Source organism: Natrix helvetica, assembly GCF_964273705.1.
Source record: "Natrix helvetica genome assembly, chromosome: 12".
NCBI classification, from domain to species: Eukaryota; Metazoa; Chordata; class Lepidosauria; order Squamata; family Natricidae; genus Natrix; species Natrix helvetica.
In genome coordinates, this window is record NC_138556.1 from 7,933,440 (window position 1) to 8,221,797 (window position 288,358).

At 43.6% G+C, this 288,358-nt stretch overlaps 3 protein-coding genes and 1 long non-coding RNA gene across 15 annotated transcripts; 3 read left to right on the forward strand and 1 right to left on the reverse strand.

Moving 5' to 3' along the window:
* The first annotated feature begins 41,329 nt into the window (after positions 1–41,329).
* Positions 41,330–54,362, forward strand: LOC309398340. Its single transcript, XR_014176390.1, has 5 exons — positions 41,330–41,958; positions 44,552–44,617; positions 45,147–45,204; positions 48,589–48,636; positions 54,006–54,362. It is a non-coding gene; the product is annotated as an uncharacterized lncRNA (long non-coding RNA).
* A 1,677-nt stretch (positions 54,363–56,039) lies between these two features.
* Positions 56,040–127,804, forward strand: CHD2 (chromodomain helicase DNA binding protein 2). Of its 4 annotated transcripts, none has more exons than XM_081965036.1 (38): positions 56,040–56,860; positions 57,232–57,370; positions 69,314–69,533; positions 70,060–70,146; positions 75,405–75,466; positions 77,086–77,217; positions 78,647–78,793; positions 79,484–79,617; positions 80,900–81,125; positions 82,235–82,335; positions 84,895–84,939; positions 85,146–85,321; positions 86,875–86,999; positions 89,375–89,591; positions 90,687–90,776; positions 92,395–92,585; positions 94,393–94,581; positions 96,274–96,436; positions 97,409–97,561; positions 99,600–99,671; positions 101,357–101,506; positions 102,723–102,871; positions 103,387–103,483; positions 103,663–103,755; positions 105,221–105,394; positions 106,450–106,625; positions 107,499–107,540; positions 107,768–107,907; positions 108,946–109,084; positions 109,945–110,095; positions 110,390–110,506; positions 111,199–111,327; positions 112,223–112,363; positions 113,240–113,418; positions 113,925–114,024; positions 114,829–115,033; positions 117,751–117,994; positions 127,700–127,804. In XM_081965036.1, exons 2-38 carry the CDS (start codon positions 57,309–57,311, stop codon positions 127,722–127,724), a joined length of 5,043 nt encoding a protein of 1,680 aa, XP_081821162.1. In that variant the 5' UTR covers positions 56,040–56,860; positions 57,232–57,308; the 3' UTR covers positions 127,725–127,804. The 4 variants fall into 4 exon arrangements, with proteins under 4 accessions (XP_081821162.1, XP_081821159.1, XP_081821161.1 ...); XM_081965033.1 differs by lacking the exon at positions 127,700–127,804 and adding an exon at positions 121,338–124,447 and having other exon boundaries at positions 56,041–56,860; XM_081965035.1 differs by lacking the exon at positions 127,700–127,804 and adding an exon at positions 121,338–124,447 and having other exon boundaries at positions 56,041–56,860; positions 102,750–102,871.
* LOC309398283 (uncharacterized protein) lies at positions 127,726–137,605 on the forward strand. 9 transcript variants are annotated; one of them, XR_014176379.1, is made up of 15 exons: positions 127,726–127,792; positions 130,552–130,623; positions 130,914–130,973; positions 131,810–131,915; positions 132,034–132,098; positions 132,245–132,349; positions 132,489–132,601; positions 132,715–132,779; positions 132,926–133,092; positions 133,172–133,284; positions 133,397–133,461; positions 133,608–133,765; positions 134,881–134,980; positions 135,439–135,625; positions 135,853–135,991. XR_014176379.1 is itself a non-coding variant. In XM_081965039.1 (14 exons), exons 6-14 carry the CDS (start codon positions 132,333–132,335, stop codon positions 136,250–136,252), a joined length of 960 nt encoding a protein of 319 aa, XP_081821165.1. In that variant the 5' UTR covers positions 127,726–127,792; positions 130,552–130,623; positions 130,914–130,973; positions 131,810–131,915; positions 132,034–132,098; positions 132,245–132,332; the 3' UTR covers positions 136,253–137,605. The 9 variants fall into 9 exon arrangements, 6 of the variants coding, with proteins under 6 accessions (XP_081821165.1, XP_081821166.1, XP_081821168.1 ...); XR_014176380.1 differs by lacking the exon at positions 135,853–135,991 and adding an exon at positions 134,500–134,599 and having other exon boundaries at positions 135,439–135,552; XR_014176381.1 differs by lacking the exon at positions 135,853–135,991 and adding an exon at positions 134,500–134,599 and having other exon boundaries at positions 135,442–135,545.
* Positions 137,606–148,193: 10,588 nt separating this feature from the next.
* Positions 148,194–184,190, reverse strand: RGMA (repulsive guidance molecule BMP co-receptor a). Its single transcript, XM_081964961.1, has 3 exons — positions 183,982–184,190; positions 153,762–154,273; positions 148,194–152,479 (listed from the first exon to the last, which is right to left on the reverse strand). Exons 1-3 carry the CDS (start codon positions 184,061–184,063, stop codon positions 151,775–151,777), a joined length of 1,299 nt encoding a protein of 432 aa, XP_081821087.1. The 5' UTR covers positions 184,064–184,190; the 3' UTR covers positions 148,194–151,774.
* Between the last annotated feature and the right edge of the window lie 104,168 nt (positions 184,191–288,358).

Genomic DNA, 288,358 nt, shown 5'->3' on the forward strand with positions numbered 1-288,358 from the left:
AAGTCTTAAGTGCTATTGCAATTTCAGATTAGCTCTGCCCACTGCCAGGAGTTTGATCCTGACTGGCTTAAGGTTGACTCAACCTTCCATCCTTCCAAGATGGGTAAAATGAGGACTCAGATTGTTGGGAGCAATAGGCTGACTTTGTAAACCACTTAGAGAGGGCTATAAGGCCCTGTGAAGCAGCATATAAGTCTATTGCTATTTCCCAGTGTGTCTTCTTTAGTCATCATTCAAAATAACCCAACTCTAAAACCGTGGAAGGGGTCCCCCTCCAGTGCTTGCCTCGTCACTCATGCTTGAAGTATCGACCCATGGAGAACGGGGGGGGGGGGGGGGATGGGATTCCGCAATGCTGACAAATTATCCACGTCACATTTTTCTTTGTTCAGGCTAGATGCCCAGCAAAGTTCTCAAACTGGTTCTCCGGCTTTCCAATTTCAACAAAAGATGCATGATGTTCCAGCAGTGACTGATTTTTCCCTCAAGGCCTGTAAGTGATACAGTGGGAGCTTTTCCATCACCTGCCCCGCAGGTGGACCGATCTGCCCATATTTGGTCATTCATTTCTTTCTCTGCCCCCAAAGTTTCACTAACAGAGGGATTCAATCAAGATCAAGTGAGGTACTAATACAACTCTATAAAGCCCTAGTAAGACCACACTTAGAGTACTGCATCAAGTTTTGGTCATCACACTATAAAAAAGAGGTTGAGACTCTAGAAAGAGTGCAGAGAAGAGCAACCAAGATGATGAGGGGACTGGAGGCCGCTAAAACATACGATGAACAGTTGCAGGAACTGGGCCTGGCTAGTCTAGTGAAGAGAAGGACCAGGGGAGACAGGATAGCAGTCTTCCAATATTTGAGGGGCTGCCACAGAGAGGAAGGGTTGAGCTATTTTTCAAAGCACCTGAAGACCAGACAAGGAACAATGGATGAAAACTGAACAAGGAGAGATTCAACCTGGAAATAAGGAGACATTTCCTGACAGTGAGAACAATCAACCCATGGAACAGAAGTTGCCTTCGGAAATTGTGGGAGCTTCATCACTTGAGACTTTCAAGAAGAGATTGGACTGCCCTCTGTCAGAAAGGGTCTCCTGCATGGGTGGGGGGTTGGACTAGATGACCTATAAGGTCCCTCCAACTCTGTTATTCTGTTCTGTTCCCAGCTTTCCTGTCTTCCATTTGGTGACATTCATGAAAGGTTGAGTCTGGAAAACAAGGTAAGGCAAGAGTGGAAGCCGCTAAAGGCAATCCTCGACTTATAACCATTCGAAGTTAACAATGGCATTGGAGAAAAAATGGCTTACAACCGGTCCTTGCGCTTAAAACCTATCACAGCATCATCACAGTCAAGGGATCAACATTCGGGCGCTTGGCAACTGGTGTGTATTGATGACAATTGCAGCATCTCAAATGTCACGTGACCAACAGTGGCGACCTTCCCAGCTAGCTTCTGGCAAGCAAATCCACTTAACAACTAATTGACTCACTTAACAACTACAGAAATGCCAAATGGGAATAACAGAGCTGAAAGGGACCTTGGAGGTCTTCCAGTCCAACCCCCTGCTCAAGCAGGAGACCTTATACCAGGGGTTGGCAACCTTAAACACTCAAAGAGCCACAAAGGTCCTAACCGGAAGCCCATCATTTAATTCTGCAGCTGACCGGAAATCCGGTTCACCCACCATAGAGTCTCCTCCTAGCACGGCATCCTTTTTACCTATCCTAACCGAAAGCCCTATATCAATTGTGACAGGGAGCCACAACAGAGGGATGAAAGAGCCACATGCGGCTCCGTAGCTGTGGATTGCTGGGCCCTGCCCTATACCATTCCAGACAAGCGGCTATCCCATCTCTTCTTGAAAACCTCCAGTGATGGAGCACTCACAGCTCCTGTTGCACTGGTAAATTGTTTTCCCTGTCAGGAAATTTCTCCTTAATTCCAGGAGTTCTTAGTTCTCCTTTCAGTCCCCCCTGGGGGTGTGTGTGACATTGAAGTAGAACTTAAATGCAAGTGAGGTTGCCTTCAAGATACAGTTTGTAATCCAGGGATGTACTTTAAAAAAATGACAGATGAATAGAAGATGAAAACAAAAATAGCATCTCAGCTGAAAAGAAAAAAATAGCAGCTGAAAAGGGGGGAAAATACTAATTTTGTCTGAACTTCCAAGCATTTACGCTCCCAAACTTGGTTTTTAATATTATCTAAATCAGTGACCTGGTTTATGATTATGTCAGCTGTAATCTGTGATTGTGAGTCTGGGCTTAGCAGCAGAAATGTGCAATATTTTCATAGGCAAGGATTGATTTTGCCTTTAATGCCATGCCACGCCGCAAACGGGAACAGGACCGGCACAGAAACAAAATGTGTTGTAGTTTCATTTACATTTAAATTGGGAAAAGAGGTCAAGTGCCATGTTTTTTTTCTCTCTGTTTCTGGCTTGGAAAGACCTCTGAATGTAAAAGTTCAGAGGGATAGGGATGCATAGCCAAACCAAAGGCAAAGTAGAGGTAATGGCTTCCCTTGTCCAGTCATGTCCGACTCAAGTTGGGCAGTTCTCATCTCTCTTTCTTAGTTGTGGAAGCCAGCATTGTCGTAAGACGTTTCCATGATCATGTAATTGGCATAACTGTACACCAAGGCCCATAGAACGCTGTTACCTTCCCACCACAGTGGTACCTATTTATCTACATGCATTTGCATACTTTCAAATTTTTAGATGGACAGGAGCTGAGGTGAGGACGGGAACTCACCCCATTCATCAGTGCCTGGGTCTCAAACTGCCAACGTTTCAGTCAATGAGCCCAGCGTCTTAACTGCTATGCCACTGTGCCCCATACGTATATAGCCAAACTCCCCTGCTGAAAATAATCATTTTTCTCCTGAATCTCGGGAAACCCGTTTTGAGAAGCTGGGGTTTTTTGGCAAAAGCGGAACAGGGGATTCCGTTTAGCATGCAGGTGTTGGTTGCCCACTCTACTTTATCTAAATGTGCTTCCTTCTAGAGTCAAGACTTAAGAGTTGGCACATATTACCAATTATGGAGGTAGTGGCAGATTTTATTTTCCTGGGCTCCAAGATCACCGCAGATGGGGACTGCAGCCAAGAAATTAAAAGACGCTTGCTCCTGGGGAGGAAAGCTATGGCAAATCTAGACAGCATACTAAAAAGCAGAGACATCCACCCTGCCAACAAAAGCCTCTGAAGGCATCTGTAGAGAGGTAGTCAGTTCCTGATCATAAGAATCAGAATAGAGCTGGAGGACCTTTTAAGGTCTTCTAGTCCAGCCCTCTGCTCAAGCAGGAGATCCTATAAGACTTCAGACCAGTGACTGTCCAGTCTTGTCTTAAAAAGCTCCAGTGATTAAAGCACCCACAACGTCTGAAGGCAAGCTATTCCATTGGTTAATTTTTCTCACTGTTAGTAGGGCTTCCTTAAAACCAACCCAGCATCCTCAAAGTTACGTGATCAACATGTGTGCGCATTAAGAATGGTCTTTGCCCAAAACTGGAAAAACAGGGAAATTCCACAAGAAGAGGAAGTAATTTGGAAAATTCTGATTTGTGCTGAAATTGATAAATTGACATGGGAATTGAAGAACAAAGACGAATCAGAATATTATAAGATCTGGGATAAATGTTATTGATGGTTGGAACAAAAAAGGAAAGACCAAAAATAAGCGATTACTAAGATTTATAGAATGGAGATTAGAATTATGTATGAAATCATAACAGTGAAAATGTGTAAGACAAGAACAAAGCAACATGGATGGAAATACCATATCCTTATATTTGTAAATACTGAATAGACCAATTGTAAAGAAGCACGGTGGCTATAATATTTAATTTTATATTCTAGTATGTATGGCAAAGACATTGCCAGGACGTTTAATACTGTGTCCAATGTTTTAATGTGTGCTTAATAAAAAAAACTTAAAAAAAAAACATTTGTGCGCTTGGCAACTGGTGTGTATTGACAACAGTTGCATCATCACATGACCAACATTGGCGACCCTCCCAACCTGCTTTCTGACAAGCAAATTCACTTAACAATTAATTGATTTACTTAACAATTGCAGAAATGCCATATAGGAATAACAGAATAACAAGAGTTGAAAAGGACCTTGGAGGTCTTCTACTCCAACCCTCTGCTCGAGCAGGAGAACCTATACTATTCCAGATAACTGACTGTCCAATCTTTTCTTAAAAACCTCCAGTGATGAAGCACCCACAATGTCTGAAGGCAAGCTGTTCCACTAGTTAATTGTTCTCACTGTTAGTAGGCTTCCTTAGGCAGTTGAGAGTGCTGGATTAGATGGGCCAGAAATCCAGAGGTAGAAGAAGAGCAGGTCAGCAGTCTAGAATCATCACGTTCCAACAGTCTTAAGTCCAATCCTTCTTAAATTCTGTTGACCCTTATCTGATGCCAATTTAGTATTGGACTTCAATTGACTAGATTCTCATGAATAGCCTTGAGCAATAAATCTTCTGAACTTCAACTTAAGGCATGTTCCTAAATCTTTGCTCGGGACCAAAATCCAGGAGGGTACTACTTCTTCTAGTTCTTCTGTAACTATCTTTTATCTATCACTGAACATCTGTTTTAGCTTTATCTTTATTAAGGTTGGATATTCATGTGGGGAGATCCACCTAATCCCCCCCCCTTCAGCTCCTGTTTCCAACGGAAGGTAAGATCATGATGCCCAGTAATGATGTTCTCATATTCAAATCGCTTTTCATTTTGGCTTGAATGAAGAATGGTTCGACCTCCCATTCCGTTCTAGAAATGGTGCAGAGAAGAGCAACAAAGATGATTAGAGGACTAGAGGCTAAAACATAGGAAGAACGGTTGCAGGAACTGGGTATGTCTAGTTTAAAAGAAAGAAGGACTAGGTGTGACATGATAGCAATGTTCCAATATCTCAGGGGCTGCCACAAAGAAGAGGGAGTCAAGCTATTCTCCAAAGCACCTGAAGGCAGGACAAAAAGCAATGGGTAGAAACTAATCAAGGAGAGAAGCAACTTAGAACTAAGGAGAAATTTCCTGATAGTCAGAACAATTAATCAGTGGGACAACTTCCCTCCAGAAGTTGTGATTGCTCCAACACTGGAAGTTTTTAAAAAGATGTTGGATAACCATTTGTCTGAAGTGGTGTAGCGTTTCCTGCCTAAGCAGGGGGTTGGACTAGAAGGTCTCCAAGTTCCCCTCCAACTCTGTCATTCTATGGATACTCTTCTTCTCAATGATGGGGGACGCTGTTCGTGTCTGTAGCTCTTCTGCCTCCTTACTTATGGCATGGCGAATGTTATCTTTACGGTTAGCTCAATTGCCAGTCTGGGCCCTGCCTTTTCTTTTTCTCAGCTAGGCTCCCCGGCGCACTTTTGCACTTCAGGCCTTTTGACGGTAAATAAATGAGGTGACTGAATGTCTCCGTCTTGAGCTCCTTCTGCTAAAAGAAAGGGGAGGCTTTTGTATCTGCAAAGCAAAGCGAGATGAAGGCTCTCGGCTCTCTTTTATCCCCGCTTTGTGTCCACGGAGCTCAGGGAGAGAGCTTTTCAAAGGAAAGTTAATATCCTCAAAAGGGCTAAGTCCCCCCGTCCTCCCCCTGCTCCTGCCTTTTGCCGAAGCCACGATAGCAAGGAGAGGCTATGCAACACCTTGCATCTCACAATACCAGATTCACGGGCCGGGAGTTCATTTTGAATTTGGTGAATGGATTATCCGCTGGCAAAAGGATTCAGAGACGGAGCTATTCATGCGAGTGGGGTGTCTTCCTTTTTCATCCTGCCCAACAATGGATGTGCCAGTTCCTTTGAGAGGGTTTATTAGCCCACACACAAGAGAAGCTGAATGGCATGCCACGAGAAGCAAGGTGGGAGGCTTCGGTGTTGATGAAGCCCAGCAGAAAGACACAGCCACTTGAAAGTCGCACAGAAAAAAAAAACCAATGGAAGAGCACCTGTCTCCAAGTGTATTTGGTCCAATTGCCAGCCAGCGGAAGAGATAAAAATAAATTTAATGAACGTGAAACTGCTCCATGGCCTGAATGGATGCTTGGTTTCAATTGAGGGAGGGATGGCAATGTGATTTCCTCATGGCCATGGGAGGATGGATTTCTCCTGATCTAAAAAGTGCAGAGAAGAGCAACAAAGATGATTAAGAGACTGGAGGCTAAAACATATGAAGAACGGTTGCAGGAACTGGGTATGTCTAGTTTAATGAAAAGAAGGACTAGGGGAGACATGATAGCAGTGTTCCAATATCTCAGGGGTTGCCTCAAAGAAGAGGGAGTCAAACTATTCTCCAAAGCACCTGAAGGCAGGACAAAAAGCAATGGGTGGAAACTAATCAAGGAGAGAAGCAACTTAGGAGAATTTTCCCGACAGTTAGAACAATTAATCAGTGGAAGAGCTTGCCTCCTGGAGTTGTAGGTGCTCTATCCCTGGGAAGTTTTAAAAAAATAGACTGTTGAAACTCTAGAAAGAGTGCAGAGAAGAGCAACAAAGCTGATTAGGGAACTGGAGGCTAAAACATATGAAGAACGCTTGTTGGAATTGGATATTCTAGTTTGATGAAAAGAAGGACTAGAGGTGACATGATAGCAGTCTTCCAATATCTCAGGAGTTGCCACAAAGAAGAGGGAGTCAAGCTATTCTTCAAAGCACCAGAAGCCAGAACAAGAAGCAATGGATGAGAACTAATCAAGGAGAGAAGCAACCTAGAACTAAGGAGAAACTTCCTAACAGTGAGAAAAATCAATCCGCGGGACAGCTTGCCACCAGAAGTGGTGGGTGCTTCACTGGAGGCTTTTAAGGAGAGACTGGACAGTCTCCTGTCTGGAATGGTATAGGGTCTCCTGCTTGAGCACGGGGCTGGACTAGAAGACCTCCAAGGCCCCTTCCAACTCTGTTATTCTATTAGTTATTCTGTTATCCTTCTCCAGTCCTGATTTAGAAGGAAGATTCGGAATAAGAATAAATTTGCAAGAAGAGACCTTTTCAGCTCTTGAATCCAAGTTTCTACTCCAACCTGAAGTTACACAGGTGGATTGGAGCACAATGCCTCTTCCCTCTGCTAATCCAGCTTTAAGTTGAAGGGTGGAAAGTGTATTCTTGCCATCTGATTCTTTGCAGTTGTTCATTGGATAAAAGCTTCTCATTTTTCTTGACAAATAGAGGTCTAAAGATAATGTGGTAAGGACAGCTTTGTGTAGGATGGAAGAGACTGCTGCAGCCTTCCGTATCTTTGCCACTGCGAGTACGGTGTAATGGAGACAAGCTGTCCGAAAAAAAGGGGCAAAGCCATAGATTTCCCTGCAACAATAATGAATATGAATCTTGCCAGTTGCCTTCATTACAGTCTCCATTTGTCCACATTCAGATTGGAACTATCTAGAGATGTTTTCCATTCCTCTACCTAAATGGGGGGGGGGAAACATTATCAGTGTTGGAGCCTGATTCCAAACATTTAAAGGTAAAAGGTAAAGATTCCCCTCGCACATATGTGCTAGTCGTTCCCGACTCTAGGGGGCGGTGCTCATATCCATTTGAAAGCCAAAGGGCCAGCGCTGTCCGAAGACGTCTCCGTGGTCATGTGGCCGGCATGATTCAATGACGAAGGTGCACAGAACGCTGTTATCTTCCCACCAAAGGTGGTTCCTATTTTTCTACTCGCATTTTTACGTGCTTTCAAACTGCTAGGTTGGCAGAAGCTGAGACAAGTAACGGGAGCTCACTCCATTACGCGGCGCTAGGGATTCGAACCACCGAACTGGTAACCTTTCTGATTGACAAGCTCAGCATCTTAGCCACTGATCCAACGGTTCCGAGGAACCTTTACCTTTACCTATAGTTCCTGCATCATTTTTATTTTTATTTTATTTCTTTCTTTGACTTGTCAGTTGTTTACAAGATAATAGGTGTAAGAATAAACAGGAGTATGAATGAAATGGGCACGAATAAATGGGGACAGTAGGACAGGGACGGTAGGCACGATGGTGTGAAGTAGCAGGAGAGCATCTTTGGATTGATAGGGACAAGTTTTCTGCCTAGCAGCACCCGCTTACTATGCATAGAAAACGCAGATCCTTGAATGGCTTCCTTCATCACTGAATGGACAACCTGCGATAATGAGATGAGCGCGTGCTGCCCTCTGTTGGATAGGAATGCAAAGGGAAAAAAATGGCCTCTGCAGGTACCTTTATGTGAGCTTTTTCAGAAGCAATGTGCCGATGAGAGAGAAGCAGAGTTAGCCTGCGGTCTTGGCATTTCCTTCAGCACAATTGCAAATAAGTGTTTCTTTGACGGAGAGAGCTGATCTGTCAAAAAGAAAATGTAGCCTTAAGTCAGCCGCTCGCATCAAACACTTTCTTTCCTGCGATTGCAAGCTGGGAAAGAGATAAAGCACAAATGGGAGAGGGATTATTGTTGCTAGATAGAAATTGCAGGAAGTCTGACTAATAGGATGTGAGCTGGGAAAGAAAGGAAGGAAGGAAGGAAGTACGGTGAAGGCCTTTTCACGCTGGATCTCCGTCACATTTTCATTAGCAAAAATCAGAAGACAAATGAGCCATACAACATGGGTGGAGTGCAGGGAGATGGGAGAAATCATCGGGCTGCAAGAATTGACCATTTTGAGGACCATACGAGGTCCGTGGTAAAGTAACATCACGTAGGTTCTGCTCCAATGCAAAGGACATAGAACAAAGGACAATAAGGTTGGACGGGACTGTTGAAAGAAATGTCCTTCTGGGTTCAGCTCCAAGTGGGGGAAAAGACACTGGAGACATGGAGGATGCTTGGAAAGATGGTTTTAATGGTGGACAGGACCACATGGCTTGATTCCTGAACAGAAAAGGTGATCACATGTTTCAATCTTGGAGGAGGAAGAAGAGAAGGGCGGAGGAAAGGGCTTGCTGGATTTTTTATAATCTGTTCAGCCCCACCTGTCTGTTTCCTGTTCCTGTGTAAGAAATGTATTCTGATTGGTTGTCAGACTCCCATGTAAGGCCAACTCTCTAGGCTGTGTTTTGAATCCAGGTTTGGTTGAGTTCTCAGATGCTATGTGGTGAGTGGGTAAAGGCTAATCATGCCTTAATCCCATCACCCTGGAGCTGAAGGGGAGAACTCTTTATTATGTAAAGGGACTTCTCTTTCTAAGGGACTTCTCTTTCTTAGGGACTTCTCTTTCTAAGGGACTTCGATCCATGCTTTATTTCCAAGCATCAAATTGATTCAAGAGGGGGAGTGTTTGCCTTGTTGAATCAGTGGAGATACATTTGAATTGATACCCCGCCTTGATTTCCCTATTGGAAAGTCAATTCCTTCAGAGATTCACGGCTTTGAATAATACCTTGACTTTTTGATTGATAGCTTCCTAGTGATTTTAGAGGCTGAAATTGAATCAGATTCAAATTGGTATTCTGGCTTAATTTGAATAATTGATTTAGGTCAGAGATGAAGTTGAATCAGTTTCCGACTGAAAGCCCAGTTTAAAGATGGGAATTCAGTGGTACTTAAAAGTTTGTGAACTTTTAATTTTGTCTGCATGTTCTCTATACATCTAGAATCTACATAGCCCTACATTTGATGTTCTGAGTGACTTCATTTACAGATCCTTCTTTCTTTCTTTCTTTCTTTCTTTCTTTCTTTCTTTCTTTCTTTCTTTCTTTCTCTCTCTCTTTCTTCCTTCCTTCCTTTCCTTCCTTCCTTCCTTCCTTCCTTCCTTTCTTCCTTCCTCCCTCCCTCTTTTCTTCCTTCTTTGACTTCAGCATTTTATAGGCTTTCCTTTCCTTCCCTCCCCTTCCTTTCCCTTCTCTTCCCTTCCTTATATAGGAATATATTTTTGACATCTTCCAGGCCCCACCAGATACCATGTTCTAAATTTTGAAAGAATTACGAACAAAAATATTTTTTAAAACTCTTTGCATAAAAAATAAGGTAACCAATAATATAATAATTTGTGCTTGTTTCAATTTTCTTTTTAAAAAGTGCATATTTGAACAATTTAATTCACCAAATATTTCCATTCTCATTTCAGCCTTCTCATCTAGGTTTTATCTAGTTGTCTTGAAATACAAATTGTTGCATTATCTACCACATCATTCTCAGTTTTCTAGCCTGTCCCTATGTTTATACCAATGTTTGACCAGGACAAAATTAAAAATAAGAGTTGCATTCACACAATGTATGAATAAAAAGTTGTTTTTAGTTGCAAAGTGACTCATCACGATCCCAGGGACAACATTCCTCCAGACCTTCCTGTCCTCTACCATCCCCTGGAGTCCATTTATGCTCACGCCAACTGCTTCGGTGACTCCATCCAGCCACCTCATTCTCTGCCGTCCCCTTCTTCTTTTGCCTTCAATGTTTCCCAGCATGAGGCTCTTCTCCAGGGAGTCCTTCCTTCTCATTAGGTGGCCAAAGAATTTGAGTTTCCTCTTCAGGATCTGGCCTTCTAAAGAGCAGTCAGGGTTGATCTCCTCTAGGACTGACTGGTTGGATCACCTTGCAGCCCAAGGGACTCGCAGGAGTCTTCTCCAGCACCCGAGTTCAAAAGCCTCCATTCTTTGGCGCTCAGCCTTTCTTATGGTCCAACTTTCACAGCCATCCATTGCAACTGGGAAAACCATCGCCTTCACTATACACATTTTTGTTGTGATGTCTCTGCTTTTTAATATGCTGTCTAAGATTTGCCATAGCTTTCCTTCCCAGGAACAAGCATCTTTTAATTTCTTGGCTACAGTCCCCATCTGTGGTCATCATGGAGCCCAGGAAAATAAAATCTCTCACTGCCTCCATTTCTTCCCCATCTATTTGCCAGCAATTGAGACGGCCGGATGCCATGATCTTAGTAATCAAACATTACTGGCAGTTTATTAACAACAGAGTGCCTTGGGCAAATTGGAACCATTTGGTTGGCTTTGTATTTTGATGTGATTTTTTTTTTTACTCACTCAAAATGTAGCTTAGGTTGGTTAGTTGCCTGAACTTAGTTATCAGATGGCTGGGGAAACCACATAAACTGAAGAAAGTAAAAGAGAAATATATGTAAAGTGCACTGCAGTGATATATATTTACCACAAGAGGACTCCACAGTGATTTTTTTTCCAGATTTTTCTTTGCTCGCGTCTTCTGTGTATCAGCATTTATTTATTTCCATTCTAATCACTCCATTCCACGTTATTTTAAAAATGTTCTTAATTTGGGGACACAATGCAAGTAGTCTTTGAACTTGAATTGAGCCCATTTTTTTTTGTTGCTGAGTGAGACATTTGCTAAATAGATTTTGTCCCATTTCACGACCCGTCTTGCCAACAGTTGTTAAGTGTATCAATAAACTTGTTCAGTTGGTTGATAAGTGAATCTGGCTTGACTTTGCTTGTCAGGTGGTCGCAAAAGGGGATCGCGTGACCCTGGGACACTGCAACCGTCATAAACATGAGTCAGTTGCCAAGCGTCTGAATTTTGATCGCGTGGTCATGGGGATGCTGCAATGGTCATAAGTGTGGGAAATGATCCTAAGTCACTTTTTTCAGGACAATGTAATTTTAAACGGTCACTAAATGAAGTGTACAAAGTACAAGGTAGACCAGATCAGGAAATCAATTCCATAGGAAGGCGAAATCTAGTTTTATTGAGATTGGTTCTAATCAGTGGTGGGATTCAGCCGGTTCGCACATATTTGGGAGAACCGGTTGTTAACTTTCTAAGCAGTTGGGAGAACCGGTTGTTAACTTTCTAAGCAGTTGGGAGAACCGGTTCTTAACTTTCTAAGCAGTTGGGAGAACCGGTTGTTAACTTTCTAAGCAGTTGGGAGAACCGGTTGTTGGAGGAAATCTCCTTTTGGTTTTTTTCCCACTTTACAGGGCTAATCCTGTAAGGAAGACAGGAAGGAAACATTCTGGTGTTGCTTCTAGTCTAATCTTGATTGCCCTGCTTACAGAAACTGCCTCTCCGGTTAACCCTTATTACATTGTAACAGCTAAGGCCAAGCGCCCATCGACCTGAGTGACATTGAGTTGGCCACGCCCACCAGGCCACATGACCACCGAGCCCCACCTACCCAGCTGATCATTAGGGCAGAGAACCGGTTGTTAAATTCTTTGAATCCCACCACTGGTTCTAATGAAGAGAATCTTACAAGTCTAACGCTCCTGGACTTCCCTTCTTCTTATGTCTCAGTAAATTAGAGAGACATTTGTCTGATCTGCTTCTTAATGTTATCTCGCTGCTCCGCATTGTTAAAAAGATGTTTCACGCCTTTTTGTGTAGGTAGTAATTCCAGGCTATCTCTTATAAAGCCGACCTCTTTATCCTCTACAGTATAATTTAATCAGCTTAGCGCTAAATTTAACTCTAGCATTAGCTGACTGAGTCAATTATCCCTTTTTGTGTTCTCATTGACCCAGTTAAATGGTTGTCGGGAAAACATTCCTGATTCCGCTTTGATATTCCCAGGCATAGCCCTCTTCCCCACCTCTGTCTCTCATCTTGCTATAATTAGTGGCAACTGTCTGATATTGGCTCCTGTGTGATGCTTGGATTTGGTGCACAACTGGGAATCCAGCTGAGGAGAAAACAACACATAACGGCCAGCTCAGTTGCCATTCAGCCAACTCCAGGAAAATCTGTTTGAGAACCTCTTCATTCTGCATAATAAATGTGGAGGCAAAAAGAGGTGTTATGGCCTGCCAGTGACCAGCAGAGCTGGCAGCAGATTTGGACAGCGAGGAGGTTGGGGAGGAACATGGGCCAGTCCTGGAGTCTGGGGAAGGCTCTGATGAGGGCTCTGTGTCGGAGGCAGAGAGGGGGCCAGAGCCATATGCCGATGATCAGCTGCCTTCAGAGTCAGACATCAGTGGGGCAGAAGAACAGCTGGAGCCTGTTCCCAGTGTGTGCATGCACAGAGTTGCCAGACGAAGGGAACAGCTAAGGGACAAGGGTCGACTTGGGAGTAAGACCACAGGTGGACGATGAATGGCCCCTCCCATAGGAAATAAAAGAGGAGTGAAAGGGGAGTGGAGTTTGCAGGAGACAATTAGTTTGCTTAATTGGTTCGTGACATTCCGAGACTCCTTGCCAAGTTCTGCAGAGATCAGCCTGGCAGCTCTACAAGCCAGAGAAGGTCTGTGACTGTAAATCCTCCCTTGAAAAACTTTGCTGGATGTGAATGAGCAGAATTCACAGTCAATTCATAAAAGGGTTTTTTGTTGGGACAAGCTTCATGCTCTCAGGAAGCCTAGGTCAGAACTAGAAGAGGCTTGAGGACTTTACAGAACCTAAGCCCAGGCATGATGGCTTTTCATTACCAACATTTAATAGACGGATTTCCCTGCTCTTTGAAAATAATTTTCATTACTGAATTGGTAACCCCAGCCATCTCTGGGTTGCAGTTAAATCTAATGCGCCTAGATCGGGGGGTCAAGCTCGATTTCATTGAAGGCTTCATCAGCGTTGTGTTTGACCTCGGGAGGCAGTGGCCATGGCCAGCTCAACGTCACTCATGTCAGGGGCACCTGTGGTGGCCCAAGCATTCTGCCAGCGCAAACGGGATCCCAAGCTCCGTTTTCAGCTGCCACGGCCTCCTGCAATCCTCTGCCAGTGAAAACAGAGCTCGGGAGGGCCCTCTCGAGCTCTGTTTTTGCTGGCAGAGGCACTGTGGAGTGGTCCTTCACTGCCTCCGGGGTGCTCCTGCAGGCCAGATCTAAGTAGCCCGTGGGCCAGATCCGGCCTCCGGGCTTTGCATTTGACACTCCTGGCCTAGATGACATATGGAATGAACCAATGATTGTATGAACCAATGATCTAAAAGATCTCCCGAGCAAAGTTCTCATAATCATTCTTATTTGGGGGACAACGATGTGGTGGCCTAGAGGCGGAGGTGGCATTCAGCCGGCGGTACGCATGTGCAGACGCAGGGTGTGCGCAGATGCGATGTGTGCGCTCACATTTGCGAACCGGTGGGGAAGGTAAGTGAATCCCACCACTGCCTAGAGGTGATGGTCTCACCTCACTATCAGGAGCCTGTGAGTCCGATCCTAGATAGCAGCAGATATTTCTCTCTTTGGGAGCGACGAACTCTGTCTGCTGTGAACTCTGCGTAGATGTCAGGAAGGGAATCCGGTCAGTAAATGCTCCCGATGCAAGGGATTACAGGTTTGTTAAAGAATGGGGGGGGGGAATCTTGTTTGGGCTGATGTTGCTTAAGGCTCATTGACTGATTGGCCTGGTTTTACCAATGCCCTGAGTGAATCCTTGTCATAAATATTTGAATGCGCTTTCTTGAAAAATATTAGTTTTAGGTTTTGGTTTTTTTAAAAAAATTCCACTTTGGAAATGGATGACATGTCCCCCTTCGACATGTGATGCCTGACATGAATCTTCAAAATGGCTTCTCCTTGTTGCTCGGAGATTTTCAGAGATTGGGTTTCAGCTTTATTTTCCACTGGGTGGCAGTAGCTGTTCTCTCGCCGTGTGGAGTTTGACAATAAGGCTGCGCTTCCATCCTTAAGGAGAGAGAGAAAGAATCAACAAACCTGGCTTTGCAAAACAGGATAAAACCCGAAACCTGCTGCGGATTTATTTTTGGTTCTTCTAGAGGAAAGGTGTTTACACTGTAATCCTCATCCTTCTGCAATCTGCACGGAGGCTGTTTGTTTGAAATGGTATAGGACAGAGTAGAGTAGAGTAGAATAGAAGAGTAGAGTAGAGTAGAGTAGAGTAGAAGAGAAGAGAAGAGAATACAAGAGTAGACTAGACGAGATGAGACGAGAAGAGAAGAGAAGAGAGAAGAGAAGAGTAGAACAGAACAGAACAGAACAGAATATAAAATAGAAGAGAAGACTAGACTAGACAAGACTAGAATAAAATATAGAAGAGAAGAGTAGAGTAGAAGAGAACAGAGAAGAGAATATAGAAGAGAAGAGAAGAGTAGAGTAGACTAGAAGAGAAGAGAATAACAGAGTTGGAAGGGACCTTGAAGGTCTTCTAGTCCAACCCCCTGCTTAGGCAGGAAACCCTACACCACTTCAGACAAATGGTTGTCCAATTTCTTCTTAAAAACTTCCAGCGTTGGAGCATTTACAACTTCTGGAGGCAAGTCATTTCAAATATGAACCAGTTGTCAAGAATGTTGATCACATGATCATAGGGGAATGCTGAAAAGGGGATAACTGTGAAAAACGGTCACAAGTCACATTTTTCAGTGCCACTGTAACTTTGAACAGTCACTAAATGAAGTGTTGTACGTCGAGGACTGTCTGTATACGAAGTGAGTTCAGCAATTGCTCATGCAGTTCAGCTGGCAAAGTATCGGAGCGTTTCTACCTTCCGGGCCATGCCACTACGGATTTCAAAGTCGCCGTCTTGGTGAAGAGAAATGTTGCCAGCCCAAAATGACTGACAGGTTGATGGATTTGCCTTCCCCTCCACTTAATCCCAGTTGAAATCCTACATCGGTCTGACCTCTCCGCTGGATCTGAGCAAGTGAGCTGCAACTCAAAAAAAGCCACATGCCTTTAACACAATGTGCTCGTCGGAAAAAAGAGCTATCAGCCTGGGTTATTTTAGCTGCCCTAGATTCATATTCTGTGCTCAGAGGTCACTGAGAAAGGGTCGTTGCATTTGTCGGTGGGCACGACGAAGGAATAAAAATCACAGCTCCATCACACCACATTTCCCCCCTGTGTCTGCTAGCTGAGATGTTTCTTTCTTTCTGCCTAATGGCAGAAGCAACTATGATTGTTTTGCTGGGGACTCCCACACCTGAGCTACAAATCTCAAGGCAATAATTAGATGCCAGCAAAGGGATACCAAATGCCTTCCCCCTTTCCCTCCAGCTAATTGCCATTGGGGGTTTTGCAGACAAGATAGACGATGGATCAATTTTTGGAATATCTCCCCAGAGTCTCCATAACTTACAGAGAAACCCTTAGATCCGTGATGGAGAACCTCTGGCACACGTGCCAGAGGTGGCATGCAGAGCCCTCTCTGCTGGGACGCATGCCGTTGTCCTAGGTCCCATCTCCTTGGCATTTCTTTCGTGAGCTTCTGTGTCCCTGCAAACGACGAAACAGAAGCTCACGAAAGAAAAAGATTGTACCTCTTGCTGTGCTGGCCAGCTGGTCTTCAGCTCTCTGTTTGTGCATGTATGCATGTCAGCGCATGCATGTTCACACATGTTGGTGCATGCACATGCCAATACATGCACGAGTTCATACATGTGCACCAGTGGTGGGTTTCAAAGTTTTTTAGAACCTCTTCTGTAGGTGTGGCCTGCTTTGTGGGAGTGGCTTGCCGGCCATGTGACCGGGTGGGAGTGGTTTGCCAGCCATGTGACTGGGTGGGAGTAGCTTGCCAGCCATGTGACTGGGTGGGAGTAGCTTGCCGGCCATGTGACCGGGTGGGAGTGGCTTGGCAGACTGGGTGGGCATGGGCAACTTATAAAATGTGGTGAAACTCACTTAACAACGCTCTTGCTTAGCAACCAAAATGTTGGCTCAGAAACTCTGCCATTTGAAGCACGCAAGTCTTAAAGCTGTCAAGTTACAAGACCCTTGCACCCCTAACCCTTTAGAAAAAAAACCCCAGGGGTGTTCAAACCTGGCAGCTTTAAGACTTGTGGACTTCAACTCCCAGAATTCCTCCTCCAGTCTGTTGGCTCAGGAACTCTGGCATTGAAGTGTGCAAGTCTTAAAGCTGTCAAGTTACAAGACCCTTGCACCTCTACCCTTTAGAAAAAAAACCCAGGGGTGCTCAAAGTTGACAGCTTTAAGACTTGTGGACTTCAACTCCCAGAATTCCTCCTCTCGCTCTTCATCTTGATGATGTGCAGACAGGCGGGGGGAGGGAGCTGGAACTGGTTCTAAACGGCACTGTAGATTTGTGGAACCTCTTCTACAGAAGAGGTTAGAACTGGCAGGAACTCACCCCTGATATGCACACACCTTTCAGTTTAGGCATGCATGTGCACAGTATGGCCACTCGGTGTCTAAAAGGTTTGCCATCACTGCCCTAGATTGACAGATCCGTAGGTGATGGAGAGGTGACCTACAATTCTGGGAGAATGATTGGAAGGTCTAACTCGGGGGTCAGCAACCCCTGAGTTAGAGCCACATGTGGCTCTTTCATCCCTCTGCTGAGGCTCCCTGTCGCCGGTCAGCACCACAATTTTGAGAGGAACTTTATATGTTTTAGCCTTCGGTCCCCTAATCATCTTTGTTGCTCTTCTCTGTGCTCTTTTTCTAGAGTCTCCACCTTCTTTTTTACATTCTGATGACCAAAACTGGATGCCAAAGTGGTCCAAAGTGTTGTCTTACCGAGGCATTACAAAGTGGTATCGACACTTCTCGTGATCTTGAGTCATCTGCCTTTGACTCACGTTCTAGAAATGGAGAAGTAGATGGCTTTCAAAGGGGCTCCTTGAGAGGCTCATCAAACTCCTATGTTATTAAGAATGGGATGGCAAGATTGAACCCACTTTGCTTTTCTTAACATGGAAATGCAGAAGTAAATGGAGCACCCAGCAGTGCGCTTAAAATTAAGTTATTTTAGGCTCTGAATTTAAAGGCGGTTGCTTCCGTTGCTCCTCTAGTTGAAAACACACTTTATTTCACTTCCTCCAATTGGTGGTAACCCAGCCTTGCTGTGTTTGTGGTTACTGGTTATTTCTGCTCTCTCTGCTGCAAAAGGGCTTTCAAGAATATTTGCTTAGAAACCTGGTGTTAAAAGAGCACCAGAGCAGCATAGTCAAAATAAGAAAAAAAAGATTAAACCTCTTTTCTAGACAGAGAGCAGCCAAACCGCATATTTATGTTTCTAAGAAGTTTGCCTAACCAGGAAAAGAAAATGCACTGTAGCAGACCGAAAGATCATCTCTACCTTTTCCTTCAAGGCAAAAGAGAACCATCGTAAGACAGACGGCTGATGTATATTTAAAAGATGATTTTGTATTGCCACGCAGTCCAGGAGAAACTGTGGCTGTATGTGGGATTCAATATTTTTTACTACCGGTTCTGTGGGCGTGGCATGGCTTGGTGGGCGTTTCCATTCCCACCCCACTCCAGGGGAAGTATCAGAGGTGGATTGCTCCTGGTTCGGTCCGGTTTGGCCAACCTGGTAGTGGTGATTCGGCCCGGGTCACCGAACTGGCAGCGACCCAGGCTGGCCACACCCCTGAACTGGTTCCCTAGTCTCTTCTGCCATTGCTGGCATGTTTCTGTGCATGCGCAGAACAATTAACAGTCAACTGTGCATGCATGAGCAATGCATGGTGTTGCAAACTGCTACCAATCAGTACAGGAACCCACCCCTGGGAAGGATACTGTAAAATCTCCCTTCCTTCCCCACTCCAGGGGAAGGATACTGCAAAATCCCCATTCCTTCCCGATCAGCTGGGACTCGGGAGGCAGAGAATAGATGGGGGCGGGGCCAGCCAGAGGTGGTATTTACCGGTTCTCTGAACAACTCAAAATTTCCGCTACCGGTTCTCCAGAACTGGTCAGAACCTGCTGAATATACCTCTGCTGTGTCTCCTTTTTCTAAAAAAATGTTGCAAACAGGCTAGCACATTGTTTGACAAGCAATGTTGACAGGAGCTGCAATATGGATCACTCCGCTTGCCGAGGATGGTAGAAATACGAAGGGGTTTGAATCTCATTTTCAAGACTATCAAAATGCCAAGCAATGATTTTCTGGCAGCCAAAATTTAAAAAAAAATTAAAAAAATATTTTGCTGTATTTCTTCGTTGCAATGAGTGGATGTCCAATTTTTTGCAACGCGCCTCTGAGGACCTGAAATATTTATTAATCTTCTGGTTTGCATCAACTGAAAAAGTTGTCTGCATTTGCTAATGAACACCGAGAACATCTCCGTTGTAGGAACTGGCAAAAATCACTTTTGGCCAAGTGACCTTGCTAAAAATTTAACAGGTCAGCAAAGCACTAATATTTTTGAGGCAATTGATCCTCATTTACTGGACGTCAAATGTGAATCACTTGCGCATCCTTCTTTGTATTGCCTGCTCAGGATATTTACCTAATTTTGCTTTGTTAGTAATTAAAAGTTTAGCTGACCTTGCCTCCAGCTGTCATTTAATTTAATGCCTCTCTTATTAAGGGTTGCACAATTATGAATGACCACCAGATGCAGCAATGGGATAATACTTTTCTGCCATCTACTGATTGTCTGGATTTCTGAAGGTCAATCATCTATCCTTCGTCCTCAACTTACAAGCAATTGCTTAACAAGCATTGGAAGTTACAACAGGCTTCAAAAAAGCTACTTATGACCCATCAAAGTTATGACTGCCATGCACAAATACATCTACAGTTGCGTAATCACATTTCAGAGCTAGCGCTCTCCGAAGACGTCTCCGTGATCATGTGGCCGGCATGACTCAACGCCGAAGGCGCACAGAACGCTGTTACCTTCCCACCAAAGGTGATTCCTATTTTTCTACTTGCATTTTTACGTGCTTTCGAACTGCTAGGTTGGCAGAAGCTGGGACAAGTAATGGGAGCTCACTCCGTTACACGGCGCTGGGGGTTCGAACTGCCGAACTTTCTTATGGACAAGCTCAGCGTCTTAGGTACCGAGCCACTGTGTCCCTTCTAAAGTCATAGATCCATGCAATTAAATGCCCATCGTTCCTTTTTTTATCCTTAGTCTTATCCTTAGTTTTGAGTTGCAACATAATGGATAAATTAACAATACACTTTGTATGTTTCTTTTCCAGGTTTTATTCTAAAAACACAATAACAACAATCCAGAGCAAAACAGTTCAGGAGGGCAATGCTGGGAGAAACCATCTGCTCAGTTATTGGCTATGCTGGCAAGAGAGCATGGCGGGGTTTTCTTGTGGGAAAGCAGCACGGAAGGAAACATTGCAGCGCACCGAAAAAAGGAGTCCCTGTCCCTTTAAGAAAAAGCACTGCGGTAAATTTCCACTGGCTTTGCCTACGTGGCCCGAATTGTTTGCAAGGCAGGCATGAACGCGGAGCATGCCGGGAGAGGCCCAGTTCGGATCCTTTTCCCACTGTTGCCTGGCAACTGCTTTTGGTATGCAGGTTGTGTGCCAGGCTCCCCATAGGAGGCCTTTCATGTTGAGGGGCGGGGGAGGGCTTTTTGCGCAAGCAACGCAGAGCAAAAAGGCTTCCATGCCCCAGTAGAGGGAAAGGTCAGCCGTCGGCAGCACTGATCAGCACCGAATCAAACGTCACAATGCAAGGAGGTTCTGGAACAGCACACCACTTTTCCTGTTAAAAAACAACCACAGTTGAAATACTAAACAAAATACATTTGAGGGAAGATCGGTTGGCATGTAGTCTGTAGCACCTCTCCAGCCCACTGTTTTCTTTCTTTCTTTCTTTCTTTCTTTCTTTCTTTCTTTCTTTCTTTCTTTCTTTCTTTCTTTCTTTCTTTCTTTCTTTCTTTTCTTTTCTTTCTTTCTCTTTCATTCTTTCTCTTTCTTTCTTTCTTTCTTTCCTTCCTTCCTTTCCTTTCTTTCTTTCCTTTCTCTCTTTCTTTCCCTTCTCTCTCTCTTTCCTTTCTTTCCTTTCTTTCCTTTCTTTCCTTTTTCTTCCTTCCTTCCTTCCTTCCTTCCTTCCTTCCTTCCTTCCTTCCTTCCTTCCTTTCTTGCAAGCCCCAGACTTGCAATTCTGTCTTTATTCAATGCATTCCCACTGGACCATTGATGGGGATTTGCAACCCATTTTCCCTTCCCTTTTCTATTTATCTCTGCAGAGCATATCGCGCACGAGGGAGGGTGGGGGCTGCAGATATGGGTCCTTCCCGTGGATGAATGTAAAAATTCTTGTCTTTGTGACTCCGCATGACGTGGTCAGCCTCTCATTGGGGTGATGCTTTTCTGGAGAAACTAGAATGTGTCTATGGTTACAAAGACAGTACAGTGTTGAAGTTTTGGGAAGTCCCCACCTCCCAACACACCCAAACATTCACAAACACACTTCTTCGTTTACTTAGTGGGTCCAGGGTTTGTGATCTTTTCCACAGGCTATGCTTGCTCTGCATTCTCAAGGAGCTTTACATTTAAAAATAGGAACAAAGAAGTAAACAGGAAGAATGTGATTATGACACAGTCTTGTGACTTGGCCCAGGAACAAAGTTTCAGAAGAGTTTTTCTGATTAACTCTGACCTTGTTAAAAAGTCCCCCCCTTGAAGCAAGCCTGCATCATGGGTTGAGGCCTTTGAAGGTGAGAACGGTGAGAAAAATGAACCAGTGCAACAGCTTGCCTTCAGAAGTTGTGGGTGCGCCATCACTGGAGGATTTGGGGAAGAGACTGGACAGCCACTGGTTTGAAATGGTATAGGGCACTGATGGTGAACCTTTTCAGCACCGAGTGCCAAAAAGGTCATGTGGAAACTTCACGCGCTCGCGCTCGTCAGGGCTGCGCTCCAGAAAAGCTGAACTCCTTGGGCGCCTGACGGTCAGCTGGTTGGCGCGCATGAGGAGGCTGGTTTTCAGCAATGCTGCATGTGAAGGTACCGGGCTCCGGAAAAGCCAAACTTACAAGGTTTTGCGCTCATGCGCACCTGATAATCAGCTGGCTGGTGCGCATACGCACGGTGGTTTTTGGCACTGCCGCATGCGCAAAGGACAGCTGGTTGTTGGAAGACAAAAGGCAAGGCCACATGTGCCGGGCAACATGGCTTCACGTGCCACTTTGGGCATGCGTGCCGTAGGTTCACCATCACAGGTATAGGGTCTCTCATCCGAGGCCCTTAGTCAGGGGTGTCAAACTCAAGGCCTGGGGGCCGGATCCAGCCCACAGGGTGCTTAGATCTGGCCCACCCATCCTGAAAACCGTGAAGGACCGGCCATCAGTGCCTCTGCCAGCAAAAACAGAGCCCTTCTGAGTTCCGTTTTCACTGGCAGAGGGTTGCAGGAGGCCACTGCGGCCGAAACGAAACTTGGGAGCTCATTTTCACTGGCAGAGCACTCTGGCCTCCACAGGCATCCCTGACACGAATGACGTCAAGCTGACCATGCCACCATTAATCAGTGGAACGGTTTGCCTCCAGGAGTGACACCAGAGGTTTTAAGAAGAGACTGGACAACCAATTGTCTGAAACATTATAGGGTTTCCTGCTTGACCAGGAGGATAGATTAGAAGACCTCCAAGGTCTCTTCCAACTCTCTTATTCTGTTATTCGCCCTGTCTATGATCCTGCAGGTTTCAGATGGTGGGCCCTGAGTGCATAATCCTCTCATTTTCCCTATATATTCCCTACACAAAGAAAGCTAGCTGTCAAAATAACTTTTAAAGGTAAAAGTTCCCCCTCGCACATATATGCTAATCGTTCCCGACTCTAGGGGGCGATGCTCATCTCCGTTTCAAAGGCGAAGAGCCAGCGCTGTCCAAAGACGTCTCCGTGGTCACTTGGCTAGCATGACTAAATGCTGAAGGCGCATGGAACGCTGTTACCTTCCCACCAAAGGTGGTCCCTATTTTTTCTACTTGCATTTTTTACCTGCTTTTGAACTGCTAGGTTGGCAGAAGCTGGGACAAGTCATGGGAGCTCACTCCATTGCACGGCACTAGGGATTCGAACCGCTGAACTGCCGACCTTTCTGATCGACAAGCTCAGCGTCTTAACCAGTGAGCCACTGCGTCCCTCAAAATAACTTTTACCAGATATCTACTGCACAGTTTGTTATTGTGAAAGAAGATGCACATGTGAATTTTTCCCATGTCCTCGGATAGTTTGTCCCTTATAAGTATAATCTTTATTGTCATTGCACTTAATTACAACAAAATTGGTTCCCACCTAAGTCTCTGGGCAAAATCGTCACTGTACTTAAATACAACATAATTATCAAACCTAAATTGGGCCAAATTAAATACAACTGATGTTTGAAACAATACTCAAAAAAACAACAGATGACTTTTTCCACTTGAAAAGTATATTAGAAAATCTGGACATTTTATTTTTCAGCCTGGCTAAACTAGCAAGTTCATTGCTGTAGTTTTGGAAAGAGAAACCATGCACCACATTAGCTATGCAAGTTTTATAAAGGCGCCTTGAGTAACCCACCCAGTCAAGGCAGAATCGAATATCGCTGCTTAGAAAATGTTTCCAACTCTTACTTAGCTTGATATTAATAGCTCTGGTGGCATTCAGGCCTTATGAGTCTTAAAGGAGAACTCTGTTGCTGTACACAGGTTAAAACTTGTCAAGCTGGATTAGGAGCCAAATAAAGCTACTGGGAAGATACTCAACCCATAAATTAAAGTAGCTAACGTAACTCTGTGATGGGTGAGTTCTTCCTCAAGCTTACTCTGCAAAATACAGTTCGCTTTGGAAGTTGGATGTAAGAGCTGGAGATAGGAAACTAGATTGTAACTAGCACTAGTATCACTTTATTTTTAGTTTATGCCCATACATAGAATAGAATAGAATAGAATGCAGAAGAGGATGCAGAAGAGAAGAGAGAATAGAATAGAATAGAATGCAGAAGAGGATGCAGAAGAGAAGAGAGAATAGAATAGAATAGAATAGAATAGAATAGAATGCAGAAGAGGATGCAGAAGAGAGAATAGAATAGAATAGAATAGAATAGAATAGAATGCAGAATAGAATAGAATGCAGAAGAGGATGCAGAAGAGAGAATAGAATAGAATAGAATGGAATGGAATGGAATGCAGAAGAGGATGCAGAAGAGAGAATAGAATAGAATAGAATAGAATAGAATAGAATAGAATGCAGAAGAAGATGCAGAAGAGAGAATAGAATAGAATGCAGAATAGAATAGAATAGAATGCAGAAGAGGATGCAGAAGAGAGAATAGAATAGAATGGAATGGAATGGAATGGACTTTGTTGTTTTTTTCTTTTGAAGATGGTTTGCTTCTTATCCAAGAAGCTTCTTCAGCTCTAACAGGATCGTGGGGAATGGAAAGATCTTTTTTTTTCATTTGAAGGCATTTCGCTTCTCATCCAAGAAGCTTCTGACTGGATGGTAGTGGGGAATGGAAGGAATTTATATTCCTTGCAAACAGTTGGTCATTTGCATCCTGTTAGAGCAGTGTTTCTCAACCTTGGGAACTTGAAGATGTCCGGACTTCAACTCCCAGAATTCCCCAGCCTGGCTGGGGAATTCTGGGAGTTGAAGTCCAGACATCTTCAAGTTCCCAAGGTTGAGAAACACTGTGTTAGAAGGTCATTGAGCACTTGGACGTTTATCTGTGTCCCCAGCTGTCTGCAAGGAATATAAATCCTTCCATTCCCCACTATCCTGTCAGAACTGAAGAAGCTTCTTGCATGAGAAGCGAAACGTCTTCAAAAGAAAAAAAACAAGAAAGTCCAGTTGCCTCTTGAAAAAGCCCCTTTGGGAGAGCTGTAGTTTTATCTGGTGCTAAATAAGAATGGGACCATCTGTGCAACGGTGAATTTTGTGGGGTTTTGAGCTTAGAGATATATACAACCCTCTCCCTTTTGGGTTCCCATGTGTGCAATTTCTCCTGTCTTCCGTGCTTTTTACTGAGAAATCCAGGTTTAGTAGGATGTGTGAATTCAACAGTACCAGCATGTTCCCCCCACCCCCCTCTCTCTAGTCACCGGCAAGGTAATTCTTGGTTTTACTCTGGACTACTTCCTATTCAATTTATGTTTTTTAATTGTGGGGGGTTCACCCACCCAAATTGGGCAAAAATCATGCCACGGAAGATCCACGTGCTTAGAAGAATTCTAACATTCGGCAAGAACACGCCTAAGTAAGAAACAAACATAGGACTGACTTTGTGGACAGGTTCAGCTGTGGAACTTTGTGGGCTGCCACAAAGAAGAGGTGGGAGACAACCTATTTCCCAAAGCACCAGAAGGCAAGGCAAGAAAGAATGGATGAAAACTAATGAAGGAGAGAAGCAACCTAGAATTAAGGAGAAATTTCCTGACGGGGAGAATAATTAACCAGCGGAACGACTTGCCTCCAGAAGTTGTGGGTGCTCTAACAGTGGAAGTTTTCAAGAAGAGATTGGACAACTTTTGCTTGTCGTAGGATAGGCTTTTCTGCTTGAGCAGGGGGTTGAAGTAGAACCGGGGTCAACAACCTTTCGGACCTCAGGGACCACTAAATTCATAATTTTAAATCCCATGGACCAGTAATATGAAATAGTGACGGGATGTGGTCCTTCAGGCATTTGGCTTGGCCTCCTGTTAGCGGAGAGAAGCATCTGGGGTCAACTCTAGGTTTGCTGTCCATTGCAGCTAGGAATCTCAAATACGACCAAGAATGAATGTTTGTCTTGTAGCCATCCTGGCCGCTAGATCCTGTAAACTCTGTTTTTTGAGGCGTTTAGCCAAAGTTTCTCACACCGCTCACTGAAGCGCCTAGACTCCCAGGGAGGGAGGGAAGGAAGGGCTGGAGCTACTAAACAGGCAGCCAAACTAAGTGCCTGAAGGACCCCATCCCGTCAGTGAATGGGAGTAATTGCTTCGTTGGGCCATATCTCGCCCAGTGGCCGTAGTTTGAGGATCCCTGATTTAGTGCAATATTAAAAATGCAAAAATGCAAAGATTTTTCTGCCGACCACCAAAATTTTCTCGCGGACCACCAGTTGGTGACCGCTGAACTAGAAGACCTCCAAGGTCCCTTCCAATTCTGTTATTCTGTAGCGCAATTGTTGTCCCCAATTCGGGTCTGAGCCAGGTGCCGAAGCCAATGATGGACGCCAGAAACGAGGTGCAGGTTTTTCTGATTGCTTTTTATTGGAGTCCTCCAAGGAAAAGGGTTTCTGGTCAAAAGGCCAAGAGCCAAGAACAAAGGATTAAGAAAGCTTTATCCATTTTCACTAAAGGAGAAGGCAGGAAAAGGTGAGATAACGAGAAATATAATCAAATAAACATTTTAGTAATAATTCCACAATTTGTTCTGTTGATTTCTAGCTGTCCCTATTCCTAAGCCTTGGCTAATGAATGCCCCAGGACTTATCTAATACACATTTCATTTGCTGTAGGCCATCCCTAATGTTTAGCTGAGGTCTGCAAGTTGTCTAACTACCCATAATTGCTACAAGCTTTACACATGCCTATTTCCTGTTGATAAGCACTCTTTGTTCTTGCCAGACAGACCCCCACAATTACAGTCTTCCTGGTTTACTTTCACGTATGTGCCATGACCTTGCTTTAGCAGCCAGCCCTTCACCCTGATCTGTGCGAATGGATGCAAATCAAACCATCTCCAAGCTTTCTCCTCTGCTGCATGCGGAATCTGCGGAGGCCTTCCCATTTCATGCGAAAGGCTGTGATTGTTAGCCTGTAGCTGGGCTGTGGGTCCCGCTCAGCCATCCTAAGAAGCTGTGGTTGAGGAATTATGCTGTTTTCAAAGCTTCCATTGGCTAGTAGTGCCTCCTGAGGGAAGCACACAGGCTATATTTAGTGCTCACAGACGTGGGAGGAAGCTGAAACAACAAGCCACTTTGTCCTTCTGGCTTTTCTTGCTGCAAATCCCCCCCACCTACACCCTCTGAAGTTTCCTGTCCCCAGAACAGCAACACACACGAGGAAGAGAATTTGATTTCACAGTTCAAGACAAATTTAATTTCCCCCCCTGGTTATCAACAATGGATGAGTGCATGTCCCCACTTCTACCAACAGGGATCTGTCTTAAAGACAGTACAAACTGGCTTAGTTGGGAAAGTAAGCTTAAAAAGTCTGTGGTCTCTTCTTGTAGAATTACTGTCTTTTTTTGAAATCTATTTTGAAAATGTAAAACATTAAAATACAAATACCTTTAAAAAATAATTTTGTATAAACGGCAATCCTTTTTGACAATACTAACATAACCATTTGTTATTCAAATACATGTTTTATGCATTCCTAATTAGTCCTATATCTATACACGTATGTTTCTAAACTGTACGTTTCATGTTCCTATTATTCATCCATGGATACCAGTTTTCCCAAGCTGTCTTCCTTCTCCCTTAGCTCCAAGGTGAGTTATCCATCTCTGCGCAAATCAAGAATCTTTTGGATGATCATCTATCGCAGGGGTGTCAAAACTTGGGAACTTTAAGACTTGTGGACTTCAACTCCCAGAATTCCCCAGCCAGCTGGCTGGGGAATTCTGGGAGTTGAAGTCCACAAGTCTTAAAGTTCCCAAGTTTGGACACCCCTGATCTATCGGCATGGTATCACTTTTCCAACATTGCGGGAGCGCTATTCTCGCTGCTGTAATGATGTGCAAGATTCAATATTTTATTTCTTTTGTATACTTTCCCTTAATAATCCCCAGAAGGAAAAATTCTGCTTTGAGCTCTATTTGGGTGTTGGTCATTTCCTGTAGCTGTTTTTGTATTTTAGTCCAATATTTTTTAGCTTTCGGGCATAACCAATTTCGTTGTGTTTATTTTGTACAATGAACAATAAAGACTCTACTGTACCTTCTTTCACGCATGGTGGCTATGCCCGAAAGGTAGACTGTTTGTACTGGCTGCTGACAGTGGTTGTGCATGGAATGTATTCAAGGTATACATTGCAAGACCATCACATTGTGCCAGAAGCCATCGGTCCGTTCTACAGCAGGAGGTCTAGCCCAGTGTTTTTCAACCTTGGCAACTTGAAGATGTCTGGACTTCAACTCCCAGAATTCCCCAGCCAGCATTCGCTGGCTGGGGAATTCTGGGAGTTGAAGTCCAGACATCTTCAAGTTGCAAAGGTTGAAAAACACTGGTCTAGCCCACAGAATCTAGGTTGGGTTTCAACATCTAGAGCATTGGCCAAGAATGAACAGATGGTGCCGAATCGGAGAGAGGCTAGGCGTTAATACTCTCAAAATAAGCCCAGGATGCCTTTGGTATAAAACTCAGTTAGAACTGTTGGAAGAAAAGTCCATGTGGGTTTAGTTCCAAATGGAGAGAAAGACACTGGAAACATGGTGGCTGCTTGGAAAGATGGTTTAAAGATGGACAGGCCCGCATGGGTTTTTGAGGTCCTGGGCAGAAAAGGGAAGAGACGCTGAGAGTCCCTGGGTTTTTATGCCCTCTTTGGGTTTTTGAATTTGAGCTTGTATTCTGATTGGTCGTCAGACTCCCATGGCAGAGGTGGGTTGTTCCCGGTTTGGCCCAGATCAGCTGAACTGGTAGTAACAGTGGCAGGAGGCTCGTCCCACCCGCTTGGCAGCTTCTGCTCATGTGCAGAATCTTCGCGCACGAGCGCACGCACAAGCACGAGCCAACCGATAGCACCGGGATTTGAAACCCACCTCTATCCCACGGGGTCACGCAGGGGTAACTTTGTAGGTTGTTTTTTGAGTCCCAAGCTTGGTTGACTTGTGCTGGGTGCTGATGTAATGAAAGGGCTTTGGGATGCCTATTACGGCTCTGCCTGAAGGAGGTAGATCTTTGTTATGTAGAATAGATTGACCCAGGCTTTAATGGCCCATTGACAAAGGTGGGGGCTGAGTTTCTGCCTCCCTTCTAGGTGGAAATCTGCTGCCCTTTTAATATTTCCTAAAATATTTCATTTTTCCAGGAGAGGGCTGGGTGCCAACTTGCCACAGAACATAGAATAATAAGGTTGGAAATGATCTGGAAGGTCTTCTAGTCCAACCCTCTACTCAAGCAGGAGATCCTATATCACCCTGGACAAATAACTGTCCAGTCTCTTCCTGAAAACCTCCAGGGATGGGACACCCACAACGTCTACAGCAGTGATGGTGAATCTTTTCGGCCCCAAGTGACCAAGCCGGAATGTGCATCCATGTGCAGGCACCCGAGCACTGGAAACTCGAAGACCAGCTGGCCGGCGTGCCCATGCCTGTTTTTTGGTCAGTTGTGGCCATTTTTCATGGCATTTTCAGAGCATTTTTGGACTGCTTTTAGAGCAATTTCTGGCCCCCAAATGCCCTGTAAAACAGCCTGGAAATGGCCTGGAAAATTGCCCTGAAAAAGGCCTGAAAAACAGCCTGAAAATGGCCTGGAGAAATGCCCCCAAAATGCCCTGAAAAAGGCCTGAAAATGGCCCGAAAATGGCCCGAAAAAGACCCGAAAAATGGCATGTTTTTTGGCTGCTTTTAGGCTGTTTTGCAGTGCTCAGGTGCCTGCGAAGTCCAGCTGACCAGCATGCATGTGCATGCCAGAAACCAAAAGAGCAGCTGGCAACGCCGCAAGTGCCCACAGAGAGAGCTCTATGTGCCACCTCTGGCACGTGTGCCAAAGGTTAGTCATCACGGTTCTAGAGGCAAGCTGATCCACTGATGAATTGTTCTGTTAGGAAGTTTCCCCTTATTTCTAGGTTGGATCTCTCTTTAATGATCTTCCACCCATTACTTCTTGCCTTGCCCTCAGGTGCTTTGGAGAATAGCTTGACTCCCTCTTCTCTGCAACAGCCCCTCGAGTACTGGAAGACGGCTAGTATGTTCCTCTGACTCGATGAAGACAGTTCTGTTTTCATTTTTATTTAGACACCGAGATGTTCTGAGCAGAGTCAGGTTTACATGTTCGTACATCTACAGATCATGCAGAGAACAGTTAGCCAATAGGGACGAGCTCTTTCTGGCCAACAGCTGAGCCGAGAAAATTCTCAGCTATTCAATTTCCTATTCGCCTCACCCCATCCCTTAGACAGGTGCATTAGCACCTATCCATTCTTCCTCTTTGCAAAAATAAATAAATGCTCATTTTGTCTTTGTCGCTTTTAAAATTCCAAATGCTGGAATGCCACACCTGTTCTTTGCCTGAGATCCTATGAGATCCTACTATGCGATCCTAGGAGCTGAGAGAGAATGTTTTCTGAAGTAGCATTTACTATTTGGGGGTGACATTCCCAATTCATGGCACAACGTCACGTGCATCGCTCACCACTGCAAGATCCTAATTGCATCATACGATTAGCGGGGGATTTATCTCACACCAGGTTTGCATCTCTGTCTGGAAGATTCCTCAGTTAGCACTAACTGCAATTTGAAACTGTCAAAACAAAAAAACAAAAAACATCAACTCCTTCATTTTCAAGGAGTTAGTTGCTGGAACTATGCATATTTATCTGCCTGGCCTCCTTTACAGAATATGATCTATATCCAATCTATGTCAACTTAGAATGAAGGAGAAATTTCCTGACAGTTAGGACAATTAACCAGTGGGACGACTTGCCTCCAGAAGTTGTAAATGCTCCAACACTGGAAATTTTTAAAGAAGAGATTGGGCAACCATTTGTCTGAAGTGGTGTAGGGTTTCCTGCCTAAGCAGGGGGTTAGACTAGAAAACCTCCAAGGTCCCTTCCAACTCTGCTATTCTATTCTATTCTATTCTATTCTATTCTATTCTATTCTATTCTATTCTATTCTATTCTATTCTATGTCCTGAAGTCTCTTTTATATATAATGCATTACACAACTAGTGGTATTCAACGTGCAACTCAGTTCAATGTAATTTCTCTGTTCCAAATGCATGTGATGAACATCTTAGAATTGGTGTATGAAGTGCTAAAAAGGCCATTTATTTTCACCATCCTGCATTTCCAAGTTCCAGGTGGTGGTTGTTGTTGTTGTTGTTGTTGTTGTTGTTCTTCTTCTTCTTCTTCTTCTTCTTCTTCTTCTTCTTCTTCTTCTTCTTCTTCTTCTTCTTCTTCTTCTTCTTCTTCTTCTTCTTCTTCTTCTTCTTCTTCTTCTTCTTCCTCTTCCTCTTCCTCTTCTTCTCCTCCTGCTCCTCCTCCTCCTGCTCCTCCTGCTCCTGCTCCTGCTCCTCCTCCTCCTCCTCCTCCTCCTCCTCCTCCTCCTCCTCCTCCTCCTCCTCCTCCTCCTCCTCCTCCTCCTCCTCCTCCTCCTCCTCCTATCAAGTTCTCTGTGTTTCAATGTGTGTAACTATATTTTTTCATTTGTGCCTTTGTTGTGTCTTCTTTCCTGCTCAGCAATATTTGAGAGAAGCAGATATCAAGGTTGGCACCTTCTTCCCACCTCCTGCTGAGGTTTTGCTATTTCTAGCCAAGGCTCTGATATACTCCATTTCATCCTGTCTAACGTAGTGCAAATAGAAATCCCTTAGGTTGCTTCCTTATCTTATGCAACCATGCACATTTCCTGAGCAGTGTTTTATAAACTGATAATACCATCCCTATGAATTACACTGTGTTTGGAAGTCTGCAATGGCTACTATTGCTGTAGATCTATTATAAAACTGTTCATCGAGATGGGGGGCAGGGGAAGAGATTTTTGGAAAAGAAGAGGGAAGAAAAGAAATTAGGTCACCGTTTACTGTTTCCATAGAATATAGTATATTCCCCTCACACATATGTGCTAGTCATTCCCGACTCTAGGGGGCGGTGCTCATTTCCGTTGCAAAGCCGAAGAGCCAGCACTGTCCGAAGACATCTCTGTGGTCATGTGGCTGGCATGACTAAACACCAAAGGCGCACGGAATACTGCTACCTTCCCACCAAAGGTGGTCCCTATTTTTCTACTTGCACTTTTACATGCTTTCGAACTGCTAGGTTGGTAGAAGCTGGGACAAGTAATGGGAGCTCACTCCGTTACGCGGCGCTAGGGATTCGAACCACCAAACTGCCGACCTTTCTGACTGACAAGCTCAGCGTCTTAGCCATTGAGCCACCACGTCCCTTTGTAACTAGATTCCATTCATTGCATTAATAGGATGTTATAGTGACAGTATATAGAAACACTATTACTCTATCTTGCTGCTGGATTATGGGTGCATTTTATTTTATTTGGGCATGTTGAACTTTGAAGTGATCTTTTGCAAAGCTCTTGCTTCTATGCGGCTTCATCTGATCCCAAATAACAACTGAGATTAAAAATTACATGGCTCCGTTCAAAAGCAGGTCAGGAGATAAGGCTGCTGTATCAACAGGTGGTGACCAAGACTATACAGTGCCAAGATTTTAGGATTTTTCTAGAAGCCTCTTCCAGAAATCCATTTCATGGGATTAGACCATGTGATGAGGGTGAATGAGGCTGATCTAATTCTCCCCTTTCTCTCTTTTATATCCTGACTGCCCAGCTCCAATCCTTCGTTGTCTTTCAAGCAAAGCCCGCATGAGAAAGCTCCCTCAAGTTGGGTAAACAGCTCGCATGAGTTAGAACTGTGATTTTTCACCATGGAATCTAATGTATATAAAAGGCAAGTACCACTCGCTCATCATGAAATCTCCAGAACGGTAACACGTACAAACTTGGAATTTGGCACGTATGTTCCTCTTGGCATCCAGGCGCTCGCTTAGAAAAGATTTTTCGAAATGACCATTGGATCACTAGTCACCCCTAGTCCTTCTTTTCACTTCACTAGACAAACCCTATTCCTGCAACCGTCCTTCTTCATATGCTTTAGCCTCCAGCTCCCTAATCATCCATGTGGCTCTTTTTTGTACTCCTTCCAGAGTCACAACATTTTTTTTAATAATATGGTGACCAAACGTGGATGCAGTGTTCCAAATATGGTCTTAGTTCTCCACTGAATGCTACTCTCACTTTCAAAAATATGGCTAAGGGGAAATGATCACCGAAGGAGTAGTATTAAAAGACAATAGAAGGCTTACACAAAATTCTGACCCAATCCTCCACAGTCTTTCCATGTGATTACTATCTGTTGTTGTTGTTAGTTGTGAAGTCGTGTGCGACCCATAGCACCCCCTGGACAATGTTCCTCCAGGCCTTCCTGTCCCCTGCCATCCTCTGGAGTCCATTTAAACTCACGCCAGCTGCTTTGGTGACTCCATCCAGCCACCTCATTCCCTGCTGTCCCCTTCTTCTTTTGCCCTCCATTGTTCCCAGCATGAGGCTCTTCTCCAGTGAGTCCTTCCTTCTCCTTAGGTGGCCAAAGTATTTGAGTTTCCTCTTCAGGATCTGGCCTTCTAAAGAGCAGTCAGGGTTGATCTCCTCTAGGACTGACTGGTTGGATTGCAGTCCAAGGGACTCGCAGGAGTCTTCTCCAGGACCATCGTTCAAAGGCCTCCATTCTTTGGCGCTCAGCCTTTCTTATGGTCCAACTTTCACAGCCATCCATTGCAACTGGGAAAACTATAGCCTTGACTAGACGCACTTTTGTTGACAGGGTGATGTCTCTGCTTTTTAGTATGCTGTCTAGATTTGTCATATCTTTCCTCCCCAGGAGCAAGCGTCTTTTAATTTATTGGCTGTAGTCCCCATCTACTTTCTTCACTACTATCTAGGCTGTTGCCATTCCTATATTCCCCCCCCCCCTAGCTGCATTTTCTTTTGTTTTCAATTTGGCTGTGATTCAGAGTGTGATACTAATCCAAGGCCTATTCCATAGGGGAGGTTAAAGTCTTGGTGAATGGAAAGCCTAAGAGATGAGATTGCAAAGGAAGATTTGGTTTCCTAGGAGCTCATAGGACCTTGAAGCATCATAGCCAACCTCACTCCTCGATCAAGGCACACAGGTGATGCCAGGGGGAGAGGAAACACCCTAGAGGGGCACAGAAGGCCTTGGTATTTGAAGTATCTTCTTCATCAGATGCATTCTCCTGAGAGAAGCGCTTGATGTCAACAAACCTAGTCTTCTTCGAGAGAATGGACATTTGGCTTTTTCAGGAGACTGGTGGCAATTAATAATAGCTTGTCACTGGTGGCTTTGACAGTTTAGGTTATTTGTTCTTGGTTATTTGCTTGGGTTTTTTTTTCTTCTTACTGTTTTACTTATGTTTTCATATGTTTCATCCTGTTGTTAGCTATTTTAGGTTTCATATTGACATTTTGATTAAGCTCAAGCTGGAGATATAGATGGCTAGATGGAAAGTCAGGTATCATCTTGCTAGAAAGGGCTTATCCATCTGTTAAGCTTAGCCAAACAAAAAAACAAAAAACCCCAGCCTGTTAGGACTTGCTTTGAAGCTTTTTAGGCCATAGATATCTCTTGTTTCTCTTGGTACAAGACAATTAGAGGAGGGTGTGGAGTTATGTTGAGGAACAGGTTTATAATTGAGGGGAGAAAATAATCAGAATTGCACAGAAACGCTTAATTCAGTAACGTATATGGGTGCAGCAAACATTTACAATAATCCTTATCTTATTTATAAAATTGGAGGTGTTGTTTTCGGTTTGCATTTGGCCAGGATGTAAACATTATTTTGCAAGTTATTAAAAGTTAGTGAGGAAGAAATATAGAATAAAACCACATCCTGTGATGAACTGCCAGCCTGGAAAGTTCTTTCAAGTAGGCTGTAGATTACTACATGCTACAACTTCATTTTGTAAAGGACGGAGAAATGCAGTGACTAAGCTGCATAAGTCACCATAGGCAATTTTCATTCTTGCTTTAGATATTAATGGGTGCAGAAGTGTATCACTTAATTTAGACAACTGTCCTGGTGTATTTTATTCTCATTGTTGCTATTCTGGTGAATGCCATTTTATCAGAGTAAGATTTAAAGTCAGTCTCCTAATTTATTTATTTTTATTTTTTCGTATGTCAAATACATGGAATTATAGTAGTTCAAATGTTAATGTCCAGTCCACCCAACCATTCAAGGACAGGTTGGTCTATGTTGAAAAAAATCAGACATTCTCCTAATAATTTGAGTAAAAATTTCCTTCTTTCTCTCTCTGCCTCTCACTTGCATATATACATGTATTAAAAAAATGTGAAAATTTTGCAAAACAGCATAAGGATTAGATTGGCATTGATGCTGCTGGCTTTTCATAAGACCTCGAAAATAAGGCTTAGGAATCAGATATGTTGTATTGTAAAGGTAAAAGTTCCCCTTGCACATACATGCTAGTCGTTCCTGACTCTGGGGGGCGGTGCTCATCCCCGTTTCAAAGCCAAAGAGCCAGCGCTGTCCAAAGACGTCTCCGTAGTCATGTGGCTGGCAGGACTAAACGCTGAAGGCGCAGAGAACGCTGTTACCTTCCCACCAAAGGTGGTTCCTATTTTTCTACTTGCATTTTTACGTGCTTTTGAACTGCTAGGTTGACAGAAGCTGGGACAAGTAACGGGAGCTCACTCCATTATGCGGCGCTAGGGATTTAAACTGCTGACCTTTCTGATCGACAAGCTCAATGTCTTAGCCACTGAGACACTGCGTCCATATTGTTGTATTGTCCATGTTGTATTGAGTTGTTGCTAATCTTTTAAGCCCAATCTAGGCAACATGCCTGTTGGTATATATTTGGATAGGTTTTCGGTACCCACAGTCTTGAATTTGAGATGGGCAGCCATATAAATGGAAATATATATAAACATGCTAAGATAATGACATCTTAATGGATTTTTTTTTTAAATGATGAGGTTACCGCATCAGGATATGTCCTCTAAAAATAGTGGTGCATCTCTAATCCATTATTGGTGAATTGTAAGGAAGAGCCTTATATCTCTGTAGCCAACTGACCCCTTTATGGCAAGAATGATTTATTTTCTGAGCTACAGTGAAGAATATTGAAGCTCATCATCTAAACCTCAACTTTCCATTTATTATGACGGGGTGGTGAAACCCGCCATTTTATGCAATTCATGGAAACAGAAGGCAAAAACATACTCTTATATGCTACCGGTTCACCCAAATTGGTGGTAAAAAAAAATGCTACCAGTTCAGAAGAACCGGTATTTCTGACAATCAGCTGTCATGCGTGATTTATATTAGCGAGAATCGCCAGATTTCCTGCTTTCTAGCTAATATAAATTGCATGGCATAGTGGATTTCCCCCTCCCCTTTCACTGTTCTACTTACACAATTGGTAGCAGGCTCCGCCCAGCTGCCCGGATGTCATCATGTCCCATTTTTGATGCTCTGCGCATGCGCGAAAGGTCCTGCGGGTGCACTCACATTTGCGAACCGGTAGCGAAGGTAAGTTTATTTCACCCCTGCCTATATGTACTGTGACTGTACAGTCTGATGGATAACATACAGTAAGCATGAACAATACTGGAAATATTCTGATTAGAGCAAGAATAGATGGCGTTCTCTTAAGGCTGGCATTCCACTGGTACACCTCGGCAACTTCTTCAGAATCAAATCTGAATCCTGAGAAAGGCCAGACTTAAATTTTTCCAGCATTTCGATCTCTTTCTGATTGTGATTTGCAGCAACTAAACAGTTAAAATATAGTCATTTTTCCCCCTCAAAGATTCGGTCCCCTGTCAGAGATTATTAACATGAGAATAGCTTCTATTCCATCCCCCCACTATATACATACATATATCCTCTGTTGGGAAACTATATACCACCTAGCGCACTGCAGCTAGAATATTTCTGTTCCAGGGCAAATTCACAAGGCTTTCTTGTGTAGACAGTAAGGCTAACATTTCTATATCTGAGGATTCAAGGACAAGAGCATTCCTGTGAGCTACACAACAAACTCTGTGCACTCTTCTTGACTAGGTTGTTTAAAAAATTCCAGTGTGTTGACAGCTAACACCCAAACCTAAGTGCTTTGTGAAAAGAATAATCCGTTTGTCAAATCGAAGAACTCCCTGACACACTTTTGCTTCTCAGTTCTGCATTCAGCAGGATGCAGCGTTGAGTTTCCTCTTTGGATTTCAACATACCGTAGAGTGAAAAAACAAACAAACTTCAGGTTGTTGCTACACTATAAAAAAGATGTTGAGACTCTAGAAAAAGTGCAGAGAAGGGCAACCAGGATGATTAGAGGATTGGAGGCTACAAGACACAATGAAAGGTTGCAGGAACTGGGCATGGCTAGTCTAGTGAAGAGAAGGCCCAAGGGAGACAGGATAGCAGTCTTCCAATATTTGAGGGGCTGCCACAGAGAGGAAGGGGTTAAGCTATTTTCCGAGGCACCCGAACGCCAGACAAGCAATAATGGATGGAAACTGACCAAGGAGAGATTCAACCTAGAAACAAGGAGGAACTTTCTGACAATGAGAGGAATCAACCCATGGAACAGAAGTTGCCTTTGGAAGTTGTGGGGGCTTCATCACATGAGACTTTCAAGAGATTGGACTGCCATTTGTCAGAAATGGTGTATGGTCACTTGCTTGAGCAGAGGGTTGAGCTAGATGACCTACAAGGTCCCTTCCAACTCTGTTAATCTGTTAAATCTGCTACAATTTATCCAGAACACTTTTAGGAACTTCCTAAACTAAGGAAAGACGTTAAATCAGCAACATATTTATTATGCCATAAAACAAACACCAGAAATGTGTTTTATTATTGTATAGACGATGCATAGCTAATAAACTCAGCAGGATTTGAATTGCTATGCAGGTAGTTCTTTGACTTGCAACAATTCAGTTAAATTCTATGTTGTCGTAGAGCTTGCTGTAATAATGTCTGATGCCAGCCGCTGAATCTTGCTAACTTAGATTTAGAGAGCAAAATCAGATACAATACAATACAATAGTAGAGTTGGAAGGGACCTTGGAGGTCTTCTAGTCCAACCCCCTGCCTAGGCAGGAAACCCTATACCGTTCCAGACAAATGGCTATCCAACATCTTCTTAAAGACTTCCAGTGTTGGGGCATTCACAACTTCTGGAGGCAACTTCTGTTCCACTGATTAATTGTTCTAACTGTCAGGAAATTTCTCCTCAGTTCTAAGTTGCTTCTCTCCTTGATTAGTTTCCACCATTTGCTTCTTGTCCTGCCCTCAGGTGCTTTGGAGAATAGTTTGACTCCCTCTTCTTTGTAGCATCCCCTGAGATATTGGAAGACTGCTAACATGTCTCCCCTAGTCCTTCTTTTCATTAAACTAGACATGCTTAATTCCTGCAAGCGTTCTTCATATGTTTTAGCCTCCAGTCCCCTAATCCTCTTTGTTGCTCTTCTCTGCACTCTTTCTAGAGTCTCCACATCTTTTCTACATTGCGGTGACCAAAACTGAATGCAGTATTCCAAGTGTGGCCTTACCAAGGCCTTATAAAGTGGTATTAACCCTTCATGTGATCTTGATTCCATCCTTGTGATAATTTCATTATTCCATACTCCATGAATAAAAGAAACAGAGGTGGTATTTTGCTGGTTCACCCCAGTAGCAGTGGGAGGCTCCGCCCACCCACCCAGACATCATCATGGACGCTCTGCGCATGTGCAGAAGGTTCACGCATGCACACTCCCTGTTCCGACTCTTTTCAGGCTTTAATTCCGAAGATTAGAGCCTGAAAAGAAACCCTGGTCAATCACAATGGGCTAAGTCTATAGCCAAAGATTAGTGGCAATTACAGTAGGATAATCTTCCATGGTTAGTTTCTTATTGTCCTCCTTGGTCCATAAACTATCAGTGATCACATTAAGATGCTCACATATTTGAATTAACCCATTTTTGGGGGCTTCTGTATGTTGCTGTTGTTAGTTGAGAAGTCGTGTCCAACCCATCGCAACCCCATGGACAGCGTTCCTCCAGGCCTTCCTGTCCTCTACCATCTCCTGGAGTCTATTCAAGCTCACGTCTATTGCTTTGGTGACTCCATCCAGCCACCTCATTCTCTGTCTTCTTCTTTTGCCCTCAATCTTTCCCAGCATTGGGCTCTTCTCCAGTGAGTCCTTCCTTCTCATTAGGTGGCCAAAATATTTGAGTTTCATCTTCAGGATCTGGCCTTCTAAAGAGCAGTCAAGGTTGATCTCCTCTAGGACTGACCGGTTGGATCGCCTTGCAGTCCAAGGGACTCGCAGGAGTCTTCTCCAGCACCAGAGTTCAAAGGCTTCAATTCTTTGGCACTCAGCCTTCCTTATGCTCCAACTTTCACAGCCATCCATTGTGTCAGGCCTGCAGCCATCTTTTCTTTTGGATCTTTGGCCTGCCACAATTTCTATTATTCTACTATGCATTTTCTATTGTGGGAAAATGGGAGGGGTAATTGTAGGAGTGAGATGCCATGTAACCATAACAAAAAAATTTCTAGAAAGCCAAGACTATCCTTTGTCTTTTCACCTCTGCACCTGACTGGAACTGGATGGGTGGAACTGCCAGGATAGCAGTGGGAGATTGGATCATGTGATGGAACTTGTGGGTGTGGGGGCAAGAGCTTGAACTTTCAATAGGTGGGGAAAACCGGGAAGCTTTCAGATTCAGGTGTTCCCAGATGTGCCAACAGGGCTCTCTTAATAAATTGGAACTTCGAGCAATACTTTGCCTTGGATTCTGATTTACTTTTGGATGCTATTTGGAACTCTGACATATTGCAACCAGGAAACCTGTAGCTGGTTCCTGTACAGTACCCTGCATAACACTGTTATTCTGTAAAAGGACTGTAAAAAAACCATAGCACACTACTTTTGGGGTTTACTCTATCATGTGAATGTGGCCTTCGTTTTGCAGAATGGCATGGAAAATATTTACTGGGATATTGATATCTTCACAAATTATTAACTTGTCTTTTGCAAATGTTTATCGGAGAGAGCTCAACTGTAGCTGAGTCACAGTGGCTTTTCCAAGACCTCTGTGACCATTGGGTGTGGTCTTTAACAGCTTCCTTTAATAGGAAATCTCAACTTGGAAGTAGACCTTGCACTGAAATGAATGCATGAATGTTAGCATTGTGTTCTTTTTCTTGCTTCCCACTTTTCAAATGGGTTAGTTGATTCCGTACAAGAATTCCTTGTGTTCCTGCAGAGTGTAGAAATACAGCTTGCATTCTTACTAGAAAGAAAAATGGGGCCTCCTAAAAAAAAACTCCTAACATCAAAAAATGGTAGACAAAATAATTTGCAATACCCAACTTCATAATTAACAGAGGTCTATTCTGTTGTGATGTATAGCCTTCTCCATTGATGGATTCAGACCAAATGTTTATCCCTTTAGGGATAAATTCCCTTTGCTCTCTCTGTGCCCTCATAATTTTTAGGCAACCTTCTAAGGCAGGGGTGTCAAACTTGTGTCATCACGTTGTCATCACATGATGTATCACAACTCCACCCCCCTTCACTAAACCAGGCGTGGGCATGGCCAGGACGACATGATGCATCCGGGCCGGGGGTTGTGAGTTTGACACCCCTGTTCTAAGGTATTTTTTTAAAAAAAACTATTGGTCTTCAAACTTGGTTTGAAATTGTAGTCTTTCAATAATTAAGCTGCAGCTGGTAGCAAATATTGGAATTTGAAACATGATAGAAGGGATACTTTTGAATCTTGAGTTGGTAAAGATTCCCGAGAATGTCATGGATACTCAAGGAAACAACTAAATGGCTCATCGAATGAATCAAGAGTTCTTACTTAAGACACAAGTCATTATGTTTTGGATACTTCATGCAAAGATCCAATTTTCTAAAGAATTCTATAATGCTGAAAATATAGAATGAGGATGATCACCATCAAGATGGGCAGACTCAACTATTGTGGTGATGGCTGCATTACTGGAAGTTATGAAGGAGCAGGTTGGGAATGGATCTCCTGGAGAAGTCAATTTCTAGTTTATAAGAGTCAACACCAACTTGATGGCATATACAGTAACCAATGGGAAGGAAAAATGGGAATGACCAGCATCGAGGTCCATGGAGTCAATTACAGTGGCTATGGACACACGATTGGAAGATGTGAAGGACTAGGTTGGGCACAGATCTTCCTGGAGCTGTATCTATGCAGTTGCTCAGAGTCAGGAATGACTTGATGGTAAAATTCAGTGAGCCAATGCAACGACCTTGAGAAGTCCATGATGCTTGGAAAACTGGAAGAGCAGAAGAGGATGGCGAGAGAAATAAGATGGATGGACCGAAGTGATGGAGACACCATTGGAAGATCTGAAGGAGATCCAGGTTGGGCACAGAACTTCCTAGAGTTTTGTTTCTCCAGTTGCTCAGAATCAGGAATGACTTGATGGTACATAACCATTCAACCAACCAATGCAAAGACCTCGAGAAGTCCATAATACTTGGAAAATTGAAGAGCAGAAGAGGATGACCAGAGAAACAAGATGGATGGACTCAAGTGATGGAGACAACACTGGAAGACCAGAAGGAGGACCAGGTTGGGGGTGGGTGTTGCTGGAGAAGATCGATCTCAAGTCAACAGAGACTTGATGAGACACAATCGATCAAATATTTGGTAGGGATGCGTAAATAGTGGAGTATCCACAAACGACTTCGTAGGATGCACTTGAACGGGATCCCCGTGGGAGGGGACGCTGGTTCCCCTTTAAGCCCCTCCACCAATCAGCGACGCCAGATTATCCCCCCTCCCCCACTATTCTGAGGGAGGAGGGCTCCACCTTGAAGAGGCATGTCGTCATCCGAGGGGCGGGGCAGCAGCTGCGGGGAAGAGAGCGCGAGAACAGCTGCCGGCGGACCAATGGGAGCCCGTTACGCGTTCGTGGCAGCCAGCTCAATGCAGTTGGTTTAAAAAAAAAAGAGAGGGAGGGGGGGAGTGGAAACGCCGCTGGTGCACAAAACGACGAAACGCACGGGCGGAGGGAGGAGGAGGAGGGGGGAAACGCAGCGAGAGAGAGAGAAAAAGAGAGAGCTAGGCGAGCCAATAGCGAGCCGTAGCCTGGGGACAGGCGTAGCGCGAGCTCGAGCCAGGCAAGGCGGCCAATGGGTTGCTGGAGGCAGGCGAGCCAATGGGGAGGCGGCCAGGGCGCAGGCGCTGTGGAGGGGGAAGCCGGGAGGCGCGCGCCGGCCCCGCCCCCCTCCTCTCCCTCCCTGCCGCAGTAGTGGCTGAGGGAGCGAGGGCGGCCATTTTGGGAGTCTGGGCAGGGGCGCGGGGTGGGGGAGGGGAGGGAAGCTTCGCGGAGAGACGGCAAAGACAGGCAGAGAGGCTTCCCTCACACACTCGCTAGCACACGGCGCAAGATGGCCGGGCGGACGGCTGCTTCGCGAGCGGCTGCGGCTTTTTTTACCCCCACCTCCGTTCTCTCCCTCCAACCTTCCCGGGCCGAAAGCGGCCTCAGGGTCGAGGGGTCTCCGCCGACCCGGGGTCCCCGAGCTTGTGGGGTGGTGGAGGGTATTGCCCGTCCCGGTTGAGGCGGACCCGAGAGCGAGCCTCTGCGGCAAGGCGAGCCCTCGGCGCCTACCGCCGCCCGCCCTTCGGGATGTCTTCCGCTCGACTCGCCTGGCTTCCCTCGCCCCTCAGGACGGTGAGTATTGCCTCAGCTGCCGCCCTGCCATGTCCTTCTCCTCCGTCTCGGCCGCCGCCCTCCACCCTCCGCCATTGTCTCTTTGTCCTTGAGAAGGAAAACAAGATGTCCTTGGAGCCGCCTGAGAGATGGCGGGCAAGGGGGGGGGGAGAAGAGGAAAGAAAGTCGGCAAGAACCCGGCTTCCCTGCCCTTCTTCTCTAGTCCCGCCGTGGGGGGGAGGAAGAAAAAAAGACCCGAGCGCCTCGAAAGCGAGAGACGGGGGGGGTGGTCCCCCAAACTAGACTCGGGTCGCCGAGGCTTCCCCGCCGTTAGGAATAAGGGCGCTTCCAAGGTGGGCGTCGAGGGAAGGAGAAAAGCCGCCACTTCTTCCTTGGATTGCGTTTTTTTCTAGTAGAAAGACGGAAAGATCCTCTTTTCCCCTCCAGTCTTGGGGCGGCCCCCCAAATTTAGTGTGTGTGTATATGATGGTATTGGGGGGGGGGGTAAGAAGGGTTTCTTAGAAGAAAGAGGGATCTCGGCGATGAGGGATTCCTTGTTGCTCTTTATGGGGCTTTTTCCTCTGGATATGAAAAGTCCACCTTGGGGGGTGTGGATGCTCCTAAAACAAATTTTACAGGGAATGAAAAACGTAATGTGCATTTCAAGGTTGGGGGGGGGGCTTTTCCTTTCTTACCCCTCTTTTTTAGTATCGAGGTTAAAGAGGCTGTTAAAACGCCCCCTTGTTCCTTTTTGTTTTAAGGGAGCCCCCTCCCCCCAGTTTTGAAATGGGGTAAGATTCCTGGTTAGGCGCAAAGCCTGACATATCAAGGAGGTTGATGTCAAACCAGAGCCGCCATTGAACTGCAGTTTTCCTCCTTTCTTCACCCCCCCTCCCTTACCCAGAAGAAATCTAGGGATTATATGCACACCCCCTTCCCCAAATATCAGGGGGTCCATACAATTCTTCCCCATACAGATTTGAAAGGTTCTGGGTTTCTGGATTTCTGTAATTTTTTCTTTTTCTTAGCATAACTTGAAGGGCAGGTATCTGAGGATAGTTTTTGCTATGGAGTTACAGAGGGGGGGGGGTCTGCAGCAAATTGGGACAACACCCTCTTAAAATATTTGGAGCCTGGAAATGAAAGGTATACTGTGATTCCATATACAGGATGCCTGCGACAAAAAGTCTCCAGTTCTTTAAAGTGTCGCGGTCCTCCATTGTGATTGAAAGAGGAAAAGAGCCCTGTTTATTTTCTTCTTGTTGTTGTAAAGAACAAAAGACACCATGGCTGCCTCTTTCTCTCCAAACAAATTTGTTTTTCTGTATTTGGGTGTTGGCATTTAACTCTTTCTCAACTAGGTATGTGGAAACGATTTGCAAACGAGATATTTTGTTTGGTCGATGATAAAATTAAAAAAAAAACATTTATCCAAAATGAAAGATTCTAATGAAAATTTAGGATGAAATCTATGAGGTTCTTTAAATACGTGCATCTTTTAGAAGTATGGCAGTTATCTAATTGGGAACTAGAGTTGAGTTAAAAAGAACTAGCAATTGGTAATGAAGTATATATGAAAACAGTTTTAAAACTTGGAGAATGCGTCTTCGTGATGTATTGTATTTGAAGTTTGAATTTTCTGGCATTTTTCTCATGCAAATTTAATCTTTAAACTTCTTTAAGCGAAAGTAAAAGCTTAAAATGCTTTGTTACTTTTTCATTGGTTTTAGCTCTTAATGTTTGGAACAGCTGTTAAAATGAACATTTGGATGATGGGCTGTCCATTTTTTAAATGGTTATGTTGATTAATTTGTCTTAATGTGTTTATTTTCATTCTTGATCAATTCATAATATTTCTTATGCTTTGTAATGTTAAAAGTTTACCAGATAAAGTTCTGGCATGGAGCGACTATTTGGTATATTTTTATAACATTAGCAAATATTTTACAATCCTTTGGAAATGTGGCTTTAACTGATTAATTAACCAATAGCTGTTGTGAAGATGTATTTAAACATTCTATATGGAATAAATAGCTCTGAGGTTTCACTGAAACTTGAAAGTTGTGATTATGGATTTGAAAGTCTTTTTGTATGATTGAAAAATTGTAATAATACCAACAGTTAAAAATGGCCAAGTTTTTTTTTTTTTTTTACAAAAGATGAGATTAAAGTGAGGGTAAAATTTGGTTACTTTTGTGGGTTATAAAAAACTTCACTTTCAAAATGGCTTTATAAAATTACGTCAGATGAAATCTGAGTTAAGATAATGTAATTCCATCGCTTCAAACAGTAAAAGTATTTTAAATATGTGTAACCTTGAGAATAAGAAATCTAAACATGTTTGACTTTTCTCATAGTTGCAAGTTGCATGACTATTGGTTTTGGGATAGACTTTGTTATGGTACTTGTGTTGTTTCTTTACCTTAAGAGATGATAAAAAAGATTGCATTACGCAGAAAACTTGTACAGAAATACTTTTTCATAGACTGAGAAACTTTAAAAATAGTGCTTAACTTTAAGATAGCACTGACATAATTTTAAGTATTTTATTTAATAGATATCTGCAAATATTAAGAGAAGACATTTTGATTAATCTAAATATATTTTTCTTTAGGTGTTCTATGAATATTTGCCACTCAATAGCAGATGGCTTATAAGAGCTGCCCAGAATTTTTTGTAGGTAAGAATTAACTCATTTTGTTTCTCAGTTTTGAAGAAATGCCTCCCTTATATATACAACATGTATCCTAAAAAGAAAAAAGAATGAAGCATTATGATTAATTTATTTGATTAAAGTTGAAAAAATTGGTGAATTTTTGATGAGGTCCTGTTGATTTTACTGGTACATATCTCCTATATACCTGTATTGGAGAATGTAAGTTTCCAGTTGAAACTTGCCTAGACAACTTACATATAAGTAAATTACATTCATTTTAAAATATATTATGATCAAGTTTCATATTAAATGAGAAAAATAGTCGTAATCCTTGCACCAAAAGGATGATCAACTTAAATCCAAAATGTGCATTATAAATATGTATGTATATGTATGTACGTACACAGATACACACATTTATGTGTTTGAGGACTTTTCTGTAGTTTTTCCGCTTTAAGTTGTTTGATGTCTATGTTGAATGCCATTTTTGACACAAATATATACATAAACTATACATAAATATATATTTTATATATATTTTCTTTTTTAAAAGATTTGTCTGACTTCTAATAACTAGAAGGATCCAGATGGAGCCAAAGGAGCCATTTCAGGTATTTTTGAATTTATTCTTATTTGAATAATGCAGATCTTTTACATCTTGGTTTCTTTCTAGCCTTTACATCTTTAACAGAATCTTTGCTTGGAATTTGGAATACCCTTCTAAACCTTAAAAAAGCATATTCAATATTACTACAAATTCATTATAATTGTTAAGTATTATAAATCTTAATATTTCTAGCATTAGAGATGAAATTAACAATATTTGAAAATGATTACTTTGCTATCATAAAACAAATGTTCATTGAGTAGCTCATATTAAATTTAAATATCTTTAATTTTCATAGACATGTTGAAATTTTAACTAAACTTCGTCTATGCTCCTAAACACTGTGATACTTCCAATTATCCAGTTGCTGATTTCTACAATCCCACATGTGTTGTATCAATTTAATTATTAAATTTTACATTGAGACCTAAAGATCATCCTGATGAAGTAAATTTTGTTCACACAGTCATTTGCTTAATGCAAATTGTATCTTATAATACACCTAGATACATTTTCCTTTCCATAATCCAGGTTTGAACAGTAATTGACTGCTAATACAAGATATTATTCAGTATGAACACAGAAAAGAGATGATAGAATTCATTCACAGTGTTTTGGCTCTGGTTAACATTTGAAAAATTGAAAAATAAAGGTTCTTAAAACAGGATGCATATTTTGCTCAGAAATTGATCAAACATAAAACTGGTTGTTTAGATTTTTTCCCCTGTTTTCACTAAAATCCAGTCCATTTATTTAAACTGAGTGACCATTTATCAATTTAAGACGTTATCGTCAAATGTTGAATCTGACTATTTATTATATTTGCCATATGAGCTACTTGGAAATGTATAGTGAAATAGAAATATAATAAATTATTTAATATAAAATGCTGATACAAATAATGCAGTTCTTTATTTTACTAGTAAATAATTACTACCAAAGATAGTAAATTGCATTTCCATTTACATAGATTTAATAGTGAACACAAAACTAGCAAAATCCCTTGTGTTATTTTTAGGACACGCCTTATAGACCTAGAATAAATTTTGAGAATAGGTAATTCATAGGTAATTCTTATACCGTCTTCTCTCCTTTTCAGAGTTCTAGAAAATGCCCATTACACATCACCATTCAGGCTAGAATGAAGGAATATTTAAATTTAAATTTTCCTGCTACTGCACCAGATATGTTGTAACATTAAGTTCCATCGTTTTAATTGATGATGACTTTGGTATATTTTCTTTATTTTTGAGAAAATTCAATTGTAAAACACCTTGTATTTTTTTTTGTAAATTAAGTATAATTTCTATACAATACAGCTGTAATGAAAGTTGTAAAAGGTGCAACAGAATATTTCAGTGTCAAGAATCAAAGCAATGTTACTGCATTAATTTAGTTGTTCAGACTGTCCTCTAGATTCAAGAAAATTGGAAAATCTTAGATCTCACCTAAATCTCTTTAGAATTGTGAATCATAGCATTCTGGGTTAATTCCCTTGGCAAGTATTGTAGCATTAAAAACATCTAACACTTAAGCGTGTTTTCCGTGCTCTAATTGAGGATAAGTATCAGTGTATGAAATGTTGATGTTTATAGCATCCACTAGTTGATAGCATAACACATTCTGTTTATTGGGAAGGTTATGAATGTGTCTGCTAAAAAAGAACAGGATATGAAAATCTGGACTGTGTGTCTTTTTGAAAAATCATGTACCTGTAGTGTGTTTCTTCTGAAATGTATTATATAGTCCACTACATGATGAGGTCAGATGAATAAAATATTTCAATCTCTAAAGTTAAAATGGAATGTAAAGACAACACCACCATCATCACCACATCCCAAAAAAGAAAAGCTGTTTTAGTATATCTGTTAAATTTTCAGGTATACGAAAATGTATCCCAAAATATTTGGTGGGATTTGCTTCAGAGAAAATATGCCTAGGAAAATGATATGAAGCTGTAATGAAAATCCATTTGTTAAGTAAATCCAGAATTGACTTTGCTACACTAATTTATGCACATTAAAATTGATTGCAAATTGGAAACATATTCTGTGAAGTAGAGGTACCTCATTAGAGAGTATTGCCTGAACATGTCTAGCATGTGAATTCCCCCCCCCCCCCAATTATGGAATGAAATCACCTGAAGGAAATCAGAAATAGCTGAGAAATTCAAAAGTTTATCATCTTCCCAACATGTGTCAGCTTCCTGTCTTCCATATTAAGTTTCAAAATTGTAGATAGAATATTTCACCTTGGAGACTTCTGAAGCTGATTTGTTTGCAAATAGTCTACATTTTCCAGAATTATTAGTTACCATAGCAATTTAAGAATTCTGGTACTTTCGGTCCAATAAATATAGCAGTTCCAAGATTATTCTTGGAATTTAACAATCTTGCTAAATTTAGAATTTTAGCAACAATTATACAGGTTTATTAAATTCATTCTAGGTTTTGAAAGATGTCACATAGTGTTGTATAACTTCAGATTTATATTCCGTTAATAATAACTTTGATTAGCTTCCTTGACTTTTTCTCCTTAAATAATTTATGGTGTTACATAACTTACTTTTTAAAAAAATATTCAATTTACAGAGTTGGTATGATGTTGTGATTAAGGTGTTGGACTAGAAATCGGAGAGTCTAGCCTACCTTTGGTCACAAAGCTCATTGGGTGGTTTTGGGCCAATCTCATTCGCAGCCCAACCTACTTCAGAGAGTTACTGTTGTGGGGAAAAAAAGGATAGAGCTCTTAAATACTCTCCATTGGGTTTCTGTACAAAAGTTGGGATAGGCACCTAATAAACCTGAACTGATTACCTAAATGTGCATTTAAAAATATTTAAATATTGATTGGTTGTATTTAAAGTCTAGCTGCAATGTTAACACATTTCTATGACAAAAGATAGCCCCAAAACTTACATAGCACATGACATTCATAATCTATTCATGTTTGCACTTTGCTATTGTCCAAAGAGCTTTCCTCGTATTAAGGAAAGGCTACATAAATATAAAGGTAGTGGGACCTAGGGCTGCCCTATGTGTCATCATTATTGTACTTTTGATTAATTTCTAGCAGTAGGTAGGACTGATGTGTGATTTTAAAAAAAATCTGTTGCTAGATAGCGAGAAAGGAAAAGGAAGCCCTAAAATGTAATACTCACAGACTTTCACAAAAAAGCCTATCGTACATTGGATTCATAATGCATAAAGTAGTAAGTCTCTGCTTGATAAAACAGGCAGCAACTTTATGCTTTAGTCTTGAACATAATCTTAGTATGCTAAGAGCACTCAATGAAATCACAATTTTTCTGAATACATATAGATAAGATTTTATTGGTGATGTATTAAATTAATTTATTAAACAAAATATATTTAACTTTTCTTTCCAGGTACATTGATCTGATTCTACAAAATACCTGATTCTGTATGGTGTATTGGTAAGTTGCTATCTCAGTATATTACTATGAGTGCTTTTGTAACTGTGTTTTATCATGCTTTGTGGAAAAGATCTAAAATTACGAATCTCTATGAATTAAATGAGCCATGTTTCCAGGATAATTTTAATAGAATCAATCCGTAATATTCTTGGAGGAAATTACTCTGCTATTATTAGGGAAATTATATATTTTAACAATTTTCCAGATAGCATAATAAAAATATGCCCCTCTGAACCTACCATATTGGTGAGAAGCAGTCCGCTTAACCCTCTTTATCAATACATTTTTTTTACTGCAATTTTTTTCATATATAGTATGCCAATTTTTGGTTTAAAGTAGTTTGCTCCAAGAAAAGCATTACCTACTCTTGTTAATTGTACAATCACTTGAACAAGTTACTTTTGAAAGTAATTAGGTATCTAACTTACAATCCATCACCTCCTTAAAATTTATTGAAAGGTCTGTTCTAGTATCTCCTGGGTGATCTATAATTATGCTAATGCATGGGGCTGGAAATAAATTTTAACATTCATTGAGATATATAGAATCTAAAGCTCTTTTCAGAATGTGGCATATCTGTGATCATATAAAAGTTCTATAATACTATCACTGTAATAACATGGACATTAAAAATTACTAGCTGGTTTTCTAAAATTTATTCAGTATTAGAAGCAAGACCATGTTATTTAATACAACGTTTTAAAAAATGTGCTATATTTTCCTTTGGTCAACAAAACTTGATCAAAAATTATGCTAGTATTTTAGGGTATATGTTTAATGTGCTATGAGGCAGAATTATCACTGGTGTATATTTGTATTATAGGAAAATTCTTTATAAACCAGGTCATCTCATTGAAAGATAGCATTTGAGTGCAGTAGTTACTGCAGTTTGTTCTGTTGAGTAAACATTTTTCTGGGGTGACTAACAATGCTCAGAAAACCAGGTTGGGTAAATCCTTCAAAATCCTGCATCTGAGTATATTGTGGTGTGATGAAATCATAATCCATGTAAGCAGTTCTCAACCCTTAAAAAATTACAAGAAGGTTAATGTTCAAGCATTCTGTTGATATATTTATTATTTATGGTAAATTTGGAGACTTAAAAGTTTCAGTGATTTACCGTACTCTTACCTAGACTTCTTCTGCACCTTGCAGCAACTGAGAACTACAGTACTGTACATTGCATTGTTCAGGTCAGCCTTACTCCACACAGTTGCCATTGGTTGGTTGACAGTTAAAATACAGTGGTGACTATACTTTCAATAATAAGGAAACCACTAACAATATTTTAGACAAACAAACTCAGTTGATTTAGCAGAGTTTTTGTACAGAAAAGTGAAGCATTACTTGCTTAACAGCAGGATGCTACTTCTGAAAAGGTTGAAGACATAGGAGAGAAATACCCAGTCCTCCAAATATTACTAGACTGCCATTTTAGCAGTTTTCACATTGGGCTTTGACATTTGGCTTGATGGGAATTCTATGTGAACATCACCTTGAAAGCCACAGTACCCCAAACTCTTATTTCATTACAATAAACAGGTTATTTGAAAGTACCATTGAACTTAGCAGGATATACTCAGCAGTAGATCTGGAATTATAAGTGTGAACTATAATTTATTCTATCAGCACATCTCCCTTGAATAATTTTGTTGGAGATTCTAATTCAGGATGATCCGAACGATTTAATAATTAGATATATGATTTTTACACATTAATATAGCATGGTACAAACAAAACAAGAACTAGAAATGTTTGTAAATGCAAAAAAAAAATAGATTGTATGATCAGTTTTATGGGACAACACATTAAAGAGGACAAGAGAAACTAGTGATGAAAAATGGAAATATTTTATATGCACCTTCAACTAAAGGGTGTTTTATTTTCTAAATATCCCTTTCTGTTTAACTGAAATATGTTTAAACAATAACTTACCAAGATAATGCTTTCATGTAACAGGTTCTCATTGCATTCTGATTAATTTGAATGCTGAGATTCTATTATAAATGCTTTTTATTTGTTGTTCCAGAGTTCTATTGCAAACAAATGTTAATATGAATTAAGTCCCATATGGCACTAGTCTTACTTTTTGGCATAGAGTCCCCAAAACATATTTACCATGAATTTGTAGTCATATTTTAGCTATGGTAAACAACCAGCAATCATAGAGCACTGGGCCAGAATTAGGTATTTGATGTGAGTGAAGTGTATCTTAAAATATGTGTGCTCTATTTCTTTGTAAGCAGTTCATTTGTAGGAATTCTTACAAAAAAGTGAAGGTTAAGATGAGAAATGTTGGTTCCTTAACCAAAAAATTTACATGATTTGTGTGCATACAGATTACACAATAGTGACAAAATATAAACTAAATTAATAAATAGTAAGACCACGTCTTTCATCCAACAGAACTGTTAAAATGAGAATAGTCCTTTAAAACACAAAGTGTTTATTTATTTTTTCTCATTTGTTCCATAGTTCTTCCTCTTTTTAACTTTTACTAAACAACCTCTGCCCGCCCATTGGGTTATTCCAGAGATATTTCTTTACCAGATTTCTCAGTGCCTTCAAAAATGGCAGAATTTCTAATGTTCCAGAAAAGTTCTTAAAAATTCAGGGAGATTTTCCAAGCTGCATCTGCCTTAAAAGTAGCCCATACTAAATTGTATAGCACAAAAGAACAACAGGAGTTGATCAAAGGAAATATTTCATAATGTTTTGTATTATGTAATAAAATGTTTTATGATAATTTTTATGTCATAAACGTTTTATAAAATTTGTCAAATTTCAATCCTATGGAATCTATGGGTTTCAGGTTTTGGACTCAGCCTGTAAGTTAGCCCATTTGAGGTACTTTGGTTGCTCTACAATGCACCATTTTTTCCCAGTCAAAGGATACAGACACAAGAATTTCAGTAGTATAAAATCTCTTTGGAAAAACCTTGTTTGCTTACTGCCTGCTTCTCAGTCTGTTCCTTACTGAATAACATCCTATGGCATCCATAGTTCTTCACCAACCACTGGCAAAACCTAAATGAGTATTTATCTCAATACTTTGCAAAAGAGGTAATAAGAGTTAAACTTGAGCCTTAGTTTGTTTTCTAAAAATACTAGTTTGGGCTAATTAAAATTCTTAAAATTGTCAGATTTTCTAAGCAGCATATAATTGGGATTTAGATGATCTCATTTTTAGGAAATTGCATATTAAATACAGCTTAGAATACTTGGTCCCATCCATTAAAATGATTAATTTTGATCTTTTACTCATAATATCACCTATCGTACTATTTATTGAACAAAATCTTTAAATATTGACACAGGGCCATATTAACATGTGGAATTAACTCAGTATTGCATTATAAGCACACCTGGTGAATTATAAAATTTAAGCATTAAGAGTATAATTTATGAAATAATATTTTACACAATCAAAAACTTGTGGAGTTCAATAGAAATGAATTTGTATGACGTGACTTTATGTGCTTATTCTGTTGTTACTTGTTATACAATCTGTTGAAACATTGTGATTTCTAAAGTAAAAACATTTACATTGGTGTAGAAAATGATCACTTGTGGCATTTCCTTTTGGATTAATACACCTGAGTTATGGGAAAATGCTAGTTAAATTTACCTTAAAAATGGAAAATGGCAACTATTCAAAATTTTGTAGTTATTTATGTCTGAGATGTCCAGTTTGTTAATGTATCTCTGATACATTTGAGAGTCCAGTTTGTTAACGTATCTCTGGATTGTGGTGTTTTCATAGAAGATGGGTGCAGTGTCATTTGTGGTACAGGCTCTTCAATTGGATTGTACCCAAATATAGAATATATTTCTGTTGATAATTATATTTAAAACAGCTTAACTTGAATATTTTTGTGGTTGGACTCTTTATTAAATCATTGGAATGTGCTATATAGTCTTTGGAATAATAACAGAAGCCATCAAGCATTCTTAACTTTCCTTTTTAGATATGAGTTTTTCTTCTTCCCCTTTGCTCTGCTTTTTGTTACCATCAAAAATTTTGCTGGATTTCTAGTCACTGCAAAAACTAAATGGTTTTGACTTGGGTGAATTTTAAATTTAACGTATCTATGTTGTCAATATTTCTTTTTGTTTGAGACAATTGAAAATAATTTATACATTAGTATGGGCTGAGGAGAATAATTAAGGTAGATGCAAGAAGTCCAAGATACCTTTAAAATACTTGGTTGCAGCAAAATGGTGGCTTGAGTTTATGCTATGCTGCTGCATATACAGTACAATGTAATAGTGGGTAGTGGTAAGAAAATGGGAGGTTCTTGATATAACCAATCAAGGGATGACATGTTCTTGAACCAATCACTATGGATTCTCCATCCCTAGCTTCCCATTTTCTATTTGATAGCTACATTCCAAATGCATCATGAATAAAACATGCACTAACTTTTCCAGGTATTAAAAGTTTATCCCTCATAGTTTTTAGGGATCAATATGTTTTGCTAGTGCTTTGTGAGAAAGAAATTTATTCATTTTTGAAGCTTTTTGGAAACCCAGTTTCAAGAAAATGTTGACTTTGACTTGAAATATGTCTTAGACATTGATTTTGGCAGATCTGAAATTCTCCAGTAATAGTTAAGTATTCCATAGAAAATCTCCTCCCTTCAAATAAGCATATTTGATGCTGCTTCATCTGTTGGATCCTGGCCCTAGAGTGAAATCAGATGGGGATAATTAAGTTCTGATTAAGAAGAGACAAGAAAATAATGAGACTACAATGTCATTTTGATTAAACAAGCCAAGGTACTTGGCCATATAAAATTGAACCTGAAATAATGTAACTTTCAGGTGGCAAGGCATACTTTGAAAGAATAAGATAATTTAAACTAGAATAAAAGAATCTTATATTAGAAATAAGCTGAGATAACCTTGCATACAATAAGTTCTATTTCCTTATAAAATTACTTGTTTAGTACTTTCCCTTAGGCTTTTCTTTTGGACACCTGTTAAATCTTTAGCGGGAGAGCTATATATTGGCTTCTCTAGTAGTGCTACATTGGTTGCAAAAGTAATACATTTTCTAACACTGAAGCCTCCATTTTGCTTTTATGTTGCCCATTGAAATTCCAGAAGTCATACCTGTTTGCTTTGGAGTTTTTCTAAGCTAGATTCTACTTTCAGTAGAAAGCAGGGAAATGCACTGACATTAATATTGTTAAAATATTACTACTCATTCAATAGTATTAATCTTGATAATGATTTAGCTTTTTACAATGTGTTGAAAATATTTTCAAATATGCTCAGATATGACAGTTGAAAATGTTGATTATTTTAAATTTAAGGATAAAATTACCTGCATTCCAACAGCATTTTCTTTTAATTTTTTTATAAAGAGTCCAGAGAAAGGAAGAAACTCAAAGGGAGACAACGATTTCCAAATCAAGATGGCAGTTCCACTGCTGAGAGGTTCAGATTGCATGATTGCTGAGTATGCCCTTCCAAGAAAGGGATTCTTTAACATGGACTACAATTGTCTAACCTACAGAAGATTTGAGCTAATTGTAATCTTATATTCTGTTTTTATTTATTTTTTAATCTGTGCTTCAAGACTCTTGGGATTAGCATTCAGTTGGGGATGAAGGGCTGGAAGGGGCTGATCAAATTTTGCAAACAGGAATGTATAAAAATGTCTGTCTCATATATAATTGGCACAAATGAATTGCTATTTAAATAAAAATATTTTTTCCATATTTATTCTTGTTTGTCATCTTTTGGGCTGAAACATTCTTATATGATTTGTTGTTGGTATCAATGAGAACTGTTTGATTATTGAATGAGCTCAATACTTTCACCAACTATTTCAAAACTTTAAACGATTCCTTAGTTTGCCTTTTCAGTAAGATTATAAACTTAAAGAGAGTTTTTATGTTCTGTATTATGATTGTTATTACTGCTTGTAAATGTCATAGAGTTACATGTTCTCTTAATATTGGTTAAATGAAGATGGGCATAGTTCACATCTGTGAATTGGTGCAATTCTTAGAATGGTACAAATCTAATGATGTGTTTTCTGTGGATCTATGGATAGGCACTGTGGTCTGGACCTTTCTAAGGCTGGTTTAATATTCATATACCTAAAACCTGACACCTGCTTTTCTGAATACTTGTATACTTAGATTTCCCCGTTGTTGTATGTGGGTTTGATCATACATAACAATGCTACTTGGTTTACTGCTGATACAAGTGTCCAAAGCATTCATGGTGTTGCTACATTGATGTTCCAGTTCATTAAGAGTTGAATAAAGAACTTAGCCAAACTCTTTAATTCAGTTATCTTAAGTTCTCCATAAAAATTAATCCTGCCATTTTTACTACATTTATTAAAATCTTTTAAACTTTCCAACCCAATTGGTGCATATAAGATTCATTTTAGTGACATACTGATGTACAAAAAATATTGATGGAAATGTATCTAAAATGCAAAATTAATGTGTGATGTTGACTTTATTGACAGGAGTAATCATGCTTTTGAAGAAATGTGGGTAGTTGGCCATTTATGCCATCTTTAGATGTGTCTGTTGCTTCATTGGTGGCTTAATTCTAGGCTAATGGAATTTCTTGTATATCTAATTTTGTTTTAAAAACTGGTGTGAATAATGGTATTAATTGACCACTTTCCAAATCTCTGTAATTGGGCAACTGCGTTAACTACTTTGCTATCAGATTGTTCACTTAGAGTGATTTGGACCTTTTTTTGGACCAAAATATGGAGAAATGACAAATGATGGCTAACTATAAGTAGTAGAATTTGTGATTCATGTTGATTGTCTCTGGCTCTAGATCAAGACCTTTGTCCAGATATTAGGGGTCATGATAAAACCCTAACACTTCAAGTATGGAAATGGTTAAGACAGAATGCTTGTTTTATCTGTGCTCATGAGTTGCAAGCGATTTTGCTAATATTGATATTTGGCGCTGCGGTTCCGCTTATCCGGAAAAATTGTTATAATTCAACTACATCCCAAGATCAGTGTATGGTCTTTATGTAGACCAGTTGACATGGGTTTCTTTTAACAACTATCTTGGTACCAGATGACCTAAACACAATGGATCTGATTTTGCCCCTTCCAGATAGAACCACTAGGGAGGCGCCATTGAGTTTTGAGGGGCTGATACACAAAACTTTTGTTTCTATTTGGAATTCTACAATTAATGGCTTAGAACCAACAGATTGCCATAACCAAGTAGAACCATTGAAAGAGATGACTTCTACTGAAATTACCCATTGGGGTGCTTGCCGACCCATCTACCCTACCAATGCTCATCCAGGAGCCCCAAGTCCCATTTTCCTTCCTCCAAAATGGCCCTTTGTGCCACCACTTCCTGTCCAGGGAGGAAGTCATTTTAATCCAAGGACATAAATGTAAGCCAGCCCTCTTCCAACAAAAGCAACCAATAATTTCCCTTTTGGCTTAGAAAGGGTGTCTGAACCAGATGGAGTTAAGTTGCCCCCTCCACAGATGGGGAGTTGGCTGGAGATAGTAGTGATGGGGAGTCAGCTCCCTTTAGATGGAGGCTCCCTTCTTTTTTCTTTTTTCTTTTTGGGTGGAAATGAAGGGGTGGGTCTATGGTACATCACCTGAGTTGTGGGGTAAATGTAGAGAGTGTCAATCAAAGGCAGAGCTCAGAGCTGGGAAGAAAGCTCTAGATGGCGGCTGTGCCTTGGAGAGCGCGCTGAGCCTCCTGCCTTTCCTCCCCCCCTCTCCTCCGCCACTTTTGCGCAACTTTGTGTAACTTTTGGGCGTCCTCAAGGGGCTCCTGCGGCCCCTGGTCTCTTGTGGAGGCCGGTGCAAGGGGGACCGTGCGTTTTTCGGGCAGAAAAGGAGCTTTAGGGGGGACTCTTTTTTCTCTCTCCCTTCGCCTGGTTAGAAAGAAACAGCCCAGGTCGTTGTTTTTCCCAGCTTGGAAGCCATGGCGTACCTCCATTTTTGTGCGCTCTCCTAATGAGCTTTTTCCTCCGGATCTTTTTTTTTCCTCTCTCTTTTTTGAAAATATTCCTTTACGGCTTTCAATGATCGCCGATGGCGATTAAACAATTGCGGGATCGTGTGGATTAATTTTCGGATGTGTTATTTTGCAAAAGAAAGCGGATTTTTCCCCCCTCCTGCGTTGCGTTTGGAACGTTCGGAAGCGAATGTTTTCCCACGACTAGAAACCGGGTCGGGGCTGGCGTTGGAGCCTGGCTCAGGTAGGTAGGCGATGACTATCCTTTTTAAAGGGGGGATTTTGCCCCTTTTTCAATACTTAGGGGTTTTTCCCCCCTTTTTTCCCCTTCGACCGATTTTCAACGATCCTGGAATGACGCAATAAAATACCGAGAATACTTGCTTCCAGGGTGACTTCGGGAAAGTTTTGTAGGATGCTCCCCAGGGCTGTGTTTCCTTCGCGTTTTTTAAAAGATAAAAAGATAAAATATTTTTATTTGTTTTTTTTACCGTGCTGATGTCCCCCTTCTGTATTATTGTTCTAAGAAAGCTTCGCAGCGTCGGGACTTTTTGTTCTTGCTTGTTGAAACCTCAAAGCCAAGTGGGAGCTTACCTTTCTTTCAACTTTTGACAGTAAATACCTGGGCACAGGACTTCAGCCCAAATCCAGCCATCCTTCTACCTTTCCCTTAACATTTTAAGAATTGAAAGATGTTGAGGAATACGGACAAAAGCCAAGGAGAGGAGGGTTCAGTCCACAGCCATGCATCGAGGTATGATCTCTCAACTTTTATTTTTTTTAAAAATTATTCCTAGCAACTGTTAACCTTTTGACAGCTTTGACTTACCATCATTGATAATAGAAATAAATATATTTCAGGGCTTTTGATTCTTTTCTTATAAAATGACCTTGAGACTGCTTATATGCCACACCCTGGTCTTTTTTTTTTTTTTTTTTTTGATAACAATTTCTGAAACTTGTGGTGTGACTGAAAGGCCCCAAGCTCTACTTAAAAAGTAAAGCACCTTTACACAGATGGAACCCTGTATATTATGCAGTTTCAGCTGCTAAATTTTGCTTTTTGTGGGGTTTTGTGCTGTGAAAAATGACCTTGTTCCCACTGCTGCATTGCACCATTTTTATATACAAGGGATTTTTTTCTTTGAAGAATTTGTGGAGTTTAAACTTCAAGTTGAAGGCCTGACAGAAGCCTGATGGTATTTGTAAATCAGAAACTAGAGAAAGTTTTATGAATGAAAAAATGTTTATTTTAAAATTTAAAAAAGAATATGTGTGTTTGCTTGATCCTCCTTGTTTGTATATTCAGTTGGGCATAAGGAACTTTGATACTATTTTAGCATTTTAGGATATTTTGATACTGTGTTTCCAAGCTTTCTTATTGATGGGGTTTGCTTTTTTTTTTTTTTTTACAAAAAGATGTTATCTTAAGACATAATTTCTTGGAATCTTAGGTTCTGTGCATGTCTATTTTAAATGCATATTTTGATGCTGAATATATATATGCTGATATTTATAAGGGAAGCAGAAGGATATTTATTGTTATTGTTTTTGTTTCTATATTATATTGACCATACTTTGATGGAAACTAATAGTTATCTTATGAGGATTCTAATATTTTTGCAATGTGTTTATTGATCTTTCCTTGGCTTATTATTCGTATTCCTTTTCAGGTTTTGAATGTTTTTATAATTATAAAATGCACATGATACTTTATGAGCTCTGTTTCTCAATCCATTATATATATTGCCATTTGAAATAATGCCTTTTGTCAGGAAAGCCTTTGATGTAACAAGTACAATGGAAGAGGGCACTTAAATTTTAAAATCTATATGGATTGAACCATGATTTTTGGATGCTGGAAAAGCTGCTTTGATTCTCAGAAAAAGACAAAAAGAATTTGTTTTTGTTTTTTATTGCACATTTTTCAAATCTTTGACGCTCAACTCCAAAAGACAGTGGTAAAAGTCAAATTGCTGGCGTTGTTAAAAAGTTGGTTTTGAAATTATCATGCCAATATCCACATTAAAACAACGTAATTCATTCTTTTTTTTTTTCACAAATTGAAGGAAGAGATTCAACACTGATGAGAACAACTATCTATTGCAAACAACAGGACTGAGTTGAATGATAAGAGTTTAATTTAACCAGCCCTTTTACCTTTCCCCCTTCTATTCTCTTGGGTACATTATTTGCATAACATTCACACTTGAAGTTTTGCTTTCTTGGTAATAAAGGAGTACTACATCAAGCAAAATGTTAATACCCAACTGAATTAAAATAAGACACTCATTGTATTAGCAGCACACAGTTCACATGAACTGTGAAAGCATAGCTCACCCTTGCTTGAAAGTTTCTGTTGTAAACTTGTTTTCTGAACTGCAACTACTCTACATACTGTGTAAAATGAACTTTTGTGTGTGTGTGTGTGGAGGGGGAGTTAAAGGTATGTTTGTGCAGAAATTGGTTTAGCAAGACAGCCTGGAAGTTCTGTGTACATTGCATTTGAAACTTCCTGTCTGTAAGACTGTGGATAGAACAGCACCCAATCCATTTGTGACCTCATTTGTTTGAGATGGGTGTGAAGTTGGGTGGGGGCCAGATACACTTAAAAGATGGGTGTAACAAATGTAAATTTTAGAAAAAACAACAACGTTTCTTTACCATGCACTGTCAAAAAAAAACCATTCTAAGTGCCTTCCACTTCCTTATAAATACAAACATCCAAAGAACCCATTTTTCCTGGGAATATTTGGTCAGGTGTGCTTTATTGACGTAAAAGTTCCATTAACCTCCCCCATTTCACAGCTTGCTGAGGTGAGCTTCGCATCCATGTTCATCTACCACAGGGGTGTCAACTTGTGGCCCGCGGGCCAGACGCGTCAGGAGCTGGCCACGTCCATGTCCACCCCCCACCCCGTTTAGCGAAAGGGGAAAAAGTTGTGCTACGTCACATGACAACAATGTGTCATCGTGCGTTTGACACACCTTATCTACAACCTGGTATGTTACAAATGGTCAACATTAACTTTTTCTAATCCTGGAAGATTGTTTTAACTAACTGAGCATGACCAAGCCTTTTCACTAAAGTTTAAATATGGCAGGAAGGTACTTTAGGTGTTGCAAGCAAAACATCTGAGATAGTCCACCAAGAATGTTGAGTTGTTTTTTTTAAAAATGCCGTTACTTTTCTTCTAAAACAGAATTCATATTCAAGATGGAATGTATCAAGTCCTAAAAAAAATGGATGCAAAGCCTCGACTCCAAAGACACTGGTTTTAGGATGCTTCATCAGAGCCACAAAAAACACATTCGTACCGTTAATGGATTGCATTTCTACATCACTTTCTAGCAGTGCTTTTTCTGAAGGGGTTCACGGTGTGAAATGCACAATGGAAACATGGTACCATTGGAGGAGCAGAAAGGCAACCCTGAATTAAAATTTTAAATTAATTTGTCCAGCCTGTGCAAGGGGCGCACCACCATGGGCTGAACTTGTAAGCGTGCTGCGTCTTGTTGCGTTAATCAAAAGTTCTGTTTAAATGAAGATTTTTCACCTGCTCTGAAAAGCAAGGACAAGAATGCCCATATGTATTGTCATTGCAAAGTAAATAAGGAGCTTCTGCTAGAAATATATAAACCTCAGATATTGAAAGTACTGGCCTCTCCATATTTATAAAAGTTCATGCTAGAAATTGTATCCAAGCATTCACCCCGGACTGCATTCTCATTCTCGCCCCAAAATATTAGTTTTCAGCTCTTAAGTCTGAATTCGGTATGAGGTTGTAGTTAGCATGACTGGCCTGGCTTACACCATAATAACCAGTGTTGGGTCAGATGCCTTGGACTGGTCCAAGCATAAGATGATAAGGACTCTTCTCTTCGGGTTATATGAAGGATAAGGTCTTCTGTTTTTGTCTGCTTCTCCAATGCCTTGAGACAATGCAGGGTCGCACCCTGACTGCTAAATGCATGCTCATCTCCCAGTTGAGGTCCTGGGGGTAGTCTCCTGCAAGCACTTTCCTCTGCCACCTTCACGCAGCCTTGGCTCCCACTAAATGCTCAGCCAGTGGCAGCCATTTTATGAAGCAACCCTCTGCACAAAGGAGGATTATTTAAAGTGGGAGGCAAAGCCCAAGGCAGGCAGAGGGAGGAGAGGGTGAGGTTTGGAGACTTGAGGATTGCTGACATTCTACCCGATGCCAGCTGTTTCTCTCGGGCAGTGGGGAATGAGAATGGAGGAGTACGAAAAGAAGAAAGCATTTAGGCATTTTCACTGCAGGGCTGGATTGTCACAAAATGGCTGTTCCTTTGTGCCGCAGAGGCTGACAGACACATACTGCATTGCACTGTGTACTCTTTTTTTTTTTTTAAAGAGGGGTGGAAAAAAAAAACCTCAGCAGGAAGTTGGTGGAGAGTTCAAAGGCCATCTTGGGTTGGACGCGGGCTGTGGTTGGCTGCCGTCTCACTTGCTAAGAGGCGGGTCCAGAGATGCTGCAGTCCTGCCTTCACAATGACGTCGCCTCCCTTGCGCCTCCCATGCACATCCCTTCCAGCCTCCCTCCTCTGGCTATTGAGGCTTTTCGGCTTGCTCAGGCAGCCAGAGAGAGAGAGAGAGATTGAGAGAACAAGCCGCTGCCAGTCCTGGGTTTGGAAGAGGGAAAGAAAGCAGCTGAAGGATTAGCAATCTGTGCAAATTTCTTTGTGCCTTCTTCTGTTTGGGAGTGGATGGGGGGGGGGGGCATCTTAAAAGCTAGCCCCTGTCCTTGTCAGCTGCCAAATCATTAAACGGTGCTAAATTACAGAAGGATTGTGAAAGAACGGTAGAGAAAGTGTATATAATTTGCCAGCACACTCGTGCAAAATCTGGAGAAAGCGTGCCAACGTGTTTATGAACAGTATTTACGCAATGAAGAAATGGATTAGAATATTTTGAAGACCCAGGTTTCGGAAATGCCCTTTTCTCTTGAGGCACGGATCATTTCCTGAAGGAATAATAGAAACGTTCACACGCACAAGGACACACACACACACACACACACATTCACAGACACACTCAAACAGGCAGACTTGAAGAAGTCTAAACTGGTTTAGTCCTCAAAAGCTTTAGCTGCAGTTCAGCCCGTACATTTCTGTGCATGATTTCATCCTGTGATATCTTGTTCCAACACTTTTAGTGTGGGTGACATCTCGCTGCTTTGCAAGTCAACAAGGTTCATCCCTCCCCCACCCCCTTGCCCATTTAGGAGATTTAACCCTAAAAAGGAGGGAGGGAAATGTCTCACCTTTTGGTATGTATGATTAGGGGAGAGGGAGGAAGAAGGCAATATTCAATGAGTAAATCTTTAACCCTGGATTTCTGAAGGCTGAATGTACATAAGAGGGAGAATAGATTCCATTCCCTATCATCTGGAGCCCCTGGATGGTTTTATGAGAGTTCAAATGAAACACTATTTATAGAGAGATGACATTAAAAAGTAGAACATTTTGCAGACAAGACAGCTGACAAATTCTGCATTTTATCTTGGAAGCTCATTGTTTTTATCTTACAGATGTGCTTGGCACTTGCTATTTTAATTAATTTAATTGGCTCCAATCATGATGTACTTTCAAACAGCCTGGGTTTTGTTGCTCGACACCCAGGGATTGTAGTACAGTATTTAGTATTGTCCTCTTGCTAATTCCAAAGTATTCTGCCAAATTGAATCTCGGTGCTCCTACAGAAATGTGGCGTTCCTGCAAAAAGCTGATGCTTTCAAGGCAACAGATCTCTTCCTGTGTACATCTTAGCAAGAGAGTCTGCAGGAAAGATACTTCATTTAGCTAAGGGGAATAAGTTTTGGAATGCTGAAACACTACTTTTATCTTATTTGCTCTTATGATTTCCCTATTGTTATCTTCATTATCGCTCAAATGTGATTTATGGATTCTTCTTGCTTCTCCTGGAAGAGACCTATCTTTGCTAATCATAAGAGCAGGTCAACCCATGGATTTAATTTCCTAAAGAGGAAAAAAATAGTCTGCTCTAGCTAGCTTATATCATTTGAAGTTCATTTGTAAGCTATCTTAATTTTTCAAGCCAGGTGTTATTCCATAATCTTTTCACTTTGTTTGAAGTTGATAGAATCCGTAGTCCATCTTGCACAGAAAACCCTTAGAAGATGGGAAAATCTCCTTTAAAGTATAGATCTTTTTCCTTCATCTCAGTTTCACTTGCTTTGCATCTCTTTGAAATGCTTCTTTCATTAAAAATGGATTTTTCTAAAAGGGGTACATTTATTTTTTTTGGAGATCGATTTTCAAAACTCCAAAAAGCATCTATATTGCATAAAGTGGTTAGTGCCTTTCAGCTATTTTGGATGAAGAGTTCAAATGAAACAATTTATAGAGAGATGACTTCAAAAAGTAGAACATTTTGCACACAAGGCAGCTGACAAATTCTGCATTTTATCTTGGAAGCTCATTGTTTTGATTTCAAGAGATACGCTTGTCACTTGCTCTTTTAATTAATATTCTCATTAATTTCAAAATTAACAATTTTCATCTCACTTGAAACGGATTGTACGGGCTGTGATTGATGGAAACGGTAAGATTTATGGCTATGCTGAAACTCTTACAAAAAGAATTCAAAGGAAATGAAAATCCTGGTGCATTTCAATACCATCTTGATTTGGTTTCAAGTGACACTGTTTCTTTTCAACCTTTTAAATGTTACTTTGTGTATTTCTCTGTGCTTTAGTTATTTGTTTTAGTGCTGTTTGAAGAAAAGTCTTCCGGAAATTAGCACCCCTCATGAATAAACACAGGGAGGAAAAAAAAATGGTTGAAACAAAACAAATATAAAATAGATTCAAAATAACCTAGTTCTTCTGAAATTGAAATAATCCCCCAATATCCATCCTATGTTTTGAGAAGTTGAATTGAGGTCCCAGCCTATGGGGTTTCTGAGAGATCTTAGTCAGGGGATGGGATATTCCTGGTGTCATTCATCCTCGTCACACCTCAAACGCAGGCCGCTAAATTTTTTTTTGAAATTTCAAACCAGGGTGCAATGCATGAAGTTGGGCTTGATACTTAAGTCATGGTGCAGGATTGGAAGTAGAAGCTTTGATGTATCGGTGCATAGCTTCCACTGACTATACAGTTTGAAATATAATATGTATAATGGCCTTCTAGAAGATAGTTTTACTTTTGATTCATGAGCGCGATATAAAGCAGGATAGATTATCTAAGGGAAATTTGAGGAAGGATATATTTGCTAATGGTTGGTTTTTAAAATAAACATATCTACACCCTCTTCCCAAAGCTAAGGGATCCAGTTCACACATTGTGCTAAGTCATATAATGAAGTCATTAAACCATAACTGGTTGGTCTTACACAACATCCCACAATTGGTTGGATTGCCATCACGGATGAAGCCAAACAGGGTGTCCCTTTGACAATGATGGATGTGGTGTGTTACAAGAAACCAGCTGCTCTGTGGGTGGGTCGAGCTAAATTTGATGGAGGCTTTTACGGAACAAGCTTGGATAAACGTCTCCTGGTTGACACCCACTCCCCCCTTTGTGGGGAATTTCCAGAGATGTCAGTGCTTAGAAGAATAAGATAATCATTTTGATACTGAGCTCTAAGGAAGTGAGGAAAGCTCTTTTAAATGGCTTTGTATTGCTGGTCTCCAACCGTAATAAAGATTTATACTTATACTTTAAATGGCTTTTTTCCACAGATGTGGCTTACCAAAACTTTTTGAGTTTGTGCTGCATCCATGTGCCACAGCCTGAGGCCTTGTTGCTACAAAGTCACAGGTGTGGGTCTGAAACATACCCAGAGGTCAGGTTGGTGTTTAGGCATAGATATCCCCTGTGAGCAGCAGTCAAAAGGGGAACTCCACATCCGTGTGTTTTAGGGGACATCCCAAGACCGTTTTGGAGTTGGTAGATACAATTTGTTATGTAGTTGGTTTAGTGCCAAGAGTTTCCTCAGATTCTGCAGGAAGAAGAAGGAAGCAAGCAAGCTGTTTTGCTTCCTCACGCGTCTGTGAAGCGTGGCTTGGCCTCGTGCCTGGCAAACCTGAGATAAATCAATCAGCTTTTTTTAAAAGTACAGGTAGTCCTCAACTTACCACAATTCATTTAGTGACCATTCAAAGGTACAAAAGCACTGAAAAAAATGACTTATGACCATTTTTCACATTTCTGACTATTGCAACATCCCCATGGTCATGCAAATTTGAATGCTTGGCAACTGACTATGATGGTTGCTGGGACCACGTGATCCTCCTTTTGTGATCTTCTGACAAGCAAAGTCAAGGGGGAAGTCAGATTCACTTAACAACCGTGTGACTAATTTAACAAGTGAACTATTGCAGCGGTTCACTTAATAAATGTGGCAAGAAAAGTCATAAAATGGGGCAAAGCTCACACATTTCTCACATAACAACATAGATTTCTTTTCAAGGAGAAATTTAAAGAAGACCCTTAGTGACAAAAATGGATGTGTTGATATTAAATGAGCCACATTCTTCTTGTTTAGCGTTTGTACCTGGAGTTAAATAGACAGTTAGCTTTTGTGTCTCTGGTGGTTTCATACAGCCCACTAGTCCATAGTTAAACTACAATTCATTGAATAAGTCTAATTGTTCAGATTGTCAAACACTTTGAACCCTAAGCTAAACAATGTTGACTTGGACAATATGAAGAACTGGATGGCATCCAAAGTGAATAAAATAACTTCAATGAATAGTCTCAAATATGCCAGCATATTGTGTGAAGTCTTCCTGCCTCTTATCCTTAGGTATAATTCCATACATCAGGGGTGTCAAACTCAATTTTGTTGAAGGCCACATCAGGTTGTGTTTGACCTCAGAGGGCAGGTGGGGGGGGGGCGTGGTCGGGGGGGGCATGGCCATTGACACAGGCTCAAGATGCATTCCCCCCTATCATGTCTCCCCTGGTCCTTCTCTTCACTAGACTAGCATTGCCCTAACGGTTCCTGTAACCGTTCTTCATATGTTTTAGCCTCCAGTCCCCTAATCCTCCTGGTTGCTCTTCTCTGCACTTTTTCTAGAGTCTCCACATCTTTTTCAAGTCATTTTTGCCTTTGGAAGTTGTAGGTGCTTCACCACTTTTGGTTTTTAAGAATAGACTAGACAGCCACTTGTCTGAAGTGCTATAGGGTCTCCTGCTTGAGCAGGGGGTTGGACTAGATGACCTCCCAGGTCCCTTCCAGCTCTTTTTCTGACACCACACAAACAGGATGCAGTACTCTAGCTGTGGTCTTACTAAGGCTTTAAAGATTAGTAGAAGCGAGGCCTATAAACAGGGTGGATTAGATTTAAAGCAAATCGATTTAAATCACTAGTAAAAAGCCTTGATTTAAATCAACTCGGTTTAAATCGTCATTTTTGAAGAGCAATTGTCATCTCTGCCCCACAGCGTCTCTGATACTCTGTTGAGTCACTGAACAGTCCCCAATATGGCAGAATATGCAGCCTCCTCATGCTACATCACTAAGCTCCATTTCATGCTGAATAAACTAAATTATGAATGTATCTTAAATAGAAAACTTTAATTAGATTTTGACTCCCAAAAGCATTTTTATTAAAATAAATTTTAATGAAAATTTAAAGAAATCCGATTTAAATCCGGTCCTTCCGACGCGCCCTAAAAAGTTGGCTTTTCCAGTAAGCCGGCCTGGCCTGTTAATTTTAACTTATTTTAAATGTATTGTCTTTTAAATTCGGTTTGTTTTTGGGATATGGATTTAATTTTTTTAAAACTTTTGAGATGTGTGTTTTTTAATGTTGTATGCCGCCCTGAGTCCTTTTGGAGAAGGGCGGCATATAAATCCAAACAAACAAATGTAAACAATTTTTTTTTAAAAAATATTATTTTTAAATCATTGATTTTTATCCACCCTGCCTACAAGCCTTGTCCCCACTTCAGGGCTACAAGATGTGAAGAACCAGCTGGCAGCATGGATAACGCTAGGATTGTACTGTGTGTTAACATAAGGGAAAAAAACCCTGGTAGTTTTTACCTCAGACTAAAAGGCCACAAAACCTGGGCCGTTTTTCCCCCTTCCCTAATCAGAAACAACAACAAAAGCAAATGCTAAAGTCCTTTTTTGCCTTTGGAAGTTGTAGGTGCTTCACCACTTTTGGTTTTTAAGAATAGACTAGACAGGCACTTGTCTGAAATGCTATAGGGCCTCCTTGCTTGAGCAGGGGGTTGGACTAGACGACCTCCCGGGTCCCTTCCAGCTCTTTTATAAAATATCTAGAGGCAGGACAGGTAAACTTTATTCAGTTCAATTTAGTTATCATGTAACACACTTCCTCCTTGCTCAAGAAAGCTTAAAGGCTGGCTGTTTTGTTTTTGCTTTGCTTTGTTTTTTGTTGTGTTCATTCAAGTGTCTGAATCCTAAATAGAGCCTTTTCCTTTTTTCCCCCCTGAAAAGAAAGGTGAAACCTTCGCTCTGTTTGGGCAACCCTTTTTGTTTTTAAGCCCCGGCATTTTCCGAACTTCTTCTACCTCAGGTTGCTTTTAAATAAATGACTTTCTTTTTCTGTTTGGAATTGCTCAAGAGAGAGCGATGCAGGGAGGGCCGTAAAATGGTGGCTTATTCACAGATCATGTTTTCAAAATGGATCCCGACTGCAGGCCCAAAGCTTGCTCTCTCCTGCTTTCTTGCTGCCCTCTGCCAGTTTCCGAAAGAAATGCATTTTCATGTCACTCCGTTGCTTTTTTCCATGTTTTGCTTTTCACGCCTTTTAAAGCAAAACAAAGGCTCTGATGCGCTTGCAGGACATACCAAGCGATTGTGTCATGTGCTCGGCTCAGAGATCTGCTTCTGGAATTACTGCCTTTTTACCACAAGATAAAACCTGGGAGAGTTTCTTTCTTTTTAAAAAATTCTTCAGTCCAGTTCCTACCACTGAATTAATTGACTCATCCAAGGTATTTTTCTTTTTCTTTTTGAAGGGACTTTACCAGATTCTTTTCTTGATGAAATCCACTTAAGGCAAGAGAAAAACTGCTGCTTTTAATAGTTGTAAGAAACAGCCTGGCCTAATCCATGCCTATAAATTTAGCCCTACCTTATACTTTGGTATTATTGCTGATTTATCTCCAGCGGCTTAGCCTTTTAGCTTTTATTGCTATTGTTTTGTATCGAGTAACATTTAGAGCAGGCTGTTTTATAACCCACTTTGAATGTGGTTTTAAAATCAGAGGAAGAAGCATCGGCCTCTCTGTGGTTGACAGCAACACCTTGTTAGCTGAAAATGCAAATGATCAGTCAGCTCTAGTAATGAATGGCAAGGAGCCCCGTGGGGGGAAAATGGACTAAAATTGAATAAAACCAGACTAATGTGAAACTAGTCCAGCAAACAGCCTTAGAATTGGCAATGAAGTTACTGAAGCGATGCACATCATCTGAGGTGGAGTGGCAAGGGCAATTGTTAGGGCTGGTTGCTTGGCATGGTCCTTTTCCATAAACCCTGCAATCTTATGGGCTTTTTGTCGCAGAAACTGCAGGATCTTCTCACAACACATGAAACCCAGCTTCACAAAACTTAGTTGCTGCATGCACATGACTTGTAGTGTCCAAAGAAATAAATCATATAATAGTAACGTGATTTGGTTCGTGCAACAGACGTAAGACAATATTGCTGGATTTCTAGTACTTTTTATGGACCCGGTTTCCGTCTTATACACTGAGATGACTCTGGATGGTAGAGCTTTCAGGAACCTGGCCTCTTCCTACAAAACCTTATGATCACAGAGATCCTGGAATATCAAAAACTCTTGATTTCTCCTTCTTTCTGGACTTTGTGATTATTAGACTTGACCAGAGAAGGTTCCTCCAGAAAAATCAACTGCTTATATCATAATTCATCCAAGAAGTGAATACATGGGTGTGTTTCTGGAGATCTCTGTGTGTTAACATGTAGTGTAAACCTAGCACCATGATGGCGAACCTATGGCATGCATGCCGGAAGTGGCACACAGAGTCATATCTCCGGGCATGCCAGCCATTGTCCGTTGGTCTTCATGCATGCGGGAGCACCAGAAACTGGAAGAGCAGCTCCCCGGCACCCATGTGCACGCTGGGAAGCTAAGCTTCCTGTTTCTGGCACGCACATGCGTACTCGCCAGCTGGTCTTTGTGTGCACATGTGTGCCAGAAACCGGAAGCTCAGCTTCCCAGCGCGCACAGGCACACTGGTTTCCGGCACATGCTCACATTTCAGCACTCGGTGCCGAAAGGTTTCGCCAAAACTGACCTAGCACATTTGAAACCTCTAAAATGGCTCAGCTGGTCGGTAGATGAGCTTTCCAAACCTGAGTGTCCTCCTCTTCCTCAATCCCCAAAAAGAGATAAGCTATAATTTTCAGGTCAGTTAACTTCCTCTGCATTGGGGAAAGCGTGAAGCAGATCCCACAAAAATATGGATGCCAGTAAATCACTTCGAGTCGCCCTGTGCGAGAGGTGGCAATATAATTTTTTTACATAAAAGTAAATAAATAATAAATTTTATGATGGAAGTATGACGACCAAGATAATGAAGTCCACTTAGTTGTGAAGATATATTGCTAGAAGAAAATAATAAGACCATACCATATTTTGGGGGAGCTCAAAAGATAACCTGCTATATCCTTGAGGGTAAACAAAATCTCACTGTTTTTCTCCACAGTCACTCGGCGTCTGAAGAGGGCTCAGGTTCTGACTCGGGGAGCCAGTCAGACAGCGAGCAAGGCAGTGAACATGGAAGTGAATCCAACAGCAGTTCCGAGTCTTCGGGAAGTCAATCCGAATCAGAGAGCGGATCCACGGCATCCAAATCTCGGCAGACCCCTCTGGAAGCTAAGGAGAAACCAGCATCCAAGAAAGAAAGGCTAGCTGATGTCAAAAAAGTACGGCATTGCCTTGCTAAAAGTGGGGATAACTTGGGAAATTGGGAAACTTGAGGGGTGAAAGGGGTGATAACTTTGCTTGATAGGGGCTTGTGTGTCTTCGGAGGATAATGTTTTGAATGTTGGTTTAAAACATCATGACTTCTATCCCAATGCCCCAAGAAAGTTCTAATTTAGGAGAAAAGCAGGCAGAGCTGGGGGATGGAGTTAAGTATGTCATCAGCTTAGAATCATTACATTCCCACAAACAGACCAAGTCCAACCTCTCCTGAATTCCATTGATCCTTCTCTTGAGGCCAATTTAGTATTGATCTTGAGTTGTCTAGATCCTTGTGTAGAGGCTTGAATAAATCTTCTGTGCTGCAACTTAACAGACGGTCCCCATCCTTTGCACCCGACATCCAATTTGCTCAGCCAAGTAGCCCAACCTACATCACTGGAGACCTCCAGGAATGGATGATTTTTTTTCTGAGTGCCCTTGGTGTCCCTTAATGGAATACAAACACCTGCTTGATTTATTTTGCAGATGTGGGAAGAATATCCCGATGTTTACGGGGTGAGACGATCCAACCGTAGCAGACAGGAGCCTTCGCGTTTTACTATAAATGATGAGGTAAGGGGAGAGGAAACCCGTAAAGAGCAGAAGCCATCCTTGGAATGAAGGAGCCCAGTTGTTATTCGGTGGTTACATTTCGCAGTCCTGAAGCCCTGTAGCCCTGTTCCTGCAACTGAAGCCAGGTCAAAAGATCCAAGGGCCCATCGGACCTTTTATGTGTCCAAATGGGAAATGATATTATCCTCATTGAAGTCTTGGACAATCAATCCATGGCAAGAAACAAGGAGATGTTGCAGGAACAGCCCTGCTTTGAGGCTCTAGAAAGATGGCATGATTTAAAAGCATGTGTGGTAAAAGTATGTGTGTTTATATATATATATATATTGTGTTGTTCCTTTGTGTTAAACCTTTTGCCTCCTTTTTTATATATGATAAATGTAATCCTCTCTTCAAAAATCCATGCATGAGATGAGTTCAGATGGTTAATTTTTTTTTTTCATCTGATGGCTGAGACATCAAAACCCATTTCTTTTCTTCACTTCCATCCAAAACCGTATTATGGGCAGTATGGTTATGGAACTGGCCACCTTTTCTTTGCTGCTTTTGTGAGTGACCGATTCTGCCACATTTCTTCTTTTTCTTTTCTCCTTTTTTTCTGTTTGTGTGCATATTTCCCACCCCGGCCGATGTCCAAAGCGAGTAAGCAAGTTTTCCCTTCTGTTTTTTACAGACGGAGAAAATGAGGCTCAGGAAAGTTCAGAATCAGACTGAAAATGTCAAAGTTAGAAGTCCAAAGGTAGGCACCTAAATTTATATTCGAGCACCTGCAAAAATAAGCGGCACCCTCTTCTCCCGTTAAGGAGTCCTCTAAAAATGGGTCCATTTATGCTTGGGTGCCTATATATGGATTTAGGTGCCTAGCAGAAGGCACCCAGATTTGAACATTTTGCATCAAAAATAATTATTCTCTTGGCCCTTCCCTGTCTTGTCTTCGAATTCAACTCTCTTCGGTCAGATTGGATTCACCGCAATGGGAAAAATTGCAGAACAGGAATCTTCAGAGGTTTTTAAATCCTCGTCATTATTATAATTATTACTATTCTTTTTCCCTTTGGGGGCCGGTGCACTTAAGGGCAGGTGTGGTTTTTCTAATAAATACTTCTGCATCCCAGGCCTGGGTTTGTGCCACTGTATGGATACTGAAGCAATAGAGGGAAAGGTCTTGTGAAGTTATCTGAGATAATACAGAAGCAGAGACTTGTCTTAGTTTAGTGATTTTCCCGGCAGAGGCAAGATTTGAAACTGATTTGTAGGACAGCCTTTAATCTGCTTTTTTATTCTCAAAGCAACTTGGCATAAGGGATGTGTTGGCCAGGTCTGCCTTCCATTCTCTCCCCAGTTCTTCCCTTCTCTCCTATGATCCTCTGTGATCTTCCATCTTGGACAGTGGTTTTGTCCATGTCTCCTTCCTCTTCCAATCTTCTCAGTTGGTGGGGTTGATATGGGAGATGGACAAGAAGTGGAGCCAACTTTGTCCTCCATGTCTACTACTTGTTCAGAACTCCATCTGGGCTACTCAGTCCATATTCTTTCCCCCTCCCACTCAGAAGTCCTCTGAAAGCTCAGATCCAAGGGGCCAAGAATTATTTTGTCATTAAACAACAGGGTTTTGTTTTCCTTTTTCCAAGTTCTACAAATGCCAAGCTCAATGGCCCTCTTTTCTCTGTCATAATGACCCACATGCACACCCACTAGGGGCTCAGGTAAGTCCAATTTTTATTTTATTTTACATTATTACGTAGTTTTTGCAAACATTGGATTTGCTGTCTGCTAGATGTTTCTGTCGGCAATGCGACAGACACTGGCTTTATTTGTATCTTATGTGAAAGAAAAATATGTGCATGATTCACAGCAAACATTGCAATACCACACAATAATGTAAAAAAAAATAGAATGCTTCTTTCCCCCCTGAAAAGAAAAGGATGGATTATTCTGGTGGCAAAAGCAACAATGCACAACCTTCACTTCAGCAGTGTGCTTTAATTAATGGGCTCTTGCTTGTGCAAAATGTAGTCTGTAAATGCTGCTTTTGTTATTTAAGGAATCTAATGGGGGTGCATCTAGGAATCCTTAACAATTTCTTATTTAATGGTAGACTACTTTTGCCTGGGTAATATTTTTCCATTGGGTGTATGTATTTTCAAAAATGCATAGCTGCAGCACCTCACACATGCATCCTAGGAAAAAAGAGGAGGTCCCTTAACTTCCCTCCAGATGAATTCCCAAAATTACTCCTCTCTATTGATTTTTCCACTTTGCCATTCCACCTGGCAAAGAAGCTCCTGCTATCTTATCTGGTGTGACTTTGAGAAAAAACATTCTGGCAGGATTGTGCAAAAAAGCGCTACATAAATTTGAAAAACGATCTAAAGTATATCTCTATTTTGCTGTGACGAGGTTAGGAGTTCAAGAAGATCATTTCCTCAACTTCACTGTGGACAATGTGATGTTAAAGGGGCAAAGAAATCAAGAGTCCCACCTAACGTCTTAAACCGCAGTTTAAGACTGAACTCTTGGTTGAGGCTTGTCTTTGGATTGTTGGCTTATGCTGGTGAGAATGTTTGGTTAAGTAAGCAAAGCCTGGCAAAGATAGTCTTGAAGGGCTTCAGAAAATTTCATCAAGTGCACTAAAAACTGCCATGGTCCTCCCAGTTTCTTCCACTACCTGTGCTCACACAGTATCTATAATCTGGTTTGTGTGTTTGTGCAATAATGCAGGGTAGGAAGCTGCGCTGGGGAACCAGACAATATCAAAGAATGAGATTTGAAGTAGGATCCATCACCACAAGAGCTTTACCTTCTGCTCCTATGTTTAAGTAGCTTCAGGGTTCTTGTTTATTGCCCACTGCTTCAAAGGGACATACATAATTCTCAATCCAGGAACAAGGTTACAGCTTCCCAGTTGGAGAAGACGTATGCAAGCTTCTGGAGAACTTCATTTTGATGGGATTTCTCCAGTAAGGGACAGAACACGAAGCTGAACTTGCAGTAAAAAAAAATACAGAAAGAACCCAACCAGTCCAAGAAAACTGGATTCACTCTTTGGATGCTTTCCTTGATGGAGGAAAGTGTGCAGAAGATGACCTACAATGAAGGAAGGTTTGGGGGTAAATTCTTCTGTCCTGGAATAGCATGATGTGCAAATTTTATCCTTTTGAGTTTCACATAACAAAATTTCTTTCTTGTTATGAATTTGCATTTCCCCCAAGCAGATAAATAACAAACCACATTATGGCTACGCTTGGTGTATGAGTGCCTCGGACTGTGTTTGCCCCTGAAAAGCAAGAGATGATGATGGCCAGGAGGACAGAAGGAGGTCCCCTTCAAAGCTTGGGGGCACCAGAGAGGCAAAGCTTTTGTATAGCTACAAAGGGGATACTGTCAGCTCCCATAATTCCATGCCAGCATCTGGCTCCTCTAATGAGGCTCTCATCTGGATCTGGTGGAGAATGCGACATCTGGTTCTGGTGGAAGATGGGCCAGTGCAGTGCGGAGGCTTTGTGACAGATGGGAGTCAGTATACATCTTGTAATTTGGGGAAGGATCAGAAGAAGAAATAGACTTGTTCTATTTGGTGCAGGGTGCTTGAGTGAGCACTCCAGATATGAAGAGCTAATTACTTTTTAATGTATTTGGATGCACGTTAACAATTGAGGATTGTTTTCAAAATTTTCAAGGGACACACTTTTAACCTTTAAAGTTTCGTAAAGATCCTGGAAAGAGACAGATGTGCCCAGCTGTTGACTGCAAAGATCATCTTATTCTCTTTACCTGTTTCTAATATATTTGGATGCCTGCATCAACCCAAAGACAAATTCCTTGTATGTCCAATCACACTTGGCCAATAAAGAATTCTATTCTATTCTATTCTATTCTATTCTATTCTATTCTATATATAACAGCTCATTTTCTCAATTCTCTTGTCACCTATAATTTAAATAACATTGCCCTGTTCTCAGGGAAAGAAAACTGAAGAAACAACTGATGATTCAATTTCTAAGTGTGTTTTTGTCAGTCTCAAGCAGATTTTTGTGGTGGGTTTTTTTGTTCAGCACCAGTACACTATCTTTGGAGTTCCTTGTATCCTGTTACCTGTGAGAACTTCATGCAAAAGTCATGCAAATCCCACTCTTGACATTCTGGCCTCTGAGCACCCATTTTGAGCTGAACGAGCTGCCCATCAATAGATCAATTTATTCCTTTGAGACAAAGTTATCCAGATTTGTGGGCATTTAGCTGCCGTGTTTAGCTTCTTTTTCTTTACTATCGAGTGAACAGATTGATGTGTTAGTAGTTTAATTGTTTAAGAAGATTTAATAAATATATGTAAGCATAAGGGTAATTTTGTATAAAAAGTAGGAGATGTATTTTAAGGGCTTACCGTTCCTTTCTCCTCCTCCTCTTTCTCTTTTTTTTCTTTTTTGCATATATTAATTACCTGTCTCAGGTAATTAATCCATGGATTTCCACCCCACTGCAATTGAGAGACTCAGTGGTTTACTAATTCCACTCAATCCAAAAAAATCAACATAGATTTTGAAAGTATGAAACTGAAATTGTATGATTTTAAATTGAAATGAAATTTTAGAACTGTTTATCCAGCCCTTCCCCATATTGTTATTTGTGGGGAGGGAGTTGTTCCCGATCCCTCATAGTTTTTGGAGTATGACTCATCATGTGCCTTTGAAACCAGGTACGGCAGTCACCTGAACTGATAGAAGAGAATATTTATGGCTCAGAGTTGAACTGTTGGGTCCTTCGTGCTCTCTGAGCTTAGTTGTTTTCTTGCAGATGTTTCATTACCAAAGTAGGTAACATCATCAGTAGACCAAATCCATCCTGTCTTCTGCAACACTTGGAAAGCCTTGGTGTGTGGCTGCTGTCAATGCCTCTTCCTTCTTCTTTTTGGCTATTCTTTGATCTTCTTGTCTTCAATTTGTGTTTCTTTTTCAAGTACCTTTGCCCACTTGTGTTCACGATGCAACAGAGTTCCTGTCTTTTTTTTTTTTTTAAAGGAACGAAACAAACACAACACCACAGAACTGTTGGGATACTGGGCCAAAAAGGGTGTTGCTTATTTATTCGCTGTGTGGTAGTGAATGCCTCCCTATTGGCTTTGAATCGGGGGGGAATGAGCCAAGGTGTATCCAACACCCTTTAGGGATGCCAAGAATATTTGCAAGCAAAATATGCAGCCGTCAACCTCTCTTATTGCTCCTTCCCTCTCTCTCCCACCTTCTCTCTTTCCATTCAAGGGGCATAGCGAGTCTGAAAGTGAGAGTCCCAAAAGAAGAAGTTCAAGGCAAGTGAGAAAAATGTAAGTTACGAGGGACTCTGTCTCGTTTCCGAAACAAATGTAGTTTTCCTTTTTTTTTTTTTTTTTGGAAGGATTCTTGCGTCTCTACAGGTAGCCCTCACTTTACGACCCGACATTTCTGTTGCTCAGCTTTGCCCCATTTTACGACCTTCCTTGCCATAGTTGTTATTAAGTGAATCACTGCAGTTAAGTTAGTGAACATGGCTGTTAAGTGAATCTGGATTCCCCATTGACTTTGCTTGCCAGAAGGTCACAAAATGGGATCACATGACCCAGGACAATGCAACGGTCATAAGTTGCCAAGCATCTGAATTTTGATCCCATGACCATGGGGATGCCATAACTGATTGTGTGAAAAATTGTCATAATTTTTTTTAGTGCCGTTGTAACTTTGAATGGTCCTTAAATGAACTGTGGTAAGTCGAGGACTACCTGTATAGTCTGCCCTTCCTCTTCTAGGAGGTGGCAACACTTAGCTGAACTTGATATTGACCTTGTATCCTTGGAAGGGAAATCAAGACAAAACCCCAAAGTTACACATTTGGTTGGGATCTTAAAACTAAGAAGAAGGGAGTAGGGAGCTACTTCTATAACACTGCCTAGAAAACTACTTGGAGGCCTCTGTGAAATCTTCAGTTGAGTATGACTTGAAGAATTCTAGTCCTTCTCCCAATATGCATTTGTACATTTTACCCTATTCCACGTACACCCAGAGAAACCTGCACAAAACATACCACTCTTGCATGAACACATATATACTGATGTTTGTCCTCTTCTGGCACTCTAGATCCTTGCTAGATTGGTAGAAGAAAGGGACATGATCCTTCCTTTTCTGGAACTGTTCCATGGAGAGGGAAGAGTGGATATCAGACCAGCCACCTGCATTTCATTTGCTAGGAAGAAAGCAAAACTCTTCCATCTGCTAAAGGCAATGCTTCTCAACCTTGGTAGCTTCAAGTCACGTGGATTGCGGCTTCCAGAATACCCCTAGCCAGCCTGTGAAGTCCACACATCCTCAAGGTGCCAAGGTTGAGAAGTTCCTCGGACGATTGTATGTGGCTTGAGGACTCGCCTCCCCTAATAGCCTCAATATTAGCTGGAAACTAAAATGATATCCTAGTTATGAGACCTAATGTCTCTTTGTACTTAAAAGAACGTTCCATTGCCAGGCATATTAAATAGGGGGTGTAACTTGGATTGTGTACATTTAGTCGAATGGGTTTGATTTTAATTGAACTGTTAATTGAACATATGTCATTGTTAATAACAGAGCTAAATGGGGACTTTCTGAATGGTGCTTTGGAGCAAAGCACCTGTTTTTAGCTCTTTAAAGCAACCTTGTCCTTTCCTGAAATCGCAGGTTGCCACAAAGGGCAGCCGCGTCATCTCAAGGAAAGATGCAGCTACTTTAAGGAGGTTTCCCATTCTTTATGGATGTATTTCTGCACAGCCCTAGTTAATAACTTAATTGTCTTAACATTAGATGAACATTCTGTATATCTAGGCCTTCTTACATATTTGGGGGGAGGGGTTGTTATTTAGTTGCCATGTAAAAGCAGCCACGATAACGGCTCATAATGACGGTCATTAACACTTATACTCCTTATCAACTTTTATAGACACACAGGTAAATGGAAAAGGGAGGGATCTGGGGATGATGATGATGAAGATGATATTGAAGATCAAGACTCCAGTGGTGAAAGTGAACAAGAAGTGAAGAAAGTGAGTTCCAGAAGACTTAGTTCAAGAAGGTGAGAAAACCGATACTGCCTTCCTTGCAGTTGCCTTTATTCTTCCCCACTCTAGACCTTGGATTCTCCACCCTTTTGTTGTGGGTTAGTATTCTGAGTGCAATGATGGAAGCTTTGCCTAGCGGGAAGACAGAAGAATGGCAAAAGTTTCTAGCATAGGACAACAGTTAAAGAAGATGATCTTGATTGAAATATACAGGAATCATTGCCCAGGCAAAAAGGATGGAAACATTTTTTTTTTAAAGTACAAAACAATGAGATAGCATTTGGAAGCGGCTGAAGTATAGACTAGTCACTGGAGTATAAAAAGGAGAAGGTCCAGCACCATCAAACCTGTAGGATTCTGCTATTTGAGCCAGTCTCAATAACTGTCTCAGCGGTTAAAGTTGCTGTGATTGTCAGCTGGAAAGCTGACAGCCCAGGTTTGAGACCCCAGCGCTGCGCAGTCAGGGTGAGCTCCCTTTACTTGTCCAGCTGTTGCTAACCTAGCAGTTCGAAAGCAAGCAAATGCGAGTAGATTAATAGGTACCACTTTGGTGGAAAGGTAACAGCATTCTTTGTGCCTTTGGCGTATAGCCATGCTGGCCACATGACAACGGAAATGTCTTTAGACAATGCTGGCTCCCTCGGCTAAGAAATGGAGAGGAGCACAGCCCCTAGAGTCAGACATGACTAAACAGAGGAAACCTAATAATGAAAATTAGCCTTCCTATGGGGTTGATTCCCTGGTCTGGTGTTAAAGAATGCTCAGCTTATTACAACTACTGAGCCGTGGTGGTGCAGTGGTTATAAAGCAGTATTGTAGGCTAATTCTGCCAACTGCCAGCAGTTCGATCCTGATCGGCTCAAGCCTTCCATCATTCTGAGGTTGGTAAAATGAGGACCCAGATTGTTGGGGGCACTATATTGATTCTGTAAACCTCTTAGAGAGGGTTGTAAAACACTGTTAAGCGGTATATAAGTCTAAATACTATTGCTATTGCTCCTGCTTTTGCTTCTTCTGGTTTGCTTCTGCTGCTGCTGCTTCTTTTTTAAAATAAAGTTTTATTAATTTTCTATGATTACATTTAACCAGTGCTTAATAAACATCATACTGTGAGGGTTGTTTTGTTTACTTAACAATACAAATTATGTTCCTAATCTTTACCCCTTTTTTCCAGCCATTGATAAAATAAATTCCATGTTTGATAGTATTCTGTATGTTCTTTCTGTTTAATCTTCAATGTAAGTGTGTACATTTCTGCACAGTCCAATATCTTCTCAATTATCTCTTCATCTACTGCTTCTGCTTCTTCTACTTTTTCTTCTTCTGCTTCTTTCTCTGTAAACTGCTTAGAGAGGGCTGCAAAGCACTGTGAAGCAATCTATAAGTCTATTGCTCTCGCTACTTCTACTATTACTACTCCTGTATCGGTCTGTTTCATTTCAGAGCAGCGAGCAAACCCATCCCAAAAAGGAGCAGCAAACCCCAGCGGTCCAAGAGGCGGAGGAAAACCGAATCATCAGAGGAAGATGATGATGAGGAGGATGAGACCCCCAAAAGGCAAACTAAGCGCCGAGCAGCCAAAAATGTCAGGTAATGGCAGAAAAACCTAGAGCTGGGTTCACACATGCTCAGCAATATGGGGTGATTTGTTTGTCTGAACCCAGCCATCATACTTTGTATGAACTAACCTGGTTATGCCTTAAATTAATATGTGAGCCTATGTCATTATGGTTTATTTACCAAGCCATCTCTGAGCAAACCACAGCTTTCCTTAATATGTGAACCCAGATTATGCAATGTCCTGGAGCAGGTTGGAGAATTCTGGGAATTGAAGTCCATTCATCTTTAAGTTGCCAAGGTTGAGAAATACTGATCTAATTCAATCCTCTACAATGGGCAGGAAAGCCAATTAAACCATTCATGAGAAGCTGTTGTTCACTTACAGACGAACCCACAACTTCCCTAGATTATTCCACTTGTGCCATCTTACCATCAAGAATTTTTCCTTTGAGCACAGGCTGGCTTGGAGATGTTAAGCTCCCTTTCTAGCTTATAAAAATAATATCTTTGGTTCATTATTTCCCAGTCCTGGCCATTTCCAAATGCGTGGATTTCAAATCCCAGAACTCCAGGGTTAGAATAGCTGTTGGCGACAAGTGTTGAAGTCCAACCACGTGGAAGTGGCCAAGGGTGGGGGGAAAACCCAGTCTTATTGACATGGAGAACCCATTTGGCAGAAGGAAAAACCTGAACTGTCCTTGTGCATTGTCTTGTGCCCAGTTACAAGGAAGACGATGACTTTGAGACCGATTCAGACGACTTGATTGAGATGACAGGCGAAGGGGCAGAGGAGCAGCAGAGTAACAGTGAAACCATTGAGAAAGTACTGGAGAGGAGAATAGGCAAGAAAGGAGGTAAGTGCAAGAAAATTTCCCTTGGATTCAGATATTCCTAGCAGTGTTTCTTCCTAGTAGACGTAGGCACCCAGTTAAAAGCATCCTTCTCTAAGTTGGATCCTTCCAGAGATAACACCTTTGCTTCTAGAATGCCTGACTCTGCAAACACAGTTTGCAGACGGGTCCTTGGTGCTCTCTGAGCTTGCTTGTTTTCTTGCAGATATTTCTTTACTCAAACTAGGTAATATCAGTGCTCCTGATGATTTTTTAGTTGGGTTAATGAAAGTCTGCAAGAAAACCACCAAGCTCAGAGAAGACCAAGGACCTCACAGTCCTCCTCCTCCTCTACAAATCCCACTCCCTCCTAGCACTGATGACATTTCCTAGTTGGGTAATGAAATGTCTGCAAGAAAACCACCAAGCTCAGAGAGCACCAAGGATCCCTCATTTAAATTCTGAACTAAAAATATTATCTTTTGTTGACACAGCTTGCAAAATTCCCAGTTTGGGAGTTAGAAGCATATTGTGTTTGGAGATTTCTTCCTAGGGACGACTGCTTTATCATAGCAAACAAGGTTTTATAAAAACTAGCTTTGTATTGCAAAAGGGAGGGTTCTCTTGAACAAGGCAAACTGAATATATATATTTTTTTACTTTATAAAGACCTCTGAGTGCAGACCAAATCAAGGGTAGAGTGGGAAGGCTTTGCCAGTATAAACACCCTTAGGCCTGTAGACCTTACCCTGACACCTAACTGATTATTCAAGCCAATTCCCTGAACAGGACCTTTAAGGTATTGAAAAGGACCTGGCTTTTTAGTTCTGGGATAAGCATGTTTGGGAAAACTCAGAGCCACAGAGAAGCACAACTAAGACAGAGAACAATAGCAGTAGCCCTTAGACTTATATACTGCTTCACAGTGCTTTACAGCCCTCTCTCAGCAGTTTACAAAGTCAGCATCTTGCCCCCAATAATCTGGGTCCCCATTTTACCCACCTCGGAAAGATGGAAGGCTGAGTCCACCTTGAGCCGGTGAGAATTGAACTGCCAAACTACTAGCAGCCGGCAGTCAGCAGAACTAGCCTGCCATTCTAACCACTGTGCCGCCAGAGGCTGTCACAGTCAAAAATAGAACATTTTCAAGGAGGGTGAAGGGCTGGCCCACTTTTTAGTAGAAGAGATGAAATGGAATTTCTTGGAAGTTGAGTACAGCTAAACCCATTGGAACCCTCCATAGGAGCAAAGTCCCAAGACCGGTTTTGCAAAGTTTGACCTACTTTCCCCTCTATTCCTTCGGCAGCCATTGGGGCCTCCACCACTGTCTACTCAACAGAAGCCAACGGTGATCCCTGTGCCAATTTTGACCCAGAAAAGGAGGAAGGGGAAGTGCAGTACTTAGTTAAATGGAAAGGTTGGTCGTACATCCATAGCACGTGGGAAAGTGAGGATTCCTTGCAGCAGCAGAAAGTGAAAGGCATCAAGAAGCTGGAGAACTTCAAGAAGAAAGAAGAAGACATCAACAGTTGGTAGGCTTTTCTTCTGGCCTGCTCAGAACATAATTAAAATCATGGGCTTCCTATATGGAAAACAGGAGTTCCCAGATCGATCTGTGGTTCTCAAGCTTTTTTTTTTTTTGAGCCCAAAATGTATACTGCTAAGCGAGGCCTTTAAGTGAGTTTCGCCCCATTTTTTATCCTTTCTTGCCACAGTTAGCTTCATGTTTATTAAACGAATAGTTTACCCATTGGCTTTGCTGATTGGAAGGTCACAAAAGGGGATCACGTGATCCCAGGACACTGGGACCATCATAAGTGTGAGCCAACTGTTTGAATTTTGATCCTGTGACTGACCACGGGGATGCTGTAACAGTCGTAAGTGTGAAAAATGGTCATAAGTCACCTTTTTTAGTTCTGTTGTAACTTTGAATGGTCACGAAAGCAACAGTTGTAAGTCGAGGATTATCTGTACTAAAAACTGATGGATCGCCACCAGATTAGATAGAAACACCCCAATGAGATGGATTTAAAACAAAAAACCATCTAAAGTTCCTTGTAAAACATACTGCCTGCAGACACAGACATCACTCCAAGATTAGTAAACGGTGTCCTTCCCACATCTTTAAAAACTGGCTAAATGTGCTGCACAGTTTCATGTTTGAAAGGGATTAAGTCTTTGCATCTCTATAGAAGTCAGGATCCTGATTTCTGCTCCTAAAGGGGACATTTGGAAACTAGTTTTTTCTAGGTTGCCAAGGACACAGAAGCCTTTCCTATATGGAATCAAATGGCTTTGAAACTGACTGCAACCACTTTTTCAGATAATAGCCACAATGTTTTATACGGCTATTCCACCTGGCCTCAATTCCAGGAAAGTCTAGCCATTATTACTTTTCTAAAAAAACAACAAGTTTTTGAACTTTCTTTTTTAAAAAGTCCTCTCTTTTCAGTGAACATCAAGCCACTTATATTTTGTAAACAATTTAAGAAAGCTGAATTTTCATTAGAGATTTTATGAGATTTGGGGTGTGCCCAGCCCCACTTCCAAAAGTTTGGTGCAATAGAAAGATCAGAATAACATGCCTGTTGCAAAAAAAACAACAACAACCCTGATTTGTTCTTTTTATTTTTGTACCCAGGTTGGAAAAGGTCACCCCGGAAGACGTAGAGTATTTCAACTGCCAACAGGAACTGGCGGCTGAGTTGAACAAACAGTACCAGATTGTGGAAAGAGTGATTGGTGAGTTTGGGGTTAAAAAGGAATCAGGCCATTGGGGGCGAAGCAGAAATATATCCCATGTGTTTCTGATTGAACCCCTTCTGTCAACCATCCCAACTTGGTCAATTGGGAAAGAAAGACTCCTGGCACCTGATTAGCCAAAAGTATACTTTACTAAAAGCCAAAGTGATTACAGAAGAGGCAAAGCTGGATCTGAGATTTTCACGCGCAAAAGATATAGTAAACTCTCCCTGGTTTCTGGACAATCCCCTGGTTATCAGACATTGCCAAATTAGGTATTAACAAATTGTTTGAGAAATGGAGCCTGTCCGCATTCTTTTAGTGTAACCTTAAGATGGCTTGGTTTCAATTCCCCCTAGTTCCCTTCCTGCATCCCTATCCCCACTGCCCCCTTCCCCAATTATTAAAGTCAGGCTGTCAGCTTGTGATGCGTAAGCTTAGCAGAACGATGCTTTCATCTATATTTTGGGAAGGTGCGCCTTGTATGGCTGAAAGCCGAGGGCATTTAAAGCTGTTGAAGCTGATGGGATTTTCTTTTGAAATATTTTTTTTTGAGAATGAATGAAAGAGCAGGAGGAAAAAAAAACCACAAAGGGAGTCCTTGACTTAACAACGTTTTGCTTAGTGACCATTTGAAGTTGCAACGGCCGAGAAAAAACTGACTTAACGATCATTTCTCACACTTCGGACTGTTGCAGCATTCCCATGGTCATATGATGAAAATTCAGATGCTTGGCAACTGACTCATATTTATGACGATTGCAGTGTCCCAGGGTCATGTGCTGTTGTGCTGGACTTCTGACCAGCAATGTCAATGGGGAAGCAAGGTTCACTTGACTGTGTTAGTCATTTAAGAGCTGTAGTGATTTTCTTAAACTGTGATTCAAAAAAAGATCTTAACATGGGAGAAACCTATCTTGCTTACCAATGGAAAATTTAAGCTTCGTTGTGGTCAGAAGTCAACCATTACCTGTAGGCAATTTTGTTGGCATTGTGGGCCTATTGAAATTTGCAAAAAGGGCTACTCTGAAAGTTTGGTAGACGATTGTAATGTGGCACTTACACTGTGTGGTTCTGCCCCTGGCCGTTCACCTGGTGAGATAGGCACCCATAACCAACCACAACAAAAGGCAACCAATGCAGCTGTGTCCTTGCATCATGACATCTGAAGCATCATTTGCACAACAACAGGATGAGTCCACCTTGCCCGGTGGCATCTGCCACTCACTTGTGCCGGTTTTCCTGCTGCTATTTTTGGGTTTTCTGGGCGGCCGACTGCACTTTTAAGGAAAGGCCTGGATTGCAACCAGCCACCGTTTGTAATTTTCTAAGAACAGCTCGGGGCCCAGAGCCATTCTTGAAAACACATTAAAACTTGTAATTTGCTCTGCAGCACACTCTCTTGTCTCATAAAAAGTGTTTCCTTAAAAAAAATCTGGCTTAACGAGATTAACTCCAGGGATGCAGAGAGCTTGCTAGGAATTGGCAACTCCCAAATATTGTGAGAGTTGTACTTCTCCACATGGTCAAAGCTTTACAAGTTCTGAGAAGAAATGGTTTTGACTGTCTACCAAGATGTGTTAGGACTACAATTCCCATAAACTCAAGACAGGAGCTTAATGGGCCCCTGGCAATGAGAGTGTCTAATGCCAAAGGTTACCCCGAGGTAGTTTATCCAATTTAGGCAAAAATCCTAAATTTGTTCCAAAGACAGCTAGGATTTAGTCACATTTTAAAAAGACACACTTAATGCATGCTTCCTGAAAACACCTTTCCTTGATTCTATTCACACCTTTACAAAAAGAACTCACAAATGGTCATATTTTGTCTTGTGCTCACCTAGTCATTTTAGAACCAAATGCATCAAAACCTTTTGAGTTTTGTTTTGTTTTGTTTTGAGAATGCTAAAATGCACCCCTAGAAAGCAGAACTCTAAAGCAGGCAAATTCCTCAAAGAACAATTTATTGGATACATCATATTGGCGTAACTGGTGAAAGCCGACTCTAAAAGTTCCTGCGGCTTTCACCTAATTGAAAGTAAAAGTTTCCCCTTTTCCCCAAGTCACTGGTCACGCTGTCCAATCCAGTTCCTGGCTGGTTGCTTAGTTACTTTACTCCTCCTCTGGCCAGCCACCTGTGAGAATGTCCTTGGTTCCCACAGAAAAGCTTTCTTGTTTTGGCTACACAACCCCATCTAACTATTTTCCCTCTTCCTCTATTGCGTGACAACCCTGAAGCCTCCAAGATGGCCTCAGCCAGGTTCACTTCAGGATTGACAAATTGCCCATTTGTTCCCCCTCCCATGTCCCTCTCCTCCTAGCCTTTGATGGCAGGATGCCAGCAAGGCGCCAAGCTGAAGATGGCAGACCTGACCCAGTCACTCTCCCCTCACAAGGTTATTTTTGTGGGGAAAATAGGATGGAAGAAGAAAAAGCATTAGATATGTTTGCCACCTTGAGTTGTTATTCAAAAATAATAATAAAAGCAGCATGTCAATTAAATAATTAATTTAATTTAATCATTGCATTTATGGATGCTGTTTTCTCATTTCTTGTGCAGCGGTGAAAACGAACAAATCGCCAAATCCTGGAACTGAATTTCTAGGTAAGGCGACCCATTCATTTTACTGATTTACATGCTTTGTTTAATTATATAGATTGGTAGAGATGTCTGATTGCAATACTCAGTGAAGTATTTTACTCAAATACCCCTGGCTGGATATTTCTGTCATGCCCATTAAGAAGATGGCTTGGCTCTTATCATGCATTTCTTCATCCCTTCCCCCTCTATCTGCTACCCAATATTTGTAGTTCACAATCGCAAGTCCTCCTCTAATGAGCCAGAGTACCTTTGCAAGTGGATGGGACTTCCCTACGCAGAATGTAGCTGGGAAGACGAAGCTCTGATCAGCAAAAAATTCCAGTATTGTATCGATAGCTTCAACAGTAGGAACAACTCCAAAGCCATGCCTACTCGGGATTGCAAGGTTAGTCTAACAGAAAAACACGTTGTAGTTCTTCTAGTCCAATCCCCTGCTTAGGCAGGAAATCCTATACCGTTTCAGACAAATAGTTGTCCAATCTCTTCTTAAAAACTTCCAATGTTGGAACATTTACAACTTCAGGAGGCAAGCCATTCCACTGGTTAATTGTTCTGTCAGGAAATTTCTACTTCTACGTTGGTTCTGTCCCTGATTAGTTTCCATCCATCGCTTCTTGTCCTGTTTTCAGGTGGTTTAGAGAATAGGTTGACTCCCTCTTCTTTCTGGCAACCCCTTAGATTGCTCTTCCCATTTTGGCTTCCATTTAAATTGAATTGAATTATTTATTTGGCCAAATGTGATTAGACCCACAAGGAATTTGTCTCTGGTGCAGAAGCACTCAGTGTACATACAAAGCAACAGAATCATTATCATCATGATACCAATAAGTGGAAGAAGATATTAAGAAGGATAAATAATAATACTACAGTCATACTACATGGATAAATGCACATATTAGACCGCACTGTGAGAATTAGGTGTTCAGCAGAGTCATGGCTCTGAATAACTAGTTCTCACGTGGCTTTTATTCTCCTCTTGGCCAAGGGGTGGCGCTGCTTCCCCAAATACAAAGTTCACAGCAATTGAGGCTGCATAATTGAAAATACAATGTACTGAATGCAAATTAAGGTTTTTCTCCCCCTCCTAGATGACTTATCTTTAAAATAGTGTTGTTCTGACAGCAAACAGAGTAATGAAGGCAGATGAGTGTTTTTCTGCCCACTTTTCTATGTTGAAGAAGGATGCTTTTCAATTCAGTTTAAATTTGTTAAAATAAATATTGTACTTTTTACCTGGAAAATTATGCTCCATTTGCAGATCTTCCCTCCCTTCCTTCGTATCACAGAATTTTATGTTCTTGCAAACTAAAGATGGGGCAGTTGAGCCATATGTTGTTTATTTACAAGATTTATACTGTGCAAAAGTCCTGGGCCACTTTTAGACTTCTTGTTGTAGCAATTATATAGTGACCGCATAGAATTATGTCTTGGGATCCTTTACAGAACGCAACCAGATAATACAGGTAGGTTACATGCAGTGCAGGTAGTCCTTGATTTACAACAGTTCACTTAGTGACTGTTTGAAGTTACAACAGCACGGAAAAAAGTGACACAACCATTTTTCACACTTCTGACCGTCACAGTATCCCCATGGTCATGTGTTCAAAATTCAGATGCTTGGCAACTGCTTCAGACTTATGACCGTTGCAGTGTCCCAGGGTCGTGTGATCCCCTTTTGCGACCTTTTGACAAGCAAAGTCAATAGGGAACCCATATTCACAATTTACCAATGTGTTGCTAACTGAGTGGCTGCAGTGATTCACTTCACAAACGTGGCAAGAAAGGTCATAAAATGGGGCAAAATTCACTTAGCAAATGTCTCGCTTAGCGATAGAAATTTTGGGCTCAAAATGATGGTCATAAATCAAGGACCACCTGTAATTTCCCGGAACAGCAGGTCTGTGAAGCTGGGAGAATTGACAGATGTCTTCCTCGTAGGTGCTGAAGCAAAGACCTCGTTTTGTGGCCTTGAAGACCCAACCTTCCTACATTGGTGGGGAGAATCTGGAACTCCGGGACTATCAGCTGGAGGGCCTGAATTGGTTGGCTCATTCTTGGTGCAAGTAAGTGAGGGCAGGTGCTTCTTATCCGTCCTCCCAAAAACATAGTCCAGAAAGAGGCCTTGGGTGCTCCTCTCTTGATGACCTGAAGCAGTGTCTCTTACCGATGGGCTCAGATGGTTATTTGTTTATTTAGCATAAGGCATATCATCCATGGAATTGCAGTATATACGAACATTTAACCCAGAATAACAGAGTTGGAAGGGATCTTGGAGGTCTTCTAGTTCAGCCTGCTCAGGCAGGAAAACCCCATACCGTTTCAGACAATGGTTGCCCAATCTCTTATAAAACCTTTAACATTGGAGCACCTGCAACTTTTTGGAGGCAAGTAGATTAATAAATAAAATGAAAAAAGGGACACGGCGACTCAGTAGCTAAGACTCTGACTTGTCGATCAGAAAGGTCAGCAATTTGGCGGTTCAAGCCCCTAGCGTCGCATAATGGAGTGAGCTCCCATTACTTGTCCCAGCTTCTGCCCAACCTAGCAGTTCGAAAGCAGGTAAAAATGCAAGTAGAAAAATAGGAACCACCTTTGGTGGGAAGGTAACATTCCGTGCGGCTTTGGCATTGAGTCATGCCGGCCACATGACCACGGAGACGTCTATGGACAGCGCTGGCTCTTCGGCATTGAAACGGAAATGAGCACCTCCCCTAGATTCGGGAACAACTAGCACATACTGTATGTGCGAGAAGAACCTTTACTTTTACCTAGATTAATAAAGCACAATATAATATAAACACTAAAAAAGATCTATAATCAGATACCAATGTCTAGGGCCGGGATGGGGAACCTATGGCACGCGTGCTACAAGTGGCACGCGGAGCCATTTGTTAGGACACGCGAGGCGTTGTCCTGTCAGCTTGCCCAGCGCGCATGCGCGTGCTGGCCAGCTGACCAGCCTTTTTTAAAGTCATTTTACGCCCCCCCCCCCCCCAGGCTCCAGAGGCTTTATAGGAGACCCTCTGGAGGCTTCAGGCAAGCTCCTAAAGCCTTTGGAGCGCAAAAAAATGGCCCTATGGACAAACCGGAAGTTTGGGAATGGACTTCCAGTTTGCTCGGAGGGTTGTTTTTTGCCCTCCGGAGGCTTCAGGGAAGCCTCCTGAAGGTCCCTGAAGCCTCCGAGGGGGGCGGGGGAGGCTGTTTTCGCCCTCCCCAGGCTCCTATAAAGCCTCCGGAGCCTAGGAAGGGCGGAAAAAACATGCAAAAAATGGGGGGGAGTGACTCTCATGCGCGCATGCGCACTGGGGGGAGTCGCACATTGCATTATGGGTGCGGCTTGCCTGCGAACCCCCCCCCCCTGCGGTCTCCCCACTTATGGCACGCGAGGCAAAAAAGGTTTGCCATCGCTGGTCTAGGGCGTTTAAACATTGAAGTGCAGCATCGTTTATATGGGAAAAAAATCAGATACTGGAACGATATATGCCCTTAGTTTACCATTGCAACGAGACCTATAGTTTGGTGTGTGACTCAGCAGTCACACTGAGGGGAGGAGAACGTGCCCTGTTTATGCAGGGAGCCCTGGCAGATGCCGTGTGAGGTGCAAACCCTTTTCAGAATTGTGTGAAGGGAGTTCGCCTCCTTATGGTGCACTATGGATAGCGTGACAGTGTAAAATAAATGAACTAGCAACTGTTGGCAGCCAGACTACTTGGTTGACTTTCCTGGCTCTCAGAATACATGGCCACAAAAATGAAAACAAAAAATGGACTTTTTAGGCCCAAATGACAAGAGAGACTGAGAGTAGAGTAGGGTAGGGATAGAATTAGAGTACAGTAGAGGGTAGAGTAGAAGTAGAGTGGAATAGAAATAATAGGAATAGAATAGAATTCTTTATTGGCCAAGTGCGATTGCACACACAAGGAATTTGCCTCTGGTGCATTAGTTCACAGTGTACACATGAACAGCAAATAATAGGTCCTAGGTCATAAGTCATAGTTATAATCATTAATGATAAATTACAAACAACAATTGATAAATCATAAAAACCAATAGGAGAAGCTAGCAGGAAAGACGAGAAGATGAGAAAAGGTGAGAAGTGAGTCAGTGCTGTGGGGAATTAAGTGTTCAGCAGAGTGATGGCACAGGGAAGGGGGGGAAGAGAACCTATTTTTATTTCTGGTTGTTTTCGCATGCAATGCTCTATAGTGACATCCTGAGGGGAGAAGTTGAAATAGATTATGTCCGGGATAGGAGGGGTCTGTAGATATTTTCTCAGCCCTTGTTTCTGGTTCGTGCAGTATATAGATCCTCAATGGAAGGCATTGGTGAATATCCTGCCTCCAGATGTTCTCCAGAATTGAAAGGGAAAAGAAAAAAGTGAGCTCATTGAAAAACATGGCTGTGTTGGCTTGACCCCTTTCCTTGTCTGCTTCCACAGGAACAACAGTGTCATCCTGGCAGATGAGATGGGCTTGGGGAAGACTATCCAGACCATTTCTTTCCTCTGCTACCTCTTCTATCAGCACCAGCTCTATGGCCCCTTTCTGATCGTGGTGCCCTTATCAACCCTAACCTCATGGCAGAGGGAGTTTGAGATCTGGGCCCCAGAGGTCAACGTGGTTGTGTACATCGGAGATCAGCTGAGCAGGAACGCTGTGCGTAAACTAGCAACGAGGAAGGGGTTGAATGGGACTAGGACAACACGTTTCTCTTTTTCTACAGTTTTGTGGGGTGAGCTGCAGGGTGCATGACATAAAAATGAAAGTGCCATTATTGGGAGATAGTGATAGCAAGGAAAGCAAGGCAGGCTCTGAAATTCCCGTTCAAAACTGTTAGGTTAAAAGTTGTAGAAACCCCTTCTTCTTTGTCTAGTCCAGAGGTGAGGCAATCCACAGATGCCAAGTTGTGGTGAGAACTCGAGCTGAGAAGATGATAGGAAGCTGTTTTCAGGTGCCACTTGCTCGGTTCCTCGGAGCTGAGACAAAACAGATGGCCCCAGGCTATTCCCTTCCTCCTCCCATTCCCAGTAAGGCACATCAAAGTAAAGGAAGAACCAGAAACAAGAAAAAGTTGTAAACTGGCATCTGGGCCCTCCCTGCCAGAATGGTAGCGTTCTGATATGGGGACCTGACATGCTGTCCCTCTAGGAGAAAGAAAAGTCCACCTGGAAGAGAAAAGAGAAGAGAAATATCAACAGATAGGTTTATCTGGGTACTGGGCATGGAAATGCTTCAACAAGCTTGGGGCCATCTTCTCATGTGTTGCGTAGTTGGCATGGATGGTCAGATCCACTCTTTGTTTAACCCTGTTGAATAGACTACAGCTGACAGCTTTCTCCGGACAGTATAAGAGCCATTGTGGCACGATGATTAGGATGCATTATTGCAGGCTAACTCTGCCAACTGCCAGGAAAGTTGACTCATCCTTCCATCCTTCCGAGGTGGTTAAAATGAGGACCCAGGTTGTTGGGGGCAAGATGCTGCCTCTATAAACCGCTTAGAGAGGGCTGTAAACTGCTTAAAGAAGGCTGTAAAGCACCATGAAGTAGCATATAAGTCTAAGTGCTATCGCTAAAGTGAAATCAAACTTCATTTTGGCTTAGAGTGGATTGAAGGCTTTTGCGTACAAAAAAGAAGAGCTGTTGGATGATTAGGTGGTATAATTAGCTCTGCTGGCTGCGGGAATTTTGGGGGGTGAAATTCACACATCGTCAAATTGCCAAACCAACTCATTCATTTATTTTGCTTCAGATCCGTGAGTATGAGTGGGTCCACTCTCAAACCAAACGGCTGAAGTTCAATGTGCTGATTACAACCTACGAGATCCTCCTGAAAGACAAGGTGAGTGATGGGCCAAGGCAGTTTCTACTTGGAGGAAAGAGTAACCCTGGTCATCTTCTTTCTTCTGTTTGCCCTCACATTTTTGGCTCAGAAAGGGTGGCTGCTACTGGAAGTGAAGATGTTTCAGAAAGTTCTAGATTCTCATACCAGTAGTTGGTGAGCTGCTTCTGGAGAACTCATCCATTCCTTGGTAGGGCCGGCCTTCCTTCCTTCCTTTCTTCCTCCTTTCCTTCCTTCCTTCCTTCCTTCCTTCCTTCCTTCCTTCCTTCCTTCCTTCCTTCCTTCCTTTCTTTCTTTCTTTCTTTCTTTCTTTCTTTCTTTCTTCCTTCTAGTCTTCTGCTAGCCAGGAATGTTTTGGGAGCATTAAGGTGCAAAAGACAGCGATCACAATACCATGAATTCAAAGAATTAATATGAGTAACATCTGCATTGTATTTGCTCTTAAGATGTTTGAGCAATTATGTTTTGCTTTGTAAGCTATCTTCAGTCTGCTTTAATTCTGCACCACACTTCAGTGTGTTGTCCAATTGTAATTCATGAGAAGATGTGGGTGTGTCTTCAGCATTTGGTCCAAGAGGTTTCCAAGGACTGTGATGTAGACAGAATGGTGCTGGAGAACTTGGGAACCACAGACCTTGGGGGTGTGGGGTGGTGGTGAGTGAATTTTCTATATCCTTGACATAGAAAGGAATATTTCCACATAACTTCTTTACAAAACCTTGGGAAGCAGTAAGCAGCCATGTTGAGCTCCCATTTGGGATGCTCCTTTTTCTATGCAGCTTCTTGATAGTAAAAATATCTGGAGTCAGAGTACTCAATCCAGAAATATTGTGGTTCCCTGTCCATAATAGAAGAAACCCTAGATTGTGTGTGGATCTTTGCCAGCCTAGCTAAATGGAGAAGGCGAAATATCTCTACCAGGAGATTTTTACCTTGGGTTGAATATCATTGAACATAGTGCAGCGGCATCCAAAAAAGCCAATGTAATCCTAGGTTGCATTAACAGTGGGATAGAATCAAGATTACATGAAGTCCTAGTACCTCTTTATAAAGCCTTGAAGAGGCCACACTTGGAATACTGCATCCAGTTTTGGCCACCATATTGTAAAAAAAGATGTTGGGACTCTGGAAAGAGTGCAGAGAAGAGCAACAAAGGTGATTAGGGGGATGGAGAGAAAAAGAAGGAGTAGGGGAGACATGATAGCAGTGGTTCAATATTTGAGAGGCTTCCACAAAGAAGAAGGGGGTCAACCTATTTTCCAAAGTACCAGAACAAGAAGCAATGGATGGGAATTAAACAAGGAGAGAAGAAACCTAGAACTAAGCAGAAACAATTAACCGGTGGAACAGCTTGCCTCCAGAAGTTGAGGGTGTCCTGTCACTGGAGGTTTTTTAAGAAGAGACTGGACAGCCATTTGTCCCCAATGGTATGGGGTCTTTTGCTTGAGCTGGAGGTTGAATTTAGAAAAAAAAAAAAACCAAGGTCCCTTCCAACTCTGTTATTCTGTATGTCGCAACCTGTCATGCTTGGGACACAGGTGAAGGTTTTCCAGAGCAGATGTAAAAGGACCTCCCTAAAATGGTTCTGCATTATTGCTGTATTGTGACCCACCTGTAGACCGTCCTGGGAAGCATCAACTGGGCCTTCCTAGGTGTTGATGAAGCCCATCGCTTGAAGAATGACGACTCTTTGCTCTACAAGACACTGATTGACTTCAAGTCCAACCACCGCCTGCTCATCACTGGGACACCCCTTCAGAATTCCCTGAAGGAGCTGTGGTCCCTGCTGCAATTCATCATGCCAGAGAAGTAAGTTGGGTTGAGAAGTAGCGCTTGAGCCGCCACACGGTGCAAGAATTCCTAAAGCAAATGAAACGGAAAGCTTCAAATGGCCTTTAGAGCAAGGTAGATTTAGAAGCCCAAATTATTACCCAGCACTTACCAATACAAGCCTAATACAAACTTATTAAAAAAATATGTATCTCTTAGTTTATTGTGGCAAAAAAAGAGAGCCAGGAATCTGAATCTGTACTTTTTTTACAATAACAAATTTTATTAGATAACAGAAGGATTCACAGAAGCATTTTGCAGTTGATGAAAGCTTTTAATAAAATGTGTGGGATTCCCTTGTAGAATTTCATCAGTTTTATCATCTCTTTTCTGAAAATACAATGTTCTTTTCTTCTTTTATTTTTTCATAAATATAAAATTATATTTTTTTATAATTTCCCTTTTTTTAAATGTCGAACACTGGCCAGAGTCTCTAAGGAGCTGGGCAGCCTTTGTTAAAATTAAGCGATGCAATAAATGAGGCTTCAAAGATGCTTTTTTAAAAGGCGAGAAAGTTTCCTTCTTGAAAAAAAAAAGACATCTTTGGGACAACCATGACCTGGATGACCGAGAATCTCCATAGAAATAAATGAGGCTGCCTGTAGCTGATGTGACATGCTTGTGTCTACCTTGCCAGTAGAAAGGAAGAATGGACTAGATCAGAGATGGAGAACCTTTTTTGGCTCGCGTGCCATAAGCGGAGGGAGTGCAGGGGGGGGGGGTTTGTACACTGGCGTGCTGCACCCATAATGCAATGCATGACCCCCACAGCACGCATGCACGCATGACAGGTGCGCCCCCCCCATTTTTTGCATGCTTTTTTCGCCCTCCCCAGGCTCCAAAGGCTTTATAGAAGCCTGGGGAGGGGGGGAAAGGCTCCCCCCCCCCCGGAGTCCCTCCGGAGGCTTCAGGGAAGCTTCTCCAGAGCACAAAAAAAAAGCCCTACAGGCAAACCAGAAGTTTGGGAACCGACTTCTGGTTTACTCGTAGGGCCGTTTTTAGTCCTCCGGAGCCTTCAGGGAAGCCTCCGGAAGGTCCCTGAAGGCTCCAGAGGGCTTAAACTGGCCCTAAGAGCAAATCGGAAGTCCGTTCTTGAACCTCCGGTTTGCCCGTAGGGCCGGTTTTTTGTGCTCTGGAGGCTTCAGGGAAGCTCCAGAAGCCTCCGGAGGGCCTCTGGTGGGGGAGGAGGGAGGGAGGCTGTTTTCGCCTTCCCCAGGCTCCTATAAAGCCTCTGGAGCCTGGGGAAGTTGAAAATGGCTTTTAAAAAGGCTGAACTCAGCTGGCCAGTGCGTGCATGTGCGCTGGCCAGGTGATAGGGCAATGCCTCGCATGCCCTGAGAAATGGCTCCGCATGTCACCTGTGGCATGCGTGCCATAGGTTTGCCATCCCGGGACTAGATAATGCTTAAATGAGGTCCTTTTTGAATTGGCAAAATTGGCTTTGGAGGTGGGCCTGAGTGGTTCTCATCCTCTCTCTCCCCCCCACTCTCCCTCCCTCCTTCCCTTTCTCTCCCCCTCTCTCACTCTTTTTCTCACCCTCTCTTCCTCCCTCTCTCCTTCCCTCTCTCTCTCTCTCTGTGCCTCCTTCTGTCTCCCCTCACTCTCTCTATCTCCCTCCCTCCTTCCCTCTCTCTCTCCCTCCCTCCCTCCTTCCCTCTCTCTCTCTCTCTCTCCTCACTCTCCCTCCCTCCTTCCCTCTCTCTCTTTCTCCTCTCTCTTTCTCCTCTCTCTTCCTACATCCTTCTCTCTCTCTTCCCCACCCCCTTGCCCTATCTGTGGCTGCCAGGTTCGAATCCTGGGAAGACTTTGAAGTCGACCATGGCAGAGGACGAGAGAACGGGTACCAGAACCTGCATAAGGTCCTGGAGCCCTTTCTCCTGCGCAGGGTGAAGAAGGACGTGGAGAAATCCCTCCCAGCCAAAGTGGAGCAGATCCTGCGGGTGGAGATGTCTGCCCTCCAGAAGCAGTATTACAAGTAAGGGCCCTTCTGGTGGTGGGCACCACAAGGTAACTTTTGTCTTAGGAAAGAAGTAAAACTAGCATGGGGCTTGGATTTCCTGCACACAGGAAAAGGCTGCCCAACCTCTTTCTACTGATCTCCAACCAATCAAGTTCCAAGTGATCTTTGTCCTCTTCCCCAGCCTAAATGCAAGATTGGAGACTTTGGGATGTCTCCTGTTGCAACTCTGCAGGCGTCTGTCGTTCTGAGCTGGATTTCATTCAAATTGGCCATCAGGAGTCACACAAAAAAGCCCCTAGGGAGTTATAACCGAAGCTCTCCCCTCCCCTCCCCATAAACATACATAAATTAAAAACTGATGGCCGATTGAACGAGTACGGGATCGATAAGCCAATGAACCCAATGTCTTAAAATTGACAGCATTCAGATTGGAATAATTAACAACGCTGCAGTCTGGCCTCAGTTCAGAAGCAAAGCGCTCAACGTTTGATAGAAAAGCATTCCAGGAGAAGCAAATGTAGGTGGGAGAGGTGTAGTTGGAATGACTTGGAACCAAGATCAAACTTGCTTTAACTCTGCTAATATCCTCCTCCTACTGAGAGGGTCAAGGTGAGCTAGATGATGGCAGAGCCCCTCCTCTTTTGTCTCAACAAGAACCCTGCAAGGTGTCTGGGCTAAGAGACGAGGACTAATTGAGAATTAGTTAGTGACTTCAAGCATGGCATTGACTCCCTCTTGGTTCTAAAAATTGCCACAATCCGTTAGTGCAGTTGCTCATCTCTAGAAATTGTGGGTGCTTCATCCCTGGAGGTTTTTAAGAAAAGAGTGGACAGGCACTTTTCCAGAATGGTATAAGTAGTCCTCGACTTACGATCACAATTGAGCCCCAAATTTCTGTTGCTAAGCGAGACAGGTGTTAAGTGAATTTTGTCCCATTTTACAACCTTTATTGCCTCAGCTGTTAAGTGAATCCCTGCAGTTGATACGTTAGTAACCCGATTATTAAGTGAATCTGGTTTCTCCATTGACTTGGCTTGTTGGAAGGTCGCAAAAGATGACCACACGCCCCAGGTGCGCCTCAACCGTCATAAATACATGCCAGTTGCCAAACTTCCGAATTTTGATCACATGACCACGATCACTGTTACAAATATGAAAAACATTCATAAATTACTGTGTTTCCCCAAAAGTAAGACAGGGTCTTATTTTTGTTTGGCCACCGAAATAAGCACTTGGCCTTATTTTCAGGGAGGGCTTATTTTAGTGCATGCACTCAAAAGCCCGATTGGGCTTCTTATCTGGGGAGGTCTTATTAATTTTCAGGGAGGTCTTATTAATTTTGAGATGCAGGAGGCAGTGAGTGTTGTCACCTCACGGCTGCTGCTGTGTTGCAATATTTTCAGGGGAGGGCTTATTTTAGTGCATGTGCTCAAACGCCCGATTGGGCTTATTATCCGGGGAGGTCTTATTTTCAGGGAAACAGGGTACTTTTTTTCAATACCGTTGTAACTTTGAATGGTCCCTAAATGGACTGTTGTAACTTGAGGACTTCTTGTATAAGGTCTCCTGTTCGAGCTGGAGGTTAGACTAGAAGACCTTCAAGGTTCCCTTCCAACTCTATTATTTTGCATTGTGTATGCGCTGGCTTGCTTTCGTGAAACCGCCAAAGGAGCCGAGACTGATGTTTGTTATCCGCTGACCCTTCAGATGGATTTTAACAAGGAATTACAAAGCCTTGTCCAAGGGAACGCGGGGCAGCACGTCCGGCTTCCTGAACATCGTGATGGAGCTGAAGAAATGTTGCAATCACTGTTACCTGATCAAACCTCCAGAAGAGAATGAGAAGGAGAACAACCAAGAAAGGCTTCTGGTAGGTAGAGCTTGGAGAAAACTCATGGTAACAAGCTAATTCTACGTTATTGTAAGGCTACATTTGCAGAACTTTGCAAGTCTGAATCTTGCAAATTTCCTGCTGCTACTTTGAGGCCGTCTTTTCTCGCGTATTGCTAAAGCCTGAATCTCAACAAAGAAATTAAGGATTTAGTCAGAGATGGAACTCATAACTCGTAATATTTTTAGGCTGGTTCTGCGGCTAAGCATGACATTCTGGAGAAGAATTTTTTAACTTTAACTTTTTATTTTATTTTTCCATTTTCATAACATATAAGCACATGTATAGTATTACATAGCCAACATCATATTGTATTATTAAATGTTTACATCAATTCACCTTACTGTCAACTCCCCAAAGCAATTATTGGCTCTTCTGCTCTCCAAACACCATATTTGTACCTTATCCATCACTTTCTTCTCTCTCTCTCTCTCCTCTCCCTCCCTACCTCCTTTCTTCCCTCTGTCATCCTTCTCTATTTCCCCTTCCTCTCTCCTTCCTGCAGAAGAATTGAGGTATAGTTGTGGAATAGATTAAAAAGTTCCGATGTTTAACATTGTATAAGGCTCCCAAATATCTCAGAGGCTTCAGGTGGTCTCACGGGAACTTGAAACCTAGACTGAAAGTCAACTTTCTCTTACCTGAACATATCGGATATATTTAACCAGGACGTCTATTCCCTCCAACCAAGATAACCACCCATTTGGAGGGAGGTAGATTATGGAAAATGGTCTATAAAAATCATTACTTCAAGGAAACAGATATACCTTGCCTAAGCCAACCTACTGAGCTCATGGCCAAGTGAGTTAGAACAAGGGGGGGCCCTCCTTGTATTCATGTTCATTGTTGCTTCTCTTAATCCACTACAACCATTATGATACTCAGTTGCTCAGTCAACTGTGCTCCATCAGGTATTGAACCACCACCTCACGGTCCATCTTGTCTTCTTAGTCTTTAATCAGGAGCAGCGGGAAACTCATCCTTCTGGACAAACTGCTCAGCAGGCTCCGTGCGAGGGGCAACCGAGTCCTCATTTTCTCCCAGATGGTGAGGATGTTGGACATCTTGGCGGAGTACCTGGCCATCAAGCACTACCCTTTCCAGGTGAAGACCAGGAATCTGATGGTGGAAGGATGGATGGATGGATGGATGGATGGATGGATGGATAGATAGATAGATAGATAGATAGATAGATAGATAGATGATAGATAGATGATAGATAGATAGATAGATAGATAGATAGATAGATGATAGATAGATAGATGATAGATAGATAGATAGATAGATAGATAGATAGATAGATAGATAGATAGATAGATAGATAGATAGATGGATAGATAATGGAGAGACAGATATGAGGGATGGATGGATGGAGATAGATAGATAGATACAGGAAGAATGGATAGACAGACATGAGAGATGGATAGATGGACAGACATATAGGATGGATGGAGATAGATAGATAGATAGACAGACAGACAGACAGATGAAGAATGGATAGACAGGCATGAGGGATGGATGGAGATAGATAGATAGATAGATAGATAGATAGATAGATAGATAGATAGATAGATAGACAGACAGACACAGACAGACAGACAGACAGACATAGATGATAGATAGATGATAGATAGATAGATAGATAGATAGATAGATAGATAGATAGATAGATAGATAGATAGATAGATAGATAGATAGATAGATGATACATAGATACGGTGGTGGGGCAGCAGGAGGCACTCAAGTGTATTTTGCCTTATGGTGGATGAGGGAGAAAGACCAGCTTTAAGAGGGATGTTTGCAGATAGCTGAACCATGCAGCTTTTCTGGAGGATCTTCGCTAAATGGGCAAGGGTTCTGTACTTTCTGTTCTCCCTTGCCAGGCATTGGAAGATACCAATGGGAAGGTTTTTTTCTGCTTAATGAGAAAGATTATTTTAGTTATTTTTATTGCTTTTAATTTTAGTGGTCCTTGCCCCAGCTCCTGCCAACCTCGCAGTTCGAAAGCATGCAAACGCAAGTAGATAAATAGCTACCACTTCAGTGGGAAATAAAAGTGCTCTGTGACATCATGCTGGTCACATGACTGCAAAAATATCTTCAGACAGCGCTAGCTCAATGGCCTTGAAACGGAGATGAGCACCGGTCCCTACAGTTGGCCACAACTAGCGGAATAAAATCTGCTGGGTCTCTTTTTTAAAAAATTATTGCTTTTAATTAATAAGAAAAAAAGAAGCAAAACACAAATAATTTTTAGAAAAAGGAAGAAAACCCAAAACGAATAGCGAGATTGAACAAAGATCAAAATGATGCAACAGTGATAAAACAATAAATTCAAAGGAACTGTAACTTCAAAAAAAAAGAGCTAATGCAGGTAGCCCTCGACTTACGACAGTTCATTTAGTGACCGAAGTTACATCACTGAAAAAAGTGACATTTTTCACACTTACGACCTTTGTAAGGATCCCCATGGTGACGTGATCAGATTTCAGATGCTTTGGCAACTGACTCCTATTTATGACTGTCAGACTGTCCCGGGATCATGGGATCCCCTTTTGTGACCTGACAAGCCACGTCAACAGGGAAATCGGATCCATTTAACAATCTTGTTACTGAGCGGTGATCCGCTTAACAATTGTGGCAAGGAACGTTGTAAAATGGGGCAGAACCCCCTTAACAAATGTAAACTCACTTTAACCAGAGAAATGGTGGGATCAGTTGTGACGGTTACAGTTGTGACTACCTGTATTAACCTACATATTGTTCAGCCCTTGATCATAGAGTGTAATCCATTTTAAGATATCATTTAATCCAGACCCCGGGGAAACACGCTTCTCAGTGTGGCTTACTTTTCCCCTGATCTCTGTTTGTCTCCTCTTTTTTTTTTTTTCCTTTCATAAACCCGCTTAATAGATTATGCCTGGCTTGGCTGCAGAAACCTGGCCACCATTCCCAGCAGCAGGAACAGCCTGAGTTATTTTTAATCGTGGTTATTTTTAGACTGTTGTCTTGCTCTAAGCTGAAGGAAACCATCGGCAGGAGAGTTGAGTTTCTGGAAGAGACGTGGGGGGCCGCTGGGGTGGGTTCAAGTTGAGGTTTACCTTGGAGATCCCCTGACCTCTTTCACCATTGTTTTCTGCAGCGCCTGGACGGTTCCATCAAAGGAGAAATCCGGAAGCAGGCTCTGGATCATTTCAACGCCGAAGGCTCAGAGGTATGGCTGGAGCCGGCTGCGCAAACAGGTGGGGAGGAGAGGCAGGGGCTGCCTAGGAAGGGGGAAACAAGGGATGCCTCCTTGGTGGGACTGAAGGAAGGTGTCGGTTGTGTTTCTTTTGACAAAGGCCTGGGGGATCCAAAGGGTCTGGTGGAGGCTGGCAGGACTTGGCAGAGGAAGGAAAAGTTTAGTTTGCACATCACAGGAGCTGACTCTCTGCTTCTCACCGCAACGGAAACATGGCTTGCTTAGCCAGCATATCTTCGCCATGTTTTCAGCTTTGTTGACACGTCTGCTGGTTACCTTATTAGGGAGGGAGGGAACTTGGCGACATAGAGAAAAAGAGACATCCCGGCAAGGGTTTATTTCTCCCCCCCCCCCTCCCCCCAAAAGAAGAAATTTCTTGGTACTTTTTGGTCGTCTTAACAGGAATAAAGAGAGCAATCTGTGATTTGTTCATAAGGAAGAACTCCACTAAGTTTAGGGCTTCATTTAGGGCTTACGTTTCCAAAGTGATGCAGAGAACTGAAGTCTTTATTAGAACGACAAAAGTGAACGGGTCAAATTAGCATGTAGATTACGGGAAATTAAATTTTGGAGCAACCTACACTTGGTCTTTGACTCACGGCACAATAGGAGTGGGGGACAGAATTTCCATGGCCGACAAGGACCGTTTTCCACACTTCTGACTATTGCAGCATCCCCATGATCATGTGATCAAAATTCAGACACTTGGCAGCTGCTTCATACTTACGACTGTTTGCAGGGTCCCGGAGTCACATGATCCATTTTGGTGACCTTCTGACCAGCAAAGTCAGTGAGCAAGCCAGATTCACTTAACAGTCGTGTTACTAACTTAACAACTGCAGTGATTCACTGAACCAATGTGGCAAGAAAGGTCGTCAATGGCGCAAAACTGACTTGGCAAATGTCTCAATATTGGACTCAATTGTGGTCGCAATTCGAGGACTGCCTCTATAGGCATTGCATAACAGGGAGGTGTTTCTGAGGAGGCCTCTTTTTTATTCCTATTTTAATGTAATATTTTGGACAGAAGAGGAGATCAGGATTCCCTGCTCTGTCAGTAAACTACTACAGCTAGTTCTCAACTGGCGACCACAATTGAGCGTAAAATTTACGATGCTAAGCAAGACAGTGGTTAAGTGAGTTTTGCCCCCATTTGACCACCTTTCTTGCCCTTGTTTGCTAACTGAATCACTTCAGTTGTTCAATTAGTAGCCCAGTTGTTTAAGTGAATCTGGTTTCCGCATTGACTTTGCTTGTCAGAAGGTCACAAAAGGGGATCATCTAACCCTGGGACACTGCAATTGTCGTAAATATGAACCAGTTGCCAAGCATCTGAATGTAAATCACATGACCCAGGGGATGCTGCAACGGTCATAAGTGTGAAAAAGGGTTATAAGGCACTTTTTCCAGTGCTGTTGTTTAGGGACTTTGAACGGTCCCTAAATGAATGCTTGTAAGTTTAGGACTACCTTAACTGGTGTAGAAGGCATGTAATTTTGGCATTACCCTACATGACTCCTTCTGCTTGTGAAGCCCTGCTGGCCCGTAACCATTGTGCCCCCAATTCTTGCCACCTGACCGGTCCTTTACTGACTCTCCCCCGGGACCTATACGGACTCATACCTAAATGTGTGTTTCCTTTTATCACATGTGCTTAGGACTTCTGCTTTCTACTCTCCACGCGTGCTGGCGGCCTGGGGATCAACTTGGCATCAGCTGACACAGTGGTGATCTTCGATTCGGACTGGAACCCTCAGAATGACCTCCAGGCCCAGGCTCGGGCTCACCGGATTGGGCAAAAGAAACAAGTTAGTGAGAAAATTCTCCTCCTTTAGGTCTTCTGCAGAGGGGGTGGACCTCAGTTCCTAGCAAAGGGGATTGGGGATTCAGGGAGCCAACACTCAGGGCATCTGAAAGGAGTCAGAACTAGGAAAATTTAGTGAACAGCTAGGTGGTAGCAATCTGGAAATCAATTCCTTCCCAGTTGCTTTGTCTTCTCTGGTTACAAGAAATAAAGGGAGAAAATAATTTCCAGGCAGGTACTATCTGGCTGTAAACTAGATTACCCTATTCTTTCAGATCCCCTGAACATTGCAAGGGCTACGTATTCTGATTATTTATTCAATTTTTTTCCTGCCTTTATTACTTTTATAATTAGGTCCAGGCAGTGAACATACTTTATACTCCTACTGTTTCTCCCACAACAACCCTGTGAGGTTGGATGGGCTGAGAAGGAGTGACTGGCCCCAAGTCATCCAGCCGGCTCTCATGCCTAAGGCGGGACTAGAAATCCAGTCTGCTGGTTTCTAGGCCAACATCTGAAGCATAGACCCGATTGGCTATCTGCCATTTCAGTTGACTCTAACCGCACTGAGCAATGGGATTTAGAACTCGGAACCCAGGGATGAAGGCAGTTAGGGGAGGGGGCTTCCTATTGGTCTGCTTGAGTAGCCCCCGCCAGTTGAGCTCCACTTATTACTAAGGATTGTGGGAAGTGAGCGGTTTGCATTTGGCCAGATTGTGGATCAGGCATACTTTAGGTGTGGCTCTTCATCAGTTGACCCAGTTCAGGATTTCAGGTTTTCAGATCCGGGTTTTTCCGTATTAGATAAACTGGCAAAAGAAAAATTTGGTTATTTGTTTCATTGTTTTTTGAAATAGTGGGCAGTTAAATAATATAGGTAGAGGGAATTTGGGAGAGGGGTTGGTGGTGGGATGGGGTTGGTAGTTAGATATTCGGAGGTTCTCCTAACGGGGTTGCCTTGGTAGACATGGCTGAAAATGCGACATCTACTAATCCTGGTGGGGCAACTTCTACTTTTGTTGTAAGGTATTAGAAGCCAGTAACTTTCGGTTTGCAGCATGTTGGTCCTTGGTATCTGTCCCTTCCTGATCCTTTAAAAAGATCAGATCAGTCATTGAACTAAGGAAAGATCCAAGAAAGATTTCTGCACCTTACCTTGGCTGCACCAGGGATAAAAAGCTACCTTTATAGCTATTTCACGCATCCCCTGGATTCTGCAGGTAAATATCTATCGCTTGGTTACAAAGGGAACAGTGGAAGAGGAGATTATAGAAAGAGCGAAGAAGAAGATGGTGCTGGACCATCTCGTGATACAACGGATGGACACCACTGGCCGGACAGTTTTGGACAACAGCTCTGATAGATCCAAGTAAGGAGATGAGACTTCTGGTCTGCTGATCAAGGTGGCTGTTCTGTGGCACCGTTTGAATGTTAATCTTAATTGGGCTGAACTGTTCCGTGGGAAGGGATCCTCTCTTCAGCAGGCAATGCAGACCAAGTGATTAGAATCAATCCCTGTTTTGAAAGTTTGATGAGATAAAATGAGCTGGTTACATTTGTCAGCCAGACGTGGTCATTGATACCTAAACACATGCTTTATGCTAAGGTTGCTAACTGTCTTTTTTTTAAAAGACAAACAATTCCTTTGTAACATTGACTGTTTGATGTTAAAAAGACAAAAAGAATGATTTTAGCTACTCAGAATTTCAAATTGCAATGTTTCCTCAGCTCAAAAGAGATTAGGAGTTGGATGAGACTTCTTGTCAAAGGATAAATAGTACAAAGAACTAGATTATTTGAGATCTGGAAAAGTGAGCTAAGATATGGTCCAAGGTGTAAACTGGAAACCTTTGTGCAAGCCAATGGCTTCATGTTTTTCTTTAGTTCAAACCCATTCAACAAGGAGGAACTGACCGCCATCTTGAAGTTTGGAGCTGAAGACCTTTTTAAAGAAGCGGAAGGGGAAGAATCTGAACCACAGGTGAGTTTTCTGATCCATATTTCTGGGTGGAGATTACCTTGACATCTCCTTGGGATGTCCTTTGAAATTGGCCCAGATTTAACTAAATCCAATTCATTTCTGTATCAGAACTTTAAAAGGACAACATTAAATATTTCATATTGTTGTGTGTCTGATTGCACTCTTGCCCTTGCTTCTAGGAAATGGACATTGAGGAAATCTTACGCCTGGCTGAGACACGAGAGAATGAACCATCCACAAGTGCAACCGATGAGCTGCTTTCACAGTTTAAGGTAAGGGCCCAGAAAAGGAGCATCAAAGGTTTTAGAATTTGTAGTGTTATCAGTGCAATTAAAGGGAGTAGTGTGGTGGCCTAGAGGTGAGGACGCTTGCTTCCCACTCGGAAGGTTGAGAGTTCAATCCTAGGTGGCAACTTGGAAAATGCTGACATATTGCCATCCAATAAACTACGCATTGGGTGGCAATAAACAATAAGTGACAGAAGGGGAAATTAATGGAATTAATATGAGGTACTTTCATATTCATAAAACTTACATATGTATAACTGAAATGGAGACACCGTGAGACAAATCAACTTGTTGCATCTGAAAGAAATAATTGAAAATAAGAAGAAAAAAGAAAAGAAAAGAAAGAGGGAGGAGGAGAAGAAAGAAAGAAAAAAAGAAAAAAGAAAGTAAGTCTGGAATTGGGCTTTAAGCTGAGGTAACAAAGCCTTCAATATTTTCAGCACAACTTCAAACAGGAAAACCCACAATTAAATAAACTTGGGGACAATTATTGGGGGGGGGGGAAGATGCAAATTCCAATTTATGAAAAACTCACTCACCTTTTAATGTACAAAATCCAAGGTACAGGAGCTTCTTCTACCCCATATCTTGGGGGGATCTGGGGTAGAAGAAGTCGACATGTTTAGTTAGAAACATAAAATTAACAGTCTAGATTTTTGCATCTTTTGTAAACAGCTCCAGATAAACAACTGAAGTGCTAGCTGAGATAGGAAGATTCCTGTACAACCATCTTGAGGAGGAAATCTCAGGGCTGGGAGGAGTTTCAGCAAGAGGAGGAGGAGGAGGAGGAGGAGGAGGAGGAGGAGAAGAAGAAGAAGAAGAAGAAGAAGAAGAAGAAGAAGAAGAAGAAGAAGAAGAAGAAGAAGAAGAAGAAGAAGAAGAAATTAGAAGAAATTAGACTTACATACTGCTTCACAGTGCTTTGCAATCTACTCTAAGCAGTTTATAGTGTTGGCATATTGGCCCCAACAATCTGGGTCCTCATTTTACTGACCTCGGAAGAATGGAAAGCTGAGTCAACCTTGAGCCTCGTGAGACTCAACCTGCTGGCAACTGGCAGTCAGCAGAAATAGCCTACAGTACTGCACTCTAACCACTGTGCTACCACACCAGAAACAGCAGGAGCATCTCCATTGGCCAGTTTGTCTCTGGTGCATAAGCTTGCAGTGTACTTACACACGGTCAAATAATATAATCCTAAAATACCACTAGGAGAAGGTAGTAGGAAAGATGGGAAGGATAATAGTAATACAGCCTTACTACCTGGGTAAATGCCCTTAGACTTAAGCCAGCTCTGTGGCAATTAGGTGTTCAGCAGAGTGATGCCAGGAGGGAAAAGGCTGTTGTCGTTTCTAGTTGTTTTGGCACGCGATGCCCTATAGGGGCGGCCTGAGGGAAGGATGTGATTATGGAAGCCTGGTATAGAAAGCCTTATTGTTTCTCCTCTCAGGTAGCCAACTTTGCTACAACGGAAGAGGAAGAAGCCGAGGCGGAAGAGAAATCTCAGAAGGAGTGGGAAAGCATCATTCCTGAGGAACAGAGGAAGAAAGTGGAAGAAGAGGAGCGGCAGAAGGAACTTGAGGAGATATATATGCTGCCAAGAATCCGCAGCTCAGCCAAAAAGGTAGTTATGGTTGGGTAAGACCCATAACAGGATGACATCTCACCTCATCCCACGTGGGGGAGAAAAAATCCTTCAAAACAATAGCAGGATGGAGGACTTTCAGATTAGATGGTTGTGCTGGAGAAGCAGTAGATGTTTATCTTTGCAGAAGGGTAAATTCACACTTCGGTTAGTGCCAGTGGTGAAATCTATTTTTTTTTTTGCCACCAGTTCTGTGGGCATGGTTTGGGGGGGTCATGTGACTGGGTGGATTTGGGCAACTTTTTTTTTCACTTTTTAAAGCATTTTTTTCCTGCCTATTTGCCTGAACCGGCAGGAAAAAAAATGCTTTAAAAAATGGATAAAAAGCTTCCGACGATCTCATGGCTCACAGCTGAGCCGTGTAATCCTCAGAAGCTTTTTTTTTAATACTACTGGTTTGCAGAACCAATGACAATTGTCCCTACTGGTTCAGCCGAACCGGGAGGATTTCACCCATGGTTGGTGCCGAGAAACACACAGCATGTTCCTGGGGAACCACAGGCTCAAGACTATGGGTGACATCTGTTCCTTAGATCTCTCATCCCTATATGGAGCATTGAGTGTTTGGGGTGCTAAGTACAGGTCATTCTTAACTTACGACCACAATTGAAGCCAGAATTTATGTTGCTAAAGTAAGGGATTTGTCAAGGGAGTTCTGCCCCATTTTATGACTTTTCTTGCTACGTTTGTTGAGCGAATCACCACAGTGAAGTTAGTAACACGGTTGTTAAGTGAATCTGCTTCCCCATTGACTCTGCTTGTCAGAAGGTCACAAAAGGGGAACCACTTGACCCCTTTTCACTGCAACTGTCATAAGTACATGTCAGTTGCCAAGCATCTGAAAGTATGTCACATGGCCAAGAGAATGCCACAATGGTGATAAGGGTGAAAAGTGGTCGTAAATCCCTTTTTGGTGGCCTTGTAGCTTTGAACGGTCGCTAAACGGAACCGTTGTAAGCCGGGGACCAGTTGGAGTTAACAGTCTCTGGCAAAGAGGATCTCTCTAAGCCTGGCCCTTTTTCTGGCCCTGACAGGCTCAGCCCAATGATAGCGATTCGGACGTTGAAATAAAGAGAAAGCTCCAGAGGTCTTCTGGCTCCGATACCGAGACAGAGGACTCCGATGATGACAAAAGGCCCAAACGCAGAGGACGGCCTCGCAGTGTGCGGAAGGACACAGTGGAAGGATTTACAGACACTGAAATCAGAAGGTTGGCACCCAGGAAGAAATCCAGGGATTCTTCTGGACTGGTTTTTCATCATTTGCCAGAGCTAAAATGAACTGGAAAGGGTGGGAGGGATGCCCAAAGCCTACTTCCCAGAGAGGTGTGGTGGGATGAAAGGAGGGGAGATTACTCCAGTCATCTTGAGCGTACAGAGCAATAGAATGGAATTAGAAGAGAAGAGAAGGAATAGGAATAGGAATAGGAATAGGAATAGGAATAGAATGGAATGGGAATGGGAATGGAATAGGAATAATAGGAATAGGAATAGGAATAGGAATGGAATGAATAGAAATAGAATAGGAATAGGACAGAACAGAATGCAGAATAGAACAGAATAATAGAATAGAATAGAATAGAATAGAATAGAATAGAATAGAATAGAATAGAATTCTTTATTGGCCAAGTGTGATTGGACCCACAAGGAATTTGTCTTTGGTGCATATGCTCTCAGTGTACATAAAAAGACAAGATACATTTGTCAAGAATCATAAGGTACAACACTTAATGGTAGTCATAGGGTACAAATATGCAATCAAATCATATTAGGAAACAACCAAGATAAATCGTAAGGATACAAGCACAAAGTTACAGCCATGCAGTCATAAGTGGGAGGAGATGGGTGATAGGAACGATGAGAAGAAGAAAATGGAAGAAAATATTGTAAGAAAGCTTCTGCAGCCTTCCTTGGCTTAACCTGAGTTTGTAAATATTGGACAACTTGAGAGTTGTACTCGGGCACATCTGGAGGGGGTTAAATTTAGGAGGGGTGTGACTAGAATCACAAGCAGAGGAAAAAGAAATCGAGGCCTTTAGCAAACCTCTCTAACGGTTGTTGCTCTTTCTGTTTAAATTCCACAGATTTATCAAGGCGTACAAGAAGTTTGGCGTTCCTTTGGAGCGGTGAGTGACAGATTACCGAGAACGTGCAGTCCGCCAAATTATAAACTGTAATTTGCTTTCACGCTGTGATTTTTGTTTTGTTTTTAATCGTTTTCTGGTAGCTATTCTTAGTCCATCCATGTTCTGGAAGTGCCTTAAAATAACATCCAATTTGTGGGTGTGTTGAGGGAGGGAGAGTCAAACATTTGCTCTAGAGCACCTTTATTACATTCCGTCTCCTTTTCCAGACTGGAATGCCTCGCTCGGGATGCCGAACTGGTAGATAAATCGGTAGCTGATCTGAAACGTCTGGGAGAACTTCTCCACAACAGTTGTGCTTCCGCCATGCAGGAGTATGAAGAGCATCTGAAGGAGAACCCAACTGAAAGTGAGGAAAGGGGCTTTCTGTGATGGTAAAAGGTTGGGGTCAACCCAGGGACCTGGCTCAACATCCAAGGTTTTGAGCCTATGCCTCTAGATCAGGGGTGTCCAAACTTGGGAACTTTAAGACTTGTGGACTTCAAATCCCAGAATTCCCCAGCCAGCCATGCTGGCTGGGGAATTCTGGGAGTTGAAGTCCACAAGTCTTAAAGTTCCCAAGTTTGGACACCCCTGCTCTAGATAAAGAAAGTCGGCACCGCATGAAGAATTCATGCTTAAGAAAACCTGAACTCTGCAATTACGTTCTTTATAATCACAGAATTGGTTCGGCATTTGCTTAATCGATCTTCCCCAGTGATTTCTCCGTTTCCATTTTTTCACTTCCCATCAAATTAGGAAAATGTCTATGGAGATTCTCGGTCATCCCGGTCACGTTTGCCCCAAAGGTGCTTTTTCAAGAGGCAACTGGACCTTCTGGAAGTCCAATTGCCTCTTGAAAAAGCACCTTTGGGATAATCCAGGAAAGGCGATGCTAAGTCATTTAGAGACAGTGAGAGATCACATCTTAAGATGGAATCACAGCAAAGACTTACAGTTGGGAATGGTGGTCTTTTTAAAAAAAAATACACAATTGTTTGTCAACTTTGAGAAAAAAAAGAATGAAAATGATGCCAAAACTTGTCCCCCCCTTTCCAAAATCATTGTCATGTACAAAGTATTGGGATCATAGGTTAAGTTGCAGCATAGAAGATTTATTCAAGCTGATATGCAAGAATGTAGTCAAATAAAGTTCATTAGTAAATTGTCACCTGATAAGGGTCAACAGAATTCAAGAGAGCCTGACTTGTGGCCACGCAAGGACTCTAAACTGATGACACGTTTAACGCCAACCCTCCCCACTTCTGCCTGCTCTTCTCCTACAATAACAGGCTGGTATTTTAGCCCCCAAACAGGAACATGTTAAAGTCTCAGGTGCTGAATACACTTAAAATGTGATTCCCAAACCGCCCCATCTGATTGTGACTGTGTGGCTCCTTTTCTCCAGGTAAAGGACCAGGGAAGAGAAAGGGACCCACAATTAAGATCTCCGGAGTCCAGGTGAACGTGAAAGCGATTATTCAGCACGAGGAGGAATTTGCAATGCTCCATCAGACCATTCCCAGTGACCCAGTGGAGAGGACAAAGTGAGCATGACCATCTAAGACAGGCGCAAGTGTGCGAGCCATGAGTGGCCAAAAGAAGAAGAAAACAAGTTATTTTTTGGGGATGGGGGGGGATCACACATTGCTGTTAAATAAAATGAAACCTTAGGCAGTATGTTATTAATTATGCTCTGTTGATCTTCATGTTGGAAAAAGATAATATACATGTGAGCAGAAGTGTAAACGGAATTTAAAATGTAAATACGGAAGAGGCAGCCATTACTATGACTCTGCCTTGGGAGAAAATATGAAGAGAATTGCTGGATTAGACCAAAGGAACAGTCCATGATAATTTATCAGATTAGCAGCAGGTCTTCTGGCTGTTGAAGTCTTTTTTGGCAGTTCTTCTACAAATGGCCCTTGCCTTAGGCCCACAATGGAGCCCAAATTTTCTGTTTCTGATCAAGACAGTTGTTAAGTGTGCTTTGCCCTATTTTATGAACTTTCTTGCCACGGTTGTTAAGTGAATCACTGCAGTTAAATTAGTAACACATTTCCTGACAGTGGAACAGAAGTTGCCTCCAGAAGTTGTGGGTGCTCCATCACTGGAGGCTTTTAAGAAGAGACTGGAGAGCCATTAGTCTGGAATAATATAAGATCTCCTGCTTCCTAAGCAATTAAGGAAGGGTCCTTTGCTCAGTTTAGGTGAAACCTATGTTAACTAGTGAGAAGAGGTTTAAGAGATAATTTCACCTGTGGGTGCATATCCACACTTTCACACAGACCTCTAACTTTGCCTTTCTTTTGTCTTATCTGGTGGTGGTGTAGAACTTTATTGACAAGGGACGCCTTGCGTGGGATCGCTTGTCATCCTTCACCTGTCCTCTCCTCCAATTTTTCAGGTTCCGTCTGAACTGCCGTGTCAAATCTGCCCATTTCGACGTAGACTGGGGAGTGGAAGAGGACTCTTGTTTGCTGCGGGGGATTTACGAGCACGGATGTGGGAACTGGGAGCTCATCAAGTCAGACCCAGAACTGAACCTCACCGACAAGGTACAAGGAACTTCGGATGAGGGGTCAATGTTTTACAGATGCAACGCCAAATTATAACGCTTGAAAAAGAACTTCTGCAGGAAGTGGTGGCATCGGGTGCGGGGATTACTGGTTCTGCCACTTGACAAGCAGTGTTTTTTGCATTGATTTCATGCATAAAACACAGAGTTGGTTTGGTCTCCTGGCTAAGGCACCAGGCCAGAAACCGGGAGACTGAGTTCTAGAACTGCCTTGGGCACAAAGCCAGCTGGATGATTCTAAACAAGTCCCTCTCTTTTCTCCACCCATCCCCAGATTTTACCAGTGGAGACAGACAAAAAGCCACAGGGGAAGCAGCTCCAGGCGCGAGTAGATTATCTGATGAAACTTATCCAAAGAGATACGAAGAGGAAGGACAACAAGACAGAGGAGGTCAGTTCCGCCACTGAGAAGGCTCTGTTTGGTCGCATGGACTTTGTTTCTGCTATGTTATCAAGGGTTCCAAGTTGCTTTATGCATTGTTTGGGAAGTTAGCACATTCAAAACTCAAGTTTCCAGTCTTTGTAGTGGAAAATATGGACATAGGAAGGAAGTAAAGGAACTGGAAGTCTTTCCCAATCTTGGTATACACACACATACACATGAACACACACACACACACCGAGTAGGGTGGTAGAGCATGAGTGAACCATGGGGTGCCCAAAGCTGTGGATGCTGCTTCTTTTGTATCATTTGAAGTTTCTGCTTCAAGGGCAGCCCACTGTGGAGCACATTGCAGTAGTCCAAATGGGAAGCAACTAGAACTTGAGTGACCATGAAGGGGGCCTGCCTGTCCACGAACAGGCACAATTAGTGCATAAATCGAATCCATGCAATTGTCACAGCTACCCTCTGCTCCCTGGGAAGAAGCTACCAGTCCAGGAGGGCCAAGTGGTGTACCATCTCTGCTCGTGAGAAAACTACCCCATTGAGGGATAAAGATGGTCCCTCTCCAGAACCCAAGAAATACTGCAGGGAGGTGGGCGACTCTACACAGGAAAGGGTTTGCACAAATAAAGATAAGGCCCACCAAATTGGCCAACAAGGAGGGGCTTTTGATCATCTGTGCCCTTGTGCTCTTCTAGGACAAGACCAAAAGTGTAAAACCCCGAATCCGGAAAGAAAACAAACCCCCCAAAATCAAGGAGGAGCCGGGAAATGAAGCCTCTTCTCCACAGCCTCCAGACAACCAGTCAGTAGAAGGACAGAAGAAGGTAAGCATCAGCATTGGTGGAGAGCCATTTGCTTCTCCACCCAGCTTCCAACAAGGGAAGTCAGTGAGGGAAGCCAGATTGGTTTATTGATTGTGTATGATTCACTTAACAACTGCAGTGATTCTGCTTACCAGCCTGGTCCAGGAAGAAAAAGTTGGAGCGAGTTTTGAGAGTTGGCTAACTACCTTTCGAAACTGTCCACCAGGCCAGTGAAAGGTGGATGGTTTCTTGCTAAAGAGAGATGCAAAAGGGTACATGGTAGTATTTCTCTCCATTGTTTTACATCTCTGGCCATTCAGAATAGAAAGACAAAAAGCAATTCATTTATAGATACATGTCCCAAATCAGTCACAATCGAAGGATGCTGAAGTTTACGTCTCTTTTAGAAAGTGAAATGCATATTTCTCGGTTTTAGTCGTGAGAGGGTTGTGCAATTCCATTCGTTTAGGGAGTCCCATTATCACAAAAATGAGCCACGTTGGCTCAGCGATTAAAGACGCTGGGTTTGTCAGCTGGATGGCTGACAGCCTGGGTCCGAGACCCACATTCCACATAATGGGTGAGCTCCCGTTACCTGCCTCAGCTCCTCTGTCCACCTAGCAGTTCGAAAGCATGCAAATGTGAGTTTTGGCCAAAAGGGGGGATGAGCACTGTCCCCCAGAGTCGGACATGACTGGACAGAGTAAATCCTGACTTGTACTTTATTATCATAAAGATGGAGAGCCCTGTCTGAAGGGGCAAAGGAATTGCCTGGAAACTCCAGGCAGCAGAATGCAAGTTTCTCACCACCCTTGTTTTTTGCTTTAGTTTTTCTTCCATTTCCTTATTGGCACATCTGTGACTTTCTATTCTGTGCTTTTTAATGAGGGATCTATCTCTTCTTGTCTTTTCACAGCCCAAAGGCGCCGAAGCCAAACCTGGAAACAAAGGGAAGAAACCGCTGGGTCAGGGTCCCGTCCACATTACGGCAGGAAGTGAACCTGTCCCCATCGAAGAAGAGGAAGAGGATGATTTAGACCATGCAACCTTCACCATTGTGAGTCTTCTCCAGGAACCCAATGGGGAAACGTCCAAGAGATCTGGTCAATGACCCCAGAAAATGTCCCTTTGACTCAGGAGGGCAGCGGCTGTTTAGTTATGAAATCAACTTGCCTCTTCTTATGAAGTTTCCATGAAAGATAAAATACCAACTTAACCAACCCCCAAAAGATTTGAAAATAGGGAATGGGGATCAAAGGGGGGAAAGTGGAAAAACGAGAAGAAGAAGGGTGGGGAAGAACACAAAAAAGGACTTCAGACTTTCTTCAGGTCAGAAACAAATAAACAGGTAAAAGTACGACCATAACTGAGCCCAGAATTTATGTGTGTTAAGTGGGAAATTAGCTAAGTGAGTTTTTCCCCCATTTTTCGACCTACCTTGCTACAGTTGTTAAGTGAATCACTGCAGTTGTTAAATTATTAATACGGTTGTTAAGTAAATCTGGCTTCCCCTTTGACAGAAGGTCACAAAAGGGGATCACATGACCACAGGGCAGTGCTACTGTCCTACTCTGGATTGAAACAAAAATATTCCTCCACCTTAATGAATTCACCTAAAGAAAGATGGGAAATCTCTTGCATGGTCTCCAAGATTTTATGGCTTCCCCAGACGAGTGTTAAATCCGATACTCAAATTTGGGATAGCTTTCGCTTCCTTGATCTTGCCCAGCAAACTGGAGCTTGATAGCATGTGGCTCCAGATGTTTCTTTGAAGACTCCCGTGGCTGTCACTTGGAGAGGGTGCCCACAGCAGATCCCCTCCCCCAAATTCAAATGGGCCCCTAGCCACAAAAGGTTGCCTCAATCAGGGTCCCCCTTTTCTTCGCCTTCCTTCGGCGATTAATGCGGAGCTTTGCTTTTTCTGTCTCCCAAGTGCAAAGAGCTGATGAGGCCAGTTAAGAAGTCCCTGAAGCAGCTGGATAAGCCAGAAAGAGGACTTACGGACCACGACCAGCTGGAGCAAACTCGGAGTTGCCTGCTCAAGATAGGAGACCACATTGCTGAATGCTTGAAAAGCCACACTGAACAGGAAGTTCTTAACGTATGGAGAAGGTGATTTGCCTGCCCACCAAATTTTCAATATCTCTTGGGGATGCAGTTAAAAAGGGAATCAGCCTAGATAGAATCTCTAGATAGCCATAAGTCCAATTCCTGCTGCAATGCTACAAATGAGATGCAGTCTCCATTTGTTGAATTCCCTACGTGGAAATATGTTAGAAATGTGTTAAATATGTTAAAAACAAAATCCACATTTTAGTCCAAACTCCTAGAAAACCACAATATAGGCATTCTCAGTCAGAGAGAGAAGCAGCAGACTGGTCATGCCATGCTTAGATCAAAATCTGTAGACTTTATCTTAGGAGTCTTCAGGACTCCAGTTTGCAGCAAGACATTTTTAGATGCAGAGTGGGTGTAAGAGGGGATTTTTGGGCCCCAGAAGAAAACATCTCTCCATCACTGCTTGTTTGAGGCATCTTTTTCTTCTGGCTTAAAAAGTTTGCACTTCTGGCCCAGCTTCTAAAAAGAGAAAATTAGAATATCTATTTACCTTCTTTCAGGAATCTATGGGTATTTGTCTCCAAGTTTACCGAATTTAATGCCAAGAAATTGCATAAGATATACAAGATGGCTAACAAAAAGCGATCCCGGGAACAGGAGGTAAGAACAGAGGTGTGTGTGTGGATGTTTGTGTTATGCAGTAGAATGGAAGGGATACAAATATAAATAAAAAGGAAGAAAGGGAACATCTTGTGGAAAAGAAAACCTCAGGAACTAGAGGAATTCTGGTTGAAACTTTTAGGTGGGACTGTGCTCTTTCCTTTTTCTTTCTTTTTTTCTTTTTGTTTTTGACTCTGTCATTGCTGTCCTAAGAGCCAGATGTTGAGTTGTAGAAGAGGGGAGGAGGAATCCTATCTTTAGGAGTGGGTAGCCTTTCAACGCTCAGGGGACATAGGTTGGGGATCAAAGCCGTTGAGTCTTCTGGCACACTCCTTGATGGGAGTGTAATTCTCTGAGAGTCTCCAGCTCCTTTTGCCAGACTTGGCCTTTTAATCATCAGCTAGAGGAGAGCTGGAAGGGACCTTGGAGGTCTTCTAGCCAAACCCCCTGCTCAAGCAGGAGACCCTATACCATGTGAGACGAGTGGCTCTCCAGTCTCCATTGATGGAGTTGCATTGCTTTTTCTTCAAGCTGCCTGACAAATGCAACTGTGCGGGTCCCTGGGGAGCCAAGAGGGGCTGGCCTAGCAAACCTTGATAATGAAGACAACTCTGGTCAAAAATGATGAGGCCTTAAGGCTTTCACTTTTCTTTCTGTTTCTTTATTTAACCCTTTCCTCTAGAAGAGGCCCTCCAATATTCTCCAGCCACGTCCCTCCTCCCCAGATCCTATTTAATAAGACCCAAATCATGGTTACTGTTGGCCTTTTGAGTTTTCCCACGATGTTGTCTTTCTGCTCAACAGGAACATAAGAAGAAGGAAGAGACAATGAGTGGCAAGCGGCTTCGTCCAGAAACTCCAGGGCCCAGTCGAGATATCCCGGTATCTCCTGTCCCCCATAGCCCTCATGGTCAAAAGCTGCAGCAAACATCTCCCCACCCTTCACAGATGCATGGACATCCACGAGAGAACTACAACCAGCCAAATAGAAGACACTTCAGCCATACAGGTGAGAGATTATCAGGCCTGTCCCAGCTTGGGTATTTAGGAAAGAAAGACTCTCGTCCCCATTTGCAGTTGAGTTGCATTTAGTAAAAGGCAGGTATTTACTAGAGCCAAGTGGTTACAGTGAAAGCAAAGCTAGACCTGAGGATTCCTGCATAAACCTGGTATAAATTTCCCTTTCTTCTCCCTGGTCATCTTGTTAATGTCCAAAGTGGGCCAAACTAGTTGTTTTGGTAACAATTCCCAGAATTTGGTGCCTCTTTGGTGGGCATTCTCATTCCTTTCCCAGGCCTCTGTCCTTGGATCGTTCAACCGTTGTCTCTGGTTGGCACTTCTACTTGCAGTCATCCCCCTTCCTATATTCCCCATATTTTATGACAGGCTGCCACCAAAGCAAAGCAGGGCTGAAGAGGTGTGATGGCAGATCTGACAAGGGGTCTGCCAGAAGACCAGAGAAGCTTTGCCCTTCTTCCTGATGTCCCATCTAGCTTCCTGAGATGGGGGAAGGTGGCAATGCATGACCATCCTTGGTCCCCTTACTGGCACCACACGGGCTACATAGTTCAAGGGCCTCTCAGTTTAACCATGTATGGGCAGTTCCTGCTGTGGATACTTTTATCATTGTGTTCCTCCTCTTCTTTTTTCTTATTCTGTTAAAAAAAAGATGATAAAAATCAAATGAATAGTAGACAAAGGCAGAAGTGTACAGATAAGATGGGCCCCCTTCAGTGGACCGGACGGGCCGCCAACAGTGAGTCTTGTGAGACCACTCTGGGAGGAGTTTGATTCTGTTGCCCCCGAGGATTTGGACAGGTTGCGTGGACGGCTGCGACCCACCACATGTTTAATGGACCCGTGTCCCTCCTGGTTGGTACTGGCATCTTGGGAGGTGACTCGAGGCTGGCTTCTGGGCCTGGTGAATGCCTCATTGGGTGAGGGATCCTTACCAACTGCCTTGAAGGAGGCGGTGGTGAGGCCCTTACTTAAGAGGCCTTCACTCGACCCAACGGAGCTAGCTAATTATCGTCCAGTCTCCAACCTTCCCTTTCTAGCGAAGGTTGTCGAGAATGTGGTGGCGCAGCAGTTTCCATGACACCTTGACGAATCCGATTATCTAGACTCACGCCAGTCCGGCTTCCGACCCGGGCACAGCACGGAGACAGCCTTGGTCGCGTTGGTCGATGATCTCTGGAGGGCCAGAGATAGAGGTTGCTCCTCTATCCTGGTCCTATTAGACCTCTCGGCGGCTTTTGATACCATCGACCATGGTATCCTATTGCGCCGGTTGGAGGGGATAGGAGTCGGAGGCACCGTTTTGCGGTGGTTCGGCTCCTACCTCTCAGACCGGAAGCAATGTGTGTTGACAGGGGGGCAGAGGTCGACCCTGAGGCCACTCACTTGTGGGGTGCCACAGGGGTCGGTCCTCTCGCCTCTCCTGTTCAACACATATGTGAAGCCGCTGGGTGAGATCATCCGTGGTTTTGGGGTTGAGTACCATCCGTACGCTGATGATACTCAGCTGTACATTTCAACCCCAAACCACCCCAACGAGGCTGTCAAAGTGATGTCCCGGTGTTTGGAGGCCGTCAGGGTCTGGATGGGGGACAACAGACTCAAACTCAACCCCTCCAAGAGTGAGTGGCTGTGGCTACCGGCACCTCGGTTCAGCCAGCTAATTCCATCGCTGGCCATAGGGGGCGAACAATTGCCCCCTGTGGAACGGGCGCGCAATTTGGGCGTCCTCCTTGATGCCCGGCTGTCAATGGATGACCATGTGGCAGCCGTGGCAAGGGGGGCGTTCCACCAGGTTCGCCTGGTGCGCCAATTGCGCCCCCTACTGGACCGGGATGCCCTACGCACGGTCACTCATGCGCTGGTGACGTCCCGCCTAGACTACTGCAACGCTCTCTACATGGGGCTGCCCTTGGGACGCGCCCGGAGACTGCAGTTAGTTCAGAACGCAGCCGCGCGGGCTGTGATGGGGAGTACTAGGTACTCCCACGTAACACCTCTCCTGCGCGAGCTGCACTGGCTACCTGTGGTTTTTCGGGTGCATTTCAAGGTCTTCATTACTATCTTTAAAGCGCTCCATGGCACAGGACCTAGTTACTTGCAGGATCGCATCCTCCCACACACATCCCTGCGGCCAATTCGCTCACACAGGGAGGGGCTTCTCCTGGTGCCGTCCACTAGGCAATGCCAGCGGGCGACACCAAGGAGTAGGGCCTTCTCGGTGATGGGCCCAACCCTCTGGAATGACCTCCCCCCCGACATCAGAACCACCACTGACCTCCGCTCCTTCCGGCAAAAATTGAAGACTCACCTGTTCCGACTAGCAGGCCTGGCATAATTACAACTGTTACCTCCTGGTAGACGTACTATTAACTGGTTATTTTAGGGGTATTGTTTTTAATTTAATTTGTGTGTTTCTTAGGGGTTTTAAAATTATATTTATATATACTGGCTAACTGTACAGTTCTTTTTAATTCTATTTTTAACCTCCTCCATATTTAACTGTACATATTTAATTTTTCTATTTATTGTATTTTTGATGTATTCTTTGCATGGACTGTACACCGCCCCGAGTCCCTTTTGGGAGAGGGGGCGGTCTAGAAGCACAGTAAATAAATAAATAAAATAAAAATAACAAAGTCCATGTGAATAAGATCTTTGGGCTTCTTGTGAAAGAGTGCTAGCTTCTTCCCCTTCCTTGTCATGCAGAACGAAGCGAATGGCCGAGGGATCGCAAATTTAATTACAGTGGCAATGCCAATACAAATTGGGCTAGAAACCGATACCATCCGTACGAGCAGCGCTGGCACAAGGATCACCACTATGCGGATCGCCAGGCGCGCAGAGAACAGTATCGGAGCTCAGGAAACTACCAGCCCAGCAACGTCTCTCGTAAACGCCCCTATGATCAGTACAACAGCGAACGCAGTTACCGTGGACAACCGGACTACAGGTGAGGTGCTAAGCAGGCCATTCGGCTAAGCCGTGGGGCTTCTGCAGGAGTCAGCATGCCAAAGGCAGGGAATGGTGCTTGTCAGATTTCAAGGACTCCTAGATCTGTAGGGTTGGTAGGGTCTAATAACGGACCCTTGAAAGCCTGACCTCCCTGCCCTCTTACACCCCAAACGCCCAGATGGGGTTATTTTGAGTCTCTTTGAGTATTACAAATGGTTGAGGGAGATAGGGATGCCTGGCCTATGGGTGAGAAGTAGGAGCTCCTTAAAAAGAGATCCAACCTAGAAATAAGGAATGTTTCCTACAGCAAAAGCAATTAGGCAGCTAAATAGTTTGCCTGCTGAGGTTGTGGGTGCTCCATCAGTAGAGGCTTTCAAAAATAGGCTGGACAACCCTTTGATTGGGATGGTATGAGGCTTGGAACGGAGATTGCAAGGACTCCTAGAACTGTAGGATTGTTAGTGGTAATATTGATAATAGTTACAGTAATAATACTCTAATAATAATAATAAGTTTGGTTCATTGACATTGCAATAACTGGTGATGCGTGAATTGAAGATAAGCAGCAAGAAAAAATCACAAAGTACAGGCACTTGCAAATTGAAGTTGAGCGACTGTGGAAAAAGAAATTGTGTGTTGTCCTGATTGTAATTGGAGCCCTTGGAGCAATACCTAGAGGGCTACCTCACTATTTGGAAATTCTAAATTTATCGGACCTGAACATTCTGACTCTACAAAAAACCACCCTACTTGGAACAGCTTATATCCTCCAATGTTACCTTAACAGTTCCTACGTCCTTGGTTAGGACTCGAGCTGTTGAGTTACCAACCAGCCACAAAGGCTGTGAATCTCACCAAAGATTAATCACATAATAATAAAAATAAAAATAATAAAAATAAAAATAAATAATAATTAATTTATATTAATAAAATAAATAATAACAACAATATCCAGATCCAAACATTAGTGAACAACGACTAGCAGATCAAAGGCAATTTATTATGCGGAATGCCATTAAGGCCAAAATCGAAAAATCCTCTGATGATGCCAAATGCAGACTCTGCAAAGAAGTTGATGAAACTGTTGACCACACACTCAGCTGCTGTAAAAAAACCACGCAGACTGATTATAAATTGCGGCACAATTCAGTAGCACAAATGATCCACTGGAATTTGTGCAAAAATTATAATATTAAAACAACAAACTGGTGGGAACATAAGCCTGAAAAAGTCACCGAAAATCAGATGGTCAAGATCCTATGGGATTTTCGTATACAAACGGACAAAATACTAGCGCATAACACACCAGACATCACACTGGTTGAGAAAAAGAAGGTTACAATCATAGACATCGCAATACCAGGTGATAGCAGGGTCGAGGAGAAGGAACATTAAAAAGTCGCGAAATACCAGAACTTAAAAATTGAAATTCAACGATTATGACACAAACCAGCAGTGGTAATTCCAGTGGTAATCGGCACACTGGGTGCTATTCCAAAAGCACTGGAATTACATTTAAAATCACCATCAGTCAAATGCAAAAAGCTGCACTGCTTGGATCTGCACGTATATTACGAAAATACGTTACGACGTCCTAGGCCCCTGGGTGGGGCTCGACTAGTAATCAATGCCAAATCCGGCGAAACAACTGGCTGCTGTGATACAATCGTATAATAATAATAATAATAATAATAATAATAATAATAATAATAATAATAATAATGTATTTGTAATGCATTTTTGAATGTTCAGTTGGCTGAGTTTCATGTTTAATGAATAAAGTATATAATAAATAAATAAATAAAAATATTAATTTTGAAGTTAACCTGTTAGTATTATCAGACAACATTTATAATCCTAGGTGATCCATCAGATTTCCCATTTGTCTTCTTGAGCCTCATAGTCAACTCTTCAGTTTTAATTGTAATTCCTGGTATTTGTCTACTTAGAAATCTTCAGAAGTCTCACAATTTGTTCCCCATCAGGCATGAAGCAAACAAGTATAAAACAATACGCAAAAAGGTAGTCTTCTAGGTGTTGTTTGTATTTGCTCTCTTTTCTGCCTTTTCAAGCCTCAGTTTATTTCAAAGTTATTCCCAGCCTTGTAAAAATATAATATATATCCTTTTCACCAGTAGATGGCACCTTCGCCTAAGATGTCAATGTTACACAAAATCTAACAGCTGATTGCTGTTGCGATTTTCTTCAAACAATTTCTTCCAATAGTCAACAAAATATTCCCCGCATTTTAAAATGCCTTTTCAAAATATTACCAATAAAATATTCTAGTCCAATCTTTCTATATTTTAAAACTTTGTGTTCTCCCCTTAGATTTCACTTTCTTTCAGGTTTGTAATCTTTCTCTGAGTGTTTATTCACCAATTTTTCGCCACTTTAGAGAATCTTTCTTTCTAAATTTCTTGTCTTTGGGATTGGATCTCTAGCATAGAAGTTGAAAATCACCTCATCCCAATTCCAGTCCACTGTTCGTGAACCGCTCCAGCACATTTCTTCCTTCTGTTGTCCCAGCTTCACGGCAGCCATAATGGCTACCCCTCCTCTTTATTGTTGAATGGGAGGAAGCCTCGGATCAAGCAGAAGATCCGCCACTCTCAGCGATCTGCAAGGCGCCCCTCCTTTCTTCATCACCCCTTGGGTGACTTTAGCCCCTTAGGGCCCTCCAACAATGAGAATTTGGCTTGGGTTTGCGGAGCTCCGCTACCCATGAGTGTCCCGCAGTGATGCCAAACCGAACATCTGGGTCGGTAGGGTCTAATAATGGAACCTTGAACGCCTGATCTCCCCGCCCTCTTACATCAACAACATCCAGATAGGGTTACTTTGAATCTCTTTGATTATTACAAATGGTTGAGGGAGGTGAGCTTGCTAAAAAAAGATCCAATCTAGAAATAAGGAGAATGTCAGGCTTGGAAGCCGTCAGTGTATAGAGAAATTTCCTGACAGCAAAAGCAATTCAGCAGTCAAATAGCTTGTCTGCTGGGGTTGTGGGTGCTCTTAACAATCTTGAATTCATCCATCAGAGGTATCCTTGCACCCCCTCAACCACGTTCTAGATTTGTATTGTGAGTCTGCTCCTTTTTGTAAGCGTATGTGATATCATGACCCACAATACAAAGTGCGTAGACTTGGGCTCCAGCTCTGCTGTTGTCCATCTTCTTTCCTTCCTCTAGTGTCCAGATACACCTGAACTGGGCTGACATTCCTGTTCTCTTCCATGCCTTTGGCACCAGAGGGAGTTAAGCCTCTCAAGATCTAGATACGGTCATTTTTGCCTCTTCTGTTGAGTTGAATGTTTTGAGTTCTTCTTCTTTCCCCCCCAGGTACTGCCATGAAGCCAAGAGACGACGGTTAGATGAATTCCGGCCCCAGAATTACCAACAAGATTATCGGAGGATGTCTGACTATAGGCCTCCCTTGAATTATCATGGGCAAGGGCCATCTGACCATTATAGGCCTTTCCACCCAGACAAATCGGTTGATTACAAGCAACCTATTCCCCCTCCTCACTCCCAGCTCCCTGACCCTCGCTCTCCACCTTCTCAGAAATCTCCACTTGGTGTCAAGTCTCCCATCCAGCATCGCTCACCTCTGGATAGGCCCTTGGAGCAGAAGAACAATCCAGATTATAACTGGAGTGGCCGGAAAACCTAGAGGCCCAGAAGCAGATGCAAACGGAAAGAGCTAGTCCGGCCCAAGGAAACACCAGTTACAGGGCCATCAATGCTGGAAACAGAAAGCCTGAATACAGTGCTGTAGAGCTTTGGGCTGTAAGAATTGGAAGTGGGTCAGAAGAACTCGATCCACCAAGGGGTCTGAATTTTAGCCCCAAATTTGCCTCCCATCAGTATGCTGGCTGAACTGTGCTGGAGAACAAGGTCAAGTCTACCCCCTGTGTTTTGGAATGAAGATTTTGCGTTTGTGTCCGTAATGCCAACTTGAGTTCTGGACATTTCATGGAATGGACAGACAGGCTGCGTAGGATACAGACGGAGGCGAAAGCTACATGACTTTGGAGTTGAGGTCCGATTTGCTGTTGGAAGGGGATGATAGAGAAGACCACAACAGCTACAGCTATTGAATAAAAAAATGGCGTCTGGGAGGGCAGGAGTGAGACTGAATTACAGAATGGTGAAACCAACTTTTGATGAGAATGCCTGGAACTCTTACTGAAGACTGCAGAGACTTGGAAGTCTATGGACTTAAGATGGCCAGAAAAAGAAACAAAAGAAGAAGAAGGAATGGTTTATGATCTGGTCCCTCCTTTTCTCTTCTCCATGCTTTTCTTTGCCTTAGCAACTTTCAGCAGCCCTACATGAACAAAGTAGAGCTGTGGACAAAGAACAGTTTTAAATGGTGGCAGAACTTCCATTTCCATGGTTGTGAAGGAGGGAGAAGGACAGTATGTCCGTGGCATTGGGAGACTTCAGTATTCAAAAATTGACTGTGGAGCTCTTCCCCCCCCCCCGCCCCCTCTCCTTTTCCTTCTTCTCATGACCCATGGGAACACCAGATATTTGGCTTGTAGAAAGGAGCTGAGAGGAGGGTCCACCTCAGACAGGATTCCATGAACATATCAAGATGGTCAACTTAGCACTTCTGGTTAGAAAGGTCAAAACCCCCAATGGCTTCATCTTGAGAAAGGAGACACCAGTGAACTAAGCAAGATGAAGGAAGCCTCTCGTTGAATGAAGAGAAACATGGAGTTTTGTCCCCCAAGGAAATTTTATACACAGGTGGCAAAGATCTGGGTCATAATTATATTTCGATGATCTTTCTCAGAAGCATCTTCTCAAAGAAAAAAAACCCGCAACTCCGACAGATATATCCCACTCCCCCCGAAATGTATATGTGTGTGCAGATGTCTGCACTTAGCTCCAAATCTATTGCTTTGGGTTAAATTCCTGCTTTTAAAAATGAATTGGCCAAATACATGTTGAAAAGTGGCATCCCTGTGTTTAGCACTTTTGAAATGAATTTTGTGCCCCTGGCAACAATCCTGAGCCATCATTTTTGATATTCCACTGCCGTCAGTTGTTTAGTGTTAATCTTTATCGGTGAAATAAGAAGGAAAGAATCAGATCAAGTGTTTATCTTCAAAGTTTCTAGAGGGGCGTTTTTCTATGTTTGTCTACCTGTGTCCCTGAATGTGTCATACACTCTTCTTCTATTACATCTCACCTGTTAACTGTGGTCGCAGGAAAGGCACTACAGAGTTTGTTTTAAGGTCCTTTTAATTTCAACCAGGGTGGTTGACTAAATGTGAATTCCAAATCTATCCAACAGGAAAGGGAAGCCAAGAATTCTATCTTGCTAGCTAATTAGAACAATTCTTTCACTCCTTAGCATTGATTAGGTTCCTTAATTGTTACTTAATTAGAATAGAATTAGTTAGAATAGTTACTATTTCACTCCTACATTTCCTATAAGGGCAAAATATTTTGGGGGCAATTGTTTTCAAGGGGCTACTTTCAAAAAATTCTGATAGTTTTCTTAACTGTTATTTAATTACAATAGAATTAATTAGAATAGTTACTATTTCACTTCTGACATGGATAAAATATATTTGGACCCGATAGTTTTCAGGTGGGATACTTTCACTCTTCTGATATGTTCCTTAATTGTTACTTAATTAGAATAGTTATTCTTTCATCTCTAAGTTCTGATAACTTCATAATTGTTACTTAATTAGAATAGTTGCTATTTCACGTCTGACATGTTCCCATAAGGGTAAAATATTTGAACCGATACTTTTCAGGTGGAATACTTTCACTCTTGTGATATGTTCCTTAATTGCTACTTAATTAGAATAGTTTCTATTTCGCCCCTAAGTTCCCATATGTTTCTGATTGTTACTAAATTAGAATGGCTACTGTTTCACTCCTAAATTCCGCCTTGTTCCTGTAAGGTTGAAATGTATTTGGGCCCCATAATTTTAGGAGGGGATATTTTTGCAATGGAATTGTGAGCATTAGATGAAGTAATAAATCCAGAATGTTTCTATGTTCTCTTGCCTGGTTTGAGAATTACAAAATGCTGGTGGGAGGGTGAATTCTGTGTGTGTGCCTAATTTGATGAATTTATGAAGGTTTATTGGAAGATTGAAGGAGAAGATTTTGGCTGTTGTTTGGTTTCTACCAGTCATCCAGCTACCATAACCCTACTCGATTCACATTCACCCCCCCACCCCCACCCCAAAGGTCTGGGGTAGAAGAACTTTGGTGCATAAAGTCATGGACTTAAAGGGAAAATGAAATCCCTGTGACTAAATACAGTAATTAATATTAATTTATATTTGTGACAAAGGAACTTGCCACTGTCAAAGTGATTTCCGATGTAAATATGTTGTTTATAAAGTATGTATTAAATTTTTTCTATGGTTAAGCTCCTGTACTTTGGATTGTTGTACATTAAAAGTTGAGTTTTTCAGAAATTGAAATTTTTGTCTTTCCTCTCCTCCCCCCCCCCCCCCAATAGTTGTCCCTGAGGTCATTTAACTTGATGGTTTTCTTGTTTTGAAAATATAGAAGACTTTTATTACTTCAGCTTAAAAGCCTGATTCTAGATAGCGAGGACAAAATCTTCCTCAGTCATTTGTTCTTATTCTTCACCTCTTTTTTTCATATTGCTTGGCATTTTCTGGATTTATTTTTTCTTTCTGCTTCTGAAATCAAATTGATCTCTTCTCTGAAAAGTATCCCAGCACTTTGAAAAAGATCTCAATGCAGGAATTTGAAATTAGGCCAAAAGTGACCTAAGATATCTTCCCCATCACAAATCTAACTGAAAGCTGATGACACATTTTTTAAAAAAAATATTGATCTTTGTTTTTCTGAAGTTGGTAATTATTTTGGCAGCAAGATAAGCTGGCTTTTACAGTGAACTAGCCAATTCAACAAACACAACAAACTAGTTCATACCATTTTTTTCATTCTAAAGATTGCATCAACAGAAATTCAGGACTGCGTTTCTGGAAGAAAAATAAATTTATTTGCAGCTTTTTTAAATCAATAAATAATTTACAATATTTACATCACAACACTCCATACAATTTCCACACACATGCAATAAGCTGGAAAGGGAGGCAGTGTGTTTGTTATACGCTTTCCCTGTCTTTATTCAGATTTTCATTCAGAGCCTCTTGGATCTTCATCGGCTGAATTCACTCAGAAGCCAAAACTTGACTGAAGATCATAAAAAATAAAGTGCTTTGTTAATAATTAGAGGTTTAAGAAACGATATCTGGGAAACGGTTTTAGAGCTCATCATAATCAGAGAAATAAATTGAAGAGAATGAAAGATGACAGTTAACTAAGAAAAACCTCCCAATTTGTTACATTTTACTGTTTTCAAGAATTTTGATTTATGAAAGAAATGCTAAAATGAAATGCCATTTTGATAGTGGCCAGTTAATTTGCATTAAAATCCCCCTCTTCTTGCAGTGACATCATTGGGGGTTATAGGAGTTGTAGTTAGCATGGGTTGTGAGATAAACCATTTTTGAGGAAAATTTCACCTGAAGGGTGAGTTCTCACCTTCATTGCAAACAGGGTGAGTTCTCAGGTTTCCATTGCTGAATTGTATAAATTCATCCAAATATTTCCCTATATGGTTTATCCAGTTCCCTAAATACTACTCTGGCAAAAACATTTTTTTTAAAATCGCAGTGTCGTTTTTCTGTCACAGCTTGGAAGAAGCCGTAAGAGATAATTGATGGAAATTTGGTGGTGGGGGGTGTGTGGATTCAGAATGGAAATGGGTGCCGTAGGTTTATCCAAGCATGTATGAATTATGAAGGCAAGACAATCTTCCCCCTTCACAGTCATTCATTCCTGGGATCTCCCTATCATCTAGGATTTTTATTCCAAGCCAACTTTCCCGAAATGCCATCAAAATAGGGTCAATGGTAATAAAACCTGGCAACCAGGCACTGTGTGGAGAGCATGCGCCCCCCCCCCCCCGTATCACCAGGCTCTAATGCAGGGGTGTCCAAACTTGGGAACTTTAAGACTTGTGGACTTCAACTCCCAGAATTCCCCTGCTCTAATGAAATGAAAACTCTGGCAGCCAAGCTGGGACATCGATTGAAGTAGTACTGTATCAAATTTCCTAACTTTCTTCTCCATATGTATTGGGATCGTATAAGCCACAACTTATACGATCCCAATCTCCTACGATCACAAGGACCACAGGAGAAATCAACTGTTTGCACAGAATATATCACCTGCTTTGTGATTTCATTACAGATGCAATTTGATAGCGATGTATGTGGTGCAAGTTTGCAATAACTCTCAGAGCAATTGCAGTTACAACTTTAGAAGGTGGATGATTGTAAGCATCTTGGTGGAGACAATACAGGAAATCCTCAACTTACAACAGTTCATTTACTTACCGTTCAAATTGACAGCGGCACTGAAACTAGTGACCTACGGACGTTTTTCAGTGACGACCTTTGAAGCATCCCCATGGTCATGTGATCAAAATTCAGATGCTTGGCAACTGATTCATACTAAAGGACCGTTGCTGTGTCCCAAGGTCATGTGATCATCTTTTGCAACCTTCTGACCAGCAAAGTCGATGGGGAAGCCAGGTTCACTCAGCAACCAGGTTACTAACTTACCAACTGGAGTGATTCACTTGACAATTGTGGCGAGAAAGGTCATAAAATGGGGCAAAGCTCACTTAACAAATGCCTCCCTTTGCAACAGAAATTATGGGCTCCATTGTGGTCGTAGATCGAGGACTACTTGTACCGGGAAATGAACCATGAACATGACTTGGTAGACATTCTGACCTACAATTTTAGTGAAATCACAGCACTATTTAATCATGGTACTTTTGAGCTAAATGTGGGCAGAGAGAGACATCCATCTTGACTTCCTAGGCATCTGAAAATGTGAGAAGAGACAAGCAAATAGCTCCATCCAGTGGCTACACCATTGTTTCTTTTTGCTGAATGGGTACTACCCATTGGTGGGATTCAAATAATTTAACAACCGGTTCTCTACCCTAATGATTTCTTCCAACAACCAGTTCACCAAACTGCTCAGAAAGTTAACAACTGGTTCTGCCGAAGTGGTGCGAACCGGCTGAATCCCACCACTGGTATTACCCACGGTGAAACTGGGATGAAAAGGGCAGAATTAGATAATGAAAATTGGGCAAAAGAACTTGGATTGTTCTTGGTACAAACAAGTGATTGATTTCTCTGAGAAGTTCTAGGTTTGTGCTCTTTGGAGCTAACCAAGGAATAAGGGGAAAAGACAATAAGCAGCTGATTAAAAAAAAACAGAAGGGCCTAAAATGGCAAGAGGACCATGTGTAAGATTTAGTATGTGTTCAAATTGCTGCACATTCAAAAAAGATAAAATATGAGCAGGCAAGGTGTTCATGCTTGAAGCATAGAAAAACAAGGCTTTGTGTATACCTGGATGTCCTTCTGGTGTTGTGATGGTAAAATAGGGCTCACAATTTATGAGCAGACTTATGAGCTCACTTTCAAAGATTTCCCTAAAACCTGCCTGCACCAGGGATAAAAAGCTACCTTAATTCTCTTTGGGATGTCATTTGAAATAGGCAGAGATTTAACTCAATCCAATTCATTTCCGTATCAGAACTTTAGAAGGACAATATTAAATATTTCATATTGGTGTGCGTCTAATTGCACTCTTGCCCCCACTTCTAGGAATTGGACAGTGAGGAAATCTTAGGCCTGGCTGAGACACGAGAAAATGAACCATCCACAAGTGCAACCGATGATCTGCTTTCACAGTTTAAGGTATACAATCTTGGTGCACACACACACACACACACAGAGAGAGAGAGAGAGAGAGAGAGAGAGAGAGAGAGAGAGAGAGAGAGAGCAGGATGATAAGCAGCAACTTGAATTGCACTCCAGAAAGACACGTGAAACTAGTGCAACATTGGTGTAGCAGGAGTGAACCATGGAGTGCCCAAAGCTATAGATGCTGCTTCTTTCCGGATCATTTCTGCATGCCTTCAAGGGCAGCCCACTGTGGAGTGCATTGCAGTAGTCCAAATGGGAAACAACTAGAACTTGAGTGACCATGAAGGGGGGCCTCCCTGTCCACGCAATATTAGTACATAAATCCGTGCAAAGGCCCCAATTATCACAGCTTCCTTCTGCTCTCTGGAAAGAAGCTACCACTCCAGGAGGGCCAAGTGGTGCACCATCTCTGTCCGTGAAAAAACTACCCCATTGAGGGATAAAGATGGTCCCTCCAGAGGCTCAGAAATACTGCAGGGAGGTGGGCGACTCTACACAGGAAAGGGTTTGCACAAATAAAGATAGGGCCCACCAAACTGGCCAGCAAGGAGGAGCTTTTGGTTTGCAGCATGTTGGTCCTTGATACCTGTCCCTTCGTGATCCTTTTAAAAGTCATGTGAATCATTGAACTAGGGACAGATTTCTGCCTCTCAGTTGGCCCAGTTCAGGATTTCAGGTTTTCAGATCCTGCCTTTCCGTATTAGAGAGGCTTGCAAAGAAAATTCTGCACATTCAAAAAAGATAAAATATCTTTTTTTTATCTTTATAAATATCTTGATTTGTTTGTTTTTTGAAATACCGTGTTTTCCCGAAAATAAGACAGGGTCTTAATTTCTTTTGGCCCCCAAAATAAGCGCTTGGCTTTATTTTCGGGGAGGTCTTATTATTTATCAGGTGCAGGAGGCCCCTTAACCTCGGCCCATGGATCAGCTGATCCGGAGAGGGCCAGAGATTCTGTCTCTGTTTCTGGCACACTCCTGCCAGCCCTAGCCTCACTGGACCTGCTGCTCTTTTTGCGGCCGCCATTAAGAGAAGGGGCACGGTAGCTAGGATTTGCAGGAGCATCCTTCACGAGGCCATTCTGCGTGGATGGCAGGTGCATGTGGGGCATGTTCCCCCCTTCCCAGGAAATGGCGGGGACCGGGTGCGCGTGCGTTTAAATATTCAAGGGGAGGGCTTATTTTCAGGGGAGAGCTTGTTTTAGTGCATGCTCTCAAAAGCCTGATTGGGTTTATTATCTGGGGAGGTCTTATTTTCGGGGAAACAGGGTAGTTGTTAGTATAGATAGATATAGTATATTATATAGTATATAGTATAATATAGATAGAGGGAATTTGGGGTTGGGTAGCCGTGGGGTTGGTATTAGATATTAGGTATATTAGGTTATTAGATATTAGGAAGTTCATTTAAAGGTAGACATGGCTGAAAACAAGACATCTACTCCCCAAAAGGTAAATAATCCTGGCGGGATAACTTCTATTTTTGCTGTATGTTATTAGAAGCTGGTAGTTTTGGTTTGCAATAGGTTGGTTCCTTGATTCCTCTCCCTTCCAGATCCTTTAAAAAGGTCAGGTGAGTCATTGAACTAGAGACAGATCCAAAAGAGATTTCTGCATCTCATCTTGGCTACACCAGGGATAAAAAGCTACCTATATAGCTATTTCATGCATGTCCTGGATTCTGTAGGTAAATATCTATCACTTAGTTACAAAGGGAACAGTGGAAGAGGAGATTGTAGAAAGAGAAGGAGAAGGAGAAATACTGCTTCCAAGTGCTTTACAGCCTTCTCTAAGCAGTTTACAGAGTCAGCCTATTTGGCCCCAACAATATGCCTCCTCATTTTACCTACCTCAGAAGGATGGAAAGCTGAATCAACCTTGAGCCTTGTGAGATTCGACCTGCAGTCAGCTGGCAGTCAGCAGAAATAGCAATACTTTGCTTGCACACAGTTTGCAATTGGCTATCATTGAGCATGAATTGAATGATGCTTTATCTGGTTACCTAGGCTCAGTTCTCCCCAACAGTGTCTTGAATTCCTGACTTCGGATCATGTTATTTTGGTCTTGCCCATTACTGAGAAATCAGGATAGGAATATAAAATTTCCATGCAGTTGACCTTCAAATTTGTTTTCAGGGAGATTTCTCCTCCTTGGGTGATCATTGTATAAGTGATCCCAAGGATCAGAAAGTTGTTGGGTTGAATCAAAAGGCTTTGCCCGTACAAGATAGGAAGAAAAGGTTGGAGCGAGCTTTGAGAATTGGCTAACTACGGGTGAGCTCCCATTACTTGCCTCAGCTCCTCTGCCCACCTAGCAGTTCAAAAGCATGCAAATGTGAGTAGATGAATAAGTACCACCTTGGTGGGAAGGTAACAGCATTCCATTAGCCTTTGGCGTCTAGCCGTACTGGCCACATGGGAATTGTTTTTGGACAATGCTGCCTCTCTTGGTCAAAAAGGGGGATGAGCATTGTCTCCAAAAGTCGGCCCCGACTGGACAGAGTAAATCTTGACCTGTCTTTTATTATCATAAAGATGGAGAGCCCTGTTTGAAGGGGCAAAGGAATCGCCTGGAAACTCCAGGCAGCAGAATGAAAGTTTCTCACCCCCCTTGTTTTTCGTTTTTGTTTTTCTTCCATTTATTGGAATGGCATTTATTTATTGGAATATGCCAATTATTTATTGTCACATCTGTGACTTTCCATCCTGTTTTGTTTCATGAGGGATGTTATCTCCTCTTGTCTTTCCACAGACACCTGTATGTCTCACTGAGGAAGACTGGGAGTAGGAGTACCTGCAGGAGGAGGAGGAGACATACAACATTGTGAGTCTTCTCCAGGAACCCAATGGGAAAACATCCAAGAGGGCTGGTCACTGACCCCAGAAAAAATCCCTTTGACTCAGCATCTATTGAATGATGCTTTATCTGGCTACCTAGGCTCAGTTCTCCCCAACGGTGTCTCGAATGCCTGACTTTGGATCATGTTGGTTTGATCTTGCCCATCACTGAGAAATCAGGATGGAATATAAAATTTCCATGCAGCTGAGCTACCATGGCATAAGTGATCCTCTGTGGTTTTATGAGGGATGCTATCTCCTCTTGTCTTTCCACAGACTCCTGTATGCCTCACGGGGGAAGACTGGGTGCAGGAGTACCTGGAGGAGAAGAACATTGTGAGTCTTCAATAGGAACCCAACGGGGAAATGTCCAAGAGGGCTGGTTGCTGACCCCAGAAAATGTCCCTTTGACTCAGTAACACTGCAAAAGTAAAGAGGCGTGTTTTATATGTTAAAGAAACAATAAAAGCAATACAAATTTTTGATGGTGGAGGTAACAAGGAACTAGAAACAAATACTTTTGGTAGCAATATATGCACCAAATAATAAACAAGAAAATTTCTATGAAAAAGTGCATGAGAAAATTACTGAATTGTAATAAGAAAATATTTGTGTGGTAGGAGATTTCAGTGCAATTGTAGATGCAGAATTGGACTATTAAAGCAGTAAAACAAGTAAAAAAAGCAAGAAAAACGCTTCCAAAACCTTTTTTTAAATAGCGGAAGAAATAGATATTCAAGATGTATGGAGAGAAATAAATCCTAGAAGACATCAATACTCATTCTATTCAAATAGACGTATGTCCTGGTATAGAATAGATATGATGTGGATGTCACCAGAGTTAAAGTCAAATGTGCAAGAAATAGAAATAGAAAGAAGCACATGGGCAGATCATAATCCAATTGAAGTTAAAGGGAAAGGACAAACGAGAAAATGGAGATGGACATTGAATCAATCAATACTAAAAGACAAGGAATTTATACAAAGTATGGAAAAAGAAATGGACTTTTTTCCCAAAGAGAACAGAAAAGAAAAAAAGTGATTAAAAAATCTATGGGACACTGCTAAGGCATACATTTGGGGATGCAGGATGAGGAAAACAATTCTGGTCACAAATGAAGAGGCCTTAAGGCTTTCACTTTTCTTTCTGTTTGTTTAACCTTTTCCTCTAGAAGAGGCCCTCCAACAGCCTCCAGGGACCGCCCTCCTCTCCAGCTCCTGCTTCCCAGCCTCCCCTGATAAGAGACCAGGCCAAGAGAAGGCATCTCAGCCACACAGGTGAGAGACTGCCCCAGCGTGGGCATTTAGGAAAGAAAGACTCTCGTCCCCATTTGCATTCAAGTTGCATTTAGCAAAGGTAATTTTCCCTTTCTTCTCCCTGGTCATCTTTTTTTAGGACGCAGGTACCAGCCGTATCAGACCCGCTGGCACCACAGACGACCGGAATCTTGCTTGCTGCAGGTGAGAGGGTGCCCATAGCAGATCCCCTCCCCCAAATTCAAATGGGCCCCTAGACTCAAAAGGTGGCCTCAGTCGGGGTCTCCCTTTCCTCCGCCTTCCTTCTGACGTGCGACTAATGCAAGCTTCGCTTTTTCTGTCCCCCACAGTGTAAAAAGCTGATGGGGCCAGTGCAAGAAACCCTAAAGCCCCTGGACAGCCCAGAAGCAATGACAGAGGAAGGGCAGAAACACAGAGATGCCTCTTCAAGATAGGTGACCGAATAGGGGACTGCTTGAAAATCCAAAAAGAGCAGAAAATATGGAGGAGGTGAATTGCCTGCCCACCTAATCTTCAATTCCCCCCTCTCTCTCCTTTCCTTTCCTCTTCTATCCCCCCCCCACTCTAATCTAGGCCCTCCAACATTCTCCAGGGACCTCCCTCCTCTCCAGCTCCTGCTTCCAAGCCTCCCCTGATAAGGGGAGAGCCAAGAGACCAGGCCAAGAGAAGGCATCTCAGCCACACAGGTGAGAGACTGTCCCAGCGTGGGCATTTAGGAAAGAAAGACTCCCCATTTACATTCAAGTTGCGTTTAGTAAAGGTAATTTTCCCTTTCTTCTCCCTCGTTATCTTTTTTTAGGACGCAGGTACCAGCCGTACAAGTCCCGCTGGTACCACAGCCGACCAGAATCTGGCTTGCTGAAGGTGAGAGGGTGCCCACAGCAGATCCCCTCCCCCAAATTCAAATGGCCCTCTAGCCTCAAAAGGTGGCCTCAATCGGGGTCTCCCTTTCCTCCGCCTTCCTTCTGACGTGCGACTAATGCAAGCTTTGCTTTTTCTCTCCCCCACAGTGCAAAAGGCTGATGGGGCCAGTAGAAGATGCCCTAAAACACCCCGACCACCCGGAAGCTATCACCGAGGAAGGGCAGGTGCATGAAACAACAAATTGCCTCCTGGCGATAGACGACCATATAGGGGACTGCTTAAAAATCCAAAAAGAGCAGAAAATATGGAGAAGGTGATTTGCCTGCCCACCTAATCTTCAATCCCCCGCTATCTCTCCTTTCCTTCTATCTCCCCCTCTCTCTCCAATTTAGGCCCTCCAACATTCTCCAGGGACCTCCCTCCTCTCCAGCTCCTACTTCCCAGCCTTCCCAGCTAAAGGGAGAGCAAAGGGACCAGGCCAAGAGAAGGCATCTCAGCCACACAGGTGAGAGACTGTCCCAGCGTGGGAACTTAGAAAAGAAAGACTCCCCATTTGCAGTCAAGTTGCATTTAGTAAAGGTAATTTTCCCTTTCTTTTCCCTGGTTATCTTTTTTAGGACGCAGGTACCAGCCATATCAGGCCCGCTGGCCCCACAGCCGACCAGAATCGGGCTTGCTGAAGGTGAGAGGGTGCCCACAGCAGATCCCCTCCCCCAAATTCAAATGGCCCTCTAGCCTCAAAAGGTGGCCTCAATTGGGGTCTCCCTTTCCTCCGCCTTCCTTCTGACGTGCGACTAATGCAAGCTTTGCTTTTTCTCTCCCCCACAGTGCAAAAGGCTGATGGGGCCAGTAGAAGATGCCCTTAGACACCTCGACCACCCGGAAGCCATGACGGAGGAAGGGCAGCTAAAGGAAACAACAACTTGCCTCCTGGCTATAGGAGACTATATAGGGGAGTGCTTAACTGACCCAGAAATATGTATAAGGTGATTTGCCTGCTCACCTAATCTTCAATCTCAATCTCTCTCTCTCTCTCCTTTCGCTTTCTCTTCTATCTCTCCCCTTTCTCTCTCCAATCTCTCTTGCTGTTCTTCCTCTTCTATCTCCCCTTCTCTCCCTTAAATCTTTCTCTCTTCTTTCCCTTTCTCTTCTATTTCCCCCCCTCTCTCTCCAATCTCTCTCTCCTTTCCCTTTCTCTTCTATCTCCTCTCTCTCTCTCTTGTTTCCCTTTCTAACTCCCCCACCCCCCCTCTCTCTTTTGGCCCATTTCCTAAAAAGAGAAAAGTAAACTATTTCTTCACCTTCCTTCAGGAAGCTATGGGCATTTGGCGCAAAATTTGGCATTTTTAATGCCACAACATTAAAAGCATTATATTGGATGGCCAGCCAAAAGTGAGCCGGGGAACAGGAGGTAAGAACAGAGGAGTGTGAGTGTATGTTTGTGTTGTGCAGTAGAATGGAAGGGATACGAATATGCATAAAGAGAAGGAAGGAAAGGGAACATCAGGAACTAGAGGAATTCTGGTTGAGACTCTTAGGTGGGACTATGCTCTTTCCTTTTCCTTTCTTTTTTTCTTTCTGCTTGTGGCTCTGTCATTGCTGACCTAAGAGCCAGACGTTGGATAATAGAAGAGAAGAGGAGGAATCCTATCTTTAGGATAGGTAGCCTTTCAATGCTCAGGGGACATAGGGTTAGGGTTATTTCCTCATCTTCTTTCAGGAATCTATGGGCATTTGTGTCCAGATTCAGCATTTTTAGCAACAGAACCTTAAAGACAATATATGAGATGGCCAGCAAAAAGCGCGCCTGGGAACAGCAGGTAAGAACAGAGGAGTGCATGTGTATGTTTGTATGGTGCAGTAGAATGCAGTAGAGTTTTAGGTGGGACTGTGTCCTTCCTTCCTTCCTTCCTTCCTTCCTTCCCTCCTTCCTTCCTTCCTTCCTCCCTCCCTTCCTTTTTGCTCCTGGCTCTGTCATGGCTGTTCTAAGAGCCAGACATTGGGTTGTAGAAGAGAGAAGGAGGAATTCTATCTTTAGGATAGGTAGCCTTTCAATGCTCAGGGGACATAGGGTTAGGGTTATTTCCCCATCTTCTTTCAGGAATCTATGGGCATTTGTGTCGAGATTCAGCGTTTTTAACACCAGGACCTTAAAGACCGTACACGAGATGGCCAGCCAAAAGCGCGCCTGGGAACAGCAGGTAAGAACAGAGGAGTGTATGTGTATGTTTGTATTGTGCAGTAGAATGGAAGGGATACGAATATGCATAAAGAGAAGGAAGGAAAGGGAACATCAGGAACTAGAGGAATTCTGGTTGAGACTCTTAGGTGGGACTATGCTCTTTCCTTTTCCTTTCTTTTTTTCTTTTTGCTCCTGGCTCTGTCTTGGCTGTCCTAAGAGCCAGACATTGGGTTGTAGAAGAGAGGTTGAGAAATCCTATCTTTAGGATGAGTAGCCTTTCAATGCTCAGGGGACATAGGTTGGGGATCAAAGCCTTTGAGTCTTCTGGCACACTCCTTGATGGGAGTGTAATTCTCTGAGAGTCTCCAGCTCCTTTTGCCAGACTTGGCCCTTTATTAATCAGTCAGAGAAGAGCTGATGGGGATCTTGGAGGTCTTCTACCTTGGAGTTTTATAATGATGCTGTCTTTCTGCTCAGCAGGAACAGAAGAAGGAAGAGGCAACATATGGCAAGCGGCTCCATCCAGAAACTCCTGGGCCCAGTTGAGATATTCCAATGTCTCCTGCCCCCCATAACCCTCATGGTCAAAATCTCCAGCAGCCATCTCCCCACCCTTCCCAGATTCAGGGATACCACCAGCATGGAAAGCATTTCAGCCATATGGGTGAGAGATTTATCTGGCCTGTCCCAGCTTGGGCATTTAGGAAAGAAAGACTCTCGTCCCCATTTGCAGTCAAGTTGCATTTAGTAGAAGGCAGGTATTTAGTAGAGCCAAGCGTTACAGTGTAAGCAAAGCTAGATCTGAGGATTCCCGCAGGCAGGAGACTCTGGATGAGATCCTTGGTCTTCTAGTGAAAGAGTGCTAGCTTCTTTCCCTTCTTTATCATGCAGGACAAACCAAATGGTAGAGGAATCCCAAATTCAATGCCAATTCAAATTGGAGCAAAGCCGGTACCAGCCTTACAATATGGCACAGGGATCACCGGTGTGCGGATTTTTGCCAGGCACACAGAGCACAATATCGGAGCTCAGAAAACTCAGGAAACTATCCAGCCCAGCATCCTCTCTGGTAAACTCACCTATGATCAGTACCACAGGGAACACAATTACTGCAGCCAACCAGACTCTTGCTTGCTGCAAGTGAGAGGGTGCCCACAGCAGATCTCCACCCCCAAATTAAAATGGGCCCCAAGCCTCAAAAGGTGGCCTCAGTTCCTTTCCTCTGCCGTCCTTCTGATGTGCGACTAATGCGAAGCTTTTCTTTTTGTGTCTTCCAAGTGCCAAGAGCTGATGGGCCAGTACAAACGTCGCTGAAGCACCTGGAATATACCAGAAATGATGACAGAAGAAGATCAGCTGGAGGACATGCGGGGTTGCCTGGAGACCACATCGAAGAATGTTTAAAAATCCTCACTGAGCAGGAAGTATGGAGACGGTGATTTGCCTGTGTTGAATTGAGTTGCGTTGAATTCCTTTATGTGGGAAAAGTATTTTTTTTTAAAAATCCACATTTTTGTCCAAACTCCTAGGAAACCAAAGTAAAATTCATCCCAGTAACAAAGAGAAGCAAACTGGGTCATGCCATGCTTAGACCAAAATCTACAGACTTTATCTTGGGAGTCTTCATGACTCAAGTTTGAAGCAAGACATTTTTAGAAGCAGAGGGGGTGTAAGAGGCGATTTTTGGGCCCCAGAAGAAAACATCTCTCCATCACTGCTTGTTTGGGGCATCTTTTTCCTCTGGCATGAAAACTTCGGGCTTTTGGCCCAGTTCCTAAAAAGAGAAAATTAAAATATCTGTTCATCTCCATTCAGGAATCTATGGGTATTTGTCTCCAAGTTTACTGTATTTAACGCCAAGAAATTACACAAGTTATACAAGATAGCTAACAAAAAGTGAGCCTAGGAACAGGAGGTAAGCATAGAAGTGTGTGTGTATTGTGGTGTTGTGCAGTAGAATAGAAGGTATACAAATATGAATAAAGAGAAGGAAGGAAAGGGAACATCTTGTGCAAAAGAAGAACCCCTTCCCCCTCCTCACTCCCAGGTCCCTGATCCTCACTTTTCAGCTCCTCCAAAATCTCTGCTTGGTGTCGTCTTCCATTGAGCATCGCTCACCTCTGGATAGGCCCTTGGAGCAGAAGAACAATCCAGAGTATAACTGGAGTGGCCGGAAAACCTAGAGGTCCAGAAGCAGATGCAAACGGAAAGAGCTAGTCCAGCCCAAGGAAACACCAGTTACAGGGCCATCAATGCTGGAAACAGAAAGCCTGAATACAGTGCTGTAAAGCTTTGGGCTGTAAGAATTGGAAGTGGGTCAGAAGAACTCGATCCACCAAGGGGTCTGAATTTTAGCCCCAAATTTCGTGGATAAAGTCAGCGACTTAAAGGGAAAATGACATCCCTGTGACTAAATACAGTAATTGTTTTTAAGCTATATTTGTGACAAAGAAATTTGCCACTGTTGAAGTGATTTCTGATGTAAATATATTGTTTATTAGATAGATAGATGATGATAGATAGATAGATAGATAGATAGATAGATAGATAGATAGATAGATAGATGATAGATGATAGATAGATAGATATAAATTTGTTCTATGGTTAAGCTCCTATACATTAAAAGTTGAGTTTTTCAAAAATTTGGAATTTCTGTCTCTTTTTTTTTCAACAGTTGTCCCTGAGGGCATTTAACTTGACGGTTTTCTTGTTTTGAAAATATTGAAGACTTTTATTACCTCATCTTAAAACCTGATTCTAGATAGCGAAGACAAAATCTTCCTCAGTCATTTGTTTTTCTTTTTCACCTCCTTTTTTCATATTGCTTGACATTTTCTGCTTCCACCATCTTTGTTCAGATTTTCATTTGGAGCATCTTGGGTCTTCATAGGCTGAATTTACTCAGACGCCAAAATTTGACTGAAGATAATAGAAAATAAAGTGCTTTGTTAGTAATTTGAGATTTAAGAAACAATATCCCAACACCTGGGAAATGGTTTTAGAGCTCACCATAATCAGAGAAATAAGTTGAGGGGGATGAAGGATGACAATTGGTTAAGAAAAACCTCCCACTTTGTTAAATTTTACTGTTTTCAAGAATTTGATTTATGAAATGCTAAAATGAAATGCCATTTTGATAGTGGCCAATTAATTTGCATTAAAATTCCCCTTCTCTTGTAGTGATGACATTGGTTGGGGGTTATAGGAGTTGTAGTTAGCATGGGTTGTGAGGGAAACCATTTTTGAGGAAATGGATCCAGCAATTCGGATTCAGAAAAAAAATGTCCTGTAATTTGCAACTCCTAAACACTGCAGAAACATTTGGACCACATACCTTGACTAGGGAAAAGCAATAGACGCAATTTACATAAATTTCTGCAAAGCCTTTGATTCAGTGGTGCACGCCAAACTACTGTTAAAACTAAGTTGTTACAGCATTTCTGGATTCTTACAAAATGGATAGCCGCATTCCTATCAAACAGGCAACAAGTAGTCAAAATAGGGAATGCCCTATCAAATCCAGCACCAGTTACCAGCGGTGGAATGCACAGCTTCCTGACAATTGATTTATGATCTATGACCCATCACATGTTGTTTGCATGTAATACCAGCTTATGCACCGGAGGCAAATGCCATGTGTGTTCAATCACACTTGGCCAATAAAGAATTCTGTTCTATAATACAAAACCTGAATGGTACAGCAATGCCACCGACTCAGCAGGGGGACTGACCGGAACAGCTCATCATGTCCATTGCAGAAGCAGGAAGGAAGAAGTCATTGGGGAAGAAGGTGCATCTGCGGTCTGAAAACCGACTCCACTGGAAAAGATGTTCTAGCTCTCCTATGGATTGGCATGGTTTGTTTTCCAAAATGAAATACTTGAGGATTATGTCAACCAGAAGGTTTGCACCTAGAGTGGCACGGACTGGAATAATATTGGCTAGTTAGTTCCCTATCTTATTTTTTAAGTGCCAGAAAAGGAGTGGACATCCTGCCATTGTTACTTTTATACTTAGCTCCAGGCAGTGAACGTACTTAATATTCCTCCTGTTTTTCCCACAACAACCCTGTGAGGTTGGATGGGCTGAGAAGGAGTGACTGACCCCAAGTCATCCAGCCGGCTGCCAAGCCTAAAACGGGACTAGAAATCCAGTCTGCTGGTTTCTAGGCCAACATCTGAAGCATAGACCAGATTGGCTGTCTGTCATGTCAGTTGACTCTAACCGCACTGAGCAATGGAATTTAAAACTTGGAACACGGGGATGAAGGCAGTTAGGGGAGGGGGCTTCCTATTGGTCCGCTTGAGTAGCCCCCACCAGTAAAGTGTCAGTTATTACTAAGGATTGTGGGAACTGAGCAGTTTGAATTTGGGCAACTTGTGGAGTAACGTGTGGCTTTTTGTCAGTTGACAGTTTGTCAGTTGGAATACTTTACCTGTGGCTCTTTGTCAGTTGGCCCAGTTCAGAATTTCAGGTTTTCAAATCTTGCCTTTCTGTTTTGGATAGGCTGGCAAAGAAAATTCTGGTTATTTGTTTCATTGTTTTTTTTAAAAATAGTTGGCAGTTAAATAATATAGATAGAGGGAATTTGGGGTTGGGTGGCAGTGGTGGGGTGGGGTTGGCATTAGATATTAGGAAGTTCATTTAAAGGTAGACATGGCTGAAAACATGACATCTACTTCCCCAAAGGTAAATAATCCTGGTGGGATAACTTCTACTTTTGTTGTAAGGTAACCAGTAGCTTTCGGTTTGCACCATGTTGGTCCTTGATACCTCTCCCTTCCCGATCCTTTAAAAAGATCAGATCAGTTATTGAACTAGGGACAGATCCAAGAGAGACTTCAGCACCTCATCTTGACTGCCCCAGGGATAAAAAGCTTCCTTAATTCTCCTTGGGACATCCCCAAAGTCACATGATCAACATTTTGGTGCTTAGCAACCAGCATATATTTATGACTGTCACAGCATCCCAGGGATGTATAAGAGCCATTTGCTCCTCCACCCAGCTTCCAACAAGCAAAGTCAACAAAGGAAGTCAGATTCCCTTATTGATTTTGCATGATTCACTTAACAACTGCAGTGATTTTGCTTACAAGCCTGGTCCAAAAAAAGCGGCCATTAAATCAGGTGTGAATCATTTAACAGCTGCCTTGCTTTGCATCAGAAATGTCTGGTGCCCAATATAGTTGTAATTCGAGGGCTGCCTGTATATATATACCCCCACCCCTCATTAAGAGTAAGGTCCTCTTATACATTCTAATTTTTGCTCCCCCTCCCAAGGAGAATGGGGTAAATAAGAATGCCCCGAAGATGAAGGAGAAGAAAGAAATCAAAGATAATCAATCAGGCCAAAGCCATGGAAATAAGGATAAACAGCCAGGCCAAAGCCCTGAAAAAAAGATGAAGAAGTCAGACAGAAGTCCAGAAATCCAAGTTCAGCCCTTAGCCAAAAAGCAAGAATGCAAAGTTCAGCCCTCACCCCAAATCCAAGAAAGCAAAGCTAAGCAGTTAAACAAAATCCAAGAACGCAAAACTCAACAGCCAGTCAAAATCCAAGAAAGCAAAGCTGAGAAATTAACCAAAAGCCAAGAAATCAAAGCTCAGTCCTTAGTCAAAAGCCAAGAAACCAAAGCTCAGCAGCCAGTTAAAATTGAAGAAAGCAAAGCTCAGCCGTTAACCAAAATCCAAGAAAGCAAAGCTAAGCAGCCAGTCAAAAGCCAAGCTAGCAAAGCTAAGCTGTTAACCAAAAGTCCAGAAATCAAAGCTGAGCAGTTAACCAAAATCCAAGAAAGCAAAACTAAGCAGCCACTCAAAGTCCAAGAAAGCAAAGCTAAGCAGCCAGCCAAAATACAAGAAAACAAAACTCAGCAATTAACCAAAAGCCTAGAAATCAAAGTTCAGCGCTTATCCAAAATCCAGGAAACCCAAGCTCAGTGCTTAACCCAAAGAAAAGAAAAGAAGGCTAAGCAGCCAGCCAAAATCCAAGAAAACAAAGCTCAGCAGATAACCAAAAACCCAGAAATCAAAGCTCAGAGCACAGGCAAAATCCGAGAACTCAAAGCTCAGCAGTTAGCCCAAAGCCACAAAAACAAAGCTGAGCCGTTAAGCAAAAGCCAAGAAATCAAAGCTCAGCGCTTAGCCCAAAGCCAAGAAAACAGAGCTAATCAGCCAGTCAAAATGCAAGAAAGCAAAGCTCAGCCATTAACCAAAATCCAAGAAAGCAAAGCTAAGCAGCCAGTTAAAATCCAAGAAAGAAAAGCTAAGCTGTTAACCAAAAGCCCAGAAAGTAATGCTCGGCAGTTAGCCAAAATCCAAGAAGTTAAAGGTCAGCGCTTAGCCAAAATCCAACAAAGCAAAGTTCAGCAGTTAGCCAAAATCCAAGAACTCAAAGCTCAGCAGTCAGCCAAACAGCAAGAACAGGGAGAAAGACAGGATGAAATGGAACAGGTACCTATTGGTGTTAACCTGTCTTGGAGGCTATGCCATTGCTGATTTTAACCAAGGTTCACATACGTGTTTTAGTAACTTGACTGTGAGCTTATGTGAATCATTTAACCTTGGTTAAAATCAACTTCATATGATGGGTAAAACTTCCTTTTACTTCATTCTTTGGGTGTTTGGGCCAGGGTGAATGCTTTGTCTGTCCTTGTTAGAACTGGGAAGCTAAGCCGGATTGGATTGGGTTAACTGGGTGGAAAAGCATCAGGAACTCCCCAGATTCTGGTCTTGACTGAGAAATCTAAGAAACATCTCAGAAGACAAACCAAATCATAACCGATTGTGAGACTTTGTAACTACTTTGCTTGCACACAGTTTGCAATTGGCTACCATTGAGCATGTGTATTGAATAATGCTTTAGCTGGCTTCCTAGGCTCTTCAAATTACTCAGTTCTCCCCAACAGTGCCTTGAATTCTAGATATTTCCTGTCTTCGGATAATGTTATTTTGGTTTTGCCCAGTTCTGAGAAATCAGGAGACTGCATAGGAAGATAAAATTTCCATGCACCTGAGCTTCAAATTTGTTTTCAGGGAGATTTCTCCTCCTTCGGTGATCACTGTATAAGCGATCCCAAAGCTCAGAAATTTATTGGGTTGACACATTTTGTAAAAACCCAAAAGCTTTGTCCGCACAAAATAGGAAGAAAAGGTTGGAGCGAGTTTTGAGAGCCTCCAGACAACCAGTCAGTAGAAGGACAGAAGAAGGTAAGCATGAGCATTGGTGGAGAGCCATTTGCTTCTCCACCCAGCTTCCAACAAGGGAAGTCAGTGAGGGAAGCCAGATTGGCTTATTGATTGTGTATGATTCACTTAACAACTGCAGTGGTTCTGCTTACCAGCCTGGTCCAGGAAGAAAAAGTTGGAGCGAGTTTTGAGAGTTGGCTAACTACCTTTCGAAACTGTCCACCAGGCCAGTGAAAGGTGGATGGTTTCTTGCTAAAGAGGGATGCAAAAGACTACATGGTAGTATTTCTCTCCATTGTTTTACATCTCTGGCCATTCAGAATAGAAAGACAAAAGGTTAAAAACAATTCATTTAGAAATACATGTCCCAAATCAGTCACAATCAAAGGATGCTGAAGATTACGTCTCTTTTAGAAAGTGAAATGCATATTTGTCGGTTTTAGTCATGAGAGGTTTGTGCAATTCCATTCGTTTAGGGAGTCCCATTATCACAAAAATGAGCCGTGATGGCTCAGCGGTTAAAGACGCTGGGTTTGTCAGCTGGATGGCTGACAGCCTGGGTCCGAGACCCACGTTCCACATAATGGGTGAGCTCCCGTTACCTGCCTCAGCTCCTCTGTCCACCTAGCAGTTCGAAAGCATGCAAATGTGAGTAGATGAATAAGCACCATTACAGATAACAGCATTCCATGTGCCTTTGGCATAGGTGGCCACATGACCACAGAAATTGTTTTCAGACAATGCTGGGGTTGAGCACCGTCCTTTAGAGTCACCATGACTGGACAGAGTAAATCTTGACCTGTACTTTATTATCCTAAACATGGAGAGACCTGTTTGAAGGGGCAAAAGAATCGCCTGGAAATTCCAGGAATCAGAATGCAACTTTCTCACCACCCTTGGGGTTTTCTTGGGGGGAGGGGGGTTCCATTTCCTTATTGACACATCTGTGACTTTCCATCCTTTGCTGTTTCATGAGGGATGCTATCTCCTCTTCTCTTTTCACAGCCCAAACACGCCGAGGCAAAACCAGTCCCCATCAAAGATGTGGAAGAGGAGGAATTGGACCAGGCAACCTTCGACATTGTGAGTCTTCTCCAGGAACCCAATGGGGAAACGTCCAAGAGTTCTGGTCACTGACTCCAGAAAATGTCCTTTTGACTCAGGAGGGCAGCGGCTCTTTAGTTACGAAATCAGCTTGCCTCTTATGAAATTTCCATGAAAGATAAACCAACCCCAAAAGATTTAAAAATAGGGAATGGGGATCAAAGGGGGGGAAGTGGAAAAATGCGAAGAAAAAGAAGAAGAAGAGGGGTGGAGAAGGACACAAAAAATGGACTTCAGACTTTCTTCAGGTCAGAAACAAATAAACAGGTAAAAGTACGACCATAACTGAGCCCAGAATTTATGTTTGTTAAGTGGGAAATTAGCTAAGTGAGTTTTGCCCCCATTTTACGACCTTTCTTGCTACAGGTGATAAGTGAATCACTGCAGTTGTTAAGTTAGCAACACAGTTGCTAAGTGAATTGGGCTTCCCCTTTGACAGAAGGTCGCAAAAGGGGATCACATGACCACAGGACACTGCTCCCGTCATAAATAGGAACCGGTTGCCAAGCCTCCGAATGTGAATCACGTGACCATGGGAATGCTGGCAAGATCATAAGGATTTAAAAAAAGGGTCATCGGTCACTTTGTAAAGAGAGCTGACATGCTGCCAAGCCAAACACCCGTCCCTGGCATATTCATCTCAACAGAAAATTACTTTACCCCCCAACGAATTTACTTCTAAAACAGGAGAATGGTAGATTTGCTGGTATGGGATCGAAAAAGGAGAAGGATGAACCTTCCACCCAAATGTTGTCCTCTCTGCAGCATGTTTACGTGTCTTGTGAACAAGGATGACTCCCGTGGCTGTCATTTGGAGAGGGTGCCCACAGCAGATCCCCTCCCCCAAATTCAAATGGGCCCCAAGGCTCAAAAGGTTGCCTCCAAGGGGGTCTCCCTTTCCTCCTCCTTCCTTCTGATGTGCGACTCTAATGCGGAGCTTTGCCTTTTCTGTCCTCCACAGTGCAAAAAGCTAATGAGGCCCGTAAAAAATTCCTTGAGGCAGCTGGATAAGCCAGAAAGTGGACTTTCAGACCAAGACCTGCTGGAGCAAACTCGCAGTTCTCTTCTCAACATAGGAGACCACATAGCGGATTGTTTGAAAATCCACAGTGAACCAGATGTTCTTGACATATGGAGAAGGTGATTTGCCTGCCCACCAAATCTTCAGTCTCTCTCTCTGTCTCTTTCTCTGTCTCTCACTCTCTTGTCCTGTTGTTGCAGTCAGACTTGAGGGTCAGGAGTGTTTTTGAGTTTGGAGGAATAGGGGAAGAAGAGGCAGAATCTGGGGATGGCGTTCAAAGAGGAACCAGCCTAGAATCTCTACATAGCCACAAGTAAACTAAATCCAATTCCCCTTGAATTCCAGTTCCTAAAGAGAGAAAATTAAAATATCTCTTCACCTTCTTTCAGGAATCTGTGGGTATTCGTCTCGAAGTTTATCAAATTTAACACCCAGAAATTACACAAATTATACAAGATGGCTAGCCAAAAGCGAGCCCAGGAACAGAAGGTAAGAACAGAGGTGTGTGTGGATGTTTGTGTTATGCAGTAGAATGGAAGGGATACAAATATAAATAAAAAGGAAGAAAGGGAACATCTTGTGGAAAAGAAAACCTCAGGAACTAGAGGAATTCTGGTTGAGACTTTTAGGTGGGACTGTGCTCTTTCCTTTTTCTTTCTTTTTTTTTCTTTTTGCTCCTGACTCTGTCATTGCTGTCCTAAGAGCCAGATGTTGAGTTGTAGAAGAGAGGAGGAGGAATCCTATCTTTAGGAGTGGGTAGCCTTTCAATGCTCAGGGGACATAGGTTGGGGATCAAAGCCGTTGAGTCTTCTGGCACACTCCTTGATGGGAGTGTAATTCTCTGTGAGTCTCCAGCTCCTTTTGCCAGACTTGACCTTTTAATTATCAGCTAGAGGAGAGCTGGAAGGGACCTTGGAGGTCTTCTAGCCAAACCCCCTGCTCAAGCAGGAGACCCTACACTATGTGAGACGAGTGGCTGCATTGATGGAGTTGCATTGCTTTTTCTTCAAGCTACCTGACAAATACATCTGTTGGGGTCCCTGGGGAGCCAAGAGGGGCTGGCCTAGCAAACCTTGATGATGAAGACAACTCTGGTCACAAATGATGAGGCCTTAAGGCTTTCACTTTTCTTTCTGTTTCTTTATTTAACCCTTTCCTCTAGAAGAGGCCCTCCAATATTCTCCAGCCACCTCCCTCCTCCCCAGATCCTGCTTAATAAGACCCAAATCATGGTTACTGTTGGCTTTTTGAGTTTTCCCACGATGTTGCCTTTCTGCTCGGCAGGAACAGAAGAAGAAGGAAGAGACAACGAGTGGCAAGTGGCTTCATCCAGAAACCCCTGGGCCCAGTCGAGATATTCCAATGCTTCCTGTCCCCCAAAGCCTTCATTCACAAAATCTGCAACAACCGTCTCCCCAGCCTTCACGGATTCATGGACATGAATTCATGAAATATCATCAGCCAAGTAGAAGGGATTTTGGCCATACAGGTGAGATATTAGAGAAGCTCTTCCCTTCTTCTGATGTCCCATCTAGCTTCCTGAGATGGGGGAAGGTGGCAATGCATGACCATCCTTGGTCCTCTTATTGGGACCACATGGGGTACAAGGTTCAAGGGCCTCCCAGTTTATCTCTGTATCGGTGGTGGGATTCAGCCAGTTTGCACCTAGTCGGGAGAACCGGTTCTTAACTTTCTAAGCAGATGGAAGAACCGGTTGTTGGAAGAAATCTCTTTTTGGTTTTTTCCCCACTTTACAGGGCTAATCCTGTAAGGAAGGCAGGAAGGAAACATTCTGGTATTGCTTCTAGTCTAATCTTTATTGCCCTGCTTACAGAAACTGCCTCTCCGGTTAACCCTTATTGCATCATAACAGCGAAGGCAAAGCACCCATCGACTTGAGTGACATTGAGTTGGCCACAACCACCACTCAGATGACCACCAAGCCCCACTTACCCAGCTGTTCATTAGGGCAGAGAACCGGATGTTAAATTATTTGACTCCACCACTGTTTACAGCCCTCTCTAAACAGTTTACAGAGTCAGCCTATTGCCCCCAATATGCCTACCCAGCTGTTCATTAGGGCAGAGAACCAGTTGTTAAATTGTTTGAATCCCTCCACTGCTCTGTTTGGACACTGCTATGGATACTTTGATTATTGTGTTGCTGTTCCTCCTTTTTCTTATTTTCTTAAAAAAAGATAATCAAATGAATAGTAGACAAAGGCAGAATACAGATAACAAAGTCCATGTGAATAAGATCCTTGGGCTTCTTGTGAAAGAGTGCTAGCTTCTCCCCCTTCCTTCTCATGCAGGACGAAGGGAATGGCAGAGGGATCCCCAGTTTAATTACAGTTGGAATGCGTATACCAATTGGGACAGAAACCGGTACCAGCCGTACGAGCCCCGCTGGCACCGGGACCACCATTATGTAGATTGCCAGGCGCGCAGAGAACAGTATCGGAGCTCAGGAAACTACCAGCCCAGCAACGTATCTCGTAAACGCCCCTATGATCAGTACAACAGTGAACGCAGTTACCGTGGACAACCGGACTACAGGTGAGGTGCTAAGCAGGCCATTCGGCTAAGCCGTGGGGCTTCTGCAGGAGTCAGCATGCCAAAGGCAGGGAATGGTGTTTGTCAGCCAGATCATGGGACGGAGATCTGTAGGGTTTGGTAGGGTCTAATAACGGACCCTTGAAAGCCTGACCTCCCTGCCCTCTTGCACCCCAAACGCCCAGATGGGGTTATTTTGAGTCTCTTTGAGTATTACAAATGGTTGAGGGAGATAGGGATGCCTGGCCTATGGGTGAGAAGTAGGAGCTCCTTAAAAAGAGATCCAACCAAAAATAAGGAGAGTTTCCTGACAGTAAAAGCAATTAGGCAGCTAAATAGTTTGCCTGCTGAGGTTGTGGGTGCTCCCATCAGTAGAGGCTTTCAAAAATAGGCCGGACAACCCTTTGATTGGGATGGTATGAGGCTTCTGCCTTTACCAGGGGGTTGGACTAGAAGACCTCCAAGGTCCCTTCCAACCGTATGATTCTCTTACAACCTCTCTTTCTCCTGGAGAGAGGTGCTGTTCATTTTTTCTTAACAATCTTGCATTCCTTCATCGCAGTCATCTCTGCCCCTTTTTTTGTAAGTGTATGTGATGTCATGACCCACAATAAAAAGTGCGTAGACTTGGGTTCCAGCTCTGCTGTTGTCCATTTTCTTTCCTTCCTCTAGTGTCCAGAATTGGCTGAACTGGGCTGACATTCCTGTTCTCTTCCATGCCTTTGGCACCAGAGGGAGTTAAGCCTCCCAAGATCTAGATGTGGTCATTTTTGCCTCTTCTGTTGAGTTCAATGTTTTGATCTTCTTCTTTCCCCTCCAGGTACTGCTATGAAGCCAAGAGACAACGGTTAGATGAATTCAGGCCCCAGAATTACCCAGAAGATTATCAGAGGATGGCTGACTATAGACCTTCCTTGAGTTATCATGGGCAAGGACTCTCTGACCATTACAGGCCTTTCCACCCAGACAAATCGGCTGATTACAAGCATCTCCTTCTCCCTCCTCACTCCCAGCTCCCTGACCCTCGCTCTCCACCTTCTCAGAAATCTCCACTTGGTGTCAGGTCTTCCACCCAGTATCGCTCACTTCTGGATAGGCCCTTAGAGCAGAGGAACAATCCAGAATATAAATGGAGTGGCCGAAAAACCTAGAGGTTATATTTGTGATAAAGGGATTGGCCACTGTTGAAATGATTTCCAGTGTAAATATGTTCTTTATAAAATATGTATTATTTTTTTCCTATGGTTAAACTGCAGTAATTTGGATTGTTGTACATTGAAAGTTCAGTTTTTCAAAAATTGGGATTTCTGTCTCTCTATCTCTCCCCCCCCCCCAAATAGTTGCCCCTGGGGTTATTTATAACTTGATGGTTTTCTTGTTTTGAAAATATAGAAGATTTTTATTACTTCAACCCTGATTCTAGTTAGTGAAGACAAAATCTTCCTCAGTCATTTGTTCTTCTTTTTCATCTCCTTTTTTCATATTGTTTGACATTTTCTGGATTTATTTTTTCTTTTTGATCTCTTCTCTGAAAAGTATCCCAGTAGTTTGAAAAAGATCTCAATGCAGAAATTTGAAGTTAGGCCAAATGGTACGTGTGACCCAAGATATTCTTCCCCATCACAAATCTATTTTAACTGAAAGCTGATGACACATTCAAAAAATTTTTTTATTGATCTTCGTTTTTCTGAAGTTGGTAATTATTTTGGCGGCAAGGTGAGCTGGGTTTTACAGTGAACTAGCCAATTCAACAAACACAACAAAGATAAACTGGTTCATACCATTTTTTTCATCCTAAAGATTGCATCAACAGAAATGCAGGACTGTGTTATTGGGAAGAAAAAGAAATTTATTTGCTTTTTTTTTTAATCAATAAATAATTTACAATATTTACATCACAACACTCCATACAATTTCCACACACATGCAATAAGCTGGAAAGGGAGGCAGTGTGTTTGTTATACGCTTTCCCTGTCTTTATTCAGATTTTCATTCGGAGCCTCCTGGGTCTTCATCGGCTGAATTCACTCAGAAGCCAAAACTTGACTGAAGATCATAAAAAATAAAGTGCTTTGTTAATAATTAGAGGTTTAAGAAACGATATCTGGGAAACGGTTTTAGAGCTCATCATAATCAGAGAAATAAGTTGAAGAGAATGAAAGATGACAGTTAGCTAAGAAAAACCTCCCAATTTGTTACATTTTACTGTTTTCAAGCATTTTGATTTATGAAATGCTAAAATGAAATGCCATTTTGATAGTGGCCAGTTAATTTGGGTTAAAATCCCACCCTCTAATAGTGACATCATTGATTGGGGTTATAGGAGTTGTAATTAGCATGGGTTATGAGGTAAACCATTTTTGAGGAAAATTTCACCTGAAGGGTGAGTTCTCACCTTCATTGCAAACAGGGTGATAACTCAGGTTTCCATTGCTGAATTGTATAAATCCAGCCAAAGATTTCCATATATGGTTTATTAAATGTTATTCAGGCAAAAAACATTTTAAAAATCACACTGCATTTCTTCTGTCACAGCTTGGATGAAGCCGCAAGAGATAATTGGTGGAAATTTGGAAAAAAATGTCTTGAAAAAGCTAGGCGATGGTTGTGTTAATGGATTGTGGTTCAGAAGGGAATGGCAATGGGTGCCATAGGTTTATGCAAGCATGCACGAATTATGAAGGCAAGGCGATCTTCACTCTTCACAGTCATTTATTCCTGTGATCCACCTACCATCTAGGACTTTTACTCCAAGCCAACTTGCCTGAAATGCCATCTAAATAGGGTCACTGGTGATAAAACCTGGCAACCAGGCACTGTGGACATTCTGACCTATAATTTTAGCGAAATCATAGTACTGTTTGCTAATGGTACTTTTGAGCTAAATGTGGACAGAGAGAGATGTCCATCTTGACTTCCTAGACGTCTGAAAACGTGGGAATAGAGTCTCCCCTAGGACCCTCTCCAAGTGACCCCAATTATTCTCAAACTACACAAGGCAATAGAGAAAACAATCATGTCCACCGATGAACAAATCATGAAGAGAAGTAATAAAAGTACTCTCTTAAATATTTTAGGAAGGAAGCAGGGGAATCCCATCTCTTTGCTCACTTGGCAAAATGAACATGTGTAACATTTAGTATGTGTTCAACTTACGACACACTCAAACGAGATAAAATATGAGCCAGCAGATGATCAGATGGACGTTAATGCTTGAAAGATACAAAGACAAGGCTTTGTGTATATCTGGATGTCCTTCTGGTGTTGTGATGGTCAGATAGGGCTCACAATTTAGGAGCAGTCTGAGCTCACTTTCAAAGGGTTCCCTAAAACTTGCATGTTGTCAATCTACACAGCAAACACACCCACACAATATGTCCCCTTCCCAACAATGGGGTTACACTCATTATGGTGCATTCAAAATAGAAAGGGATCAGGATAAGTTTAAGGATGAGAGAGTTCTCATCTGGCAGCTGGACCTAAACCCAACATAAAGTTTCAGCAATTCCTTAGCTCAGGTGTTGTACAAAGAAAAAATGGAGCTAAAGAAGGTGCATTTTGTAAAACGGTATTTCCAGAATACTGAGGCAGGCCTTCCATCTCTGCCTTCCTCCCTCAAATAAAACAATGGTGTTGTTGATGAGGCCTACCCATTTTCTGGAAATGCACAGCTTCCCGACGATAATTGATTTATGATCTATGACCCATCACTTGTTGCTCTTATGCACCGGAGACAAATTCCTTGTGTGTTCAATCACACTTGGCCAATAAAGAATTCTATTCTATAATACAAGACCCAAATGGTACAGTAATGCCACCAACTCAGCAGGCAGCCTTCTCAGCAGGGGGACTGACCGGAACAGCTCATCATGTCCACTGCAGAAGCAGGAAGGAAGAAGTCATGGGGGAAGAAGATGCAACTGCTGTCTCAAAACCGACACCACTGGTAAAGATGTTCCAGCTCTCCTATGGATTGGCATGGTTTGTTTTCCAAAATGGAAGACTTGAGGATAATGTCAACCAGAAGATTTGCACCTAGTGGTTGCACGGACTGGAGTAATACTGGCCTAGTTCCCTAGCTTATTTTCCTACGTACCAAAACAGGAGTGGACAACGAGTTTGAAAACATGATAAGCATTGTGGTTCTCGAACCACGGCCAAGAGTTGGAAAGAAAACACAATCTGCTCACATTGCCCATGAAACCAGGTTGACCCTCCCACTCCTCCCCTGTTCATTCTCGGCTGAAGCGAAAGGAAGCCATTTTCTATGAAGGAGACCGAAATGGAGTGAGCGAGGGAAGAAATGAGTTTGTAAGGGTGATGTCTGCCCAGAGGAAGCAAAGAGACAATAAAACCTTGCAGATTGGTTCCTAGGCGCCATTCCTCTGGAATACCACTGATACACTCGCCCACCCAAGAGCAGCTGCCAGCAGCTGCCCAAGCCAACCTGGAGAGAAGTGTGCACCAGCTGGCTCCCATGCACAAGGATGCAACCACACGAATCCATTTTTCATGAGCAGGATGCAAAAACAGACACCTCCCCCCCAAAGGCCATGGGACTCTGCCCATGTCTGGCCCACTTAGGGATTCTTTGAATGGTCATCTCCAAACCACTATATGCACAGTCCAGAAGCAACGGTTGCCTCTCCAAACACTATTATACAAATGCCACTGTCAGTGAAAAAGGCATTCAAGAAAAGTGAGAAGGCAAAGCTCTGCATTGTGTGTAGCAACTGGAAGAAGGGGACAGGTGGCTGATGTGGCCCTTGACCACCCTTCCACGTGGAGGAAGCCTTTGTTGACAGGAAGATGTTGACAGGAAGAGCCAAAGTCATGTTTTCTAGACGTGACCTGGGTCAACACAATCCCTGGTTGCTTCCGTTTCACACCTGCCCCAAACCGTAACAGCGGTTCTCCGTTTCCCAGCTTCACCACCAAGCGCGTCTGGGCCAATCTACAAGAAAAGGGACGGACTTTGATTCAAGCATAGGAATGCCAAGAGGGAAAGAAACAGAGCCATGGAAAGCTCGGAGGTGGCCGTAACGCCTGACTCCAAGTCTCGTGTCCTTTCAAAGAGGTGAAGCTTGTCTTTGTTGGAGTGGAGCATCTTGACGTCTTCAAAAGCATAATAAGCCGCCAGGGTGAAGTTGACGTCGCCGGTTGTCAAGAGATCAAAGACACAGGACTGGAAGTACAAATCCTCAACCGGGAGCTTCTCTTTGCATTTGGCTGTGGCTGATTCGTAGGTGAAGACCTCGGATGAAGAAGGTGGATTCGAACCTTTCTGGGGAGGGCGGTTTTCAGTAGCCTTAGGGGTGGGAGGGAAGTCTAGCTGCTGGTTGAGTGGACAACCCCGAAGGCAAAGATAGAGGCCCTGGTTGTCTCCGTCCTCCACAGCTTTCACAACCTCCTCTGGCATCCGGACGGCAAACGTGAGGTAGCGACCGACTTGCCTCACTACGATGGTGGTGCCAATGTATTTGGCCTGGATCTCAATGTGTTGGCCAGAGACCTTCTCGGTGATCTTCAGGCTGTTGGCGCCATGCTTGTCACCGCCATTCTTCGAGCCATCAGCAAAGGCTGCTGGGAGTTCATCCATCTCTGCCTGGTACACCTTTTGATCCACACACTCTTGGAAGCTCTTGAAAATGATAGTGAGCTAGTGGGAATGAAAGGCAAAAGGTTAGCGACATTGGCAAGACAGTCTAGATTGGTTCATAACCCACCCGTGTTTGTTGTACCAGGTCTGAATGCTCAATTTCTCTCTTCTGCTAGTTGTCGTAACTAAGTTGTCCTTTCTTTCCAAAAGCATGAAGACATGGTTTTGCCAGCAGGCCAGAGACCCCAGGGAACTATAAAGCCCACCAAGTGTTTAGTCCAATTGTTGTCGCCAGGGGTATCATCATGCTTTGTCAACCATGAAAGACAGGGAAAGGCTTTTGACTATACAGGTAGTCCTCACTTAGTGACTTCTTGTTCAGCAACCATTTGAAGTTACAAGAGTGCTCAACAAGAAGACTTATGGCTGGTCCTTGAAGTTGTGGCTGTTGCGGTGTCCCCACAGTCACAGGATCATGATTGGGGCACTTGGCAACCGGCACACAGTTACAATGGTCACAGCTTCCCACAGTCACATCATCCCCCCTTGTGATCTTCACTGCTAGCTTCCAATAAGTCAAGTCAATGAGGAAACCAGCCCCCCCCCCTTGATGTTGTGCTTAATGACTGCACAGGATTCCTTAACAACCACAACCTGAACTGTCATTGTACGTGGAAGATTGCATTTAATTTCGTTGTACAAGGTGCAATGACAATAAAGCAAACTAAACTAGACTAACATATTTTTAATCTTAGCTTAGGGATGTGATCAATGATTCTACGATGCCACTGAACTGGGGGAGGCCAAATGTTCCCATTTGTTTAGAAACATTGGATATTTTTAAAGGGCAACCCCCTTTTCGTTTTTGAATCCTTCCAAAGTAGGGAAAATTGCCCTTATCCAAGTATTTCAGGGAGGCCTAAAGAGTGAAATGAGAGTTTTGAACCTCTGCAATTTTTCTTAAATCCAGGGGTGGAATTCAGCAGCTTCTGACAGGTTCTGGAGAGCCGGTAGCAAACATTTTGAGTAGTTTAAAGAACCGGCAAATACCACCTCTGACTGGCCCCAGAATGGGGAGGGAATGGAGATTTTGCAGTATCCTTCCCCTGCCACGCCCACCAAGCCACGCCCACAGAACAGGTAGTATTTTTTTTTTTTAATTTCACCACTGCTTAAATCCCCCAAACAAGCACATGTTGGGCTTTCATGGACCACAGAAGGATGATGTGGAGGCCTCCGGAACAAGCCAACTCAATTTTGATGAGACGTCAAACAAAGCAAGCTTTTCCAAGAGAGTCCAGAAGACTCTCCAAGCCATACTATGCTATGGAGACATTCCTACCTTGGTGGTGGCTGTTGCCAGGGAGCCAGGCAAGACAGGACTGTTGGTGACTTGCACATTCAGGTAGTTGTTGTCGACGAGTGGCCAGGCCCCTTGGATTTTGCATGTCTGGAAGCTGTCCGAAAACGTCCGCAGGTGGGGGTCTCCAAACAGCCCACAGTGGGTGTAGTTGGGACGCACGGAGTGTTTGTGGAAGCTACGTTCATAATGGCAGCTCTCGGGGCTATCCGAGCGTTCCTGGCTGTCGCCCCGAGGCAGCGGGGGGAGGCGAGGCTGGGAGGTGGGCCCATCTTTGGAGCAGTTGTGTTGGGTCATGAGATCATCGATGCCGTGGACCGCAGAGTGGTAGAAGAGGTCTCCCCGGCAGGTGCGAGCCGTGTGGTGGGTGCAGAGGGCGTAGGCGCGCAGGGCAGTGCAGAACTCGGGAGCATCCTCAGCGGCCGGGGGCTGTGTCCCCGAGGTTGCGGCCAAAAATTCAGAGTTGCACTTCATGATCTTGCATGGAGACATGGCTAAGAGAAAGAGAGAGAAGAACACACCTGTTGGAAGTGTCTAATGAGGCTCTCTAATCTGTCTATACAGGTAGTCATCAACTTACAGCAGTTCCAATAAAGGAGAATATTTGTAGCTCAGGGTTGAAGTAAGAGGTATCTGAAACAAGCAAGCTCAGAGAGCACCAAGGACCCCATAGTCGTCCTCCCCCCCCTCCTCCTCCGCCTTCCTCTCCTCTTCCTCCTCCTCTCTGCACACCTGATCCCCTTCTAACGCTAATGATATTACCTAGTTGGGTTATGAAATGTCTTCAAGAAAACAAGCAAGCTCAGAGAGCACCAAGGACCCCAGTGTCGCCCTCCCCCTCCCCCTCCTCTTCCTCCCCCCTCTCCTCCCCCTCCCTCCTCCTCCTCTCTGCATACCCAATTCCCTTCTAGCATCGATGAAGTTACCTAGTTTGGGTAGTAAAATGTCTACAGGAAAACAAGCCAGCTCAGAGAACACAAGGACCCCATAGTCATCGTCCTCCCCTCCCCCTCTCCCTCCTCCTTCTCCCTCCTCCTCCTCCTCCTCCTCCTTTCTGCACAACCCATTCTCTTCTAGCACTTATGATGTTACTTAATTTGGGTCATGAAATGTCTACAACAGTTGAGTCTCAACCTTCCTAATGCCGCGACCCTTTAATACAGTTCCTCATATTGTGGTGACCCCCATCGTAAAATTATTTTATGTTTTCCGTATTTTTTCAAAAATATGTGTTTTCCGATGGTCTTAGGCGACCCCTGTGAAAGGGTCGTTCGACGCCCAAAGGGGTCGCGACCCACAGGTTGAGAACCGCTAGTCTACAAGAAAACAAACAAGTTCAGAGATCACAAGGACCTCATAGTCATCATCCTCCCCTCCCTCTCCCCTCTCCTCCTGCTCTTCCTCTCTGCACACTTCATTCCCTTCTAGCACTGATGATGTTACCTAGTTGGGTAATGAAATGTCTGCAAGAAAACAAGCAAGCTCAGAGAGCACAAGGACCTTACAGTCATCAAAGCACAGCCAGCCAAACAAATAGGTTTAAAAATAGTTTCTATCCTTGGGCTGTCAGACTCTTAATCACAACCATCATCACTCCACACACACACGGAAACATATGACTAGTTTTTCTTTCTCTTTCTTTTTTCCTAATTACTTGCATAGGGATTATTCTTTATACTATTTATGTTGTTTGCATTTGTTGCCATGGATTGCACCCGTGAGACTAAAACCAATTTCATACGTATACATAAGGTACAATGACAATGAAGGCTATACTATACTATAAAGAGGAAAACTGGAAAGTCGCTAAAAGTGGTTGAGTTTGCAAGGGAGCACTGAGAAGGACATTATCCTAAAATTCCTGACTTGACTCTTCTTTCTTCAATTCAATTTCAAACCTTTGTTGTCAGAGTACAACCTGTGTACCACGAGATTGGCTGAGCCTCCCTTTGTGCACCCCCCGACACAATACAACTCACAGTGAAAGACAGAAAATCCCTAGCCCAGTAAATCCAATAACAAACCAGTGGTGGGATTTATTTTTTTTTACTACCGGTTCTGTGGGCAGGGCTTGGTGGGTGTGGTGTGGCTTGTGGGTGTGGCTTGGTGGGCGTGGCAGGGGAAAGATGCTACAAAATCCCCATCCCCTCCCTGCCAGAGGTGGGTTGCTCCTGATTCGGACCGGATCAGCTGAACTGGTAGTGGCGGGAGCTGGAGGTTCCGCCCACTCACCCAGACGCTTCTGTGCATGCGCAGAAACGTCGCGCATGAGCACGAGTGAATCGGTAGTTCTGGGATTTGAAACCCACTTCTGCTTCCCACCCCACTAACCTGCTTTCCAGCTCCGTTATCCTGTTCAGGGCAACCAAAGATGATCAGCTGGGAGGCTGGAAGGTAGCAGGGGTTGGACCAGCCTATTTGCCGGTTCTCCAAACTACTCAAAATTTCTGCCGGTCAGAACTGGCTGAATACCACCTCTGTAACAAACACCCAGTCCTATTGCACCATGTGAACCTATTGCACATTGTGCCTGTCCTGCAAGTCAATCGCACTCTGTTGTTGTAGAGTTATTTTCAATTCAGGAGTCTGACAGCCCATGGATAAAAACTGTTCTTCAGCCTGTTTGTGCAGCGCCCAATGCTTCTATATCTCCTCCCTGATGGTAGGAGAATAAAGAAGGGCCGACCAGGGTGTGAGTCATCCCTGACAATTTTCCTCACTCTTCTAAGGCAGCGAGCACTAGCGATGTCGCCTAGTGGTATCAGGGGACAGCCCACGATGTTTTGTGCCGTGCTCACCAACCTCTGTGACAGTGGTGGGATACAAATAAGTTATGATTTCTTCCAACAACCAGTTCACCAAACTGCTCAGAAAGTTAACAACCGGTTCTGTTGAAGTGGTGCGAACTGGCTGAATCCCACTACTGCTCTGTAATGTCTTTCTACCTGCAGCTGTCCAGCCTGCATACCACACTGTAATGTAATGTGGGAGGACGCTTTCTATTGTGGACCGGAAAAAGGAGATCATCAGTTACTTTACTTTACTTCATTGTCATTGTACATAAATACACAATATACACATACAACAAAAGTCGCATAACCCCCAGAGACCAGGCCCAACACACATAACAATTCCCAAACACCCTCCCACCCACCCAAAAAATCCCCCCCTAAACCACCCAAGCATCCACACAACAGACCAAGTAGTGCAGTCCAATAGCTCGCTGATGTTGGCCCTTTAGTTCATTGTAGAGTGTCATTATAGCGCTGGGATAAAAGCCATTCAGGAGACGTGTGGTCCTAGTTTTCACAGTTGTTGTTCCACTTTGTTTTTTTTCGCAAGACCCTCCGTAAGTGGAGTTCACGAGCTTTCAAACGGAGGCAGGGGAGGTGGGAGGGAAAAATTGGGAAGAGACTAGGAGAGGCTGCACGAAGCCCATAGGGGGCGGTATCGCTCTACGGATTTTACAGATTCCAACTGAAGGAATGAATGTATCCATACGCTTTGCCCTTTCACTCATCTCTCCATATAAGGCCAAATTTTCCAAACGCAGGTGTCACGCATATACTCAGCAAGCATACGAGGGAGCATGCCTTGGTTCTACGTGAGTGGGAAAGAGAGCAAAACAGAAGGACAACCAAGTCTTTTTTTTCTCAATGTTGCAGACAGTGAAGCCCTCGGGAGCCCAGGTTGCATCAGACTCGACAACGTCTGACGCAATGGTGTTGGGTCTACTACAAGTCTCAGGATCCCCAGATAGGAAATCGGGTGTGGTCTTGCCAGACCATACCTAGAAACCTTTTCAGGTTGCCACAAAAGATGATTTCTTGGAAGCCAAGAGGTTCTTCTATTGTTTTCCTGCAACAACTAAAAATCTGGAGCTGCATTTTTCTTTAGTGACCTTAATCATGCTTGATAAACCCCCTTCTCGCTTCACCGGCTGGTCTTCTGCTAAAGCTACCCAACTTAACAGAATGACAGCGTTGGAAGGGACTTTGGAGGTCTTCTAATCCAACCTGTTCAAGCAGGAGATCCTATACCAGGGGTGTCAAACTCAAGGCCTGGGGGCCAGATCCGCCCTCCCCCCAGGTCAAACACAACCCTGATGCGGCCCTCAATGAAATCGAGTTTGACACCCCTGCTCTATACCGTTTCAGACAAATGCTTGTCCAGTCTCTTCTTTAAAACTTCCAATCCTGGCGCATCCAGAACCTCTGGAAGCAAGTTCTTCCACCTCTTGATTGTTCTAACAGTCAGGAAATTTATCCTTAGTTCTAGGTTGGTTCTCTCCTTGATTAGTCTCCATCCGTTCCTTCCTTTCTTGCCTTTTGGTGCTTTGGAAAATAGGTCGACCCCCTCTTCCTTGTGGCAGCCCCTTAGATATTGATACACTGCTATCATGGCAACCCTAGTCATTCTTTCCATTAGCCAAGACATGTGTTTTAGTCTCCAGTCCCCTAATCATATTTGTTGCTTTTCTCTGCACTCTTTTTAGAGGCTCAATTATATGTACGTACGTACGTACGTATGTACGTATGTATGTATGTATGTATTTGTGCTGATGAATAACTAAAACACAAATACAACACAAATATAACAAAGGCAACATTAAAAATAAGGTTTTCTGCCTGGATGGTCTCCTGGAGTGAGCCGAAAGACAGACAAAGGGAAAGCAGTGTGTTCCCTCCCATATTTGGGCATACCAGGGGTTGTGTCACAATACATGCATACATACATACATACATACATACATACATACATACATACATACATACCAGGGACGTGCGGTCAGGGGAGGCAGAGCCTCACCTCTCTTCATGAAATAATAGTATATAATAATAATATATATTTCGTCCCATCCCTTTTACATGGCTCCCGCTAAGTTCCGGTAAGGAGAAGAGCTTTTGGGAAGTGAAGAGGAAGAGGAGGGAGGAGGAAAAGGAGGAGGAGGTGCGCGCGCGGGGCGGTGCGAGCTGGGCAACCGGCGGAGGCAGGAGGGTTCTCGGAAGCGCCAATAACCTTCCTGCCTCCGCTGTACTTTGCGCGCTCCTCGCAACTGCAATAGATGTCCAGAAGTGGCAGGGGCTGTTGGGCTGGAAGCCCAAACCCCATTAGCCACAAAAGGCACTTCTGGACATATATTGCAGTCGCGAGGAGCACGCAAAGTCCAGCAGAGGCAGGAATGTTCTCGTTGTTCCCCAGTCGCTTTCGAGGACTGCGGAGCGCGAGCCGGCGGAGCACGCTCAGGAAGGCGGGAAATGGCAGCCTCCAGCACACGTGGTCCCATTCCTCGCCTTCCTGATGACGTCACCAGCCTCACCAGCCATAAACCTCACCGCACGTCACTGATACATGCATGCATGCATGCATGCATGCATGCATACATACATACATACATACATACATACATACATACATACATATATATATATATATATATATATATATATATATATGGCAACATTTCAGCGAGGTCTCACTCAGCATCTTCAGGCTGGGTTTTGGGCCCAAAACCCAGCAAGTTTTGGCTAGGCTGGCTCAAAATAATTCAAGGAATGAAACATGTATATCTTTAATTCACAGTCATGGAACTGAATACAGCTTGTTTCCCACAAGATGTTTAATCACGCCGGTAACAAACTAAGCAGTTCCATTTGTGTCCACCACCTGCTAAGCTTCTTTTGGGGGGGGGAGGGGGGTTGGGTGGTGTGAATCCAGCCTACTCCGTTTGTGACTCAAAGGTCTGGATGTACTCAGAGAATAAATGCGCTGATGAGATAAGCATGTTAAGCACGTTGCGGGATTCTATCCTTAGAAACCATAATTGGACTAGAACTCACTTTGAGAGCCGGGATCATCTCCCTTCCTTCCCTAACTTCCTGCCCCCCCCCCCCCCCCGAGTTCAGCCAAGATTTGGACACAGAGCAACGCTGAGCTTTTTCTGGCGGAGTGCCTGTGCAGCTGTTGGATCACATTCTGTCTCTCTTCCTAGCACAAATACTCTTGTGACTCAGGCATTTTGGCCAGAGAGCTGGAAGCAAAGTCCACATTGTTTGCAGAAAAGATGTCGAGACTCTAGAAAGAGTGCAGAGAAGAGGAACAAGGACGATTAGGGGACGGGGGGGTTAAAATATATAAGGAATGGTTGCTGGAATTGGGTGTGTCTGGTTTGATTAAAAGAAGGACTAGGGGTGATGTGATAGCCTGCCACACTTTCTACTGTCTTATTTTCTATTGTGGGAAAATGGGACGGGGGATTATACGGAGTTGGGTGATACTACTACTACTACTACTACTACTACTACTACTACTACTACTAATAATAATAATAATAATAAAATAAACTTTAATTTATAAACCGCACCCTTTCCTACAGGACTTGGGGCGGTGTACAGCCATATTAAAACAGTATGAATACAAAATATAGATGTACTTAAATATACAAATAGGCAAACGGAGGAGGTAGGATATGGACTGTACAATATTTAAATTAAAATACAAATAAACATTAAAATTACCCTTAAAAACTACCCAATAAGATGTTTGCCAGGAGGTTAAAATGGGACTATAAATCAGTTAAGCCAGCTAATTGGAACAGGTGGGTCTTAAGCGTCTGTCGGAAGGAGCGGAGGTCGGTAGTAGTTCTAATATCGGGGGGGGGGGGGGGGAGGTCATTCCAGAGGGTTGGGCCCATCACAGAGAAGGCTCTACTCCTGGGCGCCGCCCGCTGACACTGCTTAGTGGACGGCACCCGGAGGAGTCCCTCCCTGTGAGAGCGGATAACATAACAACATTCTTCTTAGAAAGCCAAGGTCATCTTTGTCTCTGCACCTGGTCAGAACTGGACGGGTGGAAGCTGCCAGCCTGGCAGTGGGAGATTGGACCATGGGATGGACTTGTGGATGTTGGGGCAGGATCTTGAACTTTCAACTGGGTGGGAAAACCTGGAAGCGTTCAGATTCGGGTTTTCCCAGATGTGCCAACATGGCTCTTTCAATAAATTGGAACGTTGAGGAATCCTTTGCCTCGGACTCTGATTTAATTTTGGATGCTATTTGGAACCCTGACATTAACCCGAATCTGCCTTAAAATACTTCACCAGCTGTCCCGAACTTCAGGGTGCTGTCCGGGGTACTGAGCCCCAGCACCGACCCAAACCCGGGTGACGCGAAGACTCAGGGAAGATGGAGGAAGAGAAGACAATAGCAGTGTTCCAATATCTCAGGGGCTGCCACAATGAAGAGGGGGTCAAACTATTCTCCAAAGTACCTGAAGGCAGGACAAGAAGCAATGGATGGAAACTAATCAGGGAGAGCAGTGATTCGCTTAGCAACCGTGTCAAAAAAGCTTGCAAAATCGGGCGTAACTCCCTTCTTGACTGCCTTGCTTAGCACTGAAAACTCAGCTGCCAATTATGGCCATAACATAACCTGAGTGTTAGATTGGGTAATGGATAGGCACACACGGGCTTAACGGTAACAACAGCTCTTTATTAAGTACAACAAGTAAGAACTATCCATCGAAGGTTGAGTCTGACAGCAGCCCTTTTATAGGGAGCTGTCAGACCCTTCGACCAATAGGATTAAACCTCTGTTCCCGCCGGAACAGAGGACCCTGGTGGAAACCACTGTAGTTAGAGCAAGTATCTAACACTGAGGACTACCCTGCATCAAGTCCTGTTAGGCTTTTTTTTAAAAAATGCTTAGGAGGGTTGCTATTTTGTCCTTTATTTGGCTTGGTTTTAATTTGATTGCATTGCTCTTACTATATTGTTTTAGCATACCGTATTTTTCGGAGTATAAGACGCATCTTCCCCCCCCCTAAAAGAGCGTGGAAATGTTAGTGTGTCTTATACACCGAACACAGCCATTTGTGGCCTCCTGAAGCCCTGCCCGCACATCCCATTTTTGTGAAAAACGGGCCATTTTTCGCAAAAACGGGGGCATATTTGTTGCCTTCCCCCACCCCCACAGGAGCATTCTGCAGGCTTCAGCAGGGCTGGGGGGGGGGAGAGGGAAAATGCCCCCATTTTGCTGAAAAACGGGGGTGCTTTGCCTTCCCCCAGTCTTGCTAAAGCCTGCAGAATGCTCCTGGGAGTCGGGGAAGACAAAAACTTTTTTCCTTACTTACCTCTTCGAAATCTTGGTACGTCTTATAGTCCGAAAAATACAGTATATTTTTTTTCAACCCTTTTTTGGATTGTTAATGAATCCGAAAAGTTTTATCTGGAGCATTCCCGTCCTGAGATCAGGATGGAAAAAAAACCACTCCCTAGCATTTGAACTGCCCCCCCTTCCTGCCCTCCCCCCCCCCAAAAAAAAATCCTAGCCAAAATACTTCTGACAGCAGGCATTGCTGGCAGAGCTCTGGAAGAGCTCATTTGAACAGTAGCCAAGAAAGCTCTGTTCGTTCAATTCTGCATAATCCATTTTCCATCAACTCAGAAATGCACTTGGGTTCCAGCCATGGATGACTTAGCATAGGAGCAGGAGCTGCTTTGTGTCTGCTGCTTGGAAAATTAACAAAAAAAAAAGGGGGGGGCGGGAAATATTCAGGAGGTGGAGGAGGGGGAGACAAAATCTGCCCTGGGCCCAGAGTTTCCCCAAAATAATTGTCTCTTATTTGCAAGCAACGCGCAAGTGTTTATAGACAGGATGCAATTTTGCACCCACACACCCGCACGCCAATTAAAAACAAAACTGATACGGAAGACAGTGTGGAGAAAAAAAAAGAAAAAATCTTGAGCGTTTCAGTTCTTGTTCAATTTTTATCTTTTTAAAAGCCAGCCAGATTCTCGTCCTTTTGGCGGGTTTGACCATCTGCTCCTGTTGGCACCAAACGCTGATTTTCCAAGTGGCTCTAATTGAACCAGCCTCCCCAGTCAGAGGCACAGGCATCCACTGAGACACCTACACTCACAGCAAAATGAAATAAAATGAAATAAATCATATTACGGCTTTCTCTATTTTTTTTCTTGCGTCCATCACGGTCACCGTGCATTGGATGAATGATCTTTGTTGAGTTCTGCAAGCTGGCTTAGCAGTTTGTCTGGGGGGAGGGTGGCCGGGGAATAACCGTCAGCAAAACCAGACAAAAAGATGCAGCCAAAATAAGAAGCCAAGAAAAATTACACAGACATCCTCAGTGCGCAATGCACAGGCAAGTCACAGAATTTATGTAGAGAGCCTCAGTCACCCAGATTTTGGTTGTGCCAAAGATGCTTTTTTTTTTCCCCAGGAGGCAACTGGACTTTCTGTTTTTTTTTTCTTTTGAAGATGTTTTGCTTCCCATCCAAGAAGCTTCTTCAGTTCTGACTGGATGGTGGGGAATGGAAGGATTGATATTCCTTGAAGACAGCTGGTCATTTGCATCCTTTTAGAGAGTCTTTGAGGCCACTTGGAGGTTTATCTGTGTTCTCGGGATAACTTGAGTAGTGCTAATGGTTCCTGTAATCTGCAATTTTTTCCTCTGGAAATCTCATTCTCTGTCATCCCTTCTTCTTTTGCCCTCCATCTTTCCCAGCATTAGGCTCTTCTCCAGTAAATCCTTCCTTCTCATTAGGTGGCCAAAGGATTTGAGTTTCCTCTTCAGGATCTGGCCTTCTAAAGAACAGTCAGGGTTGATCTCCTCTAGGACTGACCTGTTTGATCGCCTTGCAGTCCAAGGGACTCGCAGGAGTCTTCTCCAGCACCAGAGTTCAAAGGCCTCCATTCTTTGGTGTTCAGCCTTTCTTATGTCCACCTTTCACAGACATCCATTGCAACTGGGAAAACCATTGCCTTGACTATTCGTACGTCTGTTGGGAAGGTGATGTCTCTGCTTTTTAGTACGCGGTCTAGATTTGCCATAGCTTTCCTCCCTAGGAGCAAGCCTCTTTCCTTCCCTCCCTCCTGCCAAATCTGAGTTTCATCTTCAGGATCTGGCCTTCAGAAGAGCAGTCAGGATTGATCTCCTCTAGGACTGACTGGTTTGATTGCCTTGCAGTCCAGGGGACTCGCAGGAGTCTTCTCCAGCACTTCACCATTTGTTTAGCAGTACATTATGGCAACAGTGTGTTTTACTAAAATTGTGGCTATCTCTGATAAACTTCATCAGTCAAACCACTAGGGAGTTTTATAGACTGAATCCACCCTCTTTGGGGGAGGGGGGGGGAAAGGTGTCATTTACACCTGCATTTGAAATTTGACACATATTTATTTATTCGGTCAATGATCAACAACATAACGTAGAAACAAGAGAGATAAAAGACAGCAATTACAATCAGGATCTACAGGGAGATGTGGGTGCAATTATAGATTAGCAACTGCAAAATAAATAAAATATGGTATACTCTAAGCACCGCATCTAAGGACATGGTGGCTCAGTGGCTAAGACACAGAGCTTGTTGATCAGAAAGGTCGGCAGTTTGGCAGTTCAAATCCCTAGCGCCGCATAACGGAGTGAGCTCCCGTTACTTGTCCCAGCTTCTGCCAACCTAGCAGTTTGAAAGCATGTAAAAATGCAAGTAGAAAAATAGGAACCACCTCCTCCCGCCAAGGAGTCTTTTTTAACGGAAGAACGGAGCGCTGCGGAAGGGACTGTCGAACGAGAGTGAGAATATGCATATAAAGATAAAGGCTCCCCTCGTACATGTATATGTGCTAGTCATTCCCAACTCAAGGGGGCAAAGTTCATCTCTGTTTCAAAGCCAAAGAGCCAGCGCTGTCCAAAGACATCTCCATGGTCATGTGGCCAGCATGACTAAATGCCGAAAGTGCACGGAACGCTGTTACCTTCCCACCAAAGGTGGTTCCTATTTTTCTCCTTATATTTTTACATGCTTTCAAACTGCTAGGTTGGCAGAAGCTGGGACAAGTAACGGGAGCTCACTCCATTACGTGGCGCTAGGGATTCGAACCGCTGAACTGCTGACCTTTCTGATCAACAAGCTCTGTGTCTTAGCCACTGAGCCAGCACGTCCCTTTGAGAACATGCATATGCTCTCCTAATTAAAAAGCAAGCATGTAAGATTTTGCCAAGAAAGCAAAAGACAAGGTAGATAGTACTTAACTTGCAACAGTCCATTTGGTGAGCCTTCGAAGTTACAACGGCACTGAAAAAAAGTGACTTACGACCTTTTTTCACATTTGTAACCATTGCAGCCCGTGGTCATGTGATCAAAAATTCAGATGCTTGGCAACTGACTCGTATTTATGATGGTTGCAGGATCCCAGGGGTAGGGGGGGGGTCCACGTGATCCCCTTTTGCGACCTTCTGGCAAGTAAAGTCCAGGGGAAGCCAGATTCGCTTAACAACGGTGTTGAATTGATTCACTTAACCGCTGTGGCAAGAAAGGTCGTAAAATGGAACAAAGCTCATTTAACAACTGCCTTGTTTAGCAACAGAAATGTTTGGGGTCAAGTGTGTTTGGAAGGTGAGGATTTCCTGTAACTGACTAACCAACATAATATTCTCCTTCTTCTATTCTTTTCCTTCTTCTCCTCCTCCTCCTCTCCTCCTCCTCCTCCTCCTCCTCCTCCTCCTCCTCCTCCTCCTCCTCCTCCTCCTCCTCCTCTCCTTCTCCTTCTATTCTATCTTCTTCTTCTCCTCCTTCTTCTTCTACTCTCCTTCTTCTTCTATTCTTCTCCTCCTCCTTTTCTCTTCTGTCAACATTTTGCAAAATCTGACTTTTCCCCATTTAGGGTGACCCATTTCCAAAGCCATAGAGTTGGCAGGCCTGAGGGTCCTGAGCTTGAGAAAGGCTGAAACGGTTCCTTTTCCCATCTGCCACCCAGGGCACAATTCGACTGTAACAAAAGTAAGCAGGAAGGAATTGCCTGGAGAAATGGGAGGAGCGGCATTTGCACAAGGTACCCCGCAGCCTCTGGAGAGAAGAGCTGCTAACAAGCAACGTGATAAATGCAGGTCTTGAAAAAACTATCTTTCTCTCTACCGTAGACCCAGACAAGGCTCTCCCTCAGGGACCCATGTGTACATTCCCCTCCGCGAGGCTCTACTCACCCCACACCAATGCCCAAAGGCTAAAAGAAAAATGGAAAGCAGCTGGAATCGGAAGACAGATATTCCGGAAAGTTTAATAAATGTTCTAAATGCCTGGCAAATCATTCTTTTTTCCCCCCCTTCCTTCTAATGGAAAAAATCCAAATGGATTTGGACTGCTCTGGTTTTGTGGTTTTTCCAAGCATCTTTTCACACACACACACACACACACACACACACACACACCGAAGGAAGCGTCATGTAGAGATCCAGACATTCAGCAAAACAGAATTCACAAACCTGGGTTTGCAATACGCTTGGCTCAAGTATTCCAATTCTCCATTTCCATCCTTTGTATATTTTATTGATGTAATTCCTTGAAGGGGGGTGGTGTCGTAAAAACAAGGGAGGGTCTGAGCCCCCACCACCACCACCAATACAGGTGATCCTCAGCTTACAACCGTTCATTTAATAGTTAACAACTGCACTGAACAATAGCGACAACGGTTGCAAGATCTGCACAGCCACGTGATCAAAATTCAGATGCTTGGCAACTGACTCATACTTATGACGGTTGCAGGGTCCCGGGGTCATGGAAAATTCAAAATTAGGGGAAAAAAATACAGTTAACAGAAAGCTGTAAAAGTGTAACTGTGATTTTAATGTTCAAAAAATGTTGAATAAAAATTGTGTGTGTGTGTGTGTATGTATTTATTGTGTCACAACCCCTGGTATGCCCAAATATGGGAGGGAGCATACTGCTTCCCTTTTCTGTCTATCGGCTCACCCTAGGAGCCATCCAGGCAGAAAGCCATTTTTTTATGTTGCCTTGTTACATTTGTGTTGCATTTGTGCTGATAAATAAATATTTTATAAATAAATATTTATAAAAAATATAAATATATGTGTGTGTGTGTGTTTGTGTGTGTGTATGTATGTAGAATGAGTACATGAAATGGATACAAATCAATGGGGTTGTTAGGACAGGGACGGTAGGCATGTTGGTGTGCTGTAAGGTCCTCCTTAGAGACCTCTTAGGAATGGGGTGAGGTCAACAGTAGATAGTCTAAGGTTAAAGTTTTGGGGGTTTGGGGAAGAAATTCCCCATTCCAGGCATTGACCACTCTGTTGCTGAAGTCGTATTTTCTGCAATTGAGTTTGGAGCGGTTTACCTTGAGTTTGTATTTATTGTGTGCTCGTGTATCGTTGTGGTTGAAGCTGAAGTAGTCGTTGACAGGTAGGACGTTGTAGCAGATAATTTTATGTACGACACTTAGATCGGACCAAAGGCGGCGTAGTTCTAAGTTGTCTAAGACCAAAATTGCGGTGATTCCCTTAACAACTGTGAGAAGGAAAATTGTAAAAAGGGGGCCGAGCTCACTTAACAAATGTCTCGCTTAGCAACAGAAATTTCGGGCTCAATTGAGGTCGTAAGTCGAGGACTACCTCTCTGTATAGAAAGTCACGTTTATCTTTCTTTTCAATATATATTTTTTCCATCATGAACACTGTGATTTTCCTTTGAAAAGCTCCCAGCAAGCCGTTGATTGGTATAGGCAAACTCAAAACAGGTAAATCTTTTTTAAAAGAAATCTGGGGAGCGGGCTTTTAAAGGAACTTTAAAAGACTTGGAGCTCTCTTTTTTTTTAGGGGAGGAGAATTAAAATCTCTCTTCGAGGTGACTGTTCTGCTTACTGGATTTCTGCAGCATGACCTGAGAAAGCACAGGGGCTGGAAAATAAGGATCGCACATGCCTCCCCCCACCTCCAAGCTGCATGCTATTCCCTTCGGGGCTAAACAAACCCTTCTTTCTCACACAGGTGTGCACAGGCTCCACCAAGCACTTGCATATCAATCAGGACGCCCAGGTGAGCCAGCCCTGTTCCAGGTATTCTCACAGGACTCTGCATGCGCAACTGCTTTTATTTTTTATTTTTTTAAAAAAAATACTGGCACGGAAGGATTCCTGGTTGGAACGCAAGCGTTTGTTTGGATCGTGCAATGCGCAACTTTTTGCTTGCTGGGCCTCCTCTTCACATACGCCAAGCCCAAAGGCATACAGGGAAGAGCCCTGGGCGCAGCGCTCTAAATAACAACTTGAACACACAATGGAGCGCCTGCCAAAATGTCTCGTTGCATCTCAGGGGCTGGTGTCAATTCCGAGAAAAGGGTGTGGCAATCAGCAGCCGAAAGCAGCCAGTTCAATCCGTGAGTTTCATAAACAGTGGAACATTGGCTTTAAGAAACTGAGAGATGGATATATATGATTTATGGGCGGGAGAATCCATTTTGGATTCCTCCAGATACTTCAGGGAGCTGAGAATACAGAGATCCCATCTCTCCAGGGCTGTGCCTTCCCCCCCCCCCCCAAACGTTCTCTTAAAGCCCTTTCCTTCCACCCAGTGGTGGGATTCAAATAATTTAACAACCGGTTCTCTGCACCAATTGATTTCTTCCAACAACCAGTTCACCAAACTGCTCAGAAAGTTTACAACCGGTTCTCCCAAAGTGGTGCGAACCGGCTGAATCCCACCACTGCTCCCAACTCCGTGGAAACTCGCTGTCTGGATTTGTAGAACGTGGAAAAAGACTAGGTGAAAATGGGGTTTGTTCGTGGCACCAATTATAGAGAAGAGGAGAGAAGGCCGGATCTCCTGGTATGGACATGTCCTGAGAGCAGCACCTTCCACCATGGCCAAGACGGCCTACCAACTAGAAGTCAATGGCCGTTGGTGCCCAGAACACAGATGGCAAGACACCATCAACAAAGACATACAAGGTGAGTGCCTGCACCCTGGAGATGCAACGGACCCTGCATTTGTGGAAATATGTTAGGGAGGAGGAGGAGGAGGAAGAAGAAGGAAGAAGAAGAAGAAGGAAGAAGAAGAGGAGGAGGAGGAGGAGGAGGAGGAGGAGGAGGAGGAGGAGGAGGAGGAAGAAGAAGAAGAAGAAGAAGAGGAGGAGGAGGAGGAGGAGGAGGAGGGAAGGAGGAGGAGGAGGAGGAAGAAGAAGAAGAAGAGGAGGAGGAGGAGGAGGAGGAGGAGGAAGAAGAAGAAGAAGAAGAAGAAGAAGAAGAAGAAGAAGAAGAAGAAGAAGAAGAAGAAGAAGAAGAAGAAGAAGAAGAAGAAGAAGAAGAAGAAATGGGGTTTGTTACTGAAAAGCCATTTGGAACCCATCCATTACACCTAGAACCATATTGTAGGTATCTGTTTGAACCCTGTGCAATATATAAAACCACTATTTGTTAACCCACATCTCAGAATTGTCATGTGTGAATGCAGCAAGTGGGATGTTTATAATAGTTGAAATATGGCGAGATCCATCTGCTTAGCTGAAAGCAATAAAGACCAAAGCTTAACTGGAAGCAGTAAAATAGGCTGGAAAAGGCTACTCAATTTCAACACCTTTACTAGGGTGGGACTAGAACTCACCATGTCCTGGTGTTTGGCCCAAAGTCACCCAGCTGGCTTTCATATTTAAGGTAGGACTAGAACTCATCCCCTTCTGGTGATTGGCCCAAAATCATCTGGTTGGTTTTCATAGATAAGGCAGGACTGGAACTCATGGTCCCAGGATTTCTAACCTGGTGCCTTAATCTCCAGACCCAAGTGACCTTCAATGATCAATTTAATGCTCATGAGGACCCAGAAGCAAGGCAAGAGGCTGACTATTTACCTACTGTTGACCTATATGTCATACAGATCATATATTGTCCCAAAGGCCAGCAATGTCTCCTCTCACACAACAGGTTCGATGTATAGTAACCCATTATTTTTAAGTCAGTTGAACACAACACAACAGAAAATACAGGCAAGCTAGATGATAGTCAAGCCCATCACAAACATCTCCAGAAAGGTCCCACATGAGAAACAGAGGACTTTCCAGGGCCACCACAAGTGCCTGAAGCTTCCTTTTCCTTGTTTTTGTTCAAGTCCATTTTAAAGCCGTTAACCACCTTGGTGTAATCTCAGTGTAAAGAGGGCTATTCTTCTTCATCGGTTGAGCCAACTACCTCCGCTGCATGACTCCAATCTCTGAAAACATCCTTCACACAATGACTAACCTACTTGCTTGTCTCCCAGAGCATGCACAGTCTGGTTCCTGCATCCGCTTATTTTGGGGCATTTGCACAATTTATTAAACCGCAAAATTAAGTTGCCAATCCTTTTTTTAAAACAAAAAAGTTAATCCAGGTAAAAAACAAACAAACCCTACACTTTGCACCTTCTTCAAAAGCAACCATTAGGCTCTTTAATAGGCAAATTAAGCCTTGGCCACAGAAGTCTTACAAAAGTGACTGAGTTTCATCTTCTAAATTAATGTTGTATTGTATTTATCTAAAATAACATTGTACTGCTAACTAGGGCATACCAAACCTTTGCCAGACCAATTCTCGAATATGCCTCGTCTGCCTGGAATCCACACTGTATTTCGGACTTTAATACGATTGAGCAGGTCCAGAGGTATTTCACGAGAAGAGTCCTCCACTCCTCTGCTCACAATAGAATTCCTTATGCCACCAGGCTTGAAATTTTGGGCTTGGACAACCTTAACTATGCCACCTACGGTCTGATCTAAGCATAGTACGCAAAATTGCCTGCTACAACGTCCTACCTGTCAATGACTACTTCAGTAATACTTGGGCAAACAATCGATACAAACTCAAGGTAAATCGGTACAAACTCGATTGCAGAAAATACGACTTCAGCAAGAGTGGTCAATGCCCGGAATGCTCTACCCAACTCCATTGTTACATTCTTTAAGCCTCACAGCTTCAACCTCAAACTGTCTACCATGGACCTCACCCCATTCCTAAGAGGTCCGTAAAGGGGGCTTGCATAAGCGCACCAGTGTTCCTACCGTCCCTGTCCTACTGTCCCCATTTATTCGTACCCATTTCCTATGTTCATGTCCATGTTTATACTTATACCTGTTATCTTGTACATGTTTGACAAACAGAATAAAATAAAATAAATAAAAAATAAAAGAAGAGATTGGACAACTATTTGTCTGAAATGGTATAGGGTTTCCTGCCTTAGCAAGGGGTTGGACTAGAAGACCTCCAAGGTGTTGGGAAAATGCACAACTTCTGAAGGCAAGTTGTCCCATTGGTTCATTGTCCTCACTTACTTCTAGGTTGCTTCTCTCCTTCATTAGTTTCCACCCATTGTTTCTTCTCTTACCCTCAGGTGCTTTGGGGAAGTTGGGGACAAAGAAAGAGTAGTGGTCAATAGCCCCCAGTGCACCTCGACAGTGGTTAGAGATCCACCATTTTTGAAAACCGAATAGACAGAACCTTGAGGAAGAATCACAAGCCTTATTTTAGATCTGTCCTGCAATTTTAAAATCATTTCTGCAAGTGATCAAACGAGGTCCAACTTCCTGCAAGACCGTATGTCTGTTCTCTGGAGTCTTCCTCCCGAGGAAGAAATGGTGTTGGGTTGGAAAGATGAGCATATATGACGTAGACTCTATGTCATTTCCAGTCTCTTCTTAAAAGGAAACATCCACAACTTCTGGAGGCAAGTCGTTCCACTGATTAATTGTTCTAACTGTCAGGAAATTCCTCCTTAGTTCTAAGTCGCTTCTCTCCTTGATGAGTTTCCACCCATTGCTTCTTGTCCTACCCTCAGGTGCTTTGGAGAATAGCTTGACTGCCTCTTCTTTGTAGCAGCCCCTGAGATATCAGAACACTGCTATCTTGTCACCCCCCTAGTCCTTTTCTCTAGACTAGATGGCTTTCCCATTCACTGCCAGCCCAATAAATCTAGATCTCGTTCTGAATTTTCCAGCTCCTTAAAACTGGTTTGGAACCTACCTACTGCTGCCTAATAAACACACACCACCACCCTTGTAAGTACCCGGGATGATTAGGGCAGGTGATTAAAAGAGAAACAAAAGCAGAAGAGCTGTGTTGTGGGATTGCCCTCGTAATTACCAAATTTGACAATTGCAGGTTGCAGAGCTCTCGAAAACGTTTTACAAGCAATTTCCAACCCTCCTAAAAAAGAAAAGGGACCGCTGCCTTTATTAGAGAGATGGACACGATAGGCTCCCTTTTGCAGGGCAACTAACTAACTAACCCCAATAGAGAGGTCAATTTCCCTTCCCAGCCTTAATTTTGCAACCCTTCCAATTACTCTGGTTTCTAATGCTTCCCCTCCCAAAAGCCTTCCCACACGCATCAGATCTGCCGGGCAGATTCTCTTCCAGGTGTCAAAAGCCACTTGGGTCTTTCTAGCCAGTAATTCCAGTCTGGATCACTCCAGTCCGCCCAGTAACTCACTTGCTTTCCTCAAACTTCCCAGCTCCAGCATCCTGAATCCGCAGCTCTCCCAAAACTTTGGCTCTGCTTGAACGTCAGCTATGGAAGACAGAGCAAGCCTGATGTTTATCTCAACTCCGAAGGGAATTAATTCTTTTGCTTTCTTCGGAGAAAAAAAACTGTGCTTCAAAAGCAGGATGGCAGAAGGTTAGGGGTGTTGACCAGTGGTGAAATTGGTGGGCATGGCAGGGGAAGGATACTGCAAAATATACATGCCCTCCCCACTCTGGGGCCAGCCAGAGGTGGCATTTGCCGGTTCTCCGAACTACTCAAAATTTCCGCTACTGGTTCTCCAAAACTTGTCAGAACCTGCTGGATTTCACTCCTGGTGTTGACCCACAGAGAAAAGGGATGTGGCTCTGAGAATATACTCATCCTGCCATCTTGATTACAGGTAGCGTCTTGACTTATGAACACAATTGGGACAGGAACATCGTCCGTTGCTAAGCGAAGAAGAGGCGATTAACTGAATTGTGGCCAATTTATTTATTATTTGGGTTTTGCACACTGCCTAATGCTTCTGAGGGAGACCATTCATGCACCTGATAAATAGGTAAAGTTCAGTAACAAAGATTAGCCCATACTTAATTCAAGCATACAATATACTCAACCGTATTTTTCTATTGTTCAGCATTAAAAAATGGACCCTCTGCCTTCTCACAACACACTGGACATAAATTGGCCTGCCTATTCTCAGCTTAGTGTGTGCCTAAATTCCCTTTTGCATGGTTATTTTACGGCTCAGTGTGTTACATGAACACAATAATCTAAATTCCTTAGACCTGCCTACCTTTGTTGAAGAGACACTCAGCGAAGGAACAACTACTGTTCCTGCAGGAGTCAAGAGGCCATTATAAGTAACAGACAATCCTTCGCGAAGTTCTCCATCCTCTTTTGAAACCAGGCAGATTGGCAGAATAGCAATAGCACTGAGACTTATATACTGCTTTACAGCCCTTTCTAAGCGGTTTACAGAGTTAGCCTCTTGCCCCCCCAACAATCTGGGTCCTCGTTTTACCCACCTCGGAAGGATGGAAGGCTGAGTCCACCTTGAACCTGGTGAGATTCGAACTGCCAAACTGCAGGCAGCTGGCAGTCAGCAGAAGTGGCCTGCAGTACTGCACTCTAACCACTGTGCTACCGTGGCTCGTATACAGATAGTCCTCAGCTTACAGCCATAATTCAGCCCAACATTTCCATTACCAATCAAGAGAGTGACTAAGTACCTTCCAACAGTTCCCATCCTGAAATCCTGTGACTTCACCATTTTGGATGCTTGGCAGATTAGCTAGATTCGTTGAACAAGCGTGTTACCAACAATGATTCGCTTAGCAACTGGAGCAAACAGGGTTGTAAAATGGGGCAAAACTCACTTAGCCACTGTCTGGCTTAGCAGACAGTGGGCTCAATGGTAGTCATAACTGGAGGGCTACCTGTATTTCGAGCTTCTTCCCCACAGTGTCAGGCCTGTGTTAATCTCGCTACAGGACACAACCTTCTGATGAAGGGTGGCAGCCTGTCAGGCCCAGAAGCCATCTTTTGCATTGGGCCTTCAGGCCTACAACATTCAATCCTGTGGGGAAATGGGGGGGGATTTTATGGAGTACGGGAGATATATAGTCATAATAACATTCCTTTCTCAGAGAGTCAAGGACGCCTTGCCTTGCACCTGGAAGGGCATGACTAGAAGGTATCTCCAGTTGGGACACTGCCTGGTTGGGCCATGTGATGGACAGGTGGGGGCTGGGCAAGGGCTTGGACTTTTGTTTGGGTGGGGAAAACCTGGAAGCTTTCAGATTTGGGTTTTCCCAGATGTGCCAATATGACACCTCTAATAAAGTGGAACTTTGAGGAAACTCAAGCCTCGGAGTCTTCTTTCGTTGGGGGTGTTGCTTGGAACCCTGACACATGGTTTCTTTTAATTTTCTAGAGAGCAACGTTTTGGGAACGTCCCCTTTAACACGACACCGATTCTTCCCCCATTCCCAAGACCGGTGGGCCTACCGTCTTTTCACATTGTCAGGCTTAAGTTAACACTTCTATGCTACCAGCTGTTGACATCTCCCCTTCCACAGCATTTACTCAGAAGATAAGTGGAGTTAAAACAGCTCCTCCATCCTCAGTCTGCCAAGACTTAAAGCCACTTTAGAAAGTGTCTGGCTAAAAGCCTCTTATCTTCTTTTTTTCAGTGATGGTTTGATTCTTAAAGCTGTCTCAAAGGGGCTTTTTCAAAAAGCAATTGGACTGTTTTTTTTTCCTTGCAGAAGAAGAAGTCCACAACTAGCAACACTTTGTTCACTGACCATTCAAAGTTGCAACGGCACTGTAGAAAGGGACATACGACTGTTTTTCACACTTACGGCCATTGCAGAATGCCCATAGTCCCATGAGATTTACATTCGGATACTCGACCACTAACTCACATTTATGACGGCTGCAGCATCGTTCTGGGGTCACACGATCCCCTTTTGCGACCTTCTGGCAAGCCAAGTCGACGGGGAAGCCAGATTCACTTAACAACCGTGGGAATAATTTAACAGCTGCAGGGATTCAGTTAACAAACGCAGGAAGAAAAGCCATAAAATGGGGCATTTTAACAAACGTCTTACTTAGCAATCTCAATTTCGGGCTCCTTTGTGATCGTAAGTTGAGGACTAGCTGAAGTTTCACTTCTCATCCAAGAAGCTTCATCGGTTTCAGTAGGATGGTGGTGAGGACGATGTTATGCTAGAACCAATGAAGCTTCTTAGATGAGAAGTGAAAAAACTTTCTCCTCTTCTTCTTCTCCTCCTCCTTTCTTCTTCTTTCTCCTCCTCCCCCTTCCTCCCCTCCTCTTCTTCTTTCCTCCTCCTCCTTCTCCTCCTCCTCCTCTTCTTCTCTTCTCCTCCCTTCCTCCCCTCCTCCTCTTCTTCTCCTCCTCTTCTTCTCCTCCTCTTCCTCCTCCTTCCTCCTCCTCCTTCTCCTCCTCTTCCTTCTCCTCTTCTTCTTCTCCTCTTCCCTTCCTCCTCCTCCTCCTCCTCCTCCTCCTCCTCCTCCTCCTCCTCCTCCTCCTCTTCCTCTTCCTTCTATAAACAATCCAGTCATCCTATGAAAAAGCACCATTCAGACAACTCTGACTTGGATGTCTGAGAATCTCCACAGATTCTTAAAGCCGGATCTTTTGCCGAGGCCAATCAGGTACAAAACTGTTATCATTTTCTCCGATAACCTTCTTCGTTGCCCTCCAGCAGACAGGGATTAAACTCACATCTTGGACATATTAGTATCTTATTCCTCAATTAGCTCACCGTCAGATACATTGGATAGTGATTCCTAGAACTGGTCACACTAGTTGAGATATCAGATATCCTGCCTCTACATTTATAGAGGGCCTCAAAATACAGATGGCCGACTTGGAGTTGCCAGCAGAAAATCTCCAAGTAACTTATACATTATTCCTTTTGCAGAATTCACTGGAGAACAATCTGTAGAAAAACCTGACAGACAGCAAGAAAGTTTTGAACTTCCTTGACCTGAAAATTCAGACTTTCAAAGAGGCCATTTTTTGAAGTTATGTGCTAGTTGTTCCTGACTCTAGGGGGCGTTGCCCATCTCCGTTTCAAAGCCGAACAGCCAGTGCTGTCCGAAGACGTCTCCATGATCATGTGGCCGGCATATCTAAATGCCGAAGGCGCACGGAACGCTGTTACCTTCCCACCAAAGGTGGTTCCTATTTTCCTACTTGCATTTTTACATGCTTTCGAACTGCTAAGTTGGCAGAAGCTGGGACAAGTAATGGGAGCTCACTCCGTCACGCGGCGCTAGGGATTCGAAACGCCGAACTGCCGACCTTTCTGATCGACAAGCTCAGCATTTTAACTTCTCCCTTCTCCACAGCTCCTTCATGGTGACCACATCCTTACCTCAGAGCAAGCAATCCTAACCCTTCCAAGCCCAACATTTGCATGGCTAAATGAGACAGTTGTTAAGTAAGCTTTGCCCCATTTTACCCCCTTTCTTGCCACAGTTGTTAAGTGAATAACCGCACTTGTTAAGTTAGTAATACGGCTATTAAGGGAATCTGACTTCCCCACTAACTTTGCTGGTCAGAAGGTCGCAAAAGGGGCCTTTTGGCTGCCAGATCCAACACGAGCCCCCAGCTATTAAATGAGGTTTTCTGTACCCTTCCCAAGCAGCTCTGGAAAGAAATAAGGAGCTTTGCTCCATTGTAACCGATCAATCGATAATATTTTTTTTCCCAGTCAAGCCAAATTTAAAAGAAGGAAAGCAGAGCGAAGCAAATAAATACAAGTAACATAATTGGGTTAAGGGAGATGAAGTTGCTTAGTTCGCATACATCAGGGATGTCCAAACTTGGGAACTTTAAGACTTGTGGACTTCAACTCCCAGAATTCCCCAGCCAGCTGGCTGGGGAATTCTAGGAGTTGAAGTCCACAAGTCTTAAAGTTCCCAAGTTTGGACACCCCTGGCATACGTGAAAGGGAGAAGAAAAAGCATTTTCCAAAGGATGGTCTGGTCTAGCAGAAGTAGTTGTAGATTATTGATTGACTAGCCTTGCAACCTTATCAATAAAATTAAAAAAAAAAGTAAAGTAAAGTCAAATAAAGTAAGTAAAGTAAAAAGTAAAATAAAGTAAAGTAAAAAAGTAAAATAAAATAAAAAAATAAAGTAAAAAAGTAAAATAAAATAAAAAATAAAGTAAAAAAGTAAAGTAAAATTAAAAAATAAGTAAAAAAGTAAAGTAAAATAAAATGGAATGTGGTAGAATGGAATAAAATACAGCACACAGTCTCATTTTGGAATGAGGAAGAAATCAAGTGATAAAAATACATATAGATGCAAAGGAACCACTCTTACAAAGTCCCCCAATTTGTGCCGTAGGTCACAGGATTCATAAGATCAGGGCCTTTAGTAGTTCTACACATAATATGTAAGTCTCAGCCCGGGAGGGAGGAAAGGTGACCATTTGTGGTTAGGATCCGGTTGGGCTGTCCTTTCCCAAAAAGGGATGATAAAGATTTAAGCCTAATGCGGGCATATAATTGAAAGTCAAACAAAATATGAGAAATATTGTCAATAGCTGGAGTGCCACTTATGCAGGTTCTCTCAAAATACGGCAAATGGTGGAAGCACCTGTATTCGACCAGGGAGTCCAATAATACAAACTCTTTGAAACCATACCTGAAGACATGAGAAAGAACATTGCTAAGCCCATCAAAAGAAACATTCTGCTCCTAGCCTCCAGATATTTTGGGGGGGAGGGAGCATTTCCTTTTACTTCTGTAGGCTAGAACTGTATAACCTGAAGCCACCCCCCTGCCCCACGTTACTCAAAGGTTTGAGAGCTGTCTTTCCAAAGCCTGCATTCCCCCAAGACCCCCCCCCACTGGTTTTTACCCAATGTGACTGAAGGGGGGGACGGGACACCCGATTAAAATCCCTGGGGAATAACTGCATTTACAGGATGTCTATGGAGATTCTCATATCATCCAGGTCACGGTTGTCTCCAAGGTTCTTTTCCACAACACAACTGGAATTTCTTGTTTTGTTTCGTTTTTTCTTTCGCTTCTCATCCAAGAAGCTTCTTCTTCGGTTTTTCCATTTTCAGGAATTATTTGTCAACTGAAAATAATGTCAACTGGAAGTCATCTCTTGATTTTTTAAAACTTTTTCTATCCTGGCCCAAACCCCTCTTGAACCCCTTGTAGATTACTCAAAGAAAAGTAGGGGGGGTTAAAGAAAAGGTAAAGGTTCCCCTTCTATATATGTGCTAGTCATTCCCGACTCTAGGGGTTGGTGCTTATCTCTGTTTCTAAGCCGAAGAACCAACGCTGTCCGAAGATGTCTCCGTGGTCATGTGGCCAGCATGACTAAACGCCAAAAGTGCACGGAACACTGTTACTCTTTCCACCTAATTTTCTACTTGCATTTTTTACGTGCTTTCGAACTGCTAGGTTGGCAGAAGCTGAGACAAGTAATGGGAGCTCACTCCATTATGCGGTGCTAGGGATTCGAACTGCTGAACTGCCAACCTTTCTGATTGACAAGCTCAGCTTCTTAGCCATTGAGCCATCACGTCCCTGAAGAAATAAGGGGAGGGATCATTTAATACAGGACGACTTCAGCCCTGCAGCTCCTTAGAGACTCACTGATTTATCAGAACATAAGTCTTTGTAAATTCCCATCTCTTTCCCCACACAGGGGAAAGCATTAGCTGCCACAAGATGTGTTGAAGGCTGCAGGCTTCCCAGACCTTAAACAAAGATTAAATAACTTTATAAAAGCCATGAAGAGGTCTAGGAAGGCCTGAAAGAAAATATTCACGGGTCTTAGTTACCTGAAGCGAATGAAGAGGGCCATTAACCCAGTGGTGAAATTCATTTTTTTTACTACCGGTTCTATTGGTGTGGCTTGGTTGGCGTGGCAGGGAAAGGATACTGCAAAATCCCCATTCCCTCCCCACTCCAGGGGAAGGATCCTGCAAAATCCCCATTCTCACCCTACTCCAGGGGAAGGATACTGCAAAATCTCCATTCCCTCCCCACTCCAGGGGAAGGATACTGCAAAATCCCCATCCCCACCCCACTCCAGGGGAAGGATACTGCACAATCTCCATTCACTCTCCACTCCAGGGGAAGGATACTGCAAAATCCCATTCCCTCCCCACTCTGGGGCCAGCCAGAGATAGTATCTGCAAAGTAGTTCTCCAAACTACTCAAAATTTCCACTACCGGTTCTCTAGAACCTGTCAGAACCTGCTATATTTCACCCCTGCATTAACCCAAGGGAAAATACTCTACCAGCAAGGGGTAGTTTGGCCCTAGCCAGAGAAACAAAGGCACAAATGTATCTATTGCCAGAAAGACCCTTTTAGTTCACCAAAAATACCCCTTTTAGTTAACTGCTCTCCAAGCAGATTACAACCAAGATGAATTGTGGAGAATGTGAACCCAACCAGCCAAGGTCTACAAAATGTCAACCACAGTAGATCTAAGATTTCTTCCTTGATTCTATCCCTTCCTCCCCCATTAAAACAAAAACAAAAAACCCGTCAAGTCAAAAGAATACTTTGTAAGTGCCCCACCTCCACCCTAACCTCTTTTATTATCCACTCCTTTTTGGGCTGCTGAGGCTGAGAAGGAAATGGATGCCCAAACACACACACCTGGATCGAAAATCAAGTTGCTTCTTGCAGGGCGAATCGGAGCATGACGTATTTTCACCAGAAAAGAATTTTTGTACCAATAAAGGAGAATATTTGTAGCTCAGGATGGGAATGAGAAGGAACCTCGCTGTTCTCTCGAGTGGGTTTCTTGCGGATGTTTTCATCGTCCAAACTAGGTAACATCATCACTCATCATCACTAGCATTGATGATGTTACTAGTTTGGGTAATGAGACATCTTCAAACAACCACCAAACTCAGAGAGTACCAAGGACCCCCCAAAGAATTTTGGATTTGCTTGGACTCCATAGCACCTTCCCATAGATGGAGAGGGGCAGTTTAAGGAACCCTAGACCATGGCTATTTCCCAAAGGATGATTGGTTCTGTTACCCATTTCATGAGAATTATAGAGGAGTGTGAAAGTTAAGAAACAATGGTGGTGATGGTGGGGGATGATTATAGAGGTGTGGGGGCACAGTGGTTAGAGTGCAGGCTACCTGTGCTGACTGCCGACTGCATGCAATTTGGGCAGTTCAAATCTCACCAGGCTCCAGGTTGACTCGGCCTTTCATCTTTCTGAGGTGGGTAAAAGAAGGACCCAGATTGTTGGGGCCAAAATGCTGACTCTGTAAACTGCTTAGAGAAGGCTGTAAAGCACCGTGAAGCGGTATATAAGTCTAAGTGCTGTTGCTATAGTTTGTGGCACAGTCAGCCAGATGTTCAAACAGGTGTTGGCGTTTTTATCCACCTATCGAGTCTTCCAAAGACTCGGGATAAGCCAGGAGGTTGTTGTTGTTGTTATTTCAGATTTACTCTTCAATTTGATTCATAGTCTGGGACTGGTAAAAACATAACAGTTCAAGTCCTAACCAAGGGCCTAAGAGCTCTTAAGGGAGCTTCTGAATATACAGACCGTTCCAAGTAAGATTTTTTTTTTTTTAAGTCAGAATAGTCAGGTCTAATACGTTCAAAATTTCCATGTATTTAAGCAGTCCTTTGGGTATTGCTCCAAGGGCTCCTATTACTATTGGTACAACCATTGACTTCTCTCTCCACAGTTGCTAAACTTCAATTGGCAAATCACAGATATTTCATTGTTTTTCTTTCTAGCTGTTTCTCTTCCATTCGTGCATCAACCTGGTGTCATTGCAATATCAATGGACCAGACCTTTTTTCTTTTCTTTTTCTTTTCCACAATAGTGATGTCAGGAGAGTTGTGGGCCAGTCGGTCTGCCCGCTTGGATCCGAAAGTCCCACAGGATTTTGACCTATTCATTCACAAGAACTTTATCCACTTGGTGTTCCCAAGCAATGATTATTATTATTTTATCTGCACACTTGAGCAAGACATACACACAGGTGTTAATAAACTGGATGGTCTTTGTTTCTAATTTTTTTAAAAAATGTTCCCCTGGCACGTCGTCATTTCTCACCTCCGCAAAAGGGGAGGTTTTGCAAAAAAGAAAGAAAGAAAAAAATGGGTTTTTTTGTTCTGCACACCAGAATAATTAGACACAAGGACAGTTTTCCCCTCTGAATGCCATCACTCTGCTTAACAATTAATTCCCACAACACTGTCATATTACCTACTAAGACTGTATTACTATTCTTCTTCTCTTCCTTCCTAGTACCTTTCTCTTCCCACTTATGACTATAACCATGTTGCTAGTATCTTTAACATTTATATTGTTTTTATTTGTTTCCTAATATGATTTGATAGCTTATTAGTAACCTTGACTATCAGTAAGTGTTGTATCTTTTTATTCTTGATGAATGTATTCTATTCTCCTTATGTACACTGAGAACATCTGCACCAAAGACAAATTCCTTGTGTGTCCAATCACACTTGGCCAATAAAGAAGTCTATTCTATTCTATTGTCAACTTGTTGTTCCCAAGCGATGATTATTATTATTTTGTCTGCACACTGCAGCAAGACATACACACAGGTAAGCTGGATGGTCTTTTGTTTCTAATAAAAAAAATGCTCCTCTGGCAAGTCATCATTTCTCACCTTCGCAAAAGGGGAGGTTTTGCACACACACAAAAGGAAAAAAAGAAAAAAGTCACTCGGCAGCATGTATCAACAGACAAATTACCCCTCGCGCATCACCCCTTTCTCCTGTGCGCCCCCCCCCTCTTCTCCATCGCCTGGAGTAAACGGTGGGGAGGAGGGAGGGGGAAACAAGCCCAGCGGCCACGAAATTGGAGAGTTTGGGAAGGGAACAACTCCGCCAGTGTGAAGTTACGCTCCCCTCCCCCAACGAAAACAAGCATGCAGGAATGTGCAAAGCAGGGTCTGCCAGAAACGCTGTGAAAAAGCAGTGGGGGGAATTCATTGGAAACAGATGGCGTTTTTCAGCGGGCGATGCTGAAAATTCACTCCTTTCCCCGACTTCGTAAAAACAAACCGAGAAAGGGGGGGGGGAGGTTGGCGAAGAAGGGGAAGAAGAAGGAGGAGGAGGAGGCGAAGGAGAAGAAGGGAAAGGAAAAATGAGAAGGAAGAGAAGGAGAAAAAAGAAAAGCAGAAGAAGAAAGTGAAGAAAAAAGAAAGAGAAGGAGAAGGAGAAGAAGGAGGGAGACTAAAGAGAAGAAGAAAGGAGGGGAAGAAACAAGAAGAGACGAAGAAAGAGAAGGAGGAGAGAAGAAGGAGGAGAAGAAGAGAAGAAAGAGAAGGAGGAGAGAGAAAGCGGGGGTTCTGGAAATCAAATCTCTGCAACTAAGCGAAGGAAAGCTCGCAAATAAACAAGAACGAGGCAACGGGAGGGGGGCGAATGCGAGGAAGGGGGAATCAAGAAAAGAGATCAAAACATTCCCAGCGCCTGTATTCCCCCCCTCAACAGCCGTCCTCCTTCTTTGGGCTTTGATATAGTATTACATATAGATCAACATCTGGCAACGTAGTTTAAAAAGCACAGCAACAAGCGCTTAGCAGGTTCCAGCTGGGAAATCCATGGGCCGGCATAGTAGTCTTCCACAAATGTCTTTCCACCTTCCCCCTGCCCCCCACCCTCAAAAAGCGGGTGTCCAAATGTTCATTCCTTTCCGTTTCATTCCCGTCTTCGCGCCCCCACCCACCCCCAAAAAAGTTGCGAAGAACAATAACATCGCATCCAACGAAGGGACGGAACAAGTTAATTCGGCTGACAGGTCGACGGCGCCATCTTCCTCCTCCACGACCCCCCCCCTTGCCCACCCCCCGCCCAAAATAAAATAAAATCGTAACTTCTTTCCCGGATGCAAAAGCCGGAATAAATTTAAAATAAAGGCGACGGGCGAGGCGCGTGCACTGATTTCCAGAGCCTTTTCTGCTTCCTTTGCAAACTCTTATAAAAACGGCATCTGAAGGCGGCCAGCCGGGGATCTGTTAGGGAAGGGCATTCTGTGGAAAGAAACCGGGGAGGGGGCTGCGATTTCTGAAAAGGACCCGAGTGAGAAGCCCCTTCTCACTCGGGGTCCGTTGGGCCTTTGTGGGGCCGTCCGTCATCAGGGACCTTAAGGAAGAGATCTGAAAGGAGAAGGAGATTCTCCGAGGAAGACGGATCCTTCGGATAGAGGATCCCCGCAAGGTCCAGATCCTGTAAGGATTCGACCGTCCAAAACCAGCACTCCGAAATTACCACCCGGGATAAGAGAAAACTCCACACTCTGCATTAAACGCATTAAACGGCAGTGGGAACCGGGCAAATAGCGATTTTAGGGAAATCCCCGACAAAGGGCTCCATCTCGGAATAGGTTTCCCGCAAGCCAAGGAGGGAGACTGCCCCTGCTTTGTTCCCCTCCCCGCAAAAATTTGTAAAGGCAGGCCGGGGGGGGCTGGAAGGAGACCCCCCCCCCCACACAAAATCAGTTCCCTTCCCAGCCTATTCTTCCACTAACTATCCAGTGGGGTTCTTTCCAACGCTGCTCTTCAAAAATCGACCTTTATTTTTTGGCGTCTGCCTCTCTCTGTCTTGCAAGGGAGCCTGGAAGGGGAGACTCCGTCTTAGGGGAGAGACAAAGGCCGAGCGAAGGAATACTTATACGGGAGGCATTTTTTTAAAAAAAATTATGAAAGAAAGAAAGAAGGAAGGAAGGAAAGAAGGAAAGAAGGAAAGAAGGAAAGAAGGAAGGAAAGAAGGAAGGAAGGAAGGAAGGAAAGAAAGAAGGAAAGAAGGAAGGAAGGAAGGAAGGAAAGAAAGAAAGAAGGAAAGAAATAAGGAAGAAGGAAGGAAGGAAGGAAGAAGGAAAGAGAAAGAAGGAAGGAAGGAAAGAAGGAAAGAAATAAGGAAGAAGGAAGGAAGGAAGGAAGAAGGAAAGAGAGAAGGAAAGAAGGAAGGAAGGAAGGAAGGAAGGAAGGAAGGAAGGAAGGAAAGAAGGAAAGAGAGAAGGAAAGAAGGAAAGAAGGAAAGAAGGAAAGAAGGAAAGAAGGAAAGAAGGAAAGAAGGAAAGAAATAAGGAAGAAGGAAGGAAGGAAGGAAAGAAGGAAAGAAGGAAGGAAAGCAATCGGCCCGGGATGGGGGAATCTAGCTGAGTTTAAAAACCACCCGACTCTACCCGGTGCTTTATAGGAGAGCCCACGGCCCGAAGGACGAGGCCTTGGAGGCCAGCTACCCATCGGGGAAAAGGGGGCACCCGGAGCAAGGTTCTTGCAAACGACCCCTTTCCCCCCAAGGAAACTTTTCAAGATTTAAAAACAAAACCAAAGCAGACAAACAAAGGGGAGGCGGGGAGAGGGAACCGGCGCTCCTTACCTGCGGGGAAGATGGAGAGCAACAGGAGGAAGAACTGGGTCAGTCCGAGGGCTTTCGCGCTTGCCCCTTTCCCCATAACCATCCATCCAGCTTCAGATCTAACCACTAGTCTCTCCCTATAAGAAGAGTGGTTTCCAAAGGAGAAGGAGAGACGGGGCGGAGGAGGGAGAGGGAGAAGGGAGCAGTGGCGGCAGGAGGAGGAGGAAGAAGAGGAGGAGAGGAGGAGAGGAGGAAGAAGAGGAGGCACGGAAGGAGAGAAGAAAACGGGATCAGCAGAAGAGCATACAGAGAAAACGGAGCAGCAGTCAAAATAGATAATGCATATATATATAAAAAGGGGAAAAGTCGAGCGCCCGGTGGCGCAGCGAACTTCGAGCAGCCGCAGCAACTAGCCTTTGCTGGAATGCCCTCCCTCGTTTCTCTTCCCTGAAAACAGGCCGAGCTGTCAATCACCCCTCCGGCCTGCCAATCAGCTCCCGTGCTCGCTCGGCGTGTCTAACCCACAAAGGGGAGGGTCCCGCCTGCCCGGGCAGAGGCGGAGATCGAGTGCCAGCCAATCGCGCCAAAGGCAGGAAGCGAGAGCCTTGTGCAGCTGGATGCCAGGCGCGCCAGCTTGGAAGGCGAGCGAAGGCGGCGGCGGCAGCAGAGCCAGTAACCTGGCCGCTCCTCGGGCTTCTTAAAGTGGCCCTTTCCAGGGAAAGGGAATGCAAAGAAAAAAAAGTGGTGGGGGGTGGGAGAAGGACTGGGTGGCAGGGCTCCTGTCCCCCTTGGAAAGGGTTTCTGTAACCCAACAGAACAGAATCAAAAGAGGAAGGGATCTTGTAGGTCATCTAATCCAACCCCCTACCCAAGCAGGAGACCCTACACCGTTTCTGGCAGATGGCAGTTTAGTCCCTTCTTGAAAGCTTCCAGTGATTAACAGAGTTGGAAGGGACCTGGTAGGTCATCTAGTCCAACCTCCTGCCCAAGCAAAGCTACAATGGCACTGAAAAAGTGACTTACGACCATTCCTCACACTTATGACCTTTGCAGCATCCCTATGGACACGTGATTTACATACAAATGTTTGAAATTGCCAGGTCCCGGGGTCTTGTGATCCCCTTTTGCGACCTTCTGATGAGCAAAGGCAATGGGTGAAGGAAGCCAGATTCACTTAGCAACTGTGTCAGTAAGTGAACACCTGCATTGAAGTTGGAGAGCCAGGTTCTCTGAACAAGCCTGTACTAATTCAACAACTGCAGTGATTTGCTTAACAAACGGAACAAGAGAAGTTGTAAAATGGGTCAAAACAAATTTCTCACTTAGCAGCATCAATCCTGGGCTCAATGGTGGTCGTAAGTTGAGGACACCTGTATCTTGCTGTAGAAATTCAAATAAACCAGGGAGAAATTCTCATGGGTCAACCTTTGTACTGTTTCCCTGTTTCCCAGTTAGGAGTGTGTGTGAATAGCCAGTCTGGCATTGGGCCATTCCCTCTCCTGCCTTCCTGGCACTCCCCCCCTTCCTTTGTTGTTGTTAGTTGCGAAGTTGTGATCGACCCATTGTGACCCCATGGACAATGTTCCTCCAGGCCTTCCCATCATCTACCATCCTCGGGAGTCCATTGAAGCTCACGCTGACTGCTTCAGTGACTCCATCCAGCCATCTCATTCTCTGTCGTCCCCTTCTTCTTTTTCCCTCAATCTTTCCCAGCGTTAGGCTCTTCTCCAGGGAGTCCTTCCTTCTCATTAGTTGGCCAAAGTACTTGAGTTTCATCTTCAGGATCTGGCCTTCTAAAGAGCAGTCAGGGTTGATCTCCTCTAGGACTGACCGGTTTGATCACCTTGCAGTCCAAGAGACTCAATGCAGGAGTCTTCTCCAGCCACCAGAGTTCAAAGGCCTCAATTCTTTGGTGTTCAGCCTTTCTTATGGTCCAACTTTCACAGCCATCCATTGCAACTGGGAAAACCGTAGCCTTGACTATGCACCCTTTTGTTGGCAGGTCTCTGCTTTTTAATATGCTGTCTAGATTTGCCATAACTTTCCTCCCCAGGAGCAAGCGTCTTTCCTTCCCTCCCTCCTATCAAATCTGCAATAAGGCCTCAGGAGGGAACTGGTGTCTCCTTCATCGGTCAGGGAAAAAGCTGCCGTTGAAAAATCTTTGCAGCTTTTCTCCTTCACTTGAAGAAGTTTGGGGAAAAGTTGCCCTCTTGTCATCTTGGGTTTTTCCTGTTTTCCTCTTTCATTTATGTTTGAGCGTTTTAGGGTTCTTCTTTTGTAGGCTGTCCGGAGTTGCAGTGGGTGAGACAAGACAGACAGACAGACAGAACAGAACTGAAGAAGCTTCTTGGATGGAGAGGGGGGGAAAAAAAACCAAAACAGTTTAGTTGCCTTTTGGAAAAGAACTTTTGGGACAGCTGCGACCTGGATGATGGAGAATCTCCGTAGCTCTTTAAATAAATCAAAGTTCTAGGCAATTCCTGCCCTGGCTATTCCCACAGGCCTCTCCCCGCTTACCCTCCCCAAATCTCGTTCAGAGGAAAATTTGGCAAGGTTGCCCCTGCTCCAGTTCCCAAGGGGTCCTGCCACAGGCAAAAGAAAACTTCATTTTTCCCTTTGCATCTCATTCTGCGAGAGATTCTCTTGAATCTCGCCAGTGAGCGAGCCAGCCGTGTGTTGGGGTTGTGGGGTTTGGTGGTGGGGGTGGTGGGGGAATTGGAGGAGGAGAGCCGAGAGCGCACATTGACCTCCCCCAGCCAGGCGGTGGTCTGTGCCAGGAGGGCCCCCACGTGCCGAAAAAGAAGCAACGGCCCTGCAGTCTCTATGGGGGCCGAGGGAGACTTTACAGCCGAACAAAGGCTGCCTTGTGTGAACAACTTGGCAGATGGTACCTTTCGCTCTCGCCTCCCGCAGGAGGCTCTCCGTCGCAAGGCTGAGATGTAAACTTCACACTTGCGGGCTTCTTCCAAAGGGGTCCCAGGGATAGGGGGCCCCGGGGTGGATGGGTAGGTGGGCTGGGAACCGTCCACTGTCTTATTTTGATCTCGGCAAGGAGGAGACCTGTCTTTTGGTGGGTCAGAGATTGATTTCCAATCAAGGTGGGGGGCCCCTTTCTCTCCCTCCCTCTTGTCCCACCCCCACCCACATTGCATACTGCATCCTCGATCTGCATCGGGGATCCAAGGGGTAGCCCCTAACACTCTCTTGTGTGAACGCATCAAATCTGGGTTCACCCCAGTGCTGGAAAAGACCATTCACCCAACTCCTTTTGGCTTCATAGGAGTTCTCAGCTCTGCCCTGCCTTATCCGTGTCAAATCTTTGCCAAACCTCAAGGGACGAGACCCTAGAAAAAGGCTTGATTCGGGGTCTCTGGGATGAGATGAGGTGGCGCAGTGGTTAGAGTGCAGAGTTGCAGGCTACTTCTGCTGACTGCCGACTGCCTGCAATTTGGCAGATCGAATCTCACACGGCACAAGGTTGACTCAGCTTTCCATCCTTCTGAGGTTGGTAAAATGAGGACGCAGATTGTTGGGGGGCAAGAGGCTGACTCTGTAAACCACTTGGGGGGGGGCTGTAAAGCACGGTGAACCGGTATATAAGTCTAAGTGATATTGGTATTGCTAAAGTTCGACGCCAGAAAAGGGACAACGGGAGTCAAGAGGAGTTGGACTTGGGTTGTTTGTGGCAACGTAAGAACTCTAAGCTGATGACACATTTAATTCCATCTCTCAGGTCTGCCTGGTCTCCTCCTATCCACCTAACATAAATATATCATCTGATTCTGGAGCTAGCAAGACTCCCAAATACTGAAAACAGGTGGTTAGGAGCAGGAGTCAAGGAGAGAAGACATTTCCTTCAGGCTAAGCCATGGTGGTGCAGTGGTTGGAGTGCAATATTGCAGACTACCTCTGCCCACAGTCTGGAGTTTGATCCTGACTGGCTCAAGGTTGATTCAGACTCCCATCCTTCCAAGGTGGGTAAAATGAGGACCCAGATTGTTGAGGGCAAAATGCTGACTCTGTAAACTGCTTAGAGAGGGCTGTAAAGCACCGTGGAGCAGTATATAAATCTAAGGGCTATTGCTATTGCTATAGGTAGGCTTCAACTTACGACCACAACTCAGCCCAAAGGCTAAGTGAGACAGTGGTTTGAGTCACCCCCCCCCCCATTGCAAAAGAAACTACAAATCCCATCGCACCCAGCTTGCTTGTGCAGATGCTGATTTAAGGGTGGGTCAAGTGTAGTTTAATATCTGTACTGCTATTAACATCTGCCTGAATAACTGTTGTGAATGCAAGTTTCATTTTATTAATTATCTGGGTGTTTTATGATCTTGACATAAACCTGAACTCCAACCCTGGTTAACAAAAGATGCTTCCTATGCTCTCTTAATATGCAATGCCTACATCATTAAACAACATCCCATGGTTTAGGGCAGAGGTCCTCAATCCCCAGTCTGTGGACTGGTCCCAAGCTGTGACATGCCAGAAAACGGGTCATGCAAACAAGCAAAAACCCATCCATGGGATGCAGGAAGCACACGAAACCACGTTCTCCTTTGTCCACGGAAAAATCTCTCCCCATGGAACTGGTCCCTGGTGCCCGAAAGATAGGGGGCCTCTGGTTACGGCTGACCAACTGTGTTACTCAGCGTGGAAAGACAAGGAATGGATCCCTACAACTCCCTTTCTTCTCAGCTCTCCTTCTCCCCTAACTCCTAGCCTAGCATGGTATAGGCTACAGTCTAGCATGCCACTCAAATTTAAAAGAGAGAGAGAGAGAGAGAGAGAGAGAGAGAGAGAGAGAGAGAGAGAGAGAGAGAGAGAGAGAGAGAGAGAGAGAGAGAGAGAGAGAGAGAGAGAGAGAGAGAGAGATTGGACCACTGTCATCACGGTCCTGCAGACACTCCTGTCAATCAAGATGCTCTCTGCTTGCAAGGGAAGTTTAATTAGATGGAAAGATGATTGATCCAATTGGAATTCGGTATGCCGGGCACAAGATCCAAATTAAGGGGGCTTTCTCTGAAGATTCACCTCACCAGATCATTTTTGATGGGGAAAAATAGGAGAAGGAAGATGTGGTGGATATAATTCGACACCCTGAATTAATTTTAAATATAATAAAGGTGGAAAATGATAGATGATAGATAGATAGATAGATAGACAGACAGACAGACAGACAGACAGACACCGGTAGAGAGAGATAGATGATAGATAGATAGATAGATAGATAGATAGATAGATAGATAGATAGATAGATAGATAGATGGGAGAGAGAGAGAGAAAGAAAGAAACCGATAGTTAGAAACCGATAGGGAGAGAGAGAAAGAGAGAGAGAGAGAGAGAGAGAGAGAGAGAGAGAGAGAGGGAGGGAGGAAGGGAGAGAAAGAAACTGGTAGATAGAAACCGATAGATGATAGATAGATAGATAGATAGATAGATAGATAGATAGATAGACAGACAGACAGACAGACGCAGACAAAAAATAAATATGAATGATGCACTACAGATGGCCAGATACGAGATTTAAACCCAAATCCCTTAAAAAAGGCCTTCTAGATACAGCAGGATGATGGCCCCCGAAATCCCAGCTAAGGCAGACTTTGGGATCTCTTCTGGATAAGGCTGGACCTTAGATAAAATCCCAGCGAGAATGCTATTTGAAATGGTGGGTTTTTTTTTTTAGTTTCATCCCCTGTTTGTGGCAAATGTCTGCTTTATGCAACATTCTTATTCCTGATCTTATCTTGCGATTTAAGAAAAGCAAAATAGGTATTTTTTAAAAATCCCAAATAAGTTTTTTTTAAAAAAGATTATATATATATATATATATATATATATATATATATATATATATATATATATATATATATATATATATATATATATATATATATATATATATATATATATATATATATATATATATATATATATATATATATATATATATATATATATATATATATATATATATATATATATATATATATATATATATGTGGGATCCATAAGCCCTCTTCAAAGCATGATGCAGAAATTTCTCCCCCCCCCCCTCCGGCCTCAAGTACACAAGCAAGGATTGAACTGCTGTGGGGGGGTCTTTCAATTGAAGTCCATAGTGAACAGCATTGACCACAGTAGATGGCGCTGTTCTCCCTGGAGCGCGGGGGGGGAGGGGGGGAGGGATGTTTGGCTTGATGGGGAGAATCGCATATTTAGAATAAATCTCTCCTTAAACCGCAGGACATCACAACGGTTTCCCAGCTTCCCATTAAAATCTCAATTTGGGGAAAAGGAATCCATCATGGTGGGCGGTGAGGTCAACTGGCCACAATTTAAAAGCCGAATCGAACCAAGGAAAAGATTCTGCTTAGGCCTGAGCATCGCAAACCTTAAACTGACATGCACACCTATGCGCTCCTTAGCGAAGATTCTCCAGAACCTGTCAGAACCAGCTGAATACCACCTCTGGACTGGGATGGTTGCTCTCCAATATCTGTCCCTGTTTTATGTCCTTTTTTTTTTGCTATGGTTGTTAAGTGAACATTAAATTGTTAAGCAATTTAACTGGCTTTTCCCATTGATTTTGTTGTTGGAATCCAGCTGGGAAGATCACAAATCACAAGTGACCACGGAGGTAGTATTCAGCCAGTTCTGACCAGGTCTAGAGAACCGGTAGCGGAAATTGTGAGTAGTTTGGAGAACCGGCAAATACCACCTCTGGCTGGCCCCGCCCCCATCTATTCTCTGCCTTCCGAGTCCCAGCTGACCGGCATCCCTGAGCCTTCTTCTGTTGCCCTGCACAGGAGAACGGAGCTGGAAAGCAGGTTGGTGGGATAGGAAACGGAATGGCGATTTTGCAGTATCCTTCTCCTGCCATGCCCACAGAACCGGTAGTAGAAAAATTTAAATTGCACTACTGGAATACTTGATCCCATTATAAATACATGCCGGTTGCTAAGTGCCCTAATTTTGATCCCATGGCCATAGGAATTCTGCTACAGTCGTAAATGCAAGGACCAGTTATAAATCACCCCCTTTTTTTCTTTCAGTGCCATTGTAACTTTAAACAGTTGCTAAACGAAGGGTTATAATGCATGGATTATCTATGTCAGATGCAAAGGAGGCTTGCAAGAGCTATGATCACCAACCTGGTCTGTTTAGAGCATGCATTATAGAGCAATAGCCCTTAGACCATGTCACCAGTGCAATATACCACTTCGCGGTGCTTTTGCAGCTCTTTCTAAGCAGTTTACAGAATCGGCATCTTTCCCCCAACAATCTCGGTCCTCCTTTTTTCGACTTAGGAAGGATGGAAAGCTCAGTCAACCTTGAGCAGATCAGGATCGAACTGCTGGCAGTCAGCTGTATTAGCCTGCAATACTGCATTCTAACCACCATGACACCATGGCTTTTAAAAATATACATTGGATACATGTTCTGGATTCCATATTTTGTTTTGCTCAGCTCTCTTTTTATTGAAACGGTATAGGGTTTCCTGCTTAGGCAGGGGGTTGGACTAGAAGACCTCCAAGGTCCCTCCCAACTCTACTATTGTATTATACTGTATTTCTTTTATAAAATGATTCTCTCTTCTTCCTAATCTTTCTTTTTTCCAGAGCACATCCTGAGCTCCCTTCTTGGGCAGAGAGGTGGACTAGAACAGGGGACACCAACCTTTTGGGCCACTCAGGGACCACTAAATTCCTAATTTTAAATTCTGCAGCCCACTAATACGATCTGCCTAATGACCGGCTGGGTGGGTGTGGCAAGGTGGTCATGTGACTGGGTGGGCGTGGCCAACTCGATATCGCTCATGTCAAGGGGCACCTTGCCAACCTCTATCCACCACTCCTCACCTGCCCACACAGGCTCCTTAGGGCCCCAACAGGAAGCAGTTGTTGGAGCTAAGCAGCCACCGTGAGAAAGAGTTGGCAAAACAGCTCAGTTCAAATTGGATCTGACCGAGAAGGAGGCTCAGGAGAAGAAACTCACTGAGGACTACGAACATAGGATTTCCAAGCAGAGGGAAGACCTGCGGGAATGCAAGGCCAGATATTGGCATCTGGAGTCTCAGCGAGCTGAGTTCGTCAGCCAGTTCCAGGCCATGATGCAGTCCCACTGGAATGAGGCCTCCAGCTCTTCTCCACCAGCGGCGCTTCCCTCCAGCCTTCGCCCAAAGCCTCACACCAGGAGGCTGAAGCAGACCACGAGTAGGAATTTCTGCCTCCCTCTGACCTGCACAAAAAGCCCCCAAAGGGGGAGACTCTCTGCAGCAACACAAGCGTTCGTTGCATACATGTATACAGCCCAGGGGCTGTAGTTTGAGGACCCCTGATTTAGTGCAGTATAAAAAATGCAAATAATTTTTCTGCAGACCACCAACATTTTCTCACCGACCACCAGTGGTCCACAGAGCACCAGTTGTTGACGGCTGGACTAGAAGACCTCCTAGGTCCCTTCCAGCCTTACACTTCCACAATGCCATCTTGCAAGCCAATCTTCCCCCATTCACAGACTTGTAATTCTGGGACTTGTAGTTCCAGCACATCTGGAAGGCCCTTTTGCATGGCCTCTTGGGGTGCAAGATGGAGGCAAAAGCCAAGCTGCATTTTTCTCTCCTTTCTGGTCCACTGCAATCTTACTTTGGGATTCCTGGCTGGGCTTGTCAGCTAACAATTCTCTGGAATTGTCGGTCCCATCTGTTTTCCATCCTTCTGCAGTTTGAGCAGCTGGTTAGCTGCCCGTCCTGTGATTTGAACTTTGCACTGCATATTCTTTTTTTAACTCTTCCAATTTGTCAAAGCACAGCAGGAATAAGGTTTGGGGCGATGCTTTTATTTTCCCTCTGTATGTGATTTGCTCTATACAATAGATATTACATAAAACAAATGAAATGCGGAGAGTGATGGGGGGAAAGACAAAGGAATTTCATCTTAATCTGTTTTTCATCTTGCATTTATTGGGGATGTGTTTTATTCAAAGCAACTTCTTGGTGCTGCATTCACGAAGGACAACGTTTAGCTGGGTCGATCAACTTGGTGGGTGCATTCAAACAACAGCTGAAACGTGGCTGGTTTCAAGTGTGACGACAGCTGTGTTCTGTGTGTGTTTATGTGTGCAGGCATCTTAGCATTTTGTGTGAAAAAGCAGGTTAATCCAGGAACGAGGTTAAGAATGAGACATGGATAAATGATTAGAAAATACTAGATACTAGAACATCAATGAAAGTTTTGGAGTACACGCAGAGTAAGCGCCAGTGCAAATTTATACTTGCATCTGTTGTCAAAGAAAGTAGGAAGTCATTTCTTGATATTTTCCTTTCTGGCTTTGCTTCCTCTTTCCTTTCTTCCTTTTTTTGTCTATTATAAATGTTAGGTTTTCGTTTCTAACCTCCCTATATTTTAAAAAAATCTAATACAAATATCAAAAAAATACAGGTAGTTCTCGACTTATGACCACAATTGAGCCCAACGTTTATGTTGCTAAGGGAGACCATTTGTTAAGTGGGTTTTTCCCCATTTTGCGACCTTTCTAGCCACAAGCTTGTTAAGTGAATCGTTGCACTTATTAAATCGGTAACACGGTTGTTACACGTGAACATGGCTTCCCCATTGACTTTGCTGGTCGGAAGGTCGCTAAAAGGATTGACCCCCCAGGACACTGCAATCACCCAAAATATGAGTCAGTTTCCAAGCCTCTGAATTTTGATCAAATAACCCTGGGGATGCTGGAAAGTTCGTAAGGGTGAAAAATAGTCACATGTCATCTTTTTTACAGATACATACTTTTTTACAGCATACAGGCAGCATGTTGATGGGTGGGTGTATGCTATGAGAAATGTGTTGTGGTCAGCCGGCGGACTGTGGGGCTGGCAGCAGAGTCGGACAGTGAGGAGGTTGGGGAGGAACATGGGCCAGTCCTGGAGTCTGGGGAAGGCTCAGACAAGGGCTCTGTGTCGGAGGCAGAGAGGGCGCCAGGGCCGTCTGGAAGTTATGTGCTGTCTCTGGAGCCTCCAGAGTCTGACATCCGTGAGGCAGAAGAACAGCGTGAGCCTGTTCCCAGTGTGCGCATGTGCAGAGCTGCCAGAAGGCAAGAACAATTAAGAAAAAAAGGGCGACTCAAGAGTAAGGCTTGGAGATGATTGGCCCCTCCCATAAGACATAAAAGACGAGAGAATGGGACGTGAACTTTTGTAGGAAGCAATTAGTTCATCTGGTTGGTTTCAAGCTCTGAGAGGTTCTGTTTGACTCTGTGCTAAGTTTGGCTTTGCAAAACTAATTGGCAATTAGGTCTCTGGCAGCGTTTCAAGGGAGATAAAGATGGGCGCTTATCAACGTTACCCTGAAAGACTGCGGCAACTCGAGCAGACATCTGTCAGACTCTTTACAGATTGTTGGTGAATCATTACGTGCTTTGAATGACCATAATTAAATAAAAGAGGGTTTTGGGGGCTAAGATTGTGACTTATGTTTTCCCAGGAAGCCTAGGTCAGAACAAATTGTACATAATTTCTTAGAAGCATCAGTGAGCCACAATCTCGGGCCATGCTCACCCAACGCATTAAACTGTGATACCACAAGGTGCAAACATGTTGCACCAACAGATTCCTCTAAATGCTGCCTCCGAGATAGTTTCAGCACCAGCCAGCCCCTGGCGCATGGAAATGAGTGCATTAAAAAGGAAAGGAGCTAATTAGATCAATTAGTGGGTGTAAATTTGTCTGCCTGTCCTTTAAAGATCTTTTCTCTCTTTTAGCAGCACTTTTGTTTTTTTTAAAAAAAGGGGGAATCAGTCTTGCAATTAACAGTGTAGAGAACATAACACAGGCAGAATACTAACCTGCCCCTAAATCTCATCCCCCCCCCCATTTCAGGAAAATTTCTTTTGCAGCCAATTCTAAGAGAGGCTTAGAAGAAAACAGGGAAGGAAGATAGGAAGGATGGAAGCCTTAGAATTAAGAAACAGATCTTCCTTTCTGCAAAGCAATGCGAGTCTCAACCTCTTGCAAGAATTCACTTTGGGAAGGCGTTGGTGGTACACAACCCCAACCTCAACTGAAGTTTGAGTTAAGGAGGGCAACCCAGCTAATGTTGCCTTAATCAGCAGCAAAATGTTTAAAAATGTAAGGAGGGCAGGCAGGTATAGTTTGAGAAGGATATTTGAAAGCTATTATGAGTTGTTAGTCAATGACCGAGAGATAGTGATGATGAAGAAAGATGATGATGTTTACAGCAAACCTTACAACGCATTTCACGTCTTCTATTATCTTTTGCCAAACTGACAAAAATTCCCATGCCATTTAAGACAGCTCATTACTGTAGAAAAGATCTCTCTCTCTCCCCCTCCCTCCCTCCCTCTCCTCCCTTCTCCCCCCCTCTCCCTATCTCCCTCCGCTCCCTACTGTTAAGAAGTTTCTTCTTAATTCCAGGTTGATTAATTTGCCTCCATGTATTGCACAGCAAATAGGTTCCCCCCCCCCATGAATTGAAAATTCATCTGTCTATCCATCTATCTGTCTATCCATCTATCTATCTATCTATCTATCTATCTATCTATCTATCTATCTATCTATCTATCCATCTATCATCTATGTATCATCTATCTATCTATCTATCTATCTATCTATCTATCTATCTATCTATCCATCCATCCATCCATCCATCCATCCATCCATCCATCCATTCACCCACCCATCTTTCTCTCTCAGTGGTAGGAATGTTGGACTGCTATGATTTGCCTGTCTTGACAACAGCAGGATTGATACAACGCACTCAACCCAGGTCAACAAAATGCTCCATGACAAACCATGCCCGGAACACAGGTTTTGGCACAATATTTCGTGCCTCAAAGAAGCACATGGATTCCCACAATGCAGCCCACCCATTTTAGCCCTAATCCAAAGTGCTGTGGGAAACCAACCGGGGTGCCTGAGACGGCCAGTTCTAAAGAGTGTGTATCAGAGAGAGATGCCTTGGTAATAAGATCATGCACTGGCAGTTGAATGATTTAATTTCTCCGAGGAACCAAAAGAAGACCCAAGATTTCACCCAGGAAGGAAAGGACATCTTTAATTTGGACCGGGAGTGAAACTAATTGCCATTGCCTTCACACCTTCCTGAAGTGGTTTATATAGTTTTGACTTAGTCCGTGATACGACCCCCCCAACCACAGATCACTGTCCCACCCCTCATGGCTGGACTGGCAGTTTACCACCCTTGCAGATCTATAGAGAAGTAAACTGGGCGCAAGTACCTTCCTTAAAGGCGCTGAGAAAGATCTCATTGCTTGCTGCGCACAAATCTGATTTTCTCTTAAATACATTTCTTAGTGCATAATAAACATTCTGTTGTCTGGGTATTTAACTTGCTTAGCAATACAAATTTACATTCTCAATCTCCACCCCCTTTTATTCCCCAACCATTGGTAAAATAAATTAGAATATTCTACATCCTGAAGTGGTTTATGCAGTTTTGACTTAGTCCCAGATTCAACCACTCTGCCACCACTCATGGCTGCACTGGCAGCTTGCAACCAGTTGAAAATCTACTGAGAAGTAAGAAGGGTTGACTGGGTGCAAGTACCATCCTCAAAGGCACCGGGAGTGGCAACCTTACTGCTTGCTGTACTAAATGTTGCTTGCTAATGTGCAAATAGCATCCTGAACTCAGGAAAGAGGTTGCCCCACCCAGACAAAAATCTTACTCCCAAGTAAGCTTCTGCAAACTTAAGGCGGTGCAGCTTAAGCCCAGCTGCGCTCTCACTTTTTCCCGAGTAAATCTGCACGGTGTGTGTGTGTTGTGTGTGTGTGTGTGTGTGTGTGTGTGTGTTACAGTCCGTTGGATGAAGCCTTTTCCCACCGCGTGGGATACAATCCCCTCTGGAAGAACCGCATATAAGAGAGTTCGGTGTAACTTACTCTCGGGTCAAGGTGCGGACTCAGATGTGCTTTTTAAAAAGCGTGTGTGTGTGTGTGTGTGTGTGTGTGTGTGTGTGTGTAGGGGGGGGGGGAGAAAATTTATTTCCGAGGAGGTGGCGAGAGAGATCAAGCGGCGGAAAGGAGGGGGAAAATGGCTTTATTTTAAAAGGAGTTTTTTTGGGGGGGAAGTTACCCGAATTTTAGAGGTATGCAAACCGGGATGGGTGGGGCAAGAGATCCCCAACAGGTCCCCTCGTCTTAAGAGATGCGGGGACAGGGGGGTGGGTGGGTGGCCCTGTCAACGGCAGGACGGTAACTCCTCTCCACCCTGTCCCCCTATTTATTTCATTAAATGAAATAAATAAAAGTCTCCGCGTCCTACCCAACAGGCAAAGCCGGAGAAATTATGGGGAGGGGACGCGGTTAGTATAAAAGGCGTGGAAGCAAGGATACCCTCCTCCTCCTCCCAGTCCTGCCTGCCTCAACCCCCCCCCCCCAAGCCCCTCGCTATTTCCCCGACACCCTTTTGGAGGGGGGAAGAGAGGGGGGTCGCAAGCTTACCTTAGCGGCTTCATGAGCCTTTGCACCTGGCGGGGAGGGAAGGTGAGGCTTAAACGGGCATCCGCGGACGGTCCTTCGATGCAAAGACACGAGGGGGGGTGGAGAGAGGAGGAGGAGGAGGAGGAGGAGGAGGAGGAGGAGGAAGGGGACAGTGAGCAGAATTGTCCGCAATGGAGTCACCCCCTCCCTGTAGAGTTAAGGGCTGGCGGCGCCCTTCCTCTCCAACCCGCGCCCCCCTTCCCCTTTTCAGCAGCTGGGGGACTCCGCGCCGACCCCGCTCGCCGTCTTCGCCTCCAGCTGCATCTCTGCGAAAGGACCCGCTGGAAACCCAACCGCCTCGGGGAGAGAGATGGAGCGCTTCCTTTTCCCCCAGGCGATACCAGCCTTGCCTCCGCCTTTCTGGGGGTGGGGGGGCAGGGGTGGGGTGGGGGAGCTGGAGAAGCAGCGCCTGCCTGTAGAAGAGAAGGGGGGGTGCGGAGAGCCCCAATAACTGCAGCTGGGGAAATGCAGCTGGGGGGGGAGGGGGAGGATGGAGTACAGAAAGGTGGGAATAGATTCCCCCCCCCCCACTGGGGGGCTAGTTTTCACTCTAACCTTTCAGGGATGAATAGCAATCGCCTTTAGACTTATATACCGCTTCGCAGTGCTTTTACAGCCCTCTCTAAGCAGTTGACAGAGTCAGCTATTGCCCCCAACAATCTGCGTCCTGGTTTTATAGACCTAGGAAGGATGGAAAGCTGAGAAGGTCAGGATCGAACTCTTGGCAGTGGGAATGAGGCGTTAGCCTGCATTCTAACCACTGCACCAGATGGCTCCTTAAGAAGAAGAGGCCTTTTACTGAGGACTAGGAACGCACCTCTTCCTTTTCCTTCAATACGAAGCCATAGATGCCTGTGCAAGGAGGGGGGCAGAAAGTTCTTTATTGCCTCTGTAATCACTCTTGGGAGGTAATCAATCAATCAGAATAGAGCTGGAAGGGACTTTGGAGGTCTTCTAGTCCAACCTCCTGCTCAAGCAGGAGATCCTATACCATTTCAGACAAGTGCCTATCCAGTCCTTTCTTAAAAACCTCCAATGATGAAGCACCTACAACTTCTGAAGGCAAGCCAGTCCACCAGTTAATTGTCCTGTTGGGAAGTTTCTCCTTAATTCCAGGTTGCTTAATCTGCCTCCATGTATTGCACAGCAAATAGGTGCTTTTTCAATTAATTGAAAATTTATCTGTCTGTCCATCTGTCTGTCTGTCTGTCTGTCTGTCTGTCTGTCTGTCTATCTATCTCTCTATCTATCTATCATCTATCTATCTATCTATCTATCTATCTATCTATCTATCTATCTATTTATCTATCATCTGTCTATCCTCTATCTATCATCTCTCTCATTCTCTCATCTTTCTCATATATATCTTTTTATCTATCTATCTATCTATCTATCTATCTATCTATCTATCTATCATCTATCTATCTATCTATCTATCTATCTATCTATCTATCATCTATCTATCTATCTATCTATCTATCTATCTATCTATCTATCTATCTAGCCATTGTCTGTCTGTCTGTCTGTCTGTCTGTCTGTTTGTGTATGTGTCTGTTTGTCCACCTATCTATCTATTCACCAACCCACCCACCCACCCACCCATCTATTCATCTATCCATCCATCTATCCATCCACCCACCCAGAACTTTTCATTTAGCGACTGTTCTAAATTACAATGGTATTGAAAAAAGTGACTACCAGTTCTTACACTTACCATTGTAACAGCATCCCCCACGTCCGATCAAAACTTGGGCTCTTGGCAACTGGTGTGTCTTTATGACACTTGTAGGGTTCCAGGGTCATGTGATTGCCATCTGCGACCTTCCTGACTGGCTTTGGACAAGCGAAGTCAATGGAGGAAACTGTATTTGCTTAACCATGGCATGATTTGGTTAACAACTGCAGTGATTTGCTTAAAACACCATAGCAGATAAGATTAACAGAGTTGGAAGGGACTTGGTAGCTCATGTAGTCCAACCCCCCACCCAAGCAAGAGACCCTACACCATTTCTGACAAGTGGCAGTCCAGTTGCTTCTTGAACGCTTCCAGTGATGCAGTTACCACAACTTCCGAAGGCAACTTCTGTTCCCTTGGTTGATTGTTCTCACTGTCAGAAAGTTCCTCCTTGTTTCTAGGTTGAAATCTCTCCTTGGTCAGTTTCCATCCATAATTGCTTGTCTGGCCTTCGGGTGCTTTGGAAAATAGCTTGACCCCCCCTCCTCTCTGTGGCAGCCCCTCAAATATTGGGACACTGCTATCATGTCTTCCTTAGTCCTTCTCTTCACTAGACTAGCCAGGCCCAGTTCCTGCAACTGTTCATCCTATGTTTTAGCCTCCAGTTCCCTAATCATCCTGGTTGCTCTTCTCTGCACTCTTTCTAGAGTCTCAGCATCTTTTTCATAGCAAAAAAGGTGTAAAATCAAGCATGACTTACTTAAGAACCACCTTGATTAACAACAGGTATGCTGCTCGTGATTTGTCATACATCAAGAACTACCTGTACTGTGACTAGGAGCCTTTCCACCAGCGGAGAATTTGGAAGAGAATATAATGTGGAAGAAATCAGTGGGAAAACTTGCAAAGTACCATCTGATGTAGCCGTGTCTATCTTTTCTTAATCTACTAGTGCAGGGGTTGACAACTCCTGGACCATGGACCAGCACCGGTCCGTGGTTAACCAGAAACTGGGTCACATAAACAAGCAAAGCCCCATCCATGGGATGCAGGCATCACACACCCTCCGGTCCACGGAAAAATATCGCTCCATGGAAATGACCCCTGGTGCCCAAAAGGTTGGCAGCCACTGTTCTAGTGGACACTTAATTTCAAATACTATTAGAAAAGAAATGTTGTCGATTAAAACAGGTTAGGTTGAAATGGATTGACTAATGCTGCCTGTCATAAGAATGCAGTTCCACCATCATTATTTCCCTATTCTACTGCACCAAAGGGAGTCGGAAATCAATGCTTTTTTCTTTTTCTTTCCCCCCCTCTTCTTTTCCATACTTTCCCCTTCCCCTTTACTGTTTTTCCTTCCTTTTTGTCTGCATTTTTTGTATGTTACCTCATAAATTAATACAACTGTTATAAGCATTACAAAAAAAAAAAAAGGAATACAATCCTGGTGTTAGGCTGCCTTTGGCTTTGCCTTGTGAGCACAACATTTTGCAAGCCACAGTTTATAGAATAGAACAGAACAGAATAGAACAGAATGCAGAATAGAATAGAATAGAATAGAATAGAATGTAGAATAGAGTAGAATAGAATAGAATAGAATGTAGAGTAGAGTAGAATTGAATAGAATAGAATAGAACGTAGAACAGAGTAGAAGAGAATAGAAGAGAATTTAGAGTAGAGTAGAATAGAGTAGAGTAGAATAGAATAGAATAGAATGTAGAGAGTAGAGCAAAGTAGAGTAGAGTAGAATAGAATGTAGAATGCAGAATGTGTAGAATAGAATAGAATAGAATAGAATAGAATGTAGAATAGAGTAGAATAGAGTAGAGGTGAATAGAATAGAATTCTTTATTGGCCAAGTGTGATTGGACACACAAGGAATTTGTCTTTGGTGCACATGCTCTCAATGTACATAAAAGACAAGATACATTCATCAAGAATTATAAAGTTACAACACTTAATGATAGTCCTAAGGTACAAATAAGCAATCAGGAAACAATATCAATATAAATCGTAAGGATACAAGCAACAAAGTTACAGTCATGCAGTCATAAGTGGGAGGAGATGGGTGATAGGAACGATGAGAAGATTAATAGTAGTGCAGACTTAGTAAATAGTTCGATAGTGTTGAGGGAATTATTTGTTTAGTAGAGTAATGGTGTTCGGGTGAAAACTGTCCTAGTGTCTTGTTGTTCTGGTGTGCAGTGCTCTACAGCGTTGTTTTGCTAAACCAACAAGGATCGAAAGTTGGATGGATGGTTTCTCCGGAGAGAAAGAAGGGAAGAGTGGTTGAGCTGCTTGTGAGAACTTAGTTACATGCAAGTTACAATGCAAAGCAACAACAGCGTTTTGTATTTTGTGCACCCCACATCAGGTCTGCGGGGAGAACTGCAGAGCAATAACACGGGGATATGGGTGAACCTGAGAGGGAAGAAGTAATTAATCTGGTCTATTGGCCTGATGAAGCCATGACACCATTTGCACAATGATGTAATGACACAGCTGACTCATGATGACTTCTAGCAAATGCCTTCATAGGGATGAAAAAACAAACAAACAGTGGATTTAGCGTGATTGGTGGTTCCAGGCCACGAGTTACACCATCAGATGCTTTCATGCACTTCAGGGGAATGCTGAGGTACCTAGTTGTGCTGTTAACCTCATCTAGTCTTGCTTTCTTTGCGTTGTTTCATGCTTCATGTTTGAGAGCAGAGAATTGATCTGGGGCTTGGAGCAAAACTGCACAGTTCCCTTGTTCTGACCGAGGCTTCCTAAGAGCAGGAAGCAAACTCCTTATCTGTACAAAAAAACCCTTTTATTAATTGACTGTGAATTCTGCTCATTCACATCCAGCAAAGTCTTTCAAAGGAGGATTTACAGTCACAGACCTTATCTGGCTTGGAGAGCTGACAGGCCGATATCTGCAAAACTTGGCAAGGAATCTCGTAGAGTCGCGAACCAATTAAGCGAACTAATTGTCTCCTGCAAACTCCACTCCCCTTTCGCTCCTCTTTTCTTTCCTCTGGGTGGGGCCATTCATCATCCACCTGTGGACTTACTCCCAAGTCGACCCTTGTTCTTTAGCTTTTCCCTTCATCTGGCACCTCTGCCCACGCACACACTGGGAACAGGCTCCAGCTGTTCGTCTGCCTCACTGATGTCTGACTCCGAAGGCAGCTGATAACTGGCATACGGCCCTGGCCCCCTCTCTGCCTCTGACACAGAGCCCTCCTAAGAGCCATCCCCAGACTCCAGGACTGGCCCAGGTTCCTCCCCAACCTCCTCACATCTGAAGCGGGCCACAACACCCCTCTCATCTTGGAAGCAACAAACGAGCCCTCCAGGATACCCCTGAGCATGGGCAAAGTGGCTCTCTCTTAACAGACAGGGATCTCCAAATAACTCTTTTGTGAGCACAGTTCCTGAAGGTCGAAATAGGATGCTCTAGACTTAAGGGTGAAGATGGCTTGAAAATAAAGCTAGTTTGCCCCAGAAATCAGCCAATGTCCCTTTTTGTTGGAATGGCCCCTTGTGGTTTCTCCTGCGTTGATCATGATTGGGGCGGGCAGAGATGGGCTGGAATTCGTTGTTTGCAAAAGGTGTTTGTACAAGGCTGTTTCTAATCTGAAATGGAGGAAGGAGAAATTGAGAAGTAAAGGTGTGTGTATCAACGGCAACAGGTCCCTTCCTTGCCAAAGCTGTTAACAACCAATTTCTTTCAAACAACACGTGATTTACTTTAAGCCTGTGCTGATATTCTGAGTGCATACATGCAAACAAACATAAAAGGCTGCAATCTTATCTATAGGCACCTTAATATACACTTGGCAAACATCTGTGCCAAAAACTATCTGGGAACATCCTCTTTGTAGGGATGGGAAGGCAATGCAAACAAATTCATGGGTTATAGCCCGGGAGCTGAGACAGGCCTGGGCAAGTGGGATTTCTTTCTTTCTTTCTTTCTTTCTTTCTTTCTTTCTTTCTTTCTTTCTTTCTTTCTTTCTTTCTCTCTCTCTCCCCCTCTCTCTCTCTTCTTCTCTCTCTCTTTCTTTCCTTTTCTTTCTTTCTCCATTACTAGCAAAACAAGACAACAAATGAAACATTTCATTTCTTTCTCTGTCTCTCTCTCTCTTTCATTCTTTCTCTCTCTCTTTCATTCTTTCTCTCATTCTTTCTCTTTTCTTTCTTCTTTCTTCTTTCTTTCTTTCTTTCTTTCTTTCTTTCTTTCTCTCTCTCTCTCTCCCCTCTCTCTCTCTCTTCTCTCTCTCTTTCTTTCCTTTTCTTTCTTTCTCCATTACTAGCAAAGCAAGACAACACATGAAACATTTCATTTCTTTCTCTGTCTCTCTCTCTCTTTCATTCTTTCTCTCTCTCTTTCATTCTTTCTCTCATTCTTTCTCTTTTCTTTCTTCTTTCTTTCTCTTTCTTTCTTTCTTTCTTTCTTTCTTTCTTTCTTTCTTTCTTTCTTTCTTTCTTTCTTTCTTTCTTTCTTTCTTTCTCCATTACCAGCAAAACACAGCAACAAATGAAACATTTCATTTCTTTCTCTCTCTCTCTTTCTTTTTCTCTCATTTTTTTCTCTTTCTCTTTTCCTTCTTTCTCTCTCTCTCTCTCTTTCTTTCTTTCTCTTAGGACTTATCTTTTCAGTGCCTTTGTAACTTCGGTCAGTACACGAATGGTTTTAAATAGAGGATTAGCTGTACTGCAAAACTTTTTCCTTTAAATTGCAACCCAGTATTGTTGCGACTTTGCTTTCCTGACCCACAGTTGTCAATTCTTCCTATTGTTTGCTTGCCTGCTTGTTCAAAAATAAATAAATAAATCTGGTTGGTGTCAAGGCAAATATTCCTGGGAAGAGTGGTGTCCAGGATCATAGCACAGCCTATCACATGGTTTGATGGGCCAGAAATTGAAATATAAAGCAATTTTCCCCTCCGACATGTGGATCTGAACTGCCACAATTCCAGAGACAGCCTACCTATCAGTGAGAATTCATAGATCATAGAATCATAGGGCCGGAAGGGACCTCAGAGGTCTTCTAGTCCAGCGGTCACCAACTGGTAGTCTGTGGACCACTGATGGTCAGCGAGAAAAATTTGATGGTCTGCAGAAAAATTACTTGCATTGTTTATATTGCACTAAATCAGGGGTCCTCAAACTACAGCCCCTGGGATGGATACGTGCAATGAACACTTGTGTTGCTGCAGAGAGTCTCCCCCTTCGGGGTCTTTTATGCAGGTCAGAGGGGGGCAGAAATTCCAACTTGGGGGTCTGCTTCAGCCTCCTAGTGCGGGGCTTTGGGCGAAGGCTGGAGGCAAAGAGCCAGAGGACCTCATTCCAGTAGGATTGCATCATGGCCTGGAACTGGCTGACCATCTCAGCCCACTGAGCCTCCAGGCACCGGTACCTGACCTTGCGCTCCCACAGGTCTTCCCTCTGCTTGTAAAGCCTATGCTTGTAGTCCTCAGTGAGGTGCTTCTGCTGAGCCTCCTTCTCAGTCAGATCCAATTTGAACAAAGTTGTTTTGCCAACTTTTTCTCATGGTGGCTGCTTAGCTCCAACAACTGCTTCCTATTGGAGCCCTAAGGAGCCTAGGCAGGCGAGTAGTGGCTGGGAGGGGAGGGGCGAGTAGAGGCTGGCGAGGTGCCCCTTGACATGAGTGATATCGAGTTGGCCACGCGCACCCAGTCACATGACCACCTAGCGACGCTCACCCAGCCAGTCATTAGGCAGATGGTATTAGTGGTCCGCGGGATTTAAAATTAGGAATTTAGTGGTCCCTGAGTGGTCCGAAAGGTTGGTGACCCCTATTCTAGTCCAATCAGCTGTTCAACTTCTGGGAATTGCAGACTCTGGAAGGGTCTGAATGAAGATTGGGCTGTTATGCCCTGACGGTAATTCTTTAGACTGGCACAATGGCTTCCTTTATGGCTATAGTGCTTTAGTCTTCTCCAACTTTCCAACAGACTGATGCTGAAGTGTTTAGACGCTTTGGGGAAAACATTTACTTTGGGAAACTGAACGGCATTCCTGAGGATATCCAAGGTGAATGAATGTCTGGTCTTTTGTGATAAACGAGAGAACAAGGAGACACGGAATGGCGTCCCACTTCAACGCCCATTTTACAGCACATAAACAATTCTGTTTATTGCCACTGTTTATTGCTAGTCTCTCTCAGACGTGCCATGCCAGAGGCAAGCCTTCCGTTGTGTTTATATTTCACCCAATTTTCTTCCAGGGATGAATGTGCTCCCTCCACCCCCCACCCCAGAGCCCTGAGCACGTTCTTAGGGTGGAAATAAAACTCTGAGGCTTCTTTTGTCATCCAAGCCTCCAATGCCTCGGTTCAGAAGTTTAAAGTCTAAAAAACTGCTGCAAAGAACCCCAAAGAGATTTGGGTCAAGCAAGTCAAGAGTTCCTCCTAACCGCCAAGAAAATAAAAAAAAATCTGAAAAGCCAGGCTTTGGCTATTCCTTGGACAATTTATTTCTGGGTTTCTTATGAAAGGAGAAGAGAATTTTGGTGGATTTCTCCTTGAAGACGGAGTTCTTTTCTTGCACGAGTGTGGCCCACCACCCTGAACTACAAAATAGCAAGAGGCACATTTTATCCTAGCGTTACACAACCCCATTCAGTGCAGTTAGTGAATTACAAAACAATACAAAATTGTTTTGGGGTGTGACGGCTACATAATACCTCCATTTTTCTCTTGTTTGTGGGTTTCCCAACAAGTTGTAAACACAATTCTGGATCGGACAGGGGTTTTTGGATCCAACCTGGTTGAGTTCTTCTTGAAGCCATGATATGAAGGCTGATGATACGCAACTATTTTACTGCATTCTTCTTTGATTTGAAACTTCATTTCAAAGGAGTATGCCATAGAGGGAAGGAGAGAGGGAGAGGAGGGGAGAGAGGGAGGGAAGGCGAGGGAGAGAGAGGGAGGGGGAGAGAAGGAGAGAGGGAGAGAGGGATGAAAGGAGAGAGAGGGAGGGAAGGAGGGAAGGAGAGGTAGAGAAAGGGAGGGAGAGATGGAGAAAGAGAGAGGGAGGGAAGGCGAGGGAGAGAGGGAGAGGGAAGGGGAGAGAAGGAGAGAGAGAGTGGGACGAAAGGAGAGAGAGGGAGGGAAGGAGAGGGAGAGAAAGGGAGGGAGAGGGAGAGGGAGAGGAGAGAAGGAAGGTAAGGGAGAGAGAGGGAGAGGGAGAGAAGGAGAGAGGGAGAAAGGGAGGGAAGGAGAGAGAGGGAGAAAAGGAAAGAGGGAGGGAAGGAGGGAGAGAAAGGGAGGGAGAGGGAGGGAGAGTGGAAGAAAGAGAGAGGGAGAGGAGAGAGGGAGGGAAGGAGAGAGAGAGAGAGAGAGAGAGAGAGAGAGAGAGAGAGAGATCTTACCATATAAAAATCTAGGACTTGTAAACTTCAAGAAGTTGTGAGCAATTCTGAAAAGTTAAAAGCATCCCCTTGGCACTTTCACAAAATGGCTGGGCAAAGCAGATAGTCCTTTACTATCTCTTGTTATTTTTGTTCTTTAAAAAAAAACTTTAAGAAAGGAAGGGGTCGGTAGCCTGATGCCATTTTTTTTTATGACCAGGAGGTTTAATATGGGTCCTAGTGGTGTTCTTGCAAATGAAAATTTTGGCTGGAATCCACATTAGCATAATTTTGGCACCAGGTAAGGATCTTTCTGTTTTCCCTGGGTTTTTTAGGAGGCTTTTAAATTGACCTTTAGTTTAGATTGTTTTAGATTTTGAGGGGGGCACCTAGTTTGTGTGGTCTTTGGCACTGGATCTGATTTTATTACACACGTCTCTATTCAAATTGTATCTTTTAGGGTGGTTTATTATTTAAATAGCTAACCACATACTAGGCAGTGTTATGAGGTTGGAAACCAGACTGGCTCTGAACCCTCGCCTTGACATCAACCAGGTTTAATTTTTGAATAATAACATTTTGCTAGAAGCCGACAATCTGCTTCACAGCCTGTCATCTTCCTTTTCTGACGGAGGCTTCCCGAGAGCATGCAGCAAACTCCTTGTCGCGAGAAAAAGCCCTTGATTTAATTTACTGTGAATTCTGCTCATTCCCATCCAGCAAAGTCTTTCAAGGGAGGATTTACAGTCACAGACCTTCTCTGGCTTGGAGAGCTGCCAGGTTGATATCTGCAAAACTTGGCAAGGAATCTCGGCGAGTCATGAACCAATGAAGCGAGCTAATTGTCTTCTGCAAACTCCACTCTAGTGGTGGGTTCCGAATCCCGTCGCAAAAGGTACGCTACGATGGGGCCGGGCATCCACCACATGTATGCGCACTGCGCACGCATGCACACCACCACTCTGTGATGCTCCAGCTGCATGTTCCTCCCCAACCTCCTCACTGTCCGAATCTGCTGCCAGCTCCGATGGCCACTGGCGGTCCACAACAGTCCCTTTCAAATCTGTTATTCTGTTGCTCTTGCCTAGGCTATTCAATTTTTGAGAGAGCCACCAAGGTCTGAGATCCTTAGACAAGATAGCCTTCTTTTGACTTCTGACTATGTCCCTCCAGCATTTCCACTCCATTATGACCCAAATTAAGAGCCACGGTGGTGGGAGTGAGGGAGCGGGAAAGTTGTGTGCTATGCAAACTCAACCACCAGTGGTTCCTTGTTCAAAGGTTTCCAAGGGGCTTCCAGTTGCTACCCAGAGACACAAAGAGGTGGGTGTGTTGCACCCGTCACCAAGAATCCATTATTAACTGTGTTCTTAGAGTTAACTTTCCTGCTGAAAGGAGCTGAATGTGGGTTCATTGGGAAGGGGCAAGAGAAATCCCCAATTCCACATTCACAGCTTGCTGAAGTACTCATTTCAAACGATCTAAGCCCCAGAGCTCACTGTAACAGCATTGCCAAAAAGGCATTAAGAGTTGTTAACCTAATTTTGTGAAGCTTCTTCCCCAGTAACCTTGCATTAGTAACTGGGGCATACAAAACCTTTGCCAGACCAATTCTCGAATACAGCTCATCTGCCTGAAATCCACGCTGTATATCGGACATTAATACGATTGAGCGAGTCCAGAGGTATTTCACAAGAAGAGTCCTCCACTCCCCTGCTCACAACAGAATTCCCTGTGCCACCAGGCTTGAAATTTTGGGCTTGGACAATCTGGAACTGCACTGCCTGCGGTTTGATCTAAGCATAGTACACAAAATTGTCTGCTACAACGTCCTGCCTGTCAATGACTACTTCAGCTTCAAGCTCAATAATACATGAGTCCACAATAGACACAAACTCAAGGTCAACTATTCCAAATTTGATTGCAGAAAATACGACTTCAGCAACAGAGTGGTCAACGCCTGGAATGCTCTACCCGACTCCGTTGTTACATCCTCAAACCCCCACAGCTTCAACCTCAAGCTGTCTAGCGTGGACCTCACCCCATTCCTAAGAGGTCCGTAAAGGTGGCGTGCATAAGCACACAAATGTACCTACCGTCCCTGTCCTACTGTCCCCATTTCTTTGTATTCATTTCCTTCCTTCATCTCCATGTTCATACTTATACCTGCTATCTTGTACATGTTTGACAAACCAAATAAATAAATAAAATTAAAATAAATTGATGTGAATAAACTGGGTGAATCAGGAGCCCAGCCTTGTTCTACCTGTGCCATGGTGGGTCTCGTGGCCATACCTGGGCTGCTGTAATCATTCCATCTGCAACCTGCCCAGAATTGCAGTGAGCAGCTTTAGAAACCAAAGCCAAATTAAATGAACGTGACATGGTAGGGAAGAGAAAACTCTTTCGTTAAGCTGCAGGGAATTTTGTAGCCTAAATGTAACGTGCCTGAAAATGCCTTGGTAAGGCCACACTTGGAATCCTGCATTCAGTTTTGGTCGCCAAGATGTAGAACTAAGAAGGAATTTTCTGATAGTTAGAACAAATAATCAGTGGAACAACTTGCCTCCAGAAGTTGTGAATGCTCCAACATTGGAAGTTTTAAAGAAGATGTTGGATAATCATTTGCCTGAAGGGGTGTAGGGTTTCCTGCCCAGGCGGGGTTGGACTAGAAGACCTCCAAGGTCCCTTCCAACTCTGTTATTCTATTCTATTCTATTCTATTCTATTCTATTCTATTCTATTCTATTCCATTCTATTCTGGGTGACTTATGGGCGGAATTTTGATCATGTGACAATGCTGCAATAGTCATAAGCATGAAAAATGGTCATAAGTCACTTTTCTCAGTGCCATTATAACTTTCAACAGTCACTAAGCAAACTTGAATGCTACAACACACTGAAAGAATTGACTATTCACCTCCATTTTAGCCTAGTCTAACAATGCAGTGCAAATGCAGTACCAACTTTTTGCCTAGAAATTTTGAAACAATAGGGGTAGAAGTCCCTCTCCCCTTCTTCCCTCTCTCTCCTTTGTTCTTTCTCTCATGAAAGAAAATGTAAATTTCCTTTTGGGAGAAATGGAAAGTTATCTTCATTTTTGTAGTGGCTTTTTTGCTCAATCTACATTCACCTTCCTACTTTGCGAATGCAAAACACGTCACGCTCTTCTTGGATTCTTTACTTCCCAAATTATATTTCTCAAATGTAAAGATGTAATTTAATCAAACAGCGGGCTGAAGGTACTTTCAAATGCTTTTATTTCATCATATTGGAGCTAAAAGCTGCCGAATACTAAGAAATTTGCATCTCTACATTTTGTCAGCTGGCAAGTTGCCAAAAAAATAAAAAGAATTGAAGGCAACAGAAACAAAAAAACCGACACGATCATAAAGTAGAAAACAAGAACGTGGCCATAAAACAGAATGATATATTCTGACTTTAGATTGCTGCACACGTTCCTGTTTTTTTTAAAAGAAATGAAGTGAGGAAAACAGGAAAAAACACGATTCACAGCAAATCAATTTTGCTTTAGACATTGTCTATTCAGTCTAATTTAGGAATGATTGGTAATATTAGCACTTTCTGCTTCTTCTGAGATTTAATTTTTAGCCTCCTGATCATGACTTCTTGGTCTGAAAAATGGAACTTTTGTCCATTTCTTTCTCTTTCACAGATCTGTATTTTTTTTTTTTTATGAACTGGAGAACCCTTTATGCAAAGCTAAAACAATTCCTATTTTGTTATCAGAAAACATTTTGGGGGAAAACAAATATTGTAAGCTGTGAGCCCCTTGATTTGCATTCATAATTATAAAACAATACTTAATTGGAGTTTATGAAAGAAACATTCTTTGCAAAAAATACGTCGATTGTTTTCCTTATGGTTTTGAAGAAACCAAAAACATTTCTTACCTTCTTGGATTTTTTACCCTGTCTTTTCTCTAGGACTTCAAGAAGTCATTCACAGCATCCCTGCCTTCGTTTTTTCTTAGAACAATAACCCTGTGGGGTAGGCTGGGCTAAGAATGCAAGAAGCACTACAACTGGACTTTCTTAGTTGTAGTCTAGCCTCTGAATCGGTGTACCATGGTTTGTGGAGGGTTTTGGGGGTGGTTTTTTTTTTTTGCCTGCAGAGAGTGTAACATGACTGCTTATAAATCATTCCTTTAGAGTATCTGCCATTCCTGGCAAAATCAAAGGAGATTAGTTCCCTTTCCTCTTTTCTGAAATTTTAGATGATCCTTTGGACTGAGGCATGTTTCATTTGTTGGCTTGTTTGGCTGGTGATGGTGGAAGAAAGGAAGGAAGGAAAGAAGGAAGGAAAGAAGGAAGGAAGGAATCAGAATCATAGGGGAAGGAGGGAGACAGAGGAAGGAAGGAAGGAAGACAAAAGGAGGAAGGAAGGAATCAGAATCATAGGGAGAGAGGGAAGGAGGGAGACAGAAGAAGGAAGGAGGGAAGGAGGCAGGGAGAAAGAAGGAACCAGTGTCATAGGAGAGGGAGGGAGAGAGAGAGACAGAAGAAGGAAGGAAGGAAGGAAGGAAGAGAGGGAGGGAGAGAGGGAGGGAGGGAAGGAGGGAGGGAGGGAAAAGGAAGGAATGAAGGAATGAAGGGAGGGAGAAGGGAGGAAACAGAATCATAGGGGAAGGAGGGAGACAGAGGAAGGAAGGAAGGAAGGAAGGAAGGAAGGAAGGAAGACAGAAGAAGGAAGGAAGGAATCAGAATCATAGGGAGAGAGGGAGGGGGGAGACAGAAGAAGGAAGGAGGGAAGGAGGCAGGGAGAAGGAAGGAATCAGGGTCATAGAAGAGGGAGGGAGAGAGGGAGACAGAAGAAGGAAGGAAGGAAGGAAGGAAAGAAGGAAGGAAGGAAGGAAGGGTGGCAGAAGGAAGGAAACAAAATCATAGGGAAGGGAGGGAGAGAAGGAGACAGAAGAAGGAAGGAAGGAAGGAAGGAAGGAAGGAGGGAGGGAGGGAGGGAGGGAGAAGGAAGGAAGTCCTTGACCAAGGCATAGTTTGAACCACAGTACAGAAACTGATTTGAACCAAAAAAATATATGAATTCTGTGGTAATTAAATTAAGATTCTATATAGATGTTTCTGCTTTTATACATTATGTAAATCAAATAGATTCAAATGACTTTCCCCTCGTCATGCATCATTTATTCCCCAATTTGTAACACACTACATAATTCATGCAGCTTCCCCTTCCTCGGCTTAATCCAGATGAATATTCAGAGAGGCGATCGTGAGCGCTACATACTGTACAGAGAGATAACTATGTTATTCCCCTGAACATCGCTTGGAGAGAGTTCCTGGTTTTATTTGGAGCATAATTAAATTTCAGTGGGGCTTCCACCATCCCTTACCCTGTTAGCCTTGCCTCGAGGTCAGTTTATCGATGGACCTTCAATTCAGAATCGCTTCTCGTGCTCAGAAGAGACTCGAGCCAATGAAAAGGCCGACCGTGATTTGGATTCCAATCCAGGTAAAAAATGTTAACAAGAAGAAGACACTAAACAGCCACCCAGATGAAATGGCAGGTCACCTGAAGCTAAACATCTCAGCCTGAGCAAAGCTGGTGAGGCATAAATCTCAAGCTGGAAAAGGAAAGATTAAAAGGACCAGAAAACCCAGGAAGAAAAGCGGGAATATGTATGTATGTATGTATGTATGTATGTATGTATATATGTATGTATGTATGTGTGTTACAACCCCTGGTATGCCCAAATATGGGAGGGAGCTCACTACTCCCCCTTTCTGTCCTTCAGCTCAAATTCCAGTAAGGGTATGGGTAGCTGAAGAGAGCTAAATAGCTTGAAATAGATCTATACTAGTCTCCCTTTATTTATTTATCAGCACAAATACGACATATATATGTATGTATATATACACACCTCAGCTGGAAGAGCAACAGGTAAGGTGCCACCAAGGGCAAGGCCTTGCTCTTTGACATCAAACAGTTGCAGATACTACCTGGAGTATGAAATGAGGTTAAAGGGATGGCGACCAGGTATTCAACTACAATCACGTCTCCTGGGGGGATGCAGTTTGGGTGAAAATGAGATAGTCTAGTCTACTGAAGAGAAAGACCAGGGGAGACATGAGAGCAGTCTTCCAGTATCTGAGGGGCTGCCACAGAGAGGAGGGGGTTGAGCTATTTTCCAAGGCACCCAAAGACCAGTCAAGGAACAATGGATGGAAACTGAACAAAGAGAGATTCAACCTAGAAATAAGGAGAAATTTCCCGACAGTGGAAACAATCAACCCATGGAACAGAAGTTGCCTTCGGAAGTTGTGGGGGCTTCATCACTTGAGACTTTCAAGAAGAGACTGGACTGCCATTTGTCAGAAATGGTGTAGGGGCTCCTGCTTGAGCGGAGGGGGGGGGGTTGGACTAGGTGACCTACAAGGTCCCTTCCAACTCTGTTAATCTGTAATAATGAGGGACCTAACCACGGCACCCCCACAACTCTAGATTCTTATGTGTAGGCTTTAACAATCAATCTTTTAAATTCCAACTTAATAGATGGTCCTGATCCTTTGCACCTGACAAGGTGTGGGGATCATAGATCTTCCCTTAGAATAGAATAGAATAGAATAGAATAGAATAGAATGGAATAGAGAATAGAATGGAATGGAATAGAATAGAGAATAGAATGGAATAGGATAGAATAGAGAATAGAATAGAATAACAGAGTTGGAAGGGACCTTAAAGGTCTTCTAGTCCAACCCCCTGCTTAGGCAGGAAACCCTACACCACTTCAGACAAATGGTTGTCCAATCTCTTCTTAAAAACTTCCAGTGTTGGAGCATTCACAACTTCTGGAGGCAAATTGTTCCACTGATTAATTGTTCTAACTGTCAGGAAATTTTGCCCCAGTTCTAAGTTGCTTTGCTCCTTGATTAGTTTCCACCCATTGCTTCTTGTCCTGCCCTCAGGTGCTTTGGAGAATAGCTGGACTCCCTCTTCTTTGTGGCAACCCCTGAGATATTGGAACACTGCTATCATGTCTCCCCTAGTCCTCCTTAAATTGTGTAGATTCTAGAATTCCCAGAATTCTTAACCACCTGCCCCCCATCACTGAACCTTCCAAAAGCTGAAGCCCAAACATCTGGAGGAGACCAGGTTGGGTTGAATGTCTATGAACAAACTTCTTTGCAACCTGGAGATTCCACCAAGCTGGATCCCCTCGTTTGGATGCTGAGCGTTAAAAATCAGAAAGGCCTCCTGATGCTACTGGGAGTTTTCTGCAAACGGCACAGCTACTATCCGCTGCCTTCTGCTCCGCGCTCCTCCCAGGACCAACAAATGGATGTTAATGCAAGAAATTACTGGGATCAAGCCAGGTTGGCTCGCTTTGTTAACAGCCCCCCTCCCCTCCCTCCCGACTTCTGCCAAATGGAGCGGCTGAAGTTGGCAAATGAAGCATGAAATGAAAATACCAGGCTGATGCCCAGGGAGAATTAGAAGGAATCACTTTGAATCAGCCCCGTTTCCTAATCTACACTCCGACCTGCTGAGAATAAAAGCCTGAACAATGGACCAAGGAACCATCATGAATTCCAAAGCTCTCCAGCCTAACGAAAAACAGGGATTTAATCCTGCAGATTCCATCCTTTCTCTCTCTCACACACTCTCTCTCTTTTTCTGTTTTCTCTTTTATTCGCTCAATTGCTTTCAGCCGGGAGCAAAACCAGTTCTTTTTTTTTTCTTTTTGCTTTTTTTGCAAAGGGTTTAGACGCTGCGTGTAGCCGCTCTCTCGCTTTTGAGAAGAAAAAGAATCTTCCATTTGTTGACGGCCCCAGCAATTTCCCCCCAAGGCTTTGAGCAAATTATGCCCTGGGGTGAAATTGCAGCAGTGGGAATGAAAAGGAGACCACGGGGCTAAAGGAGTTCATTTGGGAGTCTTGCTTGCTTGCTTGTGCCGGGAATATCGGCATCCTCCTCCCCGTTAAGTAATTTGGAGAGATAATGAAACTCACAAAGAGGGAGCAACCCGCTTTTAAATGACACTCGAAAGTGGCTTTTGAATGGTTGCTGATCAAATGAGATGGAGATACGAAGCAGGGAGCCACAGGGACCAATCCTGGAGAAATATATATATATATATATAGTCTTCAACATGTTCATTAATGTCTTGGATGAGAGGCAGAGGGAACGCTTACTGGATTGTCAAGTCACGCAACGCAGGGCAGGCCGTGAGCGGTCTCTCCATGAGGCTGAAACCAAACACCAAACCATCTCAGAGGAGGCTGTCCGTAATCAAATCTAACAGAGGTGGTCCTTGACTTGCAACAGCTCACTTAGGGACCATTCAAAGTTGCAACTGCACTGAGAAAAGCAACTGACGATGGTTTTCCACACTGACAACCGTTGTGACATCCCCATGATCGTGTGAACAAAATTGAGACGCTTAGTAACGGGTTCATATTTATGACGGTTGGAGTATCCCCCGTGATCCCTTTTTGTGACCTTCTGACAAGCAAAGTCCATGGGAAAGCCAGATTCATTCAAAGACCCGTGTTACCAACCCACCTTGAATGCCTTTCTTCACTCCGGCTCATTTTCCCATGACTATTAGTAGCTCAGGTTTTTGTAGAGTGCTTAAGCTTTGCAATACATCTTGGCACTCCTTTGAACAGCCTGAATCTCCTGGTTTCTCCAGAGCTCGACAGGAGAAGACCTTAGAGCTGTAATCGAACCGACGTCTGCACAATGGCGAGGCAACGAATGAAACCAGTGTAATCTCAGACTGCATCAGAAATATTATTTCCAGCACATTGGAAGCAGTTGATTAACCATCTTCTGTATCGTTCAGATTCTTCAATCGTTGTGGCCAGCTCTCGGCACCAGACTTCGAGAAAGTTCATGGAGGAAGTAGACAACAAAGCTCTGATAAGCAGACAAAAAAAGCTAAGTCTTAGGAGAAACCGGTCAAACTGGAAATGTTTAGCCTTGGAAATAAAAGACCGAACGGGCACACAATGCTCCTTTTCATGGACCTTCATGGATGGTACCTCGTAGAAGATCAAGAACTGTCAGAGATTAACAAAAGCTACCATCTTTGGAGGATAATGTTCTCTTGAACTGCATACTTAATATGTGAAACTTGACAATCGGACCAAGTGAGTGGTTGTAAGTTGAGGACTTACACTGCCTTCTCCAAGAGCTGATAGAGCATGGTGATGAATATTCATGCTTTAAGGGAGGAAATGTTGTCTGACTTGGTGATGCCAAGCCTAACATATACCGTCGTTTCCTTATTTACTTGGTGCAAGCTGGCTGGATCGGAGTAGCGGGGGGACGACTGACAAGATATGGAGATCAGCACCTACAATATTTCATAGATAAAAACGCAGCCCTTCCTTATGCCAGGAAGGTTGCAGCCTTCCTTATGCCAGGAAGGTTGCAGCCTTCCTGACTCATGCTCGGAGCCTCCAGAAGATACAAACCCTAAACTGAATAGCCAAAATTTAGAGGGGGGGGGGACACCCACAGATTTCAGAGGCAGTAGATTGCTACTAAAATTATATATGTATCTGGGTCAGAACATGAGCATGGAAGCAGTCTGTGATATCTAAGAACATATTTTCCAAGGATTATGTTATGTGACACTGTTCACTCGAAAAGATCTCATACAAACTTGATTTGCCTTAATCTTTTTCCTTCCTTCCTTCCTTCCTTCCTTCCTTCCTTCCTTCCTTCCTTCCTTCCTCCCTCCCTCCCTCCCTCCCTCCTTTCTTTCTGTCGAATCCTTTCTTCATTCTTCCTTCATTCTTTATATCTAATGCTCTCTCTCTCCCTTCCTCCCTCCCTGTTGGATTAGTAGTAATGTAGTAGTAATTATTTGGTGTTGCTTCGATGAAGGAGCAAGCAGTGCAAAGAAAGCAATAGCAACACAGCGTAAACCACTGATCAATAGTCAATTTACCTCCACTATTTTGTGCAATCTCAAAGTATGGATTAATTTACTAACCAGGTTAAAATAGTTTTGGTTACAGTCAATAATTGCAGACATTAAGTTGGGTGGGTGGTTTACTAGTTTTATGCATTTTTCCTATGGATAGTTTGATTTTGACATTTTAGAGAAGTCTATTTTGAGTCCACTGTATAGAAAAAACTACAAGTGAAAGAATGCATATATGTATGCATAAAGCACATATCTGCAGGATTTGACTGAAATTCCCTTCTTCCAAGCAAAATTTCTTCCATCAAGTAGCACGGACACAAGATTTTTCTTTTTGCTTGATCCTGTTTCAATGCCACTTAATTTTGTAACTGACCAAGAAATGATTCTCAAAACCCACAGATGAACTTTGACTTATATGACCATTTCTTTAACAACTGTTCAACTTCAGTAGAGCACTGACCCACCCAGATTGGAAGGACAAACAGCATGCAGAACTGGAGAAGAGCAACTTTGAAGAACATCATGGCTTCAAAATCTGAGGGACTAGTTTGGATAAAACTCAACAGCACTTTTTCGTGCGGCTGTTGATTAAAATAGGGTCACCAACATGATTGCCAACATCTGGTAACTGTAGTCCATTTAGAATTGCCCTATGGTAAGATGGGTGGCCAATAAATTGTATAAACAAATAAACAAGCATAGATAAACAAACAGACAAACTCAGTTGCCTACAGAGAGAATGCAACAGCCTCATCACTCCTTGGAGGGGAGGTGGGAGAACATGGTTTGGCCAGAGGGCTGCAGGGCATGTTTATGGAAGAGCTGTTTTTTCGCAGCCCAAATTAATTTCCGCGTGCTTAATTAGTGGCCGGACAGCCCCTCTTTTGCACCTGGGCTGCCCCAGGACTCAACCCAACCAAAACGGGAGAACAAAGGCGATCTCCTTCTTCAGAGTTTTGCAAAATGCCAAGAGTTGCAGAGGGAGGGGAATCTGCTGTGCAGAAATTCAGCTCCAGCTGTCTTTGTCTCCTCCTGAAAAGAAAAGTGTGTGTGTGGGGGGGGAGGAGGGACAGGGAGGGAAGGGGAGGGGAAGGGCTTCACAATAAGGCTATCCAGAAGAAAGGATGAAGGGCCAAGAAAAGAAGCAAAGAATGTGGGATGTGTGAAATCACGGAGGGGAAAAAAAAACAGGTATTGTGAGGCCTCCTGGATGGTTTGGCTTTGAGACCTCTGTTTACAACACCCAAACCTTTCATAAGCTAAAGAGGGTTTGGGGCACTGCACCATTCAGAAGAAGAGGGGAATGGGTTTGAAGCTCTTTAAAATGCTCCTTTCCTTTTTTTCATTTGAACAAAAAGGGCCCTTCTGAGGCCTTGGAGGATTTGCTATCTATAGTAGTGGCCAAAATTGTGGAAACCTTTTGGGAAAAGTGTATTTTTGAGGTTTGTTGGCTAATAACACCACTTTTTTTTTTGGAGTTTCAAGATAAGCATGTTCCACTGCTGGAATGGCCTGGGAATAGCCCAAACCTTAACCCAATTGAAAATCTATGGAGGCGACTAAAGAAACTTGTTAGTCAGAAGCTACCCAGCAATAAAACCCAGTTAATAGAAGCCATCATTCAATCTTGGTTTCACATTATAACAGCTGCAGAACTAAAAGACTTGGTTCGCTCCATGGGAAGACGTTGTAAGGCCGTAATTCATGCTAAAGGTTACCCACCTAACTATTAACTGACATGGTGCTATAATTTTTGTATATCTCGTCTCACTTTTCTTCTTTATAACGGCTATTCTAATAGCAAATCTATCATAAAAGTTATTGCATCACATTCTTGATTAAATTATCTTTCCATTGATAATATACTTTTATGGTACTACTGGGAAAAAGTGGTGTTATTAGCTAGTTTTAGAAAATATACTTTCCCCAAACGTTTTCCACAATTTTGGCCACTACTGTACCCACCACAACTCCTCCATAGGAGTTCCTTGCTACACCAGCAATGTCTTTAACAGATTTAACAGATTGACAGCGTTGGAAGGGACCTTGTAGGCCATCTAGTCCAACCCCAACACCCACCCACCCCGCTCAAGCAGGATACCCTAGTGCAGTTGCCTCTTGGGGGGGAAAAGCACTTTTGCGACTCTGCTGAAAAGCACAGCATATGCAAGTAGTCACAAACAGTTTGTTTACTGATCATTCAAAGTTACAACATCACTGAAAAAGGGGATTTATGATCACTTTTCACACTTACAACCATTGCAGCATGCCCTGGTCCTGTCATCAAAATTCAGATGCTTGGCAACTGACTCCTTTTTGTGACGGTTGCAGTGTCTGTCCCAGGGTTATGCGATTGCCTTTTGCAATATTCTGACAAGCAAAGTCCTTGGGGAAAACCTGGTTCAGTTAACAACTGTGTGACTTACTGAACAACTGTACTGATTCGCTTAACAAGGGTGGCAAGAAAGGTCATAAAAAGGGGCAAAACTCACATAACAAATGTCTCACTTAGCAGCAGATATTTTGGGTCTCAATTGTGGTCATAAGCAGAGACGGGAAGGTCTGGGAATTCTTTTATGATTTGTTAGAATGTTGGTTGAGAAATGCAATTAAGAAACATCTTCCAGATTGAAGATGCCTTTGATTAGCAAGCATTTCATCTTTCTGGACTCTGAAAGATTAGAATCATTAAGGATTCAATGCAATTTGAGAGTTCTAGCTTTGTAAAAGCTCTAACATTCTAAGGTTAGAACAAATACAAGAATAATATTAAAGATTGGTCTTCTCCTTGCTAGGGATTCTTATCTCTCTCTCTCTTTTCAACTTAAACTATCGCCCACTTCAAGCACTCACAATAGCTTCTATGCATGGGCGAGCTTGACTTCAATCAATGTAATGGTTTGATCAATTGATCTACTAAAAGATAATCACTGTTAATGGGTAATTAAACCTGTTAATAGGTTGACCTGTGAAACCGCCCCATGTTGGGTCAAACTATTGACCTGTTCCAGTTGAAGAAGTTCAGGATTGTGAATTTCTGTGCAAAATGGTTAATGTTCTGATCGAGGCTTCCCGAGAGCATGAAACAAACTCCTTGTCCTGACAAAAACCCCTTTTATTAATTTACAGTGAATTCTGCTCATTCCCATCCAGCAAAGTCTTTCAAGGGAGGATTTACAGTCACAGACCTTCTCTGGCTTGGAGAGCTGCCAGGCCGATATCTGCAAAACTTGGCAAGGAGTCTTGAAGACTCATGAACCAATTAGCGAACTAATTGTCTCCTACAAACTCCCCTCTCCTTTCACTCCACTTTTATTTCTTCTGGGAGGGGCCATTCATTGTCCACCTGTGGCCTTACTCCCAAGTCAACCCCTGTTCTTTAGCTGTTCCCTTCATCTGGGCAGCTCTGGGCATGTGCACACTGGGAACAGGCTCCAGCTGTTCATCTGCCCCACTGATGTCTGACACTGAAGGCAGCTGATAACTGTCAGACGGCCCTGGCCCCCTCTCTGCCACTAGGGGAGACATGATAGCAGTGTTCCAATATCTCAGCGGTTGCCACAAAGAAGAGGGAGTCAAGCTATTCTCCAAGGCATCTGAGGACAGAAAAAGAAGCAGTGGGTGGAAACTAATCAAGGAGAAAAGCAACTTAGAACTAAGGAGAAATTTCCTGACAGAACAATTAATCAGTGGAACAGAAGTTGCCTCCAGAAGTTGTGAAAGCCCCAACACTGGAAGTCTTTAAGAAGATGTTGGATAGCCATTTGTCTAAAATGGGATAAGGTTCCTGCCTAGGCAGGGGGTTGGACTAGAAGACCTCCAAGGTCCTTTCCAACTCTGCTATTGTATTGTATGATACCTGTAGCACCTCCAACAGATAGTAGCGGAATATGATTTTCCGGTGTCTTTTTTGGTACTTTGATTGGTTGTCTGGATTTTTTAGGTCAACGCTGAGCAAGCAAATCGCAACAGATCTTTTAAAGATAAGAGGCCAAAAAGAGATTTTGCAAAAAATCAGAGTCCCCAAGGATGGCTGGGAGGAGGACATTGGATTTTATGGATTTCTTCCTCTCTCCAAAAGCAGAGAGAGAAAAATCCAGGTTGCAGAGAATGTTCTGCTGACAAATGTGCAGATCACACGTTTTTTAAATGTTATTGTCATATTAATTGGGTTTGTTTTTTTGGATATTTATTTAATTTCCTTTTAACTTTTGTGATATGTGCTTTTTAATGTTATACGCCGCCCTGAGTCCATTGGGAGAAGGGCGGCATATAAATCCAATAAAACTAAACGAAACTAAACACGTTTCCCTGTTTAGATTTCTGTTTGAGCCATTCCATCTCTCCTGAACAGCTTGCCGATCCCTTGTCAAAAGGGGGATCGGGACGCCTTACGTTTTGACGCAGTTGCCGCCAGCTACAGGAACCTGATCCCAACTCTGGAGTGCCTTTGCAAATCATCTCACGTGGGAGCAGCAGTCCCAGCGCTGCCTTGGTTCATCCCTTCCTCTCTTGGGAATTCTTGAAATTCAAGTTTTGCTGCTCACGCAAACTGCTCCTGAACTGAGAACACACTCTTAACAACACATTCCTGAGCAACTTAACAGTCATTGCTGCCTTCCTCTGAATAATATCACAGTTATATCAAGAGCAGATTTCAGATAAGATGCTAAACCGGTGATGGCCAACCTTTTTCTGGTCATGTGTCAAAAGCGATTGCATGCGCATGACACTACATGAGTGTGCCCACACTGATAATGCAGTGAATATACAACACACACACCTGTGCGCTCCACCCCCTGCGCATGTATGCACTACACCCTCTGCATTTCCTCCCCCCTGTGCATGTGCACTTATCCACCACATCCCATTTTGGGCCTAGAAGGTCTCCCTGAAGCCTCCTGGGACCACAAATGGGGTGTGGGGGGTGCCACTCCCCCTGCGCTTCCCCCCCATGCATGCACCTGTGACCCTCCCCCACCACCTGCGCATGCACACACGTCTCCTGCATGCACCGTAGAGACCCCCAAATCAGCTGGCCATCGGGAGGTGCGCACACATTCGCAGAGGAACTGGCTGGGGTGACGGTTCGCCCTCCTGCCTGCAGAGAGGGCTCCACATGCCACCTGTGGCACAGGTGCCATAGGTCACCCTCACGGTGCTAAACAGTAGAGGTAGCCCTTGAGTTAGAACAGTGCACTCATGACCACTCAAAGTTAAAACGGCACTCAAAAAGCGACAGGACCGTTTTTTACCCTCATGACTGTGGCAGCATCCCCACAGTCACATGATCAAAATCCAGAGGCTTGGTCACTGGCATGTACTTATGACGGTTGCAGTGTCCCAGTGTCATACGATCCCCTTTTGCGAACGTCTGACAATTGAAGTCAATGGGGAAGCCAGATTATACAATGCAAGACAATAGCAGAGTTGGAAGGGACCTTGGAGGTCTTCTAGTCCAACCCCCTGCCTAGGCAGGAAACCCTATACCGTTTCAGACAAATGGCTATCCAACATCTTCTTAAAGACTTCCAGTGTTGGGGCATTCACAATTTCTGGAGGCAAGCTGTTCCACTGATTAATTGTTCTAACTGTCAGGAAATTTCTCCCCAGTTCTAAGTTGCTTCTCTCCTTGATTAGTTTCCACACATTGCTTCTTGTTCTAGTTGCCTTGGAGAATTCAAGGTCCAGGTGCCTTGGAGAATAGCTTGACTCCTTCTTCTTTGTGGCAACCCCTGAGATATTGGAACACTGCTATCATGTCTCCCCTAATCCTTCTTTCTATTAAGCTAAACATACCCAGTTCCTGCAATTGTTCTTCATGTTTTAGCCTCCAGTCCCTTAATCATCTTTGTTGCTCTTCTCTGCACTCTTTCTAGAGTCTCCACATCTTTTCTACATCGTGGTGACCAAAACTGAATGCAGTATTCCAAGCATGGTCTGACCAAGGCATTATAAAGTGGTACTAACACTTCATGTGATCTTGATTCTGTGATTTAAGTGACTTAAAATTCACTTAAACGAGTGTGACTTATTTCAGAACTGCTGTGGTTCTCTTCACAACTGTGGCAAGAAAGGTCATAAAATGGGGCAAAGCGCACTTGATGAATGTCTCACTTAGCAACTTAAATCTGGGGCTCCATTGTGCTCGTAAGCCAAGGACCCCTTGTATCTCATTCTTCCTCTGTCCTTCCATGCCGCCCCTTTGGATTCGTCAAATAAGGTCAACGGCACTAAAAATCTCGGTTCCTTCTATGCATCATCGCATTGCTGCAGACGCCTTCATTTCTATTTCTGGCACCGGGAGATAATCGCTTCGTAGGAGGCCAATGAAATCAAATTGCGAGTAATTATTGCCTTTTCTGGCGGAGAGGAAATTAGTCCAATACGACGCCTTCCTCTTCTGACTTGACAGGTGAATGACTCCGAGGCCACATGACGTGACATGTGGAAATTAGAACTGGAGTTTCAACCCGGTTCCTTGTGCAGCCTGGTGGAAAAGGAAGGAGAGTTGAAAACGAGCAGATGTGGCCTTGCCCGGAATGCAGTATGTCATGTCATTGTGGAATTACCTAACAAGCTGTCCTACCAGCCGTATCTCAGAAGGCATCAGGAGGAGAAAAGAAGCAGTCAGGAAATCTGGAGAAGACTCCTCCAGATCTAAGGAAGGAGGTTTGCTGACAGGACAGAAGGGGGACATCTCCTGCAGTCGCGTTGCTCTTGTGCTTTCTGGCGAGAAAATGTCCCGGCTGCCTCTGTTTCCAGCTAGGTTGTGATGGGTAGAACTCCATCCTTAGAATCATAGAGTCATAGGGTTGGAAGGGACCTTGGAGGTCTTCTGGTCCAATCCCCTGTTCAAGCAGGAGACTCTATGCTGTCTCAGTCAAATGGATGTCCAATCGCTTCTTGAAAACTTCCAGTGAAGGAGCAGCCTCAACTTTTGGAGGCAATCCATTCCCCTGATTCAATGTTCTCACTGTCAGGACAGTTCTCCATAGTTCCAGGTTGGAGCTTTTCTTTAATGGGCTTTGACCTATTAATCCTTGTCCTGCCCTTGGGGGCTTTGGAGAACAGGTTGGCCACCACCCACTTCTCTGGGATAGCCCCTCCTAACTTCCAAACTTGTTTTTCCACTTCCTGGAGTTTTCCAAGATCGCAGTAGCAAACAATGATATCACAAAGTATGGAATAAAACATCTATCTATCTATCTATCTATCTATCTATCTATCTATCTATCTATCTATCTATCATCTATCTATCATCTATCTATCTATCATCTATCTATCTATCTATCTATCTATCTATCTATCTATCTATCTATCTATCTATCTATCATCTATCTATCATCTATCTATCTATCTATCTATCTATCTATCTATCTATCTATCCATCCATCCATCCATCCATCCATCCATCCATCTATCTATCTATCTATCTATCTATCTATCTATTTATCAATCATCTATCTGTCTATCTATATCTACCTACCTACCTACCTACCTACCTACCTACCTACCTACCTACCTACCTACCTACCTATCTATCTATCTATCTATCTATCTATCTATCTATCTATCTATCTATCTATCATCTATCCAGCATTCTCCTCCTCCTCCTCCTCCTCCTCCTCCTCCTCCTCCTCCTCCTCCTCCTCCTCCTCCTCCTCCTCCTCCGTGTTCTATTCTGCGACACTATCTTGATTTTGCTCCCATATTTATTGGAATACAACTCCTCATAATAATCTTTTAAAAAGTAAAATATTGGGATGAAGGTCCAAGCCACATCCTTTCCACTCCTTATTCAAATACCTCTGCACCTATACCACATGGTTTTCTTGCGTATTAAGAGTTTTACATTTCCTTTCCTTCAAGAGCTGACGGAGGCTATGTATATCCAGTCATTCCCACTCTTCCCATTTTGCTAAACCACACCTCGCATGAAGGAGGCTGAAGAAAGGGAGAGCAGTTGGCCTCAAACCATCCATACAGCTTCCATGCTTGAAGGAGGCACGCAAGCAGGGTGCCCCTGCTCTTAATCAACCACCTTCACCACTACTCCACACTGCCCCTCCTGGTTACAAAACGGCAGCCCATTTTGCATGTTCTGTCTTCTCTAAGTGACACTCAGTCTGTCTTCCGATGTAACAGTATGTGGGAATGGTCTTCGGGGAGCTTGAGGTAGAGATGCTGCTGAGGGAATGACCAGATAAGAGGGGACATAGCCCACAGCTGCATAACAGGTGGAGAAAGAGATTCAGAAGTCAGTTCTGCAGCCATATTCCTCTTGGATCTTTGGCCTACCACACTTTCTATTAGTCTACTATGCCTTTTCTGTTGTGGGAAAATGTACAGAGTTATTTAATGTGTAGCCAAAACAAAATTCCTTCTAGAAAGCCAAGGTCATCTTTTGTCTCTGCACTACTGCACCTGAGTGGAACTGGATGGGTGGAACTGCCAGCATGGCAGTGGAAGATTGGACCAAGTGATGGATTTGTGGGTGGGGGGAAAAGATCTTGAAATTTAAACTAGGTGGGGAAACCCAGGAAGCCTTCAGATTCGGTTTTTCCCAGATGTGCCAACGTGGCTCTCTTAATAAATTGGAACTTTGAGCAATACTTTGCCTTGGACTCTGATTTGTATAAGTATAATTAGCTCACCCGGTCTGTTTCCTGTCTGGACTACTGGGAAAGCTGACATCCAGATAATATTGGGATGCTCTGCCTTTTAGGACAGGTTCATTTGCTTATGCATATCCTGTGTTTATCCTTGTGCACAAACATGCATTCTTCACCGTGAAGCTCACTTCACACCCTCGGAAGCAAATTAGAGCAAGTAGCAAGTAAATACCATTATGTGAAACACAAAACAAACCCATCATCACCTGAATTGTCGTATGGAAATTGGGTATTTAGGGACAGGCTACCTGTGAGCACCAGCCTGAGGATGAGCAACAAAAGGAAAACACGGCCTTCCTTTCTTGGAGCTGACTCATCTTTAGTGAAGAGGTTTTTGCTTTTTGTTTTTCCCTTCTTGCTGAAAATAAATAAATAAAGCTGAATGATGATTACTTGTATTTATTCATCCAATTTATATGGCTGCCCATCTAAGCCTGGCTGGGGTTGTGTGAGCATTGAACAATTTTGTTTGCTAACAATTTGATTACATTTTGCAAAGGTTATCAAAAAGCATAAATGAACGATCAAGAGAAAAGATAAAGCATAAAAAAGAGAATAGGGTCAGAAGAGCAAAAGAGTAAAAAGAAAAAAGGTATGGAAAGCACACACACACACACACACACATATACTATACATACATACATACATACATGCATGCATGCATGCATGCATGTATGTATGTATGTATGTATGTATGTATGTATGTATTTGTGTTACAACCCCTGGTATGCCCAAATATGGGAGGGAGCTCACTACTCCCCCTTTCTGTCCTTCGGCTCATTACAGAAGACCATCCAGGCAGAAAACCATATTTTTATTTTTAATGTTGCCTTTGCTATGTTTGTGTTGTATTTGTGCTGATATGAAATAGATCTATTCTAGTCTCCCTTTATTTATTTATCAGCACAAACACAACACACACACACACACACATAACTTTTGCTGATAAATAAATGAAGAGAAAGTAGTATAAATCTATTTCAAGATATTTAGCTCTCATTAGCTAACCATACCCTTACTGGGATTCGAACTTGGGCTGTTTTTACATGTTACGCAGTTATATTAACCTCTAAGCCACAAGCTCTCCTCTCTTATCAGCTAAGCCAGGGGAATGATTATTAAGGCTTAATTTTTCTCCATCTCCTTCAGAAAAAAAAACCCTGCAGTGAACCATCTTGCCACCACCAGAGTATCATTGAAGGCCTCTTCCCAACTTTGACACTTTATATTAATTACAGCAACAGACCACAACCAACTGTGCTCTCCTCCAAACCATTTTGCACCGAAGGTTTTTGATATTGGTTTGAAAAAAAATTCAAAAGCAAACAAATGATTAGAATGATATGGACCCAGGAGTTCCACAGATATTCTCCTGAAGGGTGAGGCCCAACCTTTCCATTCTTCTCTCTCTCTCTCTCTGTCTCTGTCTGTCTCTGTCTCTGTCTCTCTCTCTCTCTCTCTCATTTTGTGACAGCATGTAAAGTGAAAAAAATTATTGCGAGCTCAAAGGCAGTTAAAATAACTCCTGATTAAATGAAAAATTGCACTGGGCGTGCAGCTGAAACGACAAGCTTGTCAGGCTATTCCTGGCACTGTCAGTTGTGTGTTAGCCCTAAGTGGAAGGCTGCAGTTTGTTCACTGGCTGCCCTTTGATATTGGCGCTTGTCTTAGTGTCCTGACGGATGCTCAATTCTTTCTTTGACACCTGCAGCAAATTGATTTGATTGTGCTGATGGAGGCCGGGTGTTGGGGACTCCTAAGATTAAAGGGGGGGGGGGTTGCTTATGGTCAAAGGTTAGGAAGATCCCCAAAACTAGACCTACACATGAGAGGAGTTGGCTGTGTTTGTCAAGAAAGAGCAAGATTCTGGGTTGGCCCACTTTAAATTAAATCATCTAGGGTCCTATTCTAGGATTTTAGGGTTTGCCTAACCAAATACGTAGTTAGTGCCAACTCTCAGAATTCCAAGCCAGGATGAATGGAATAACACAATAAATTATTAAACTGGCATGAAGAATTACAAAATTTGTTTGTATTTTTTGTGATGAAGATTGTAAGTTATGTCTTTAAATATTTTAACTATTCCTTTTCCTTTTTTTCCTTTTCCTTCCTTCTTTCCTTGCTTCCTTCCTTCCTTCTCTCTCTCCTTCCATCCTTTCTTCTTTCCCTCCCTCCCTTCTTCCTTCCTCTTTTCTTTCTTTTCTTTCTTTTTTCCCTTCCTTTTCCTTTTCCTTTCTCCTTCCTTCCTTCCCTCCCTCCTTTCACCCTTCCTTCCCTCCCTCCCACCTTCCTTCCTTCCTTCCTTCCTCTTTTCTTTTCATTCTTTTCTTTCTTTTTTCCTTTCCTTTTTCTTTCCCTGTATTGTCTTTTATATTTTATTAAAAATATTAAAAAGCAGATGCAGTGCTTAAACTGGGATCTTCTTTGGAACAAAGAGCCCCAAAGAAACGAAGGCAAATCCAAGTCAGTTTGCTTACAGTTTGTTTTGGTGGACAGCATTAGGGGGTGGGGTCTGCAGAGGTGGTCAATCAAGATGGATATCGCTCTGACACCCCTAAAAAAGAATCGCCCCGTTGTCCCCTACCCTTTGATTTTTCCCACAAAACCTTGGCAATATCCATCAAGGTGGTTTCTTGCAGATCCTTAAAAGGGAGATCTGTGTACCTCCTCAAGGTCTTTAGGTTTAGAAAATCTCTCCAGTTTGTCCCCGAAATGATAGTAATAATAATAAAGATGGAATCTGCTGCACTCAGAATACGATTGACTAGGCCATGATGTAATTGCCACGAACGCTTCTCAGCTGTACAATATAACTATTATCTGGCTTTGCTTCTTCCCTCCCCATCATAATTCACCCTCCTTTTGATTGTCCTGTCACTGGAAGACTTTAGATTATGGACCATTTATTCTCAGAATATTGCTATTATAGTTTATTAATAGGCTGTGGCGGGAGGGGGGGGGATTTATAGCTGCATACTCAGAGAGATTAGCAACCAGGAGTGCAGCCGTCCTCCTGATGGGCAATTAATTTAGGCCGTGCAACTGACAAGTGGGAAATATTCCCAAATCCCGTCTCCCTCCCTCGATCTGTCAGAGGCTTCTTGACTTGAATAATCTTCCATTGTCAGTCAGACAGTGGTGGGTCTCCAGAGGACGTTCCTAATGGAGTGGATCTTTGGGAAAAAGAGTCAGAATGGCTGAGAAGGTCAGCTGAGACATCACTTTCGTCCACTTTGGAAATTGCCCCGAAGGTTCATGTGCTTTAGCACACCACATAAAGGTTGTGTTTGCATATCACATGGAATGGCCAAGTAGCCCAGCTCTGTCGCAGCGTACGTGATGTGAAACCACAAATCCAGTGTGGTTAGTTCGTGGCGTAGTCTGTCTGCATTGCTGGAGAACGGAGCTGATTGGTGTGGGCTTCTTGAGCTGAAGAAGGTCTGCGCCTCTGGACTAAGGCACAGTAGCTGTCGTGGGCCGCCAGCAGAGTTGGCAGCAGAGTCGGACAGTGAGGAGGTTGGGGAGGAACATGGGCCAGTCCTGGAGGCTTGGGAAGGTTTGGACGAGGGCTCTGCATCGGAGGCAGAGACGGGGCCGAGGCCGTCTGGAAGTGATCAGGTGCCTACGGAGCTAGACAGCAGTTAGGCAGAGGAACAGCTGGAGCCTGTTCCCAGTGTGCGCATGTGCAGAGTTGCCAGAAGAAAAGAACAACTCAGAAACCAGGGTAGACTTGGGAGTAAAGTCACAAGCGGAAGGTGATTGGCCCCTCCCATAGGAAATAAAAGAGGAGGGAAAGGGGAGTGGGCTTTTGCAGGAAATCATTCGTTCGTTCGTTTCAGGAGTGTGAAGATCTGTCTGTGAATCTCAGAGACTCTGTGCCAACTCTTTCCTTGAACAGCATTGCATTTGGAAAATATTTACATGGCAGCTTCCCAAGATAGTAGTCATAATTACTCCTTTGAAAGACGGTTCTCCAGGCCTTTGCTGAGTGTGAATGAGAGGAACTCACATTCGTTTAATAAAAGGGGTTTTGTCAGGACCAGGAATCTGCTTCGTGCTTTTTGGGGAAGCCTAGGTCACAACAGTAGCGAAAACAACAATGACAACCCTGTTCAGCAGGCCATGGCCAGATACGTGCATAAATTGGTTCCCACAGATAAAATGCAAGGGATTGAACCATGTCACAAATTGGGTTCTTTCAATGCCCAGTTTAAGGCTATGTGGTGAGTGCAATCCTTACACAGAACCAGGTGTGGTTGGGATTCGAGAGAAGAGAATATTTGTAGTTTTGGGTTGAACGGTGGGGTCCTTGAGCTTGCTGGTTTCCATACAGATGTTTTGTTATCAAACTAGTGAACATCACAGTGCAGTTCACCAAGCTCAGAGAGCACCAAGGACTCCCTATGGTCAGGATTGGACTATTCATAATCCTAGGAGGGCGGAAACTCCAAAGTTGGTCCCTCTGAGGTTAAATCACTTTATCCAAGGACAGCACTGATCTGGGGTATAGAGTGATCTCATATTTCTGAAGACAAGTAAGTTAGGGAAGGCAATAGAAGGTGTGTGTAAACTATGAAGTGCTCTAGAAAAATTAATAAACTAGAGTTGAGTTGACTCAACTCTACTAGACTACAGTACTAGACTAGACTAGAGCAGAGCAGAGCAGAGCAGAGCAGAGCAGAGCAGAGCAGAACAGAACAGAACAGAACAGAACAGAACAGAATAGAATACTTATTTAGCCAAGTGTGATTAGACACACAAGGAATTTGTTGGCTGTTTAACCCTGTGCCCTGAAAATCTTTGCTTGGAAAACCCACTACTGGCCCTAAGGAAACCTCTCTCAACTGGGACCTTATAAAAGGGTTGAGTTTGCAAGTCTAACCATGGCAGTTCAGGGAATTGTAGGCCCAACGTAACTGGCATATGCCAGATAAGGAAGGGCTAACATAAGGCATGGCTCTTGGATTACTCTTTCACGACCCCCCACATCCCACTTTGAGCCCCTAGCCTATAGCTACAAACTATGAAATTACTTGGAAATTACTGCATCCAATTTTGGTCACTGCAATATAAAAAAAGATGTTGAGACTCTGGAAAAAAAAACGCAGAGAAGAGGGACGAAGAGAATTGTGGGGGATAAAGCTTATGAAGAATGATTTCAGGAACTGGGCATGGATAGACTCAGAGGTGGCATTCAACAGGTTCTGACTAGTTCTGGTAGTGGAAATTTTGAGTACTTCATAAATGCCACCTCTGACTGGCCCCGCCCCATCTATTCTTCGCCTCCCGAGTCCCAGCTGATCGGGAGGGAATGGAGATTTTGCAGTATCCTTCCCCTGCCATGCCCACCAAGCCACACCCATCAAGCCACACCCATCAAGCCACACCCATTAATTGGGTTTGGGTATTTTAATTGGGGATGTTTTTAGGGTTTTTATGGTATATTTATTTCTTGTACAGCCTTATCTCCTCCACCCAAATGTATTTAACTGTTTTATATTATTGTATTTTTATCTGCATTTGACTGTACACCGCCCCGAGTCCCTTTTTGGGAGAGGGGGCGGTTTAGAAATCCAAGAAATAAATAAATAAATAAATAATAAAATAAATAAATAAAGCCACACCCACTAAGCCACACCCACTGAACCGGTAATAAATTATTTTGAATCCCACCACTGGATAGTCTAGTGAAAAGAAGGACTAGGAGTGACACGAGGGCAGTGTTCCAATATTTGAGAGGTTGCCACAGAGAAGAGTGGCGGGGGGGGGGGGAAGCGTCAACCTATTTTCCAACGCACCAGAACAAGAAACAGTGGATGGAAATTAAACCAAGAAAGAAGCAACCTAGAACAAAGGAGAAATTTCCTGACAGTTAGAACAATCAAACAGTGGAACGGCTTGCCTTTCAGCAGTTGTGTGTGCTCCAACAGTGGAAGCCTTTAAGAAGAGACTGGGCAGCAATTTGTCTAGAATGATATGGAGTCTCCTGCTTGAACAGCGGGTTGGACTAGAAGACCTCCAAGGTCCCTTCCAACCCTGTTGTTCAGTTCTGTTCTGAAATGTCACTGAACTGTGCGTGTCAGCTTCATGCACCTCAGAAATGATTTTTGAAGAAAGGATGGAAAATGCCCTTCCAGGCACATCATCATGAGGGTGATATGCGCACTGCAGCATTCAGCTGCTAAGATAATTGATTAACTCCTCCGCCCCAGCACCCTCCTCCTGGTTTCAGAAAGGTTGCTTATGCCTCTTGAGTGTAACCGTGGAGGAGTGCTACTGGCGTGCCAGTAAACACAGGTGCAATAACACCCAGCTTTTGTGTTGGCAGGACTAGCTTAACCCGTTCTGCGCCCACGTCACGCCCTGTTTGTTTCCTTGGGTTTTGGGCGGCGGCCATGAAGATTGTTGTCTCTCATGCAACCTCCCCAACCCGGTGCCCTGTGGATGGGCATTCCCCGTGGGACCCTAAGGCAGGTTGGGAGAAATTACCTGCGTGGGTTGAGTTCTAGGCACCCTTCCTTATTGCACAGGAAATTGTGGGTGTTTGCTTTCCCCAACAAGCTGAGCCAATGCAGGGCGGGGCAGGGATGTTTCAACTCGAGATGCCATGCATGGCGCAACCTGTCAACACGGCTCATTGTTTGACCTGCCACCGCCTGGATTGGAAGAGCTTCCATGGTTAGTCAACTCGCCCAGAGGGGAGGGCAGAGGCAAGCAGAAGACTGGAAGAGGCGAAGAGGAGTGAAAAATAATTCTCTTCAAAGTCTCTTTTTCATTGCGGATAGGTGCCCAGTGGCATTACATGACTTCGATATTAGAGGGAGAGTCCCAACATTTGACCACAAATGAGCTCAGTTTTTGTTGTTGTTAAGCAAGGCAGTTGTTAAGTGAGTGTTTTTGCACCTTTTCTTGCCACAGCTGGTAAGCGAATCACTGCAATTAGAATAGAATAACAGAGTTGGAAGGGACTTTGGAGGCCTTCTAGTCCAACCCCCTGCTCATGCAGGAAACCCTATGCCATTTTAGACAAACAGTCATCTTCTCTCTTCTTAAAAACTTCCAGTGTTGGAGCACCCACAACTTCTGGAGGCAAGTTGTTCTCCTTACTTCTAGGTTGCTTCTCTCCTTGATTAGTTTCCACCCGTTGCTTTTTGTCTTGCCTTCAGGGGCTTTGGAGAATAGCAAAGTTGTTAAGTGAATCTGGCGTTGCTTGTCAGAAGGCTGCAAAAGGTGACCACATGAACTGGTCATAAATATGATCCAGTTGCCAAGTGTCTGAATTCTGATCATGTGACCAGGGGGATGCTGCGATGGTTGAGTGTGAAAAAGGGTTAGAAGTCATTTTTTTTGAGTGCCATTGTAACTTTGAATGGACACTAAACAAAGCCAAGGACGACCTGTAGATCAGCGGTGGAATTCCATTTTTTTTACTACCGGTCCTGTGGGCATGGCTTGGTGGGCAAGGCATGGCTTTGTGGGCGTGGCTTTGTGGGCATGGCAGGGGAAGGATACTGCAAAATCCCCATTCCCTCCCCACCCCACTAACCTGCTTTCAAGGTCCGTTCTCCTGTTCAGGGCAACAAAAGAAGATCAGCTGGGAGGCTGGGAGGCAGCAGGGGCGTGGCCAGCCTGTTTGCTGGTTCTCCGAACTACTTAAAATTTCCTCTACCGGTTCTCCAGAACCTGTCAGAACTGGCTGAATACCACCTCTGCTGTAGATGGAGGGGAAGTGGGGGGATGGGGGGGGGCTTTCCTCCATTATCCAACTGTTAGCCAGAACTCATTGGCACATCCAAGCCCTGTTATCAGGCCTATGACTCAGTTATTCATTTGGCAAGATAACTGCATTCCCCAGATCCATCGGTTGCTTTTCACAGAAAGTTAATCCCCCTAGCAGCCACACCCTCTTCTCCTCTTTTGATGTCAGGGCCATTTCTCTAAATATGTGGTCTTTCAAAAATGACCTGATCTGACCTGGATCCTGTTCCAGAATGCTATTTTGCGCTGAGTCTAAAGAAAACGACAATTTTCCACAGCGGAACTTCTTTGACATGTCGGAGTGATTGGGTCCCTTTCTGTTGTTACAACCTACAACAGTTAGTTTAGTGGGCAGTTGAAGTTACGACGGTGACAAAAGTGACCTATGACCATTTTTCACAGTTATGACCGTTGCAACACCCCAGGGCCATTTTTCACAGTTATGACCGTTGCAACACCCCAAGACCATGTGATTTACATTTGGATGCTTAACTCACATTTATGACGGTTGCAGTGTCCCGGGGTTGCGTGATCCCCTTTTGCAACCTTCTGACCAGCAAAGTCAACAGGGAGGACAGTTTCACTTAACAACCATGTTACTCATTTAACATTTGCAATGGTTCACTTAACAAATGCATCAAGAAAAGTCGTAAAATGGGGCAAAACTCACTTAACAAATTTCTCACTTAACAACGTAAATTTTGGGCTCAATTGTGGCCGTAGGTTGAGGGCTACCTGAGGCTCGATTGGCACAACATGCCGGCTTTTTCCTTTTCACTTCATTATTTTAATGATAGAAATGAAAGATAATTAAAAAAACAGTCATGGTGGTTAGAATGCCGCATTGCAGGTTAACTCTGCTCACTGCTAGCAGTTCAATTCTGACTGGCTCAAGGTTGACTCAGCCTCCCACCACAACCACTACTGGTTCGCCCAATCCGGGACAAACTGGCAGAAACCTACCTCTGCCTTAATGAAATCCAGTTTGACACCCCTGGTCTATTATATTTTGTAAACCTGGCCAATTTCCCCCCATGTACAGGTCTCAAATGCAAAATGGCCATGCTTGGTGTGTCTGCAGGGAAGGGGTCAAAAAAGTCAAAATGGCAGTTCCAACCACGAGTTCAGAATCCCACTCTTTTTTCTATGCGCCACAATACCTGTCAACTTATACTTCCTATTCAGGGAGTTAACGATGAGCTTCCGAAACACTGCAAATGATTAAAGGCACAAAAATCAAATCCCCCCTTTTTTTCTTTTCTTTTTGCTGTCGTTCATTTTGTTTTGTCTAAATCTCTTTCTCTCTTTTTTCCAACATGCACAAACAATAACACTTAACACTACAGAGGAGACAGAAACCTTTATTGTACAACAAAGATTTGGATCTAATTTGCAATTGTTTATTAACGCTCCATTTAGCTTTGGATGTAACATTTAAACAACCTTCTGCTTATTAGATTTGACATTTCCAATCAGAGCCAACAAGGACATAAAACTTTTTTTTCCTTCTACCTTTAAAGGTTTTAAGCTAGCTAAACACAAGAGAGTGGCAATCATGTCTCATCAATACTGCATAAATACCACTGTATCAAAGGTGTGTGTGTGTGTGTGTGTGTGTGTGTGTGTGTCTATATGCATGTGTATATATATGTATATATGTATTTGTGTTACAACCCCTGGTATGCCCAAATATGGGAGGGAGCTCACTACTCCCCCTTTCTGTCATTCGGCTCATCACAGAGGACCATCCAGGCAGAAAACCATATTTTTATTTTTAATGTTGCCTTTTTATATTTGTGTTGTATTTGTGCTGATAAATAAATAAAAGGAGACTAGTATAGATCTATTTCAAGCTATTTAGCTCTCATCAGCTAGCCATACCCTTACTGGGAATCGAACCAGGGCTGTATTGCATATTAGGCCGATGTATGTATGTATGTATGTATGTATGTATGTATGTATGTATGTATGTATGTATGTATATATATATATATATATATATATATATATATATATATATATATATATATATATATATATATATATATACACACACACACACATTGATTGATTGATTGATTGGTTATAAGCCATCACATCATTTTCGACTTCTAGCCACATAGATTTTCTTCATAGTGAAAACCACTATAATGTCTGATAATAACATTATAAAACGATTTTATAAAATAAAACGGGTTTGAATCCAGATTTCCCAGAGTGGTTTTTTTCTTAATACATTGATTGATTGGTTCTATGCCATCATGTCATTTTCAACTTCTAGCAATTATATAGATAGATTTTTGCCATGACCAAAATACTATAATCTCTAATAAGAATAGAATAGAACAGAATGGAATGGAATGGAATGGAATGGAATAGAATAGAATAGAATAGAACAGAACAGGTTAGAATAGAGTTGGAAGGGACCGTGGAGGTCTTCTAGTCCACCCCCCCCCCCCCGCTCAGGCAGGAAACCCTATACCCGTGATGGTGAACCTATGGGACACGTGCCAGAGGTGGCAAACAGAGCCCTCTCTGTGGGCATGTGCACCATTGCCAGCTGCTCTTCTGGTTTCTCTGGCCTTTGTGTGTGCCGGAGCAGCGGAGACCCGAATACCAGCTGGCCGGTGCGCATATCTATTAGACTAGATATCAAGAAAACACCTGACTATGCATTGCTAGCCATGGCTGCAAACCGTCCAGCTGATCTTAGAGGTTTCCAATGCTCCAGCGGGCGCGCGCACGCATTCCGATTTGGGCACTCAGCATCGAAAAGGTTTGCCATCACTGCCGTATACCAATATAATAGAACAATTTCTAAAAACAAAGAAGGATTTGAATTCAGATTTCCCAGATTGGGGGGGGGGAATGGGGGAGCTCTTTTTTCTTCTAGACTCCAGGCTGTGGGGAAACCAAAGAAAAACTCCCTTAAGTCATTCATTCTTCAAGAATTGGAAAGGAAAGGCATCTGTGCCTCTTTAGAAAAAGTCAGGCGATCCTTGCTCCTTCGCTAGGCCCTTCCATGAGAACTGGCCTTTTCTCCTTTCAGGTCTCCCCTTCCCTCCTTGTTTGGTTTGAAAGAAGGCGGCCTATCTTCTCTCCCTTGGGACCTCCCCAACCCAATTCATCCTCCGTGAATGTCCCAATTGTGCCATCTTGACTGGCTGTCAGCTTGGAAAGCTTCACGTGAGAGGGACTTTTCTGCGCCTGGGAGGGAGATGCCGTCGTTTCTCCATTATTATTATTTTTGAGCTCCTTGGCCAGTTCTTTTTTTTTTTCCCAGTAGTCCTCTCCATCCTTCTGGGTCCCCATTGAAATGTCAGACGGAGCCTTCATCAGCCGCTGGAAGGGGGAAAAAACAGCCTCCCCTGGTGGGAAGCGATTGGCCTCCTAACCCGAGGGAATAAATTGCACGCTCTTCTTCGTCTTGGCGTCTTCCTTTGTTTCCTTTTCCAAACCTCTTTTCTTTTTGCAACGGGGAACAAATTTCTTTTCACCTGCCTGGGAGTTGAAGCAGACGGCCGGCGTTTTCCCATCAAAAGTGAAATCGGTGCCCAGAAGAACCCATTTCATCCGCGCCGCTTTGAATCTCGGGCTCTTTTTTTATTTATTTTTGCACTCAAATGAGCTTCTTCCATCCAAGGAAAACTTGCTTGTGTTCTGCTGAAAGGCAGGCTGGGAACAAAAGAGGCTGTCGCGGTTAGCTTTTTCTTGAATTTCCCCCCACCCCATTAATACAGGGAGCCTGCATCTCCCTTGCGGTTCTTTCTGCTGAAAAGAGGCTTCTGTTTTTCTGCTTTATGGGGATGTCTTGAGAATTACTCTAGAGCAGAAGCGTCAAACTCGATTTCATTGAGGACCGTATCAGGGTTGTGTGTTTGACCTGGGGTGGGTGGGTCAGGTGGGTGTGGCCAATGTGGGTGTGGCCAGCTCGATGTCACTCATGTTGGGGGTGCCTTATGGTGGTCCAGGTGTCCTACCAGCAAAAACGGGCTCCTAAGCTCCCATTTCGGCTGCAATGGCCTCCTGCAACCCCCTGCCAGCGAAAACAGAGCCCAGGAGGGCCACAGGCCAGTCCATTTTTGCTGGCAAAGGCACTGCGGGTCAGTCTGCTGTTTCCAAGTTAGCCCCACGGGCCAGATCTAAGAATCCAGTGGGCCGGATCCGAGCCCTGAGCCTTGAGTTTGACACCCTTGATCAAGAGTCATGGTGGGAAGGGCCAGAGGCTGCTGCAGCTGGAGGCTTGCACGACTTCAGAGAGTCACGAACCAATTAAGTGAACTAATTGTCTCCTACAATCTCCACTCCCCTTTCGCTCCTCTTTTATTTCCTCTGGGAGGGGCCATTCATCGTCCACCTATGGCATTACTCTCAAGTCGGCCCCTGTTCTTTAGCCGTTCCCTTCGACTGGCAGCTCTGCGCATGCACACACTGGGAACAAGCTCCAGCTGTTCATCTGCCTCACTGATGTCTGACTCTGAAGGCAGCTGATAACTGGCATATGGCCCTGGCCCTCTCTCTTCCTCTGACACATAGCCCTCATCAGAGCCTTCCCCAGACTCCAGGACTGGTCCATGTTTCTCCCCAACCTCCTCACTGTCCGAATCTGCTGCCAGCTCCGATGGCCACTGGTGGGCCACAAAGAGGTGCCTGGTGAGTGCCAAGGCAGGTGTCTTTAGATACATTTGAATTTCTAGGTCTCCGCACAAAGTCACAAAGTTCATCTTGGAGAAGTTAAGCAGGGACATTTATTAAAACATCAGCATGGGCCAGGAAACCGAGAAAATGTGAGAAGGAAAATCAAGGTTGTCTTTCTTTGGCTCTCTTCGGTATATAAGAGGGAGTGAAAAGAGAAACACTGGCATGCTTTCCAGAGTCTGTTATTATGGCCTCTTACATCAATAAAGTAGAGCACTCATATTTCTTGTCCTGTCTGTTTCCTGACCTGACCTACTTCAGAGGGCTGGCAATTTCCTTGAGGATCCCACATCAATGGACGGAGGGAGAAACAATTAACCAAAATGCAACAGGAAGGAAGATTGCAAAGAGTGCCAGGAGCAAAAAGGTATGGTCCTCTCCGCTTCCGGTTTCAGCACCACCCACTAGCCACTCATAATTGCCCAAGGTACGCAGCTCTCGGGAAAAAAAGTTTAGGAAAATTAAAATACATCTCCATTAATGGTTCATATCGTCATTATATTTACATCCTCTATTTCCTGTTTTGGCTTCTGCTTTCTAGCCAATTATAAATTCTATTCCATATCTTTATAGACGTCCGATTCTTCTCTTTCTTTTGGTTCCATGGTCATTTTGTCCATCTCTGCACCTTCGCGTACTTTTCTAAGATTAATATTATTACAAGTGTCAGTACTTCTGTTATATTATTAGACAAGGTAGAATCAATAGGGAGGCAATGCAGAACGGAGAGCTACGAAGGCTAAACAAGAATGCTGATATGGAAGACTGTATAATTGCTTTAAATTGTTGTGTACGTTTTGGGGTTGTTGTTTTTTCTTCCTTGCTGCGTTTTTCTTCCTGTTTTTAAAGCTTAAAATGCTTAATAAAACTATTTAAAAAAATAAACAAAATGCATCTCCAAGAGATGAGAAACTGTCTCTCTTTCCGGTCATGTGAGATTCCACCTCTGAAGAAGTTTGGCTTTCAGAAATGCTGACACAAGCAAAGTGTCATGCCTGCCATACTTTCTACTATTCATTTTCTATTGTGGGGAAATGGGAGGGGGGATTATACGAAGTTGGTTGATATCTAGCCATAATAACATTCTTTCTAGAAAGCCAAGGTCATCCTTTGCCTCTGCACCTGGCAGAAACTGGATGGTGGAAACTGCCAACATGGCAGTGGAAGCTTGGATCATGGGATGGACTTGTGGATCTGGGGGCAAGATCTTGAACTTTCAACTGGGTGGGAAAACCTGGAAGTTTTCAGATTCGGGTTTTCCCAGATGTGCCAACGTGGCTCTCTTAATAAATTGGAACTTTGAGGAATCCTTTGCCTCGGACTCTGATTTAATTTTGGATGCTATTTGGAACCCTGACAGGTAGTATACCTAGAAGATATATTTATGTCCAAGGACCTCTTGTGTGTCCTTGGCATCGGGCAAATGACGTGAATTTTGGAATCTGTTTGGTTTATGCTATGACTTCATTATTACTCTCACAACCCTTCATTTAGTGACTATTTGAAGTTACAACGGCACTGAAAAAAGGGACATGACCATTTTTCACATTTACCATCATTGCAGCATCCCCATAGTCACATGATCCACGTTCAGAGAGGTCCAGCTGTCCACTTCCTTCACTCACCCACCCACCCACCCCAGGTCAATTTCTTTAGAGAGGTCTATGAAAGTCCAACAGTTTGTTTCGGGGTAGGGAGGAAATCATAAGATGCGAAATGTCTCACCTTGATGCAGCTTTTTTCCTGGGCGTATTAAATGTCACATTGATGTGGGAAATTAGAATTGCAACTGTGACATTCCTCAGGTTCCTTCTGGGCCCTTTGCGAAGCTTTCTGGTCTGTTGGCTGCATCGGTTGGGGCAGTCTTCCACATCTAGTGGCAATGCAGTTTTCGTTTACGATGGCAGAACTGGCATATTTTTAAATATTTATATTTATATATAAACTTTATTGTCCTTGTATGTATATACACAGTGTACACATACAACGAAATTCACAAAGCACCCAGAGACCAGGCCCAACACACATAACAATCCCCAAACACCCACCCACTCACCCAAAAAAATTGCCCGTCCCTAAACCACCCAAGCATCCACACAACAGACCAAGTCGTTTCAAAATGTCATGTCAAAATCACGTGAAGTATTAATACCACTGTCAGGGTTCCAAGTAACGCCCCCAACGAAAGAAGACTATGAGGTTTGAGTTTCCTAAAGTTCCATTTTATTCGAGGTGTCATATTGGCACACCTGGGAAAACCCGAATCTGAAAGTTTCCAGGTTTTCTCCATCCTAAAGAAAGTTCAGGTCCCTGCCCAACACCCACATGTCCATCACATGATCCAATCAGACACCATCCAAAACTGGAGATGCCTCCCAGTCACACCATCACAGCTGCAGGTCAAGATGACCTTGACTTTCTAAGCAAGAATGCTATTTTGACTATATATTACCCACACTCTATATAATACCCCCCTCCCATTTTCCCACAGTAGAAAATGTGGCAGGCCTGGAGGGAGGCCCAATGTAAAAGATGGCTTCCAGGTCTGACAACCACTTTATAAACTCCTAGTAAGGCCACACCTGGAATACAGCATCCAGTTTTGGTCCCTGCATTACAAAAAAGATGTTGAGACTTTGGAAAAAGTGCAAAGAAGTGCAGCTAAGATGGGTAAAGGCCTGGAGACTAAAACTGCAGCAGCTGCCAAAAAAGCCAACACAGACCTAGGCTGCATCAACAGAGGGATAGAATCAAGATCACGTGAAGTGTTAATACCACTTTATAATGCCTTGGTAAGGCCACACTTGGAAAACTGCATTCAGTTTTGGTCACCACGATGTAGAAAAGATGTGGAGACTCTAGAAAGAGTGCAGAGAAGAGCAACAAAGAGGATTAGGGGACTGGAGACTAAAACATATGAAGAACGGTTGCAGGAACAGGGTATGTCTAGTTTAATAGACATATGGGGGAGGGGGGTCCAGATAGCCAGGAGGACGGAGGCGGAGGAGGAAGAGGACGGCGAATAGGCGAGAATGCAGAGAACGCAGAGGCCGAGCCGCGGCAGCGAAATAACACCAAGAGCAGAAAGGAGGAGGTCCGTGTGGCTGCCAGGGCGGTGGGACAACGGGACAGCGGAGGAGCGATTCCGGGAGGAGAGCGAGTCGGTGAGGAGAACGTGTGGGAGGCGAGCTACATCCTGCTGTGCGGGGGCGGCGTTTGGATCCGACCGGCGGTGGCGACGGGGCGGCAGAAATGGCGCTGGAATATCGGGCGCCTTATTTCTCATCTATCTCTCTGACCGCAGCCTGGCTAAGAGGCCAGTGGGGCCGGTGGGGCTGGAGAGAAGCTGTGGAGACTGTAGAAGAAAGCCAGGGGGGTCGCCGGAGGTTCTGGGCGACCTCCAGAAGATCAATAGGCCGAGCAGCTGGCCTTGGCACCCCGCCTACCCCCCCGCCCACCCCACCCCCCGCACGCCCGCTGAGGTGTGATCCCTGTATACTCTAAGAACTACCTAAGAACTACCTCTGGGCCTCTGGGCCTTAAGAACTACCTCTGGGCCTCGCTGGTGGACTGTAGATTACTGTGGATTGCGAGGTCTGCTTCCTCTCCCATCTTATCTGCCTGTCAAATACTCATTGCCCTATTTTACATCAAGTTACATCTTGGACCTGCTGCAAAGAAAAACCCTGCCACAGCCATAGTCATGGATTGATTAACATCTTTATCTATTCAAGGTCTGACATTCTTCGACTGCGAGGGTCCCCCCTCTCGCAGGCATGCCCCCTTGCCCTGGTGAGGACCCACCTCGATGAGGGGTTTATTAACCCAGAGAGGTGGAGGAAGCGGGGGATTAGGGGTTTTTTAGTAAAATGTTTTTTAAAGGTTTTAAGGGGTTCCAGGGAGCGGGGGAGGGTTACTTGGCCTTGGGGTATGGACATAGCCAGGTCAACAGGTGGGGTCAGGACGGAGGGGAGCGGAGTGGGGGGGGGTGGGAGGAAACACCATTCCTACAAGGGGAATTCCAATTGCGACGGTCGTAGGGAGGGGCGGGCGCGAGGACACTAGAAGAACATACAGTCGGTTGGGAGACCGGGGCCGCTGGATATGCCCGGTCGCTTGTACCAACCCCCGCAGGCTAGGTGGACAGGATCGGCAGAGCCTGGGCCTTAGGCTGATGTTATGTAATGCGAGGTCCGTGATTAATAAGGCCCCCCTCATCAGTGACTTGATCACAGAGGGGGAGCCGGACCTCGCAGGAATAACGGAAACCTGGCTGGGCCCGGAGGGGGGGTTGCCCCTCAGGGAAATGTGCCCTCCAGGTTACCGTGTATTCCACCAGCCACGGGCCCAAGGTAGGGGTGGTGGGGTAGCGATAATCATCCGGGAAGATTTGGCACCGAGAGAATTCACTGTGTCGCAGATATCTGGTTGTGAGTCTCTGGGCGTGAAATGGGGCCCAGGGAGTCAGCTGGGCCTGTTGATAGTATACCTGGCTCCCCGCCATACATCAACGGCCCTGCCCGGGCTCCTCGAGCGGATCGCGGAGATGGTGGTTGAAACCCCCAAGCTATTAGTGATGGGGGATTTCAACCTGCCATCGACGGGAGAGGCATCCGGGGCAGCCCGGGAATTCATGGCTTCCATGACAGCCATGGATCTGACTCAAGTAGTTCAGGACCCCACGCACGAGGGAGGCCACATACTGGATCTTGTGTTTGTCTCCGACCAGTGGACGAGTGATCTGGGAAGAGGGAATTTAGTCATCACGCCCCTGTCATGGTCAGATCACTCATTTCTCCAGCTGGACTTCCCTGGCGCTGCTCCCCACCGCGGGGAGGCGGAACCAGACTATCCCAGATGGTTCCGCCCCAGGCGTCTGATGGAACCAGATAGGTTCCAGGCGGAGCTTGGGCCACCTCCTGCAGACCTGCCCCGCCCCCGGGCAGAGGACCTGGTAGCCGCGTGGAATAATGCGGCCGCCGGTGCCTTGGACTGGGTGGCGCCTTTGCGGCCTCTCCGACGGCCACGATCGACCCGGGCCCCCTGGTTTAACGGGGAGCTAAGGGCGATGAAACGCCTTAGGAGACGCCTAGAGAGCAAGTGGAGGTCCTCCCGCTCCGAATCCGACCGAGCACAGGTAAGAGCCTACGTAAGGACTTACCTTGTGGCAATAAGAGTGGCCAAACGTCAGTATTGTGCCACCCTTATAGCGTCCGCAGAGAACTGCCCTGCCGCCCTGTTTCGGGTGACCCGCTCCCTTTTGTCACAGGGGCAGCGGGACCCCCCATTGCTGGGCCGGGCAGAGGAATTTGGAGAGTTCCTGCAGGATAAAATCGATCAGATCCGAAGGGGATGGACCCACCTCAGTGCTCCAGTGGGGACGTCCGAGGCTAGTCTTGAGAGACCATGCTGGGAGGAGTTTGACCCTGTTGTCACCGAAGATTTGGACAGGTTGCGCGGGCGACTGCGAGCCACCACATGTTTATTGGACCCGTGTCCCTCCTGGTTGGTACTGGCCTCCTGGGAGGGCTCACGAGGCTGGCTACTGGGGCTGGTGAACGCTTCGCTGGGTGAGGGCCTTTTACCAACCGCCTTGAAAGAGGCGGTGGTGAGGCCCCTGCTCAAGAAGCCTTCTCTGGACCCAACGGAGCTAGCAAATTACCGTCCTGTCTCCAACCTTCCTTTCTTAGCGAAGGTTGTTGAGAGTGTGGTGGCTCAGCAGTTTCCACGCCACCTGGAGGAAGCTGATTATCTAGACCCGCGCCAGTCCGGCTTCCGACCCGGTCACAGCACGGAGACAGCCTTGGTCGCGTTGGTGGATGATCTCTGGAGGGCAAAGGATGGGGGTTGTTCCTCCATCCTTGTCCTATTAGACCTCTCGGCGGCCTTCGATACCATCGACCATGGTATCCTATTGCGCCGTCTGGAGGGGTTGGGGGTCGGGGGCACCGTATTACGGTGGTTCCGCTCCTACCTCTCTGGCCGGACGCAATGTGTGTTGGCAGGAGAGGAGAGGTCAACCGCGAGGCCCCTTATCTGTGGGGTCCCACAGGGGTCGATCCTCTCGCCTCTCCTGTTCAACATATATATGAAGCCGCTGGGCGAGATCATCCGTGGTTTTGGGGTGAGATACCATCTGTACGCTGATGACACTCAGCTGTACATTCCCACCCCAAACCACCCCAACGAGGCTGTTGAAGTGATGTCCCGGTGTCTGGAAGCCGTACGGGTCTGGATGGATGACAGCAGGCTCAGGCTCAACCCCTCCAAGACAGAGTGGCTGTGGCTTCCGGCTTCCCGGTTCAACCAGCATATGCCATCGCTGGCCATCGGGGATGACCAATTAGCCCCGGTGGAAGGGGCGCGCAATTTGGGCGTCCTCCTTGATGCCCGGCTGTCTATGGAAGATCACGTGGCAGCCGTGGCGAGGGGGGCGTTCCACCAGGTTTGCCTGGTGCGCCAATTGCGGCCCCTTTTGGACCGGGAGGCCTTGCGCACAGTCACTCACGCGCTGGTGACGTCTCGCCTGGACTACTGTAACGCTCTCTACATGGGTCTCCCCTTGAGGTGCACCCGGAGACTGCAGTTGGTCCAGAATGCAGCCGCACGGGTAATTATGGGGAGATCGAGGTTCTCCCATATAACACCCATCCTGCGATAGCTGCACTGGCTTCCTGTGGCCTACCGGGTGCGCTTCAAGGTGCTGGTTACCACCTTCAAAGCGCTCCATGGCACAGGGCCTAGTTACCTGCGGGATCACGTCCTGCCCCATACATCCCTGCGACCCGTCCGCTCAGACAGAGAGGAACTACTCCGGGTGCCGTCCTCCAGAGAGTGCCAGAGGGCGGCGCCCAGGAGTAGGGCCTTCTCTGTAGTGGGCCCCACCCTTTGGAATGACCTCCCCCCAGACATCAGGGCAACAACCGACCTTCGCTCCTTCCGTATGAAGCTGAAAACCTACCTGTTTCAACTAGCTGACCTGGCATAATACTACAACCTCTCCAGCCCAGGGCATTTTTAATTGGTAATTTTAGTTTTAAGGGTTAATTTCACTGGGGTTTTAACTTTTTTAGGTATTGTAACTTATTTATTTATTTTTACCTCCTCTGTACGCTATATAATACTTTTGTACGTCGCCCCGAGTCCCTGTGGGGAGAGGGGGCGACTAATAAGTTCAAGTAATAAATAATAAATAAATAATAAATGAATAAATAATAGAAAGAAGGACTAGGGGAGACATGATAGCATTGTTCCAATATCTCAGGGGTTGCCACAAAGAAGAGGGAGTCAAACTATTCTCCAAGGCAACTGAGGGTAGAACAAGAAGCAATGGGTGGAAACTAATCAAGGAGAGAAGCAACTTAGAACTGAGGAGAAATTTCCTGACAGTGAGAACAATTAATCAGTGGAACAGAAGTTGCCTCCAGAAGTTGTGAATGCCCCAACACTGGAAGTCTTTAAGAAGATGTTGGACAGCCATCTGTCTGAAACGGCATAGGGTTTCCTGCTTAGGCAGGGGGTTGGACTAGAAGACCTCCAAGGTCCCTTCCAACTCTACTATTGTATTGTATTGTATTGTATTGTATTGTATTGTATTAAGAACGGTTGAAGGAATTGGATATGGCTAGTCTAGAGAAAAGAAAGATTGAGATTGAGAGCAAAAGAAGAAAGGGGCGAAGAGAATGAGGTAGCTGAATGGAATCTCCGAAGAAGTAGGCATGAACTTAAATAGTCTACAGAGAATGGTAGAGGACCGGAAGGCCTGGAGGAACGTGATCTATGGGGTTGTGATGGGTCGGACATGGCTTTGCAACTAACAACAACAAGAAGAAGAGAAAAGAAGGACTTGAGGGGACATGATAGCAGCATTCCAGTATTTGAGAGGCTGTCACAGAGAAGGGAGGGGGATGTGTGTCAATTTATTCTCCAAAACACCAGAAGGCAAGACAAGAAATAATGGATGGAAACTAATCAAGGAGAGAAGCAACCTGGAATTTAGGAGAAAATTCCTACTACTGAAAACAATTAACCAGTGGAATAGCTTGCAGATTGTGGGTGCTTCATCACTGGATGTTTTTAAGAAGAGACTGGACAGTCATTTGCCTGAGATGGTACAGGGTCTTTTGCTTGAACAGGGAGCTGGATTAGAAGACCTCCAAGATCCCTTCCAGCTCTATTCTGATTTGTCTCACAGAATCAGATATATTGTTTTTGAGGTCAGCACTGGCTTGCTTTTTCATCTCCAGATGAACTCAAGTGGAGACCCAACCATTTTAAAGAAAAAAAGCTAAGGTAAAGGTTCCCCTTGTACATATGTGCTACTTGTTCCTGTCTCTAGGGGGTGGTGCTCATCTCCGTTTCAAAGCCAAAGAGCCAGTGCTGTCCAAAGACGTCTCCGTAGCCATGTGGCCAGCATGACTAAACGCCAAAGGCGCACGGAGCACTGTTCCCTTCCCACCAAAGGTGGTTCCTATTTTTTCTACTTGCGTTTTTACTTGCTTTCGAACTGCTAGGTTGGCAGAAGCTGGGACAAGTAATGAGAGCTCACTCCATTATGCGTCGCTAGGGATTCAAACCACTGAACTGCCAGCCTTTCTGATCAACAAGCTCAGTGTCTTAGCCACTGAGCCCCCCTGCCCCCTGCATTTTTAAGAAAGCCATACCCCAATTAGGCAATGCTGAAAATAATCTTTCTGTTATACGTTTTCTGTCTGTTCTCGTTTTACTTGATAAAACTAGATGACTTTTAAGTTAGGGAATGGTAGAGCTCATGACATCATTGTGGCTCCTACCGAACCCCTATGGCTGGGGGTTTCTGCTCCTTTAGGGCCACAAGGAGAGACCCACTCACACCAATCCAGGTGTGGACATTCAGATACATTCAAAAAGTTCATACATAAAAGGAAGATGACATTCTCCACCCTCCTGTACTTCTGCTTCCTCCCATCTGTCTTCAGGGAGACAGGCAGTTATCCTGTCTCCCTTAAATGCATCCGATTGCTTTTTAAAGCATCAGAAATCTGTGCTTGTCAATCCATCTTGTGACAGGGAGTTTCATACCTCAAAATATGCTCCCATTACCAACCCACTCCTCTGTCAAGTTCCCTTTCCCTTTCGAGTCTATTATGAGTTGTATGCATACGGCTCATGATCTTTTCTGCTCTATTATCCCTGATGCAGCTGCTTCATTGCACTGCAGTCAGCTTTCATTGCTAAGTGAAAGCCATTTTTATCTGCCTCCGTATCTTCAATTTGGATGCCGTCTTTCCACCCACCCTCAAAGGGGTTGATGGATGCTGTGCCTACAGAATGTCCTCGACTTAAATAACAGTTCATTTCATGACCGTTCAAGGCAGGGGTGAAATTCAGCAGGTTCTGACAGGTTCTGGAGAACCGGTAGCAGAAATTTTTAGTAGTTTGGAGAACTGACAAATACCACATCTGGCTGGCACCAGGAGTGGGGAGAGGATGCAGATTTTGCAGTATCCTTCCCCTGCCATGCCCACCAAGCCACCCCCACAGAACCGAGAGTAAAAATAATTTAATTTCACCACTGGTTCAAAGTTACAACGGCACTGAATAAAGTGATTTATCCTATCCTATCCTATCCTATCCTATCCTATCCTACCCTACCCTACCCTACCCTACCCTACCCTACCCTACCCTACCCTACTACTCTACTCTACTCTACTCTACTCTACTCTACTCTACTCTATGTTGCTTCTATTCTATTCTGTTCTGTTCTGTTCTGTTCTGTTCTACTCTACTCTACTCTACTCTGTTGCTTCTATTCTATTCTATTCCATTATACTCTACTCTACTCTAAATCTTGATAATTTCAGTTGTTCTTTTCTAGCTCACTTCTAGAATTAGTTTTCTGAGTTTGGATAGCTGGAACTCTGACTCCACCCAATATCCCAGATGTTGGGCAGCAAAACATAAGATTTATGCAAAGATCCAGCTATACTGTCAGTCTTAGAAATTCCTTTCCTAACCCTCCCTAACATGGAATTTGCCTCCCATCACCACTGCTGTACACTGGATTGGCATGGGATGCTGGTATTTGGGGACCAGATGTGAATCATTTTACGCTTCGTATAATTTTGGGATTGATCGTTTGTTCGTGCACACAGGAGACTTTTCGGATTGTATCTTGTGCAATCTGGCACTGCTGCTCTCTGATTCCAAATGCAAGTTGATTTGTTCAATTTCTTGTCCAGCTTTCCAGTTTCTTTCCTCCATTGATTGTGGCCACCTGAAGTGCCCATTTTGAGAAACCCAGGACAGGATTTAAGAGAAGTAAACGATTAAGTTTTGCAGTGTGGAAGCAGAAGAAGAAGAAGCAGAAGCAGAAGCAGAAGAAGAAGAAGAAGAAGAAGAAGAAGAAGAAGAAGAAGAAGAAGCAGAAGCAGAAGCAGAAGCAGAAGCAGAAGCAGAAGCAGAAGAAGAAGAAGAAGAAGAAGAAGAAGAAGAAGAAGAAGAAGAAGAAGAAGAAGAAGAAGAAGAAGAAGCAGAAGCAGAAGCAGAAGCAGAAGCAGAAGCAGAAGCAGAAGAAGAAGAAGAAGAAGAAGAAGAAGAAGAAGAAGAAGAAGAAGAAGAAGAAGAAGAAGAAGAAAAGAAGGAGGAGAAAGAATAAGAATTAGAACTAGAATCCTTTGTTTTTCAAATGCCCCATATTTATGCACCGAGCACGTTTCTTCTGGTAAGGCAAGTGTCAGAGGCTGCAAGAACTCTGCTCTGCGTAGCATCTTTGAAAACCAATTTTGGCAAAGAGCCAGGGGGGGAAGGCTGCATAAATAACCCGTGAAGGCTTCTTTTTCACTGTTGAGCTGGCGATGACTAATTAGAGAAAGAAATCTCTGTCTGGGCAGTGTTGGACAATTCAGTAAAAAACATCGTCTCAACGTGGTTGGCATTTAAAAAGGAGAGAGTGGTTGGGGAGGGAGAGAGAATTCCACATAGAGTATTGTTAGGAAGGAGCATGAGAGTAAAAGTGTCAGGATTGTAATACCTTTCTAATAAATCTATAACACGAGATTTTGGGAGAATCAAAACCTGTGGTTTTCCAGAGAAGGATGTGCATCCACATGACATATATATATAGAGAGAGTGAAATTTCCTGCCCCATAAATGTGGAGAGGACCAAGGGCTTAGATATACACTATTTAAAAATGAAGGAGAAGGAATATCTCAGAGTGAAACGGAATTTCAGAATGGAAAAAGAAAATATGCTGTCCAAGAGCATTCAAGGTTGACTCAGCCTTTTAAGGTGGGCAAAATGAGGACCCAGATTATTGGGGGCAAGAGGCTGACTCCGTAAACCACTTAGAGAGGGCTGTAAAGCACTGTAAAGCGGTATATAAGTCCAAGTGCTATTGCTTAGTGCTATTTATTGGAGGAAGACTAGCTGCAGGAGAGAAGCATTTCCTTTTTATGAACTCGCCAAAATCATATCTGATCCGTTTGGGAAATCAGGATGCTCAACTCGACAGACCTTTGAGCGGATCCAGTTCTAGTGCTAATGCGGCAAACAGGAGAGATTTAATCCTGCAGGTAGGTGAGATACATTCAGACATGGTCCAGGTAGGCTTCGACTTACAACAACTCAGTGATTAATTTAACAATCGCAGTGATTCATTTAACGAATGGGGCAAGAAAAGTCGTAAAATGCTCCAGCACTGGGAAGTGGGATTGTTCAGAAGAGACTGAACAGCCACTTGTCTGAAATGGCTCCTGCTTGATCAGGGGGTTGGACTAGAACAGGGGTGTCGAACTCAATTTCATTGAGGGCCACATCAGGGTTGTGTTTGACCTTGGGGGCCTGGTGGGTATGGTCAGGGTAGGTGTGGCCACCTCGATATCACTCATGTCAGGGGCGGCCATGGTGGCAGAGGGTTGCTGGAGGCCGTCACAGCCTCCTGAGCTCCATTTTCTCTGGCAGAGGCACCGTGGGCTGGTCCTTCGCTGTTTTCTGGGCAGCCCTGTTGGCCTTGAGTTTGACACCCTTGGACTAAAAGACCTCCAAAGTCCCTTCCAACTTCCATGCCATTCCATTCATTATCTATTTACCTGGTTGCTAGGAGCTGAAAATAATGGCACGTAATCAAGCAATTAAAAAAATAAAATAAAAAATAAAGAAAGAGCCAGCAGAGGTATAATTTTCTTAAGAGGCACCTTGAAAAAGTTGCAAGAATCTAATGCTCTGGGGAATTAATTATTATCGTTCCCACTACTCTTGAAGCAAATTTCCTGACAGTTAGAACAATTAATCAGTGGAACAGCTTGCCTCCAGAAGTTGTGAATGCCCCAACACTGGAAGTCTTTAAGAAGATGTTGGATAGCTATTTGTCTGAAACAGTATAGGGTTTCCTGCCTAGGCAGGGGGTTGGACTAGAAGACCTCCAAGGTCCCTTCCAACTCTACTATTGTATTATTGTATTATTATCTACGCAGACAGCTCCCTGCTGAAGCTTGCAGGCTGTTAAGTAGAACCTGGCCACATACGACTTCAGCAACAGAGTGGCCAACACCTGGAATGCTCAACTCCATTGTTACATGCTCAAACCTCCACAGCTTCAACCTTAAACTGTCTACCGTGGACCTCACCCCATTCTTAAGAGGTCCATAAGGGGAGGTGCATTATGATCTGTCTCCTGTTTAACCTGCCCCTGCATAACCAATCTGCCTTCCTCTTCTTTCATCTCACCCCCATTCAAGTCCTCTGCTATCCAGTTGCTCCATTCACTGATGAAAGGAGCTACAGCTCATAAGACCTTGTGCCCTTTCATCACATTGATTAGCTGGATTCAGGCACGATGGCTCAGTGGTTAGAGATGCTGAGCTTGTCAGCTGGAAAGCTGACAGTCCAGGTTCAAGACCTGAGTGCCATGTGATGGGGTGAGTTCCTGTGATTTGCCCCAGCTAGCAGTTGTATGGGGCAACCTAGCATTTTGAAAACATGCAAATGTGAGTAGATAAATAGGTACCAGTTGAGTGGGAAAACGTGAGTCGATAAATAGGTACCATTGATGGGAAAATGTGAGTTGATAAATAGGTACCACTTTGCTGACCACATGAGCACGGAAGTGTCTTTGGACAATGGTGGTTCCCTCAGCCAAGAAATAGATATGACCACTGCCCCCTAGAATTGGACATGACTGGACAGGGAAACCTTTACATTTGTTAGCTGGGGGGAAACTGCTTCTGATTCTCTGAAGTGCAAAGTCCCTTTTGGGGGCAAACTGTGGACTATAAAACCTCCAGCGAATACCCTGTCAAAGCTGCCCCACATCCTGCTTCCCTTCTCCAACAAGCCCCAAACAGGGAATTGTCTTCTGCAGAATATTCCCCCCCCCCACTGCATATCCAGAGAAAACAAATTTCATAACTCAGATTGCAAAGATTGTAATCAGCCCCTCCCTACGGTTTTAGACTTCCTTTCCGCTTCTTCTTGATTTTTTTAATTTATTGGGGCAGAGTAATAAAAGGGATAAGTAGAATTCATTTGCGGTGGGTTTTGTAGATTGCTTTTCTCTTTTATGTTGGCCTCCGGCCTCTGTTGTGTTCTTTTTTTTTTTTTTTTTTAAAAAGGAATCTAGAATTACAAAATTAAGCCACAAAGTAATGGCTTGTCCCCCCGGGGAGCGTTTGTCAACTTAGTTGAGTTTTGTAACACCAAGAATGGGATTTTGCCTCTTTGCCTCCTTCCCCATAAACAAAACAAACAAAGCTTGGTGCTGCAGCGAATGCAGGGATAGGACATCCATATTTGGGCTTGTGGGAAGAAGGAAACAGAGGAGTCCAGCTGAATATTCTGCTCCTGGATCTCAGAAAGAACACCAAGTATCAAGACACCAAATTGCTGCTTTGTCTGGCCCATTGTGCACAGATCAGAATAATCTGGGTCAGAATAACAGGGTTGGAAGGGACCTTGGAGGTCTTCTAGTCCAACCCCCTGCTCAAGCACAGGACTCTATACCGTTACAGAGAAATGGCTGTCCAATTTCTTCTTTAAAACCTCCAGTGATGGCAGGGGTGAAAAGCTCTGTAGCCTGCTACCGGTTCACTTTGCTACCGGTTCGGTTCGCTACCATGTGGCGCTGAAAAAGGAGGATTAAGAAGCCTTTTCTGAGTCTGCAAATGTAAGTAGTACAGTGAGGGGGTGGTGAAACAGTTGTGTCAGGATTAAGAAGCCTTTTCTGAGTCTGCAAATGTAAGTAGTACAGTGAGGGGGTGGTGAAACAGTTGTGTCATGCCATTTAGATTTGCTAGGAAGCAGGATTTCCTGCTTTCTAGCGAATATAAATCGTGCGGCATAGCTGATTGTTATACAGCTGATGGTTGGAACTACCGGTTTGCCATAACTGGTAGTAAAAGATTCAGGCTGTGTGACGATCAGCTGTGCCCTGCGATTTAGAAATTGTGCACCAGCACAGCTGATTGTCGCACAGCTGATGTTGGAACTACCAGTTCAGGTGAACCGGTAGCATTTTTTAACTACTGGTTCAAGCAAACCGGTCTGAACCGGTAGCATTTCACCCCTGAGTGATGGAGCACCCACAACACAATATTGCATCTAGTTTGGGTTGCTAAGACATTAAAAAGATTTTGAGAGTCTAGAAAGAGTGCAGAGAAGAGCAACAAAGAGGATTAGGGGATTGGAAGCTGAAAAATATGAAGAACAATTGCAGGAACTGGGGATGTCTAGTTTAATGAAAAGAAGGACTAGGGGTAACATGAGTACAGTCTTCCAATATCTCAGGGGTTGCCACAAAGAAGAGGGAGTCAAACTATTCTCCAAGGCACCTGAAGGTAGAATGGGTGGAAACTAACCAAGGAGAGAAGAAACCTAGAACTATGGAAAATTCCCTGACATGAAAACAGTAAATCCGTGGAACGACTTGGCCTCGAGAACTTGTGGGTGCTCCATCACTGGATCTTTTCAAGAAAAGTTTGGATAACCATTTGTCGGGAATGGTATAAGGACATCTGCTTGAGCAGCAGTTTAGACTGGAAGATCTCCAATGCCCCTTTCAACTCTGATATTCTATTAATCTGAAGGCAAACTCTTCCACTAAAGATGATCCCTCCAAATTATATCTTTTTCCAGACGACGGACCACTCTTGGCCCTTGAATGGAACCCTTCCCCCAATCCCAAAGCCAATGACTTCATTGAAAAGGACAAAAACTGAACTAAAACTCAGTGACGTGGTTCAAACGTTGTGTTCTGACCTAGGATTCCTTGAAAAGCATGAAGCTGAGTCTTGGTCCCGGCAAAACCTCTTTTATATACATGACTGTGAATTCCTTTCATTCACAGTCAGCAAGGCTTGGCAAACAGTCTTTCAGAGGAATATTTATCAACACGCACCTTATCTCGCTTGAAGAGCTGCCAGATAACTGGTTTCCAAAGGCAGGGCAAGGCAACACTTGGCACAGAGTCTCTTATAGTCACAAACAGAACTTTCCACTCTTGAAATGACCAAGGGAACAAATTGTTTCCTGCAAAAGCCCACTCCCCGTTCGCTCCTCTTTCGTTTCTATAGGAGGGGCCAATCACCTCCAAGGTGTGGCTTTACTCCCAAGTCGACACTGCTTTCTTAGTTGTTCTTGTCTTCTGGCAGCTCTGTGCATGCGCACACTGGGAACAGGCTCCAGCTGTTCTTCTGCCTCACTGCTTTCTAGCTCCCTCTCTGCCTCCGATGCAGAGCCCTCGTCTGAGCTTTCCTCAGCCCCCAGGACTGGCCCATGTTCCTCCCCAACCTCCTCACTGTTGAACTCTGCTTCCAGCTGTGTTGGCTGCTGGCAGGCCACAACACTTTGGCATTTTTACTGCCATTACTAGCTTAGCATAATTAATGCAGATAAGATGGAGTAGTATTTGAATTATAATGACAAAATAATTATACAAAATAATTATAATAAAGGGTCTGAAGTCTTCATTTAGCTTGGGTATGGTAAATGCAATTAGTTTCTGGTAATACAATTCACAATATTTGTTTTTGGAGCTGGGGAAATAGAACTGTCTAAACCCCTAGGCAGTGGTGGGATTCAGTCAGTTCGCACCTATTCCAGAGAACCAGTTGTCAACTTTCTAAGCAGTTCAGAGAACCGGTTGTTGGAAGAAATCTCCTATTGTTTTTTTCCACTTTACAGGGCTAATCCTGTAAGGAAGGCAGGAAGGAAACATTCTGGTGTTGTTTCTAGTCTAATCTTTATTGCCCTGCTTACAGAAACTGCCTCTCCGGTTAACCCTTATTACATTGTAACAGCTAAGGCCAAGCGCCCATCGATGTAAGTGATGTTGAGTTGGCCACACCCACCCAGTCACATGACCACTGAGCCACGCCTACCTGGCTGGTCATTAAGACAGAGAACCAGTTGTTAAATTATTTGAATCCCACCACTGCCCCAGGTGAGCAGGCTGGACTTTTAAAAAGTCCAATCTTTTGGACTTACTTTTTTAAAAATCTCCCCCCCCCCCTTACTTAAGTTAGAAAGTTCAGGTGTCACATTTCTTTCCACACCCCACCACCAACTTAGATAATTGAGGGCAGATGAGAAAAAGGAAGAAGAGGTAACCACATGCAATCCTGCAAAATTGTGAGTGACCACTAGATGGCGAGGGGGGGATCATTTTCGGATTCACTGTGCCTTACTGCCATCTAGCGATTGTCTGGGATTTTGCAGCCTCAATTTAGTAACTCGCTTCATTGGCAGAGCTTGATGGATCCCTCATTGGCTTTAGGATGGGATTAGGATCAGGTGCGCAAGTGCCTTTCATCACCAGCTGGGTCCTCTAGGCACTTTCCCCATCTTGTTTGAATTAGAACTTTTCCGATCCTGCAAAGTTGACCACCCTCCAACATCCCTTGCATCAGGGGTGAAATCCAGCACATTCTGACAGGTTCTGGAGAACCGGTAGCTGAAACTTTGAGCAGTTTGGAGAATCGGCAAATGCTACCTCTGGCTTGCCCTGGCCAGAATGGGGTGGGAATGGAGATTTTGTAGTACACTTCCCCTGCCACGCACACCACTGCCTTGCACTAAATATTTGGGAACATATTTCAACACAAGGTCATGGGGTGGGGGGGAAACCATACGTCCCCACCCCGTGGCCTTTGTTTCCTGCAATCAGATTTTGGCTCAGGGCTGAGAAGGTCGCTTTGGAGAGCCAGCACTGTAGCTGGGAGTCAAAAGGGCAGCTTCTTCAGAGAGGAAAACTAAACCAAGTCATCACTATGGAGCTCAGGGGAGAGGCGTTATCAAGTAAAGCCATTTCCCAAAAAAACCCTTGAATGCTGAGGTTGCCAGGAGGCCGAAGGGTGGGACAGGCGAATCTCCCCCCACCTGGGAGTCATTCTGGACCTTTCAGCACATGTGCTAAGTAATATCCTGCTGTTCCACCCGTGAACAGTATGGAATTTGCATTTTCTGGGCTTCGTCCATCAGGGGAGGAGGAAACGCATTAAAAAAAGAATAATAAAAATCCAATTTGGCAGCATCCACCTTTGCTGTTATCCCTTATTTCCAGTTCTCGTGATGGAAACAGGCAGGGGGCCAATCCCGGGTACCCACCTGCTGCTTCTTTCTTTCTCCTCTTGGCTTCCGCCCCGTGGCTGCCCACACACAGCTGGGCCCCTGGTTGGTGGATTCAGCATTTTCATCTGTGCAGAGAGAGTGTGGGTTTTTTTTTTTTTTTTTGCAAATGTTGTTCATTTGGCCCAGCCTTGCTTCCTCTCACTAGATTTCCTTGTAAAAACCCTTGAGCGATATTTTTGCTCTCGTGTGTTGTTGAGTTGAGTCAGAATTCTCTGTTCGATGCTCGGAGATGGTGCCCCTTTCATTTCCTTCTCTTGACAGTTGCAGGTCACAAGTTCACATGTGCATCTCCGTGGCTTGACTTCTGCACATCTTATAGAATGTTATAGAATAACAGTGGCTGCCCAGTCTCTTCTTAAAGTCTATTCTATTCTATTCTATTCTATTCTATTCTATTCTATTCTATTCCATTCCATTCCATTCTATTCTATTCTATTCTTATTCTTATTATGTTCTTATTCTATTCTATTCTATTGTTCTGTTCTATTCTTTTTCCTATTCTATTCTATTCTATTCTAATTCTTATTCTATTCTTGTTTTTATTCTGTTCTTATTCCATTCCATTCCACTCCACTCCATTCCATTCCACTCCACTCCACTCTATTCTTATTCTATTCTTATTCTTATTCTTATTCTTTTCTTATTCCATTCCATTCCATTCCATTCCATTCTATTCCATTCCATTCCATTCCATTCTACTCTACTCTACTCTCTATTCTATTCTATTCTATTCTATTCTATTCTATTCTACTCTACTCTATTCTATTCTATTCTATTCTAGCCACTGTTGATTTTCTTGACACACGAACACACACATACACACACACTCTAATTTCCAGATGGCACAATGTCAGGATGTTTTTTGTTACTCCATAAACAATTCTTGCCTTGTCGTACTTTGAATGCGCATAACATTTTCTGCATTGTAAATGCAGAAACTGCATTCTGCGGGACTGCAGAAACCACGGTCTGAAATGGAATATTTTTCTACCTAAGAAACTCATTTGTTTTCCTAGTGCAAACGGTGCACTAGAAAACTGGGGACATTCAGAATCTTTTCTTCTTCTTCTTCTTCTTCTTCTTCTTCTTCTTCTTCTTCTTCTTCTTCTTCTTCTTCTTCTTCTTCTTCTTCTTCTTCTTCTGGCAAATGTGTGCACAGCTGCATTACAATGGCGGTCTCGGAATACAAAGGTTGAACAGCTCCCTGCAGTTGTGCAGCTGTAGATGGCCATTGGAAATTAGCCTCCCATTCCCATCTTCAAAGGAGAGGAAATGAAAAACAGCTTGGAATATCCTGCCTGGATTTACCTTCCTCTCCTTTGCAGGCAAAGAGAAGGGCACCAAAGAAGGTTGCAGGCTCTAATCTGCAGAGAACAGTTAGAGAAATGTACGCTGAATATACACTGGCATTAATTTTGTTTAAAACGGCCGTGAATACCATTTACCAACTGTTGTAAAAGGAATGACAGATTGTTGGAACAAACTAGCAATCTAGGCTGTCACAATTAGCAATAGCACTTAGACTTATATACCGCTTTACAGTGCTTTACAGTCCTCTCTAAGTGGTTTACAGAATCAGCATATTGGCCCCAACAATCTGGGTCCCCATTTGACCCACCTTGGAAGGATGGAAGGTTGAGTCAACCTTGAGCCAGTCAGAATCAAACTGCTGGCAGTGGGCAGAATTAGTCTGAAGTAGCAATAGCACTTACACCTATCTACTGTTTTACAGTGCTTTACAGGCCTCTCTAAGCAGTTTACAGAGTCAGCCTCTTATCTCCAACCATCTGGGTCCTCATTTGACCCACCTCGGAAGGATGGAAGGATGAGTAAACCTTGAGCCTGGTGGGATTCGAACTGCCAAATTGCAGGCAGCTGGCAGTCAGCAGAAGTAGCCTGCAGTACTGCACTCTAACCACTGCGCCACTGCGGCTCACTCTAACCATTGCACCTCCCTGGATTGCATTGTGTCTGGCATCTGTCAACTTGAGAACTTCATCTTGAAATAATTATTATTCATCACAGATGTAACCACACAAAGCAATTTCTTTTGCTTATTTTACTTTATGAATGAAGCCATCCATACATTCCAAGGTGAAATGCAATTAGTAGCCTTGTTGTTGTTTTTAACTACTTAATCATGTCCAATTCTTGGTGGCTTTGTAGGCAAGTGCTCTCCACGCTACCCTGTAAAGCACAGCTTCTTTCAGTTGTTGGATGTTCAGCTTTGTATCTGATTTGATGCTATCAAGCCAGTGTTTTCTTGGCTTGCCCCTTTTTCTTGTTTCCGTAACTGTTCCTAGCATAATTGCCTTCTCCAATGAATTTGCGTGTATAACATGGACAAAGTAAATCTTATGATGTTAGCTTCTAGTGATGTGAGACTTTGAGACCCTTTGAGAGCTGTATGCAATGTAATTTCATTTTAATGTATGCCGATTAGTGTACATTCAAAGTAACAATAAACTCTACTCTACTCTACTCTACTCTACTCTACTCTACTCTACTCTATTCGTCTCATTTTATATCATTTATCACATCTCTGTTAGTCAATCAGTAGCATAGGTAAAGGTTCCCCTCACACATATGTGCTAGTTGTTCCTGACTCTAGGGGGCAGTGCTCATCTCTGTTTCAAAGCCAAAGAGCCAGTGCTGTGTGAAGACAACTCTGTGGTCATGTGGCCAGCATGACTAAATGCCGAAGGCGCATGGAATGCTCTTACCTTCCTACCAAAGGTGGTCCCTATTTTTCTACTTGCATTTTTGCATGCTTTTGAACTGCTAGTTTGGCAGAAGCTGGGACAAGTAGCGGGAGGTCACTCTGTTACGCGTCGCTAGGGATTCGAACCTCCGAACTGCCAACCTTTCTGATCGACAAGCTCAGCATCTTAGCCACTGGGCCACCGGGTCCCTAATCCGTAGCATACAATCAATGCTATAAAAGAACAAGAAAACTTAAAATGGACCAGGGGAAGGTAACTTTCTTCTAACCTTAGCATTGATTGAGGATTGTGAGTTGCTGTCAATGAGCGAGGAAACAAAATGGCACAGACAACCTGCCAATGTCAAAGGGACTCTTTTCCAACTTGCAAATCATTACAATCAAATGCCTCCATCCTTGACAGTAAGTAATGACTCTGTTTCTGCGTGGACAGCTTGATAGGCAGCTAATTTACTCTCCACTTTTCTGCCTGGCTGGCTGGCTTTACATACATCCAGTTCCTGCCAGTTTGCTGCCATGACAATTTTCGAACGCCCTGGAAAGATGTGTGAGAGGAACCATGCACAGAATGTGCTCCACCCATGCTTTTGTGCTCTGAGAATCCCTAGAAAGGATGCGCGGCGTTTAGCTGCCACCAGCAAGAAATGCCACCTCCACCCAGCTTCTAATGGACGTCCTTACAACTTCTTGCAGACTTCAGTGCCACCTGCTGAGATGCAGAAAGTGGAATCAAGGTTGACCTAGAATAAAGCTGAAAGCCCTATAAACTCCAATACAGCTTTCTCATGGAGTGAAATGTTAGCACCACTTATTAATGCCTTGGTCGGACCACGCTTGGAATATTGCATCCAATTTTGGTAGCCCTGATATTAAAAAAAATGTTGAGACTCCAGAAAGAGTGCAGAGAAGAGTTAAAAGGATGATTAGGGGACTGGAGGCTAAAACATATGACGAACGGTTGCAGGAACTGGGTATGTCTATTTTAATGAAAAGAAGGACTAGGGAGGCATGATAGCAGTGTTCCAATATCTCAGGGGCTGCCACAAAGAAGAGGGAGTCCAGCTATTCTCCAAAGCAGCTAAAGGCAGGACAAGAAGCAATGGGTGGAAACTAATCAAGGAGAGAAGCAACTTAGAACTAAGGAGAAATTTCCCAACAGTTAGAACAATTAACCAGTGGAACAACTCGCCTCCAGAAGTTGTGAATTCTCCAACACTGGACTTTTTTAAAGAAGATGTTAGATAACCATTTGTCTAAAGTGGTATAGGGTTTCCTGCCTAAGCAGTGGGTTGGACTAGAGAACCTCCAAGGTCCCTTCCAACTATTCTATTCTGCTGTGTTCTGTTCTATTCTAATGAAAAAAAAAGTATTAAGGGTGACATGTTAGCAATTTTCAAATATCTAAGGGGCTGCTGAAAAGAAGAAGGGGGGGGGTGTCAACCTACTCTCCAAAGCAGAAGAAAAAGGCAGAACAAAGTAGAACAAGAAGCAACGGATGGAAACTAATCAAGGAGAGAGCCAATCTAGAACTAAGAAGAAATTTCCTGACAGTTAGAACAATTATTCAATGGACCGGATTGCCTTCAGAAGTTGTGGATGCTCCATGGTTTTTCGGAAGAGATTGGGATAGCCATTGTTGAGAATAGTATAGGGTCTCCTGCTTAAACAGGGGATTGGATTAGAAGACCACCAAGGCCCCTTCCAACTCTGCTATTCTGTTATTCTATATAGTGCGGTGAGAATGTCTATATTGGAAGTATCCATTCGCAAAAGAAAGGCTAATTCAGCCACTGTTCTATTGCTGATTAATTCCTAAAGCTAAAGGTAAAGGTTCCCTCACCCATATGTACTAGTCATTCCTGACTCTAGGGGGCGGTGCTCATCTCCGTTTCAAAGCCGAAGAGCCAGCGCTGTCCGAAAATGTCTCCGTAGTCATGTGGCCAGCAGGATTAAATGCCAAAGGCTGTTTCCTTCCCACCAAAGGTGGTCCCTATTTTTCTACTTGCATTTTTACGTGTTTTCAAACTGCTATGTTGGCAGAAGCTGGGACAAGTAATGGGAGCTCACTCCGTTACACAGCGCTAGGGATTAGAACTGCCAAACTGGCGACCTTTCTGATCGACAAGCTCAGCATTTTAGCCACTGAGCCACCAAGTCCCTGTGCTTAACTCCTAGAGTGTATTAAAACAGATGTGGAATGTCTGCTGAGTGCAGAGATTCTAATACAGCAAGTGAGTTTGATTGGACTTTCTGAACTCCGTTGATACAGCTGGGAAATAAAGGATAGTTCGGTTGAAATTAACCCAGTTAGAGTCTTGGTTTAGACAGATTAAATGAGCTATGACTAATGAAGAGGCAAAGGGTGGGGGAATTGGGATGGAGGGAAAGCTTGTAGAAGACAGGTTGGATGCTGGAGAGAAAACCTTCATGGCACAGCCTCTTTTTGAGAGCAGCAAATGAGTCAAGCAAATTTCTCAGCTGCCTTGAAAAGAAATTGTAGTAGAATGCTAGGCTTTTTCCCCAAAGGGGGAGAAACATTGCCAGCGGTTGATGGAAGCAGCAACAGCACAAGGCGAAAAGGCAATTTGATTTACCAAATGGACATGCTCTCTTGCAAAAACATCCCGAAACAGGGAAACTTACAAAATGTTTTAAAGATTCAATTCCACAGTCAAAAGCAAAACAGCAGCTAAAAATTATATGCCTGTAAAATATTTCTAAGTTAAAAAAAAGAAGAAGAGGAAATCAGCAGAAATACAGTTACTGAACTGGCTCCATCTTTCCAGTCTAGCCTACACGCTCTCGTTTCTTGGAGGGTTTTCATATCCCATCCTCACAAGGAACGCTCTGCTTATTCTTTTGAGATCTCTTTTGGTCATTCCATGGGGAGTTGCCTTTATGGGGAGCTCTGGGCCTATAAATACTTAGTAGCATTCTTTTACAAAGCATACTTGCAATTCTTCTTTACCTTTCTTGGAGTCTGTCTTTATCTATCAACTATCTATCATTTATCATCTATTACCTATTATCTATCTTCTGTATGTCTATCTGTCCGTCCATCCATCCATCCATCCAGTGGTGGGATTCAAATAATTTAACAACCAGTTCTCTGTTCTAATGATTTCTTCCAACAACCAGTTCACCAAACTGCTTAGAAAGTTAACAACCGGTTCTCCCAAAGTGGTGCGAACTGGCTGAATCCCACCACTGTATTTATCTCTCTCCCCCCCACTCTGTCTGTCTGTCTGTCTGTCTATCTATCTATCTATCTATCTATCTATCTATCTATCTATCTATCTATCATCTTCTTTTAATGACCCCATAATCCCTTGCAGAGTGAAATCTGGGCAACTGAATGGAGCTAAGTGTTTAATGGCTGCTTGCCCTTCCTGTCGCCAATGCGGGGCTTTCTATCTACCCATCCATCATCCATCATCCATCATCCATCATCCATCATCCATCATCCATCATCCATCATCCATCATCCATCATCCATCATCCATCATCCATCCATCCATCCATCCATCCATCCATCCATCTATCTATCTCTATCATCTATCTCTATCTATTTATCATCTATCTTTCTATTCTGAGCACGTGTTGAGCTCAACTTGGCCATTTCTTAGATTCTCTGGGGAGAACGCAAGGGGTAATCATGAGAAGATGAAAACCTTTCAAAGAAATATAGGCAGAGGCAACTTTAATTTCCTCTGTGTTCTGCCAATAAACCTCTGGCCATCCTTCTCTCTGGAGAAAATCCCCCAAGGTTAGGAAAGTAATTTGATCTCTGTGTTCTGGCTATCATGGTGTCCTGGTCAGGATATATTTTCAATTTTTTTTCAGCTCTGTTTTTTTTTTTAATAGGATGGATCTTTTTCTCTCCTGCCAATACATAATCTAATGGTTATGAATTTCTTCAGATAGGGATGGCTTTCTCTGTAAAATGATGAATGATCCAAAAAGCCATTCCTATGAGCTCAGCTACTTCCGGAGACTATAGGTGATTTCGTTCTGAGGTCCAGAGATTTACTTCCCACCACCCCAGAAGAGGGAGGAGAAGAGGGAGGAGAAGAGGGAGGAGAAGGCTCACCAGCCAACTCATCCATTTTATTTTTGGAATAAATTATGCTGGAGGGAAACATGATCTGAGAATGAGCCATCTGCTCAGAAACAGCTTTGCATAACCTGAGTTATGGCATTGTGGCATGCTTCTTTGGATGACATCAATTCCCATTTATCCAAGAAAAAGGGTTAGTGGTGAATCAGGAAAAAGGAAGAATGTCTCCTTTACATGGGATGGGATGAGATGGGATGGGATGAGATGAAATGAGATGGGATAGGATAGGATACGATAGAACAGAACAGAACAGGAATAGGAATAGAGAACAGTAGAATAGAATAGAATAGGAATAGGAACAAAGTACAGTAGAATAGAATAGAATAGAATAGAAATAGGAACAGAGTACAGTAGAATAGAATAGAATAGAATAGAATAGAATAGAATAAGAATAGGAACAGAGTACAGTAGAATAGAATAGAATAGAATAGAATGGAATGGAATGGAATGGAATGGAATGGAATGGAATACTTTATTGGCCAAGTGTGATTAGATACACAAGGAATATGTGTGTTTAATAATAGCACAGCTCAGTTAAATAAATTAGATTATTAGATTAATATTATTTATAATATTCTAATACTTATAAATATGATATAATGATATAATAAATTATTACTTTTTTAATCAATTAAATATTGCAAAGATTTATGATGCTGTATGGCTCAGAACAATCAAAACAAAGAAATGGTAATAAAATCGGGGGGGGGGAGAGGAAAGAGAGAAAAAATGGGAAGAACAACAGACTGGATGGAATTAAGCAAGCGTTCTCCCTCTTTCTCACCAAAACATTTGAAGGTGATGAGATAATGGACAACTCAATAAAATATGAAATGCAACTGGAATTTGCAACTGCAGGATCACCATTCAAGCAAAACACAACACCTCTTGTAGCAAGGTTTAGCTCAGACTCCAAATAAAGACTTGTGCCATACTGATGGCCAATGGAAATTCACAGTGAGAATACACAATAGCGGAGTTGGAAGGGACTTTGGAAATATTCTAATCCAACCCTCTGCTCAAGCAGGAAACCCTATGCCATACCATACAAGTGGTTGTCCAGTCTCTTCTTAAAAACCTCCAGCGATGAAGCACCCACAACTTCTAAAGGTCAATTGTTCTCATTGTTAGGAAATTTCTCCTTAATTCTAGATTGCTTCTCTCCTAGATTAGTTTCCATCCATTGTTTCTTGTCTTCTGATGCTTTGGAAAATAGATTGACCCCCCTCTTCTTTGTGGCAGCATCACAACTATTGAAACACTGTTATCATGTCCTTCTTTCAGCCATGCCCAATTCCTCCATTTTAGTCTCCAGGTCCTCAATCATCTTTGTTGCCCATCTCTGGACTCTTTCCAAAGTCTCAGTATTTTTTTTTATAACATGGTGAACAAAACTGGGAGCAGTCCCCCCAGATGTGGTTCTGTTTGCTGTTGAAATAAATTCTGAAAGAAACTCTGCTTCATGGGATTAGTTATTTTTCCTTTGGTAATGAGCTGTGACCATTTTCCATCTTCCTCAGTTCTTCCTTACCTTTTTTGGCTCACGCTGATTTTTACATCTTTAATTAAGAGCAAGCAGGAGAACTTCCTCTGGAAAGATTAATCTCAGGCTGCCACGAAGACTTGCTACCTTTGGAAGAGGACAATTTATTCTGCAAATATCAGGAATAATTAGTCCTTGGTGACTCATCAGGAAAGAGTGGTAAATTAAAATTTATCGGCTGCTCGGTTAATGCAGTGAGTTTTTCACCGGAGCCATTTGAGTTGATCAATCTATGCCCCAAGCAGTGGCAGAAACTATAAATTGCAGATTAGGCTTTTCTGGCCATTGTGTATGTTAGATATTAACATAGATCGAGATAAGTCTTCCCTCTGGTCCGCTCCTACAGCGGGAAACAGGTATTCCTCTGATTGGTCAATGGGCGTGCCTCATCCCTATAAAAGGGGAACCCTCCGACCACAGAGTAAGCTGGATCACTATTACTACTAATAAAATGAGCTGTTGAGTTACTTCGTGTCCGCAGTCTGTCTCTCGTTGCCCAGATCCAACATTGGCGACGAGGGTGGGATTGAGAGACAGATAGGACAAAGAACGCTACTTCGAGAATCTCCGGATTTGATCCAGCCCAGGAATTCGGCAGAAATTCCGGCAGCCATCTCAGATCACCGCAGCGCGGCAAATTCAAACTGAGAAAATGGCGATGCATGCTCCCCCCGCTCCTTTCGACCCAGCAACCGACGAATGGGAAGCCTTCATGATTCGTTTCGAGTGTTTCCTCGAAGCAAATGAGTACACGGGGATCACCGATGCAAGAAAGAAAAATATCTTCCTCGGCTACTGCGGAAAGGAAGTCTTCAATACGGCCAGAGACCTCACCGCGCCTACTCCAATACAAGCAGTACCATGGGCGACGCTGAAACAAGCCTTGGAAACACATTACGCGCCAAAACCGTCCCGCCATGTCAGCCGCAAAGAATTCAACATGAGGACACAAAAGGCGGGAGAATCCATTAACCAATTTGTTGCAGCTCTACGAAGAATAGCAGCCCACTGTGAATACAGGGATTTGGAAGAGCATATCTTAGAGCAATTCATCTGTGGGGTAAGAGACATTTCGTTGCAAAAGAAACTGTTAGCCAACCCGAATCTAACCCTACAGTCAGCATTGAACAAAGCAAGAGCGTCGGAATCAGCGGAGAAATCAGCAGTGACCATACAAAGAAGGGTCAACGAAACCCAGCCAGCACCGAGACAAACCAGAGTCCACTACGAAGACGCAAGCCCCGACTACGTGGATCCCGAGTTCGAGGACAGTCACCTAATGCAGAGCAGTCACTGGAGACCTGGGGGGAAACCCGGATCCCGTTTGCCGCCCTGCGCAAGCTGCGGAGGGAATCACCCCAGGTCTACTTGCAGGTTCAGGAACGTTGTTTGTTCGCAATGCAACAAACTTGGGCACATCGCACGAGTGTGCCGGAGCGGAGTCCCTGCCTCACGGCAGCCACCCATGTACCGCCAACAGAAGCCCAACCCAGGGGCTTGGCGAAATCAAAAAGGGCGCCCAGAGAGAAATCCACAAGTGTTTACTCAGAGAGAAACTCCCCAAAGAGCTGAACGAGCGTATTCCCAGAGAGATTACTCACAAGAAAGTGAGCGAGCGTATCCCCAGAGAGAATTCACACAGAGAGCCGAAAGAGCGTTCTACCAAGACGCTCAACGAGAGTATTTTCAGGATATAGACGATGAGATAGAGTTGACCCAGAGAGAGGAGTTGCGAACGTATCTCACCACGATACATCAGGTCCGCCCTAAGCGGCCCAAAAGGCTGAAAGTCACAGTCCTCTTGGAGGGCTCACCCTGCGAGCTGGAGGTTGACACAGGATCAACCCTGACGATCATTTCATGGGCATCCATGAAACAGGCCATTCCCAGCCTCAGAAAGAGCCAACTGCACGCTCCTGACGTCCTGCTACGAGACTACCAGGGGAACCAAGTCCCCATCGTGGGCCAAGGCACATTCCACATCCAGTTTAAGGACATCGAAGCCCAGCTGCCCGTGACCATCTCCAGCGCGCCATTGCAGAACCTCCTGGGGCTTGATTGGTTTGAAGCCCTGGGATTAGAAGTCACCGGAATAAACGCCGTGAGAAACAGCAGCGCTGAAAAGATCTTTAAGGAGTTCGAGGATGTGTTCAGCTCCGGTCTTGGTAAGTATGTGGGCAAACCAATATCGTTCAATTTAGATCCAAATGTGGCGCCAATCCGACTTAAACCGAGACGAGTGCCTTTTGCACTCCGCCCAAAAATAGATAAAGAGATAGATAAGTTAGTGGAACAAGGAATCCTTGAGCCGGTAGATCACGCGCGTTGGGAGACACCTATCGTGACCCCAGTTAAGTCAGACGGATCAGTCCGCTTGTGCGCAGACTATAAATGCACAATTAATGTCGCGCTACAACAGAGCGCATATCCGGTGCCCGTAGTACAGCACCTATTGCACTCATTGGGGCCAGGAAAGGTTTTCGCTAAGTTAGATATGGCACAAGCTTACCAGCAACTGCCAGTAGATAGCGCCACAGCGGAGGCCCAGACTATAGTGACGCACAGAGGAGCGTTTAAATGCAACCGGCTACAATTCGGCGTAAGTATTGCTCCAGGATTGTTCCAGAGCGTCATGGAACGGCTGTTGCAAGGGATACCGGGAGTCGTCCCATATTTTGACGATATCTTGGTGTCCGCTGCAAACGAGGAGCAACTAAACGAAAGAGTCAGATCTGTTTTGGCCAGAATCAGAGAGAAGGGCCTCCGCCTTAAAAAAGAAAAATGCCAAATTAACGTGCCTAGCGTAGAATTCCTGGGTTATAGAATTGATGGTCAGGGAATTCACCCCACTGAAAAGAAAATTAAGGCAATCCAGGATGCCCCCACACCACGAAATCAAACCGAGTTGCAGGCCTTCCTCGGACTACTTAATTTCTACAGCGTTTTTCTGAGACAGAAGGCGACCGTTGCTGAGCCACTACACCGTCTACTCCAGAGGAACGCACCATGGAGATGGGGACGAGCCGAAGCTGCAGCATTCGCCGGGGTAAAGCGCCTGCTCACCACTGACTCACTACTTGTGCAATACAGTCAAACCCTCCCGCTGGTATTGACCTGCGACGCATCGCCCTTTGGGGTTGGAGCAGTCCTCAGCCACAGGATGCCCGACGGGAAAGAAGCACCCATTGCTTTCTACTCCAGAACTCTTTCATCGGCCGAAAGGAACTACAGCCAAATGGACAGAGAAGCATTGGCTGCCGTTGCAGGTGTGAAACGTTTCCATGAATACCTCTACGGCCGCGATTTTGAACTCATTACTGATCACAAACCGCTGTTAGGACTTTTGGCGGGAAATCGCCCCACTCCGGTCTCCCTTTCTCCACGTATGACCAGGTGGACTGTTTTCCTGGCTGCGTACTCTTACAAGTTAATTCATCGACCGGGCTCCACTCTAGGGCACGCAGATGCGCTCAGCCGCTGCCCATTACCAAACATTTTGCCAGACCCCACTCCAGAAGCACCGGTATTGCTCATTGACTGTTTGGATTCGGGACCCGTTTCTTCTTACGATGTTGCAAGGGTCTCCTCGAAGGACAATTTAATAAAACAAGTGCAAACTTGGGTATGGAGGGGGTGGCCAAAGGGGAATGTGGGCCCGGAATTCAAAATGTTTTGGTCTAAACGGGACGAACTCTCCGTGTTACAGGGATGTTTGTTGTGGGGGGATCGAGTTGTTATTCCTTTTGCTCTACGGAAAAAGGTATTGAATGCTTTACATATGGGTCATCCGGGAATCGTGAGAATGAAAGCGTTAGCGAGAAGTTATGTGTGGTGGCCCAATATGGACAAAGAAATAGAGGAGTGGGTGGCCACTTGCGACCCATGCCAGGAGTCGAGACCAGCACCCCCGGAAGCGCCCGCCACAGAATGGGAGAAACCCAAGGCACCCTGGTCACGCATTCATATTGATTTTGCAGGGCCATTCCAGGGTCAAACCTTCCTCATAGTTGTAGATGCTTATTCTAAATGGTTAGATGTAGTCCTAATGACATCAACCACGGCAGAGGCAGTTATAAAGGTTCTTAGGCGGCTTTTCGCCACCCATGGTCTACCAGATCTGTTAGTATCGGACAACGGGCCCCAATTCACGGCCATGCAGTTTGAAACATTTTTAGCAGGGTTGGGAATCAGACACGCCCTTATCGCGCCTTTCCATCCAGCGTCCAATGGTCAGGCAGAAAGAATGGTGCGGTTCGCGAAAGAGGCCCTCGCCAGGATGGGCCTGGGGGATTGGCAAACACGCATTGACCATTACCTCCTCATTCAACACATTACCCCGAGCGCAACGACGGGTAGAAGCCCCGCTGAACTACTAATGGGTCGCCGCCTACGGTCTCACCTGGACAGGCTCCACCCGAATTATTCTACCTCGGCTCCCCCAGACTCTACAAGTAAGGTCAGATCTTTTAGAGAAGGAGACACTGTTTATGCTCAAAATTACACAGGGGGGACATTGTGGATACCGGCGAGGGTCATTGGCATCATGGGCCCTCGATCGTATTTGTTAGAGCTTGAAGATGGGCGGAATTGGAGAAGGCACATCGATCAGCTTCGAGGTCGCCTAGCACACTCCAACTTAAGGGATGAGGGCGAAAGTTTCCTGTCCACAGAAAGACAACCGCAGGGAAGCTTCATCCCAGGAAACGGCGACACCGGCGAGCTAAGCGGGGGACAGGACATCACGCACGCAGCTGAGCAACCCCCCGTCATCACAGCCGCTGAGCAACCCCCCGTCGTCACAGCCGAACAAGATACCAGGGAAAGGAGCATCGAAAACGCAAGACCTCCAGAAACAGAAAAAGCACCCGATCCTGCAACTACTTCAAACCAACAGGAAACCAGTCCTGCAAGTACTTCAACACAACCTGAACTCCGACGTTCCTCCCGAGCAAGACAAACACCCACCTACCTAAAGGACTATGTCACCTACCGAAACGTCCCATCTAGGAGGGGAGGGGTGTTAGATATTAACATAGATCGAGATAAGTCTTCCCTCTGGTCCGCTCCTACAGCGGGAAACAGGTATTCCTCTGATTGGTCAATGGGCGTGCCTCATCCCTATAAAAGGGGAACCCTCCGACCACAGAGTAAGCTGGATCACTATTACTACTAATAAAATGAGCTGTTGAGTTACTTCGTGTCCGCAGTCTGTCTCTCGTTGCCCAGATCCAACAGTGTAAGGATGAAAAGGGAGAGGGTGAAATGCAGGGAGAAGAACAAAAGAAGGGAGACGCAGAATCACTTTTGGGACAATAGCAGAGCTATTGTGACCAACAAAATGTAATAAATGCTCAGAAGTCTTATTACCTCTGCCCCTGGATGATTAGGGGACTGGAAGCTAAACCATATGATGAATGGTTGCAGGAACTGGGAATGTCTAATATAAAAAAGTAAGCATTAGAGGTGACACGATTGCAATCTTCCGATATTTGAGAGGCTATCACAGAGAAGAGAGGACTGTTGGAAAGAGTGCAGAAACAGCAATAAAAGTGATTAGGGAGCTGGAAGCTAAACATATGAAGAATGATTACAGGAATTGGGTATGTCTACTCTAGTGAACAGAAGGACTAGGGGTGGCATGATAATCGTGTCCCAATATTTGAGAAGCTCCTACAAGGACGTGAGGTTCAAATTACTTTCCGAAGCATCAAAAGGCAAGACAAGAGAATGGTTGCAGAAATTGGGTATGGCTGGTCTAGTGAAAAGGAGGACTAGGACCGACATGATAGCAGTCTTCCAATATCTCAGGGATTGCCATAGTGAAGAGGGAGTCAAACTATTCTCCAAAGCGCCTGAGGGCAGGACAAGAAGCAATGGGTGGAAACTAATCAAGCAGAGAAGCAACTTAGAACTAAGGAGAATTTTTTGGACTGTTAGAACAATTAATCAATGGAACAACTTGCCTCCAGAAGTTGTGAATGCTCCAACACAGGATGTTTTTAAGAAGATGTTGGATAACTATTTGTCTGAAGTGGTATGTTCTATGAATCAGTCCTTGAGCACGGAGTTGGTCTAGAAGAACTCTTATTATTCTATGTTCTGTGTTCAAAGCATCAGAGGGCAGGGCAAGAAGTGATGGGTGGAAGCTTGTTAAAGAAAAGATCCAATCTAGAAATAAGGAGAAATGTTCTGACCGTGAGAACAATTAATCAATGGAATAGACTAAATAGAGTCGTGGGTTCTCCATCACTGGAGGTAGACTGGACAACCATTTGATTGGGATAGTATGACACCTCCTGCCTAGAGCAGGGGGTTGGACTAGAAGATCTCTGAGGTCTTTTCTAGCCACGTGATTCCATGTTCTATGAATCGTTCCGACTAAACTGCTCTTTATTTCATGTTTTAATTGGACAAAGCTTTCCTTTCCCCATTGTTCTCTTCCCCATCTTCAGTAAAAATTGGCCAGTCCTAAAATTCCTCTCCTTTGCTCTCCATTTTGCAGTTGTTTCTTTTGTAATTTCCATGGTTTTTTTTTATGATCAGAGTTTTATGCATAATGCTGAACGAATGTTGGAATTAATTTTTACCCAGCTTTCCACGCTGCTAGCTAGCACTACATAGTTAAATGAGAATGCTTGTAACGGCAGAAATGGGGGAAGTACTTCTAGCTTCATAGATCAGAGTTGCCGCTGGATTTTTAAAAAGCAGAAGCAAAATAAACACAGCACAAACCCATTAGGCACTGCAGCGTTTTCAGTAACAATTTGCACCACAACCAGGCTTCCAACTTATTAAGGCTGACATCAAACCTCGTTGTAATTATTCCTTTCACCCTGTGATCAATACTACAATAAAATTAATTCTCTAGAGATACTGATTGCTTTATGGTGGTCTCTACCTAGCAACAGCCCAGCCTAGCGTTAAACAAAAGAAAAAGGGAAAGAAAGGAAAGGGAAGGGAAAGAGAAAGAAAGAAAGAAAGAAAGAAAGAAAGAAAGAAAGAAAGAAAGAACCAAACCAGGCAGCCTGACTTTGTTTATACTCGTTTGTTTAATCAAACATGATTTGTTCTTTTTTAAAAAATTGCAATTGAACTGCTATTTATGGCTATAAGAATATATCTGGAATAACAATTGAGATATTTTAAGTATAGTAGAAACTCCGATGTAAAACATCTACTGTGAAAGTAAACAATGTCCAGTTAATGCTTCTGTATCTTCATTATAGGTTAAGTACAATCCAATCTTCAGTTCATTAAATAAAGGAGGCTATTCAGCCAAATGTGAGAAAGAAGCTTATATTTTTATTTTGAGTAATCAGTGTAATCGGGAAATTAGGCCATTTCCCCCCCATTGGAGCCTAAGGCTCAACCAGGTTTTTTATGTCCTTTGTTACTTACCTGGACTTTGGAAAGGTCTAGAACAAATGCAGCATTGCATTGTCATCATGTGACGTATCGCGACTCCCCTCCTTTCTAAAATGGGTGGGTGTGGCCAGTGTGTGACGCATCCAGCTCATGGGCTACAAGTTTGAAGCCCTGGCCTAGAACAATCCATTTGAAGGCTCAACAAATTGTGTTGAAGCCTCTGTTTGGATAGGATAACAATTCACAGCTGCGTCTCTGAGAGTTGCTGAAGTTAATTTAATGCAAGCGATGGTGGAAACTGTTTTGATTCTGCCTCCTTCTTTGAGAAAGAGAATTCAGGAGAATGTGTAGCCTGCCTTCAAAAAACCCCCAAAAATCTCTACTTCAGAACTTTGATAGTTGGTTCTAAATCTCTCAAAGCAAGGAGAGAATTGCTTCTAGGCAGAGATAGAATAAAAGCCAACATCCCCTAAAATCTCGGAAGATTTGGAAGGCCGTGGAATGTTCAGAATGTTAGAGAATCTCTAAGAAGCAAATGTTTCAGTTCTAGTTTTCATCGAGCAATTCCAGGAAATCCAAGAGATTCAACATACTTTCAGATCCTGAAAGCTTTTGCAGTTTTCCTGTGAGCCGCATCTGTGCCCTCACTTTCAGTCTGCCTCTCCAGAAACAATGAACAATTCTGTGAGAGGGTATAAGACAGATACGTCACTTGCTTGATGAAGCCCAAGGCATGAGATGGTGCATTGTGAGTTAACAATCTGCTAAACAACACCGGTTTTCTGGGCATGTGGAATGCGCTGCTTAATTTGATTGTACTGTGTAACGAGATTGTTATGGCAAAGTCCCTGCTCTGCAAAAGAATCCAGAAGAAGCTGAGGCCTTCTTCCATGATGTGGTATAGCTAGAATGTTCAAGTCAAGGCGATGGTTTTCCCAGTTGCAATGGATGGCTGTGAAAGTTGGACTGTAAGAAAGGCTGAGCACCAAAGAATGGAAGCCTTTGATTTATGGTGCTGGAGAAGACTCCTGTGAATCCCTTGGACTGCAAGATGACCCAACTGGTCAGTCCTAGAGGAGATCAACCCTGACTGCTCTTTAGAAGGCCAGATCCTGAAGAGGAAACTCAAATACTTTGGCCACCTAATGAGAAGGAAGGACTCCCTGGAGAAGAGCCTAATGCTGGGAAAGATGGAGGGCAAAAGAAGAAGGGGAGACAGAGAATGAGGTGGCGGTATGGAGTCAATGAAACAGCTGGTGTGAGCTTCAATGGACCCCAGAAGATGGTAGAGGACAAGAAGGCCTGGAAGAATGTTGCCCATGGGGTCACGATGGGTCAGACACAACTTTGCGACTAACAACAAGAATGTTCTAGGTTCAGAACTTAAGTTCTCTCTTCTGAAACTCCAGTTCAGACTTGTCTGGGTCAACAGTTGGTTTGCCCAAACATTTTTCCAAACTGGGCAAAAGACAATCTACCCATCCCAGCTGAAAACTGTTGGGAACATATTTGCTAAAGCTTATGAGTCAGTGAGAGTCTTGGAAATAAACATGCTAACCGTCGTCTGCATACATCAAGTGAAAAAACTAAGTCACCTTGGTGTTCCCTTGCTCCACCTTGATTCCTGGCTTCTGGATTTTGTTAATAATTCCTTGCTTGGTCTGGCGGGTTTAACTGGAGACTCTCAATATGAAAGCTTTCTCTTCTTCTGTTGAACTACACCAGAACAGGAGTTTATTCTATTGCACACTTCACTGGAAAAGAACAGACTTGCTGCATTCGTTGTACGTTTACATTAGAGCCTTTGGTTGGGCTTGTCCCAGCTGGAAACTGAAAAATATAAAATACAAGTGGAAATAATGCATTGCATGGCTAGTTCCTAAATCTGTAGAAAAATCTCGTCAGGTGAGGAGAACCTTTCCACAAACAAATCACAGAGCTAGCATTGGAACAAGAGAGTTATAGTGTCTGGTGACCTAGGCAGATAAAATAACTTCCAGGGGGAAAAAAAGCTAGGCATTGTTGGAATCTTGGGGCATTTTGACTTAAGATGCTTATTTTTACATAATAATGCAATCTATTATCCAACCCTCGAACAACAACTAGAAATATATGCAGTTCGGTATGTCTCACACAGGACTCTATTCCAAACATAAAATAAAGCAGACGTCATCTCCCAATGCTTATTTGGCAATAAATTGCCTTGATTCTCAACCACCATAGGAATCTTCAGTGTTGCTTCCTTCAAGAAACGAAGAGGGCTTTTTTGCTGGAAGCATGCAGAATGGATTTACACAAACCCACACTGGGCTGAAAATGGATGGTTGAGTGGATTCCTCCTTTCCAACAGTAAGAATATATCACAGTAGGATCTCCTTTGGCTCTGAAGCATCTCATGGGTGGTTATAGGATGAAATTTGATCTGGACAAATTTTGACACTGTTGTTAGCCAACTCAGTTAACAGATCAACAGAGTTGGAAGGGACCTTGTAGGTCATCTAATCCAACACCCCCCGCCCTTGCCCAAGCAGCAGACCCTACACCATTTCTGACAGATGGCAGTCCAGTCTCTTCTTGAAAGCCTTCAGGGATGAAGATCCCACAACTTCAGAAGGTAACTTCTGTTGTTCCATGGGTTCATTGTTCCCACTGTCAGAAAATTTCTCCTTATTCCTGGGTTGAATCTGTCCTTGGTTAGTTTTCATCCATTATTCCTTGTCTGGTCTTCAGGTGCTTTGGAGAATAGCTTGACTCCCTCTTCTTTGTGGCAGCCTCTGAGATATCAGATCATTGCTATCATGTCTCCCCTAGTCTTTCTTTTCATCAAACTAGCCATGCCAAGTTCCTGTAACCATTCCTCATATGTTTTAGCCTTCAGTCCTCTAATCATCTTAGTTGCTCTTCTCTGCCTTCTTTCTAGAGCTTCAACCTCTGTTTTATAGTGTGGTGACCAAAACTGGATGCAGTACTCTAGGTGTGGTCTTACCAAGGCTTTATAGAGTGGTATTAGTACCTCACTTGATCTTGATTGTATCCCACTGTTAACCCATTTCATAATGGAAGACATGAAAGATTATTGACTCCAACCGAGTTCCCCAGAGGAGTCAGAAGAGTACAATTCTGTATTTGTGAACTGCAGGTCTTCTCCCCGAGCAATTGCCACCCTCTGTAATTTCATTAGCATTATTAATCCCACAGTTGTGCTCATCGTATCTCAATAGGGGGGCTGTTTTCCAACATAGATACCAGCTTCATTTTGCATTATGTGTCATCTATTTGCCGAGAAAAATCTTGACGCAGCCACAACAGCTGATTGCCAGCAAGAGATCATCTTCTCCCTTGATAGACCGGCTGGGGCATTTTGTCAAAACACAAAACGGTCAACTGACTCAGCCTGGGCCACACAGAAGGCAAGAAACTTGTGCTAAAGCCCGTGCTGAGGAAATTTCCACGTCAAAGAACGAAAGCAGGGTCTTTCACATTTTTTAAAATCAATGTTCCCCAGGCAATTTATATTAACAGCTGTGTAAACTATGCAAGAATGTGTACAAAGGCTCCATATATTAGAAGGTGTTAGTAACATAAAACTTAGACATTTTTTTCTGCAAATGTTTCTTTCCTTCTTCTTCTTTTTCTTTTAACCCATTGAAAATATCAGAGTGGAATATCGCCTTGGTAGAGCAGGTAACCAATAGTAATTGGTCTCATTCAAGACAAGAATGAATCTGCATACAGATGGGAGGTTGAACAACTGGCCTCATAGTACGACCGAAACAATCTGGAACCGAACACATCAAAACTGTAAAAATGGTGGTAGACTTTAGGAGAAACCCTGCCATACTACCACCTCTTACAATACACAGTATCAACAGTAGAGACCTTCAAATTTCTAGGTTCTATCATAGCTCAAGATCTAAAATGGACACCTAACATCAATAGTCATCAAAAAAGCACAACAAAGAATGTTCTTTCTGCGCCAACTCAGGAAGCTCAAACTGCCTAAAGAGCTGCTGATACAATTCTACAGAGGTATTATTGAGTCTCTCATCTGCACCTCCATAACTGTCTGGTCTGATTCTGCAACCCAACAAGATAGACAGAAACTTTAGAAGATAATTAGAACTGCAGAAAAAACTATTGCTACCAGCTGCCTTCCATTGAGGACCTGCATACTGCATGAGTCAAAAAGAGGGCTGTGAAAATATCTACAGACCCCTCGCATCATGGACATAAATCGTTTCAACTCCTACCCTCAAAGCGACACTATAGAGGATTGCACACCAAGACAACTAGACACAAGAACAGTTTTTCCCCGTACGCCATCACTCTGCTAAACAAATAATTCCCTCAACATTATCAAACTATTTACTAAGTCTGCATTACTATTACTATTAATCTTCTCCTCATTCCTATCATCTATCTCCTCCCAGTATGACTGAAACTTTGTTGCTTGTCTCCTTACGATTTATATTGATTGTTTCCTAATATGATTTTATTGATTATTTGTACCCTATGACTATCATTAAGTGTTGTACCTTATGATTCGTGACAAATGTATCATTTATTTTATGTACACTGAGAGCATATGCACCAAAGACAAATCCCTTGTATGTCCAACCACACTTGGCCAATAAAGAATTCTATTATTATTCTATTCTATTATTCCTAATCAAGTGAGTGACATTTTATTCAGTTGCATCTCTAGCTGGATGGGAGGAGGGTAAATTTATGTTGGACCCAAGAGACAGGAGATTCTATGTCTATGAAAATCTATACGGCCCACAATTCTCAAGGAGAGACAGTAACTGTCTCTTCTCTACATCTAAACTCTTGAGTTCAGCTCCTGATTGTTCAAGATGGTAGAAGATGGACTTGGTCAGAGATTGCTGCCAATCAGATGTCTTTTTACACTGGTTTTTCAGATTACCACAAACTCTTGAACTGCAACAAAAGGATGAATCTACCTGCGATTGGCAGCAATAGGTTGTTCTGATAGACATCTTGGGATAGAGTTGAGTAGCATGACACTATGCGAGTTATGATATCATCATGCAAAGGACACCAAATTGCAATGTTGACATGGCAATGTCATGTCATGCGTGATGCCACTGTTTGGCCATGACACCTATGCATAGGTTTAACCTGGTCAGGGAAGGAGCCAAATATGGCTGAGGTTAATCTTAATTAGGTTTTCTATGGCATAAGACGAAGTGCAAATTCAACCCTGTGGGCTAATTTGGAACTGAATGGATTGCTATATCTACCTTTGGAATAAAAACATACCAATTATATTGCTTGCCACCCTTCTTATAGCTATGATAAATCTAATCCCTGCCCTCAAGAAATATACCATAAAGAATAAGGCCAGGATAAAAGAATACAGAATAAGAGAGCTAGCAGGGACCTTGGAGGTCTTCTAGTCCTACCCCCTGCAAAGGCAGGAGACCGTATACCATTCTGGGGAAATGGTAGTCCAATCTCTTCTTAACACCTCCAATAAGGAGCACGCATGACTTCTGGAAGCCATGATGAGAAGGAGGATTATTTCCCACTATAGTGCTGGTTTTGGCTGGAGAACTGCAGTGCAAAGCATCTGCTGGCCCCACACTGCCCAGTTGAATGAAATAATCAGGAGCAGCACAAACTCAAGTGGCTGTCCTCAAGATTATTGTGAGTGTGGCAGTTCCAGCATTCTGCTTCTGTCTTCTGCCGTTTCTATGTCTGCGGTTCTGTCCTCCATCTTTTCTTAATTTAATTTCTTAATGTCGACATTACTGATGGGCCCCTTAATTGATCGGATGTGCTCAGTGAGAGAAAAGAAACTCAGCTATTGCCGGATGCGTGCAATGAAAGTCCACATTTTTAGAACAACTCCATGAGAAAAGATAGTTCTGTGTGTTTGACATGCTGGAAAATTACACACACGAGCTGTCGATTCCCTCGCCTGTAACAGTGTCTGGGATCAATATGGAAAGACACTAAATGATGCAAAGACTCTTAGAAAGGAATAGAATAGAATACCAGAGTTGGAAGGGACCTTGAAGGTCTTCTAGTCCAACGCCCTGCTTAGGCAGGAAAACTTCCACCACTTCAGACAAATGGATACCCAACATCTTCTTAAAAATGTCCAGTGTTGGAGAACCTACAACTTCTGGAGACAAGTTTTCCATTGATTAATTCTAACTGTCAGGAAATTTCTCCATAGTTTTAAGTTGCTTCTCTCCTTGATTAGTTTTCACCCATTGCTTCTTGTTCTCCTTTCAGTGCTTTGGAGAATAGTTTGACTCCCTCTTCTTTGTGGCAGCCTCTCGAATATTAGAAGACTGCTATCATGTCATCCCGTAGTCCTTCTTTTCATTAAACTAGACATACCCAGTTCCTGCAACCGTTCTTCATATGTTTTACCCTCCAGTCTCCTAATCATCTTTGTTGCTCTTCTCTGCACTCTTTCTAGAGTCTCCGCATCTTTTCTACATCGTGGCGACCAAAACTGAATGCAGTATTCCAAGGGTGGGCTTATCAAGACCTTATAAAGCAGTACTAACACTTCACGAGATCTTGATTCCATCCCTCTGTTTATGAACCCTACAACTGTGTTGGCTTTTTTTGGCAGCTGCAGTACACGGCTGGCTCCTATTTAAATGGTTGTCAACTAGAACTCCAAGATCCCTCTCACAGTTACTACTATTGAGCTAGGTACCACAGATGAGCCTGGGTGCCGATCCCAACCAGGATGACTTAGACAATGAAGGACAACAATAAAGAGAAGGAAGGGTTACAAAAGGCTACATCCACTGGAAATTAGCAAAATCTTGTAGTGAACCAGCTACAGAAAGGGAAGTATAAGTATCTCAAAAATCCGGTAACAATGATTGATAAACCTTTTTTCTCTTTTTATGACTCTTTAATCTCTTTATTTGGGGTGGAATTGGGGCAACTGAATAGAGCGGAGCATTTACTGGTTGGATTCCCTTCCTGATGCCTATGTGGAGTTCACAGCAGATATTTTCTCTTTGCTCCCTGAGGGAGAAACATCTGCCACTACCTAGGATTGAACGCTCAACCTTCCTAGTGGGAGATGAGCATCTTCACCACTAGGCCACTGTGTAGCTCAGACTGATAAAATAGTGTAACATCCTCAAAAGATATTGGAACAACCATTCCAAGAATTCCAACAGTATTCCTTATCACCTTACAAGCCCAAAGTCCTATCAACCTGGCTCCTACTTGCCCTCCCCTTTAATACATATTATTTGCCCATAGCAACAGCAGTGCTCCTCTATATGCAAAAGGAACATACAAGAGGGATTGAGTATGTCTAGTTTAATGAAAAGAAGGACTAGGGGTGACATGATAGCAGTCTTCCAATATCTGAGGAATTACCACAAAGAAGAGGGAGTCAAACTATTCTCCAAGGCACCTGAAGAAGGACAAGAAGCAATGGGTGGAAACTAATCAAGGAGAGAAGCAACTTAGAACTGAGGAGAAATTTCCTGACAGTTAGAACAATTAATCAGTGGAATGACTTACTTTCCATAGTTGTGGGTGCTCCAACACTGGTTGTTTTAAAGGAGAGAATTTACAAGCTGTCTGAAATGGTATAGGATTTCCTACTTGAGTTTGGACTAGACGATCTCCTTTTCTGTTAGAATTTAGATCTCTTTCTTCCTCTTTGTATCTCTTCCTTCCATTTGTTCATTATGGAACTGTGTGTCTTCCCCTCCCAAAACACACACCTGAGATAGCTCCTGGGTGGAAACCTCCCCCACATATATCCTAAAATGTCTAGGGAAAATCTAGTGTTTACAATGAACAGCTAGAAAAGAAGGAGGGGAGAAGATCCATTTTCTCCAATTCTAGGTTACACCTATAATGCTTTGAAATGGAGCCCTTGGACCTTTGTCTTCGAGGGGATCGGAAGACAGTACTTAGGGATTATGTGGAGACGTAGAACAAAACTGAGGAGTGCCCTGCTGACATCCCAACATTGAATTGTTTGGGAGGTGATCCACTTGTTTATTTCTTTTTGCAAGCAAGAATCCATTCGTCACTTGGATGCTTTCCAAGTCAGTCTGATTAGAAATAAACTAGCCCATGCTTGCTAGGAACATAATAGGGAATAAATATTGCTAACTGTTCAGTTTTCACAAGGTTTTTTTTTTTTAGACCAGCCATAATAATCTGGGAAATATATTCACACAAGATACCCACACAAGTTATACAGAAGAATATATGTTGCAAGTATTATTATCGGACTGCACACAACTGTAAATCTAAATGCATAGGGTGATAAATGCATAGAGTATTACGTTATAACTACAAAAACAATGAACGCAATTATGATGTACTACAGGATGTATTTAAAAAGGGACTATACCTGTGATGGCAAACCTATGGCACGAGTGCCAGAGGTGGCACGCAGAGCCCTCTCTGCTGGCATGCCCGCCGTTGCCCCCGGTCAGATCTCCGTGGGGTTTCTTTCGTGAGCTTCTGTTTCCCTCCAAACGACGGAACAGAAGCTGACGAAAGAAAAAGATCTTACTTCTTGCTGCGCTGCCGGTGTTAGGATGTCCCACCTCATGCCAGCTGGCTGGTCTTTGGGTCTCTGCTGCCTATGCACACATGTCCGTGTGCATGTCCGTGCAAGTTTGAACATGCGTGCATGTGCACGCATTCACACGAGTGTGCACACACCTTTCAGTTTGGGCATGTGCACGAGAGCAGTTTGGGCACTCAGTGTCTAAAAGTTTCGCCATCACTGGACTACACTGTATGATTAAGAGAAAAATGGTTGTGATTAGGGTGTATAACATCATGTATATTTAAAACGGATTTGATATAAGCAGAATACTGCTATTGCAAAATTGAAACTGTGATGTCGAATAAAGGAAAATATACAATATTTTTTTTAAAAAAAGATATCCCTATGTTAAATGTGCTTAGTGCATGTGGTTTGATGCTTATTGTGTGGAACACCTCAAAGAGCTGACATTCATGATTTTGTGCTTAAGGTGGGACTAGAACTCACATTCTCCTAGTTTCTAGCTGGGTGCCTTTAACTATTACACCCAACTGATTCTCACTGCCACTACCCTTCGGGGAGAGGGGGCGGTCTATAAATTCAATAAATAAATAAATTTATTTATTTATTTATAAATAAATAAATAAATACTGCTACTGTAGTAAAGAAAAGACTGTATAATGCCAGTTTATTAGGACTCAAGGGAAAGGACACAATTCATCACCATCATAATTAGTTGAATCAGTCAAAATCATTTCCTACAGCCTGGAAGCTCCCTTCAATTAAACAGCCATCATATTTTAATTTTGCTACAATTATTTCTAGTAAGCCAAGCCTTCGTTGAGTCTAGCTCAACTCTTTTCGACTTCTGTGATAATCCCATAGAGAAGCCATCTTTTTCTGGAATAGGTTTCTGAATTCCTGGTCAAGTCTTGGTATTTGTGATTGGTCTCATTCAAGTCATTGGTCTCATTCAAGACAATGATGAATCTGCATACAGACGGGAGGTTGAACAACTTGCCTCGTGGTGCGACCGGAACAATCTGGAACTGAACACACTCAAAACCATAGAAATGGTGGTGGACTTTAGAAGAAACCCTCCCATACTTCTACCTCTTACAATACTAGACAACATAGTATCAACAGTAGAGACCTTCAAGTTTCTAGGTTCTATCATATCCCAAGACCTAAACTGGACACCTAACATCAAAAACATCATCAAAAAAGCACAACAAAGAATGTTATTTCTGCGCCAACTCAGGAAGCTCAAACTGCCCAAGGAGCTGCTGATTCAGTTCTACAGAAGAATTATTGAGTCTGTCATCTGCACCTCCATAACTGTCCGGTTTGGTTCTGCAACCCAACAAGACAGACACAGACGTCAGAGGATAATTAGAACTGCAGAAAAAACAATGACTACCAACCTGCCTTCCACTGACGACCTGTATACTGCACGAGTAAAAAGGAGGGTTGTGAAAATATTTACAGACCCCTCACATCCTGGACAGAAATCGTTTCAACTCCTACCCTCAAAACGACGCTATAGAGCATTGCACACCAGAACAACTAGACACAAGAACAGTTTTTCCCCCTGAATGCCATCACTCTGCTAAACAAATAATTCCCTCAACACTATCAAGCTATTTTCTAAATCTGCATAACTATTACTATTAATCTTCTCATCATTCCTATCACCCATCTCCTCCCACTTATGACTGTATGACTGTAACTTTGCTGCTTGTATCCTTAGGATTTATATTGATTGTTTCCCAGTATGATTTGATTGCATATTTGTACCCTATGACTATCATTAAGTGTTGTACCTTATGATTCGTGACAAATGTATCTTTTCTTTTATGTACACTGAGACCTTATGCACCAAAGATAAATTCCTTTTGCATCCATCACATTTGGCCAATAAAGAATTCTATTCTATTCTATTCAAATATCTCTACTCTACTCTACTCTACTCTACTCTACTCTACTCTACTCTACTCTACTCTACTTTCTATTCTCTACTGTACTTTCTCTTCTCTACATTCTATTCTATTCTATTCTCTATTCTACACTCTACTTTACTCTACTTTCCATTCTATTCTATTCCTTGGTATTTTCTAGTTATCTTCCATCAAAATATTAAAGAGATTCCATTCTGTTCTATTTCTGAGAAGAAACAGGATTCTGTCACCTGCTGAGACAGTAAAACTGCTTATTAAAAAACAGAAATGGCGTGCACTGTCTTTTAAGAGGCAATTGCCAATGCTGTGATGATGTGACACATCCCTCTATTAGCTAACGAAGAAAGAATGTAAGCTCCTCTTCCATTCCCTGTTTGTCTTTAGACACAAAGCTGTGCAAATCCATTGCCTAAAATTCAGACCAAGAGAGAACTTGAACCAACGGTCAATTATTTGTAGGATTTTCCACAAAGGCGTAAGGACTCAGAGCCTGTTGTGAGATGTTACCCTCTTCCCAAAGATTTAAATGTGCTGAGTTGGCAAGCCATCCTCTTCTAAATGAGTCCCCCATTGTTCCACGTCCCCTTGGGTGAAAATATCACCAGTGTTGCGAGTCTGGGAAACTGGATGAAGAAAATCCCAAGTGACTCGGTCTGCTGGCAAATGTTACCAGACATTTTTTGGTTAATTTGGCTCCCTCTCTCTCCCGACCTCCCCTTCCCTCTTTACACAAAACCTTCTCCATGCTGTTGGCAGGTCCTTTGACTTGGACATGATTAATGGGGCAATCTCACACTAGGAACGGGTTTTCTCTACCTTGGAAACATCCCGTTGCTTCTCTTTGTTGGACTGAACTCACTTTGTTCGGCGTTTTCCCAGAATGGCTGAAGGCCATCGCTTTTCAGAGCAACAAAAGCGGAATGATAGAGCTGTCATTGTCCAGGGAAACAGGTCTGCCCTTTCCTGTTCCAAGATTCCCTCCAGGAATGCAAGTTTTACAACGGTTGAAAAAATGGTGACCTCCCTCTTTACGCAAAGGGGTGGTGGTGGTGGTGGATCTTTTTTTTAATCCACACATAGGAGGAAAGCTTCCTTTTTAAAATTTTTTGAAGGATACAGCTACTCCGGGTCCTTAAGCATCTTGATTGCTCTTGAAATCGAGTCATCTGCATGAATGCTTTACCTTTTAACTAAATTGTACAGTGAATCATTACTACCTCCTCCTATATTTAATTTATTTATTTTGTATTTATACCATGTATATTTATTGTTCAATTATTTTAATATGACTGTACACCGCCCCGAGTCTCTTTTGAGAGAGGGGCGGTCTAGAAATTGAATAAAGTTAAGTTAAAGTTAAAGTTTTGTAACAGCCTGAAAATACCCTGAAAAATGGCTAAAAATGGCCAAAAAAACAGGCATGTGCATGCCAGCCAGGTAGTCTTTGGATTTCTGGTGCTTCGCTGTGCACACATTTGGGCACTCGGTGCTGAAAAGGTTTACCATCACTAACCTATATAATGAGCACTACTACTTCAATCATTTTCAGAGAATCTGTGGTTTTTTTAAAAAAAATTCCTGGAATGAGCAGGTGAAGAAGTAGCATTGTATGGTTATATGGCCATTGTAGGGCCCCTGGAGGGGTGAGGATTTGTCTCATCTGTATGAACCTGGCACAGCTAATGGTATCCCAGATTTTTAAAATGAATGTAGAAGAGACTTGGTTCTTTAAACGTCGTAGAACATGAAGGCAACCTGACCTGAATTGATCTGAAGAAGGAATGACTCCTAAACAGATTGATTCAATTTGGTACCTTTATGGTCATAGAGCTCCAGATTTAGCATAGAATTATTTTTTAATGTTTATCCAATACCCCCAAGTAAAATGGACTGTATCGAGAATTACACTTTGGTATCCTCCAGATATTTTTAAGAACAATTCCCTGAACCTTTTGCCATTGGCCATGACATATGAGGCTGATGGGAATGATAGTCCTCAACTTATGTCGGTAATGGAGCCATCATGGTCATGAATGATAATGGCCGTGAAGCATTCATGTGACTGATTCAATTTTACAACCTTTTTTTTTTTTTTGCAATGGTTGCTAGGCGAACCAATTGTTCACTATGGATTGGTTTTGAAAAAAACGGTAAGTAAATGCTGGTTTTTGAGAAAAAAAACCTTGTAAAACCTGATGAGATGACTCTGGGATGTTGCAAATGGCTATAAATGCTAGTTGCTGAACCCCCAACATGGGGTCACTTGATTACGGGGAAGGGGCAGCTTTGGGAACTTGAGAATTGGATTGGAAGCAACCCCACCCACCGTTATAATTTCAAATGGTTGCTTATCAATTATAAGCCGAGAACTTCCTGTAATTGAAAATATCCCAAGAAAACAGAAATGGTTTACCATCAACCTGGTGTCTGATTCATAAGCTCAGTTCCCCATATTTCTAGGAGAATCAACTCCCAATCGTTACTCCCACAGGCCCCCGCGTACATTTACTCAGAAGTTAATCCTGAGATGAATTGAATTCACTGCAGATGTATTACATGCAGGCTGATAAATAGACTTTACTCTCAAAGTCAGCCAGCTTTTATCAACAGCTCAGAAAACTCGCAATTTTATTATCCTTTCACCTTGACACTGGAGCAGGGCGATACATTTCTCCACGCCTCGGATTGGCAGAGATAAATGGGAGGAATTTCTTTGTGATTACATAATGTGAATCCCGCTCAAAGATGAGTGTTAGGCACCTCTGTGTTTCTCAGTTCCTAGCCAGGCAGGGTATTAAAAAAATGACTAAGTCAAAGTGCCCCAGGCTCAATCATAGTTCATGCAAACAATACCATAAAGGTATTTGCAAGAAATGACATTTTCATTTCCTAAGCATATTTGGCTATAAATTCCACACTGGGTTTATGAGCATCACAAAGGAATCAGTGACACAGAAGAAGTGTCAAGGCAAGAACATTAGTCTACTCCTTTTGTTAGTCTGATCTCGTAAGCTTTGCTTTCTCCATCCATGTAGACTCTGTCTGTCTGCCCTCAGCCTCTTCATTGTCTTCCACAGAGTTTCAGAAAGTTGGTTTATTATTTGTGGGCTCCTTTTACAATCCATGAATGTAGTTCTTTTGTTTCTTCCCCCACTTCTTTTGCAAAGATTTGCACTCCTCTACGTTTAAATCAGGGCCGCGGTGGCTCACTGGCTAGGACGCTGAGCTCGTTGATCAGAAAGGTCGGTAGTTCGGCGGTTCAAATCCCTAGCGCAGCCTAACAGAGTGATCTCCCATTACTTGTCCCAGCTTCTGCCAACCTAGCAGTTCGAAAGCACGTAAAAATGCAAGTAGAAAAATAGGAACCACCTTTGGTGGGAAGGTGACAGCGTTCCGTGCGCCTTTGGCATTTAGTCATGCTGGCCACATGACCATGGAGATGTCTTCGGACAGCGCTGGCTCTTCGACTTTGAAACGGAGATGAGCATCGCCCCCTAGAGTCAGGAATGACTAGCACATATGTGCAATGGGAACCTTTACCTTTACATTTAAATCACTGGGGTTCCAAAATATATTCAGTTCAGTCCAAACTGATTGGCTAAGTTGCATTTGGTTGGGTTCACTCAACACTGAAAACAAGAAACGGAGAACATAGAATAAAAGGGTTGGGAGGAACCTTGGAGGTCTTGCCTCTTGCTTCAGCAGGAGACCTTACAATTTTGGACAAATGGTGATTCAAGCTCTTCTTGAAAACTTCCAGTGATGGAGCACCCATATTTTCTGGAAGCAAGCCATTCCACAGTTCCATCCACGCCTGAACTATAAATCAAGGAGGGTAATGTACTGTCTGAACCAGCCTGTGGAAGATAAAGGACAGATGGACAATGTTGTTTTGGCTCATCCTGAGGGTTATCTCTGATCTCTCTTCCATTATTGTTTATATGCAAAGTATAGTTCATTCATAGGTACCATGAATAGTCAGAGAAGAGCAACCAAAATGATTAGGGGCTTGGAGGCTAAAACATATGAAGAACGGTTGCAGAAGTTGGGTATGTCTAGTCTTATGAAAAGAAGGAGTAGGGGTGACATGATAGCAGTGTTCTGATATCTCAGGGGCTGCCAGAAAGAAGAGGGAATCAAACTATTCTCCAAAGCACATGAGGGTAGGACAAGAAGCAGTGGGTGGAAACTCATCAAGGAGAGAAGCAAATTAGAACTAACTCTTAGAACTAAGGAGAAATTTCCTAACAGCTAGAATAATTAATCAGTGGAATAGTTTGTCTCTAAACATTGTGGGCACTCCATCACTGAAGGTTTTTAAGACAAGATTGGACAACCACTTTTCTGAAATGGTATAGGGTCTCCTGCTTGAGGAGGGGACTGGACTAGAAGACCTCCAAGGTCCCTTCTAACTCTGTTATTCTGTAGTCAATTTATCTTCCACCATTGAAAAAGTCAAGGACACCATTCGTCTAAGGAATTCACAAAGAATATGCTTGTTCTTAAATATAGGCCAGGAGTGGAACTCTTCAGTCTGAACCTCTTCCTGGGGATTTCTGAATCATCCCCAGCCCTCATCCTTGTATTGGTTATAGGTATTATTTATTCTATCTTGCTGGAGGGAATCCGGCACAAGCTGGAGAAGGAAAATATCTGGATGCAAATGTTCTGTTTCTGTCTTGCATACCGTAAAGTGGAAAGAGTCTGAACCATAACTTTGGCCACATTTGGATCTGACCGCAGATCCCTGATGGGTTTCACACAGGGTGAGGCAGTCTTCCACAGGAAAGGAGTCCACCATGCAAAATAAACTTTATGCAAACTCTTTTGGAAGCTGGCTCAGTTGAAAGACCCCTGCCAAAGGCTGGTCAGCTGTCCTTACTTTTCCCAGATCGAAAAGGTAGACAGTCAGGCCATGTACTGATGGTTTGTTAACAGCAAGCATGGCCATTTGGGAGATTTTTAACGGGTGGTACCAGTTGCCCCCTCCGTGGCTTTGGAGCAGCCACTTCTCTGCAACTTAAGATGGTGGGAGTGGAGAATAGAATAGAATAACAGAATTGGAAGGGACCTTGGAGGTCTTCTAGTCCAATCCCCTGCCTGGGCAGGAAACCCTACACCCCTTCAGACAAATGATTATCCAACATCTTCTTAAAAACTTCCAGTGTTGGAGCATTCACAATTTCTGGAGGCAAGTTGTTCCACTGATTATTTGTTCTAACTATCAGAAAATTCCTCCTTAGTTCTAGGTTGCTTCTCTCCTTGATTACTTTCCATCCATTGCTTCCTGTCCTGCCTTTTGATGCCTTGGAGAATAGTTTGACTCCTTCTTCTTTGTGGCAACCCCTGAGATATTGGAACACTGCTATCATGTCTCTCCTAGTCCTTCTTTTCATTAAATTAGACATACCCAGTTCCTGCAACCGTTCTTTATATGTTTTAGTCTCCAGTCTCCTAATCATCTTTGTTGCTCTTCTCTGTGCTCTTTCTAGAGTCTCCACATCTTTTCTACATCGTGGCAACCAAAACTGAATGCAGAATTTCAAGTGTGGCCTTACCAAGGCATTATAAAGTGGTTTTAACACTTTACACGATCTTGATTCTATCCCCCTGTTCATGCAGCTTAGAACTGTGTTGGCTTTTTTGGCAGAAGATTGACCAGGTTATGTTGATCCTCCGCCTCTGCTCTCTGAGACAAGCACTCTGGAAAAAGGGCCAGCAGAAAACAGGACTCCAACTTTTGCAGGCACACAAGAGACTTAACCAGACTAATAAATTAAGCCAATATTTGTATCTGTAAAGACCATATGACCATAAATGAAGGTTCAAGATATTTCTGCACAACTGGTTTAATGACAAAAAGCTAACCAAGGGGTTAACACTAAGTCAAGTCAGCACGTGGCAGCCAATGCAACTTCTAGCATTGGCATCTGGTAGAAACCACGATGGTGTCCCTTTATCAGGAATTTAAGTGAACTATATGATTATAGTGCATGATGTAACTGATGAAGAAGTTCCATACTTTTCATCCTTTCTGGGGTAACAACCTGTCTAGTGCAACCTTCATGGTTGCAAGGTCTTTCGTGGATCTGGTTGTGAAGAGTGAGATCTCTGATGGCTGGGATGCTGGGAACGATTGAGGCCAAAAGAAGAAGGGGACGACAGAGAAGGAGGTGGCTGGATGGAGTCTCCGAAGCAGTCGGCGTGAGCTTAAATGGACTCCAGAGGATGGTAGAGGACAGGAAGGCCTGGAGGAACGTTGTCCATGGAGTCGTGGTGGGTTGGACATGACTTCACAACTAACAACAACAATGATTTCTAAAGGGTAGACCATGAAGGCAATCTGGGTGGGGATAAATTGGATTTTATTCCATGCAAGCATTAGCAAGCTGCAGGAAACCATGAAACCCAAGGTGTCCTCCCCCCCGCTCCTTACCAGAAATTCTGCATCTTTGCTGCCAAAACATATTTGACATTTATATTTTAAAAGGGCATCTCATGTAACAGTTCTGTTCCATTTAAATATCCATATCCTCCCCCATTTTTGTTTCAAATAGCTCCCTATTTACTTTCATTTCCTCAGCCCCTGAGAGCCAAATTTATCTAGAAGTGAGAAGGACACGGGACATGATTTTATTCTTCCTTTCTCCTCCCCTTCCTGCTGTTACTGTTAACAAAGCATTAATGGAACAGATGTTATGGCCTCCATTTTATGGGATCAACCAACCTTTGTGAAATGAAATCAGCCACAGAAACGGTCTGCTAATTCCAAAGGAAAGTCGGCGTCTACAAACAGAACGTGCCACAACAGATACTTGATTCTCAGTTGACTGAATCAGCAGGGATAATGTTGCATTAGAGTCACAAAGGCAACTGGACTTTCCTTGATTTTCCTTGAAGACGTTTCGCTTCTCATCCAAGAAGCTTCTTCAGTTCTGACTGAATGGTGGAAGATGGAAGGGAT

Excerpts from the sequence above, each read along its gene's own strand:
- CHD2 (XM_081965033.1), top strand. The coding sequence starts at position 57,309 with ATGTTGAGGAATACGGACAAAAGCCAAGGAGAGGAGGGTTCAGTCCAC. Across the intron at positions 70,147-75,404 it reads GTTTTACTATAAATGATGAG|GGGCATAGCGAGTCTGAAAG; the intron begins GTAAGGGGAGAG and ends TTTCCATTCAAG. Across the intron at positions 103,756-105,220 it reads AGCTGCTTTCACAGTTTAAG|GTAGCCAACTTTGCTACAAC; the intron begins GTAAGGGCCCAG and ends TTCTCCTCTCAG.
- LOC309398283 (XM_081965037.1), top strand. Across the intron at positions 132,780-132,925 it reads CAGAATCTGGCTTGCTGAAG|TGCAAAAGGCTGATGGGGCC; the intron begins GTGAGAGGGTGC and ends TCTCCCCCACAG. Across the intron at positions 133,462-133,607 it reads CAGAATCGGGCTTGCTGAAG|TGCAAAAGGCTGATGGGGCC; the intron begins GTGAGAGGGTGC and ends TCTCCCCCACAG.
- RGMA (XM_081964961.1), bottom strand. The coding sequence starts at position 184,063 with ATGGTTATGGGGAAAGGGGCAAGCGCGAAAGCCCTCGGACTGACCCAG. Across the intron at positions 154,274-183,981 it reads GCTCTCCATCTTCCCCGCAG|CCATGTCTCCATGCAAGATC; the intron begins GTAAGGAGCGCC and ends TCTTTCTCTTAG. Across the intron at positions 152,480-153,761 it reads TGGCAACAGCCACCACCAAG|CTCACTATCATTTTCAAGAG; the intron begins GTAGGAATGTCT and ends CATTCCCACTAG.